Source organism: Ambystoma mexicanum, chromosome 7q (genome assembly GCF_040938575.1).
Source record: "Ambystoma mexicanum isolate Mex_15411 chromosome 7q, UKY_AmexF1_1, whole genome shotgun sequence".
Classification (NCBI taxonomy): Eukaryota; Metazoa; Chordata; class Amphibia; order Caudata; family Ambystomatidae; genus Ambystoma; species Ambystoma mexicanum.
In genome coordinates, this window is record NC_090941.1 from 549,761,361 (window position 1) to 550,049,718 (window position 288,358).

At 45.1% G+C, this 288,358-nt stretch overlaps 1 long non-coding RNA gene and 1 pseudogene across 1 annotated transcript; both read left to right on the plus strand.

The window, feature by feature from the left end:
- Nucleotides 1-16,248: 16,248 nt before the first annotated feature.
- LOC138528777 (uncharacterized) lies at nucleotides 16,249-214,347 on the plus strand. The gene is made up of 4 exons (XR_011284241.1): nucleotides 16,249-16,351; nucleotides 213,417-213,580; nucleotides 213,663-213,753; nucleotides 213,851-214,347. It is a non-coding gene; the product is annotated as an uncharacterized lncRNA (long non-coding RNA).
- Nucleotides 62,632-63,305, plus strand: LOC138527891 (elongation factor 1-beta pseudogene; annotated as a pseudogene).
- Nucleotides 214,348-288,358: the final 74,011 nt, after the last annotated feature.

A 288,358-nucleotide genomic window follows, 5' to 3' on the forward strand; every position in this document is an offset into this window, starting at 1 on the left:
ATTCGCACGCGCACACTGTGCGCCAGCCGCGTGCACCACTTATGCGCTGAATTCTATGAATTACCCCCTCAGTATCTTGCCCCTGTTCCTCCTGACTGTCTATGGGCCTCATCACAAGTACAGCAGTAAGTCTTAAAAGCGGCGGTAATGGAATTAGCGCCGCCAAAACCACTCCACCGGATCATAGGCGGGCGCAAATACCTCTGACAGGAAAATCAGCCAGTGCAATTACAGCCAGCGCAATTACAGCCAGTGCTATTACAGCCGGCCACAGGAGGCGCAAATACAGACGCATCACAAGTCCATGCCCAGCGGTATTAGCGCCAAAAACACAGCACAGTTACCACAGCTACAGGTAAATGAAAACAGGTGCCTGAAATGAAGACCCAGGTGATCCCAAACCACCCCAGTGGGCTACGTAAGGCACACACCTAACCAAAGACTGTTCACAATACCATTTGGCCACTAGCCACTGTGAGCTCGGACAGGCAACTGCTCATGCGGCGCTTGGAAGCAGAGAGGCTGGACAACCATGACAGGGCACAGGGAGTACGGGGGGGGCAGGATTAGGAGGAGAGGCCAAGCAAGGCCACGATCCCCAGGGTCAGACCCTCACCTTGTTCCCTCATTGACAGCCAGTTGGTCACCCTGTACCGCCTCAAAAGGGAAACCATAACTGAGCTGCTCACCACAATACAGGATGACATAGGGAGCAGGATCAACATCCGGACAGCTATGCCCCCACTGATAAAACTAGTGTCCATCCTACAATTCCTTGGAACAGGCACCTTCCAGCACTCTGTGGCCATGATGCATGGCATGGCACAGCCCACATTCTGTGCAATGCTGGCCATGGTGTTTGAAACCCTCCTGCGGCAACGTCATATCTCACTGCCTACCACCCCAGCCCAGGTCAATGCCATGAAAGCACAGTTCTAGGCCATTGCTCAAATGCCAAATGTGATTGCTGCCCCGGACAGTACCCATTTTGCGATGGTGGCCCCCACCCCCACTCCGTACACCGTGACTAATGCCTGTGCTTCACCCCATGCAGGTGACTCCGGATACCCACACTGCCCCGGCTAATGACCCGTGTGCGTGATCCACAAACACTGCAAGAGAATGCCTACAACCACCCTCACTGCAGGGCCCGGGTCTGCATCGAGCGTACCTTCAGCCTCCAGAAGGTACGTTTCTGCTGCCTCGACCGTACCAGTGGAGCCCTGTTGTATGCTCCAGAGAAAGTTGGGACATTGTGCTAGTGTGTTCAATGTTGCACAATATCTGCCTGAAAAGGAATGTTCTGCTACCCACTGACGTGGACATGCCAACACCCAGAGGATGAGGATGCAGTGCATGTGGCAGAGGCAAATGCACACATTGTCAGAGATGACATGAGGGATGGGAGAATGGCATGCTAGGAACTGATAGACACCTTCCTTTGACACTCGTGCATTGCTCGATCCATGCACGACTGTGTGGCTACTCCCCAATAAATAAACACGACAATGACACAATCAGAAATGTCCTCGCATTGATGAATGTTTATATAGAATCACGTGCCCCAACTATCCCCCCCACGACCAACTCGCCATCACACCATTCCCCTCCCCCTCCCACCACCAACTCCCCATCACGCTATTCCCCACCCCCCCTCCCACCATTAACTCCCCATCACACTATCCCGCTGCACCCTCCCACCACCAACTCCCCATCACACTATCCCCACTGCCCCCTCCCACCACCAACTCCCCATTACTCTATCCCTTCTCCCCCCTCCCACCACCAACTCCCCATCACACCATCCCTCTTCCCCCCTCCCACCACCAACTGCACAGCATGGCCACTCAAGGAAATCAGTGTCCCAGAGTCTATCACAGACGTGGCCAATTCCCACACCCTGCTGGCCACTGATGATCTTGGGCGCAGAAGGCACACTGACTGTCGCCGAGTGGTGCCCTGCTATGACCCCTCTGTAGGTGTGGATGACATGGATGGGGTGGATCCTGTCCCCATGTGTTGCTGCCATTGCACCACTGTGCTCTGGTGTATGCACTCTTCCAGTGCAGAGACGCCTTCTGTCATCTCTCTGACACGTTGGGCATAGAGTATAAGGGCAGACGTGTTTGCTGTCATCTCGGCCCTGTTCCACGCCACGGCATGCACAATCCTGCAGGTAGTCCCCCGGATGCTGTCCCTGATTGCCTGCAGTTGTGCGTTGTGGGAACGGCAATCCCCTCCATCTCCTGCTGTCTGCGCTCCTTGTCTTCAAACCACAGCATCAGCATGCTGCGTGTCAAAGTGTACTGAGGTGTTGAGGGGCTCTGCACTGGCCCAGGACTGAAAGCAGGGGAGCCACATGGGGGAGTTTCCATGTCTGGCTCCGGTGTACGTGTGCGTTAGCGGCATGGAGGGCTCTCCTGGGAATGCTGGCTTTGGCAGCATGGAGGTCTCTCCGGGGAGTGTGGCCCTTCAGCAGTTGATGTCACCGGGCTGTTGTCCCCCTGTAGCTCCTCAGTCGCCCTGGCAGCAGGTGTAGCCTCAGTGTCAGGGCCTCCGGCTGCAGGAGTGGGTGCAGTGTGCCCTGCACTGCGCCTGGTGCCCTGTGGTGTGGACATTGCCTTGGCCTTGCTCTTGTGTGGTGTTACATGCCGGGACATACGCCTTGGTGCGGCCTGGGTGGGCCTTTGCGAGGTGGTGGTGGCAGACCTTGAGGGCCTGGTAGCAACGCTCCCTGCTGGGCCGGCATCATCCTCCTCCTCCCCTGATGCCTCTGGCGATGCGTGAGTGCCTGTACGGGACATAGAAAATGTTGTCAGGTATGGTTCATCCACGTGTGTTGGCATGCAAGGCACAATTGCTTTGGTACATAGTGTGACCACACACTATGGGCAAATGTGCATGGTTGGTCATGGGAGGATGCATGTGGGCCTAGTGTCATGGGGTTGCTTGTATCAATGGGTGTGTGACCGATGGCCTGTTGGTCTTTGGCCTTTGTGTGGGTAACCAGGATGTCCATGCATCCCCTATCTTGGTGGCACTCACATGGGGCTGGGGTGGCTTAATCCATGGAACTGTGCACATGTCAGTGTGTGGGACGTGTGCTTCCCTGTGTCTTATCTGCCAAGCCGTCATGGGGCAGGCCTACTGGGGCCGCAAGACTCTGTTGTGGTCGCTCACGCACCCCAATCTCGCTGGCACAGGGAGTGCCAGTAGGGGTGTGATGGCATTGGTTTGGTTCACTTGCCTGACCTTCCTGCTGCTTTACTCCTTCAAGGTCCAGCACCATGCTATATTTCTCTTCCCAGGCGGTGAGGACCAGTGGCTCTATGGTGCGACTCCTGGCAGTTTTGGGACAGCAGTCCCTGCACCCTCACCCTCAGGTCATTTCACTGCTTGCAGCAGTCCCCTCTGTCACTGGGCACACTGGATACTGCTGTCACCTTCTGGGAGATGGTAGCCATATGGCTGTCCTGTGCTGCACAGTGGTCTTGCATCGGTGACTGCTATAGAGTTCATCACAGTGTGAGATTAACTCATCTGTTAGTACATCAAGCTCACACTCGCTGAATTTTGGTTTGAAAGGGTGATTTTCAGCCACCTTGCCACTTATCCAACCCCGAAACATTTTTGCTTGCCAGGACCGGACGGCGGCAGGACAGGATGGCTGCAGGAAGTGGAGTTATTTAATGGATTGTGTTTTTCAAAAGGGCCACTGTGATGCTTCCCGTTCCGTTGGTGATGCAATTTCTGTCGGTGCTATTTTAGCACCGGCACTAAGAGCACCGGGATTGCCGATGGTAGCGATATTAGCGCTGCTTTCTCAGCGCTAGCCCTTGTCTCGCCGTTGTTACCGCCGGGTGCTGATAGTGTTACCGCCAGGGTCGGGGCACATTCACGCAAAGTTGTGATGCGGTGATAATTCTGCCGATTGCCACTGGACTTGTGAGGTGCCCCTATATCTTTCTGCTCCATAATAACAAAATGTCTGATCACCATAGAAGAGAGGACCATTCCCACCTTATGAGGAAAAGAGAATGCTGTACATCCCCTTAGCCGACTCCGCCTACGGACCGGAAAGAGCAGTTTCAGTGTTGCTCCGCACTACTGTGTGCTCAGATGGCGGCACGTGCGTTATGCACTGGGGTTTTTTCTTTAGACCCGTACCAACATCTGTCTTGCCGACACAAATGGGAACTGCAGCACTCAGATGCGCACCCTCCCAAGAGCACTTGGAAGAAGCATGTGCACTCAGGTGCTTTATCTGCTCTGAGGTGCAAAAATAAGAGTAGCCTGAAAGACACCATTCCCGCCAAAGACCTTGGACATTAGTCTCGGGAGGATAGCTCAGCGGCAACATGTTCGCCTTAGAAGCACACAGTTTCGATCCCTGGGTACAGGCTTAGAAACCTCTGGGTATTTAAGCGCGTTATAAATACGCAACTAAGACAACAACAACAAAATATGTAACAATTACGCAATTCCTGTAACAGCACCTTGATGCCCGCGGGCTGTGTGAGCTCTTTAAAAATGCAAATAAATAAATTAATCATACCATAAATACTGAAAGTTAAACAGATATCACCAATACAGCCTGTTGCACTAAGATAACAACAGAGTTGTATTGATCTAGCCTACACAGGAGTAGTAAGAAAAGAGAACACTTTGAGGACTATGGACAAAGATATAGTACATACTGGTAGATGATTGGTTAGCAAGAATGGACAGTGGGTGGGATTATGGGCGCTGTACTTTTCGTTTGTTTCTTACTGCTGACCTAATAAATAGAAAACATTTGAATGTTGGTTCAGTGTTCTGAGGTCTGCAGGCTCGGGACTTGCTGTAGCAGGCACAACCTGCAAGGCTTGTGAACTCATTCTGTGGCGTCAGAGACCTTCACAGCCAGTGGCCTTTGAGGAATCTCCTGGATTTCCTATGGGTCAGCCTGCACTGGGGTCACTTGGGAATCACTTCACAGGATTCTTTTCAAGGTTGTGGCATCATCTAAATGTCATGTACAAACCACATTGTTTTCCATTGCCGTTCTGAAATGTGGGATCCTCAGACATGTTTCCCTAGGTTGCTCATGGGTCAATTCATCCAATTGGATTTCTGTGTAATTGTGGGGCATGGTAGTGTTGGGCTGTGTTGATATCTGGTTACTATGGCAGCGCATGCTCTGTTTCACCAGGCGGGTCTTGATGATTGCACACACAGTAAAGACATTATGATATTGAATCTCAAGCACTGGGGGCACCAATCCTGTGCATGTGCTAGACACAAACAAAAACTGTCTCCCTGAAAACACTTCTTCTTTCAATAAAGAAACAGTGTTAAACAGTTGTTTTCAAGCGAGAAGTAATCCACTGGAACAGATGTGACTAACATAGGCAGTCGGGTACTGCCCGCCCCCCCACCCGATAAGGTAAATACAATCCCACTGCAATCCACTCTGGCTAAATAACTGAGGCCAAACCAGCTCTTCTTATTGCGGCACAACAAGGCCACAGTTTATTCTGACACATTTCGCAACATAAATTCAAACCAAACATAAATTCAAACCAAAACGAATATCTTGAATAACTTTAATAACCCCAGACGACCAGCAGCACCTTTCCGGCCCTATTTCCCCTTCCTCAGGGTCACCATCTTGGTGACCCCCAACTTCCTGTGCATTCTCCCCGCAGCAGAAGGGGGGGCGGGATGGCTCACCACCTCCGCCATGTTACGCTTTGGCTCCTGCAGCCGCTTTGGGACCGCGCCATAGGCTTGTGTTGCAGGGCCACAATCCCTTGTCTGTTTGCGATTAGAAGTAACTGACTGGTCCTCTGTACTTATTCACTTTTCTACTTTAAAGCTCGGCCTATGCATTACAGATGTTATTGAACGGAAATCTGAGCCCATGTTTTATTGTACAGCCCCAGAGATTGTAATGTGGAAGGATGTCCTCATTTTGCTATTATCAAAATGTTAGAAGCCCTGCAATGGCAATTCAAGCTACTGGTAATGTGAGATCGAGGGAAAACGAATAATGCGGAAAACCAGATAATGCCATTTTTATTATCAACAAGAAACCTCAGCCAGCTCGTCCCCAGCAGGGCTAGTTTGTGAACTGAGAGTTTGCTTGGATAAGGCACCGCAAGCTGCATGCTTCCGCTTCGTTGGAGGATGAGAAAAGCCACGGGAAATTCATCCAATCAGCTATCTATGTGAGTTGACAAAAACCAGTCTGAGACTACGACACAACTCAGATTGGTTTGGCTGGGATTCCGCCTTCAATTGCAGTTTCTCATATTTCTCAGACTTCCCTCCAAATTTCCAAAACAGTGCGCAAGTGGCTGGGTGTACACAGTATACCACAAGCACCAAGCAAATGGGCAGGGTGGCAGGAAACACAGCCCCCGCCTGTTGTGCACTGCCACACACGAACAAACAGTGGAGCTGGCTCAGTTCTGGACCTCCGCCAATGGAAAGAGAGGGGAAAATGGCAGAGTCCTGGCCTGCCTACAAATGCGGTGCATCTCCTATCACAGCAACAAGAAGTATGGACAAAGCCAACGGCTGTGGCGTTTGCAAAGTCTCTGACAAACCAGACCCACATCACCAAATACCATGATACAGTTACCGCTTGTGGTAATCCTGCAATCATTTTAAGAATCTGCATGATTCTGAGCCCTGCAGACCCTTACCGTAGTTACCATTTTGGAGTACAATAGGACTCCATGGGGATTGGTAATTACTGTATGCGGTAGTTACTGCATGGGATAATTACCACATGCGGTAATGCTGTTGTGTAGGCCAATCTTTAAAGAACATTGATGTCAGGGGATAACAAAGATGACCATATAGCAAAGTAGAAGGACGTGAGGGAGTAGCAAGAGAGTGTTGGCCTTTCCAATGTATTGACATTTCAGGAGTGAGAGAGGAGGAGGGGAGGCTGGAGAAATAGGGAAGTGGCATTAGAAGAAAGTGTACACAAGTGGGGATACGGATACTGGTCATAGGGGGAATGCAGGCAAGCAGCACAGCATAGGGGGGAATGCAGGTGCCTTCTTCAGGGGTCCAATAACAGCGTCCATCAAGTGTCCAATGGCACTAGGTGGAATACAAGCGTACAGTAGTTCTAGCTGCAACAGCATCTCACAGAAATAAACATTCCCACGGGTCCTTTTTTAAGTTGCAGCCTAAAATGAAACTATCTGTCAGACCACATGTTCGTGGCTTAGAGAGTTCAGTGGTTCTTGCGCTCCTACTGTCAACGTCTTCAAGGTCTTTACACAGCTACCCATGAAGTAGTGTTCATGAAAAGTGGTGCTTCTGGTGGTGAGTGGTAGGCCATGTATTATGAGTGTTATTTCAAGACCTTCCTTGTAGTCTATTCCTTGCTAAAATGGTTTCGAACCTCCACATACGTTAAACAGTCTACCGTCCTGTTTCTTTCCCAAAGCTGAAGACTCTCACATAGAAAACACTCCACACGTTCGATGTTAAGAAAGTATTCTTATGTTTCTTAACAGAACAAAATCTATTAGGTCAACAAAAAAGCAATGTGGGGGTTTCTGTTATCTTGTATTTGTATAGTATGTTATGGCGTTGAAGCGCTGTAGGTAAAGTGGCCCTTCAGGAGGTCATGGTGTGCTAATCCGAGAGAAGGGGGCATAGTGGAGCATGCACCAGGGGTAGTAGAAAGGAACTGCTCCGGAACATTCAGAACGATTCAGGAGAGAGAGAAAAGCTGGTGTAGATCCTCGGGAAGACAAAGCGCATCAATACGAGTGTGGCAGTCCAGAACTAAGGGTGCCGGTAGCAACGTACCTGTACCCATTCTGCACCACCACACTACAACTCTGACTGTGCAACGGCCCCGGCAGACAGACTTGTCACGGAAAAACTGTTAGCAATGGTGCCAGTGCTTCCGTCTCCCCACTCCCATGAGCTCCTATGAGGCTCCATGGGAATGGGGAACACCATTTTCTGCTGCCTGATATCCCGGGCCTACGAGTGTGGCAGTCCGGAACTAAGGGTGCCGGTAGCAACGTACCTGTACCCATTCTGCACCACCACACTACAACTCTGACTGTGCAACGGCCCCGGCAGACAGACTTGTCACGGAAAAACTGTTAGCAATGGTGCCAGTGCTTCCGTCTCCCCACTCCCATGAGCTCCTATGAGGCTCCATGGGAATGGGGAACACCATTTTCTGCTGCCTGATATCCCGGGCCTACGAGTGTGGCAGTCCGGAACTAAGGGTGCCGGTAGCAACGTACCTGTACCCATTCTGCACCACCACACTACAACTCTGACTGTGCAACGGCCCCGGCAGACAGACTTGTCACGGAAAAACTGTTAGCAATGGTGCCAGTGCTTCCGTCTCCCCACTCCCATGAGCTCCTATGAGGCTCCATGGGAATGGGGAACACCATTTTCTGCTGCCTGATATCCCGGGCCGCAGGTACTTGTAATGTCCCGGTGGCACTGGGATCTCAGGCGGCGGAAACAGTGTTGCAATCCGGCGGCAACCCCTAGGTCGCACCAGCGGGTTACTGCCAGACTCGTAATATCCACCCAAGGCTGGATAGAGAAGAGGCGAAGGTTCCATTGGGCTGTAAGGGGCTATGTGCACAGCTGGATTGTAATATGTGGGCGCAGCAGTATGCGAGGAAAAGAAGAAGGAAGAAGGTGTGTTCAAAGCCATAGGTAGACTGTCCAGAGTGGAAAGCTCTGCAATACTTTGCATGCAACATCCATTCTAGGCTGTTGCAAGAAAAAACGTTCAAAGCCAATCCTTTCCATATGGGTAAGAGTGTCTTTTCAGGGTAGATACCAATAAGGCACCAAGCCACTGCCCGGCTTTCATGTTGGCCGTTTTATAGGAGAAAAGGCAGCCACCCTCACTCTACTGGGACAACCTGTGCATAGGTGAGATTTCCTGAGCTGTCACGAGAAAAGGTTCATATCTTCTCTAGACTTACCAATCTCGGATCAGAGGGAAGAGGAGGTACTCCTTTTATCCCTCTCCATTGGTGTTCTTACTGATTTCTAGAAGATTCTAAAGGACATGAATATAAGGAGGACCCCATATAAGTAAAGAAAAGGTAACTCAACTGTAACAACAGTTTGCCAACATATGTAATTGGCTGACAGTCATGTACAGTACACCCAACATCGCCCACTTATACAAGGCATGGCATTAATTAAAGTTAAAACTCAAGAGAATACATGAGTCCAATGCAACATGGGATTCTTGCTTCACAACAGTGGCAGTTGTCCCTCTTGATGGGTTATTTATTTATTTATTTATTGGACTATGTAGTTTCTAAACAAAACTTTTCACACCATATAGAAAATCAAAAACCAGAGTAAATAGAGCATCACAATACAATTATTCATAAGATCCCACTATGATAAAACCAACATCACTACATAATCATAACTAAACAATGTACAAATGTAACAATTACACTGCTAAAATTGCATTAAGAAAATCCAAAACAGCAATTAATAATGACTTCTCATTAGTATTCAAAATACGTATCCACAATCCAGTAAGCAGAGCCCCATTCGTATTATGCCCAAATCTTGCAAATTTTTCATAGCGGACTGCGGTCAAACCAGTACACAGATGTTTTATAGACTCGGTATTCACAGCACAAAAGCGACAGAGTCTCCTATCTTTTGGATTTTTAAATATGACCCGTAACACATAATTTGTTGGATATAAATTCAATTTTATTCCAAAAACAGAGTACCTAAACTCACACGATGGTTGCTTCATCAAATAAGCAAATAAGGTGCTAAAACATTGTGGCCTTTAAACGACCAATTAAAATGGTAATCAAACAGCTATATTTAATGTATAAGGAACCCTGTGGTGAAGACAGAATTCACTCATAAATCTGTAAAACCCTCCAATCAACCTACGCTTGGAGAGAAGTCAAACCCATTTAATGCGGCCATAGGGACCAAATTGGGCAGAGAGAGGACTTTCCTCCAAACCACGGCTTCCAATTTGTGTTTATTTAATTAGGTCTTTCTTAGTTACAAGTGGGTCTACATACTTTGGTCCATAATGTGTTACATGGATATTTATTATTGACATTTTTATAGTGCAAAAGACCCTGAGGTGCCTAGGTGCTGTTGGCTTAAGAATTTGGTTAGAGAAAGTGCTTGTACATAGAAGGTTACAGACGGTAATTATCCATCATTCATCAGGCAAGGTTAGTGCAATCATTACATACTCGGGAAGCCACACCTCTAGTTACGGGGGGGGTGGGGCTGCATTAGGCATGTAAAACATAAGGCATAATAAGTACAGTTCATCCATACTGGGAAGCCACACCTCTTCTAGCGGGGGCTGCATCAGGTATGCAAACATGGGACATAATAGGTAACGTGAGTTCATGCTAGGGGAGCCAGGCATCTTGTTACAGAGGCTACCTCAATCATGCCTCTTGAGACATCATAGTTAGTGAGTTCATGCTCGGGGGAGGCAAGCCTCTTGTTGCGGGGGCTACAGCTAGCATGTTAGCGTTGGACAGCATAGGTATAGTAAACCTATGGTATAGGTATGTTTCTGCCTCAAAGGTCAATAATGGAAGTAATGTTTGCTTAAAAAACCTCAGTACAGGTAAAACAGATTATCAGCCAAATTTAAAACCAGATTGCCATAACTGAACGGCAGCTGCTAAAAACGATTTTCTTGATGGGTTATTACCAAAGTGGTACATTGTTCTGGCTTATGATCTTAGATTACAAAAATGTGTTTCTAAATGTGTCCCCTGAACCTCCCCGTCTGTAGGGTAGATGTTCCAATCATGTGAATCTCGGTAGAATTGCATTGCTGTAGAAACACTTTTAGGACACAAATTACTATTTTGCTACGTAAGCGGTTCAATTAAGTAAACAAGAAGTCAAACATCAAGTTTAGGTTTGGTTCTATGTTCCAGGATCAGGAACTGGCCTTGTGTCTTCTAAATGGGAGGACAGCAGTATGTTTTGACATGTTTCATGAGGCATGCTAGGCAGCCTGCCACATTCCTTAGGGTGGAGGGGAGATCATAATAACGCCCTCTTCTGAAGCAAGTTCCCACACAAGCAAGCTAAGACCCTTTGTAAAAAGGATACATGAGGCGTTGAGGACCCAAGCAAAGCGTGTTCAGTTGGGCTCATCTAAGAGGAGGTGAGGGCGGCATGAATGCAAACAAGGAGCAAAAGAAAATGTAATGTAAGTGGTCTTGCATAGCGCCTGTCGGCCACTATTGGTGGCCTTGCTGCGTAATGTGAGGAAGCAACTGCGATATGGGCTGCCAAGCCTTGAGAGCTCTCAGTCGAGCTTGGCTGATAAAGCTGTGAACCAAATAGCACTACGCTAGAAGACAATAGCATTATTGTCATGACCCTTGCCCCTGGCCCTCACTGGCAAGTCAGCCTTCCAGTTAGGGCCAGGTCAAAGGCCTTAAAACCTCATCCAAGACTCTCTTGGAGTCAGTCCTGGCACCTTTGGCGCCAGGCTCATAACCATCATGAACACCAACATTAGAATGGGACTATTTACTTGGGACTATTTAACTTGGGGGGGGGGGGGGTTGAGCCAACATGGAGGCACACACATAGCTCAGTTACAAGGAACTGAGCTATGCGGTCTGGTCTTTTGGGTGTGGCAGGCCTGGGACTACTTTAGGTGTGGCAGGCCTGGGACTATTTTACCTGGACTACTTTGAGACTATTTAAACCGCACCCAACAGCTGAACATACTTTGCGTTATTCTGCTGTGGGCAGCGTAACGCTCACCGTGTCTAGTTCTTTGATGCCAGTTTACCTGAAACCAAGGACCTGCAGAGAGAGAAAGAACACTATGAAACTTACCTGGAACAGTATCCTGTCTTCAATCCATCGCTGACTTCCGTTCCACTCACCTGAAGGTACGAACTCCATCATCCGGCAATGCATGCATCCTGGAATACCACAACCTGAAAAGAGGAGAAAGAAAGACAGCATTAGTAAGCGTTTACTCACGTTTCCTGAATGAAGAAAGCCACACAATTCTTACCTGGGTAGTCATCTCCTGGTCAGTATCATTGCTGGATCATTACGGCGCTCGGCGAGGAACATCGCAACCTGCAAGGAGAGAAAAGACAAAGGTTAGCAATATAAAAGGTGAAACAGCGCCGCGCATCACGCATTACTCATCGGACAGCATTGCGCACAACGCGCTTTCGCGTACCGGCCCATGCTCATCTTCAAACTGCATGACAACACCAAAATACCTTTCCATACCTCAAAGGAAAGAAGCAAGACATTGTTATTCGAACTAAGAGGAACATAAGTGCTGCATATAAAAACTGTAAAGCAGCAAACCTACGGAGTCGCAGCAGGCCTGGATTCCCACAGGGGGGCTTGCACCAGTGAAGTAACTTGGTCGCTGCTCGCCCCCCACATCTACGCGCCCCTGCCACGAGGAGCAGTACGGAGAATCCACCTTTGACAATATTAAGGTAAGGAGAAGGCCCAAGGGGGAGGAAGGAGTTGAGGCCAAGGGAGGTGGGAAAACATAAAGACAATCTGGTATTGAATCCAGCTCTCCTATATTGCAGACCTATCTTTAACCAGAGGCCTTACCAAGGGACCCGGAGAGGGTTTGAGAGTGCAAATCATCCAACCAGGGCTGGGTGGCGTCCGCTTGGATACCAGGTGAGCGTAACAATTATTCTCATGTGGACCAAAAACCTAAGCATTTTATTTAATGTTTGCAAACACATAGTGCTTCGCGCCCTGGCTCTGAATTTGCAGGGATGGCTACTAGATAGGACTTTCTCATGTATGCCCTGTTAATTGAAATGGCCTATTTTACTCTCACATCAAATGGCATCAAATTTCCCTTGTATCTTTTTAAACTGCCATAATATTGATGGTGTTTGCTTAGAAAATGTAGTAGGCAAAAGGAGAAATGTAAAAACATTGCATAGTTGACACTTCTCACTCCAATGACCTATTCCTCTAGACACAGAGTAGCACAAGTATCTAGGTAGCCCAACCAAAGGGGAATTTCGTAGCCCCTCTCCATTTCAAAATGTCGGATTGTCTGTGTTTGGGGTCAAAATGGCTGCCTAGAACTACCTTATTGTGGCACCAGGCCTGTCTGTACCTAACAAGCCAACTTATTTTCCTTGCTGTACACTTTCCATTCCCGAAACCCCTTACTGCTAGCAACCTACATTTTGCCCTCTCCTTCAAAATATCACAGATGTAAATGTTTTCATGCTTACCGAAGCAGGTCCGGAAAAGTCTGCAGAACTGTAGAACTGTTGCACAGTTGACCAAACATGTTTCATCATAACAAAACCCTAGCAATGTTTGCAGATATCCTTCTATAGCTGTAGCAGTTCTATGCCTGAATCACACATGTTGAGGGCTGCATATCAAAACAGCTGCTTTTTTTACGCTGATTAGTTGCACCCTTCAACATGGCTGTTTCGTGTTATGCCCCGCAAGCAATATGTCTTGGGAGGATAGCTCAGGGGCAACGTGCTCGCCTTGGAAACAAGACATCACGGAGCACCACTGGTTTGATCCCTGGTCCGAGCTTAGAAACGTCTGGGTATTAAGCGCGTTATAAATAACATATCATATCACCAGCTGCCCTACCCCATCTTCTCCCACGTTGGCAGGATTTACTTTTAAACGGGGGTTTCACTTCACCTCACTTGCTCCTCCCTTTCCCGCCACACACTAAGGGTAACCCCTTCTCCCACATATACGCACACGCACATACATACTTGCGTGCTATCCCTGTGTGTGTCTTCCCTCTTCTGCCCACTGGGCTCTGTCAGCCTCTGCGCGGACTCGTGTGCAGAGTGTGCCTGGGTTTGAGTGGCCTGTGACCTTTGGTATGCACCCTCTTTTGCCCACGATCTCTAGATTGCGGGCACAATATGGCATACCATTGTAGCAAACCTTTGATTTTCACGTAGAGACATCAGATTCCAAACAAAATGAGCAGTTGTACATTATTTGCAAAACACAGTCTTAGCCCATCTACAAAAGCAACAACATGAACAACAAGCATTGGCAATGCCAACAGTTTGGGATTTTGTTTACGCATAGGAAAGGCACTTGCCAGGCACTGCTGTAGTGGAACTAAATGGTCATTGATGGTAACAGGTGCAAAATGGTGCATGTACCTGGCCATCTAACAGCAGTACCTGGTAAATGCATAATACATATACACAAGTCAATACGGTTGGCTTTGCCAATGCTTGTTTTTAACAGGACTTCAGTGAAGGGCACGCATAGTGCTTATGAATCAACTGGCTGAAGCCAGACCTCGTTAAGACATTTGTATTACACCAGTTGGTGGGTTTGCAGCTCCAACTAAGTCATGAGCTCTCAGAAGACTGCTTTGAAAAAACACTGGCGGGCACTTTGAGTGCAAAGTTTCATGCTAAGACTTGATTAAAGCAAGCTCGCAGAGTTCCCATTAAGAGGTGTTTTGAGCGGGGAGGGCAGAAACTGGATGGGAATGGCCATAGGGATAAGCATGGCTATGGGTAGTCAATGGGTGCGCAAATAACCAAACAACACATAGAAGCTGTGTGTCCCTCCTCATATGCCATTTCACCCTATCTGTACTCTAATGCCATACTGTTGGCTTATAGGTGGTACAAGCTCCACCTAATAGCCCAAACTATAAAGGGCATATCTAGAATCATTTGCAGTCTGTGTGCCATGGTGCTGGAAGCCTGGGTCACAAAAGGTCAGGCACAAAAACACCATGTGCTGTGCACCGGTCTTCCTGCACAGTAGCACACATAGCTCGTATAGAGGAGAGAAGCTGGGCAGCCAGAGTCTGGAGCCTTCAGCAGGTAAGTGGGGAAGGGGGCAGGAGGAGGCGCAGGGTGTCACGTAGCGGCTGGGAGTTGGGGGGGGGGGGGGATTGAATCCACGACATGGACCTACGGAATTGGAGCCTTTTGTGCTGGAATCGCGGGTGCGACGTTTTGTGCGTGACCCAGTAACATAGAACAGAGGTCCTCCAAGTGTCTGTTCAGCCCTGTTTGAGGGCGTCATGGGGTCAAAACTCTAGCAAGAACAAAGACTCTAGCAAAAGTGTTTCTAAAAACCATTTGCATTTGGCAATTGTATTTTTAAAAGTCGGATCTGAACGTCTTCACAACCTTTAAAATTGTAATTATTCTAGTATGAAAGCTCGAAAATAAAGGTAATAAAATGGCAGTCATGAGCCCCTCTAGAGTAGCATTAGCAAAGCCAGCAGTTTGGCGATTTCCCATGGGAAGACACGCTTATGCATTCATATATTTCATAGATTACAACTTTCACAAATTGTAATGATCACACCATTACAAAAAATTGAACAAGACGTTACTACTAGTTTTTCCATTTTCTGTACAAAACAAAATAGTAACATGCTACTGTCAGTCTTTAACTTGTCTCTACAAAAGACAAAAATACAATCACCTTTTCTTACCTTTGTATTTGTATGTATTTTCCTCTTATTGGCGCTTTGTAACATGCCCAGAATGGACTAGCTGCGTCATGGGATGGCAGGGAGGGGAGCGGCTGGCAGAGAGTTAGGATTAAGAGTTCAAGCAAAGGAGTTCCTCTGTTCATCAAATTCAAGATTAGGAAGGTTCTAGAGGGATGCTGATTGCAGGTGGCATTTATTGTCATGATGTAGCTATCCCTAACGGAAAGAGGAAAGCTTGAGTATCTCACAGTCATGTGTGGTGATCTTCTCTGTTTGAGTGTCGACGACTCACTCAGTATTCATTAGCCTCCTCATGACTCACTCAGTATTCATTAGCCTCCTCATGACTCACTCAGTATCCATTAGCCTCCTCATGACTCACTCAGTATTCATTAGCCTCCTCATGACTCACTCAGTATCCATTAGCCTCCTCATGACTCACTCAGTATTCATTAGCCTCCTCGTGACTCCCTCAGTATTCATTAGCCTCCTCATGACTCACTCAGTATTCATTAGCCTCCTCGTGACTCACTCAGTATTCATTAGCCTCCACATGACTCACTCAGTATCCATTAGCCTCCTCGTGACTCACTCAGTATCCATTAGCCTCCTCGTGACTCACTCAGTATCCATTAGCCTCCTCGTGACTCACTCAGTATTCATTAGCCTCCTCATGACTCACTCAGTATTCATTAGCCTCCTCATTTCTACAAACCTCAGCTGTTAAAGACTGGCTGAGCAATCTGCGTGGAGTTCTTACTTGAGTCGTGTGCACTTGCTCTCTCGTCTCTGATCCCGTCTCTCTGAAGCTTATTCCAGAGTTGTGGACCGGCCACTGCTAATGTCCTTCCACTGTGTCGCGTTGGAGTAAGTGTCATGCGGGAGTAATGATTTGCCTTTCTGAGATTGATCTGGGATTCCTCGTTTGGATGTGTTTGTTGATTTTGAGTGGAATATATTTAGAACCTCAGTTCCAGTAGGCACAAGGGGTCTCCACCCCATTTTTGAACAGTATGCTTGGGTCAATGCAACGCTGGTCTGTAAGTTTTAGGTCCGGGTTCATCCTGAGATCAGTAGAAGTTGTTGGACTGCTCTTTTGGGTAAGCCGGTAAGAAGACGATTACAGAAGTCCATTACAAAATTCTACTAGCCCCATGGTAATGCCTACTTTGTGATGAATGTCCAGTAGATGCACTATACGTAGGACGTGAAGTTGTAGGTGTTTATTTGCAGGTCAATAAAGCCATCGAAGGCAGTGGATGGTCAAGGATGGTAAAGGGTATTCAGAGAAAGTGACAAAATATTTGCACTTGAAATGCACTTATTGAACGCTTAACTTTAGCAAAGCCAGGTTAATAAATCTGAGTCTAATTGGAAGCAGAGTATTCCAAATCACCTTAATGTGACAAGCATTTAGCTAATACAAAAGATGGGTCACTAGTCATTCTACATAAATGGGCCCCTACACAAATGCCCAAAAAAGTAGAAAGCTCTCATTTATTATCCATGCCATACATTTTTTAATTAAACAGTTACGTAACCCCATATCACCTCTGACCCAAAACTAAACATGCTTGGGCCACTCACGGTCTGCAATGTTGTACATTTCACGTGTTTTTGTTAAGGATATCATTGACCATGAACGTATGGTAATTCTTTTGCAGCATTTCTTTGCAAGTGTATCCAAATCACCCTAGGACTGTATTGCCTGTTGTGTTTTAAATTTCATGTATTGTGTGATATTATAACGCCCTGCCAAGAATTCGTTTTGACAACAATGATGCTTAGCATATCCATGAAGAAAGTGTTATCTTGGTCTCTGTGCTCTCCATATTTAACATCTGATATTTGTATTTGTATTTATTAAATTTATATAGCGCTTTACGCCAAAGCGCTTTACAATATAACAACAAGAATACATAGCGTATATAAACTAGAAGCATATTTGCAAACATGAGACAAGCCTTCAAAAAACACTAAGTAGAACAATTTTCCTAGGATCAAGAACGATGAGGGAGCGTGGAGGAGAGAGGAGGAGATGGAATTTGAAATGAGCAAGGGAAGTGTGAGAGGCAATACAATATTGCCAGGTCTGTCTATCAGGGTGAGGGCTTCCATATGTTACTTGACAGGTTGTACATGATTGTTTAAACACGGCTAGACAATGGAAGCACCAAGTCTGCCAGGCAGGTGAGCAGGACCCAGAGCTACAAGGCAATCACATCAATAAAGGCAGAAGGCAACCCGTCAGCAGCACTCCCCACCAACACTAGTTAGACACGACTGCTCAGGACCGCGAACAGGCGAGGACACAGGATATTGACTATAGAAATCCTGAGTGTCCAAGCTCAGCTCCTTGGCACCAATTATCGATCAAGCAGCACCCTGAGATAAACGTGGAAATTGAGCAATTAAATAAAAGGTAACTCGTGTATTTGCAACATTGTTTTGTAGTAGTTGCTATACATTGAAATCCCTGCCCTGACAGTACATCCAGGCTGCAAACATATTTTCAGACTCTATGGGGGTGGTGGGGATGCAATGCACACCCTGTTATCCAACTGTGTCTTGTTAAAGGAGAGTTCCGGGACTTTTTTTTTATTGTCCCTACGGGTCGGCCATGTGTTTGTAAGCATAAATCGGTAGATCGTAGGAAACTTTCCTATGGACCTTACCCGACTTTTCGCCCCTTATCGCACTCGAAATCAGCCTCCATTTTGTGATAATCCTATCATTCCGCCGCATCGACCTGGCTCACCTGCCTTTGCGGCACTAAATCAAATCCCCCGCCCCTGAAACAGACTTTATCAAAACATTCATATTCCCCGCCTCTATCCGTGACGTGACTGTGCTGCGTAGGCAAACGCGCCCAGGCGTCTTCTACGCGACTCCACACAGACCCCGGAAATCAACACAGATCAGCTCACAATACAGCGCACCACAATTCGGAATATGAAACTGTACTTTGAAATCAAACCGCAAGATTGTAAATGTGGTAAAGTACATTTATTTGACATCAAATGTTTAGAGAATATTCAGCGATTTGCATTTTTATTTGCTCATGTTCCAAAAAGTTCGTATTGAGGAACGCGATGGTCCTTTGCTGTACACAGGGTCTTAGAGCATCTCACAATACAGCACCACAATTCGGAATGTGAAACCGTGGTTTAAAAGCAAACGGCAAGATTGTACATTTGGCAAAGTACGTTTATTGGACATCAAATGTTTAGAGAATATTCAGCGATTTGCATTTTTCTTTGCTCTCGATCCAAATTAGTTCGTCTTGAGGGAAGCGATGTTCGTGTGCAGTACACAGGGTGTTGGTTTACGATAAAAATAAGCTCTTCTGTCGCACTGATAATCGCATGGCTGTTCCAACAACGAGGCGCTAGGCCACCACAATGGTAGGTATGTTGCATCTAACCGTTAGTACCGCGTAAGGGCATACTTGTACTTGGCGATCGTCCCATAAAATGGTCAGGGTGGTAACGTTGTTCACGCGGAGAAGCAACTGGCGGCTGTAGAAGCCGTCCGCCGGTGTCTGGTACTCGTGACACAGACAGTAGTGAATGATGTACCTAAAAACATAAAAAATGAAATTAGTCTCACCATCAGATCCTTATTAAAATTATTCATTTCATAGCGAGGACAGCGCTACTGGGTGTACACAAGTGTTTAAAGGCGTGGCGAGGCATGGAGGGGGGGGGGAGTGCAGGTGGAGAGTGGAAGGGCCCAGGACTGAGGTCGCAGACAGTGGACCAGTTGTAGCAGGGGAGAGGGAGAGAGAAAGCAGAAGCAAAGAGGAAGGTTTTGAGGTGCTTCAGTAAAAGCAGATGTTTCTCCTCAAGATAGTGCGCGGTAGAAAACAATATGCCACATAGAACGAACAAGTACAACTGAACCCGTCTTTAAAGCCACTGTATAGTAATGAAATTGCGGTATAAACTCATCAAAAGTTACTTACATTATATTTGCATTTTCCATTGTGTCTCTGTGTAGGGCAGACCCGAAACACCACTCCTTCTTTGCCGACGTTACTTCTTCTAATGAACGTGGCTCATCGTTTCGTTTCTGAAATTTTATTCATTATCTTTTCTTAGTCTTTCAGGATGGTCCCGGCCTGTCAAGGTCAAATCACAATAGAACCTTATATTGGGTCGTGGGCCGTTCCGCCACCCGAGCAAAACATCAAAGCAGCTGACCTTCACTTTGAGCGAGCACACATTTCTAGTTAGCTGCAGTTAGTTTTAGGGACATCTTGTCTGCGTGCCTTTTTTTTTATTGTCCCTATGGGTCGGCCATGTTTTTGCAATACGGAAACATTCTATAATTTTTGTAAAAATGATTTATATTACTGTTTGGTTTAATTGCAATGGGCCTGCAACATGAGGAGACTCGAGAGAACAGACAATCAAATTACAATCATTTAAACCGTGATGTGTATTTCTCAATGAGCTCTGCTTTAGGTGGACATGGAACAGAGGCAATGTTGGGTGGCAATGCAGTTGTCCCCTGCATAGGTTCGTTCACCACTCCATGTATGTGCCTATCGAGGACATCTACGATAAGTCTCTCAATAAACTCATATTGCATATCCTCAAACACTGGTTTGATCACCCATTGTTTACTTCTTTTAGTGAAGGCCTTATTGTAGCGAAGCGTCCCTAAAGTTCCGGTCGTCCTACTTTGTTGACGGCCAACATTATGGTTATGTGCCAAGACCGCTAAAAGAGTCCGATTTATCATGCCTTCCATGCCAAAATGCAATCTTTTGGGCCTGTACTTGAGGCACATATTGTGGAACACCTCCAAATCTCCTGTGTGGCAGAATTCCGTGAGTCCCCTCAAAGCTTTTGTTATAGTTTTATCAAATACAATCTTTTCAATGGCTTTGTGAGTGGGTGATGAAGGAATCAACCACTTCTTCTTCCGTGCCTCCTCTGTGGACAAATGGCCATGTTCACATTTGTGGAAATGCTCATTTGTCGACCATCGATGTACGTTGCTACAGTGCAACATTACTGACCGCCATTTTTCCAGTAGAATTTCCAACGACCCTTCACATGTTTTTGAGCTCCACCAAAGATGGTTGCTGATTGACTTGGACCACTGTGAAATACCTTGCAATTCTTTTTTTTTACCTGCAGCAGACAATTTTTTATTGATTGATTTTGCAAGATGCCAAACGTCAAATTGGTGATTTATATTTTTGTACTGTTCTCTCATTGTCTTGGCAATTGAAACGTGTCTGTCCGTGGCTATCAGGTCGATCACCATTCCCCGCGATTGTAGTTCTTGCAATGATGCTACAAAGCCAACTTTCTCCATGGCCACTGAGGATGTACTTTGTGACACCTGCACGACCACCGAACTCACAATTTTCTTACTTTCCATGTCCTGAAAGTGGTAGGTGCAGTACTTGGCTGAAAATCCTGGGCTGTCGCACTGTCCATCACCGGCTAGCCTGAAGCGTTTGCCCGCGAATGTACTTTCCATTGACATTTTTTCCATTCTCCAAGCTTCGCTGATGGCTGGAAATAGATAATCGGTTTGGTATTTGTAGAACTGACTTTTCGCAATGAAATGGATTCCCACAAACTGAAAGAAATACTGTAACTTTTTAAAACTTGAACCACTAAAAAGTGCGGCCGCTGCACAAAGTAGATTGCCTGCTGGCAGTTGCCCCAGCATGGGTTGTGCAGACCATGCGAACGGATGATATTGTGTACAGGTGGCATGTATTTTAAGGTTAGTGCCTCGAATTGCACGAGTCACATTAATCAATGGCTCCCCACATACTTCCCCACCAACCGAATGCCCACATTTCATCATCATAATAATATCCATCAAACAGCTATCGAATACAATGAATTTGGCCTCTTTCCTTATACTTTCACTCTGCATCCCAGCTGGTTCGGCCTGTAACGTTGAGGACATGTCACTCGCATGAAAGGTACAATCTCTGATATCGTCTTCCGCTATGCTGAGTGATATTGATGGTGTTTCATTGTCGTCCACGTCATTCTCTTCCATTGCAACATCTGTTCCTTGTCCGGAGATGGGAGAAAAAAACAATGTCTTCAACTTTCGCGCGCTCTTATTTTTTGCGGGTGTGGATTCTGTGAATTGATCTCCGACTGCATCCAAACTACCAGGAGGACATTCACTATCAATGGCTGGTGGTGGTATAGCTCCGTTGTCAATCACTTCATATTCTTCCCATTGGCACGATGCATCTCCAGTCTCAAGTCCCTGCCAAAAGGTTTGACAAGCAACATCTCTCGTTCGCTTCACTGTCTGTGTAGATTTAGTTCTTACACCCACTCGCAACTAGAGGACAGATTAGAAAAGGGATGTTCAGTTTAAACACAACTTACAGTATTGAACTATTGACAGTGAAAGACAACATAATATAGTGAACAGGACACTAACCTTCTTTTGCTTTCTTTTCTTTGAAACTTTCTTGCCTCGAACTTCAACATCTGGACGCTGTTGCTCCGACTCGTGTGTGCATGTCTCCACTTCCTCTCGCGCTGCAACGACTATATTTTCATGATAAGCACATCCATCACTCACTGAGGCTCCATCGACTCCCTGAAACATAGAACTTTCATTAGTATGTATAATAATATTGAAAACACAAAATGTACTTGGGGACCAATACCCATACGTACATCTCAATAGCAAAACACGAATGAACGCATTGTGTAGAACATTCAAACGACAATAGTTCACGCATTGTTGATCTAGTTAGATTGAACTGTCAAGATCCATACCTCGGGCTCCGCATAGACTTCCATTGATGATATTATTGAAGATGACGCTTCAGCAACTCCCTGAAACACAGTAATTGCATTAGTATGCTTTTCTATTTTGTTAAAAAGAACATAAACTTTGAGCAGGCGTCAACGGCTCATCTAAATAGACCTGCACAAATGATCAGTTGTCTAAAATAAATAATGGATATGTAAATATGATTCGATTTGCTCGATCGTTGGAAGTGTCACCACCCAGAGATCTGCATCAACTACTAGGGGTGATGTTCTTGTAGAAGAAGCTCCGTCATCTCCCTGAAACATAGTACTTGCGTTAATAAAGAAGGAAGTATAGCGGATGTAATCACGTCATATGATTTCGCTTGATCGAACTGTCAGTATCCATACCTCGAAATGCATAAGAACATCAAGGGACGATGTAACTGCGGTGCACACTTCTGCAAGCTGTTGCGCCGACCCGTAACTGCATGCTCCCCCTTCTACTTGGACTAATGCTCCATCGACTCCCTGAAACATAGGACTTTCATTAGTAATGAACACAATATTGAAAAAAGAAGACAAATAGGAGGGCGACGACAGAAGGACATATCAATGGCTAAAAACGAAAGAAACGTACCTCGAGCATCTGAGTGACATCTACGGTTGTCGTCAATGCGTTGGACTCCTCAGCATCTCCCTGAAAGACAGTACTTGCATTATTTTGGATAACAATAATTATAACTGAAAACAAAGACTAGAGGACGAGTACAAGGGTGTACCATTAGGTAAAATAATTACACGATCAATTAAAACTATTGATTTACATGCCTAAAACAAGTCAGTGTCAGAATAGCTAAGTAAGATTACCCGATAGGCGCTTGAAGTGGCTGATGACTGCAATAACGACACGGATGGAGAATCTTCCGCCTTCATATTGAGTGGATACATAAATGGGGAAATTATTGTTAGCTACTGCTACACACTACCGCAAGGCCGAGAACTAGATCCGTAAACTTGACTCACCAGTGGAGGCATGTGGACGAATAGAGTGGGAATAGCGGTTGAGAGCAATTTTCGCCTCGCTCGCGGTGTTTTCTTCTTTATTAGCAATGATGTGGAGTACATGTCTGGGCTAAAGTGCCTGCTGCAGATGCGGTATCGATCACCCCTCTTGTCCGCAAAGACTTCTAGGACTCTACTTTCTAGCTCAGAGGCTGGATATCCGCAATATCGGACCCATCCTCTTATCTGATCTATTGTCTTAGGGAAAACATGCATTATAGTACCTTCAGATTTGTTATGGGTCTTCGAAGGGCAACCGCCAATGGAACAGGCAGGCATTATGGAAAGTTCTGAAAAGTAAAGATCAACAATTCTCTATGAATACCAATGTGTTAAAACAGTAAATGACACATAAAAGGTTCAATGCAAGGTCCGTTTTGGTTCTTGGAACTATACACGTTATTCACATGCGGATAAGTATTTCAATAACTTTCAAAAAATAGAAAAAGTAATTTGACTAAACTCAGAACATGTGACTAGTTCCTTGCATGTACTGTCGTGAACGAAAAGAAAACATGGATGCAATTTGATGACTACTAGCAAATAGATATAAATTAAAAAATTGGACGCAAAATGATTATGGTACATGGACTTACCTTGACGAACAAACAGTTAGATGCAGGGATCAGAGTAGTTTCTTGTCGTAGAACAGGGAGCAGTTCACAGGTTGCAAACTGACGAGTTTGCTCAAAGTGGTCACGGAAGTTCACAGAGACGAAGAGCAGATAACCAGCACCTTCACGGGTTGACTAGCAAAGCGCAAAGAAGTTCTCATTAGAAATATGAGGTGGGTTATAAAGAATTCGAACCAGGGGTGTGTTTGTGAATGAATGACGTGTATATGTCGTGGCATTATGTGGATTGCAGGGGGCCGTCCAGCGTGAGGGGGATGCTTGGCAGGAGACACGGGGTCTGGAGGTAGACATGGGAACAACAAACCCATGCTCTATAGACCACTTTGAAGTGTACATGGTCTTTGGCACCTCTTGGCCTTTATCGCTCCCTGACAGCTCCACTTGCCAGCAGCTCAAGTACCCCGGTGCGAACTGCCTTTGATAGGGCGGGGGGTGGATCGGGGCGGTGGTCGTGCAGACAAGACACAGGAAGACTCGTGAATGGAGACACACTTATGTGGATTGCAGGGGGCCGTCCAGCGTGAGGGGGATGCTTGGCAGGAGACACGGGGTCTGGAGGTAGACATGGGAACAACAAACCCATGCTCTATAGACCACTTTGAAGTGTACATGGTCTTTGGCACCTCTTGGCCTTTATCGCTCCCTGACAGCTCCACTTGCCAGCAGCTCAAGTACCCCGGTGCGAACTGCCTTTGATAGGGCGGGGGGTGGATCGGGGCGGTGGTCGTGCAGACAAGACACAGGAAGACTCGTGAATGGAGACACACTTATGTGGATTGCAGGGGGCCGTCCAGCGTGAGGGGGATGCTTGGCAGGAGACACGGGGTCTGGAGGTAGACATGGGAACAACAAACCCATGCTCTATAGACCACTTTGAAGTGTACATGGTCTTTGGCACCTCTTGGCCTTTATCGCTCCCTGACAGCTCCACTTGCCAGCAGCTCAAGTACCCCGGTGCGAACTGCCTTTGATAGGGCGGGGGGTGGATCGGGGCGGTGGTCGTGCAGACAAGACCCGTTTGCCGCAGGGCCTCACCAAGGAGAGGCCATCTAACTGAATGTAAGAGGATGGCTGCAGGATCTACTACATGGAAGGCAGGGGGGTGAGTTTATAAATACCTCACCCTCCCAGGAGAATATACACTAGATTCATTTAAAAAATCAAAACAACCATTGTTAAAATATATGTTGGGCTTTATTTTAGATTTTAATTAAACATAAATAATAAACATTACACATTGTAAAGTTGAGGTTGCAGCACATCGAGGGAAAATCCGCGGTATTGTCCACTGTCACTGGGGAAATGTTGTCTAATGGCAAGTACCGCACAGGCAGGTATTACTCTCCGAACGCGGTGTCCGAGCCTCCCGTGAAGCCACCAAGTGAAGCAACGATAGGCCACCAGCCTGTACCACCTGTGAAAAAAAAAGATGCAAACTGTATTAAACTGACCAAACTTTCTTATCAATGTCGATTCAGGTAACACATGTCATTTTTCTTAGAAAAAAATTATATCTAGAAAATGCACTATATGGAACCAATTTACATGCGTTCCAATGATATGTAAATGTAATTTTATATGTGGGAGACGACCATGAAATAGTGGTGGCATCACTGACATCACAAACAGAGTATACTTACTCGTTACTCGGATTACGCGGACGAACAGTGCCACGAAGTTCGTGCATAAGCACCATCATCATCCTCAACACTGTCCGTGAGAGGCAGGCTTCCCTGAACTCTGGCAGCTCGGTGATGCATTGCGGACTTTGCTCGCCTTCCTGCTGACTTTGCTCGCTTTCCGAAATGTAGGCCAAGCACCCGGAATTTTCACGGCAGCAGCAGTTCTCCTCCTCAGTTGGCATTAGCTCGCACCGATTGCACGTGCACCAGGTGGAGACGCCGTCCATGCGACATGGTCCAGGCTCTTCATCCGTTGACTGGTCCTCCCAACTGCCGTCCGAATCCCCATCGTTTTCGCGTGCTTGCCTTTCCAGTAGTTCTTCCTCGGTGTACTCGGGCTCGTACATATACGGCATTATTGTGGCCATTGTGCGGTAAAGATAGTAAAATAATTTATAGCGGTGGTACTGGTATCTGTTCACACGGGCTACAAGCGGCGAAGGTAGCTGACCAGAGCACTGAAACGAGTCACAGAATACTCAAAGTAACACAGAGAGAGGAATGGAATCGAAAATCTGCTGCTGTATGTTGTGAAACGGTCTGTTTATACTTATTGGGGAAAGAGGCGTCCTGCCATTTCCATGGCAACACGTCAATAGCTGAGGCGCAGCGATTGTTGACACGAGACGTGCTTGAAATGGGCAGTACGCGTCTGCTGATGTCAGGCTCAGGGGCGGGGGATTTGATTTAGTGCCGCAAAGGCAGGTGAGCCAGGTCGATGCGGCGGAATGATAGGATTATCACAAAATGGAGGCTGATTTCGAGTGCGATAAGGGGCGAAAAGTCGGGTAAGGTCCATAGGAAAGTTTCCTACGATCTACCGATTTATGCTTACAAACACATGGCCGACCCGTAGGGACAATAAAAAAAAAGTCCCGGAACTCTCCTTTAACTCTTTCACTTCAATATGTTTCTAAAAGACCATGAATAGTTGGTTTGCACTTGCTGGGGCCACTTTAAGATCGCCTGTGCCCAATGTCAAGACACGTTTTCATTTAGCATCTTTCAGATTGGCTAGAAATGGGAACCGTTTCCATGGATACTATTTATTGCGTGTGAGCCCTCCTAAAGGTTTTATGGTGCTGGAGAAAAGGCAGCCAATCAGACCTGCGTTCCAGGCATACCTTTCCTTCCCCCAATGGCAATTCTGCTTTCTTTACGCTGTGAGAACCAATTGGCCATTGGATGTGACTTTGCTAAACATTTACCCCTGCAATATGTGCGGAAAAAGTCCATGGGTTTACGACAACGTATGCATTATTGCGCCTGTGCATTATACTTCCACTTGGTCAAATAAAAGGCATCAAACACTGCATTTTGTGTGATTGTGAAAGTGAAGTGACTTGCCAAAAAACCTTTCTGTGCATAAGGCAATCTCAATGCAAATAGAGGGGAGAGGAATCTCCGTGTGGCAGCAGGCGCCTCATTGACCGGGTGGCAGAAAATGATGAATTGACATACTTATAAAAGACCATAACCAAGAGATAGCAAAGCAGAAGGATAACCTTTATTAAACTCTTAAAGAAACGCTGGCTTTTCAACAGATACTTAGCAGGAGCACCCTCTCTGCCCATCCTCCAAGCACACAACCCTTCACTGCCCATCCCCGCGTCCCTCCCTAGACACTGTGCCAACTAACTACTTTGACTCTAATTGGTAAATGTATTTATGTCTAGGTACCCCCTGTAGCCTGCGACTCAAATTAACTAACCAACAGGTGCTGTATCCTGTATGTAACGAGCCATTTCCTCTATTGTAACCAGAGATGTAAGTTTTCTTGAACCTATGCCGTGATACCACAAGGTCTGGGCGTATAACAAATGCCACATAAATAAATAAATAAATAAATAAGAAAGAAAGAAAAGGAATCCTGTCATCTGTGAAAGTGCAGATTACAATGAACCCATTGATAGTCTTACACATTGCAGTACTGCTTTAATCTGGTGGTACATCCATCTTTTGCTGGTTTGGGGCCCTAACAGTGGTGGGGCACAGAGAATTTGCATCAGGTTTGGCCAACATATAAAGTAGCCTCATGGAACCGGTAGGAGACCAGGGTATCATCAGTAGGAAGTGCCATGAACAGGAGCTCCTACTCTATGAACACCCTCTTGGTGTGAGCGCTGCAATGAATGCTGCTAGGCACCTACTGTTACCAGTGGTTGAAGTGAGCGGGAATGGTCAGGAGCGGAGTACCACTACTTTTATTTTGTTCTGTTAACAGTTGTACTACTTTTTACAATCACATTAATTATTCCAGTATGCTACATCTTGAAGTTAAAGCATACCTCTCCATTTTACCCTGTTAACGCAGGTGCAGATAAACTGAAATCTGACCATTTATTTAGGAAGCCTAGGTAACATAGACTGGATGGATTCTAGCTGGCTTCACCTTAGCCGGGGAAGTTGGGGGAGGTCCTGGTAACACTAAGAAGGAAACTCTCTTCACATACTATCTCTTCCTGATTCATGGAAAACTTTACAAGTTTTTATGTCAGGTAAAATGCTAAGACAACATAAAGGTCAATACCATTCACAAGGAATACTTTTTAATATCAGGTGGTGATATAGGATTTGTCCATTCATGGCAAGTGTAAAGTTATAGTAGGAGCTTCTGGGACTATTGCAATGGATTACTGGGGTTACTTCAATGAAATGTATTAGCGGAATCCAGGTGGCACAAAGCTGATTGGTTTAGAACATTCAGCTTAAAAATCTTTGCATCCTTTTCAAATTCCTTTAATGGGACTGCTCCTGCCTTCTTTCAGGATACCATCACACGGTTTATCCCAGGATGGAACCTTTGCTTTATGGCGGATCACAGACTATTCATACCTGAAACTGTCAGCCAGAAAAGATATGACTTTCATTCTTGGGATACAGGTTTTGTAGTAAATTTCCAAATTTCCGTCAATGACAATGTAGGTGTTTTCTAGTTCCTGGCCCCTGTTGAAGCAGCATCTGTTCAGGTAAATGCTAGGCACACATTCTAGTGGAGATAGGATCAGCGAGTCTAGGCAATATATATACATGATCCCACTGACTGATCGACTGAGAAACAAAAAGAACAAGAATACAGGGGCGCCTCCTTCTTTTGCCCGTTCTACCCACTTGGCTGCCAGCCCGGCCCGGCCACAACCCCTTGTCACATGTTGCACTATGCTCCCGCCTACCCCGTGCCACACTGAGGTCACAATTTCACTACATATTTTGGTACACTTATACCATTGACTGTAACCCTCAACCTTCCACTCTGTAACAGCACCAACTGTATGTCTGCTTCACCATGAAAGAAAAAGTATTATATGAGCACCACAAACCTTGGGTAATAATATGCTGCGCTCAGATAACTGAGGGTTCGTAGCGCTATATAAGACAAATTATTATTATTATTATTGGTAGTGGTGAGAAATGAAGACTCCGTCCCGTTGAACTGAATTGAGAGAACATATTTTGGGATGAGGATTGTCTGTTAAGCGATTTGAAACACTTTGTGTATAGGCGCTATACAAATAAACAACCAATTCAATTCCATTCTGTTTGCAGTTAAAGTTATGTGCAGTATGAACTGCAGTTAACATGCAAACTGTGTAAGGAATTGTAGAAGGCCCTTACTGTAAATTTGCCAACATGGGAAACACAATTAAGCCAGAGGTCTGATTGGTGGAAATTAATATCTTGTCAACTACACAGACATCATCAAACGTCTGTATAACCTACATTTTTAGGGGTACATTTAGGGTCCAGTAAACAACAATGGCTGTGAAAAAAATTTGAAGAGGTCCTTATTTATACACATTTGCAGATGTCTGGAACTTCTTTGAGATGTACTTGAACACATTTTTCCAAGGCCCATATGAACAGGACCATTTCACTGAGAACCCGGCTTCTGTAAAAACAAGCTGCGGGGGGGAAAAAACATAGATCTGATTTTCTTTGATCGTCTGACACTCCTCTCATGCAGTTTCCTTTCCATGTCCTCTTTTCTGCTGTGCTTAGAGCATTGTTGTGCACCTTGCGAACAGCCATGGTCTCACATCAGGTGCTCTTGGCTAATTAAAGAGCCTCTCGAAGGTTTGTCCGGACCCATGCTCCTAATTTTATTTCACAATCTTTAAACTTCTTTGCTCTTTGATTCCCAATTACTGGCCTCGTTATGAAAGTGATGTCATGAGGCTTCCTTTGCCAGATCTGACTATGGGGGTACAAATATAATATTGGGCTTGCACCCACTCAACATTTCAAAAGGCGAGACCCATGGGGTGAAACGGGGAAGAGCAGCAATGGGCGGCCACCATTTCACTCACAGTTTGGTTCTCTTCGGCCTACTACTCCCACCCAGACCAATCCCATATTCAGTACTCTATTAAACCTTTCTACAATTCCATTCAACTGGAGGTGGTACACAGCACCGGTCGTCTGTAGTACATCTCCATTTCATTGGATTTAGCAGACGATCCCTTTGTCCATGAGGACCACTTTGAGGAACCCTCCCCTCTTGAAGATGGCATCTAAGAACGGAATTACATTACTACTGCAGCTTTCCTTAGTGAAACCTGCTTCCTCTGATCTGGTGAGGAGATCAATTAAGACAAAGCACTACACTCCTCTACCCCCACCCGTGATGGGATCCCCGATGTCCAAACCTATCAAACACATCACATTAAGACACGCACACTTTATCAAAAAATGTTGCACTGTAAATATTCTCTTACTATATTCTCAATGTGTATGTTATTACTAGGCCACCAGTAGTCACACATCGTGTGTTACTTGGGTTTAGTGATTCCCTAGTTGTCTTCATGCCCGTGAACCATGATGTGTGCCCAATCCCTGACTGGGGGACCAGTCCTGTCTTCCCATCCGATGGGATTGACTACTTCATATAGTTCTATCCTGATGGGGCACACATACCCCAGCATCTTCATTGTCTCCAGTTACACCTAGTGTCCCGGAGTTCCCCCCTCAAATTGCTTAATGAAGCTCATCACACATAGCATGCTCACATTTTTGCTGCCTGTTGTGATCCCTGGAGCACTTCCAACCCTTGCCCATCAATTACCCTCATGGTTAAATCGAACAGGCAGTATGCAGACTTGTTGTTTGCATCTGGGACATACCCTGCATTAAACACATGCTCTTGTATACCAGTAGCGTATTTTCTTATCCTTGAGTAAAATGTCTCCAGCTGCTCAGACTGTAGAATTTCATGTAAATATTTGTGATCCATCCACACCTGAAAAATCACACCCCACGGAAATGATCTACATTTCTTTAATGCCCACTTTTACTAGAGCATTTCCTTTTCAATGGCTGAATAGGATAGCTCAGCAGCCTTAGAACCCTCAATGGAAAGACAGTAACATGCCCACCACCTTCTCTATCTTCAGGAGTACTGAAAAGAGGTCGGCGTTGCTGTCATTAATGGCTGTGATGGTCTTGCTTCCCTTTTCCAAGTAGTGTTTGCATGTTTACAGTACAATCAGCAACATTCAGGACAAACATATAATATTCGGCCATGCCAAGGAGCGATAAGGTTTGGTCATTGCTTTGAGGGTTGGGTGTGTCTCTAATCGTCCCCACGAAATCTAGCCTAGGGTCAACTCCTTTCTCCAAAATGTCATGTCCAAGGTTCTGTATTTGTCCCCTTCTAATCGTGTACTTCTGTTTGTTTAAGGTCACACCGAAGCTTTGTTTGCTACTAAGAATTGCCTGTAGATGAGTATCATGAACATCCATGTCTTTTCTATACACACAAATATTATCATGGAAAAACAGGACACCCTCCAACCCTTGAAGAAGTGATATATTATTCTCTGGAAAATGGACGCAGAGCAAATGAAGTGTTTTTTTTCATCTCTGCACTTAAACGTGTGCCATACACTGAATGTATGGTGTTTAATAGATTAGCTGGGCATTCGTAAGAAAGCAGCTCAAAGGTACGCTTTGAATACTTCCTAGGTCAGCAGTTACTCTCTGGTCCCTATTGTCCGACGAGAGGCCAGTGGATGGTACTGCTCCCAAGACTATTCTTGAAATTTGGTCTACAGCGTCCAACCTGGTGCCTTAAATTCACACACCTGTTCATGGTACCATAAATGGGACTGTTCTTGCTTGTAATCTCTGGTGCGCTATCTGGCATCCAAAGACCACTTACTGGTGTATGTTAGTGTTCCCACCATCTCTCCGGTGCAAGAATGAATGCATGTGTGGCCTGCTGTGTTACAGCCAATCTTGTGGGCATTGCCGCTTTCTCTGAATGCACTGGAGCAGGCAGGACAAAGGCTGCCCGCAGTCACCTTGGGAGCAATGGGTTCTCTCGGGCATCCTGACAAAAATTCCACACCTGTGCTGTCTGCGGGATGATATATGTCAGCCATTTGTGTGCTCCTTTTTAGGGACTTGAAGTGTAGACATTTATGCTAGTTTGTAGTAATTTGCTATCTCTTTTGGCAAGAATCTCTTTGCTGCCCTCTGATTCCCATTCCTGCCATAACCCAGCTGAACATTTGGCATGTGTCTTCCACATGAAATATGTCTGATATATCATACATTGTACTGTTATCTATTCATTCATTCATGTAATTTTTAAATCCTCATTACATTTGATTCTAATCCAAAAACACTGAAAATGAAAATCGAAATCGAGCTAAATAAGAAACAAAAGGTTCTAAATAGGTTGTGATAGGAGCCACATCATCTGCTCTTGGGAGCAAAAGTAGGCACGTGTATAATTCAGACATTACAAGCCAATAAAACATTTAGAGTCAAAGAAGCCAAAGCCAGGTGCTTCAATATCTTGAGATCACCAAACCAACTTAGGACTTATACCCGAGAGGAGTTCTTTAACAGTATAGGTCTGTGAAATAAATGATCTCTGTCCTTAAGGGGGGGTCCATATTCTGAGATATTGCAAGGTTCTGTTAGAGTGCGTGGCTATTATTTTCTCCATTGCAATTGTATCTCAGATTTTAACATACCAATAAGCTACGGTCTTCCAAGACTGGGCTATTTTTAGCCCTGCTGCATTTAACAGATGGGAAATTGGCAAAGCGATTGGGCCCAATATTGGATAAAGACCTTTCTAATAATTGTCCCCCAATAATATAATCTGTGGGTTCATGGGAAGTCATACACCCCGCAATATTCTTGCTACAAGGCAACAATTTGTGTTGGCGGGCAGCTCCACTGCATAATGTATAGTTCTCCACCTCTTCACAATCTCTCTAACACAACTGCAATGAATCTCGGTATATTCTACTAAATCTCTGGGGGACATCTGCCAGAGAAAGCAAACATTGATCGCACAATGTTTAATAGCTGTAGATCTCAAAAGCTTATATGTACTTTATCAAACATCTGCCTGTGTTTCCTCTGCGATAGTGATTCCTAGTTCCTGCTCTCCTTGCCACATATAGAATTGTTTATCATGTGCCAAGGAGCCCTCACGTAGTTTGTAATATTGGGAAATTTGTTTCATCAGCAAAGGACAATTTTGTTAATTTTAAATATTGGGAGCCAGCCTTGAAAATGACTTCCTCTGAGATCCAATTTCTTGATTATGTATAGTGAAAATGTTCTTCTTCTGGGAGTAGGAGCTTGGTCTTACATTTTACAACTATGACTGGGTTTCCCCTCTCATTTAGAGTACCCAGGATCAGCCGATTCTGCAATTCCCATGTTTTGTAATGCCCTTTTTGTATCCCAGTAAAAGGGGGGGGAGTGTCTACTATCGGAGTGAGTGCGTCCACCTCCTGGAGGATACCCAATAGTCAGCAGCTTCTATCCTAATAGGCCTGGGAATATTTAGAAGCAAAGGGCCACCTACAATTCTAGTGCTTCTGGAAATGAACATTCTATTGGAAAGAGTCAATTTGCACATAGTTTGCTCAATTTCCTTCCATGTTCTCGTCCCTGCATCCACCGACCAGTCAAAGAACGACAGATCTGTGGTCTATAATGCACGGGCCACCCAATCTCCCCTGGAGTCAAGTTCATAGCATCATTTTCGTAGATGGTTTACTTCTTCAACTGAACAAAGTAATTTACCCTTAAAACAGTCTAAAATCCAGAACGAGAAAAGCACCAACAGAGCGTTGAAAATGTAAAATAATCCTGGCAACACCGTCATTTGGACGACAGCATTTTGGCCCAGCCAGGCAATCTTATGGAGTTGCCATTTTTCCAGGTCCATCTCACAAAACCTTTTTTTTAAAACTCATTTGCTTTGAACAAGGAAGTATAGGAGGAGGTGATCTTTTAACCCAAGGTGTTTCAAATGAACCGGTATAAGCCTTCAAGATCTGAAATTGTAGTGATGTTCTTGCCTTTGGATTTTGTATAGTTAACAGTAAAGCCAAAAGCTTCCTGGCAATGTTAAAGAAGCACAGAGGCCTTAGCTAGCGGGAATTTAGCATCCTTAAGGAATAAGATTGTACAATTTGCAAATAACGTTCATTTGTGAGGAGTGCCTCTGCTTTCCACCTCTTTGATTTCAGGTATCTCTCTGGATGATCTGTGCATTGAAGGGCAAATACCAATGAAGAAAACGGGCAACCCTGTTGTGTATCTCTGGAAATGTCAATCGTCTTGGTGAAGGAAGTGTGCACCCTCATTTTCATGTGTGGAAATAAAAAACTGGCTAGAAGCTATGAGAAAGAAGGGCCGAAACCGAATAATGCCAGTGTATCCTTTATGAAACTCCAGTTCACTATGTCAAATGCCTGGTTGCCATCCAGGGCCAGCAAGGCAAACCTCTGGTCTGAGTAGTTTTCCCAGGCTGCCAGATTGATTACTTGTCTGATTTTTTTGTGCATATTATGATTGATAATGGGCCCTCTTTGATCAGATGTCACCAGCATAAGGAGGAACCATCATCAGACATGTGATGAGAATTTTAATAAAATGTTTGCGTTGACATTAAGAAGGGCAATCAGTTTAGATGATGCACAATGTGGGACCTCCTTGCCTGAGTGGGACTCTGAATCAGAGGACAGACAGGAATGGATTCATTTTGTCAGAGAAGTGATTACGGCCTTTATGAGAGTTTTATAGAAAAGGTTTGTGAATTGTGAACTTGGTCCACCTCACCTGGTAAGGCAGGCCGTTCCAATTCATCACTTTCGATCTGAGAGACTTTGGGGACCATCGAGCTCCGGATGCCTGCTGTGCATCATATAAAGCTAAGGGGGAATGACTAAGGAATGATTTATAATTTCTTCCATTGATTTTAGTTTTTCCATTCTCTGTATCATACTTCATTCTCTGTATCATACTTTTTCCCCTGAATCAATAAGACATGGGAGAAAGTTACATGATTTAAGTCTCCTATATGTTGCTGCCAGAAATCTGTGAGCTTTGTTGCCCTGGGTGTAATGTGACTGTTTTGTAAACAGAAGGGACAGGGCAGAGTTATCAAAAAGGTGTGATTCTAATTGGGCTAGGAGTATCCTCAGCACCCTCACTGTTCTCTTTGGCCCACCCAGTTTGCGTTCTCACTGTTCAGTTCTAATTCAAACTCCCCTTGCTGGCTTCACTGGCTTTTAGAAAGGCATGCCTTCTACTGATGACATTACCTCCAGTTACTTTTCTCCCACCATATCACATTGCGCATTTATCTAAGTCCACCATGTCTTTTTCATGAAAACTGTGAGTTAGCTTGTCAGAAATAGCAGATCACAAAACAGCAATCACATGATCACTGAAATGCAAGTAGGTGATTGGGCCATTGCTTCCAGTGGAAGGGTTACCGGAGCATGATCTAACAAATATCTTTGTCCAGTCCTTGTTGAGATCACCCTACGGAGGAAAGGGGTTAAACCCAAAATCATATGAATCCTAGAGTATTCCTTGTGTACACGGGAGTGATATGTTTATAGTCTCCTTTCTCTTCATAGAAGGATCTCCATCCTTCGACCCGCAAGAGAACTCTGAGAATCCTTGCTGCCGCATGGGACTCCGCAAATCCGACTTTTAGGAAGGCACAGGCATTGTCCCCTACCAAGATAAATAGGTGACCGTTTAATGAACCTTTGAGCATAAGATCTCTTACTAACCAGGTTCCACAATACGACCTTTATTATAAAATGAGAAACCCTCCAGAATACAACCGCCACCCTCTCTTTCTGGACCCAATTGAAGCATACATGTGTGTTGCAAAGTTCCTATTGACTGATATGGGCTCATCTTGTGGGAACCGGTCAGTGTACTGTGGAAATGCAACTGTGAGATCGATTTCAAGAAGATGGCCCAATATCAACGTTTTTTGGCTCAGCTTTGGAGACCCTGCCATCCAGGAGCACCTAGGGCAATAGGGAACCTTAAAGGGCGTTATGTCTTCAATGGGCAACGCCCCAGGGAAGAATGTACAATCCCAATGACCATCCGAGACAAAGCTCAAAATTATAACCAGATCATAGCTAAAAGGAAAGATATAAGGAAAAAAGACGATAATACACCTATTAATTAAGATCATTAGAGCAAAGCTATAATCAACAAACTTTGTATCCCTGGCCTAGTGGGGAACACACATGCATGAGAACCTGGCAAAGCCCCCCACCCCACCCACCCTCCAGAACATTCCACCCTCCACTTCCTTGTATAACTCCTGGATGGCTCTGTCAATAATTGGCCATGATAGAATTCACAGCGAGCAATGCAAATATCAATATAAAACTCTGGAATATCAGGAGATGGCCAAAATGACCAACTTAAACATGGAGCTAAAACAACAAAGTTATCGAGATGCTAGAAAAGTTATTGCTGAGTCCTGAGACTCATTTTGGAGATGTGGCCCATAGTTTGGCCCATAGTTTGCTTTCCCCTCTCCGTCCCTCCATCTCTTTCTGATCTCCCTCTGCGTCTTCCTCGGCTTTTGGGATTCTGAGCACCAGCAACCCTGCTCTTTTGACCCGTTCCTTCTGGCCGTCTGCTTTTGGTGATTCCGCTATTCCGGTGACAGCGGTTATGAATCTTGGGAGTTTACCTTTCCCTCTAGCTGTCGATGGGCCCCCAGGTTAGCGCAGTGTGTAAGACGGGTCACTTTCTTCTTAAAGTGCTTTGCAAGGTCTTCCCATTCTTGCCTGCTCCTCGGCGAACCTTGGTCGTTGCCTTGCTAGTTATGACTCGCATAGACTACTGTAATGCCCTGTTCCTGGACCAGCCTACTGGTTTTATAGATAGGTTGCACCTTTTGCAGAATCTTGCTGCTCACGTTGCCACCTCCAGCCCATATGGTTCCAACATCGGCTCTATGCTCCTCTCTCTTCAATGGCTCCGGGTGGGCAAAAGGATCAAATTAAAATCTCCCTGCCTAGTCCACTGGGCGTACTACTGCCAGGGGGTGCACTATGTCCGAGACAAGTTCCTGCCTTACATTCCTGGATGGACTCTGCCCTCTGGTAATGCCTGTCTAGTGGTAATTCCTACATTTCGTCTATCCAGGGTCGGCGGCTGCACATTTTCAGTTTCAGCTGGTAAAGTATAGAATGATCTTTGCTGCCCTTAGGGGCATTGGAGACCATCTGTGATTCCGGCGCTCCCTGAAAATCTTGTTATTGTAGGCGACCAGTGTTGCCCAGTTTGCTGTCTGAGTCCTACCGCCAAGAAGCCCTTTGGGTGAATGTGCATGGCAGGCCCGGCCCCAGGAATTTTCACCTGGGTGATCAAGGTTTGTGATCATGGGGGCCCATATTCCACTGGCTGTGGGTCTAGGAGAACCCTAAAATGTGCTGGGGTTGATCCAGATTTCCTAGATTTATGATCCAGCTTAAAAGTATACATTTGCACCCCTCTATAGAAAACAGTACGAAGCCAAAGAGAAGAAAGGAAAATAGTGTTGCAACATTAATCTACCTATATGCCCTTGGCATCTGCTCTCCTCTTTCTATTATATCAGATCCTCCTTCACCTTTCACCCCCAGTGACCTTCCTTTAGCTCTCCTAGACACCATTCTAATTTACCTCCACTGCCACCAGACCTCAGAAACTCTTTCTTGGCCTGGCTGGAGAGAATCAGGTACCTCTTCCTCCTCTGAGATGGCTGAGCAGTGAGGTCCCCAGTCTTTGTACCATCTCAGATGGTGTTCACCCAACAATGCCTTCCTGAACACTGTGACTACTCCTAGCAAGCCCCGGAGGAGGTGCCTATGGTCCCTTCCCTTCATCTTTTTGTGAAAGGTAGGCTCTCCGACATTCCCAAAATACTAAACCCAGGAATAGGAGATTTTGGTTCTTACAAAATTACATTTTAAATACAAAGTTTTATTTTTGGTTGCATTTTTGCAACACATTTTAATTGAGCTGAGGGTGCAAGGGATTGCTAGCATGTAGCAGAGAGTGCTAGGGCTTAAAGAGCCGCATCAGGAGGCGGGTGGTGTTGGTTGAGGGGTTTCCGGCATCCTGGTATCGCTGCTGGTGGGTCGGTGCAGGGAGGAGAGTGCCTTGCTCCCCTGCTATGCCCATGTACATCATTGCCTGATACATACTGTTTACATACTGGTTATAATATGCAATTGTCATTGATGACTCTTTGTTCGATGTGTTCACTTTGATTTTTTATTGAATGACACAATTTTGTTCAATGGATTGTTGGGGGCAGTAAATGTGTCGCACCTAGATGGGATTTTGGGTGTAGGAAATATGTTTACTACTAAATAACCATCCAAAAAACTCACCATTCTACATACTCACACTCAAACGCTGAACTAAACACAACCGCACCTCTACTGCATCACAAACCGCACACACTTTACAACACCCAACACGAAACAAAACCATACACAATCATACCTCAACACCACATAACGGCTACCAACCGAATAATGCACCAACACTCAGTGACCGGTTTCTATGAACTGAAACTGCCAACAGCACATCAAAGCTCTCTTGGTCTTCTCCCTCTCAATCCCACTAACAAACCCCCAAACCCTCCTTCCATTGCAGATACACCAGAGCGCCAAGAGACCGCGCAAGTGGCAGCCTTGCGCGGTACAAGATCCATTAATATTAACAATAAATGTGGCCTGATAGTTTCAATAAAAGGTGTGTGTGTGTGTGTGTGTGTGTGTGTGTGGGCTCTTAGCAGGTCCTAATGCCTGTGCTGCTCATCTATCAAACCATGAGTGAGGCTTTTTGGAATAGGTCATATTGCGAACTGAATCACTTCTAAGGGCACCTAATTTTAGCAGGTAAGATATAGTGAAATTAAATGAGTTGACCATGAACACACATGTGTTGAAGTTTAGTTTTGAATACCTAAAATAACAACATTTTATACAGATTACTTTAAAAAATGCACAAGTCACATGATAAACAAACCTGACAATGTATTCATCATTGTAGAAACGTGTTGATGAAAAGAGTAAGGGGGCATTTTGTGTTGAATCCTAAATTGCACAGATTTGCAAAAGGGCCATTCATTCATTTTAATTGTTTACACCAAGTGGTGGAAAAGTAAAGAGTAAAACACAGGCAAAAATCACCTTTGCTTTACACTTTTCCACTACAAGTCTGGAAAAGTGTAAATCATTTCCACAATTAATGATTGGGGGAGCCATCCACAATGGATTCCTTTGGAATCTGGCCACTTTTATCAGGTGTAAATGCCAGGTGGATCCCATAGGAATCCATTGGCTTACCGCCAACATAAAAATATGTGCTTGTAGAAAACCAATCGATTTGGCAGGGGGACCTTATTAAGTCTGATCTGATTTCCACTATCACATACAAAATCATACATAATGCTATAGCTCATAAAAAGTGGTGATAAATGAATTTAGTACCACTTCTTCCAGTCCACTTGACCCCCTATGATTGTAGCTTCATTTCCCCATCCTGAGTGGAAGCCTACAAGCTCCAGCATAGAAATGGTTGCAGAGGAGAGGAACCCATGCAGTATTACCAGGGTGTATGACGTTGCAGCCGAGGAGCACGCAAATGTAGGTAAATGTGGCTGGATGTGCTTTGTGTTGGGGCTTGTCATGGGTGTTCTGGCCATAACTTGTCGCTTTGGGTTACGTTGCGGTCTAAATTCTGTGAGTACACAGAGCGCGCATAGGAAACTTTGCACATAGGGGTGCGCTTGTCATTCTCAGCACAGGGACTTTGTCGGATCAATGGACACTTTTCTATGAATTGGACCCATGGTGTATTCTGTTTGCATGCAAACTCTGTTAAACTACTCAAACCGTATGGGGTTATAAAGTCAGTACTAGAAGAATAGAATCATGAAACGTCCACACAGACAAGGATGCATTCTATTTAGGTCGGAGCCCCACTGGCAAGTATGCATGAGAAGATCTGAAACTGGTCCATACATGTCATCCTAGCCTTATCCATTTCAAGTAGGGCCTTTTTGGACCAGCTCAGTGAGGTGCAGCTTGATTTCCTAGGAGTAGAAAGCAGGTACCCACATCTGGGCATATACATGTTCACTTAGGGACAAAACCTGAAGCCAACATGCATTGACAAAGCCAACAGCTTGGGCTTTCGATTAAGCATGGATAGGTATTTGACAGGCACTGCCATAAAACTAACACCTGGCCATACAATGGGAACAGATGGAAAACAGTGCAAGTACCTGGGCTTATGATGACATTGCCTGGCAAATGTCTGTCCAATACCTATACCAAAGCCGAAACTATTGACTTTGTGATTGTTTGGTTTAAGGCAGAACTCTAGTGCAAGGAACAGAGGGATTGGCAAAGATATTGCCTATAAAATCAACTGGCTGAAAACACACATTAAGAGATTTTTATCACACCAGGAGCTCATTTACAAAGGTAATTAAGTAATTAAGCACTCAAAATAATTCCTAGATATAACACTGGCAGGCCCTATACAGCAACAGGTTTGGTGTTACTTTGTGAGAGAGCTCACTCAAAGAGCTCCAGAAAGGTTACTTTTTGGTGGCAAGAGGTAGGTAGTTGGTTGTAATGCCATAGGCATTAACATAGCCATGGCTAGTCATTGGGTCCCATGTTTATTGTGGGTTTTAAATGACCAAACACACCCAAAGGATGTGTGTTTCTCTTCACATTTTATCTCCACCCTCTGTGTCCCACTGCATGAGTTCTGGTTGCACCTAATAGTCAAAAGCCTCTGAATTAATTATACCCACCGGCTTTGCTCTGGTCAGCCTGCCATACCAGTGTTGCAAATCAGTCTTGACCCTGTCACTAATGTGAGAATCCCTTCCTAAACTGCTATACCACAATGCCTACACATGCATGTGGCTGCTTGGGTTCCAGCACAGAGGGAACATGGCCTAGCAATTGAGATTGAACTGCAACCTTTGGTGGCAGCACCTATAGTCATTTGCTAATAGCTTGTCCCATTCTGTAAAGCACATACTACAGGATTATGGCATGGAATGTTGCACAGAGCAACGTTAGTTGTAATGTTTAATTCAAAGCTTTGCATCTATCGCTTTTTGATTTTACTACACTCTCCCCTCCAGAATTACCTTTTTTAATACTAACCTTATACTAACCATATCATTTTAATGATAATCAAGTAGCTAATGCAGCACAATATATACTTTGAATGTAATTTGTAATGGCCCCCAGTCAGATGATGCACCTTCTGCAGAAATCTGTGTTCAAGCAACATTACCTGTCATGTATTGTTTGATATAGTTAACCATTTTATTTAGCATGATATGAAAAGCCGCTATATTCCTTAAAAAATAAACATACTTTAAATTACAGAATTCTAAATTGTGATTTTAGGATTGTGAAAATAGTTGCAGGCAGCCTGCTTGAATAAGTGTGCTACCTAACTTAGACGTGTGAATGGCCCTCCATCATCCTGGTCATTTGTACTTTGATGGCTGTGGGGGGTACATCATTGTCTGGCCAGGCCTCCTGCAGTTCAGCCTCTCAGAATGATGTCTCTGAGGTTGCTGCTGCACGTTTCAAATGAAATCCACCCAGTCACAACCCCTCTCCCTCAGGTCTGCATGGCCTCCTCTCTAGGGGGGGCCAGTGGGTGGCCTTGGGGGGGCCTGCTCCCCTTGGCCCCCCTGCTGGAGCCGGGCCTGGTGCATGGTAGAAATGCAAGTAACATAAGATAACTTGGTCATGATTGGATGGCTCGTCCAAGCTTGTTTTCATCAGTTCAGGTATTTCCTCATCTTTAGAGATGTAAGGATGTCCAATATAGGTAAACGGATGTTGTGGTATTTGGCCCATTCTGCCCTGCAGGGTTAAAGATGGGTAAGAAAACAACTGACTCATTAATGCTGTTTGTCCAGCTTTGACTGTAGAGGTCCAAGTAGAATTGTACAATCTGAATGGGGTAGGCAAGTCATTTCTGGTGTTTTAAAAGAGCGAGCCTGTGAAGACATATCCTACCCTGTTTTAAGGTAGGTAGTAAACGTATCATTGTGATATATGTCTGATGTCAGTTCTGGCCTTAGTGCTTAGTAGTGAAATAATGCGCCTAAAGAGCTTAATGCAGTTTAATTAACAAAACAGGTTCCTATAGGAAAAATGAGTCTTGTAGTGGGAAGCAGCATCTATTCAGAGTAATGATGCTTTCTGTAGTTATATCACAAACACTGAGTGATGTGTTTTTGAGTTAGCACTTATTTAGCCATATAGCTCATTAAAGGGAGTGTAGCAAGGCACTGAACAGTTTAAGTCTGCAACATATATACATTACAATTCCGAAAAGAGTGTGTATTTCAGATGACCCCATATCAGTATCGAGAAAGGCTATCTTCAGAATGCCAGCAGGGTAGGCTTCAAGGCCTTATAGGATACTGAGCCGCTAAAACCATGCTCCATTTCCATTACATACCTTGCTGAAGTATTTGGAAAGGGAACAGTGGAGCGGCCACATAAGTTGATACGTGCGCTTGGGGAATATTCTTTATGCATACGCCTGATGAATATGTCCTAGAGGGTGGCCGAGAGACCCAGGAGTGTGGGGTGTATAGCTTGAGGAGTCGAATGGAAGAGACCCAATGGGAATTAGGTAAGAAAGGGATTTTCGCAGTTGAGACCCTTATAAACACCCTTTCTTTCCCTATTTCTGGGATGATGCTGGAAGCAGGGGAAAGATAAGTGAGTGTGTGGTTTTGCTTGGAACAGCTAAATGCTTTAATAGAATGGTTTACGACTTAAGGAGCTGTTTTACTGCTAACTTTGCTTTGCATGCGTTTGAATTGTGATGACCATTGTGCCTTGTTCTTTATCTGTATGAAGAATATGGTCATTGTTTTAGATGCTACTTTTCAGTAGTAAAGTGATGACAGCTGGAAGGTGCACAGTAGCAATCAGCGCATGGTGGTTCCCTTAAAGGTGTTGTGGGAAATGGCAAGTAATTCGTGATACAACCAAGGTGTTTAACTGTGCTATATCCACTCAGTGGAGTTTGCTTTAGTTGCAACTCATGAAAGCTAGTCAGAATTCTTGTGGGATATTGTTGTGACAAATGTAAATGAAGTGGGCGTATTTCTATACACATGGAGGTTGGTTTCCTTGCCTCGCTGTGGATGTGAGTATGGTCTATGCACATCCCTGCATCCGGAGGGATCTGCAGGGATTAACACGGAATCAATCCTAGCTACGGGAATACAGGGAAAACCCCACTTCCCTCTTGGCTCTAGAGGTATGCTTCTCCTAGATCGCGACAAGGAGCATCCTGGCCCCAACGGGGTAGCAGGTCATATCTATTCATATTGGGTCCCCTGGACGCCAGGATCCTCCACCTGGCTTAGGGGGTCTTAAACAGATTTGAGACACAGGTGCTTACAGAGGTGTCCCCCATCTATATTTCATGCTATTCGATCAAATCCACTTAGTCACAATTGGCAGGTTCTTCTTTCTCCTTCTCATAAAGGTACCACGGTCAAAGTCCTAGTACAATAACATGGAAGCGTCCTGAATTTGATTCCTCCAGACCTTCTTGCCGCTGCCATCACTTGCTTTTGATAAAAGTGCACGTGGGTCAAAACATCAGAATTGAGATCTTTCCTTTGCTGTAAACACGAGTTAACCCTGTGTGTGCAATGTCCGGTCGTCTCTGTGCTCTCGGGAAGTTGCAGCAAGTTCTTAAAATGAACCTGAACTAATTGCTTGAGATCCTGATCACAAGCATGCTTTGAAATGCCTCTAATTCTGATGTTTGTCTGGTATGAGCGATTCTCTACATCTACAAGTCCACCCATTACATCAGTAAGACCTGTTCATGCATCTGATCCCAAAGGGTGTCACAGAGTTTGTCCAGGGAATTTTCAGCTGTGAACACGTTTTCCAAAATCGGTGATCAACTATGAAAGTTTCTTTGCCCCCCCCCCCTTTACTTTCTTCCTTAATTTCTTGCAGCCTCTACTGTATACCTATCATGTTGGCTGGAGCGTCCATCCGTTCATGATTTTCTGGAGTTTGGTGTAACTGAGCCACTGTGTGGACATTTTGTCTGGCTCCTGGGCTTTCATCAGTACTTTTATATCCACCCATACCAGCCCTTTTGTTTTTTTGACGCCTATACCATGAGAGCTAAAAGGAGATTAAAACGATTGCCATATTCAAAGCTCAGTGCTCAAGTCACAGGTTGTGAACCGGTTCAATCATATGAAAAGTAGATCTGCTAACTTGTTCCAGAAGACTGCGAAAAAAAGGAATCAAGTATCAGGAGAATAGAAATACAATGAGACCCACTAGGGAGATCTGACACAGCCAACCCGGTATCCGGTCATTGCATCAACAACCAAAGCATCGGCAGTCAAACCATCTAAAAAAAGCGTCTAAAAAAAGCATCTAATGCATTTTTTTAGATGGTAAAGGGTTTAGTTTAATAAAAATGGGGTTTAAAGGTTAAAAAAAGGGGTGTTACGGGGGATCCCCATTAAAATAAAATGAAAAAAAATACATTAGATGCTTTTTTAGATGCTTTTTTTTAGATGGTATGGCATTCAATGCTTTGGCTGTCGATGGAATGACTATACACCACACCCCTGATCTGATAGCTGGAGATTCAGGAATTATAATAGGGTTCAAATGCAAGAGCATTTAGGAGCCCAGAAGGTGGCAGAGACTGGCCCAAGAGTCAATGTAAATATATGACAGAATCACTAGATGACTTAGGCTTCTCTTTGGAAATGATGGCACCCGGTTCTCCTACTATTCCTTGCCCCTAAAGCAATCCATACCAATTGTGTGAGGAGCCTCCCTTTTGAACAAAGCTGCACGTCTCATCTCCTTTTGGGTTAAAGGACGATTCATCAAGGGCAAAGGGAGCAAAACATACACCTTCATCTGTCCCTTGATATCCAGATTAACCAACACACAGTTGGAGCCTCCCTCCAAGACATCCCCCACCAACTTCCACTTAGGGAGTCAGCACATCCCCCTCCCATTGGGACCTTGTAGCTTTCACAGTAAGGTTGCCTGAAATTCCTGCACTATGAACGGGGACCATATGCCCCTGACCGCCAAATTGCATTAGCAGTTACCTCTGCGATCTGCTCGACAAAGAGCCAGCTCACCATGCACCCAGTTCAGTCATTACCACAGGTAAACCAGCCATTGCCGCTGCCTTCGGGATGGCGGTTTCCAGGCATCAAAGTATCACAGCTTGCAACTGTTACAGCAATATGCTTTCTGCATATGTACTGCACCTGCATAGCTGAGGATTGTGCAGTAAGCACACAGACAATGTTCATTCCTTCTATTTTACTTTTTTCTTTCATTTCTTATTGGTAGGTAAAACGCAGCAGAGACCTCTTCTGTTCTCCCCTCAAGACAGTCACTGTAATGGTCTTCTCCCTCACAAAAACATATTCTCTGTATATCACCAAGTCAATCAGCATGAGTTTCTTCTTCCTCACTAAAATGCATTTTGTTTATGTATATCAATCAGTCATGGGAATCACAGCCATTTTCTCTTTGCACCCAAAGAAATCATGTGGCTGTCACTCGAAAGATAACTGTCATGTATGTGTATTCAGTGAGTTATATTAACTGAATATAATCAGTCTCTTTTGAAACTAGTCACTGTGATTTTCTACCCCTTTCATAAATATATGTTATGGTATTATGTTATTTCAACTGAGTCCAATAATGACACATGTTACAGTCACTCAAAGCAGGTACTGTGATTATTCCAATACATGCAAGTCAGCAAAAGTGCACAGGAGAATTTCCCAATAAATTTTCATGATGCCTTTCCCCACAATATATGGCAGTATAAAAACATGTTCACGCTTGATGTGCCCATATATTTCTCAGTTGGCTCAGCCAACATATGCCAGTATCCCCATATTAGAACATACTCAATGTTTGCTTTCTCATTGAAAGTGCTATGCCACAATAAGAAAGCATATCAAAACTGGCTGCAGCAATGTAGACCTGTCAAGACTCATAGTAATACTTAACATGTTTGCTTCATCATAGGTGGTTCATAAAAAATGCCAAGTCGCAGTAAGAAATTGCTAGACTGGCTGCACCAAGATACCAGTCTAGCCATGTAACAACACTTATCATGCATTTATAATTATAGATGCCAAGTAAAATATGTCATGTCACAGTACGAAAGGGCTAGACTGGCTGCCCCTAAATGCCAATCTAGCCACATAATAACACATATCATGCTTGCTTTATCATAGATACCCAGTAAAGAAATGTCATTGCACCATAAAATATGGTTACACTGGTTGCACCAAAAGGCCACTCTAGCCACGTAATATCACTCATCATGCTTGCTTTATCATAGAGGCCCAGTAAAAAAAAATGCTGCACACCCTTTACCCCAAACTCTGTCAAAATCAGTGGCCCAGCCCAGCAAACACAAGTGCCTCCCCACACGCACATTCACACAACATTCAGTCGCTCTTTCACATTCGCACCCATTCATGTCCATTATCATCTGAGCAGCCATGCACCCATATAGCCTTAACACATTCAAACAATTACTTTGATTTAAAAAAAAATAAAAAAATTAACTTGCATATATTCCCCATTCATACACTCACGAAATAAGCAGCATGCATTCACTCTCATATTCACCAGAATTCACTTGCATTGCACATTTCTCATTCATACTCTCACCTCCATATCCTTTGTCCTCGTCCCAGTACTTGTGAGGTGGGTGACCCCAAGTAAGTACTGCAACGAGGAAGAGTAGGACTAGGAGTAATGAGAATTACCAGTAAAGTAACCCATGCGTTCACTCGCACATTCTCCATTCATACACTCACGCAATTAGCAGCAATGTTCCCTCTAATTATTTTTCTCTAGGTCTGGAAATGGTTGTCTTTCGTGTGCACATTATTTTCCATGTGTGCAACTGGCTATCAGGGTAAGCCTCTTTTAAGCAACGTTGGGAGCATGCTTAGTGAGCTATCATCTCAGAAGAGTTTGAAAGGGAATTTCTCCTTCCCGAAACCCTGCAATTCTTTACACATCATTGTAAAAGGTGCATATAACAGCACTTTTTGCAAAGGTATAGCCTAAATAAGTATGTTATACTTGATTATAAAGAGAGTTCATCAACCACTCTAAGCCTTTAAAATCTGCAGCAGTGCCTAGCAAAAGCACTCCTATGAAAAGAAAAATGTGTATGCACAAAAAAGTATTGTATTCTTAGTATAAACAATAGGTTTCGTTGTGGCTATTAATTTGTCGACACTGCTCATAGAAAATGCAGAGATTTTATGCCATTGGAAGAAAAAAAAACTCATGTGTATTACATAAAACAAATATCACTTATAAAAACTGATTTCTCTGGCAAAATATTCAGACATGAGACATTAGTTGCCAGATGAACTGAGGAACCTAATTGTAATGTACCAGAAAACAAGCCAATAAAGGTTCATGTGCCACTTTAGAGAAGTAATTCTTGGTCAGAAGAACATGCATCTCATGATTCGTGTCAGGATAATTGCTTTAGAACAGTTGCACCAGAGAGTATAATCATCAGAATTCCCATGCCTCTCCTTAACATCAATAGTACATTGTCTGTGTACAGAACAATGACAACACTTACTTACCCATTATTACTCCCTAAAAAGAGGAAAATATGCCCATATGCCCACCAAAAATAGGGAGTAAAAATAAGCCCAGCAAACAAATCAGAAACAATGAACACAGAGGAGCCTAACCCTCCCAACGAAGTTGCACTGATATTTCCGAATCCAGGAGTGGCGTAGGAAGGAACTCTAATACTACTGCCTGATCATAAGAGAAACTTTAAGAGAAAGAACATCTTTTAATAAGCGTAAAGTGTCCCCATTGCCAAAGCGAATTATCTTTTTACTCCCTGAAAAATAGGGAGAAAGACTTTATCAGAGCCTGCTAGTAATGCTGATGTTGGAAGTGAATCACAGGGCACCTAATACATCCTATAATTTTGGCCACCGTTCCTCAACAAAGCATAAATAAAATTCAACTAGAGCTTCACTGAGGTTTCTTATGGAGCCCCTTTGAAGAAAATCATAAATGTGCTTTTGAGTTAATGGCAGCACTGCTCAGGGGTACAATAGATGGAGGGCCTTTTCCTGTTATCAGGAGCCCATATTCTGCAATTCACTGTTATCAATTAAACAAAATGTAACTGAAGGTGCAGTTTCAAAAGACTTTTAGTAGAGTTTCATATCCTTTAATGCAAATAAACACATTTCCATCAATGTACTGTAATGCTGAAACATCTGACTTGGTTCCTGAAAGTTGCTGTTTTGCTTTCACCCTGAAAAAGTGTTCTCCTTTGCCCATCCCGCCTCCCCACCCGACCACATTCCCAGGCTCCTGTGCTAGCTTCCAGTACTAGTTGACAGGGCTCTGTAAAAAGTGAGGAATTCTAGCAATAAAACACTCACTGGGCTATTTACCTACCCACAGTCCTTTGCAAGCAAAACATATTGAAAGCCTCACCATGATATTATGGTCAGTTTAAGAAAATGTCATGAATCTGCATACATACAATTATTTTGCAGTGCATACAGAATTGTTTGCACCAACCCTCACCCAATTAATGTTGGGAAGGATTATAAAAGTGCTCAGTGGAACCAGTTTTGTATAGCAGAGAGTTACTATATCATTTGTTAAGGTCTGTAGCCAGTAGAACCCAGAAATCTTGCAAAGGATGCAGATTGTGCCAGGCATATCCTATACCCATAATCCCTTACACGCCACGTTAATGTTATTGTAACGTTGCTGAGACTGAGCTTGATATTTTCCTGCTCAAGATCCTTAAAGGGCACATTAATATTTATTTGAGTTTCATAATGTGTTAACTTGCAAGTGTACCGCTTTATAGTGCCTGTGTGACATCTGCCTACTTCCGGACAGTTTCCGATATTTGAGTTGACAGTTGGGTTACATAGTGTGTGTGATGCTTTTGCTAAGGCACCATGGGTAACAGATATTCTGGTGCTTGAACGTTATTCATGTTGCAACAACAATAAAACAAGTGGACATAGGTATAAGCATGGTAATCTTTTGCAGAAACAAGGTATGCAGATTCAAGGTGATCCAGTCATAGCTAAATGTGCGCTGGGCGAAAGTTAGTCATAAAGTTTAAATATGGTAGAGTCATGTATAAGAGTCGTGGGTGGAGAGTGAAGGTTATTCGGTCAATGTATGAAGGCATATCTTTGTTAGATCTTGTGTTCATGAAGCCATATTTTCATCTCTGTTTTTATTTTTTATTTTGTATTCCTTTTTTTACATACTTGGCATTTGATATAAATCATAAGAGCAATGCAGAATGCTAGAAAGTAAGCAGCATTACCTCACATTAGTACCCGGCACGTGCAGCGCAAAGGGAATACTGTGTGATGATTGGCTCATTTGCGAGCCATACCACATGGTATTCCCAGTTACGCCGTGCGTTCCGACTACTGTGTTCCCGGCGAGGGGCATGGCAGCCCCTCAGCCAATGAGGAGGCTCTAAACGGGGCCATCCCCGCTCCGAGCCTCCCCGCGGTGGAGAGGCTGCCTTCGCCCCCTGCCGGGGACTCAGGTAAGTCTTTTTTTGTATTCCCTTACCTCCCACCGCCCCCCCCAACTTACCTTCTTGTTCCTGAGTCCCCAACAGGGGACGAGGAAAGCCTCCAGCCGTGTGGAGACTCGGAGCGGGGCCATCCCCGCTCTGCGCCTCCACACAGCTGGGGGCTTCCCTCATTCCCCGCCGGGGACGCAGGTACCTTTTTTTTTTTTCCCCTCTCCTGCCCTCCCAACCCCACTTACCTTTTTTTTTAATCCTTTTTCGGGAGCGGACAGGCTGGGAACACTTGTGTTCCCAGCATGTCCGCTCCCGATGGCCGCCATGGAAAGGGAAAACGGACTCTGTTTTCCCTTTCCATGGCGGCGGCCATTTCCTTGGTCGTTTTTTTTTTCTGTTCTGAAACATTTCGCTACAGAAAAAAAAAAGCAATTAGTACCCCAGTCTAACGGGCCGGGGTACTAATGGCAATAAGACCCTCGGTGGAGGGCCAATACCGCCCACGGTAATGCCAGGGGCTTCGTTAAGGCCCTCGCTATGCTTGTGCCTATAACTACGGCCCTGGGCATTACCTGGGGCGGTATTGGCCCGCCGCCTCAGGTCTTATTGCCACATGACGAAATACAAGCCAGCAATTAACCCAATTCTGAGTCAACTACAACATAGCAGCCCATCACTGCAGGTTAGGTCTAGATTACAAGCATAGATAGTAAATAATTGATACTATTTAGTTCGGGGTTAAAGATTAAGGGAGTGCAGATATGCCATAAAACTAGACCAAATGTCTTTTGGGGTGATTAGTACTAGGCGACATTGCCATCAACTGTTCTTCTTTGACGTTAACCCACACAACATCCTTCATCCATTGATCTTTGCTTGGGGCAGCCTGGTATGTCCAGTTGCGTAAAATTCACATTTTAGCCAATATTAGACACAGGTTCGGGAACATTTAGCTACTACATCTAATTACACATGTGGCTGGGTTTGGATGAATGTGAACCCCCTTGCTTGCCGCTAGCGTGGAGCATACGTTAGTCCAGAATTTTCACAGATGGTGGCAGGCCCACAACTTGTGCATAGACGTAGCATTACCTTCCCTGAACCTAGGGCAGGTGCCACTAGAGTCACTTCTAAACAATCACAGTCTACTAGGATTATAGTGACATCTATTCAGAATCTTAAGTTAAATGAGTCTAAACCAAGAGTTTATTGATACCTCGCGTGTTAATCTGCACATTGTTCACCCCAAGTCATCTGTTATTTCGGTGTCACAATCTCTGGTCCATTTGGTTTGGCTCTTGGATACTTTATCAGGTATTTGGTTAAGGATTAGTTTATAAGGTGGACACAATTTTCAGATAACCCCCCGCATGAACTATATACGAAAGGCAAGGGTCTACATTTGGTTCTGCTGGGAATGACGACCACATTGTCTGAAATGCAGCACAAAGCCTATAATATTGCAGCCAGATAAATGCTTTGTGGCGTGGAGCATTCGGTATATCCTGTCCTGTATCCTCGCCTGGCCCGGTTCCCCACTATCTCTGGTGGGTGGAAGATGAAGATATTTCCAGAGGGGAATATCTCTGCAATATGGTCGCTCTGATCCCGCCAGATGCGTGATTCTTCTCCTTGCTAGGATTGTGGCCTTAACTGGGTCGAACTGACATTCATTGAAGTAGCCGGGGCAAGTACCAGAGACCTGAAGTTGCTGCTCCCCGCCGCCTGCCTCTCAATCCTGATGTGTGGGTATTGGGGATCCTCTAGGAACCAGTATGATGCATACTGGGCTCGGCCCACCACACAGTACAGTTAGAGATCAGATGCCGCAATGGGACACCCTTTTCATATGGTTTGATAAGGTCCAACCACTTTTGGCATACATTTGTGTGCCTGTGCTATTGGCTTTTCAGAGACTTTTTGCACAAGGGCTATTTTTCTGCACCGGTCCAGTGTTATATTGTAAGGGCCTGATTCACAAAGATTTGCACTGGAGCATTTGAGGAGATGACAGTGTGCTGCTCTGAATTGCACTTGCTCCCTACACCCAATGCAAAAAGAACTAAAACTGAAACAAAACTGGAAACGACTATAGCATCTTTAAGATGATTAAGTGCAAATGTGATTCACGCAAATGTGCTGCAGGGCATCACATAGATGCCTCAGACATCTGCAGATTTGCTCCATTTCTACTCTTTGTGAATCAGGTATATGGTAGCATTTGCGAATCAGACATACCTATAGACATCTTCTGATTTTCAAGTACAAATCTTTGTGAATCAGGCCCACTACATGCCCCTTTTTCTGCATCCTCCCAAAATGCAATGATTACTTGTCATTTTGATTAATTGTTGCCTATTATATTTGCATGTGGCAGGCAAATTCCTTCACTAGGCAGGATGGACAGCATGCCGTGTCAATCAAAAGATACCTCATTATGTAAATGTGATTATTCATAGAAAATGACTACAGAACGTTGGGGTTGTTTTAATGCCATTGAGCTGAATATTATGCCATCTTTTATCTTGGTTTATTATACAGCAGCAAGAAACAGGAATCTACCACTGCCCATGTAAGCAGATTCCACTCCTCCTTTGCCTAAGCCAATCAGATGTCCCAGAGTTTTACAAATATCCTTGCAAGTTGGCAGTAGTGTTATTTTAAGCAGAAACCTTTAATTCAGTGAAGGGTGGACATTCAGAAGAAACCGTATCAGTGCAATGACCCCAAGCTCCAATGTGTCAGGTGGTCTCTGTCTCCTTCTCTTGCTTCTGATGAATGCTTGATTAGTATATTGGCTCAATGCAGGGAAGGGAAAACAGAAATATCCTTGTACATTGATGCCTTTTCGTGAAACGCTCTCCCCCTACATAAAGTCCCTAGTCTCCAGTTACACTCCTATCAGAACATTACTCTCCTCTAACCTGGCGCAGGTCAATTGCCCTGAATTTAAACAATCAAACGGACTGGGTAGATTGTTTCCAGTTAACGCCGCTAAGCTTTTGAATTTGCTTCCACTAGCACTTAGACTGGAAGAGAACACAATGGTCTTTCGCAAAGGGTTGAACACACTTCTGTTCAAGTAACTGCTTGCCCAAATTCACGTTGGGCCCCTTAGGATCTTGATTGCTCAGTTCTTTAAGTTTTTCTAAATCTGTGTAATTGTTGCACCCTGATGACTGTGGGCTTTCGGTGTGCTATTAATAAATAAATACAAAATAAATATAAAGCTTGTGCCCAAAGCAGGTCGTAAGGCTTCCCACAACAATGTATACCAGTCATCCCCCATTCAGGCTGGTTTGTGCCCAAGGAAAATAAACACCATATGCAAACTCTGCCCTCATTAATGCTGATTGTGCCCAAAGCCAATCCTAAAGCTTGCCACCTCAATATACACTGTTGATTTTCACTTTCAAGCTGATGGTGCCCAAAGGATATCATTGGACCACACAACAATATTTATGCTGGTTGTGCCAAAACAAATGCTAATGTTTGTCATGATAATGCTGTCTTTTACGCTGGTTATAGAAAAGAAAATAATGTGTCAACGGAAGAACACAGGCCATATCTGTCCTCTTTCATGCTGGTTGTGCACAAGGCAAGTCATGCAGCTACTCAACAATATACGTCGGAGCTGCCCCCTTTAATGCTGGTTGTACCCAAAGCAAATCATAAGTCTTGCCACAGAAGTATAGGCCATTGCTGTTCTCATTCATGCTGGTCTTCCCCAAAGGAAATCATGAGACCACTGAACGACTTGGGAAAAACTGAACAAATATGAATTGATTCAGTCGATGAACAACACCTATGTTATGATTAGAAATGATTCCGGAGAAACGATAAAACCATGCACGTGGCAGTAAATTATAGACTCTGAGTGCAAGTGGGAAGCCTCATTCCCGTAGCCATGAAGTTGAATGGAGGTCACTGGAATCTTGCTTGAGGAAAACACCAGAGATCATTTGAGGCTAGAGGACCTAAGATGGACGCCCGGGAGGAGTGGAAAATGTGGCTAATGCATGGTTACACAATGTTCCCGTTGCCCCCCAGCCCAATCAATACATCTCATGTCTTTAACATTTCCAGTGTCAAAAAATGACTCACCACGTTTGCCGGGAAGCTCAAACAAAATCTGTAACATCTTTAAATCTTCCTTTTGTAGTAGCCCACATTTACTATTTCTTTTTCCATTTGCGGTACAACTTCTTAGTACAATATAACAGATGCAGGATTGTGGAGTTGAAGAGCACAGTGCACAGTGTTTTTTTGACTTGAACATCAGGATTAAATAGACATGTTTGTTTTACTTGTTATTGTAGGTCTATTTACACAGCCACTTACATTTAGTTGCAGGTTTATGCTGGGTTGGCATGTGTGCATGGGATTTTGACTTCAGTGAGGTGAGACGGCAAGGAATTGATTACCAGCCAGTCTGCTGTGTAACCCTCTCTCTAACTTCTGTTGCCCTGAAGGATTTATGTGGGCGGGGCAGCCATCTTGGACGCCATCTTGGAAGACAAGGCTCATAAGAAATCTGTAAAAGCTAACTTTTAATGCCACAGCTTTGTAAGGGAATACACTTTTTTTTTGAGAATACGCATATATTTTTATCTTAACGCAAAACTTGTGACAGAGAAGTTCCTACTGGTAAGCAACAGGGCAATATTACAAAGATTAAGGTAAATATGCAGTTATGTTGAGTGCGCCCCAATTATCGCCAGTTAATGAGACTCACGCTGCAAGCAGCAACCTTGAAATCTTAGTATAGTTGTCTTTTGTGTATGGTGAAGAAACTGTTTTTGTAATATGGGCAGGCAAGAAGGTCAGAAGTGGCCCGAGTCCTGAATGTCCGGGGTGAAAGTTCTGGAACGTCATTGTAGAAAACACCACACTGATCTTATGAAAGCACATGCTGAAATGGGGCAGAAAATATGTGTTGTGACAAAAGCAAAGAAAAATATTGCTACATACTTAAGCCATTGCAGATGCATAACTCAGCCTCTGATATGTGGTGCAAATTAAGATGGTTGCCTTAAGTTACATTTCTGTGTTATTTTGCTTTTGTGGTGCTCACTTGTGCATAGGGGTATTGCATGTAGTGACTGATAATTGTGTAGGATGGCACATTCCACTTACTGTGCGTGTTATATTTATTGGGGTTTCTTAATGTGTAGTCACAAATCCACTACACATGAACAGAAACGTCATAAGTGGAATTTGTCACACAGTAGAATATATCAACATATTGAAGCCTGGGTTAACTTCCCCAAAAGTAAACCTTGGATATTCGAGGGGCATCATGCCAAATGTGCACTGACCCACCAATATTCATAGGTCAGTTTTGGGTATGCGAAGAAGTCTGCCTGCACCCACGGACGAGGCCCTGCGCCCCCATAACTCGCCACTACTACTCATGGACTTCCTCTTTCCAAGATTTAACATTTTTGTCTATGTCCAAGTGCTGGAAATAGAAAAGAAAATGTAACATGCCCTGCAAGGGTCTGCTTGCCCCTGTTAGGGTAGTGGGGCATGTTATGGGGCCTCATTAGGAATGGCAGAAGCCTAACTGCACTTGCAGGGCCCTCCTTTGTCTGCCCCTGGGCGACCACAAACGTTTCCAGACGAATCCCTGTAAAGTTCAAAACGTTTGCAGGACCTGGAACGTGGATGCTATGAATACAAATTACATTTTACCAAATGATGGAAATTTTGCGAAACCTATGATTCAAATTATAAATGCAACACAAAAACCATCAAAACCTCTTGCATTCCCTGATGATTGTCCCCTCACAACCTTTGATAAAATCATGGGTGAGATTGGTGGTGAAAATACAGGGATTCAGGAGGAGAACAATCCTCCACAACTAAATATCGCTTCAATGATACCATATGTTCCGAAGTCAGGCGTAGTTTACAACTTGTTTGGCAATTCTACAAAGAAAAATGACAAAGATGTGAACAAACCCACTATTGGTACCAATGCCTTAAAAAAAAAAAAAATCAAAAAACTCAACGCCTTCTTGGTTCCTCAAATGTCAAGCGATTTGTCCAACACCTGACTTCAGAAAAAAGTGCTAAATCTACTGTAAGGAGAACATTACAAAACAAATGTAAACATCTGAATCAAAAAAGCTGTTCTGCCTCTGATTGTGCGCCTTTAAATGACTTAGTTGCAATGGTTGCAACTCCTGTTTTGAAAATTGCTGATCTGACAAATGTACCCCCACAGATAGAAGATACATTAAAATCAAATATAACTGCTGAAAACTGTAGCACTATTACTGATAAAAATATGCCTCCTCTAAACATAAATGATCATGCCTTGAGCCAATTCGATGAATTGACAATCAAAACAACGGAAGTAATAAATAACCTACCATCGTGCCAACTGAGAAATGCCAACGACCCAAAACCATGTACAAATAAGTCTATCTTTTCAAATGAAATTCTGAAAGACATCCAAGCTGAAATTCGCAGAACGCTAGATGAATACAAACAATTCAAAGAAGCGAACTCCGCTACAAATCAGCGTGATTCTGCTTTGGTTACTAAACAGGTTATGCTCCCGAAGATATTTCCCTTGAATGCCCCAGAAGATGCTAAAAACATAGATGAATTGTGCCAGGTATGGGCTTTTACAAATCATGATCTAGTAGCAACAAAGTTATCCCATCAAGCACCTATCATAGATGACAGAAATTCCAAAGAAAGAGAAAATCCTATCTTGAATATTAGATCAGAAATACATCAAGCGATGGATGATTATTTCAAGCTTAACAAAAAAAACAAAGGAGATACCCTACCAAATAACACCGAAACTAGAAATGATGGAAGTACCTCACGATCAAGAGAAAACTTAGATAAAAATCCTCAAGAATACACTTCAGAATGCAAAAAGACAAGGAACCCAAATGAAGCGATTGCCCTCAATAATGTGTCAAGGCACATGCTCGACCAAAACGATAATCATCGTTTCATACTAAAATGCCGAGATGCCCCATTGGGTGCATATGACTTGTGTTAAGCCAGTGGATTGGCCATTTTTGAGGACATCCCTGCCTTGAGCGATATCACATCAAACGATATTGTTCAAGTAGAATTTATAGGTGATGTGACCTTGACCATCGTGAAGTCTGGTTAAGCTCAAATGTAGTGCGGAATGTGTTATGGCAAGCTCGCATGGATTTGTTTGCAAGTGGCTTTATACTAGCAATTGATCCTATTGTTAACTTTAAAAACAAAGCGCATGACACCCAAAATACTCCATTTGTACGACCGCGTGAATTGAAACTCTATAAAGCTAATAACAAACGTACCCAAAATGAAGCTACAGACTGAATTTCACAAGTAAGTTATCTCAGCCCAAATTGTAGTGATTATCTCCCATAACTAAGCTCAAGAGGAAATGATGTGGACTTGGTAATTGTAAATTGGTATACCTGTGGTCATTCTCACCTGTTAAAAGATAGTACGCATTTATTGGCATATAACATAATAGCATTACAGGAAACATGGTTCACGTCTGCCCCAGTTTGGAATGGGTATGAAACGATTCTATCACCAGCAATGAAGGGCGCTAAGGGAAGACCTACTTCTGGGCTTATGGTTGCTGTTCAATTAGAATCAGGCCTTAGAATTTTCCCTTGGGCGCAACCTAACCCTTACTTACAATTGATGAAAATAACTATGCAAGACCACACAATTGCTCTTTTAAACATATATCGAAATCCTATGGGTTTAACTGATAAGACCTTCTTCTTGGAACTAGAAAAACTTCTGAATACCATTTATCTATCTGCGGAAATTACAAACATTATTATTGTGGCCGATCTGAACCTCCACTGTATAACAACGACAGCTGTGAAAAAAAACAGCTCATGTATAAGATGGGAAGAGATAATGGGAAGTCGCAATCTCCTGATGTTAAATGGTTCAACAAAAAATGATATTCCGGCTCAGAGTACATGGAAACGAGGTCTAAACTCATCTAACATTGACTATATCTATGTTGACCCAGTAACATTCAACTTAGTTTCCCAATTTGAAGTAATTCATTCCACGCATAGTGATCATGAAATACTTAGAGCATGCTGTCAATTTAATAAGAACATCTGCGAGCCCCGTACTATGCGCTATAATGGCGAATTATTTGTTAACAAAGCAAAGTTAGATTCTGCTGGAATACCAAAAAACTAGAGAACCTGCATAAAGAGCTTGTGAAAATAAAAACGAACTCTAATTGGGAAGACAAAACATATATCACAACCATGCATTATTATAAGACAAACATTAACACTACAACAGAAAAGAACATGAATCTGTGATACTGTTATGATGATCAGATCCAACAACGCAAGGCACAACTGCGTAAAGATAAAAGACTTGCTCTACAACTTCCAAGTCCTCAAAAATATGAAACTCTCAGATTTCTGAAAAATAAATACAGAAATTGGATAAAAGGCCATAAAGCTTGGCTATACCAACAAAATGGAGAAATTATGCTAAATACAATCAGATCTAAACATTCTGTGCAAATTTGGGCTCTCCTGAATGTAGCGAACAAAATCACACAATATCCTACTCAAATAAACATAGTTCTTGAAGCAGATTGGATAACTTATTTTACAACCCTCTATGCGAACACCTTAATGGAAGAATATGATGTTAAAAAATTAAGTCTAGACATAAACCAAATGCAAATTTCAGAAGAAGATATCTTATACTTTATTAATCGGTCAAATAATTCTAAAGCTCCAGGACCAGATGGACTGAGTAACTTTACACTCAAACAACACCCTTCACTATGGTCAAAGATTTTATATAATATATTTTCGCAGGTTCTCGCCACCAACACCATTCCATCATCATGGCTTAGATCTGTAATTATTCCGATCTTCAAAAAGGGCGATCGGTCTAATCCAGCAAATTATAGACCGATCGCCCTTTTGGATGTTCCACGAAAATTATTTGCACGTTTTATCCTAAGAGATCTAAATAATTGGCTGAACGTGTATTCTCTAAGAGATCCATGCCAAACAGGGTTTATTCCTGGTCTGGGAACATCGATAAATTTAACCACACTGATGGCCATTATAAATTATAATTCAGACAAGAAACAACCACTTCATATGGTGTTTGTGGACCTACGAGCCGCTTTTGACTCTGTCTCGCGAAAACTTCTTCTTAAAAAACTTGCAAGGGATAATTGTCCAGCATACATCATTGCACTTATTTATGCTTTACACAATAAAACAAGCATTAGTGTAAGGCTGAACCTAAAAGGGCTTCTGTCAAAGGAGATAAATACCCATAGAGGATTACGCCAAGGTTGTATCCTAGCTGCCACATTATTCACCTTTTTTATAGCTGACATACATAAAATCTTTGCAGAGATTGAATCCGATGCTCCAAAATTAGGATCACGAAAAATCCCAGCTTTACTTTATGCAGATGACCTGATTCTGATTTCCAAAACCGCAGGTGGACTACAAAATCTTCTGAATGCCTTGTCTGTGTATGTTGATAATAATATGCTAACAATCAATCTTGAAAAGACAAAAGTAATGTTGTGCAATTCATCCAGATCCTCAAAAAGTAGAGACTACAAATGGTCATTAAATGAAAAATACCTTGATAAGGTTGATGAATACATCTATCTGGGTATAACAATCTCTGATGATATGGGTAGAGCACAAATGTCCAGATGGAAATCCAAGTTGAATATAATGATTTCTCAATCTATCATAATTCAAGCAAAATTTGGGAAGTTCTCTATCATACCAGTTCTGACATATTTTAGACAAAAGGTTACCCCAATTCTTTTATATGGTGCTGAAACGTTACCTATTATGTTAGAATCAGTTTGGGAAAAATTTGAAGTAAAATTTTGGAGGCACATTCTATGTCTACCTAACTGCATACCAATTGCGTTTATTCGCAATGAATTGGGTCTTATATCCTTGTATAGCCGCTACTTGTGGCAACTAATAAGTCTGTTTCGCAAATGCCTTGTAGCATACGATTCAAATATGCTACTAGGGACTCTTGCACGTCATCTTCTACAATCTGAAGACAACTTCTCTAAAAAATGACGACAAGAGGTTATTAATGCAATCTCTTATGCTGACACCTCAATTGAATTATTGTTGCAAAACCCTACCCGAGTAAAAACCAAGCTGTTCCAATGGGACTGGGCTAGAAACAGACTTACTTGTTTAAAATACAAAGACTTTGACGAAAAGGTTTTTATGCATAAAAATACAACTTTGCAGAACCCTATTTGATAAAATCACCATCAAAGAATCATAGATCCAGTTTCTTGAGAATAAGATTCAATCTTTGGTCAACACTAGAAGTACAAATAAAACGAAAAATCACTCCCTCACAGGTCAAATCCTGTAGGTTTTGTAAAAGTACCCTAGAAGCTGAAACTCTAAAGCATATATTGATTGAATGTACTGCATTGCGAGACAAGAGATTGTTATACCTAAAACCACCACTAAAAGAACATAATGATGTATCCAAAGAAGCCTTGTGGCTTATGATTATGTCGGGGCTTTTGGTATCATTGAGAATTGGCACTATTCGCTTTTTGAGAAATATTCCAGAGCTAAAGAACTATACGGGAGACTGAACTAGGAAAATCAGTATCAGAAATCCTTCCCCCCTCATAAATCTGATTGCCCTCATATGCTACTGAAGTAACCCTGACACTGATTTCAATTTTATTTTATTTAATATGATGTGTTTATATCTTTAGCGAAATTAACTTTCCTTGTCTCCCTTGTTGACACAGATGGCTTGAACTGTCTATTTTATTATTTTATTATTCATCTTTTTCTTACTGAATGTATGTTTAAATTGTAACTGTATAACAAGAATGGAAAAAAATTGTAAAGTTGACTTGTTCAACTAAATAAATAAAAAAATAAAAAAAAGAAGACACATCTTTATTGTAGATTTTATGGGAACCCTGCAAGAGCATGGCCATCATTGGAGAAATACCCTTTGCAGTCAATTCTATCTACTCCGTTTCTAGACTACCAGATCTATTGTTGGAGGGTGTCTTTATGAAGACAGGACCATGGCAAAGCAGGCAGGACCAATGGAAGGACCACAGCGGATGAAAGGCTAAGCGAAGTAGTAGGGCTAACCAAGATTTCTTTTTCCACAAGAGAATTACTAGCAGAACCTGAGCACCCTCCCAGTGGATTTTGGACAGAACCTGCAGAATCTTTAGGGATATGAGGAAAGAGGTATGATCATTTCTTTGGAATTAACAGGGCATTCCACCAGCAGGCCACACTCTCCCTGCAACGGGAGAAGAATCTGGGTATTTGAGAGTTGGAGGCCATCCTGCCCATCCAGGGGACCCCCATGCACCTGCACATCCATAGAAAAACCTGGGGCTTCGGAGAAGGAACCACTATTCTCATTGCCTGAAGATAGTCTTTTCTTAGGATGTAAGTGTCAGGCATGGATCTAAGGTGAATCTCTGCTCATGAGCAGATTGACTGGGCCATGTCCCCCAAGAATTTGCACAGTGACCCACCCAGGCGATAAATATGTAACACTTTGCCGCCAGATTGTCTCCTCTTAGATGTATCCTCTTTTAGAAAATGACCCCACCTTCTGCTATTACTCTTCTTCACATTCTTCTCTCTGGCCTGTACTGGAGGGGGCCTTTTATGCCTCTGAGTCTCCCTCGGGTGTGGGTCATCTTTCCTAATTAACTGCAACTTGCAGTCTTGTGCCTCTGCAGTCCTCTTCTGAATTATGGGACTTGAAGTCCACAACATCAAATTCAGTGTTACGCTCACCTGGTTCACACAGGGGTGTGGGGCAGAACTGGACAGCCACGGTCTCCACCAACGTGATGCGTAGTGCAGAGATGACTGACTGGACTGGCCCACCTAGCTTCGTCTGCTTGACCCGTAGAAGTAGTCTCCTAAAGGCGGAGAAAGGGAATTAGCCACCCGTGGAGTTGAGTAATAGCCCCTCACTGCGTCCCCATTTATCACCTCTGATATTCCCGTTCACAAAGCTCACCTTATAGTTTTGAATGATGAGCTCTCCATCCTGCAAGGAACGCAGGGGCGCGTTGATGGCCAGTTACTTCAATGGCTTGAGGATATTGGAAGAGTTCTAGACAAATCTTGGCTCCAAAACTCCTGGCGAAGGGCCGTAAGTATATAGTTCTAAAGAGTTCAAAAATGTCTGAATAATCACTCTTGTCCAATTCCTTTGTTTATCTTGCAGCTTAGACCCAAAAGAAGATAGTTCTGTGGAAGCTGAAAGCGTTCAGGTAAGAGTCTGCGCTATCCCACACTGTCCGTTAAATGATGCCAAAGTTTAACTCGCTGCTTTCTCTTTTCTTACAGGTGCGGCGTAAGAAGATTTGGCGAGCTGGTGAATAATACCTCCGGCGGTAAAATCAGGTAAGCATATGGTGGCAAGAGATTGTCCTTGTTTGTTTCCCCTCGGCTCACCTTGTTGTTTTCTTGTCCCCCTTAGGTGCTGGAATCCCTTCTTTCTAGGCGCTCTGGACTCGAGGCGGGCGTGGCACGAGGCTGGATGCTGACTGCAGGCACGGTGAGCGTTACGCTGCAGGATGCAGAATAACGCGAAGCGTGTGCTGCCCTTTGGGCGTGGTTTAAATAGCCTCCAAAGTAGTCCCAGGTAAGTATTCCTCCACAACCACAACTCCGAGTAACAAAATAGTCCCTAGGTAAAGTAGTCCCTTCCAAGCCTCACATGGGCTTGGATCTCTTGCAGTATGGTCTGCATCAGGTAAGTTTTAACATATGAGCCTGGTGCCTATGGCGCCAGGACTGTTCCCCCATATGAGCCTGGCGCCATAGACGCCAGGACTGTACCCATATAGCCCCTAACAAAGGTTGCTGGGTTTTCTCTGGGTAACATGATTCCTGCTTCTGGGGTTGCTGGACTTGGTCTGGATGCCCGGGGGTAGGCATCATGACATTCAGCTTTTTCAATGAATTTATCATTACCAGGTTCATTACTCTCCTTATACATAATCCACGCAGAGGTCGGAGCGCATTTCAAGCATGGACTTCGGAGACCTGAAATCCCCAGCTGGCCTGCAGGTGCTTAACACCTTTCTAACTGACAGGAGTTACATTGAGGGCTATGTACCTTCACAAGTTGATGTAGCCGTTTATGAAGCTCTTTCTGGAGCTCCTCTGGGTGACCTTTTTCATGCTCTTCAATGGTACACCACATTAGATCTTATGAAAAGCAAAAAGGAAGCCTTCCAGGTGTGAAGAAACTCCTGGGCAAGTATGGACCCTCAGACATTGAAGACACCCGAGGAAGTACAGCCACAGAATCTAAGGAGAATGATGACGATGACACTGATCTATTTGCGTCTGAGGAGGAGGAGGAAAGTGAAGAGTCAAAAAGAATAAGGGAACAGTGACTGGCACAGTATGAGTCCAAGAAATCAAAGAAACCTGCACTCATTGCTAAATCTTTGCTTTTGTTTGGTATGAAGCCCTCAGATGATGAAACTGATATGGCAAAATGTGTACGCAGCATTGAGATGGATGGCTCATTATGGGGGCAATCAAAGCTAGTACCTTTGAGCTATGGTATCAGGAAGGTACAGATTGGTTATGTTGTAGGAGATGACAAAGTCGGATCGGATATCTTGGAGGAGAAAATAACAGCATTTGAAGACGTTGTGCAATTCATGTATGTTGCTGCTTTCAATAAGATCTAAATTGTAATAAGACCCACAAAAACACTTTGAAAAAAGCACTATTGTTAAAGCTTATTTGCTAGTCAAAAATTCTGGTCAGCTTGGGACTGTGCCTGTCAGTTGCTGGTCTCCACTACTGGGGGCAGGCCCCCTGAGCCCCCTAGGCAAACCGGGATTGCCCATAGCTGATACCTACGTCAATTCTTACTCGAGGCAGACTATTGCCGACATCCTCTTTACCATCCCCGCTCCTGATGTATGGACTCTTTGAAACACTTTTGTATAGGCGCGTTATAAATGCCATATCATATCATATCATATATCATATCATGTGGTTGCCATCCTCTCCCATTTTTCTTACTCTCCCATTAATGCTGGAACCAGATGGGAAGTCCTCTTGGCACACTATCATCTAGGTTCAACACTAATGTCTATCAGAATGGCACTATCATGGCCCAGGGCTCTCAGTCCAACCTATTTCTTCTTGATAGGCATCTCCTGTCTCTAAACAACTTCCTACCTTCTCCTGGCATTCCTCCAGGTGCCACCCCTCTGGCCTCCTCATCCCCTCTGGCTGGTGGACCTCACCCCTGTACCTCACATTGGAAGACCTTTAAAGGTGGCAACCAGCTTCACTTAGCTACCCTCAATTCTTGCTCTGCTGTCAAACACTCTTCTGACATCTGTCACCTCCTTGAAGACTTTGAACTTGATGTCTTCGCTCTCACTGAGACATGGTTCAATGCCAGCTCCATCACTGCTTTTGACACTCACCTTCCTGAGGGTTACAAGCTCCTCTCCAGGTCCAGGTCTAACCGATCGGTAGGTGGAGTGGCCTTTGTCTTCCCTTAATGTGTCCCTGCTTCCATCATACCCACTCAATCCTACTCCTCCTTTGAATGTCCTGTCTGCAAGCTTTGAGCCTCTCTTAACCTCTCTCTCACTCTCGCTACCAACTACAGAACTCCTGGGATGATCTCCCCCTTCCTTTCAGAGTGGGCCAACTTCGCCCTCTGTCTTCGGCCCTCCACCTCTAAGCTTCTCTTCCTCGGAGACTTCAATATATCCGCTAACCAACTTAGTAATATCCTGCTACTACCTTTTAAACCCAACACCAGAGCGTTTAACTACTGGCTCAGGAACAAAATCCCACTCAGACTAAAGCGCTTGAGGTTTCATTAGCAAGTCTGGGCTTTGAGCAAATTATTAGCGTCCCTACTCATAACAAGGTGAATACATTAGATTGGGTGGCCATGCACAAAGCTATCACAACTGATGTTATAGTTAATCCATGTCCACGGTTGGACCACTTTTTGTTCACTTTACCATGGTGAGTGAAAAACAATTTAAGATAAGGGAAGTGACTAAAGTTTGCATTGTGTCCAGGAATGTGAAGACATTAACAAAAGAGGCGCTGGAACCGTGGCTTTTGCTGCTGGTGGAGCAAGTAGAAAATCTGGTACAGGCAGAAGATATTATGGAAGCCTATCAATATACTATTGAAGAAGCAACCAATATCTTAGCCTCTCTGAAGAGGAAGTGGGTTGTGGAAAGAATGAGCAATTCATGGTTCTCGCCTGATCTACAAAAACACAAATCATTAAAACCCAAGAGTGCAAACAAAATATCATTTGATGCCAGGATTGATAAAGCGCAATCTCAATCAAAAGAACTATTTAAGATCTTGAAAGAATTAGAACACCCATGTCCCAAGAAAACAGATACAATCGTGAAAGATGTGGCTTGGCGTATTTCCATTCAGGAAGCTATGTTAGGGAAACTGAAGGGTATCAAACGTAACATAGAAATTAGACAGATGACCATTAAAGAAGATACTATGGGCCTCATTACAAGCATGGCGGTCTGGGAACTACGGTACCAGTAAGCATGCCGGTACCGTAGTTCCCGGACTGCCATACTACGAGCTGTGCAAGGTCTGACCTGGCGGGCAGAGCGGCACCCGCGAGCACAGCACATCGGATGCACCGTCACCACTCTGAATGGTGCCGGTGAATCTGACGTCCCATTCCCATTCAGCCCTATGGGGCCGAATGGGGATGGGGAGTCCCTCATTACCGGCACCCGCAAATGGACAATTACCAGGTCTGCCAAACTCGGCATGACCCGGTAATTGCCCATTCGCGGGTGCCGGAAAAAACTGGATACCGGCAGCAGCCATGCCTGTACTACAGGCATGGCTACCCCCAGCCTCGTAATGAGGCCCTATGACTTTGGATGTAGATGTATGTATACCCAAGAGACTGTCTAATCAATTCAACTTTAAACCGTTGTCAGAAACTGAACTTGCTCTAATTATTAAAAAAACTTAAACCGACCAGTTGCAAAGGGGATGCTTGTCCTCCTATGGTTATTAAGGCATGCTCTGCCACACTGATAAGTGTTCTCTGAACGTTTGTTAATGCTTCATTTAGGGAGAATTATGTTCCAACAAACTTTTAAAAAACTTGGATCACCCCACTGTTAAAAAAGCCAGGCTTATGTCCAACGGTACTAACCAATTACCGCCCAATAACAAACACTTTGTTTCTTCTGAAAATCTTAGATTGCGTTGCCTATGAGCAGGTCTCAATGCACCTGAAGGACCATGGGATCCTTAATAAATGGCTGCCGGGGTCAGGCAAGGGCATGGGATGGAAACGGCCCTGCTCGACCTGAAGTCCAGTTTGCTTCAAATGATGGACAGAGGGCAAACTTCCATGCTCATGCTCCTTGACTTATCCACCGCTTTTGACCTGGTGGACCACAAGCTGTTGGTCACCAGGCTACTGGATGTGGTGGCTTCTCTGACAATGCCGCCCTGTCGATTAGTTCCTTCTTGAATAACCGCTGGTGTAGAGTGTGTTGCAAAGAAGCAGAGGCTCTGAACCGTCGGTTCTTGATTATGGAGTACCACAAGGGTCTGTTTATCCCCCGCCCTTTATAATATTTTTCCATGCGCCTTCTTTGATCACGTGGAAAAAAACAAAAGTGGTTTCACAAACTCTGTGGATGACACGCAGTGTGTTATCCCATTGATTGGCAATCACCCAGAGGATGAAGAGTCCATTAATAGAATATATAAGCTTAGTCAAACTTGGATGCTAGGTAATGGCTTGGCTCTAAATAAAGAGAAAACAGAATTATCAATGAAAAGCACAGAAGCCAAACTAAGGAAGATGGGCAAGGAATATTCCAGCTTTATAAGAGCAGGATGTGATATAAAATTAAAGATAAATTGAGGACATTGGGAGTATATTTTGACAAGAACTTGAATATGCTCGACTGCCTATCACATCAAATTGCTAGCGCAGATCTCCCAAAGTAGTTGTGAAACACTAGCCAGAGCGATTACAGGGTCAAAAATTTACTATTGAAGTAGTCTGCTTGCGGGCATAGTGAATACAGATAGCGCCAGACTGTAAACGGTGCAAAATAGCGCTGTTAGAGAGACGATGGGCATTAGGAAGAGGGATCATGTGTCTGAAGCCAGACGCAGTCTGCACTGGCTTCCAATCGAGGCCAGAAATCAATTTTAGCTTCTCCTGATCACAATAATGATTGATATGATATGATATGGCATTTATAACGCACCTATACACAGGTGTTTCCAGTGTACCAGGACCCTCAGATCTAACACCTTGAAACATCTTAAGACACCTGCATGTAAGCTCTCGCAGGTGCATAAATGTACTTTTGTACTTTCAGCCCGAGAGCTTTCCACCCGATGTTAGGGCAATCAGCTTTACTTCATTGTTCAGGAAGAAACTAAAGACCTGGCTGTTTAGATGAAGCTGAAGGTAGTGTCCTCTTCTAGCATGGCACTGTCTATTTTTCTGCTTCTGGTACCCCCAATGTGTTATTTCATGTTACGTGTTGTCTGTGCCCGTAAGCCTCCAGGTCATTTGGTGCGCTATATAAGTATTGTAAAGTAAAGTAAATATTCATCTGGATTCTACTGATACGGCCACTCTACTCTTCTGCAACCTCTGCGACTCTCTATCTCTTCGAATTCTTCCCTCCGGCCCAACCCACTCAGCCAGGCACATCTTGGATGCATTAATCTCATCTGATATCTCCTTCTATATCCCTCTCACTACTCCTCTCTTCTGGTCTGACCATGCTCTCCTCTCTTCCTATCTTGAGCTCCTGGGCTAAGCCTCTTCCCGCACTGCCAGTCTCCTTCTCCGTCATTCGCCCAATGAAGCGAGTGTCAGTAGCTGCTTTTGCTACCTCCTTCACTCCCCCCACTCCTATGATTCACTCTCCCATTGACTCAGCTCTAACTAACCTTCACCTCTCCATCTTCAACACCCATGACATCCTTGCCCCTGCCATGAGGATCTGCATGAAGCCAGATTCCAAGTGCAATAGCTGGTATGGTTCCGATCTATCCTCGCTGAAACGCAAGTGCAAAGTTGTGGAACGAAAGTGGTTGGCCTCTTGCACATCCTCTGAAAAACTGGCCTGCCGCCTGCTCCAAAGGCGATACTGACTCTCCATCCGCTCCAAGAAACAGGCCCATATCCAATCCCACATCTCTGGGGCCTCAAACAATACGGCTGAACTTTTCAAATGTAAGGCATTTGCCAATCCTACTGCAGTCTCCACATCTCCTCTTTCTTATCAGGCCCTCTGCACTGCGTTAGCCTCCCATTTCATAACCAAACCTCAGGACATCCTGTCCTCTCTCTCTTCTTTGCCCCTTCCTCGTCTGCCTGTACTGCCCCTCTCCCATCCCGCGACTCTCCTCCTTCTCACTCATACCACCTGATGAGGTTACCAAGACAGGCTGCTCTATGAAACTCTCCTCCAAACAGGTGCTTTCCTGCACCTCTAGAACTATCAAGGACAATGTTGCCTCTCTCACTCCTTCCTTGGCTGAGTTCTGTAACCAGTCTTTGGCCACCATTATCCCTCAAGCACTCCTTTATGCACTGACTTCCAAAGAATCAGTCTGCGGACCCTTCTGCATTTCCACTACCCCTTTCTTGGGAGAACTCCTGGAGAAGTTGATCACCTGGAGCAGCCTCCATGACCACCACTCTGGTTTCAGAGCAGCCAGAGGCACAGAAACTGCTCTCCTGAACACCTGGGATGACCTTCTCTCTCAGCTTGAATTCAATACTGCCTCCGCCCTCATCCTCCTCGACCTTTCCTCTGCCCTGGACAAGGTCAACCATTCCATCCTCATAAGTCGGCTCTGTAATACCCTGGGTATCACGGACCTGGCATTGGATTGGTTGACCTCTTTCCTCTCGGATCAGCCCTCACAAGTGCAACTGGGCCCTTTTCTCTCCTCCACCTCATTCTCGTCTTGCGGTGTCCCTCAGGGCTCTATCCTCTAGCTGTGACTTTTCAACATTTACCTTACCCCTCTGGCCCACTTGATCTCCACCTTCTCCCTTCATTTGCAGTGTAATGCGGATGTCACATAACTCTCCTTTAAGCTTCCCTCCTCTTACTCCTTTCCTTCCTCTCTCATTCCCGATTTTGTGACTGCTATTCAGGCACAGTGTGCTGCTAATGATATCTGCCTTAACTCCAGTAAGACTGAGATCCTTTCCATTGGGACTCCTATCCCCTCCTTCCCTCCTACACTCTGGCTGCCCTCCTAGGGCCCCCTTCCCTCCCCCTTGTGTGAGGATAAAAACATGGGTGTCATCTTCTACTGCTCTCTCTCCTTCTCACCCCATATCGCTGACCTTGCCAAGAAGGCCCACTATCAACTTCACCTCTTCAGATGCATTCTCCCTTTCCTCACCTTTGCCCAGAAACTCAATCTCCAGAGCTCTGGTTCTCTCAAGGCTTGATTAATGTAACAGCCTCTTCCTGAATCTGCCTCTCTCCTCCCTTTGCTCTCTTCAGCTAATCCAAAATAGGACTGAAAGACTTATCCTTTTCCTCAAGGCCAGGGACTGCATCTCTCCAGCCCTGACATCTTTCCACTGGCTCCCTATGGTTGCAAGGATCAAATTCAAGACCCTTTGCATCATCCACAAGGTTTTCTGGGACCTTGCTACACCCAATTATCCCTCCCTAAATACCTCCCTGCTAGAGTCCTTTATTCCACTAGCTCCAACTCTTTGCAATTCAGATGTTTCTCCAAGCAGAGAGTGGGGGGTAGATCTCTATCATCTCTCTTCGACAGAAGCATCCCTTTGGAACAGCCTCTCTGCCCCTTCATGACTTGAGCTGGATCTCCTTAAGTTCTGGAAACTTCTTAAGACCTCCATTTTCTCCTCCTCCTTCCCTCTCCCATCCCCTGCTAGTCTCCGTCTGCCACTGCAACTGGTTGCCTGTGCTCCTTTATGAGTCTTACTGGGTTCAGGCCCTCCTTCGATCAGTCTTCCTCTTCATCCCTTCCTACCAGCACTTGTTGTCGGGCACCCTTCGCTGACTTGCCTTCTGAGGTTCGTCCACCCCCACCCACGCACTTGCCCTTACCCCCTGACTTTCCCTTGCACTTGCCCTCCTGGGCACCCTTATAGACCTTCCCAGCCCTGGATCCCCTCCTTTTAGCACTTCTCCCTCTCCACCCTGACCCTATCCCAGCCCTTCGCCCTGATCCTCCCCCTCCCCCTGCACTTCTTACACTGCACTTGCACAATTCGAATGTCAGAAGGTCTAGTAGGACTGTTATTTTTGTTTTTGCCCTTGATCCCCTCCCACCCCCGTCTTTTGTCTTGTGGCGCCTGGAAACAATATTTACTGTATAGATGCCATATAAATGTTCAATAAATAAATAAAAATAAACTACCATAAGGATTCCATTAAGTATTTGGTTTTACAGAAGAATGGGGGTCCTCAGCAATTAAATTGGACCACATTTAAAGACTCCTCTTCCTTACTTCTCCGGGACTTATAGAAGCTTTCAGTTCTATGAATGTCAGAAACTATTAAAGGGTTTTCTTACTCCTAATACATGACTGGTTATAATTGTCTTCACCCCCATTCTGACAGTTAGTTTGAGACAATATAAATTCTCTCTGGCAGCAAGCCATTACATACTCTGGCATCAATGATATGTTCTTCCTTGAGGAAGAGAAATACTGCATCTCATCCCACAAAGTCCTCCTGTTCTCCTGGGGTCCTTCTCCTCCCAGGTGATCCTCCCGGCTAATACCGCCCCCAGGGTTAGGATAAGGAAGTGTCTGCCTTTGCCTTTCCACCTGGGAGAAGACTTGTGGTAGGGTTTTTGTGGAGACTCTGTAGGATTCATCACATAAGTCACCATTCCTTAGAACAGCAGCAATAGACTATACACACCTAATGTGTCCTATTAGATTAGGAGCACTTGGTTGGTTTGATGTTTAAATGTGAATGCTTGATGGGCTGTGAAGTAAGTTAGAGATTGAGCTGGAGAAGATTCTATAGCTAAGAGGGGGAGAAGTGGAGGGGAAAGGGAGAGGGAAAAACATTGATACTATTCATATTGTAACTAGACAACATTGTCAGGATATCAAGTCACCTATTTTACTAACACACAAAAATTGAATTGTGATGGCAATGAGTAAAAATTAATTATTGTTTCAATACAAAAACCTGGAGAGTCAACACTGCGGTCTATTGTTTTTTCTTTATGCCTGCGTGATGCGCTCATGAGTAGGGATTTTTCTTTATCACTGTATAATGGTCATTGGTTGTAGACCTTCCCTCAGTTGAGCTGCTCTCTAAACAAATTAACTAAAAGGAGGCAATCCCTTCCAAGAATAACATCGGATAGGCAACGCTGCAGAACACAATCTACCAACAGCCCTGTACTCTGCTCATATTGTAAGCCATGTTTAACTATACACTCAAGCAATGTCCATACATGATGCTGCTGCTCTGAGTTATATTCTGAATAAAAGCTGGGTGCAAACAGAAATATTGCAGACATGGGTAAATCAAGGCCAGGGATTTGAGGTATTAATCCTGAGAACATGGAGGATGACCACTTAGTAGTATTTGAGATTGGGATTATACCATATTGTTAGTCATAGCATAATTGGCATAATGGCTACATCATATCCAATCCCTTGGATGCTAGCTTCAACTTCAAGGATAAGTCTTGCCAGTCTGTGTAATCGTACCTATCTGACTCATATGCTGCCTGATGTACCCCTCTGTAACATGAGGTGAGGCTTTGCCAGTCATGTAATTGTACCTATCTGACTCATATGCTGCCTGACATAGCCCCCGTAACATGAGGTGAGGCTTTGCCAGTCAGTGTAATGGTACCTATCTGACTCATATGCTGCCTGACATAGCCCCTGTAACATGAGGTGAGGCTTTGTCCAGTCTGTATACACACACTTTGTAACCATATGTTTATTCTTGCACTACACCAATATACCATGCACTTTCTGTAACTAGCGCCTAGAAGCCTCAGGGCTTTGTGTGCTGAAATAAATGTAAAAAATAAAATAAATAATCAAATAAATATTTGGGGTTCCCCGTGGAAGTGCTAGGACATTTTTTTAATGCTTTTTTTGCATACTCCTAGCACCTTGCTATGTTCATGACGACAGCTGTCGGCACCATGCAAAACAGCTGACTTAAATTTGCACTCTTTAAACCTCTGTTTGTGATATTGCTTTTTATATTATAAATTCCGCCCATTACTGGAATCGTGATTGTGAAATTGGGCTGTTTAATGAATGTGATGGTTATTACTTCCTTCCCTGGGAATAGAACCCTCATATGTGTAAGTGCATCCATGAAGCAATATCACGAAATCATTCAGTGACTTTCGAAAAATAGTTCCAAATAGCCACGTAAAATACAGGATGTTTATGCCACAATATTAAAGAAGGTGCCCAGCAGGTGAAGGTAGTTGTGTCAGACAGAACAAGTAAGATGTGGCACATGAAGTAGCACACAGACACAGAAATATAGAACCATGCAGGAGCACGCAGGAGATGGTGTGCTGGAATTTAGTACTGTTGAACTAATAGAAACTGAAGAGCGAGTATGCAGAGAAGAAGAGGGACTTGCAAATCATTAAAATCAGTACGCAACATGAAGTGTTGATTTCCTACTTCACTAAAGCTAAAAGGCTCAAGTTCAAAGCCGTTTAAGACCACCTTCCTAGCTCACTGAGGACTCACTTGGTTTGGAAACAAGATAATGCAGATCCGCATGGGTTTGATACCTGCACTTAGAGGTTGGACTCTGGAATGAAGCACGGTATCAAAAAAGCAATTTAAAAGATTGCATTTCTTTTTTATTTATTTGTATTGTGAAATGGTTTACACAACACAAACGTTACACAATTTAAAGAAAAATACACCATCGAACAAAGAAAAATAAAACGTAGTAAGTTACACTTAAGTTAAAATTAAATTTCCAACAAATTAAAATTACATTCCCATTTGTTATACTATGATTCACCTCAAAAATCTATTCATTTTCAGCTATTGTAGAATGGCATTCAAATTAAATTCATTTCCTATAAAAACGCATATTAAAAAACAAATAGCTGCCAATGCCAGGGCGGGCGGAGTCCCTGCCAAACTCCCCGAGCAGAGCACATTTCCATTTGCACTCTGTGGCAGATCAGAACGACGCAGAAGCAGTAAAGACATTTTTACTGTGAGGTTTATTTAAAGTAAAATAAGGCCTATCCTTCCCTATGACTATAGGTGTTCCCTAGCTATTTTACTAACTAAGGTGCTCATCAGTCAGCAAATAGTCTTTTGTTATCTCTTTAGTTAAGTTCTGTAGCTCCCTTAGGGAACTGGAAGTTTCCATTTTCTCTTTCTCTCCAATTATCTTAGTTCGATTCAAGTTCGTTCTCTCTCTCTTCTAGGGTTGCAGGTCCCCTTGTATATTGTTCTCCTCTTGTATACTCTGAATACTCAATTTCTAATTATAATTCACCCTTTCACAGAGTGTTGTTTCATGTATGAGTTTGTCAGAAGATGTCTCTTCCTCTTATCTTCTCCTTTCTACCGCCGGTATATGGGTAGTCTTTTCCCTTTTCCCAATGTGAGAAGTTTCCAACTTTTCTTCCCTCCCGCTTTGTAGTACTTGTGTTTTTTTTTCCATTTCATTAACACTGTTCTGGTTTCTTACTTCATTTCCAATTCCCTTCACACCAATACTGAGACGAGTTTTGTTTTGCTTTACATTGAGTGCCTCTTGCCCTGCCAGGCCCATCCGGTATTCCCGTTCCTCGTATTACCTTCTGTGTTCAGGGGCAATGCTGGCGGTACTGGGTGGTCATCGGATTCACTTTCTTCTGCTTTGTAGTTCCGTAGCTTAATTTCCGCTGCATCTCTTTCTTCTGTGCCTTGCTCTTGTCTTCTAAATGTCACTGGTGGCGTGACTCGGATCCAGAGTGATTACTCCCGCTGGTGGTGTCAGCGTTGTTGGACGTGTTGCCTGCCCACCGCGGCTGCTTTGTGGTCATGCCACCACCAAACTCTCTCTTCCACCGGATTTCCTTTGCTCTGATATGCCTGTCTCCCAGCATTTCACGCTCTGCCTTGCAGCTGCTATGTTTCACGCAGGCTCTGCATTCTATCACAGTCCTGCCTTTTTCCATTCTATTACCTACAGGGTTCGTCCCCTGGTTCTCTTAGTGTGTGTCTCTCTCTCGGCTCTTCACCCTCTCTTGCAGGTTCTTTGGCACATCATCCCTTGTCAGTCTCCTCAGCACATTCCATTGGAGAGTCTGATTTAAAGGGATATCCTCAGTTTCTTGTAGCTGATGATGTTGGCTCACTTTATTTTCATGAAACTGATAACATTCTGGTCTATTATACAAGTTTATGTAAGCCATCACATGGAGGGCCTCAGGGAGTTCCTCACGGGAATGGCGGTCTTTGTACCCAAGGGGGAGTATCTGTCGGTGAGTTTCCACATGTCTCGACCCCTATGGAGGGTGTTGAGGAGCAGGCTCACTTCCCTAGCCTCACAGGGGCAGTTCCCCCTTGGGGAGAAGTGACGAGTTCTGTTCATTTCGTCACAACTCTTAACATCGTGAAAGGATTTCTCAAAGTATTTGATTCTTTGATGGGGCAGCATAGGGCATTTTAAAAGGAGATGCATTAGGGAAGGTCCTTTACATACCCTACATGTTCTATTGTGTCTACTAAACTCCACCCTTGCTCCCAGAACCTGAAGTGTTAGATACAGTCTGAGATGCAGTTTCATAAAATGGCATCTCCATATTCATTCAATTTTAGGAGATACCATGATAAAGTGCTTGCAACTCTTTCCTCTACAGACTGGGTGTCAATAATTTGTATTCTTGAGATTTTATTTCATGAACAGAGCAAATCATTCTGAAGGAATTTTTTCTTTGCTCAATTCGGATCATTTTTATATAGATCCAGGGATAAATCGTCCTCCATCAGTATATTTTGGCATTCTAGATTCCAAGTGTGTAAAAAACCCAGAGCATGCGTTATGCATTGCCCAGTTCATATTCAATTATATAGAAAATTGAGGGGCTCAAGGACATTTAAACAGAGCATCAAAACTTTCCAATTTTCTATGCCCTTGAAGAGGGTAGACCTAATTCAAACCGCATTAAAGCAACAGGGAGAGAGGGGAGCAAACCCAAAACACTTCTCCACCGTAATCCTTATCCCACCAGTTTTTATCCTTAAGATTTATTATCTCGGCACAATACAACAGGGTAGGAATCACCTTTAATGAATCATCGGTACCATAGAAAACCATCCGTATGTTATATCAGTGTATTTGTTATCAGTTTGAATCATTTGCACACAAAAAAACACAATTTCTGCCACACACTTTGCTGGGTAGGGATGGTAGATGGAGCTCCTAAAATAGGAAATCCTAAATATTTGAACTCTTCTACAGCTTGCAATTTATTATAAAATAATCTCCTGAGTGTGTTCTTCGTAATCCTTTTTCTAGTCTTAGAGAGCTGCATTGTTTTAGATTTACTCTCATTGATCTCGATATCATTCAGTTCCATAAACTTCTTGATGGCTGCTAATAATCAAGTTAATTCAATAGGGTAAAATCAGATATAACAAGGTCATCACCATATAGTAACCAATGGATTCAGATTTTACCTATTTTGGGCGGAAACGTTCTTATGGTGTCTAGGGTGTCCCCTATATCGGATATTTATAAACTGAACAAAAAAGGGGCTAAAACACACCCTTGTCATAGGCCATTAAAGGTAGGGACTTTAGAGAACAGTGACTCCTCCCTATTTGACCGGCCATAAAGAGAAGTGCCTGTATGAAGGTCCATAATAGGTCCTAAGATTGATAACGGAAGACCCCAAATCATTAGTTTCTTGCACAAGCTCTCCCTATTTACTTTATTAAATGCACCTGATTGCATTTTATCAATTCCTTTCATCAAGAACCTTTAACATAACATAACATAACATTACATAACATAACATAACATAACATAACATAACATAACATAACATAACATAACATAACATAACATAACATAACAGTACATGCCCAAGTCTCTAAGCTTTCCAAAATGAATGAGGAAAATATTTTACCCAAAATGTCCCTAAGGCCAATTGGTCTTCAGTTGCTAGGAAGACTTCTATTGCCCTTTTTAGAAATGGGTATGTTATAAGAGGACTTCCAGGATATGGGTATCTTTCTCTGTCTTACAACTTCTAGAAATAGTCTGTGTATGACATTCACACACAAAGAGGGCGAGGATGTTATGGTCACATTTGACAGGCCAGCAGCTCTGCATGTATTTAATTTCAAACTATGTTCTATTACTGTGTCTCTAGATATATACAACAACCAATCATCACTATATATTCTCTGAGGTTCTTTGACCTGAGTTTTGGTTGCATGAGAATTTGTTGTGTTTTACATGCTGGAAAAATGCGGTACCCAAGTTTCCTCGGATATGGCAGTTAATTGTAGTAAAGCCTGGACTTGGCCATTGCCATAAAAAAGCCATTTAATCTTAATAGCTATTCATGACTTCTGTAAGCCCACCAAACCCCACAGAGAGAGTGACATTTCCAGTAGCTTCGTACTGAACCCCTGTAGGTGAAAATAAGGCAGAAGGAACTAGGCGACTGATGACTAAGGCTGATGTTAGTTAGGGATGTTTATGATATGATATGATATGACATTTATAACGCGACTGTACACAAGTGTTTCTAGGCACGACAAGACAAGGAAGGGGAAACAAAGGGAGGACAAAACAATGATCTTACGAGACCTTGTGTCATTCAGATCATGCAAGTGCGGGGAAGAAGGAGGGGAGAAGTGCCAGAGGGAGTGGCGAGGTGAGAAGTGCAGGTAACTCAATAAGTGCAGCCAGCGGGTGGCTCATAAGCACAGAGAGAAGGGACTGTAGGGTTGCAGGTATAGACGCTTAAGTGCAGGGGGACCCCGGAGGCAATGCGAGGGCAACTGGACATGCAGGAGCCTGGGCCCTTGTTCCGAGGGTAGCCGGGTGACCAGTTCGCGGGGCAGTTCGGGACTTCAGTAGGGGAGAAGAAGAGAGAAAGCAAAGTGTAAAGGAATGTCTTGAGTTGCTTCTGGAACCGAAGGTGGTTCTGCTCAAGTTTGAGAGAGGCAGGAAGGCTGTTCCAGAGGGAGGACCCAGCCGAGGAGAGAGCTCTGCCCCCACTCTCTGCTTGGAGAACTGGCTCACCCTCAGAGAGCTGGAGGTGGATGAGCAGGGTGTTTGAGAAGGAAGATGTTTAGGAGGAGAACGTTGGAGGTAGTGTGGTCCCTGGCCCCAGAAAGCCTTGTGGGCGATGCAAAGGGTCTTGAAATTGACCCCTGCAGCCACAGGGAGCTAGTGGAGAGATTTCAGAGCTGCAGAGATACGATCCCTGGGCTTGGGGCCAAGGACAAGTCTCGCAGTCCTGTTCTGGATATGTTGCATATGTCGAAGAGTAGAGGCAGGCAGATTTAGAAAGAGGCTGTTGCAGTAGTCCAGCCTAGAGAGTACCAGAGCTCTGGAGACAGTGAGCTTTTGGGGGAAAGTGAGAAAAGGAAAAATACCTCTGAGGAGGTGCAGCTGATAGTTTGACTTCTTAGAGACGTCAGAGATGTGAGGAGAGAAGGTGAGGGTGGAGTCGAAGATGACACCAAGTTTCTGAGCCTCACAGGAGGGAGCAAGAGGAGGGCCCAGAGTGGGCAGCCAGAGAGAGAGGAAAGGGGGGAGCAGATGTACCAATGAGGAGGATCTCAGTCTTACTGGCATTAAGGCAGAGATCATTGGCAGCACACCATTCCTGAATTGTGGCCAGGTGGTCTGGTATGAGAGAAGGAGCAGAGGTGGCTGAGGGGAGCCCGAAAGAGAGCTGGGTGTCATCCACATAATACTGCAAATTGGAGCAGAAAGTAGCGATGCAGTGGGAAAAAGGTACCAGGTACTGGTTGAAAAGCCAGGGGAAAGGTTAGACTCCAAGGGAACACCACGAGTTGAGAGAGAGAGAGATAGAAGAGAGGACCTGAGAGGGTGGGTCGGTGAAAAAGGAGGTCAGCCAAGTCAGAGCCTGAACAGTGATACCCAGGTTATCACAGATGCGATTGAGCAGGATGGCATGATTGACTGTATCAAAAGCAGAGGATTGATAGAGGAGAAAAGGACAGAAGGGAGATTAGAGTCAAGATTAAAGAGCAGGCCTTCACCGGTGCTCAGGAGAGCAGTTTTCATGCTTTGGCAGCTCTGAAGCCAGACTGGTGGTCATGGAGACAACCAACAGATTCAGTATGCTGATTAAGCTGGGAGATGGTCTGCTTTTCCAAGTGTTTGCCCAGGAAAGGAGTGATGGAATTCGGCCGATAGTTAGCCGGAGAGGGAGGATCGGCAGAGGGCTTCTTAAGAAAGGGGTACACAAGGGAGTGCTTTAGTGGGGAGGGGAAGGTTCTAGTGGCAAAGGAGTGACATCTGAGTGGCAAAGGAGGAGGAGGAGGTGGTAGAGGAAGAGTGGGTGGACAGGATGTTGTTAAATTCAGGGTCCGGCCATAAATGACTTTGACACTCCAGTGAACTGTTAACTTATTTACTTAAGTTCAGGTACATCAAATACACTTCTTAGAGTCAGGTAAGTAAAAGGGAACATAGGACACCCACCGGCATCCTCTCTCAGGGCTTACATCCTTGCAACTGAGAAACCTGGAACACACTCATAGATAAACATTCTAAGCCCTGCATTCCATCTCAAGAATCTAGTCACCTGCACCAGATGCATGCACAGTTAATCACAACAGATGTCCTGAGTTTTAGTGGTGATATGAGAGGCCAAGACCGTGCAGAGGACCCGGGAGGGAACATGAGAGGTAGAGACCGCAGCAAGATTGGCCAGCTCCTTGCAGATTTTGAAAAGATGAACCGAGTTGTTAGATGCTGCAGAGATGGATGTAGGCTCTCTTCTTAGAAAGACAACAATAACCCCGGAGGGGGAAGTTCACATGGAGGAGTACTATATTAATTTAAGTACCCAATTTATAGGAATAGAGGTGGAAAGGAATAGTGGCCCAATCATAACAGATTCATATTTTCATATTTTAATAATCATCAAAAAACATTATAAAATTACATAATACATAAACAGTATAACGACAATAAAATAGATGAATTAATGTTAGTATAAAATACTTGTCAAGTCTAATACATTAAACCATTCAATCGCAATTTAGTTACCACAATTCATGACTCAGTATTAGTCAGGGTAAAGCATCACTATCTTCATATTTTTGAATTTCATTCGAATGATAAGGATGCTATGAAACAGGAAATTACTGCCAATGGAATAAAGTGCTAGGTGCAAAAGGGTAATGAGTGCCTAATCCAAATAAAGCATCGTTGTCTCATGTTTTTTAAAATTTCATTTGAATGATAAAGATGCTGTTGGAAAGGAAATTGCTGCCAATGGAATAAAGTGCTAAGTACAAAAAAAGTGCTAAGTGCCTACTGTACATACATGATATTCAAATGTCATTACAGTTTCGGCGAAATCAACCTATCTGGCTCAATTAAGTGAGCCAGTAGTCGCCTTCTTCAGGGCGCACGATATGCTGTAAATATTGGTGCTAAATTTTTAACAATGACACAGTAGTTTTCACAGGTAAAGCTTTAAACAATTCAAAAGACTTGATTGTAGATCTTGAAGTCTGTTAGAAGCCTTAAGCCTGAATAAGTCCACGTATGGTGCCGAAAATTGTATAATTGTTTCGAATCCGCCACCCAAGCAGGACTGAAGATGAAATTGAATTTACATCTTTAAGTATTCAATTTTTCACAATCTGGTCATCTCGCCAGTGGACTAAAATGTAGCTAGAATAGACGACATTCCAAACATAAGCGTCTTGGACGATGTTGTGTCGTACCACGAGAAAAGTCCAAAAGGGTGCAAACCTTGGGTTGAAAACCCTCGCACAGCCTCCCCGATCGTCTCCTGCGATAGCCGAAGCAAAGGCACGCAAGAAAGGACAGAGTCTGTATTGCCTTTGGAGCAGGTGGCAGGCCATTTTGTCAGGGGGTGGCCTGACACCCTCCATTTCCTGTCAGCCACCCTACACTTGCGTTTAGAGTCGTACCAAGAGTTGCACTTGGATTTGGGCTTTAAGGGTGGCGAGGTCAGAGTCGTTCTAATCATTATGAGAAACATACCTCATAACAGTGTTGGTGTAAGAATCCATAGAGAAGTTTAAAAGACTACTTTGCTCTAGCACCTTGAAGTGTCTCTTATGCTAGATGGAATTACCAATAAAGATCTCAGACAAAATAACTGGTCAGAGTCAAAGAATAAGGCAAAGTACTACTTTATTCTCAATTTAATAAAGCAGGGTCAACCAGCAGATATCAGACTGATGCTTGCACACTCATACACAAACTTGATGACACAGAGGTCTTATACCCCAATATGCGTCATATATGATGTCATCCTATGTGGCAAACTCTAAAACTTATTAGCGGGATGGATTTGTTAGGGTAACATCTATTTATAGAATAAATAGATGTTTGTACACCATTGGCTGTCTCTTATTTGTGAGGCACGCCTCAAACTACCTCTAAATATGTATAATATGGATTACAGCAAACAAAATGGCAGTGGATTGGTCTTTGCAACATTGTATAGCAGGTTGCCCCATAGACCCACTGATTGGTTGGCATTCTCGACCAACCTTGGACTTTCGGCTCGGCTAGCAGCTCATAAGCGAAAGGAAACCCATGTGCTTCACATCAGATTACTCGCCACTTTCCTTATTAGTCCATCATCTCTCCTCAGTCTGGCCATGAGCCAAAGTTTCCCATCTGTAGTTGACCGTGTAGCCTGACTTTTGTTCTGGGACATTAAAGGGAGTGTAAGCACATCACTTTATTTATCTGAGGCTTAATGAACATCCCTTGTTTTAAACTTCTGAGTCACATGTGAAGAGACCACAAATGTGTCCATTTCAATCTCTTTACTGCTATTTGATCTGCCATTGCTCTTCTTGCTCTCTAGAGACTTGCTCACTCTATCTTATATAGACTTAATCCACTTTTAATTGTCCAATACTTGGTTCCTGCAAATGTTTTCTTCTTCTTTAATCTTAGAGAAATATGTCTCGTCCATGGGTTATCTGTCTGCCTTCCTTCGTGCTTTCCATCTATTCCTTAAAAATAGCATTCTTGATCCCAAACCAACATGGCCTCATTACACGGAAGGCGGTAAGGGTTAACGGTCACCGGTAATGCTACCGGTGACCGTTAACCCTTACCGCCTTACTACGAGGTCCCTTTGCGGGACCCGACTTTAACGGCTGGTCTAGACCAGCCGTTAAAGTAGGGACCCGCAAAGGGACCTTGGTGCTAATTACGGTACCGCAATTTGCGGTACCGTAATTAGCGCCTTCCCCATTCCCATTATGCCCTATGGGGCAAAAATGGGAATGGGGAAGGGCCATGGCGGCAAGGGGAATTACTGCCCCGCCAACCTCGGAATGGGGTTTGGGTAAATTACCGGCATGAACCATGGTGCTAATAGCACCATGGTTTAGCACCTACCGTGTAATGAGGCCCACTGTCACAACCCTCGCCCTCGCCCAAAACCCCCTCTGGCAAACCCATTGGCCAGGTGGAGTGAGGACTCGGGTCTCTAGAGCCTGGCATCCTCTTCAAAAGCCCTCATACACCATGAAAAACAATGTGCTTGGGAACTACTTTATTGTATTGTCAGCCAACATGGAGGCATCCACATAGCTTGGTTCCTAAGAACCAAGCTATGCGGTCTAGTGTTTTGGGTGTGGGAGCCTAGGCACTACTTTACCTGGACTATTTTGTTGGGGTTATTTAAACCACACCCGAGCAAGACAACACGCTTCGCGTTACTTTGCAGTTTGCAACGTGACTCTCACTGTGTCCAGCTATTCCCTCGAACCTCAGAGAAGCAGAACCTGCAAGGAGACAAAAGGAACATCATTAGCAGCAGCATCTTACCTGCAGTCTTCATCTTTAAACACTCGCAGCTACTGAGAACAGCTTCCTCGAATCTGCACGCCTTCCGGACAGAATGACCTGAAAGAGGAAGATAGAGGCAACATTAAAGAAAGCAGTAGAGACATTTACAAATTACGAACTGCTCAAAAGGCTTACCTGGCTGGTCGCCTCTCGGCTGGCACCACTCCGGACATTCCACTCGCGCTGAAGAACACCGCGACCTACAAGGAAGGAAAACACAGGTTAGCAAAGGCAAGACTTTGCAGCGCTGCGCATAGCGCTTACTTACCGCATCATATCGCTCTTATTGCGCCATCATTTACCAGCAGGGCTCAACAAAGCCAGTTTGCAGCGCTGAAGCTCTGCATACCTAAGGGAGAAAAAAGAGACATTTTAAACAATGAAAGGCATGCTGGATAGCAACAAAACTAAAGAACAGCAATAAGACCTATCTGAACAATATCAAACGGGCCGGCGTCAGTAAAGTAACTGGACCGCACTCGCCCATGAAAGACAACGTGCCCCTGCAAACAAGGCAGGACGGAGAGCACGCCTAATTCTACCACAAGGTGAGGAGAGGGCGCCAGAGGGACTGAAATCATACGGGGGTGGAGGGAGGACACTTACCCCAGTCGGTCAGCCTTAAACACAGTCCTCCTGTATTTTCAGGCAGAACCTTCCCCGCAGACCACACCAGGGCAAAGCTGAGAAGCATACCAGCGAGTAATCCGGCTGGGTGGCGTCCCTGTGGATACCAGGTGAGCATAATAGAACGTGAAGACTACCATAACAATCCACCTAGGCGCCATGGAGACATCAGAAATGGACCAATTGGCCCAATTACTAGGAGAGCTTCGTGCTGAGGTTCATTCTACCCGACAAGAGACTAATGCCCTCCGGAGAGGCCTAGTAGTGACCAAAGAATGTACTGAAGAGATTAGCAGGCAATACTTGCAATCACAGGCAGGACAGACGCCTCTACCTGGAAGCAATCCAACGATGCAAAACCCCGCCATACCACCCACTCCGGTACAGATCACGTTACCTGGAATAGTGCCCCTGGCACCATCAGAAAGGTTCTCAGGCGACCCACGTAAGTATGCGGCATTCATCAATCAGTGCCACCTTCATTTTCTTTGTAGGCCTGGAGCATTTCTAAACGACCAAGCTCGGGTAGCTTTTGTCTTATCATACCTGAGTGGTAGTGCAGCAGATTGGTCGGTGCCGTTGGTAACCCATGACGATCCTCTATTACATGACTTTGGTGACTTTGGGGGGTTCCAGAGAGAAATGGAAACACTTTTTGCTCGCCATACCCAGGAACAAGCAGTAGACAATGAACTCTTGTCCCTCCGACAGGGGAATCAGGACTTGTTAACGTACATTGCCACCTTCAACAGACTGGTTGCCGAAGCTAGGTGGCCAGAAAACAAAAGAAACACGTTATTCCATCGAGACTTACGAGGCGAATTAAAGGGCGTCTTAGCCCAGGTGGTTGATCCACCCAGAGACTGTGCAGAATTCATAAATCTGGTCGTGCAGCTAGACCACCGATTGCAGGACCAAAAGGCAGACCGGTCTAAGACGCAGCCTCAACCGTGTATGTTCAACCAAGGGAAAACACACCCCGTGTACCTGAAAATGCTGTAGAACCCATGCAGATTGGAGGGATACGGCCTCCATTAACAAAACAAAAGTGGGACAAAAGAAGACAACAACAGCTTTGTTTGTATTGTGGGAAACCATGACATTTCCTGAAGGACTGTCCAGTAAAACCCCCAAGAAGATGTCATGATCTCTGCTTCCAAAAGATCAGGACTTGCCCGACTCCCTTGGAAGCAGACCCATAACCCCGGTTCCGAGTGCCAGCCAGTCCCAATTGGGACCTTTTGGACCCTGTCCAGGCGCCAGTGGCACCAGGCTCATAAAGATGCCCAGTCCCAGCGCTGGAAGCGCCGGGCTCATAATGCTTGGGTGGACTTACCTGCAGCAGACCATGCTGCTTACTTACCTGCCAGTTGAACCCCTGATCCTCTTCTGTTTGGGACTACTTTTCCTGTTGGGTGGGCAGGAGCCACTCCCTAGGTTCAGAACACTGGAACTCTTCTGGAAAGCAGGAACTCTTTTCTTACCTAGGCGTGGCTGTGGAAGGAGACACCTAAGCACTACAGGAGGCTATTTAAACCACACCCGATGGATGAATCTTGCTTTGTGTTATTCTGCATTCTCTGCAGCAGAACGCTCATCGTGTCTTCTGCTTCTGATCCTGGGCCTAAGGGAACAAAGGCTTACCATCCTGGAATCCAGTCTTCAGCAGCACCTGTAAAGACAAAGAAAGAACAGGTTAGCACTACGGTCTTCAGTGGCAGCGCATCTCTTACCTGGTCCATCGGCTGTCACCAACGCCTCGCGCTGCATTCCGGCATCTGAAAGACAAAGGCTTACCTACTCTTCGCATGCTCCGGAGGTCTTTGCACTGCATTCCGGCATCTGAAAGACAAAAGCTTACCAGCTCTTCGCACGCTCCGGAGGCCTTCGGCGCTGCATCCCGCATCTGAAAGACAAAAGAAGGTGCGTTTAAAGACATTGGGCAACTTTATTACTCACGTGCCATTACTCCTTCCCACGCCGAATCCAGTGGGTATTCCAGCACCCTTTAGCTTCTCTAAAGCTCCGAACTTGTACCTGCAAGATAAAAGGGACAGTTAGTGCGCATCGTGAAGCAGGCTACATGCGCTTACTTACGTGCTTCCAGGCGCTTCTATTCCTCACGCGGGTTCGATCCTCAACTCTCATCAGCCCGCCATCCGCCATCGCCGGAACCCTGCAAAACAAGAGATATCATTACAAAAGACTTTTAAGACATTTGAAGTGCCCAGCACTTACCGTTCGTGCAGTTAACGACGGACAGCAGTCCTCTGAGGTCAAGAGGCCTGCACCCTTATCCAGTGAAGAAACTGGTTACGGCACCCTGCCCCGAGGCAGATGGAGAGCTCGGCGTTCACTTACCTAAGACATCTTACTCTTCGAGTCAGACATACAGTGCACAGAGGTCCAGCCCAAAGAGCCAACCGTGTGTTACACATCACCTTTGAAGATACGGCATTCACCCAGTCAAGACCGGCGCCTCTGCGGGAATCAGGTGAGCGTTACAGAAGAACAATCGGGGCCACAGAGAAGGATGAAGCTAAGGAATCGGAAAACTACCAAGCTCGACAAACGTAGAGGTCAGTTTGTCGAGTGAGAAGAAAGAGTTGCTGACCTCGCACTTTGCAATACCAGTGATCTTAATTAACCACCAACAGTCGTCAAGAATGCATGCTGTTGAAGCATACATCGATAGCGGAGCAGTTGGAAATTATATTGATCAAGACATGGCAGCAGAGATGGGGCTTCCTTTGTGTTTTAAGCTAACTATGGAGAAGGTAACCACTGTGGATGGGACAGAAATCGCTTCCGGACCAGTAACCCAGTGCACAGCCAGGGTAACCTTGCTGTGCCAGGACGGACATCGGGAGTCTATTTCATTCGATCTCATCAAGGCACCTCAGTTCAGTCTAATACTAGGGATGCCATGGTTGGTTGCTCACAACCCTTTGATAGACTGGCGGGCACGAAAATTAACCTTCCCCGGTGACTGCTCCCCTGCCTGCTATTACCAAGAGGAGAAACCCGACGTCTGTATCCCCATGTCTCCCGGAGCGACAGTATCAACCCTGGGAGCAACTAATACCTTGACAAGTGAATACCATGATTTCCAGGATGTTTTCCGAAAGGACCAAGCCAATAACCGCACAGGCCCTATGACTGTCAGATCGACCTTGTTCCTGGTGCACAAATCCCTTGCGGCAGGATCTATGCTCTCACAGAACCAGAAAACCTTCATTTGAAATCCTATTTAGGCCAGTACCTTGCAAACGGATTTATCCGTCCTTCGAAGTCCCCCGCAGCCAGTCCTTTGTTCTTCGTACCGAAAAAGGAAGGAGACTTGAGAACCTGTATTGACTACCACGCATTGAACCATATCACCGTGAAGAACCGCTACCCCTTGCCACTTATCCCTGAGATGCTAGACCAAGTTAAAGATGCCCAGATTTATACCAAATTGGACCTTCGAGGAGCGTACCACCTGGTCCGAGTCAGAAAAGGAGATGAATGGAAAATCGCCTTCCGTACTAAGTATGGCTTGTTTGAATATCAAGTCCTGCCCTTCGGGTTATGCAACACTTCTGCGGCATTCCAGTATTTCATGAATGTCGTCTTAAGGGAGTTAATTGATGTGTGCGCCTTAGTGTACATAGACGACATCTTAGTATACTCAGCCTCGGAACAGGATCATGTCAGGCATGTTTGTTCAGTCCTCAGCAAGCTCTGTCAACATGCTTGTTTGCAAAGCTTGAAAAATGCTTTTTTGCACGTCACCGAAGTAGAATTTCTTGGTTTTATCCTTACTCCAGGAGGCATCAGAATGAACGTGCACAAGGTAGATGCCATTCTGAAATGGCCTTCACCGACGTCTCTGAAAGGGGTACAAAGCATGCTGGGCTTTGCGAACTTCTACCGCCGGTTCATCCCAGATTTCTCTCAGGTTGTGCACCCAATCACAGTACTATTACGAAAAAACAATAAAAAGTTTGCTTGGACCGAAGAAGCAGAAGTAGCCTTTCAGGAACTTAAATGAAGGTTTACCTCCGCTCCAATCCTGCGACATCTTTGTCCAGACCTCCCTTATGTCGTTGAAACTGATGCGTCCAGTCTCGCAATGGGGGCTGTCCTTTTACAGAGAGACCCAGAAACTGGCCAGCTACATCCTGTGGCCTTCTGGTCGAAAAAGTTCTCACCTCCAGAGATTAATTATGCCATTACGGACAAGGAACTCCTGGCTATCAAATACGCCTTTAAATCCTGGAGGCACTACCTTCTGGGGGCCAGACACACCATTACAGTCATCACAGACCACCGAAATCTGCAATATCTCAAAACAGCCAAGGCCCAGCCCTCGCGCCAATTACGGTGGGCCCTTTTCTTCGCCGAATATGATTATGTAATCACATTTTGACCAGGAGTCAGAAACGGAAAGGCGGATGCCTTATCTCGCATGGGCATAGATGAAATAGTATATACAACTCCAGACCCAGTACCTATTATACCTGAAGACAAACTCTTGGATATCACGACAGCCTTAACACAAGCAGAGCTACAAAAAAAAATCCAACAGACAATGAATCCTGATGCCTACCTCGCATGGCAAACTCAAGGAGAACAATATAGCATCAAGGACCATCTACCCTTTTTTAGGGATCACCTATATGTACCCAAGAAGGAATTACAACAGCATATTATTTCAAACTATCACAATTCACTGATCGAAGGGCATCCTGTGATCGCCAAAACTCTAGCTAAGGTGAAAGAGAACTTTTGGTGGCCTACCTGGCGTAAGGACATCATTCAGTATATTCAGTCCTGCGGTGTCTGCGCACAAAATAAATCACAGAAACAAAAACCATCAGGTCTCCTACAACCATTGGACATACCTCCAGTTCCACGGCACACTCTTTCCCTTGACTTCATCACTGATCTACCTCCAAGCCAAGGGTTCAACACCATCCTTGTAGTTGTGGACTTATTCTCGAAGATGGCCCATTTTATTCCTCTCAAAGGCCTCCCAGACGCAGCCACTTTAGCAAAAGTGTTCCTGGAGGGCGTGGTTAAGCTACATGGCTTCCCTTCGGTTCTGGTCTCTGATCGAGGCAGCCAGTTTGTTTCAAACTTCTGAAAAAAATGTTGTGCAATGGTGCAGATCGACGTTCGTCTATCTACCAGTCACCATCCCCAAACGGACGGCCAAACCGACAGAACCAATCAGACACTCGAGCAATATTTACGGTGCATGCTGCACCACAAACAAAGGAAATGGAAAGACCTACTATGGATAGCCGAATATGCATATAACAATTCTTGGCATTCAAGCACGGGACAAACGCCCTTCTATACCCTTTATGGCAGACATCCACGTACCTTTGAACTAGACCTTCCAGCCAGCTTGGAAATGCCAACGGTAAAGACTCTACACACAACCATTACTCAGTCTTTCAAAAGGGCAACGGAACACCTTATTCATGCCAAAGAAAAACAAAAGAGATTTGCCGACCAACACTGGAAAAAGGCCCCTGATTATCAAGTCGGAGACAAAGTTTGGTTAGCCGCTTAATTCGTACCCATCAAGGGAACCCGGACCTTTCATCCCAGATTCTTAGGACCCTATACCATTAAGGCAATTATCAACCCAGCAGCCGTGAAACTGGATTTACCACCTAATCTACACATCCACCCGGTATTCCATGTGTCCCTCCTGAAACCAATGCAACCCGGCACACGGATTGGGATACCACCTAAGCCCATACTTGTTGACGGAGAACCAGAATTTGAAGTCAAAGATATATTATCTCGTCAATTGGAAAGGATTTGGACCACAAGATAGATCCTGGGAGCCCAGTGAGAATATCCATGCACCATGACTAATCAGGAAATTCCATCGGAATTTCCCAACCAAACCTCGGCCAGACAGAAGGAACACCATGGGAGGGGCCTTAGAGGGGAGTGCTGTCACGACCCTCGCCCAAAACCCCCTCTGGCAAACGCATTGGCCAGGTGGAGTCAGGACTCGGGTCTCTAGAGCCTGGCATCCTCTTCAAAAGCCCTCATGGGGCCAGTCCTGGTGCCTATGGCGCCAGGCTCATACACCATGAAAAACAATGTGCTTGGGAACTACTTTATTGTATTGTCAGCCAACATGGAGGCATCCACATAGCTTGGTTCCTAAGAACCAAGCTATGCAGTCTAGTGTTTCGGGTGTGGTAGCCTAGGGACTACTTTACCTGGACTATTTTGTTGGGGCTATTTAAACCACACCCGAGCAAGACAACACGCTTCGTGTTACTTTGCAGCTTGCAACGTGACTCTCACCGTGTCCAGCTAGTCCCTCGAACCTCGGAGAAGCAGAACCTGCAAGGAGACAAAAGGAACATCATTAGCACCAGCATCTTACCTGCAGTCTTCCTCTTTAAACACTCGCAGCTACTGAGAACAGATTCCTCGAATCTGCACGCCTCCTGGACAGAACGACCTGAAAGAGGTAGATAGAGGCAACATTAAAGAAAGTAGTAGAGACATTTACAAATTACGAACTGCTCAAAAGGCTTACCTGGCTGGTCGCCTCTCGGCACCACCCCGGACATTCCACTCGCGCTGAAGAACACCGCGACCTACAAGGAAGGAAAACACAGGTTAGCAAAGGCAAGAATTCGCAGCGCTGCGCATAGCGCTTACTTACCGCATCATAGCGCTCTTAATGTGCCATCATTTACCAGCAGGGCTCAACCAAGCCAGTTCGCCGCGCTGAAGCTCCGCATACCTAAGGGAGAAAAAAGAGACATTTTAAACAAAGAAAGGCATGCAGGATAGCAACAAAACTAAAGAACAGCAATAAGACCTATCTGAGCAATATCAAACGGGCCAGCGTCAGTGAAATAACTGGACCACACTCGCCCATGAAAGGCAACGCGCCCCTGCAAAGAAGGCAGGACGGAGAGCACACCTAATTCTACCACAAGGTGAGGAGAGGGCGCCACAGGGACTGAAATCATACGGGGGTGGAGGGAGGGCACTTACCCCAGTCGGTCTGTCTTGAACACAGTCCTCCTGTATTTTCAGGCAGAACCTTCCCCGCAGACCACACCAGGGCAAAGCTGAGAAGCATACCAGCGAGTAACCCAGCTGGGTGGCGTCCCTGTGGATACCAGGTGAGCGTAACACATACACACCTCTTTGTTTTGCAAACAAATATGTTCTTCCAGCATCTCCTGACTCTTCAACCCTGATCTGTTTCTGAGGTAATTGAATTGAATATTGACATGAGCCGGCCTCCATTTTCCAAATATGGCTGTACTAGCCACGTAATATATTCCTCTTTATCAAGCTTCTATATGTCTTTTAAACTTATTGGTCAGCAGTTTACTTTGTGTTCTTTTGCATTCATGATTACTTTATCATTTTGTACATGTTTCTCTTGTCACTTCAGTTACATCGTCTCTCTTAAGTATTTTCATATTGCTTCAGTGTGGCTTGTATATTTGCTTTATGACATCACTCTGCCCTCATCAGGTTTCATTCAGTGCTCCATGATGTCTAAATGGTACGTGCTGACATCCTTCCACATGGCATCCTTCCGAGCTTTCAGTGCGAGAGTACATTTGGTATGGCTGTCTAAGTGCATATCGTCTCTCATACACTGGATGCGGTATAGGAACCACACATGGGGTCCCATACAGAGCTCTTCACCTACCATTCCAATATGACAGCAGTGAGGGGGCAGGAGTTAGGGATAATGCGTCCAACCTCTCCTCTGCATTCCCCCCTCTTGTCGAGTCCTCAACCACATTCTTCTCTTCATTCACCTTTATCATCTCTTTATACTGTTGTTTCTTTGGGACCCATATCTTTGTCACCCCCCACACCTCTCAGATGACCTGCATTTTTTATATGTTCATCCACACTCCAGGTCATAGGGCAGCAATCTCCTGATGGTGGACAGAATATCCATCATCCTGCAGGTTTTGTATGATCCTTAGGGTAGTAGAACTTCGTTCCTGGAGGTGCAAGGGTACTTTTCTTTACATTCTCATGGGTGCTTTGCTCATTTCACATCTGCTCACCAGATCCAGCGTCTATATCAATCATAATCCCAATACCTTTCTTGACTAGCAATGCCAACACCAGTACTGCTCCAAGTAATTTGAAGGCATTCACCAACTGAGTTGTAATACATGAAAACAGAGATGAAAATCACTCGTCCTCCTCGGTCTTGGCTACTTCAACCACCATTTCTGTGTGCAAGGTTGACAACATTGTTATTGCTTCTGTCAAAGTCTCATTCTCTCCATCATGGACAGGTATAACAATGTACAGCAGGAAGGACCGATTTTGGTACACACACCTCCTTCCATTGCTGTAATTAAGTCCTGAAAATAAAACAGGGTAGGTGGGAGGCACTACTGTATGTTACTGTCAAATCTATTCACATGAAAAATATACTTAAATCAATACACATATGTGTATTAGTATTTCAGGTGCAAACGGGAAACAAGAAGGTCTCAAGGCCACTTGAGACTCAAAAAGGGAAACTAGAAAACCAAAAACCAGTTGTTGCCAACCAGCGTCCCTAAATGCACTCCTATTAGGTAAAAACCCCTGCAAGAGTAAATCATTACATAATATATCTCAAATATTCTAATCCAGGGTAGATATTGGCTAAAGACAGTGGGCCTCATTACAACCTTGGTGCTAAGTGCACCTACTTTACCACCATGGTGTAAACTCCGTTTACACCATGGTGGATGGCGGATTTACCGCCCCATTCCAAGGTGAGTGGGGCGGTAAATCCCCATTTCCCATTTTCCCTTCCCCATTCCCATTTTTGCCCCATAGGGCATAATGGGAGTGGGGAAGGCGCTAATTACGCCGCCGTAAATTACGACGGCGTAATTAGCACCATGGCAGGTTAGCGCCATGGATTTTAACGACTGCTAAAAGCAGGCGTTAAAATCAGAATCAGGCGTTAAGGGTTAACGGTGGCGTTAACCCTTAACGCCTGAGTTGTAATGAGGCCCAGTGACTTTAACCATACATTCATTAATTAACTTGTATTCCAATGTTTCATGTGCATCAAGAAATGTGACTCAAAAGAAGTAAGACTTACAAAAAAGTTCCATAAAAGTAATTTGTAATCAATTAATTGTAATTCCAGACGCACAACTGCGTCATTATATTTACATTGTACAAAAGCAAGTAATTTGTTTACATGGGCTAATCAAGAAGTCAAATAATGCTGAGCAATTCATACTATGTATACATTGATTGTTGTGTTTGTGTCAAAAACACTTATTCAACAAGATTCAAAAGTGCATAATTTGCGTATTCCCTAACATCACTTAAAGCAACATCCGGTACGTCATAGACTAACCTCATTGCCATCTCCAACAAATGCTCCAGATTTCACTCTGGATCTGAGAAATCAAAGTAGGAATTACCATTCAGGTTTCATTTAAATATTCAAGACATGCCTATAATCCACAACAAATAGCAAAAATAACTACTTACCCAACACTTAAAAAATGGTGTCATCTGTTCCAATGTGTTTTCAAGGATGGATAAAATATTCACAGGAAAGTCTGTCACACTAAATTAAAACCATACATTGAGTTAGAATGCTATACGGTAACTTGAAACTACATAGCGACAATGAACCACAATGGACTCATCCCCAGTTGTATACCAAAAAACTCTTGTGTATACAAAACGATTAGTGGATATCAATTGCGCGGGATTGTTAACCAAAAAATAACCAAAATCTCAACCAGTTATAGTATACATAATCCAGTCCAACCGCCATAGTAATAGAGAGATTTCCCAATATTCGCCTCAAGGTAATTGAAAAATAGTCAAGATGTCTACCAGTTCTAATATATATAGAACAACACAACTGCCTTAATAGTAAAAAGAATTTCCAATAATTGCCTCAAAAGACCATGTATACCATGTGTATAAAACATGAGATCAAGACTTGACTATGGAGGATATCCGAAGTCAAATACGCTTATTAGAAACAAGCGTACTTACCGAGTGATGTTAGCTGCAGCGCAACAACCACAAGAGTGCCGATCGCTGCTTGATCGTGCTCTTACTGTATATAGCGTCGCCTGGAGACGCCCGCGCAGGCACAGCGCGTCTCCAGACGAAATGCCGGCCATGTTTGTGTGGTACCGCACCGTTGTCACGGTGACATCCCAACCAAAGCTTTAAGAATCAAAATTCAACTCTCATACGTATAGCTGTTTATTAACATCATATATATTAGGTAATACAACTTGTAACCAAACCATATTCAGAGTGTCAATCATTAATCAGCTATGTTATTACCACTTAGAGCAATTAGCATCTGATGCTATAGACAAATTAACATCTACCTTGCTACGGTATAACCCTTCGTTCATTGGGAACGCTGAACATGTTGGAATAATCAGCAATGTAATGCCATAGTCAAGATAACACTTACCCAATAGGGGTATATATTAGGATATAGGCATCCATTCATTCTAACTTACAATGAGAGTCCAAACAAGACTCAAGATATTCTCAATATCTCCAGATGGTCATTGTAATCAAAGTTTATAATAAGTTCAAATGCCTAGGGACAGGAGAAAACCACTCGGATCCGAGATCCGACTGGGTGCCTCAGATCCCCAACTAAGTACCCTGAATGTCAATCCATACTCAATACTCAAGATCTCTCAACTAATAGCAATGAGGATAGCACAAAGTAAAAGCATATCATTTATACAAAGCGCATTAAATCCATTTCGGTGTAATTAAGTCCTGGACATACCTGTTCTGGAGGGCCATGAGCCTGATTGCCCTCAATTATTTTCTGATCGCATTAATTCCTTTTATTGTCGTATTGATCATTTGCAGCAGCTCCCATCTGGTTATCTGTAACCACTTGACGTTTACTGCAGTCTGAATTACTGGCAGGAATATAGCTGGGAAAATCATTGCTGTTTTGCTGAACAACGTATGCTCATCTGGAATGTCATAATAGGCTTCTATTGATTTTGCTGAGAGGTATTTAGCTCTCCCCTGTCTGCTTCGATAAAGCAATCCTTTCTTCCTCGGGTGCATGTCCATTTTTGTGAAGTCTGTAATCTGCAGGTCACTTTGTGGTACTACTAAGGCTGGTATGCTTATCACTACCAATGTAAAACTCCTCCCCATTTTGGTGGCAAATTTATATATGCTGTTGATCCACAGGCCCAGTAATGGTCCATCAGGACTGCTGTTCCTTCTTTCATGCCTGGTACATCAAACACTCAGCCACACTTGTGGTTTTCTCCAACTTTCACTGTGCCATTATTTCTGAAGCATAAAGACGCAATCTTCAGGGGTAGTATCTCCAATGGTCCTCCCTCATCGTCGACCCATGTCAACAATATTGCAATCTTAGACCTTTGGATTTTGCATTCCTTTTCTGCATTTGCCACACTATTTCCCATTGTCTTGTTAATGCCAGTGCTTTGCACACAACCAATCCGCCAGTCCATCCTTCAGGAGTAAGGACTGTTCCATTAATTTTCACAGCATTTTCGTTTTCCCTTCCCATTCTTATATTTGCATTGTAACATCTTATTTTCTTCAATCGTGATTCCTGCTCCTTTTATTCAGGCTGTTCGTATTTTTTATTTGATGCGTTGTTTCTGGCTTTTCTCTTGACTTTATTTCTTGTACATAATTGTCTTCTCTTTGAGATGTTGCTTTATTCACCCACACTGTGGATGCTGTTCTGCCTTGGAGCTGTCCTATGGTTAGGCAAAGTGCAAGGTGTGTCAGGCAATGTGCCCTTTTTGCTAATACTTCTGTTGCTATTAATGTTTAGAGTTTCCCAAAGCATAAGATATGTATTTATTAATTTTTTTTTACATTTATAAAGAGCACAGGCGTACCTAGGGCATTGTGATGCTGTTACAATAGGGTTTACTTAGTTACTTAATTAGTTACTTAGTTACTTAGTAATAAGTAACTTAGTTAAAAAGTTACTTAGTTACTTAGTTACTTAGTTACTTAATCAAGAAGGCCCTCAGTAATGTAGTACCGGTGCAAACTCTTACTGAAACAACCTCTCCTAACAAAGTGGATAGTACTATCCCTCAATTTTCTTTCACTTACTATTCTGAAAAGGAAGTCTCGAAAGTTATACAAGATACTTCTTGTTCTGCCGATGACTTTCCTACAAGCATCCTTAAGGAGTCCAATGACATCTTGGTCCTGTGGATTACCAAGCTGATAAATCTTTCCTTTGATGAGGGTCTGGTACCGGACCTGTTAAAATCTGCATGGATAACACCTTTATTAAAAAAAGAAAACCTGGATCCCACCAACAATGATAACTACAGGCCCATTACAAATGTGCCTTTTATCCTCAAGATACTAGACAAACTTGCATACTTGCAATTACAGGCTCATGTTGAGGAACATAAAATTCTTGGTACCCGACAGTCGGGTTATAGAGCACGTCATGGGACCGAGACGGCCTTGCTCGATCTTAAGTCCACCCTGGCTGGCATAGCAGATAAAAACCAAGCTGCTCTGCTTATGCTACGTGACCTCTCTGCAGCCTTTGACCTGGTTGATCACAGCTTACTGGTGTCAAGGCTCGGGGAGGTCGCCAACTGTTCTATGACAGCATCTAGATGGATAGCCTCCTTTCTAGGTCCTAGAATGGTAAGGGTATGTGTAGGCAACAATCAATCCTCCCCCATCTCTCAGACGTGTGGAGTTCCACAGGGCTCCTGTCTGTTGCCTCTGCTCTTTAATCTGTATATCCGCCCTCTTCTCGACCTCTTAAGTAAACTTGTAGTGCAATGTACAAACTACGCAGATGACACTCAAGTAGTTATACAACTGAGTGGCTCATACAGTAACGATGTCGGAACTATCAATAACATATACAAAGCCATACAGGACTGGATGGCTTGTAATTCCCTGGCTTTAAATGATAAAAAGACCAAGCTCCTAATAGTGTCCTCTAAAATCACCCAGACTAAACTTGATCCTAATTATGCCAGCTTCCCCATTGCGGATAATATCATCACTGTCCAAAAGAAAGTTAAGACCCTAGGAGTTATCCTGGACGAAGAGCTATCTATGAAGTCCCACGTCTCTAACATCAAGTCTAGCTGCGGACTGATCAACAAGCGAATAGGATATATTCGCCCATTTATCACGGAAAAAAACTGTGCTCTCCTGTCCTCGGCACTGATAAATTCTAGATTAGACTACTGTAATAGTCTTCTATCTGGTACCACAGCTACCAACATTCAATCTCTGCAGGTGTCCCAGAATAACGCTGTGTGCACTATTTTCAACCAATCTCGTCGCACCCACATCTCCACCTTTAGGAAGAAACTTCATTGGCTCCCAGTAAAACATCGTATAATACACAAGGTGTTAACTACGACGCACAAATGCCTGAGCCTCAGCAGTCCTATATACCTGTCTGCACGCATTAGTATCAAGTCTAATGAGAGGAACCTTCGCTCATCCACAGCGGTCGTCATCAAACACCCCAGATTTAGGACAGCTAGATTTGGGGGTACCACCCTTGATGCACAGGGTCCCCTTCTTTGGAATACACTACCAGCTCGGATACGGCAAAGCTACACTGTGTTTAAACGGGCCATAAAAACTCATTTATTTAACCTGGAATAACCTGCTCATGTTTCCCCGTTCTTCTTCTGCCTTTGTGTTTGTCTGTTCCTGTTTTGTCTTCGTGTGCGCCCTGAGGCCCATGACCACGTGGCCCGTTACAAAAATAAAAAATAAATAAATAAATAAAATACAATGGTAGAAAAACATGACACACTGTCGGAGACGTTAAGTACAGTGAGAAAGATACATGACAATGCAACAGTTATAATGACATTTACAAGCTATGCCGCTTCAGTACTAAAAAGTTTCCATGGTTACATACAGGGGAACCAGCTGATCTATTTTGTTTAGGAGGGTGGGACTAGCTGAAGAGCTTGGTTTTGAGTGCTCAATGGAAAGCTGTGAGGGAGTTCTCATTCCTAAGAGATGTGGGTAGAGCGTTCCAATTTTTAGGTGCTCGAATTGTAAAGCTCGAGCCACCGGATTTACCTCTTTTAAAGGTAGGAACGAGGAGCTGATTAGAGTGATGGGATCACATAGGTCTAACCGAGTTGGCACAGTATATTTTTTCTACTCGGTATGGAGGTGCTGTGGGAGAGAGGCACATGTGTGTAACAGCAAGGGTTTCAAAAAGTATGCGCTCTTTAAATCGGAGCCAGTGGGCATCACATCTAGCCTGGGTGATGTGCTCCCTTTTAGGAATGCTTAACACCGCTCTCAGGGCATTATTTTGGGTGATTTGTAGTTTGTTAAGGTTTTTTTCCGACATGCCTAAAAACAGAACATTACAATAGTCCAATTTGGCCCCAATGGTGGCTCTTGCTATGGTGAGGCATTTTTTGGAGAAGAGGTGCGATTTGACTGCATTTATGATTTTGGTAGTAAGTGCAGCCGAAGATGAGATGGGGCTAGCTTGACGCCTCATGGAGAGAGTGGAGTCAAAGAAGACTCCCAATGTTTTGACTGCTCTGGAGGCAGTGATTACAGTATTCTCAATGTTGAAGGATCTGTATTGAATATCGAGCTTGTTGAGAATTTCCTTTGGGCCTACCAGAAGGATTTCTGTTTTGTCCCCATTAAGACACAATCCATTAGCCGCCATCCGGGCCTGGATGAGGGTATATGTTTTATGGAGTGTAACTGAGTCCTGTTCGTAGGAGCCAGAGAGGGGGAGGAGGACTTGAGTAACATCGGCATAGTTAGTGTATGCTATGCCGTGATTGTCCGGGTCATTAAAAAGTGGTAGAGTAAACATGTTGACCTAGACGGAAGCCTGATTGTCTCTCACCAAGGATATTGTTCACTTCCAGAAAATGTTGGATTTGTATATAAGCAGCTTTATCTAATATTTTTAACAGAAAAGGCATGGTAGTGATGGGTCTGTAATTATTAGGTGAATCCGGATCGAGGGATTTTTTTTTAGCAGTGGGCGAATCCAGGACTCTTTAAGGCGGGGGGGCGATGCCCAAGGCGAATGAGGCATTGATGAAGGCTCTAAGAAATGGGGCTAATGAGTCCACGCAGTCTTTTATAAGGTTGGCAGGGCAGACATCACCCTTGCAAAAGGAGGGTTTGATCTGTTTCATGATAACTAGTAGTTCGGTCTCAGTTACCTCTCTGAAAGAGAAGAACTTTTTGTCTTTGTTGTCATAATTAGTAATAGGTGCATTGGGCAAGCTGGCTTTAGGCAAGGCATCATAATGTGAGTTCATTTTTTCCTAGAGGAGGTTTTTATTTTCAGCATGGCAGTTTGGACTTTGTTGCACCAAGCTTCGTCTTTCACAATTTCTTGAGTGTTAGTCAAAGGTATGGCTATTTCCTTAAATATTGCAAACAATTCTTTTAATTTGGATTTGGCATTTGAGATTCTGGCGTTACAGGCTGGGGATTTCCCTAGAGTGATAGCTTTTTTATATTGTGAGGCAAGTATTTCATAGGCCTCTAGTGTAGAGTTATGAGTGAAGGCTTGCCATTTGTAGAGCGCAATACACTTCGAGGAGTGTAATTCTAGTAGCTCTTGAGTGAACCAATAATTAGAATGTTTCTTCCGTTTAGCTTTCTTTCTGTCTCAAAGGGCAAGGGCGTCTACTGCTGTTTTGATTGTGGTGTTGTAGAGTTCTGCCAGTGCCAGAGGATCATTGGAGAATGGGGGCCTGATGGCTGGGACCTCTAGGAATGAAAGGTCCCTATCTCTGGTAAGGAGCCATGAGCATCTAGCTAATGCTGAATGGGCGGGCGAGTTAGGTTTGGAGGTATTGGTAATGGTCAGGATGTGGAAATGTATACGGTGATGGTCCGTCCAGGGGCAGGGAGTGTTTTTTAAACTGATATCTGCAGCATAATTGTGGTCAGCTACCCAGTCTATCATAAGTCCTTTCATGTGGGTCGGGTCAATGACTCTTTGAAGGAAACCCATACCCTGGAGTGCTTTGGCCAAGGACTTGCCTTGTTTATCTTTAGGATCGTTGAAGCCAAGGTAAGGTCCCCCAGAAGGATGGCTTTTGTGGTGTTCTTTAGGTTCTCTCCTAGCAGGTGGAGTAGATTTCCTTGAAAGTCAAGTAGTGGCCCTGAAAGGCAGTAGATGATGTGGATAACGATAGTACCATTAGGTTAGAGGGAAAGATTTACATATAGCGCATCTGAATTCCCACCTAACGGTGAGTTGATTTGTCTAATAGCAAGAGATTCCTTAGCTATGAGGGCCACACCCCCTCCTTTGGCAATTGTTCTGTCCGGTTGGAACATGCTGTAGCCTGGTGGGAGGGCTAAAGAGATGGCTGGTCCCGATGCTTCATGAAGCTATGTTTCAGTAATGGCGAGTGCATCAAGATCGAGATTGGTGAGAAGGTCATGAATCTCTGTAGCATTGGCTGGGAGTGAACAAGCATTTAAAGGTCACATTGTAGTGGAATGGAAGAAGATGTTCGGTAGGGACTGGAATCCTAGTATCCTTGTTGGAGTTAGGTAGAGCAGTAAGCCTATGTTTAGGGGGGAGCTGATCTTCTGGCTTTAATTTACTGGCAGCTGTGGTATGAAAGGAGCGTGCTCCTAGTAGTTGGTTTCTCATTTGATTAGTCCTGGGGCATGTGGTTAGCTGGGAGGGCTGTGTACGACACTGCAAACTGGCTAGTCTACTATTGGTGGGCGTCAAAGCGTGAGGAGCAGTGGGGGTGCAGAAGAAGGAAGGAAGGAAGAGAGTATGGGGAATGTCTTCTGAATTTGGTGGCTTATTTTTCATGCTGGAAGGCCGTTGGAGCTGGGTTGGCAACTGCTAAGGCTAAGACTGCTAGGTAATATACCTTTATTGTGGTTCTAAGAGGATACGGTCAAAGGTGTGGGTGTTGAGGCACTGATAAAAGTAGGTGGTGGGTATGCGTGTGGGCCTGGGCACTGTGACAGAGCACTGGGTGATACCGAGCTACCAGTCAGCGGCATTGATGTACAGTACAGTGAGCAAAGCTCTATGTCCTTTGAGCTCACACAGTTAAGGCAGCTAAAAAGATTTAAGCAGTACGGACTATGGTTTAGAGTAACAGAACTTTGAGAAATAGTGGCAGTATGCATACTCATACATGAACATAACAGTGGGCTAGGCTCAGTGAGCTTTTAGGCTAAACATAAATAAAGCAAGACAGTCAATAGTTTAGTAAAGCACAGCCATGAGAAGTACGTACGCATAGAGTAGCAAAACAGTGACCTCAGATATATGTACTTTTGGGCTAAACACAGTTTAGGTAGCACAATCAGTGGTTTAAAAATGCATTGCTGTGAATAAACATATCAACATATCAGTATACGTACTCCTACCTGAGCAGTGCATTATAGTAGAAGGGATGTACATATCGGCTGGAGACGGTTGATCACAATTTAGGCAAGGCAGTAAAAATGCTTATGTGGCATGGCAGCAAACAGTCCATGCGGAATGCCATGCCCATAAAGACGGAATAACGGGTGGGATAGCAAGTGGGGTAGTGCACTGCTTCAGGAATAACTGTGCAATTGAGAAAGTCAGATGCAGCTGCCTGAGCTAGCAGAATGAGGTTGGAGCTCAGGGGGGCTAAAGACTAAGCATACATCTGCTTGAGAGCAGAGGGGCAACAGCTGTACAGTCAATGTTGGGGACAGTGCTCAGAAAGGCGTTGCTGTGAATGTTAGGAGCCGCGCCTTTTGTTATGGCTTTGTGAGGCCGCCAGAACATCACCAGCGATGAAATAAGTGTTCAAGTCGCCGTGGGGCTATGTGGCCCAGATAGGTGGTTGAGGGGGAGGAGAGGTATGAATGCAAATGGGTGGGCGGGAGATGCAATTGGCATGGAAGTACTCACAATTAGCAAGATGCAGGTTCTGGAGCCGGTGGAGACTTTTGTGGGAAAACTGAGGGCTGGAGAACAGAATGACTGGCCGACGATATAAGGGAACAAACATAGCAGCTTTCATATGATGTTTTTCTTCTCCCTTTCTTCATGTGCTGATACCATAGATTATTCTTGAAATGAGCCGAACTATCAAGCTACCTATTTATATCTTCATGGTCTTCCCCAACATCCCTTTTAAATCGAAATAAATGCCTAGTAAGATTATAAAAAATGCTGTTTGTGATTTCATCAGGGGCAATAGTAAATGTTTAATTGGCCCTCACCATATCTATATTGTTTCTTATAATATGTTTAAATGTCATAATAATCAGGAGGAAAACACAAATCATAATGCAGAATGACGCCACAATTATTATTCCATGGAAACTCATCGATCCTCTTGATGGCAATGAGTGTCCTATATTCTGAAACCTCATTTTTGCTTTCAACTTTTAATATGTAACTGTAAGTCTCTATGAATCAAACCTTTATATCAAGAACTGCAAGATGATTCCTATAGTTATTCTAAAAATATATAATTGTTCTTAGGATTTCCAAGAAACATCATGAAGTTGACATATTTTCTTATTAGAGCTGGATAAGACTGTAATATGTAGATAAAAACAGCATACAAGAATGTGTGTAATGTTATTGCAATGGGTAACATAAAGATGAAGTGTGCTTTCTTTCTTTCTGCTCTGGTAATTCAACGCATTGTTGCTTTAACTTATCTATAAAAGTTCCTGGATCACTGCAAGTCTGTTTACTCCTTGTCAAATGTTAAAGATATTGCCCTTTAGTCTAAGGTGCTGCTGTGTTGATCACTTTCCGTGTCTTTACTCTTGGCCATAGAATGATGCTGCATACACGGAACCTCTTCTCTTGGTTCACAGTCAGTTGTTGCAGGAGGGGTCTGGGTTTCACCATTATATGGCTTGATGCCATACAAAGAAGCCAAGCTCTTTATCCTTTTAACTTGGCTGCTGTGGGTGTGACTTCTTCCATCTCGTATGGACCTTCAAAGCGGGGAGTAATCCAAGTGTGTACAAACTTTCTTAACAGCACCTAGTCTTCTGGGTATAGAATTGTTTTTTTTTAAACAAATCCTCTGCTTCAATGGGTTGATCGTCTTTGTCGCTTCTCTTTGACCCCTTGTATTAACCATATGGTTAATGCCTAATAGAAGAACTATTTGCTTGAAGAGCTCATTTACAAATGCGGTCCATTGTAAGACTGCGAAACCTCACACAGATCCCATCTTGGGAACACTTCACACACAAGGAACTTGGCAGTGCACGTGGCGCCAGGGTGTGTGCATGGACCTGCCACAAACCATCTAGAAAAAGGACATAGCACGACCAACATACATCTGTAACCATTGCATGTCTGCAGCATGTCCACATAATCTATATGTAGATGCTGAAATGGGACATTGGGTCTAGGAATTGCTCTGCTCACCATTTGCAAAGTATACCCTGCAGTACATTTCAAGCACATGATGCAATTTACAAAAAACGTTTTTCACCAAAAACACAAATAATGCATGCTCAACAAATAATGTTATTGAACACCCTATTGTCATACTTGATGCTTTTTCAATCGCGAATGCAGCAGCAGCAGCAGCAGCAGCAGCAGCAGCAGCAGCAGCAGCAGACTGCTCATAAGGATAATACCCTTTCATAACTGGATCTAAAATCCCACTATAATAGGCTAATCTTCCACCTCGTATGGACCTTCAAGGCAGGGAGTACTCCAAGTGTGTACAAACTTTCTTACCAGCGCCTGGCCTTCTGGGTATAGAATTGGCTGTTTTAACAAATCCTCTGCTTTAATGGCTTGATCATCTTTGTTGCTTCTCTTTGACTCCTCCCTTCAATTCTTGACCGGTTGAGACATGAAAGAAATACTTACAGACATTGTTGTTAGTTAATCATGCATCTCATCACCTGGTGCCTTCGCTACACTATGGGCATCAGTTTTTAAGCTAGTTGGAGGAGCAAGGGGGGTTTTCATGCAGCGTCCAGTCACCAACTCATGAGGAGTTAGATGCTGATCTGAGCCAGGCTGATTTCTTAGGGCATATAAGGCAAGAGGTTGGCAATGTAGCCAGCCCTTCTTCAAAGTTATTTTTATTGTTGCAATCCTTTCAGTCAATAATTCAGCTAATCTGTCACAGACGCCATTCACTTGTGGGTGATAGACAGAAGAAAACGTATGGTTAATGGCTAACAGAAGAGCTATTTGTTTGAACAGCTCATTTACAAATGTGGTCCATTGTCAGACCGCAAAACCTTACACACATCCCATCTTGGGAACACTTCACGCACAAGGTACTTGGCAGCGCACGTGGCATCAGGGTGTGTGCATGGACCTGCCTTGATCCATCTAGAAAAAGGACATAGCACAACCAACATGCATCTGTAACAGTTGCATGTCTGCAGCATGTCCACATAATCTATATGTAGATTCTGAAATGGGTCATTGGGTCTAGGAATTGCTCTTCTCACCATTTCCAAAGTGTGCCCTTCAGTACATTTTTGGCACATGATGCAATTTACAAAAAACGGTGCCATATGCTCCAATAGATTTGGCAGAAAAAACCACTATGCACAAGGTAGTGGGGTTGCTCCAGTGCTACCCTCAATAATGCTTGAGGCATAACTGGCTTTCCAGTGCTATCTTGTCTCTGAATTGCCTCAGTGGACGATAAAGAACACCCCCATTTCTTCCATAAATCCTTCTCTTCTTGTGGTGCTCACCCTTGTATCTGAATTAACTGGACAATAGACAGCATGTTAAAGCCCTCCTTTATGAACATGCATCGTCCTGTCATTTGTTTAACACTTTCTATTTCAAAATTAGAAATAGTTGGGAATTAGGCTGCCTTTTTGGCTTCTAAATCTGCGGCTTCATTTCTGTGGGACATAAATCTGTCCTTTTAGAGTGCGTTGTGCATTTTATGACTGCTAGAGTCAATAGGAGGGCTAGTACTTCATTATGTTTATTCAATAGGCCTGCATGTTGCAGTCGAGTGCCGTCTGCAGTGTGACAGACCTACGTGTACAGTTGACGTCACATAGACAGAGTCAGAGTACACCGCCACTTCCTAATCTTTGAATCTCTGAAGCACAGCGATAAGTGCCAGTAATTCTGAAGCCTGTGCTGAGCAATGCGAAGGCAATCTCGTGCTTGTCACTACTTCAAATTGACCCTCACATTTCAGCTTTACTACTGCTCATCCAGTATGCCTTTCGCTGGTTGTTTGTTACATTTTTGAAGAACCATCAATAAAAACAACTTCCCCCTCCCGAGGGCATTCTCTCTAGCTTGGGAAATGTCATTATAGTTATCAGTATATGTTGTGCAATCATGTACATAATCATCCTCCCCTACTGGTTCAGCTATGAACATTGCTGGGTTCACTGTCTTACATCTGACAATTTTTAATCACAGGGTTCAAGATTATTACCTCGTATCCTAATGCTCTTTTTGTTGCCAATGTACTTTTGGTTTTCTCCAAAATCATAAATAATGCAAGCTCAACAAATGATTTTACTGAACACCCTATTGTCATACCTAATTCTTTTTCAATTGTAAATGCAGCAGCAGTTAAAGACTGCTCACAAGGATAATATCCTTTCATAACTGGATTTAAAATCCCACTATAATAGGCTAATGGTGTGTGTCCATGTCCTAATGTTCTTTTCTGTGTAAGAACTGTTGTCATGACTTCTCCATTTGAATGGGAAAATAAGTAAAATTCTTCATGATAATCTGGAATTCCCATCACAGGGGCTGTACTTATCGCCTTGTTTAATTCTTCAAATCCTTCAGTCATTTCATCTTTCCATATTGTTTTACTCTTGCCCACCTGTGCTTTTTAAGTCCTTTTGAAAGTGGTCGAATCTATGTACAGTAATGGAAAACCCCAGCCCTGCAATAATTACATAGGCCTAAAGACTGTTTCATTTCTCTCACTGTTTTAAGTTCTGAGGTCTTCATAATTGTGTCTGCTGTTTCAGGTGTCACTTTCCTCCCCTCATGAGAAATCAATTGTCCTATATAGAAGACATCTTCCTGCCAGTATTGTAGCTTCTCTTTGTCCACTTTATATCCTTTCTCTTAGAGAATAGTCATAAGCTTAATTGAATCTTCTCTACACCTTTCTTCTGTCTCAATGCACACCAAAATGTCATCCACATATTGAAATATTGCACTTTTGAGCTCAACTTTACGTAGTTCCATGTGGAGGAATCTATTAAAGATTGAAGAGGACTCACAGTACACCTGCGCCAAACAATTATGTTTCAGGCAGATATTTCTATACGAAAGGAAGACCTGTGAGTCTTCATGGAGGGGAATTGAAAAAAAATGCATTCTTTAAATATTTGACTGTAAAATATTTGCCCTTAGATGTGATGTTGCACAATATTGTCGCAGGATTTGGAACTAAAGGAAACTCAGCTTCGACTATATTGCTTAGAGGGCAAAAGTTCTGTATAAATCTCCACAACCCCCGTCGATTTTTTTCACTGGGTAAACAGCCATGTTACATGGAGAATCAGATTGTACCAATATTCCTTGCTTCATTAAAGTGGAAATGGTCTTGAATATACTTTCATTTGCCTGGACATGGGGTATTGTCTTGCACGTGGCAAAAGTGCTCCTGGTGTAAGCTTGATTTTAACTGGTCCTACTCCTTTTAATAGACCGATGTCATATGAACTTGTGGTCGATAAAATCTTTGGCACTTTCTCTGAATCTTCCTGGAAAAATAATGTTTTCCTATTACCAATGCCATTCTCTGCTGTAGTTCTCTATTCTCTACTTTTATCCACTAAGTGAGACTAATAAAAAATACTAATTCATCATCTAAATACTCATTCTTTAACAACTCCTTGTCTGTCAAATGTGTCAGCCTATATTCTTCACTGGGGGCTATCACTGTTCTCCATCCTCTTCCCTCATCATCTGTCCCACGAAGAGCCACCCTTTCCTCTCTGACCACTGCTGCTTCCAACTCCAAGGGGATCATCTGCCATTCTTCATCATCCATAGGGATTCCTGGTCTCAACAAAAACTCATCAGGTAGTCTTAATAGTTTACCTATCAATCTGGGTAACCACGATAACAAAACAGTCACTCCATACAAGAATGGTTCTGGGTCCAAAAGGACCCCTAATAATGCTTTCTGGCCTATAAAGGCTAATATAAACTCTCTCACATTCATATAATGTATCCCTGGAGTAGAACACACTATTCCTTCATTAGTAAAAGATGTCATCATGTCTAGTTTCATCATTAAGTCACGCCCTAATATGTTAACTGGCGTTTACCTAGAATATAATAATGGCATAGACATGTTGTGTTCTCCTATAGAGATTGGTAATCCATCTGTGAAAGGAACTACACTCATCACCCCAGAGAATCCCTGCACATTCATTGCAATACCTGACATTGGATATTTCCCCTCACAGACACAGGAACAAGTTGCTCCAGTGTCTACAAGAAATGAAAATGTCTTGCCTCCTATCGTCACCTTGACCCTTGGTTCCTATTGGGTGCCTCGTGTCACTGATAGTACTGAACACATCAGGTCACTGTGCAGGCTGTCCTTTTGTGGCTCCAGATTCATCCCTGTACCTGTGAAAGGATTTCCTCCTACCACAGTCACACTCCATAATTTGGGTGCAGGTACTGGCTGTACGCCTGTAGTTATATTCAATTGTGGAACCATAGCCTGCTGTGTATCTGCTTGCTTAGTTTGTGCCTGTTGTGCCTGCATGGGCACTTGCTGTGATTGCCCTTGTCACAATTGTATTTGTAATGGTGTTTGCTGCACTTGCTGTGGTTGCAGCCTATATGTCTGAACCTGCGTGTGTTTTTGGGCATATTATTCCTGTGGCTCTGTATTATATTATATTTATTTTTTGATTTTATTGTGCATTTGTTAGGCGCTTATACAGCAAGTAAATTGTGTTTCAAAGTGCCCACGGGGCAACAGGGAGGGAACATGGGATTAAGAAACAAATGAAAACACTGAGGATAAAGACGGACCTACCAGGCCTTGTGAGCATTCAGAATGTGCAAATGCAGGGAGAGGAGCGGAGAGGGCGTGGGGGGTAAGTGCTCATGCTCCTGAGTGAGCAGCAGATGTAAGTGTCGAGTGGAGTAAGTGTTAGGGAGAGATCAGTTGCCAATCAATAGGTAAGTGCAGGCCTAATGTGGCATAGGCCAGTGGGTCCAAGGCAAGTTCTGGGAGCGGGCAGAGGATGAAAGGTGATTGGGTGTGGGAGGCCAGGGACCAGAAGGACACATAAGGGCCCTGGTCACGAACTCTAGCAGCTGTTGGATTAGCAACGGAGGGAGGAGGTGAAAAGGAAAGTCTTGAGCTTCTGGAATTCAAGGAGATCCGGCTCAAGCCGAAGAGGAAGGGGGAGGCTGTTCCATAAGAGAGGGCCAGCAGAGGAAAGATCAGCCACTAGCCCTCTGTTTAGCAAAGCGCTTAACACACAGAGAGTTGGTACCAGAGCAACGTAAAGGTCTGGAGGGAGACTATTTAGTAAGAGCAAGTTGTAGTTAGCATGGTCCTTGGCCCCAGACAGCCTTAAGGATAATGCAGAGGGATTTGAATTCGATCCTTGTATGAACTGTGTGCCAGCAGAGAGTTTTTAGAGCAGAAGAGATGCAGGCCCTGGGCTTGAGGCCAAGGATAAGTCTTACTGCTCTATTCTGGATTAGTTGGAGGGGTCATAGAGAGGAAGAGGGCAGATTCAGGAAAATGCTATTGCAGTAGTCTAGTCTAGAGAGAACAAGAGCTCTGGAGGCATTGAGCTTCTAGGGGAAAGGGGGAACAGGGAGAATTCCTTTGAGAAGGAAGAGTTGAAAGTGAGGTTTTTTGGCAAGGTCCTGAATGTGAGGGAGGAAGGAAAGAGAGGAGTTGAAGATGACTCCAAGGTTTCAGGCTTTGGATGAAGGAGATGGGGGAGAGCCCATAGAGGATGGCTAGAGTGAGGGGAAGAAAGAGGGAGCTGGAGTCCCAATAGGAAGGATCTCAGTATTGCTGGCATTGAGGCAGAGATAATTGGAAGTGCACCAGGACTGGATGACCGATAGGCAGTCTAGAATGATGGAAGAAGTAAGGAGGGGGTGAGAGGGGCGGTAGTTGGCTGGACAAGTGGGGCCTACCGAAGGTTTTTTCAGAAGGGGAACACAAGGGAGTGCTTGAGGCAGGCGGGGAAATATCTAGTGGCAAAAGAGTGGTTGCAGAAATAAGCATGTGCAGGGCAAGAAAGAAAATATTGTCCTTAATGGTTATGGAGGAGCAGGGCAAAACCTGTTTGGAGGAGGAGACCTTCATGGAGCAGACAACTCTGGTGACCTCATCAGGTGTGATAGGGGAGAAGGAGGTGAGAAAGGAAGAAGGAGGGTGGGAGGCCATATGAGGTAAGGGGGTGAAGGAGGGAGGGGGAGAGGGAAGCAAGGGTGCTCAGGATGTCCTGAGTTTTAGGACTAAAGTGTCTGGCTTCCTGTCATCAGCTTTCTTCTTATTCTTCTCCTGCATCAATCGGCAGTGTTGCACAATTGTCAATTGTATTTCTGGCCATGGCTTTGCTTCAGTTCTCACCTGTTTCTTCATTTGCACTGGCCCGGGTAGTGTCTGACACAAAATGTGGTAAAATAATGCTACCATTTTATCCCATGGATCATGCGTCTCAAGGCACCATCTCTCTTGAACATCTTGAATATAAGCAGCAGGGTCTTCATTCCCCCATTTTCCTAGTCATAATCGCACCCATATCTGATGTATCGCATTATTGTACTCTGAGCACCGCCATACATCTGCTCTGCAATTATTCAATGGTGCTCCTTCATGTGTCATGTTTTGTGTAGTCACATCTGCATATCCTACTCGCTTACAAATGTCATCTCTTCCCTGCCCTATAATTGCTGCAAGCAAGCCTTTTATGTCACCTATAGCTAAAGTCATTCCTGATGTCATTTTTTCTAATTCACTGATCCATTTTCCTGAACCGGAAGTTAAATGTGGTAATTTACATCTTAAATTTTCTTTATCCATTTGTGGCCAAGGTATATATTGTGGTCGTCCTCCCCCTTTATCTAATGATGGGAATGGTGAAAATCCTGGTGCATAATCATACCTGCCTACAATTCTCGTCTTCCAATCAGGGCTAATCTAGACCATTTGTCTCCGTCCTGGTAGTGCCCTTAATCTGCTTACATAAGGCAGTGATACATCCCCTGCACAGCGCGATCGTGTGCTTGGCCGATCAGTATATAGTGTTGATTCTGGAATTCTTTCTTTGGGGTCCTCTAAATCTGACCAGTTTACCCCTTTTTCTACACTTGATTCTTTTGAAAATCTGCATTCGCCCTCCCTTCACGCTCTTTCGTTTTCTTCCCTTTCTTTGTCTGACATTATCATGCCCCAGCTTGTATGACTATGATCTTTTTCTGCATCATCAAGATCTAGTCTACTTAAGGCCAGCGTTCTATACTCATCTGTGATGACATCATCTGACTTACCTCCAGTTTTCCTCAAACAAGATCCTTCTACATTCTCTTGTTTTTTTTGCCCTTCTTTATCTCTCCTTTGCCTGTATAAATCCCCACTTATTTTCGCTATGTCCTCTGTATCTCGTTCATTAGCCCATGTTGGTATTCTTGGCATTCCTTGCAGCTCCTTGTGGGGCTGTTGTGACCCTCTCTCTTCCTCAAGTCATGCTTGTGCTTCGATCGGCACTATCCTTCTATGACACATACTCTATCTCGTCCTCTTTTAGTCCCCTACTTCTGTTAATTTCTTCTTCCATTCTCCTTATCTCTCTTAATTCATCTTCCTCTCGCCTTTTTTGCACCCTACATTCTTTCATTCTTTGCGCTTCTAGCTCCTCTTGTCTCTTCTCTTCTAGTTTAGTCTTTTCTTTCCTTGCGTCGTATCTTTTTCGTTCTTCCCTTCACTTGCATTCTCTTTCTTTCTCTTCTTTATATGCTCTTTCTTCTTCATTTTATTTCTTTTCCCACTCTTCTCTCTCTTTTCTTTCTCGAACCCTATCAATACCCTTATCATCCAGCTTGTGTTATATCTGTCCTCCCAACCATTTCTTCTGTGCTTTTGTTATTCCCTTAGCTTTGTCCTTTATTTCTCTCTGCTTCCTTGCTTCTCCATCTGTCTATTCTTTCTCTCATCATGCTGTTTACTTTCATCGCGTATATTTTCGTTATCTGTTTTTACTCTCCTCCATATTGTCCTTGCTGTTATAAGTGGGGGCTTCTATGTCGGATTAACATACCCTGCTTCTGCTTTCAATTCCTTTAAAGGATCAAATCCTTTCTCCTCTGTGTCTACGCTTTTATGTTCTGGAGGGAAAAGGGGGGCTGAAGGCATTTTATCCTCCCCTTAATCTCCCGCTGATATATCTTCCATACCTCTAAAACAGCAAACCTTTTATTTAACTTCTTTCCCTTATATGTAGCATGCAAATACTTTGTCATATGTCGTAATACTGTTTTCCACATCAAACCCTCCTGAGGCCACGGCGTGAGTGTCTTATTAATCGTGCTTCAGACCCATTCCGAATGATATTTCCTTATTTTAGTTGTATATCTTGGCAATGTCCTGCATAAGTGTAAAAGAGGAGTACCCCATTGGTCATAGGTCGATTTCGACTGTCTATACTTACCTGATTTTTTATTCTTCTCTTTATGTTATCAAATATATCACACTGATCAAATTGGAGTAGGCACCATCAGTTGCTACTTCATTACCTGAAAATCAAAATATTTTATCCGCTTTTTAAAACTCTACACAATGATGTTCTTTTTGTGCCTTTGTTTACACTGTCTAACAATTTTTAATATCTTGTTGTCTTGTCATTGATGTTTAAAAAATCCCTTCTTTATTCATTTCTGTTTCCTTTGATTTTTACACTCCTGAGTGACGTCAATCTCTTGATTAGAAAATCTCAATAATCCTGTTGATTCTTTACTATAATTTTGTATCTGCTAGTTTAAACACAACAAAGCATTATACTAACATATGTATAAACCCACACTTGTGCACTTTTTAAATTTTTCTGCGTAAGACTTCCTTTACTATCTTTAGTAAACGTATCTCATCTCATTTTTGCTCCATTTTGGAACGTGATACGCACTCTTCTTGTTGGCCTTGCCTCAGGAAGCTTTAACACTCCCGTTTTTTTAGTGCATACCATTCCGTCCCTTAGAACAGGGAATGGAAGTATCTACTTCTCTTCTTTATAATCCCCAAAAATCCAGTTACTTTTATATATATATATTACATATACATATATATTACAGCACAGTCCCTCCCCTATTTTTGCTACTTTCAAAGGTCTACTTATGTCCGTGGCTCTGCTCGAGTCCCTCGGCATCGACTCTCCCTCAAACAACCAGTATCTTTTTACATGTGTTTTGTTGCGCATCGTTCTCTACAGGAAGCTCTGCAGTCTTCTGGCTAATGGCGGGAACAGCCAAAAGTGCAAAGATCTGGATCTGGCCCTAGGTCGATTAGACCTGAACCATCTGCACCGCTACCAACATGTGCTCTAGCACCTTGAAGCATCTCTTGTGCTAGATGGAATTACCAATAAAAATCTCAGACTAAATACCCTGACAGAATCAAAGAATATGGCAAAGTACTAATTTATTCTGAGTTTAATAAAGCAGCGTCAACTGGCAGACATCGGACTGATGCTTGCACACTCACACACAAACTTGATTACACAGAGGTCTTAGACCCCAATATGCGTCATCTATGATGTCATTTTACGTGGTAAACTATAAAACCTCTTAGCGGGATAGATTGGTTAGGGGAACATATCTACATATAGAAGAAATAGGGGTTAGTACACCATTGGCTGTCTCTTATCTGTGAGGCACACCTCCAACTACCTCTAAATACATATGATACTGATTATAGCGAACAAGATGGCAGCAGATTGGTCTATGCAACATTGTATAGCAGGTTGCCCTATAGACCCACTGATTGGTTGGCATTCTCACCCAACCTTGGACTTTCGGCTTGGCTAGCACCACATAAGCGAAACGAAACCCAGGTGTTTGAATCATGTCAGATTACTGCCCACTTTCCCACTTAGTCCATCATCTCTCATCACTCTGACCATGATCCAGAGTTTCCCGTCTGTAGTTGACCTTGTAGTCTGCTTTCTGTTCTTGGACATTCAAGGGAGTGTAAGCACATCACTAGCTTCATCTGAGGTTTAATGAATAGCCCTTGTTTTCAACTACTTCCGAGGTTTAATGAATAGCCCTTGTTTTCGACTTCTGAGTCACATATGAAGAGACCACAAATGTGTCCATTTTGACCTCTTATTTACTGCTATTTGATTTAATTATACTGCGTCTCATTGCTCTTTTTGGCCTCTAGAGACTTGCTCACTCTACCTTGTATAGACTTTATACGCTTTTAATTGTCCAATACTTAGCTCCTGCAAATGTTTTCTTCTTTAATCTCAGAGAAATATGTCACGTACATGGCTTATCTGTCTGCCTACCTCTGTGCTTTGTAGCTATTCCTTAAAAATAGCATCTTTGAGCCCAAGCCAACATAGACTTCTCTTTGTTTTGCACACAAAGCTGTTCTTTCAGTGTCTCCTAACTCTTGAACCCTGATCTGTTTCTGAGGTGGCTGAATTGTATCTTGAAACGAGCCAGCATCAATTTTCAATTATGTCCATCATAGCCACATTATATATCCCTCCATAGCAAGCTTCTATATGTCTTTTCTACCTTGTGTTACTATGTATTTACACTTATTTGTCAGTAAGTGACTTTTTTCTTCTTTTGCATTCATGATTACATGTTTCTCTTGTCACTTCAGTTACATCGTCTCTCTTAAGTATCTTCATATTGTTTCAGTATGGCTTTGTATATTAGCTTTATGACATCACTCTGCCCTCATCAGGTTTCAGTCTGTGCTTCATGATGTCCAATGGTGCATGTTGACATCCTTCCACACAGCATCCTTCCACACTTTCAGTGCGAGGGTACATACGGTACGGCTGTTTGAGTGCATATCGTCTCTTATTTTTTTTTAAGGTTTATTGGTCTCAAACTAAAAACAAGTTATAGTACAAAAGAAACATTTAACAGTTTAAAAGAAACAAAAGCAAAAATTTCCAAATCCCACAATTCCAACCAGACAGAATAATTTCCCTATCTTCATGGCATACCTTATTTCCAGTCAGATCAGCCATAATTATTTCACCCCTCATTTCAGACCAATCACTGAAATAATAAATTTGAGCATAGCCAAGCTATGCCCTATTTTCTGTCCAATCAGTAACCAGTCCCAGTATTCTTTCAAGGTTAAAAGAGCCCTCTGGGTAATTTCCCATGTAGTGTAATCATTCCACACTAAATCCTTTGCATTGCATTGCTATGTGGTAAAGCGATTCCACTTCATCATTCTTCTTGCAGAAACGACAGACATTATTATCAATACCACTCTGCTGATGTTTAAACTGAACTCTTCTTGTGGGCATAATGTTCAAACGGCAGCGAAAGAGAAGGTGCCTATAGAATGACGTGGGGAACTTGCATAGATACACGGGGGATCATTTAGACCTTTTTTTCGATCCACCATTTAAATGAGTAAGGAGTAATTGGTATCGCTTCACATGTTTTTATCCAATCACCTCTTTCCAGTAGAGACTTTACTTTCAGAGGGTTTTCCCTTAGTAAGTCAATATCCAGCTCTAAGACGTACAGTATCTCCCACATCACTTTAGACCAATGAGTTAGCGGATTTTCATTTAACTCATTATCTGGGCATAAAACAGAAAAGGGGGGGGGAGTATCCATCATAATGCATTTCCTGAAATTTCTTTCGACAGTACAATGGAGGCCATAGAAGGAAGGTGTAGCTCATGGTGAATTTTGGCTGTGGATAGAGACAAGGGTAGCCTAAATCTTCCACCAAAACTGGCCTTCCATTTGTGGCCATATTCTTTTACTTAGATTTGGTAGGGTCTCTGCACCATAAGTAAGGACGTGTATTACCTTTTGCCGATAAAAGGTCAAGATCGGTATCATGAAATAGGCCCCATGGCATCTGTGGATAGCACTTCCTTGATTAGTCAAAGTTGTAATTTCATTTTAAACCAGGTCAAATGAGCATTTTCATTAATATTTCTATACATTTTTACTTCCAGATATATGATGGAATCTACTACGTCTAGATGCCAATCTTCTACCTTCCATGACAAAGCTCTTATATTCCTTTTCCTGGTAGTTGACATGATTAGAATTTGAGATTTCTTTACATTCATTTTCATGCCATTGATGTTCAAATAGTTGTTAAAGGCTGTTAATCTGCATTGTAAACCGATTTCCGTTTGGTCTAAGAAGACAATATAGTCTGCATAAAATAACCATGGCAGCTCACAGCCATTCAGCTTAGGTGGAAAAGATTGAACGTCATTTTGTTAGATGCATAGGTCAATTAAATACAGACTAAATAAAATGGGTGCGAGTGCACAGCCCTGCTTTAAACCACAAAATGTCTGGATCTTTCTAGACATCTGACCTCCCAATCGCAGTCTAATCTGTATAGAAGTGTCAGTATACAGCGCTTGTATTGCCTCCAGGATATCAGCGGGGCAATCCCAGGCTTTCAATTTAGCCCATAGGCGGTTTCTATCAACTCCATTGAAGGCTTGATGTAAATCTAGGAAAGCCATACATATTGTGGTGTTATTAGCCAACATTCTCTGTTTAAGCAGATTCAAAATGAATAAGATTACCCCCTTTAGAAAGCCTGTTTGTCTAGGGTCAAGGATTCCCTTTGCAGTTGCCCATGCATTAAGAACCTGAAAAATCAGAGAAGCAAAAATCTTTCCCAGGGAGTCCAGGAGGGCGATAGGACAGTAGTTCTTGGGGTCAGTCCTATTGCCCTTCTTGAATACAAGTACCACACAGGCCTCTCTGCAGGATTTGGGCACCTGCCTGTTTAACACCACCTGTTTAAACAGGGAAAATGTGAATGCTTTTCATCACACTATTGGAGACCCAGTCAGGTCCTGCTGCTCTGGATGAGCTAAACTTCCTGATCATAGACCTGGCTTCCTCCTCGTCAAATTCAAAGAGCCAACCAGCCAACCATCAGCTTTCCATCCCTTTTGGGTCATTAATATACCAGAAGGATCCTCAAATAGTTTGGTCAATGGTTAACCCAACTTTCTTCTGTCACGCCCCCCATCAGTTGGTTTTTCTTACTGCATCTCCCATTATTAATGAGGTTTCACAGGTTAAAGGAATTTTTTCTGCATACTGCAAGCAGCATTTTCTCAGCATCATTTTGAACTAGTGTTGATCTGTGACTTTTTACCCAGTTTTTATAAACTTACCTACATTTTTTCAGTAACAGCTTCGAGGATAAAGTATTTATACGTCTCAGTTTCCTCACCTCCGCCCGGTGGAGTTGTCGTACTTTCACCAGTTCAATATCATATGTATGTTTAGGCGCTAGATGGAGCCCGCCATTTTTACCCATTTTTTGTATAAAACCTTTCAGAGTCCAAGAATATTCCACCAGATGCTCGGCCCTGGCGATTTCTTGGTATAGCCATACCACCAAAAGAGAGGTTTTTCCTGGGGGGGATTTTTAATCTGTTCAAACCTTCATTGACCTCTACAGGGGGCATAACAGCCAGTTTGACTCTGCTAATGGGTGCCACAATGGTAATAGATAGTAGATCATGATCACTCTGGGGTAACGGTATGACCTCAATCCTAGAGATCATTTTCCCCAGTGATGAAGAGACAAAGCAGAAGTCTAAACAAGCTACCTGTATGCCATTACTCCAAGTATTCATACCAGGGCAATCACCCACAGTTTGCCCATTCAACAATTCCAAGCCTTGTTTATTAATCTTCTCCATTCATCTCTTGGGCAAGCCATCCAAATTCTCATGGTGTATTGGGAAACCCCCTTTGGATTGAAGGCGGAAGTTAAAGTCTCCACAGATAAGTATTTCAGGTTTACCCCCCTCTATGAGATATTGGTTGATTTTCTCTATGATCACCATCAACTAGTTTTCTGTAGTGGGGCCCCTCATTCCTCTATACACATTTATCAATAGCAGTTTGGATTTGCCATTTATATGTGGTCTTTCTACCTCCAATATTTGAGTGTATGGATTAGGCATGTGATAGAGAAGAACCTTAAGTCCACAATCTAGTTTAACAAGGGTCAATAAGCCTGAGAAGGGTCAACCCCGCTTCCCTTCTAGAGCCGGGTTCAGGTAGACTTCGTATCCGTCACATGCAGGCTTAGTTCTTAACCAGGTCTCCTGGAGGCATATGATATTATAGCCCCCAAGAATAAGCCCTTTGTCTGTGAATAGAAACTCAAATCTCCGAGTGTTCCAAGATCCCACTCGTAATTGTTAATTCAATTCGTTGCTGGAGATCTATACATTCTTTTTCACCAGACTTCCAGCGATCCAGCTCCAATCCATATGGTCGGGGAAACCTTTTCTTGCTTTAGCCAGATTTTCATTGCCAGAGCTAGCACAGTCTTCATTCCTAATCGTGAAGTTCCCCAGTTGTGATATTGAATTTATTTAGATGGGCCATATCAGCCTTTTTAGATCTGGCTCTAATTTCCTTGCTGGGTTTTTCAGATTTTTAAGAAGAGGGTATTTAATCGGCTGGATTTTGGTTTGTTTGCCTTGAGAGTGCCAGTTTCTCACTCAATTATCCTTTGGAGATATCCGCAGATAGTCATTAAGATCATATGCCAGGAAGAATAATGCTTTACTTTGTTCCAGCAGTGCTTCTTTTATGAGCAAGAAGTCTAGGTGTAAAATTACACGGTCTCCCCGATCTTCTGATGGAAATTCTACTACTCTTATATCTTCAGTGGATATAAATCGCAATGCTAGTACACATTGCAAGAGCTTCATCACATTGCTCCTATTAAGGAGCAGACATTTTTGGTCTGCTATTATCCTCGTCAGTAGCAGCTTCAGGATCTCCTTCGACTTATTTGAGTGCTGGTTCTCAGGCCGAGTTGATCTAAGGTTTGATTCAGCCTTTCTTGGTTGCTTACCATCACTCCTTGCTTGGATGCTTGCCTTTATTTTAACATCAGATCTTTTCAGGTCTGCCTTTATTTTTACATCGGATAGTTTCTGGTCTGCCACCGAAAGTCTTCCATCCTCCTTGTAATTAGCACTCTGCCGCATCAGACCACTTTTCAGATCCACCATTTTTCTTTTATCTTCCATAGTTAGAATGATTAGGGCTACTTTTGAGGATCCTAGACTGTGACCTTCTTTGTTAAGCTCTTTGTTTTTTAAGGATATCAGAGCCTCTTGCTTTTCAATTTCTTTCCAGACAGAGGCAGTTAGATTGTTCCATTGTTCGTCTTCAGCTTCCTATATAATCTCCAAGAGATCGCTAAGACAATCGTCCGACTGAAATGAGAATTCCTCCGTATTACAACCGGAATTATGCTTTTGGACAGCCTCTATAACGGGCTCTTGAGATTTACCACGGTTCAAACTCATCTCTTTTCGTGGTCTTTTTGTGTTTTCAGTTGAGACCAACCGAATTGGAGTTTGTAGATTCCGCAAGAATGCTCTGGATCCAGTAATCTTTTTTTTAGGCATCAGCTTCAAGTTTTTTTACTTCTTTTCCTGTACGACCTCACTCTTCCTTTTCACCCCCCTAGTTCCTTCTTTGTTGGATAATACGGATGAGAATGATTTAAGTATAGAAAAAGCATTTTTCTTATGGGGCTCTATTGTTTTTTTTGTCAGATCAATCATGTTTTGAGCTTGGTCAGCCATACTGGGAGCGCCCGCTTCCATTTCCACTTCATGGTTAACCAGTGGCATGCCTTTAGCCATTACATTTTCCCGCTCTTTTGCTTTACAATGCTCCCTCATCCATTTCCCATCTTCTAGGAGAGCGTCCATCAAGAGGGTTTTGTTGGCGGTCTAACTCCTGGCCAAGTCACACAGCTGATGTAAACAAAGCCACCTTCTTCACAGGACAAGACAAGTACCAGAAGGTAAGTTTACATGTAGGTTTATTCTCCAGTTATTAAGTAGAGAAAGCACTGGGACATCCATCCAGCCCAGCACATTATGTCCAACTGCCCCAGTAGAACCCAGCACTCCAACCTCCACCAACACTCCACGTAGAATGTCAGTGACATCACCACGTCATCATAACACAAATAGCCCATAATCAGGCCCCAGCACAGATTATGACACATCTCCCTCCCTACCACTGACAAAACACTACAGCCATAATAGAGACCCAAAACAACCGCAAGATTGCAAGAAAAGTTATGAACCACCACTAGAACACCAAACGTTGATTGCAAATTGCTCACCAACCACAAAGATGGAGGAACACCCCAATCGTCACACAAAAATACATAGCTCATACTGGTGTGTGGGGTCTCCACCGGGGAAGGATTTATTGTTTGGTTCCTTCCATTGTTGTTGTTCTTCAGCGGGTTTATAGCTGAGTGGGTGTTCAGGCTTTGGGGAGGGCCTTTGGCTTGGGTTTTAGTTTCTTGTGTTTTCCATGTAAGATCTTGGCTAGATTTTGTGGTGTAGCGGATTGGCTCAGTTGGGAGTTGTTTCTGAGTTGGTATGAGCTATGTATTTTTGTGTGACGATTGGGGTGTTCCTTCATCTTGGTGGTTGGTGAGCAATTTGCAATCAACATGTGGTGTTCTATTGGTGGTTCATAATAAATTTTCTTGCAATATTGCGGTTGTGTTGGGTCTCTATTATGGCTTTAGTGTTGTGACAGTGGTAAGGAGGCAGATGTGTCATAATCTGTGCTGGGGCCCGATTATGGGCTATGTGTGTTATGATGGTGTGGTAATGTCACTGACATTCTATGTGGAGTGTTGGTGGAGGTTTGGAGTGCTGGGTTCTACTGGAGTCAGTTGGACATAATGTGCTGGGCTGGATGGATGTCCCAGTGCTTTATCTACTTAAGAACTGGAGAATAAACCTACATGAAAACTAGTTACCTTGTGTGGTTCCTGTTCTATGAAGGAGGCTTAGTTTACCACAAACCTCCACTAAATCATAGTCAGAAGGGGCAGCTATATCTTTTGAGGATTCCTCATTCCTTACTGCATGTCCTTTTTTAAATGGACTTTTCGCGGATCTCATAGGAGAATGGAGGTTCAGGTTAGGGGTTTTAGGCGTCAGTTCGATAACAACAGAGCCCATTTTTACCTGTAGTCGAGTCCGGGCTCCTGCTTGACTAGAAGACTCCATACTTCTTTTCCTCTAGGCACGCATGGCCCCTCCCCACTGAGTACAACTGATTTCCAAAGGGCAGAAGATATAAATGAAACTTTAAAGGAGCCCCTTTTGTTAAGAATATTTGACAGCAAGGCTTAAACTGTCTGCGCTCACAGCCTCGTTTAGCCAGACTCGAGAAGTTGCAATAGAGGGGCGGGCACAATTTGTTGAAGCAGGCAAGCAATATTAGTGACACAGCCCTCCACGCGTCAGTGAGTGTCAGTAATTGTCAATCCTCTGAAAGTACATTTTATAAATAACAGAGTGGATGATAACAGCAGTCACTAAAATTAGCTTACCATTCAAGTGGTCAGGAATCAGGTATCCGCTCCAGCGTTCAAGCTGGTTATGTTGTTGGGACGACTCGGGGGGAGTCTAAAAGCCCAATTAGGCTCCTCGTCTGCTGAAGCTGGCGATAGCAGGGAGTGTAGAGCAGGGGGGTGCGGAATCCGCCTCCGTCAGTGCTCCCACTGCACTAACACTCGCCAACACTCCCCACACACACTGCGCATATGCTGGAGCAGGGGATCTTAACTTTATGACTCTGCCTCCAAAGTCCGGTCCGGTAACAGCCACAGAAGGCAGACTTCTGTCAGGAAATTCAAACAGTGTGGGATAGCAACGCACACTCGCCAACACTCCCCACGCACGCTCTGCATATGCTGGAGCAGGGGATCTTAACGTCATGACTCCACCTCCAAAGTCCAGTCCGGTAGCAGCCACAGAAGGCAGACTTCTGTTAGGAGATTCAAACAGTGTGGGATAGCAACACCACACTCGCCAACACTCCCCACACACGTCACCCCACATATCGTCTCTTATACACTCGATGCGGTATAGGAACAACACACAGGGTCCTATACAGAGCTCTTCTACTGCTGTTCCAATATGATGGCGGTGAGAGGGCGGGAGTTAGGGATAATGTGTCCAACTGCTTCTCTGCACTACTCATAACTGGGTTGCACTGCACCATGTCAATTAGGATTTAACAATATGTCTTATATAGTTGTCGACTAGGGAACTCTGTATGAATATTGGCACTGAAGATAACTTCGGTACAATCCTTGACTGGTGTATTTGGGAGTGGGAGGAGGATTTCAGCATCCTGACTTGGGTTGTAGAGGCGTTGCCAGGAGCTAAAACAGGAGAATGCTAGGAAAAACGTACCTACTTTTGGCCGCTATGTATTTTGCATCGACAGAACAAAAGAAATAGTAAATCAGCATTACAAACCCAGTGTCTAACAGAATATTTTGGGTTACCAATGTCTGCCCAAGGATTCTTATATAAAGGTGGATGGATTGCATCAAAAGTTATTTCAAAGTAATAATTATATGTGTGGTAGGGTACATGATTAGGCAGTGTGTTCAAGATGATCTAGGACTTGTGCTTGCAGCAGCGGAGACCTCCATCTCGTATCCACATCAAAAAGGAAGTTAATCACTGAGAGAGGTAACCTTCTGAACTGGTTCTTTCCCATCACCTCCATTGGGTACTCCTAAGTGTAGTCTCGAAGAGAGACCAGGGCTGCAAAACTATCTGGGGGGATCTGGCCTGTCTCTCTCAGAAGGTGATAGGATGCAGAAGGCATGGTGAGAGCTGCCCACTGCCGTAGAGCTGAAAAGGAAGATAAGGAGAGGGTGGTTGCAGGAGCACACACACATACAATGCTGATAGGGAATTTACAATTATCCTAGGTGAATTGCGGAACATCTGAAATGCGAACAAAGAACACATATGTCCTAGAGGCATTGAAACCTTAACTTGTGCCCTGCTTCATTATGACTTTTCGTGAACATACACTCTTCTTCTATTGCAGTAGACGATGTCCAATCCAGGGGCCTCGAATAAACAAGAATTCTTATGACAGTGTTTGGATGACCTGAAAATAGATGCGATCTATGTTGTTGCTTTCTGCACAGTCCTTTCCACCTAATACTTGAAAGATGATTTGATTCTAACAAAATAAAAATAGTTTACCCAAAGCGTATGTTTACTCTGTATCTCTAAAAAATCTTTGCTGATGTTTTACTTCTGAGACTTGTAGCAGTACGCATATGGGCTCCAGATGTGAATTAAGGCAGAAAAGCTGACAGGACTCATTAGCCAAACAGGTCACAGGCAGCTATCTGTAAAACATTGAAATCAGCTGACGGTGAGCAGACTCAACCTCATACAATATGCAGAACACATACAGTAGCTCATGAACTTTCATTGTCGCTTATCCTGCCAACATTCTAATGGCCATGGCGAGTTTACCATACAAATCCGAACTTCAATTCATAGAATACCTCAGGAATGCAGCCGTGGCTAGGTCACACTACAACAATCTGAAATACTCTGGGCCATACATCTGATTAATTGTTTCTGCTTGCTTACAAGAGTTGTCTTCCTGTTCCGTCATTTCATAATCATTTTCTGAAGGTAGCATTTATAGAGATTAGGAGGATTCGAGGACAATAATTGGGGTCTGCAAGGATTCAAGCAGGTATCTATGGCCTTGCCTTTGGAACTCTTGCAACTGCCTTTGTGACCCCTTGGTCAGAGGTCATAGTGGTGACAGGGAGAGAAAGCAAACAGATTTTTCTCGAGGCATGTTTATTTTTGTTTGGTTCCCAGCTGGTATTCATCTTCTCCCCTCCCAGCAGTCAATAGGAAGCTGCTCAGTGGGACATTGAGGGAACAGAGGTAGAAATCCTCCACCTTGTCACTCTCCTAATACAACAGCAGTCTCCTGTTCTCTGATAGTTGAGAACAGGAGATACTAGGGTTGGGAATAAATAATAGATAAGGAAAGGTGGAAGCCAGGCAGGAAGCTCAAGGGATTAGGACCCACCTCTGTCACTGCCAAGGGGGCGCTGTAGGGTGGGGCAAACCTCTCCACGGCGCCCTTTCTCCTCCTGCAGTAAACCAGGGTAGGAGAAGATCTAGGCAGGTTGTAGAGGGTACACATGGCAAAGATGAATACTTTGTTGAGGGGAGGGAAAGAGTATTGGCGGAAGGAGCAAGAGCGGGGTGGAGCACTGTCAGGTTTGCTCAGAAACAAGGTAGAGATTAGAGTTCCAGCAGAGTGGTGGGTAGGTTTGGGGTGAATCTTCCTAATATTTGAAGAGTGATCCTGACTTCTATGGTGGGGATGAATTGATTTAGTTTAAGTTCCCTGTCAAAAACGGCCACAAGATTTCGAACCTTGATGATGGAGTAAGGAGGTCAGAAAGAAGGGATAGGTGATGGGAGAGTGGGGCTGGTAATAGAGGGCAGGAGTAAGTGGACTTCATTCTTAAGGTATCATAACATAATACATTGTAATTTAATGCAGTGTTTGATGGTGGAGAATCAGCGAATGATGCACTGTGAGAAGACAGTGGTAAAAGAGGTGTAGGAGAAGACCTGAGGTTCATTAGTAAAGATGTGTTAAGAGGACACAAAGGATGACATTAGTTTGAGCATAGAGGAGGTTTATAAAGTGAAGAGGGTTTGCCCAACATTGATCCTTGTGGAACGAACACTGAAAGAGAGGGGGGGAGAGGAGCAAGGGTACTAAGAGATAGAGAAGGAGCAGTCAGAGCGATAGGAGTCCACTGATTTGGGTACAGCCTAGGGAGAAAAGAGTCTGGCAGAGGCAGGGATGATCCAGTGTGGCAAAAGCAGCACAGAAATTGAGTAGACTGAGGATAGAGCAGAGGGGGAAGAAGTGGTGGGCAAAGGAAAGAAAGTTAGAAACCTGGGTGAAAGAAGTTTCTGTGGAGTGTCTGCTGTGAAATCTAGATTGGAGGGGGTTGCACAGCACATTTACCTTAAGGTGGTGACAACGCAATTAAATGCAACTCTCTTGAGAATGGTGGATTCGTGGGCTGGAGACAGACATTTGGGTTGAAAGAGGGATTACTGGAGTGAGCTTGCTATGACCATGGCTACTTTGTAGCACACTGGGAAAATGCCAGCTGATCGAGATTTAGAGGGAGGAGTGGTGCAAGCAGGTGAATGGTGCAAGCACTTTGATAATTTGGGGTGCAAATGGATCAATAGGAATGCAGTATGCAATGGTTAATCAGAGGATGGACATAATATCAGTGTTGGAGGCAGATGCAAAGGGAGGTAAAGACAGGAGGGTGGGGATGGGTGGTGGTGGAGAGAAGGCTGGTCTTCAATGCCATGGCCAGGTTGGTTGTTGGGGCCAGGAAGAATGACCTATTCTAAAACAATTCCATTGGCTTCCTCTGGGAGAATGGATAATATTTAAAATGGCTTGTTATTCATGTGTAGACTACACAAAGATGGTAGTCTTAGGTGGGCAAGGAGTCAATAGAGTTGGAAAAACCTTTGTAGGTTCCCAGGTTCAGTTGTTCTTAAAGGCTAAAGAGATATTTTGCAAGACAAGCTTTCACTAGCTGGAACCCTATTCCTCCTTGCAATCATCAGAACAATGATCTCTCCAGGTTTCTGAAACTACTGATGACATGGTTTTTGGCTAGTATTTGGCAGACACTGGTAGACACTGAATGGATTCCATTGATCTATCATCAACAGACGGAATCTCAGCAGATCTTTTCAAGAATCTGATTGACATATGGGCATCTTTGCTTACTGTTGTTTTTAATTGTATTGTAGAGAAGCAGCCAAGTACCTCTACCAGAAGTCCTGCCCCCATTCTGCCTATAGGTTGGCAGCCAGAAATTGTGACATGTGCAAAGCCAGTAATGGCATCTATACCGCGAAGAGTCCTTGAAACAAGGTATCCATTGAGACAACCCTATATGTATCCGCAAAGAAATGACAGTCTTCTGAAGGAAGTTCCGGAAGAAGTGTGAAGATGAATGAACGAGAAGACTGGTGACGTCACATGAAGCAGAAATGATGCACCTAGAAGAGATGCCAATAAAGAAAGAATATAGACCTAATAGAATCTGATAGCGAAGTAAAGAATTGAGAAACATTTTATGTGCGGAATGAAGATTGCACATGCAAAGAAGCACTGAAGAAAATGCAAAGCCATTTTATAAATGTACAGATGCAGTAGCGCAAGTAGACAAAGTAATCATAAGGCTGGCTATACATAGTGAATAGACTGCAGCCGGTGCCGCCAATATATATATAAGTGTGTATAGAATCTGGATGTTCCATGACGCATTTTTAGCAAACTTGGACCCTGTGAATGAAGGGCTGAAAGTGTGGCGCAGCAGAATAAAACAGCTTACGGCGAAGGAAGATTTGAGAAGGCTTGTCTGGCCCAGTGTCAAGAGTTGGGGCCGCCAAGATTCTTGTTATCTACTCGAGAACATACAATGAACGTGAGAAGCGAGCCAAGCTCCTGTTTGAGGTGTAACGGAAAAATACTAGAAGTGGCAGGTTTTCTTCATTTAACAGTATTAAATGCAACAAAGGAGCTCAGAACGTGGTCTCCAGTCACATGGTCAGATGAAAATAGACTTTGGGGCGAGCTACACTGAGACCAGAAGACAAGGCAATGCCTTCACACCCTTTTATTCTCAAGCACAGTGAGCTGTTGCAAGACAGAGTTCAAAGACTAATTGACTGGCAGACAGCAGGAGTGATGGTGGGTGTTGGGCTAATTGGGTGGGGAGGCATGACCAGTTCAACCCCCCCCCATCACCTGAGGTACCAGCTTGCGTGCTGCTAGCGAGTGGAATTTTGCAGAAGGGTACAAGTGTGCCAACCAATTGTAGAGGGCCACGTCGCAAGGAGCCCTATAGTTTGAGAAGCCAATAGAACGTTGTGTATTAGTCTGACACGGGAGATGACTTGCACTTGGGGTGGGCTTAGTTGTCCACCTAACTTTAGAGATCCAATCACGATCCCCGCCCTTATAGAAAGTATACTTCGATTTTCCCTTTAAGCCTATCACATCCCCCCATTTCTTATTTTGCCACGTAGTATGACCTCAGTGATGACAATTTTTAGTGTAAAGTTGTGTTTTTTCATGTAATACTTCGAGAGGAACTCTTGAGAGAGAATACTGTGCGGCATCCGTTGATGTCCGTTGTACTCCCTGTTTTAACCATTGTAATTAAAACAGTCGTGTTTTTGCCAAACTTCTTGAGTCGGTCTGATTATTGATGTATGAGTAGGATCTGCATCCCCATCCAACTCATATACTGTTACCTGGTCTTAAAGGACCTCCGGGTTCAGTATTTTAATACCCAGGTCTAATTCGTCCTCTTGGAAACATTATCTTTCCAATCTTTAAGAAAGGTGATAGAGCGAGTTCATCAGCCTATCGACCCATATCCCTGCTAAATACAGGATTTGAAATATTTGGTAGAGCATTGCTAGAGAAACTGGATATATGGGTGACAAATAATGATAACTGAAAGTCAGTTGCGATTCTATTCTGGACTGGGGACTAGTCAACCGCCCCTAATCTCTACTTAATAGCCCACACTCAGTCTTTATGAAAAAGGAGCCAATCTATCTGGCTTTCATGGACCTGAGATACACCTGAGAACTGCCTTTGATGAAGTTAATAGAACAAAACTATGGCAGGTGCTCATGTTGATGCGTTATCAAGTTGATATATTGAAGATGCTAACCATGATCATTCTGATAATGAAGAATGTGTACGAAGTGGTGACAATGGACAATGTACCCCCTATTTCTCTGTCAATACAGGAGTAAGACAAGGATGTGTGCTTGCACCACTTTTATTTTTTTTTATATAAAAGGCATGTATGACTCATTGACAAATCTAAGTGCTGACCTTCCAAAGGTAGGCAAGAAGAGGTTGCGTGTTTTAGCTTATGCAGACGAAACAATCTTCATAGCACGCACCCCAAGATCCCTAAAATCTCTAATAATAGAATATACATATTTTATGAATAATCTTCATCTGTTGGTAAATACCTAAAAATCAGCTATTTTAGTCTGTACCCCAAATAGAAAGTCGAACATAAGGAAGAAAATGTATAGCAATAATGTTCTTATTTCACAGGTAACAGAACTTGATTATCCGGGTGTTTGTTTTACCATGAATTTATTAGGTCATGGACACATAAATAAACAGGCCCCAAAAATGAAACAGGAAATGGGGGAGTCTCACGATTTATGTCCATGTGTAAGGGCCAACCCATTAATATGATTCTTGAGGTATACAAGGCACAGGGCTTCATTGCATGTTGGCCGGTGCAGAATTAACATGTTGGTATTAATGTATACCGGCACGTTTCCTCATCGGCCAACTACAAGGTGGGGTGGAGGAAATATCTCCAGCTGAAACCTGGCGGTAATTCCGGCACCCTACTGGCAAAAATTGCCAGTATTACATGAATATGGATTAACACTGTTAACCCGGCACTCGAGATCTGGCGGTAATACCAATAGACCGAGTGCCGGTAACGGAAATACCATTTGCTGGTATCCAGGTGGATTTAACGCCAGGATACCGGCAAAGATATAATGAGATCCAAAGTCTAAATCAGTTGCTAAATCGGGGGCTACTTTATGGGGTTTTCCAAATACTTCGCCATTACAAATTGTGGAGAAAGACTTTTTCAAGAAACTACTTGGTTTGCCCAGATTTGCATCTAACTATGCTACACATTTGGATTTGGGCCAACAATATTTAGTGGACGAGTGGTCTCTTAAACCGGTGTTCCACTGGGTATGGATGTGGTCTAACCATGTGGCCCTTTTAACCCAATTTATTATTGTGAGTATTTTATCAAAAACAGTTTTTTTTTTACTGATCCTTCGGCTAAATTATGTAAAAATAATGAAGTGGAAATTAATTATACTGAAAATGGGATGTCACAGAGTTTGGAAGGGCCTCTAGTGAATGGCTCACGTGTTTCTAACTGTATAATTCTCAATTCTCTATATGTTCATAAATAGCATTTACACAATAATTTTTCAATGCAGTACTCTATTTCTTCATACAACCTCTGAAGAAACTTCCACAAGCAATTCATGGAATGAGTATTTATTCTCAAGAAAGAGGCTGTTTTTAAAAGATCCAATGGATCACGGTCCTAATGACCATCTTCAGGGACCAAGTTCTAAAGAATTTTTTTTTAAAAAAAGATCAATGTATCAACAGACTTCCTTCATAGCAAAGTCTTTTTTCAATTGTGCATACTTTAGACTATTCGAATTTACCTGCCTGGTGTGATATCCTTAAAATACAGCCTTTCATATGATTTCCAAGATCATCCTAATGATTCTGCTTATTCTCATGGCAAATTATTTTCCTCCTATTCCTGTCTTCCAGACCTATAGTACAAGGGAGTTGCTTTCAGTGTTATCTATACACTGTGCATGTCACCAAATGTACTATTCTTGATACACAAAAGGTTAAATTAAGCTTTCTTTGTAATTTGGGGCTCATACCTCAATGTAAGGCACAATTTCTTCCAACAGATATGTTCATTCTTCCTACCGTGTATCCTAAAGATGACGTCAAAAGGTAACCAGTTAGTTCACTGGTGTGCTATGAGCATTTCAATTACCCCCATTTTTCAGTATTAAACGCTTTTCCGAGGACTTACCATGTTTTTACAGGACTTACCTGTAATACAGGCACGGCTGCCGCCGGAGTCATTTTTTTCCCGGCGCCCTGGAATGGGCACTTACTGGGGTATTACAACCCTGACGGACTCGGTAATTGCCCATTCCAGGGCGCCGGGAAAAATTCTTCCCCATTCCCATTTGAGCCCTACAGGGCTCAAGGGGAATGGGGAAGCCGCATGCACCGGCACCATTTGTGAATGGTGCCGGTGCATGTGGCATGCTGTGCTCGCGGGTGCCGCTCTGCCCACCAGGTCAGACCTGACGGGCAGATAGGCACCCGCAAGCACAACTCGTAGTTTGCCGGTCTGGGAACTACGGTACTGGCAAGCTTACTGGTACCATAGTTCCCAGACCAGCAAACTTATAATGAGGCCCATTGTCTGTTCTCATATACATTTATGGGTTACATGTGATTTTAACGAATTGAAAAATAACGAAACTTTAACTAAACATTTTGATTTAAAATAAATACCAAATTATTTTTATTTGTATTTTGGGGTATGCCCCCAACCTCCTTGTTTCCCTTTATTTATATTACCACCCCAACCCCATCCCCACCCGTTTTAACCTCTTACTCCACCCCATATATATATTTTAAAAGATATGGGGCCTCATTACGACCCAGGCGGTAAGGGGTTAACGCCAGCGTTAACTGCGCCGACCCTTACCGCCTGACTACGAGGTCCCTTAGCGCCATGGTGATTTTAACGCCTGCTTTTTGCAGGCGTTAAAATCCATGGCGCTAAGGGACCTTGTTGTTAATTACGCCACCGTAATTTACGGTGGCGTAATTAACGCCTTCCCCACTCCCATTATGCCCTATGGGGCAGGAATGGGAATGGGGAAGGGTAAAATGGGGATTGGGGACTTACCGCCCCGCCAAGGTCGGGATGGGGCGGTAAGTCCGCCAACCACCATGGCGGAGTTGGCACCTTAGCGCCATGGACCATGGTGCTTATAGCGCCATGGTCCTCCGCCAAGGTCGTAATGAGGCCCCATCATTTTATTCATTAATGATGTCTACGTAAAAATGTTGTTCGTTATTTTCCATTCAGTAAAATCACTGCATACCCATTTATGGTCATGTCTAGTGACCCATTATATCCTGTCTCCCCTTTGGGTGTGCTTAGATTAAGCATGCATAGTTACATTCTTCATTCACCCCTCCTGGATGTAAAGAGTTCAGTCGTTTCACCCGGTAGGTTTCCCTTTGGTCTAGCAGTTTGTTAATGTTGCAGCCCCCTTGTCTTTTCTCTACCACCTCCAAAATCTGGAATTTCATTTGTGAGATCTGATGATGGGCTTCCTGAAAATGTCTGGTGATGGGGGATCTGATGTTTGCCTTACATACATTGGAGCGGTGTTCATTCCACCACGTTTTTGCTTTTCATGTTGATTGTCTTACATACTACTTGCCACATGGGCACTTCATGCTGTAAATGAAGTTGCTGCTATTGCAGGTTGCAAAAGATTTCAAATAAATCTTTTTCCTGAATTGGGATGGAATACCACATTCCCCGCCTGTATGAAGCTGCAGTTAGTTAGTGCATTGCAGGTATGCGAAAGGGCCACTCTTTGTGTCTTCTTGGGTGGTCTGTTGCTGTCACTTCTGTCCAGAATGTCCTTTATGTTCCTGCTTCAGGTGTAGGCAAATTCTGGTGGATTCTCATACAATCTCCATAGTATTCTATCTTGGGTTAAAAAGTGCCAGTGTTTGGTAATGATGTTTTGATATTCTGACTTTGTGGTGAATATCTTGAAACATAGAACAATGGTGGTTGGGATTTTGCATTCTCTTTAGTCCAAATTGCTTCTCTGGTAGTATTTTCTACTTCCTTCCTAGAGTTTGAAATCTCTGCTTCTTGATAACCCTCACTTTAAATCTGTCTGCCATGTCTTGAAGATGTTTAGCACAGTCTGTATCATCTTCTATAATCTTTTTTACCCTCATGAATTAACTGTACGTCACGCTTTTGATGGTGCTTGGTGGGTGGGTCTCAGTTACAATTTGGTTTGTAGTCTGTTATCAGTGTGTGTCACTTTGACGTCTAGAAAGTCTACAGTTTCTCTGTTTAGCACAGTCGTGAATTGTATCCTTTCATCAATGCAATTCATATATGATAAGTGTAAGTTCTAGTTGTGTGCCTCTCCATACACCAAAGATGTCATCTATTTACCTGCCCCAGTATCTAACGTAGTCACACCAGACATGGTGCTGTAGAGTGTGGTCGTCCTCAAATTTGTGCATGAATGTGTTTGCATAACAGAGGCCATGGTCCCCCCGCCCCATAGATGTTCCTGATACTTGTAAATGGTGCTGCTTCTTGAATCTGAAATACGAGTTTTGAGATATGAAATCTAACAATGTCATGAGAAATTCCTTCGACGCTTTTAAGTCAGTAGCCTCCAGTAGCCACGAGTAGCCTCCAGTAGGCTCCAGTAGTAATTCTTCTACCGTCGCTGATTTGGTGGGGACTATGTTTTATATTGGACATTCAATTTGCTTCTGTCTATAAGGAGAGGATTGGGCTTTGCATGTTTGTTTCAGTTTTTTTTTAAATCATTGTATTTGCACATGAAATGAACCAATAACCGAGTAAAACAATAAAAGAAAGGATGGACAGGGTGTTGTGTGTTAGACTGATTTTAGAAGAGAAGTAGAAGAAGGCCAAGTCATCAGCGGGAAGGGGGAGATTACAAAGCAAAGTTTAATGGAACAAGAATCACCAGGATGGTCATGGACAGCTTGTAAAGGTGTGAGTAACATATTAGGTGGATTTGACAAAGTCAAGATGAGGGCCAGGAGAGAGTCCTCGTAAGCAGTGAGGAGAGTAGGCGAGCAAGCTTTGCACTAGTCATGTAAGTGGAGACGCATTGTTTGCCTCTGTGGTTGGGTACCTGAAAGGATCCATGGTTGAGGGTGGTGGCGTAAAGGAGTAGGCAGGATTGTAGGGCGTAGCCAGGGAAATGTGTGACAGAGTGAGCAAGAGCTAGAGAGAATGCTTGAATAGGGGCCCTAACTTGGTCAGGCGAGAGGACCATTGAGCTAGGTTTGAATTCTGTTTTGTGATATCCAAGGAAAGGGGTAGTGAAAGAGGAGGGGGGATGGAAATGGTGAATTGGATGATCCAGTGACCAGAGGGTGAAGCATCAATGGAGAGGGCATAGGAGTCAAGAGGTGATCAGAAGGTGAGATTTAGAGATTTGCAGTGAATATGATTAGGACGTTTTTGTATGTTGACAAGAGAGTAGTCCAAGAGATAGCATCCAGCTGTAGTTGATGGGCCTTTGTCATACTGGTATGGTTGTGGTCACCCATTGTAATGGCAGGGATATTAGCATGGATAGATTTAAGTAACAGATCAAGTTCAGTGAAGAAGACATTGAAGGTGCCAAGTGGGTGGTAGATGAGAAGGATTGAGTAGGATCAGATCAAGAATTTTGATAAAGATGTATTTGATGGAGAAGGGAGTAAAGTCCGAGAGGGAGCAGAGCCAATTGTATGTCCTTACTGATCATTAGACCAATATAACCACCGTTTTAGTGAGTTGAGGGGAGTGGGAGAATGTTGCAAAGTCAGTTTGGAGGGCAGCCAGCAAAGCAGTGGTCAGAGGGGAATGCATGTTTCAGTGGCAGCCATCACAGATAGTTTTGGGGTAATGATAGTAACAGTACTCCAAGAGAAAGGAAAACATTTACAGAGGGATTGGGTGTTGAGAGGCTGAGCATGAGTTCAGTCAGAGAGTGATGAAGAGTGTGGAGAGAGAAAGAATTGTGTTTAGAAGATGACTGGGTTAGATGAGTATTACGTGAGTAAGGTGATAGCGAGATGAGGATTCAGGTGTTATATACACAGATCACTTGACCTACAGGTATGCCCTCCATAAGGTTGGTTTATTCAGTTACACCTTGAGCTACCTCTGGTTAACTACACAAGACCCAGGACGACCCACCGTTTCCCATCAGACAGGCTACATCCATCAACAGGTTCCTGCGGGAACACCAGTGGTAAGCATTCTACATCCACACACACACATTCCACTCATGATATCACATTCACTCTGGCATCATCCACATAGCGGGGTAAGAAAAGCAGACACAGCACACCACCCTTCTTTTAAAAAACACACGCAACAGACACCAACAGATTGCACACACCCATGCACACACTTGCGCGTTCATACAAACATTACCACACACATCTAATAGCCCTGCGGACTAGGGATTTGAGACATACAGATACGGCTTCACTTAATAGCACCTAAAAGGCTTCTATCAATTTCTTTCACCCTCCTCTACCTCAACATGCACATTTACATTGGACATATATGTGAGATGCCACCATCACCATCCATCCGAGCACTGTTAAGCATACAGTCTACGGTGATGGTTCCACTGCAGTACATTTTAACACTTCTTTACTGCACACACCGCTATGCAGTACTACACAACTCTACATCCTTACATTCTTCATTGGCAAAACCCTCAGTGGCACCAACAATAACCAAACATCCACAACGCAATGTTTGCATGCACTCCCCCCGCATTATTCACATGTGTTCCTTTGCGATGATCCTATAACAATAGCTCCCTACCTCTTTAAGCTGCACACATAGGTGCGTGACGCCATAGCTCTTCACAACCGTGACACTTTAACCTTACATCCAGCCACAGACCTTTACACATACCTACATCGATCCTCTGATACTGCAACAGACACTCACCCATGCACATCCAACACCATTCCTTTTCATATGCCACACATGATGCAGAATTAACAACACACCCCATCATGTTTTCCACGCATTCACAAGACATATCTTCCAACCTGCTGCACATACCCATTTATGCCCCCATTTTGTCCTCAAAGGAGGTAACATATGTTCACAATTTATTTAAGCAGCTGATGATCTGTCCCTGTTCTAACATTTTGCACACTTAGGAATTAACATGCCCTATAAGTCCCTGGTGCACGAATGTAACTCTATACATGCAAATCCAGGGAACTGTCTTAATGAATAACTACTTGCACCATGTCCAAACCAGCACCCAGTCCCTACTTACTACCCACCTCACACACAGACACTGATGTTTAAAATCCACTTCCCCTACAGGTGAAATTATTATTTCTCTGCCTACAATTAAAAACACGTGCGCGTCCACATGACTTAAACTAGGAGTAACACACCCCATGCACATGCCTCATTCTTAAAATAAGCACGAAGAAAACAATTTCCCACATCCTCTCAAAGTCACATTTCATTTTGGGAATGGTCCTTAGCCCGTTGCTCAAACGTGCTGACGTCCTCGTGTGCTGGAAACCATTATGTGGCATTATGTAATAGTTCTGTAGGTGGTCTAGATCTGTGTGACCATCCTCCTTTCAGGAGATCCCGTATTAAGCATGTCTCCATCACCACAAAAGAGCGTGCATGCGAGAATGCTGATGCACGTTTCCACTGTCTTTGCAGGCGTAACGAGGTTTGTTATTACAACATGTCTGTAGCTTCATTCCTGTTTGATGTCACCATTTTCCTTGAGCAGCTGGAGAGATCAGACCTTCACTCGTTCTCTGGACTCGACTGCACAAGAGGGGCGAACTCCCCCCTTCGATCTTGCAAACATGCAGAGTATCTCCAAATGCCACACAGTCAAACTATTCTGAGCTGCGAATCCCCGTTGGTGTCTGCACCAATTGAACACAATTTATGGTCACTCCATCCACACCCATTTTCAAAGTGGGTTATACAGGGCTTTAAACATGTGGGGCTTTACACTTTCTTCAGTCCCAGGTGGCTCCCTGGGCACCCAATCCATGTAACTACCACTTCTTCGAACGTTCAGTGGTAGGTGTTCTCCACATCACAGGTGTGCATAGTCCAATTTAGCTTGTATGGCTTCATTCTAGTCAACTCAACAGCTCTTTCCAGCCAAACTGCATGGTCCATACCTTGTTCTTGTAGGCCTTCCTGGGTAGTGGGACCTCTGTTGGAGGGTGGTGGGTTCTCAGATGGCTGCTCCTTCCACCCCATCACTCTTGGGTTCACCTCCTGGCTGCTCCTTGGACAAACTCGTCATCAGTGTTAAATACACAGATCACGTGACTCACATATAAGTCTTCCATGAGGATGGTTTATTCAGTTGCATCTTAAGATACATCTTATTAAATACATAAAATGCAGGAAGATCCACTGGTGCCTACCACCGAGGCTACATCCTTATACTGATACCTACGGAAACCAGGGGTAGGCATTCTACATTCACAGACACATTCCATTCATGACATCACATGCACTCTGACATCACCCACACGGCATTCACCCACACATTCAGGATGTAAGGAACGCAAATACATCACCCCATCTTTCCAAACACACACGCAACAGAAACCAACACATATGATCACACCCATACCCACGTTCACATACATACAAACATTACCATACACATGTATCACCCTACGAAGTAGGGACTTGAGACATTCAGATAAGACTTCACATAATAGCACCCAACAGTGCTTCTATCAGTTTCTATCACCCTCCTCTACATCAACATGCACATTTTTCTTTTTTATTTGGCATTTAGCTCTTTTTCACCAACCTCATACATTTCGTCCTACACCGTTTAAAACATGCTATATGTTAGTTAAGTTGGTTAGTTAGATCCTTCCAACTTTCAGGTGGTTACTGGGAGCTGTGTTTCTCATAGCTTAATTTTCCCAAACACCACCTCCAGGAACTTTACCAAAGGATATATCATTCTGGTGCTTTTTCCTGTATTGTTCTTAGATCTTTCAGTTTATTACCAAAATGAGTCGGATGTTTCAAAGACTCTGGCTGTAAACCACATATGCGCCACTTGTCATTCCCTGATGTGTCTCCATATCTTTGTAGAGTGACTTTTGTATGGAGAACATTCAGCCAAAATATAAAGAACATACGCCTCTGAACTGGAGACTTCCAGCCCTTTAAGATGAGTAGCAATACCCTGGAGATGAATGGGGATGCAGATTTTAATCAAAATTCAATCATTCAGATTACACAAATAGCTTGGCAAAAAAAAATGTCTGTTTTAATGTAAGTAAGTAAAACAGGGAGTACAACAAACATCAGCAATCGTTTGATACTCAACTCTCAATTATTTTAAGAAAAAACTATATTTTTATAGACCAAATGTGTTACTACTGACGTGAAGACCTATGTCATCCTACGTGGCAAACTTCTTAAACCTATCTGGAAGCGGGATTGGCTCTAAGTGAACTACTAAGCATAGGTGTAATATCTGTATAGAGTAAAAGAGAGAAATAATTGGATAATCAACAACAGGCGGGGCAACTAAGCCCTCCCTTCAAAAGGGCCACTATGAACATCATTAAATGTACAACGTCCCATTGGCGGCATAAACTATAGGACCCCAACTACATGGTCCTCTATAATTGGTTGGCTTCTAACCCCCATCAATAACTTTCCACCTACGAGAGCAGCATGCAGAATGAACAACCAGGTGCGGGGGAGCTTGTTTCGATACTAGCTTCCCACCAATTAAAACGGACACTCCATCATTACCTCAACGGTTCAGTGTCAATTAGTGTTTGAAGTTGGCCTTGAGTTTGTACTATTCTCTGGGATTTTTTAAGGAGTATGGGTACTGTCTGGCTTCCTTGCATATGTCTGATCTCCTCATGCGTCCAACTTTCTTCCATTACATGACTGGACACCAGGAATTGAGTCTTTTCTCATATATCATTTTATTCCCCAATAGTCCTCTGACGTCTGTTGTTTTCACTTGACCTTCTTGAACCAGAGCTTCTGTTCTTTCGCGTTAATTGTATCTAATGTCAGACAATTTTTGTTCTGATAAGACCGTGGCTCTTTGGCTCATTCAACTCCTTAGCTGAAATATATTCTGTTTAATTCACTTGCTTTTGTAACTGCGACAATGAATTTGCGGCCTTCCTCGTTGTTCAGGACTGCTATATACGTAGTGGAACCTTCATTCTTTATTCAATCCATGTGTATTTATGAGGCATATATGTATATGTTGGCGCTTGCCGCTATCTATTCACTATAAGAATTTGGCTAGCTTCATGATTACTTTGCTGCTTGCGTTTCATGCATCTGTACACGTTTAAACTAAGTATCTTCATCATGCTTATGGCATAAATCTCTTTATCTTGATCTCAAAATTTCATATATCTTTAGTACTTCTTCATTCTTCATAAATCGTCTGCCTCTCTGGTCTTGTTATCTTCTATAAATGGAATTGATTTGGTTTCGTATGATGTCACCATTCATCCTGGTCATTTAGTTTCTTTCTTTCATCAGGAATCGCATTCAAATGGCCATCATATTGTCTTGAATGTAGGTATGGTTTCCTTAATGGATACTTTATTTCCCATATTCTCTTAGGTATAGGTATTCTTCTGGGTACTGCACAGAGTCGTTGCTCTTCTTCTTGCCTTCTGTTTGGTGTAGTATATGTCACATACTTTGGTTCATACTTCTCAGGTAATGTAGGAGGGGTAGATGGAGTAGAGGTACTTGGCTCCTCCTCTACACCTCTGCTTGTTGTTACGAAATCTTCTCAGATATTGAGGGGTGACATTTGGAAGTGCGAATACACTTTTGGAGAGCATATGTAAAGTGGAGTTTGAGTGTCATTGCTCCATTTCGCTCCGATCGTCTGCCCACCAGATTTCATATACACAGAGTTATTACAGAGGATATTGATCGAGGTGTCTAGCATCTGTAGGATTGCTTTAAAGTGGTCCAACTACAAGTTCAGCAACCAGTCATTCATACCTGCATCTTTTACCTTGATCATATTGAACTGCGGGGGGCTGGTAGTCAAATTCACCTTCCTGAAGAGCAGCAGCGTCTTACATGCTACTCTCACATATAGTGATAGTAGACCTACCTCATGTCAGATGATTGCCACTGTTATCGATTTAGGTAGGTGCAAAACTCTCTTCCAGAATGATCCTTCAAGGTAATCCCATACCTCCCATCGGAGACCAAGACATGCCTCTGCCGCATAGGTGAGGACTGGTATCACTTTTTGATTGTAGTAGTTTATGACTGGAAAAGGGAACATTTTCCAAACCAACGTTCAATCATGATTCCTTGAGTTGTTAAAGGTTTTACCTTCCTTTTTAGGAAATCTATCCATGATGTTTCACCTCTGTTTATGTTTATTGTCGTCCCAAGATATTTTATCTCTTTCCATTTAGTAGCCAGCTTAACTCTATTTTCTTTCGGGCCTATTTGGTTCCCAAATGCCAATATTTCCGTTTTGTCTGCATTTATCTTGAGGGAGTTTTGATCTACATAGGTTTGCTGACTGTTTAGTTTCCTTTGCAGACTGATTGGTGTCTGATCCAGGAGCACCAAATCGTCTGTATAAAGGAGCCAACCTATTTCTGTTCCGTTTATTTTTGGAGGGAAGATAGATTTGTCAGCCAAGGCTTTCTTTATGTCCTAAATGAAAAAATTAAGTAGAACATGAGCATGGGTACAGCCTTGTTTTAAGCCCTTATAGGTTCACATTTTCCTAATCAAGTGGCCCAGCTGTTCCAACTTTATCTGCATGGAGGTCCCCGAATAGATATCCTTAATAGCTAGGAGTAGATCTTTTGGGCATCCCCGTGTTTTTAGTGTCTGCCACAGTAGCTCTTGGTCTATACTGTCAAAAGCTTGCTTCAAGTCTATGAATGCAAGATCAATTTTTCCGTTTCCCCTTGCTGTTCTTATTTTAAGAGTACTAATCAATAGAAGGTTCAGGCTGCATCCCACCTCCTTGATGAAACCAGTTTGGCGACTGTCGTAACTCCTTGAGATGGACACCTACTCGTTCAGACATCTTAAGTGCATGATGGCGAATATTTTCCCCAGAACGTCCACAAGGGTAGTTTTTTGGTGCCATTCTGACCCCCTTTTTATATATTGGTATTACCACTGCTACTTTCCAGGATGTCAGGATCTTTCCTTTTAGGAGAATTCTGCGGAAGAGGAACAAGCAAAGGTCAGCCCTTTTAGTACGGCGTTTGAGAGGCCGTCAGGGCCAGGAGCTCGCGACTGGCTTACCTTTATGATTAGCATTAAAATGAAATCTGTGTCCATGTCAATTTCCCATTTCTGTCCGGAAGATTCTGGAATTGATCTGGCTGTCTAACCCTGGTAGATCCTTTCTAAGGAGCTTTTTTTGGGCTACCACTTCCTTATCTTAGATGTGTGTTGGTTTATGCATCGGTCTCAGATCTTTATATCTGTGCTCTCAGAATGCAGCCAAAACATTATCGTATTCGACTCCTTCCACGTCCTGCTTTTGCCATGCTAGTAAAGAACTTGTTAGCTGGGGGATATCTTTGGGTAATAGAGGAAAGTCTGTTTCTCCACCCTTCGACTTGCAGCATTTCTTTCCAGATGGCTGTATTTTCTTTTACCATTCTGGTGCATGTTAAGATTATTGGGTCTTGGTCACTGTGGAAACTGTCATAGTCATTATATTTGGAAGCATATTTCCAGAGACAAAAAAATGGTCCAGTGTGGCTTTCTGTTTTCCATTGTGCCATGTTGCGGCTCCCGGGATGTCTCCCTTTGTGTTTCTATTCAACATATGGAGACCTCTCAGTTCCATCTCTTCCAGCCACTGTCGGCCCTGTGTCTACATGGCAGCATCCGATGTTACTTGGATTACGGCATTTGTGGCAACTATGCCTCTGGAAAGCATGCTATTATAAGCTGTTTGGTGTGTAGAAACTCTAAAATGTGGGGTTAGGCTTCCGTGGCCAGATGGCAAGTGGGCAGGTTCCCCCGCTTCATTCATCAGGTTTAGACGTACCTGTCGTCTGGTAAGTTGATGACATCCAGCTTCCTGCGGGTGATCCATGGGGATGGTACTCGACTCCCAACTCTCCTATGGCGAACACTCAGCAAACACTCTGTGACGCTCATCTGGAGTGGAGGTTTTAAGGGTTTGGCAAGTTAATGGACATTGTGGACAGACTTTCCTTGCCCAGCAGCCAAAATAGTATTCCTGTAGACTGCCAAACACTCGGCAAACACTCTGCGATGCTCTGCGTCCAGAGTGGAGGTTTTAAGGGTTTGGCAAGTTAATGGAAAGTGTGGCCAGACTTTCCTTGCCCAGCAGCAGAAGCCAAAATGGGATTCCTGTAAATTGCCAAACACTCAGCAAACACTCCACATGCACATTTACATTGAACATATATGTGAGATACCACCATCACAATCTGATTAAGTGCATAAGATGCAGGAAGACCCACTAGTGCCAACTGCCGAGGCTACATCCTTAAACTGACCACTGCAGAACACCAGGGGTAGGCATTCTAAATTCACATACACATACCACTCATGACAGTACATACACTCTGACATCACCCACATGGCATTCAATAACACAGGCAGGAGGTAAAGAATGGGATGGTTCGTGGGGATAAGCAGAGGCCACAAGGGTATCCCTACATATTATCCCCACCAAAATATCAGCGTATATATGGTAGTCTGGAACGCCATAGGCGATATTTTTGGGGGGGGGATAATGAGTGGGAGCGAGGGTGTCCCTCGCACACTAAAAAATAATGCGGGTTGCAGGGGTGTCCCCCGCAGGGTCCATGCCTCAATATCGCAGAAAGAATATGGCAATATTTTTGTATCGCGATATTTTTGCGGGGATATTAACACATGGAACCGCCACAAAAGAGAGGAAGAGAGAGAGCAGTCAGGCGAAGGAATAGTTAGGGCAGGAATATGGTAAAAAGACAGCAGAGATTATGAGGGAGGGAGTAAACATGGGGTGCGGACCTGATGGTTCATGGGAAGGTAGTGCTCATCTTGGCAAGTGGGTAGTAGCAAAGAGGGGGGCATAGTGGGAGCACGGGCAGTGTCCCGAGGCTCCAACAGAGCCTCAAAACCCATTATGCTCTGGCAGCCACTTCCCCACAGTATATGTCATCATTGCCAGTGCAAAAGACTTCCATGACACTGGTGCTCACATAAATAACATAATATAACATGACAGCTCTTTTTGTAGCACGCGTATACCCCAGAGGGGCACTTGTCGTTATTGACACATAACAGATGTTTAATTTTACCCAATTCAATGGTACTCAGTCGGAAGGATGAAGGGCTGAGTGGACTTGCTGGGATATATGTAATTGTTGGCATTATAAAACACTTTAATCATGCCATATTATGTGTCCTCATTACCACTTTAACATACTGTCATTGCCCTTGTGCCCACTCTATGTTGTCATCAGTGCCCACAATGTATGTCATTGCTGCACTCTAAAACACGTTGAGGCTGCTGGTGCTCAGACTATATTCCCTAAAATACACTTTTAACATTTGAATGATACTGGTGACCAAGGGCGCAGCCCTCATTCCCTCAGTCTCTTTGTATAGCCCGCCCCTCATCTCTCTAGCACACATACATAAATACTAAGACACAGAACTGCTGCGCAGGGGGTGATAGAAACAGACAGTCAGAAGAGAGTGCCTAGGGGGCGCCCCACTGGTTATGTTCTCTTATCTGTATTCATCCTCTGACCTTTATACTTTGTTGTCTGTATTGAGCCCATAAGCTTCCGGTTTTTCAGGTGCATGGTACAAATATATAAAGTAGAATAGCATCTATTAAGTTAGAATTCAATGCCTCCTACTAGTACTAGCTAAGACTGGGTGAACAAATTCATCCACATTCCAATCCACCCCAACATTGAGTGTTCTCGTAGAATTAAGGCTCTCGGAACTTTCTCCTGGGGTCTGGTAAAGAATGTCATTGTGTTCATGCTAAAACGGTATCAATAGGGCCTGCTTTGATTTTGCTATCAGTCTTTAAGGCAAGAGATTGTTAGAGCATTTGAGGAAAAAGGTTTTAGTTGAAGGAGAGGTAGAAAATTAAATGGAGTGTGGGGAGGTTGACAATTAAAAGAGGATTTAGATGAAAGAGAGGTAGGAAAGTTGAATAAGTTAGGGTCCTTTTTGTGATTAGTGACTATTATGGAGAAATTCTAGGAGAGGATACAACTCCAGTGATCAACTTGCATGGAATACACGCATGTGACGTTTCTTGCTAGTAGCTGGGAAGATTTTATTTGGAGGCAGGCAAGAGATTGCATGGAACAATAGTAACTGAGGGTGCCTTTTTTGTGATGAGACAAAATACTAGCTTCAAGGAAACCATCCTGGAATTCATGGGTGCCACAAAGAGCTTACATTTAGTGATGCCACTGAATGTGCCACATTATCTACTCGCTACTAGTAGGTAGCAGACCATCACAGTGACCACCCTGTGTGACATTCACACACAACATTTAATGTCTTGTTAGTGGAAAGATAAATAACTATCCTGAGTGGCAGCATGTCTGGAGCACCTCAACGTGCCATGTAGCGGGAGGGATGCCACTAGAAAGAGTTTTGCATCAGCCACACAAGCTGCTGTCTGGCCCAGGGAGGCCAGAATTCTGCATGGTAAATGGAAGGCCTTCATGTTGCATTCAGCATCAGCTGATAGGCAGGAGACAGTAGTACACGCTCAGATACTGCAGTGGAAAAAGCGGTTCCATGTCTTAAAATCGCGGCACAAATGGCCGTGTATACAAAATATTGTGGCTGAAATGCTGTGGTTTTGCCGCCACAATCATGTAAAGGATGCAGGGGACACCCCCGCAACCCTCGACCCCCTTAAATGGTATAACGGGGCACACCTTTACCAGGTCAAACCACGGCATTTTTCCGGCGTTTTTTTTACCGGCAACATTTTTGCCGGAATTTTATTACCTGATACCGAAAAAGCAGGATGCTCTGTCCATTCGGGGGAGGGCAATGCTCAGTCCACTCTTTCTGTGGCAGAAGGGGGAGAGGTGCAGATTGAATGCACTGATGAGCTGGGAGTAACCATTCAGTGTAGAAGGGCAGGGTGACCCAGCAGGAACAATACACATTGGAGGGGTTCAGGATGAGACAAGGGAAACAGCACACAGTGTAGAGGAGCAGGGTATGGGAAATTCCTGTTCACCACCACCCTCACCCTGTGAGTGTGGGAATAATGATGATGAGCTAGATAATGAATGTGGCCCAATCGAGGTCTAGGCAGCAGGAGCCTATGATTCTGAATACCAATGATGATGAAGAAGAGGAAAATGGCAATGCCCTAGGTACACAGACAAGAGAGAATGACAACGTTACTCATCCACCCATGTATAGTGTCTTTTAAAGACAACCTATTATCTGAATGTGCAAAACATTGGCCTTTGGAAGCAGGACCACTAAGACAACCACCACCTTATTTTGCAGTCAGAGGAGGATAAAAGGATGTGCCTTATTTATTTTTAATTAGGAATGCAGTTTATTACAAACCTTTACCTTAAATACAAAATACACAATAACAAGACTAAATTCCATCTATCCCTCACTCATAAAACATCACAAAAACTCCTTTGCCAAATTCATTACAATATAATGCCAAAATCATCCTAAAATTGTTACCTTCATAAAAACGGTCCCACCATTCATTAGCGTTCAAATATGGTTTCATAGCAATTATATTACCCAGGTGACTTGTTCTCCTTGATCACAAAGTTGGACAATGTAGTGCTAAGTGTTGTATAGACTCTACATTCACTTTGCAGAATCTACAGGTAGTGAAACGCACTTCTCTTGTGTGAAGGATAAGTATTTCTATGTTTGGGAATTTTATAAGATATTTTTGGCTCGTACATAAAAATCTAAAATCACTTATTGATGAGAGAGCCAGCTTGCAATTTTGCTTCTTAAATTCTGTCTCTCTCCAATCTAGACACCATAAATTCTGTCTGACCCGCTCAGGGTTATTTTTGAGGCACCATTCTGAAGAATCAATATTTTTTAAAACTTCTTTGCATAAGGAGAACCATGTCTTTAAACCCCAATCTGGAGAATGTCCAGGCTTAGCACCAAAGATTTCAAATTGGGGAGGGCTGTCCTCCATAATTATTTTCCTATAACGATTGAGAGATTCCTAACCACCCTTATGTACATTGACAAAAGTCCCAACTCAGATCTTATAGTTGCTGCCGGTACACAATTTGGCATTCCCAAAATGTGCCTCTAGAATGATCCCTGAAGTATGTACCATATTTTCTATGATATTGCTAAAGAAGTCTCTGCCCCATCGGTTAGAACCGTTATAACTTTCTGTTTATAGAATGTATAGAATTGAATAATTGGGATCAAGGAAAACTTCCTGTATTTCTTGTGTGGAGTTAAGCCTTGCTCTGTCAGGCTTTTATCACTAGATTTTAATTCCACGATCCAGGGAGAATCGTTGTTACTCTAATTGACCAGCATTACTAGATATTTTGTCATCCCCACAACTCTGACAGGTTTGTCTCCCAATCTCCAGTGGAAAAGCTTTTTTTCCCTGACCCCCAAGTTTCGCAACACCAACATTTCGGACTATTCTACGTTAATTTTTAAATCGTTATGCTCAATGTAGCCCTGCAAAGCTTCAAGGCTACGCTGTAACCAGATAGGAGTCGGATCCAAAATGACCAGGTCATCAGCGTAGACCATCTACCCGATGGGTGTACCATTGATCCTTGGGGGGCAGGGTGATGGTAAATGTGAGGCCTCCGTGAGGTCTGAGAGGAAAAGACTGAAAGGAGTTGGGGCCAAAGGGCAGCTCTGTTTTAGGCCTCTAAATGTCCCCATTGTCTTTGATATTAAGCCTTGATTATTTAGTCCTATTTGAATTGTGGGCCCCTCATGGAGAGCCCTAATCGCTGGGATTAGTTCTAAAGGACAATGCCAATTTTTCATTTCCCTCCAGAGTCTGGCTCAGTCAATACTATCAAAAGCCTGCTGTAGATCTATAAATGCCAGGTACAGTGGCCTCTTACTCTTTAAATATCTTGTTTTTAGCGTGTTAATGAGAAATAGCTTTACATTACAGTTTACACCCTTAACAAATCCGGTCTGGTGACAGTCAAAGTTACCGGATTTCCAAAATCCATTTGTTTAATCTAGTCAAGAGGCAAACACCTTGCCCAACACGTCCAAGAGGGCAATTGGTCAGTAGTTTTTTGGGTCTGATCTTTCTCCCCTCTTGAAAATAGGTACCAAAATTGCTGATTTCAATGACTGGGGAATCTGAGCTATTTTTATGATATATGAGAAAAGAATGTAGCAAAATTCCATCCAATTTTCCTGGAGCGGATCTTAAAATGGAGTTTGTGAGGCCATCTGCTCCTGGCACTCGAGAGCTGCTTACTTTCTTAATTAAAACCAGAATGTCATCTCTGTCAAAGGGGATATCCCAGTTCTTTAAATATCCTAAATCCGGAACATCCACTTTATCTTTAGTTGCAGAAAATAGGGATCCATAGTGCAAGCCCCATTTCTCTTCTGAAACTAAGTTGTACTTAAGGGCTTCTTGCGGTGCACCTCTATTATTTCAAAATTCCCAAAAATGTCTAGAGTTACTTGCAAAACCTGCTTGAAGCATTAATTCTCCATCATTCCGCATCATAATACTTTTATGCAAGGACACCCATTCCTATATTGTTGTTTTCGTTTTCTCCGTAGTTCCTTTCTTATCAATATCAGCAAATCCCACATATTTTTATGTCAGATCGAGGGAGTTTATTCTGCTCAGCTAGCTCCTTGTCAGACCTGTGGAGCCAATTAAAGAATGGTTTAACCCTGCCATTGTTTCTTCCCACAAAATCAGGGAGGAGTAGCCTTTAGTCTATTTCTCCAGGGAGTGTATTAATAACCTTCGACAAATGATCTGTAAGCATAAGGATGTCAGACGGCTGAACCCTTAACCTGTTTCTCCCTGAGGTCACCTCCACCCTACCCGGCCATTCGTACCAATTCCTAATTTGCAGTGACCAAATTAGCTTCATCATGTCGTGATCACTACGTTTCATAGACTTGTGTCTCTAATGATTTGACTCCATGCAACATGTTAGCTGATACAAAAACGTAGTCACAGGTTGCCTTCTGGCACAACGATGCCAAGTTGGGGCACCTGGGATATCTTCTGGGGTGTTACCATTTAGCATACAAATGTTTCTTTCCTCCAGAGCCTGCATCCAAACTACTGCCCTGCTTTCTTTAGCGTTAGTAGGGATTTGCAAGCATGTGACATCCCTTCCCTTAAATATAAGACAATCTATATTTAGGTCCCCACAGATAATGATCTTAAAGTTGGTATATGTGGCATTCCAATTATCAATCAAATTAACCTACCTGGTTGATGAAAAACAATAGACTCACTAGCCACTGTATTCCAATACAAGTTTAGTAGTGCCATAAATTTGCGCCTTTCTGATCCTTGGTTTCCTAGTTCCATCAGCAATGCCTGAAGGTAAGGATTAGGTTTAAACATTTATTTTAGTCTTATCCCTACCCCATTTCTGACCAGGGTCAATAGGCCTGACATGGGTCTGCCTTTTGTTCCTTTTTTTGCTATATTCAAATACAAAGAATAACCGTCCGCCATGGGCTTGTCCTTCAACCAGGTCTCTTCCATTAAAAAAATATCAACATTATCCCCTTTACATTCAGCACAGTTAAACAAGTGGAAAAAGCCCCTTGTGTTCCAGGATTTAATATAAACACTTAATTGGCCCCTTCAACCAGACATTCATTTCTGTCCCTGGTTGTCCAAGCTTTAGATAGCCAATCACAGGATTCAACCATGTCCTCCTCGCCCCCTATAACTGGGGCTTTCCAAAAGGTGCGCCTCATACCGTCTGTGTACTAAAAGGTATTTTGAGAGGATTAAGATCCGGTCTAGCTTTCATCAAACCGCTTTTTGATGCTCTTGGTAAATTTAGGATGTGTTGAGCCTCCTCTCTCATAGATTTGGGGGTCCCAGTAAAGACATTTCTTGAGATCCACCTCGGTAGAAGACATGCTCTCTCTAGGGGTAAAGGTTCCTACTTTTTGCCTCCGTGATGTCAAAGACTAAGGACTTTATGATATGATATGATGATATGATATGGCATTTATAACGCGCCTATACACAAGTGTTTTACGGCGTGAGCTTTGAGCTGTCACCGCCTCCAGGAATTGATTATGCACTACGGCAGAGGGGATATGCAGGCAGACTTGGTCAAGCTTGTTTTCATCACAGAACTCTACCAAAGTTATATCACCAGAGTCTTTAACAATTAATTTCGGGACATGATGAAATAGCCCCAGGGTGCTATTTCGGTTTAAGAGTAAACCATCCTCAAGGCTCAGAATTTGCTCCAATATCAACGCATTTGCCCAATTTATACATGCAACCTTTGATGTCCTTAAAGGAGCACAGTGTGAGGCGAGGCCATGGTTTGCTTCCCCTTGCCCTCTACCGTATCAGCTTTTGTTCTTTGACAAGTTAGAAGCTGCTTAAGGGGCACCTCCTGCCCGGTTTACTGCCAAGAATTTGGCCCCTGTTATTTGCCTTTTTTTCGTTTTGATATGTCTGATCAATCAGTGCTCTTTTCTCTTCTAAGGTCTTAAACTGGAGGATCTAGCTATAATTGTTCCTTATACTAGTTGGCGTTTGATTATGGGCTATTAGCGGGGGTCCACCTGACTTGGTCAGTGGAGATGAGAGCGATTCACTCAACAATCCTTGCTCCATCTCCTCATTCTCACCAGGGTCATCGTCGTCATAGACAGAAAACTCCAAGAGAACTATCTCGATACGATCTCAAAATAGTCTTCCTCCTGAACATTGCAGGGTATTACATTTTTTTGATTCAGCTTGGTCTTCTGTCTTTTTTCATATTTAAGGGGAGCCTCTGGTAATTCAAATCTTAGGTTCTGCATACATTTCCTTGAATCATTGCATTTGGGGTTTTTGGATAGCTGCATGTTTTTTGTTTTTTTGTCTGCTTGGCCTTTGAGGAAGAGTCTTGTTTCTTCTTAGATCAAAAAATCATAAAGTTTTGTTCTTACTGGAGTTTAGATCCGACCTTAAGAACAGGGGTGATCCTCGATGCTACAGAAGCCTCTGGGGGCTTGGGTCAGTCTTCCATAACGTCCACCTCTATCAGACTCTGATAATCCAAGCTAGCCAAGGAATCCCTATTTACGTTCATTTCCAGGGTTTCCCTTATAGTTTCTGATTGGATGGAGCATCCTTGGAGCTCGCTTTGACATTGTTACTCTTGCTCCTGCACCAGTTCCCGCCTTAGGCGGCGGGAGGTGATTTTATGGCATTCTTAATGCTCACTTCTGCACAGCTGCCTTCTTTTACAGCCGGGGCTTACCTTGACATCGAATCAGGGTTCCCTTCCTTAGGCTGTGACTGTCCTATTAGAGTCTCTTTTACTAGACCCAACAGAGCTCTTTTTTCCTCTCAGACCTCTGATAGGAGGCTTAGCATGTCGTTCCGGATGAATGTTTCGGCCTCTTGCTCTCAGTCCCATCTACCGTTGATGGTGTCGATAAAGGCTTTGATGCAAATTTGCTTTGAATGCATCATTGCTGTCAAAGATGATTGATCTTTGAAGTTGTTGATGTTTTCATAAAGTTTTAGGAAGGGCGCTAGGGAGATAGTAAGGGTGGACATAAGCACCACTTCAGTATTCACTGCATCCCTTTGCCTCTGAGGTTATTGTGGTCCCACCTCCTGTAGTGGATGAGTTCTTTGGGGGCAACATGGTCTGCCTTCCTTCTCCAATTTGAATGAACTCGAGTCTGAAGAAGCAAGGGAAGGGAGACACTATTCTCCCTGACTGATCTTGGGGCTTGTGACCCACTTGTTGGATTTCGAGGAGGGCCATCATCAAGGGCTTCCTCAGAGGTCTAAACAAGGGGCAACCGGACCAGTACTATGTCATTAGTCCATCTTCTATTGGCCAGATTCTTCTGAGGCCTCTGTATAGTGGTGACATTAACCCCTTCCTTAGGGCCTAAAATTTTGGTCAAACTTTTATTTTTTACCACTAAGTTGCAGAGATAAATCTACAATATCACGTGATAGGCGAGCCACCAAACTCGAACGGCAGGCTTGCTTGTCTTCCGATGATAAATACTGGGTTGCCAGTACTGCATGTTTATCTATTTTTTATTTATTTATTACATTTGTTAAACGCCCAAACCCTTGGGTATCACAGCGTTGTTACAGACATCTTATAATAAAAATTCACAGTAATCCAATTACATAAACTAAAGCATTAATGCAAGAAATTTTACATGAATTATTACCTTTCATAGTCACTTACAATGGTTGTAGATTCTGGTGGCAGACAAACCCTGGGGAGGTGTGTGGTTAGGCCTCTGTGTGGGTATTTTGTATTGTTGAGATTGGTTAGTATTGGTTGAAAAGCCACGTTTTAAGAACTTTTTGAAGCGAAGGAAGAAGTCTTCACTTTTTATGTTAAGTGGGACCTCATTCCAGAGTTTTGGGGCCATGATTAGGAAGCTACTGCCTCCCGCTCTGGAGCTTTTGAATTGGGGGACCGCTAGGAGCGATTTGTTGTTGGATCTGTGAGCAATCTCTTAGAAACTTTTTTGCTAATTGAATTGTTTAAGTAGATGGGGAAGCTGTGACCAACTTGGCTACCACGTTTTTGCTGTGCCATATTTCGTGGTCAGTATGTAAGAAGACAAAGCTATAGTGCAGATGCTAGAGATACAGAACATAAATACTCAAAGTGATTCCAATGGGGGACCAATCAAGATAAAAAGTGCATCTCAAATTTTAATAATGAAGCATAATGATTAAAACATAAAAGGGTCCACAGTACAAAACTTAGCATCCAATATGTAAAACATCAACAAGGAATACGTATCAAGCTTGAATAGCAAGTTAAAACGGTGTCACAGAAAAAACAACAAACACATAGGGTACTTATAAAGCAAATAGTATGGTACCCAATTCTGTTAGAATAAATGTGTAAAATATTTAGATCTCTGGTTATAGTCCAGAGAGATGTCTCGACATGTTTCTGTTCATCAAGGCTTTAGTGTGGAACATTCATCAGGAGGGAGAATTTTAGCAACGTAGCCTAGTTACAATTGGAGCAATCATAGCAACAACAAAAGTTTCATAGCATCTGAAAAGTAAAAACACAACAAACAAAGAGTCAGCTTATGAGTAGCTAAATGCTTTGAAGAGTTCTAGTGCATGAACTAGAGCACCATATGAAGGGGAATATTTACCTAAAATGGTGCTGGTGGGAGCTCTTTACTATGAATAGTAGGTTGTAGTAGACGACTATGTCGGTCCTACGGAGGATAGAAATGTCCATTAAGCATCAGAGATTGCTTAAAAAGAAGCATAAATGTGCTCACAGCGATAAAGCAGAATTAAAAGACCAATCCGAAAGGAATCGGCTAAGTTTAAGAGGAGCCCAAAAGCGGAACACGCCATAAAATGGAGCCCGAAAACTGAGAGTTCAGAGAAAAGAGCACTGATGACCTATAACATACATGTGCACTAATATAAACGAGGAGGTATGTAGGGTCTTAATAAGAACCAGTAGAAAAGAGGCACCGTGTAGCAGTACAGTTGAAAGGATGGAGCCCTTGGGAGTGATAAATGAGCAACTTAAATATGGAGGAAGCCCGGTATACAGTTGACTGAAATAAGTTAGCAACGTATACTCTGTCTGAGTCCGGGAGGACAAAGATCTGTATTTAGAGCGAAGACAGAGCTATAGTGTAGATGCCACACATATACAGGACTCCCAGAGTCGGGAGACCACACAAGGACCAGTCGTTTTAAAAAAATGATAAACATCAAATTTAATAGGGTTAGGATCTAAAAAGTAATTAAATAATGTGGTCCACAATACATACAATTCATAAACAGAGTAACAAGAAAACAAACAGTCGTTACGTGACAAGCTAATACTCTGTATTGTTACCAGAGTTACTAATTTGTTGTCATACTAAACCTAACCACTGTAGGGTACGGTACACTATTTGTAAAAATGTACCTACTGATGTTGAATGTGTCTATGGTTTGATACATTGTCAATCAGCTAGATCCTAGCTTGTCACGTAACGACTGTTTGTTTTCTTGTTACTCTGTTTATGAATTGTATGTATTGTGGACCACATTATTTAATTACTTTTTAGATCCTAACCCTATTAAATTTGATGTTTATCATTTTTTTAAAACGACTGGTCCTTGTGTGGTCTCCCGACTCTGGGAGTCCTGTATATGTGTGGCATCTACACTATAGCTCTGTCTTCGCTCTAAATACAGAGTGATAAATGAGACCAGGTGAAAAATGCAAAGGCCAGTGGTGTGCACGAGCCGGTGGCGAACCCTCAATCCGACTCAGAATAGTGAAGAGGGATGCCGTGACAGCATGGGACGGGGAGAAAGAATACCTAGTACAAGTGACAGCTGGAGTGCAGTCTACAGACACGCCTCAATTCGGGCAGGCTGGAGGGAGAGGTTCCCTTCGTTCAACGCTGTAAAAAAAGCACATAGGTAAATCACAAGAGCGATCCCATCCGACGTATAAAGCTACAAGGTTCAGGGCCAGCATGGCTATTACGGTTAGCAATCAGGCGTGAGGCTTACCTAGTGAAGAGAGTACACGGCGAAATATGCCAGGTACCAGTCAGGACGGCTCCGTGGTTCAACTGAAAGCGCGAGGAGACGACGCCTCGGAGTAGTCATGGAAACGCGGCAGTCCTTCTACCATGTTAGTAGAGTCCCAAAGGGCCCAAAAAGGGTGTGAAAAGGTGGCGGCCATCTTAGACTAGAGTGTAGAGAAGCTAGAATAGATGTGACACCAAGGTAAAGTGAAGGTGGAAACAGTAAAAAAAAGTAGAAAAGGTGAACGGTGGGACCAAATATATCTAAAGGTCAGGAATAAACTACCTAGGGAGGAATAATAAGACTAATAAATGAATCAGACCCCAAAGAAATGGGGGAGAAAAGGAAGGTCAGGAAAATGACGAAAATGGAAAAAGAGGTCATAAGGATGACATGTGTAGCAAATGGCTCAGGAAAGAAAAGTAATGGTCTAAGAGGAGAGAACTAAATATTGTGCCACTCAATGGATTCATTAAGGCCAATGACAGCACTATGTAAGGTGTAGATCATTTTTTGTTCCATCTTCAACAGTTTCTTTTCACGTGTTATAGAATTAGTTCCTTCAAGGGCTAGAAGTACAGTCCATGTGAAATCCTCATGCTTGTCTTTCTGAAGGTTGAAGTGTTTCACCAGTGGAGCATTTTCAGTTTTGTTCTTCAAGCAGCTTCGGTGTTCCATGATGTGGGTTTTTACTTTACGAATGGTCTTCCCCATATAGTGCAGTCCACATATACAGGTGATCAGATATACCACAAACTCGGTATTACAATTGGTAAGGTTCCTTTGGGTCCAGCGTTTTGAAAGGCCAATATCAACATCTTTAGTTTTGGAAGTTAATTTACACACACCACATGAGGCACATGGATAGTGTCCGGTGGCCTGGAAGACCCCATAGAGTAGTCAATCTCGGGTCAGGTGTATTGAGACATTTCAGTTTACTGTTACTGACTCTATTGCCTATGGTGGTGCTTATTTTATAGGCAAATATAGGCACCGGCATAGCTTGAGTAGTGGTTTTGAAAATTTTCCAATTTTTCTTGATAATGTTGGTGATTTCAAAACTCTGGTCCATAAAGGTATTCACACACACAATACGATCATCTTTGGGTTTTTTGGGTTTGGGTTCTAGTAGGGCTTCCTGATTATTGTTAAATGCCCTTTTAGCTGATTTTTTCACAAGCTTTTTGGGGTAGCCTCTCTGTCTACATTTTTTACTGAGAGTAGTAGCTTCAGCTTCATATATTTCTTTGTCTGAGCTATTCCTCTTCAGTCGTAGGAATTGGCAGAAGGGAAGGTTATCTCGCAAATGTTTAATGTGGTGACTGAAATAATCTAATAAGGAGTTCTTATCAGTGGGCTTGTGGTAAGGTTTTATTTTCGGGGTCCCATTAAGGGGGAAGATGGTGAGGTCCAGGAAGTTGGTAAATTCATTGCTAGACGTCATCGTAAATTGTAAATGAGGGTTCAGAATGTTCAACCATGTAAAGAAATTATTAGCCTCGTTCTGGGTGCCCTTCCATAGTACCAGAATGTTGTCTATGTAGCGACTCAATTTAGTGATGTTGTTCCTAAATGGATTCAGGTTGTTGTAGATATGAGATGTTTCAAAAGTCTCGACATAGAGGTTAGCTATACTAGGAGCCATGGTGGCCCCCATAGCCGTTCCTTCAATTTGTTGGTAGAAGTTACCATTGAACTCGAAGTAGTTATGTTTCAGTGCTAGCTCTACACACCAGAGAATGAACGAGGTAGGAACGGGATCGTTGTCTTCGCGTGCTAGAAGTATTTCTGCTATGGTGTCCAATGAAGCTTGTTGGGGTATGTTGGTGTAGAGTGAGACAATATCTAAACCCAGTAGCAGATTGGTCGTGGGATCAAAGTCAAGATTTTCATGACTGTTGATGACATCTCTGGAATCCTTAAGGTAAGATTCCATTTTTAGAACGTGAATTTTCAAGTAGTGGTCAGCGAATGTAGAAAGAGGTTCCAATACTGAGTTAATTCCTGCCACTATAGGACGCCCTGGTGGGTTGATGAGGGTTTTATGCACTTTAGGTAAGGTGTAGAACGTCGGAATGTTAGGTTTCTTGTTGATGAGGAAGTCTGCTTCTTGTTTCGAAATCCATTTGCGATCTTTAGCCTTGGAAATTTTATCAGAGATTAGTCGCTGCAGTTCGAGTGTAGGGTCCTGCGTAAGTAAACGATAGTAGTGATTATTACTTAACTGTCTCTCGCATTCTTCAATGTAGTCGTTGCGATTAAGAATCACAATCCCTCCACCTTTATCCGTCTTCTTGATGATGATCGAGGGATTCGTAGATAGAGATTCGAGGGCTTTGTGCTCCTTGTTGGATAGGTTATGAAAAGGTCTTCGGTGATTGACTCTGAGAGCAGTAACTTCAGCAATGACTTTCTTTTCAAAAACTAGTGATTCAGGAGTGAAACTATGGGAGGGTGGATAGAAAGTAGAAGGATTACGTAATCCCTTACAGTTGGTCGGTCCCTCTCCTGTGGTTTCAGTTTCCAGGGAAAATAATTCTTTAAAATGGATTTTTCTCATCAGCTTTTTAAATTCTATTTGGAATTCAAAAGGATCATGTTCTTTGGTCATGACGTATCCCAGTCCTTTATTAAGGACTTGCTGTTCTGTTTCTGTCGGTGTATAGTTGGATAAATTGTTCAGAAGCGATTCCCACTTCGAGTTTGTTTCGATCCATCGTCCCAGTTGTTTCTGTTTTGGGCCTGGTATAAAAAATGGCCCTGGTTGTTTCTCCTTCCTCCATTGTTTTGCCGTCTTGTGGATTGTCCTCTACCCCTTTTATTAGTTGTCTTGTTCCCGGTGGATGTACCTTCTCCTGCATCATCAGGATCGCTACTATTGTTACTAGTGCTGTATGAAGTATTGCGGAATCTGACTCGTCTATTGTGTCTTGTAGGTCCATTGGTTTGGAGGGATTTATTAACATAGTCGTCCTTCACATAAGGAAAAGCTTTGTCGTGGGAAAAACGTGCAAGATCTTTTTTCATACGTTGAATACGTTCATTAGTATTGGTAGTTTTGAATTCTTTCATTTCTTTTTCGATCTCTTCTAGTCTTTTTTTATAACTCTCAAGTGGTAACAGTTTTTTTTATATTTTCTTCAATTTTTAGTAGTTCTATTTCAATTTTGGTGGATGTTTCTTTGGCTGTGTCTATAATCAGAATAAGCCAGTCACGACCACAGCGATTCGCTATGTAGAATCTAGTTTAGTTGCGCTTTCACTAAATTCAGTAATATTACTTAAGTCAATTAGTGTAAATGAGGACAGTATATACTGTTCAGATGTTTAATCTTTTTTTCTTTATTATTGTTTTGCTGTAAACATTTGGAATCCTTTCCTGTATTTAGTTCATAAGGTTTTAAATCCTTTGTCAGGTAGAAATTAGTGGTCATTCAATTGCTACCTTACTTCACTATTGTTTTAGTTCAGGTTGATGCTTCCTTTCAGCTTTGCTTCCTTTCAGGTTTTTTTTTGAATTCTCTTCATTCAAAGTTGTCATGTAGTTCGTCTTTCCGATGTAACAGTTGAATTAACTTCATTCAATGTTGTCATACCTTAGCCTGATTTTTGTTCATAAAGTTTTGAGTCCTTTGCTATATTTGGTTTGTGAGATTTTTTAATCCTTTGATGAGTAGATAGTTGAATTAGTGTTCATTCAATTGCTATGTTGCTTCACCATTATTTGTCTTGTTTTATACTGTCATGATTATCCCCTTTTTTCGTTTGTATTTGTTGATGATTGAGATCCTTCCAGGTTTTGGGTGATGCTCCTTGTTGTTTATTATGTTATTTTATGTGTTTGTTGCCCTTGTTTCCTTTTGGTTTGCTCCCCGACACGTGTTTCCTCGCCTTGTTATATGGCGGTTCATCAGGAGATGCAAGGGTTTGTTGTTACAGATAAGGTAGTGCCTTTTGAAATAAGACAAAAAAACAGGTATGTAAATGTCACTAGATTGTATTGAGTCAGTTTAGAACAGATTATACAACAAAAACGGATTTGTTACTTACTACATGTGTAGTCTTGATTATAAGTTGAAAATATATGGTCATTCAAATTCCTTGTGTTTATATGTCCATATTCCCCATTGGGCTTGGCTAAATCAGCCGATCATGCTGTGTATAAAACACGTTGGTGACCTCGAGACTCTATCCTGTAGGGCAAGATATGTTTGTTTAGTCTACACGTTTTGCTGCCGGTTTCCTCTGTTACATTTAAGAAGAAAGATAGCCAAATCCTGTTTAGCATTTGAGAAAAATTTGTTAGAAGTTACATGAAATGCTTGTTTTTCCTCACAGTTTAGTTATCTTTGGTTTTGGTAGATCTGAGGGCGTATATTCATACAAATTTTGCACAATTACATTTCCCACTTTGTGACTGTTTACAATTTGCTTCCTTTTGGGAAATGGGAGGTTTCTACCCCGTTCAAATTCAAATTAAATGGTCTTTTATGGTTTAAGGATTCATCCTTAATGAAAGGCTATTACAGATTAAAGAGAAAACTTCATTAAAGTTACCTGAAGTATTTGCTGTGTGAGTTCGTAGCATCTGTTGTATCCCGCGGTTCGATTGCCATAATTTTTTACAATTTCACGGCCGTATTAAGTAGTGTGTGTCGGCGGCATCGCGTTTAAATATGCAGTGATGTCATATGCACGTAATCTGCCATTTTGGATTGGGAAAAGCGTAGTAAAAGATATGTTTTATATCGGGTTAGTTGCAATATACATAGATAATTTTTCTGTATTTTAAACTTAAACAAGTTTACTAAAGTACATCCACGGTTTGTCTTACATTCTATTTATTGTTTTAGAGGGAAATGTATAGTGTATGTTTTGGAAAAAATATGTCTTGATAAGGTATTTTGATATAGAGAGACTTAAGAGGCTGAGTCGAAAATGTTATTTGTTGAAAGAATAGCTCTTCATTTCGGCTATCTAGCATCGTTAGTTTGATTTGTGTTTTATGGACCAAGATTGGTTTGAGTTTCCGAAAGGCACCATTGTGACATTGTTATGAGTAGTTGAAAGGTTAAAGAAAATTATGTAATTCCTGGTCTGAATTTAGACCTGTGTGGCAACTGTCCATATTGTTAATCCAAAAAGCTTCACGTTTTCTAAGAGTTTTTTTCAAGTTACCTCCTCTTGGAGGTGGTGTTAGTTTTTTGATACCAAAGAATGTCAATTGTTCATAATGTTCTTTGTTGTGGTTACCTAGGAAGTGTGTTGCAAGTGGTGATCTAAGATCATGATTCTTGATGGCTCTGATATGCTCCCCCATACGTGTTTTGAGTAATCTGATAGTGCTCCCTATGTATAGTAGGTTGCATTGGCATTTGATGCCATAAATTACAAACTTGCTGTTTTAATTAATTAGTTTTTTGATAGACACTTGGATGCCATTGGGCTTGAGGATGGTACTTTTTGCGTTTTCTGAAAACCTGCACATTTGACATTGACCACATTTAAAGTGTCGATTTATAGGTGGTTTTAACCAACTTGTTGATGTTCCAACTTGTGTGAATTAGTTTGGATTGAAATGTGAGGGGCTCAGCATATCTTTTATGTTTTTGCACTTGCGAAACGTTATAGTTGGCTGATCATCCAATATATTGTCAAGATCTGAGTCCACTTTTAATATGTTCCAGTTTTTCTTCAAGATCTGTTTGATGTTTTGACTATTGCTACTGTTTGGCTGGATTTTGTCGGTTCTGAGGTTTGTCTTGTAAGAGATGTTCTCTTGTGCAAGTTGTGGTTTTAAGATATGTCCTTTTCAGGTGTTTGTGGTTGTATCCTCTCTTTCTCAATTTGGTTGCAGTATTTGTTGCATGTTTTTCAAATTCTTCTTGGTTACTCGATGCGTGCAATATGCTGTTGACTGATGTTGGTTTGATATAGAGTGTAGTATGGATGGTATTGTCTTTGATATAAAGTTGAAGATCCAGGAAGTTGATTTGTGATTGGCTGTATGAGATTGTAAGTTGCAGATTGTAAGTGTTATTATTTAAATAGTTATAGTAGTCTAATAGTTGTTCTTGGGTGCCTTTCCAGATCATGATGATATTGTCAATGTATCTCCCCCAGTAAACCACATTGCTGGGTGTTGCCACGCATGCTCTAGCTCAAAATGACCCATGTACAGATTTGTGTAGGTGGGGGCAAACTTAGCGCCCATTGCAGTGCCTTAATTCTGTTTATAGAGCTGATGGTTAAAGATGAAGATGTTATTGTTTAGAGTGAATTGTAACATTTCCAGGATCATCATATTCTGTTGATAATAGGACACTGATCAGGTTTTTAGGATATAATTAGTGGTATCAAGTCCTTTATCATGAAGGATGCTGGTATATAATGCTGTAATGTCTAGGGTTACTAGCCAGTAACTTTATTCCCACTGTATGTGCTCCAACTGTTGAATGATGTGCTTGGTGTCTTTCATAGCTAGACTGGCTGCCAAAGGTTGTGATTGGTGATCAATATATTCTGATATTTGTTCAGTCATGGATGCAATGCTATTAATAATTGGCCGGCATGGTGGTAGATCTTTAAACGGTTTGTGAATAGAGGGAATGAAATGTATTGTGGAGATGATTGCAGACGAGATGTTCATGTACAGGTATTCTTCTTCAGTAAGTAGTCCTGTTTATTGCCAGGTTTTACTCATTGAGTGCCAGTCTGCTTGTAATGTTGGTATGGGGTTGCTGGTATGTTTTTCATAACATTCCGTTTTGTTTTGATGCTCTCTGGCTATTTTGGCATAGTCCTCTGTTCTTAGTAATACTATGATTTATATCCTGTCCGTAGCTGCTGTTAGCTCCTTTGCTTTTTACAGGCGTAGTCCGGGGAAGCTTTTAGCTTGTGATGGATTCAAGACCAGGCTTCCCTGTGCCTCTACGTGTGACGTTTTAATCTGTGAGTCAAGCAAAGGGCAACCAACTCTAGGAGAGGATGGTTCTATTACACCGGTAAAACCGGACTACAGGTCTCCATCCAACACCTCTATCCCTTTCCCTATGTCTGCCTTCTCAGCCCCCTCAGATGCACCATTCCCTCACCTGCACTCACCATTTCCAGGGCGGGGCAGGAGTTTAGCTGCAAAGAATCTTCTCCCTTCCTTTGTGGATGGAGTCCTGATCAGGGGTGCCGATTCCTTCCCGCTACCTGGCATGAATACTGGGGCTATAGGTCTAACCCTGCCCTTGGAGTCCCGGGAGGTACATAGTCTTGGGAGGAATTACCCTAGGCACCCTTGCATACTTAAACCTACAGGGGCTGCCGGGTTTCCACATGCTTGTACAATCAGTACCATCGATGGGAGGTCATATGCTTCTGTATTCGGGGTGGAAGTATGAGGGCTTGCATGCAGGATATTGCACATATCTTGTAGCTCTAGTCTCAGGGACATAATCACATCCTCCATCTGTGGGTTTGATGACAGGAGCTGCAACTGCACTTGCCTTCTAGTACGTTGAGGGGCTCCCTTCTCTTGCCCGGTCTCCTACTCTATGCAATCTCTCCTCTTATCCTTAACGGAAGACCAGAAAGCACAGGCAATACACTCCGGGCACACTCAGCGATGCTCTGCATGCGGGGACAGGTTTTAAAGAGAAGGCTCCTCCTTTCAAATAGAAACTGTAGAAAGACTACTTCGGCTTGCTCTTCTCCACAAGCAACACACTCCTGCCACACTCCACACTCTGTGTCTTACAAAGTGTGCACTTTTTTCAAGCATGACAAAGAGTGACACTTGGTTCTGTGCAAGATAATTTTATACCAGTGGAAGCTGTGACCAACTTGGCTACCACGTTTCTGCTGTGCCATATTCAATGGTGAAATGCAAAAGGCAGAGATGAGCACACTCCTTCCCACCACCAGCCAGTTACCATACCAGATCCAGCCCATACTCCAACCCAGAAAACATTGCTGCTTTGTCAACATTGTTCTGCATACCAAGCACCAGCTACACTTTCTACAGTGATACCCATGAGCACCAGGTCAATGTGATGGAGGTATTGCAGCATTAAAGGTTGTGTGGCAGAGTGAGCTTTTTCTCAGCAACCTGGTGAAAATGTTGTCTTTGGTGCTCCTGCTGTAATAGTTTGTCAAAATCCTGATTTTCCATTGGTTTTCATGTGTAGGAAATTACTGGATTTTTCCAGTTTACATTTTTGTTTCATGCAAGGCTATATCAGAGGTTTACAATTAGGCCGTTTACATTGTGTAGCAAGGACTAGATCCGTGGGAGGGCTAGAGTCCACTCAACCATTTACATTTGGGCCAGTGGACAGAGCATTGACTGCATGGCTGTGATCACACACTTGGTGATCTGCCCACCAAGAGAGGTATCTTTCTCAAAGTAATCCATGGAGTAGCAGGTGCATGAAGGTTGGCATGAGGCCAGTGTGTGCATGCAAGGATTTTAAGGCAGGGGCCACATGGGGACGGATTTTTGTGGGAAGATGGAGGAGGGGGTTAAGCCCACATCTGCAAATGGGCTTTGTTACTGCTGACAGTAACGATGGTGGTGTAGAGAGAAAGGGGGAGGTAACATCATGCAGCAGACAGTGGGGTGGAGGTGGGAGGACGTTCTCAGAACTATTTGGATTTATGATTGTGGCATGGAGGTGAGCAAGGATATTTTCATCCTCTCTGGGGCTCTTGTGATCATTTGCATTATGGTTTCTTCTAATCTACCAGTCATAACCCCATATAAAAATGCACACCAATAAATAGATCGTAGGTTCTCTCTCTCCTTCTCAATTGCACACAACGACTCTAAAATCAAGGCAAGTGCGATAATATTTTCACCCCTAGCCATCATCATCCTTAGATGTGACCTAAAAGGGGATTTTGCTGTTTCACCTCCATATGAAGCTGAGATGACTCATCGTTCATGTTGATGTCTCCATAATTTACAGAGGACGCTTCAAGCATGGAAACTAAAGTTGCAACTCTAGAACCCAGATTTGAATCAATGAATGCAAAAATGGAGTCCAACGCAATGGAGATTAGGTATGTTTCTTCAAAACGAAGTGCTGCAGATACCAGAGTGAAATAAATGAATAGCACACATCCTGCTGCTCAGATTTTTCAAGAATGTGCTGACCAATAAATAGGTCGTAGACCCTCAGGCAAAGGTTTGGAAAGCTAATCTCAGGGCCCTCAACCTTCTGCTGCCCCGTGCGGAAGAGAAGTTGCATAACCTAATTCTGGCCCTAATAGATAATTAAATCTAACCAGAGCCCCTATTTGCCTTTGGGATGAAGAAAAAAAGAGATCCACTTCAGACAGTGAAAAATCTTAATGCTCCACACTTGTTCAGAGAGACACATTTGTGTAAATTGGAATTTCAGAATATTAAAAGGTGTCCGATATACAGAGGGTGTGGAGGGTAAGGTCGAATTTGGTATCCAGTTTGGTTACTGGTGGCCCATGAACTAAAGGTGCATATGTTCTCCCGGACTGACGAAGCCATGCCTTTCTTGATGACTCAGGGACATGGAAAGGCGCATTATTGAAGCTGGTCTCCTGATGTCCCCTGTAATGATCTCACATAGTGCAGAGAGTTATTTAATGTGTTCTGGGTTCTGCAGAATGCTTATGTAATGTAATGTAATTGTCATTTGTATAGCACCTATTCTCATTAGTATGGTCTCATAGTGCTGTTGGTTGAACACCCTCGGGGGACCGAAGTCCAAAATATGAGAAATTTGTCAGAGGAATATAAAATGTGTGTGTGCATTTTGGTTGATACGAAGGTGGATAGTGCTGGCCACTTCCCTATTAGTACCCAGCGATGGGGGTGTGGTGGCCTCCCAGCCATCAGCTTGTACCACATAGGGAAAGACCCTGCTTCAAGCCTCCTCAGAGCGGGAGGCTGCAATCTTCCCTCGTCGGGAATCAGGTAAGTGCACAACCCCTTTTCCCCATATTTAAGTGCCCCCTCCCCACTTAAATTCTGCAGCACTGTCCCTTGCTGGCACCGGGAACAGGACTGTTCTCAGCGCATCTCTGGTGCACGATTAGCCGTCATGGAAAGGGTAGAAGGGACTACTACATGTAGTCCCTTCTACCGTTTCCATGGTGGGCATTTTGTTTATTTATATTCTTAATTGGCCGTCTTGGAAAGGAAGAAGGGACTACATGTAGCTCTATCAGCCATTGTATAATTAGTAGTTCTTTCTCTATCGTGGAGTAATTCTTCTTTGTGGATCTCAAAACTCTAGAGGCAAATGCAATGGTGTATTCTTCCTTCTCACCCTTTTGTGATAAAACAGCACCCAACCCGTGGTTGCTTGCATCAGTGGTAATTAATGTGCTTCTTCTAGTTTCAAATGTGGGGGCCTTCATAAGAGCTAATTTTCTTTCCTGGAATTCCCTTTCACATTGTTCAGTCCACTGAAATCTCACCCCTTTTTTAACTAGATTTCTCATGTGAATAGACTTACTAGCTAGGCCTGGCATGAACTTGGACTAGTATTCCTCCATGCCTAGGAAGGATACTGTTTTCTCCTTGTCAGAGGGACTGGGAAAACTCACAATATTATTTACTGAATCCGCTTTTGGTTCAATACCCCATTCCGAGGTAGTGTTTCACAAATATTGGATGGATGTTTTATTGAATTTACGTTTAGCCTTAATCAAGATTCAACCTGCTTCCATAAAAACATTTAATACTTCCTTCAACCTCTTATCATGTTCTTCATGATCTTTCCATATACTAACACATCATCTTGGAACCACAAAAAAACGTCCATGTCATGAAATAGCTGGTCCATAATGCGTTGGAAAACTGCTGCAGCTGATATTAAACCAAATGGCATGTGTTTGCATTGGAACAAACCTGCTGGTGTAATAAACGCTGCTATATACCTCGAGGATGGGTGAAGTACAATCTGGTGATAGGCAGATTTCAAAATCAACGTGCTCATAACTTTGGCCTCCTTAGCAGTACCCAACTTTTCAGCAGTAAGGGATGTCTGTCTGGTATTACACATCAATGTACAGACCTTACATCAATTCACAGCCTGAGTTTCCCATTGGGCCTATGTACCACAACTAAAGGATAAACCCATTGAGTTGCCTCTATTCTTTCAATGACATCATTCCTCTCCATGGTTAACAATTCTTCCTGAACCACATCCCTGGTCGCTAACGGCACACTTCTACGTTTTTGTACAACTGGAATAGATTCTGGTTTTAATCTGATTTTGTGCCTAAATCATCTCAATATACTGCATGATGAGATAATTCATTACTACCCTCTATGGCATACACAGTTTCTTCAGCGTTAGGATCTAGCTTTGTCTTGAGCCATTTTTGATGTGACCAACTTAATTATGGATTACTATCTCTCTTAGAAACATATACTTTGCCTTTAGCTGACCTGTCCTTGAATTTCAACACAGCCCAAAACCATCCTTCTAAATCAATTCTCTTTCCCCACTAAGCAACCGGTCGTATATCGACTACAATAAGAGAAATAGACTTTTGCCACCAAGCCAATCACCATGTCGAGTTTCATTCCTTCAGGCTAATGGTGGACATGGGATTCTCGGTGTCAGTATCATCATCCTAAGCCGTGGTAACTTCATTAGAGGTAAAGTCAAATGAGACAAGTACAGTCTTCCATATCCTCACATAGTTCATCTAAACAAGCTGTATTTTCACTTTCGGTTCTGCAACATGAGGTAAGATGCCCATGTCTGTTGCATCTGTTGCACAGAGATTTGATTGCCGGGCATTTGTCACTGCTTGCAAAGTGAGAAGGGCTGTCACAACGAAAACACCTTTTCTTGTCAGATTCATCCTTTCTACCTTTGTTTTTTACGTATTTTCTTTTTCCATTTTCCTTCCTAAAATTCTGCCTCTTGTCATATTTCTTTGTCTGTACGGTGCCTATCTAACTTGTTCTTCTTCTGGTTTCTTCTCCTCTCGTACGATCCTAATCTCCAATTCCTTGACGCATTTGTCGGTATGTTCTACTTCCTTTGCCACCCTTATAACTTCGTCAATGGTGGGATTGTTTTGTGCCCATAGTGCTTCTCTTTCTTTTTCATTGCAACATTCAAGCATTAATTGATCTCATAGTCTTTCATTTAACGTGCAGCCAAATTCACATGAAGCTGCTAGTTCTCTCAATGCCGTGATATACTGTTCCACAGATTCATCCTTGCCCTGACATCTTTCCAAAATAATGCTTGTGCATTGTTCATAGTGTTTGTGTAACATCTTGATGCATTTCTCATATTCTGTATAGCCATAGCCAGTACATAATGTTCGAACTTCTTCTTTCACCTCCTCCAGGGTATGCTTGGTTCTCCTTGTACTTCCAAAAAGTAATTTGGCGGTGGTACACCTTGTAAGGCCATTGTGCTCGCAGGCAGATTTATTCTGGTGTTAGTTCAATACTACTCAGGGTAGTGTTCAGAGATGGAGTAGTATAATTAACTTGGGAAGAATAATGCACTTGTGTGTTTCACCACTTTGCTGTGGATGTGTAGTACACAGTTATAATAATGATTGTTACAGTAATTCTAATTTATAGGATATCATATCCATGTTTTACTGTTTATGCTAGTGCTGGAACTGTCACATTCTTTCGGGAACCTGGAAGAAAATCTTGCTTTTTGTGTAACACAGCGTTGCATGTGTTATGTGTATTGGATAAACAGTTGTTACCCCTGTGTTATGTTGTCTGGCTGAAAGACTGCAAGGCTTGGGTTTATATATTCATTGTACGGTTGCTGTGTTAATTTGCAATTGATGAGGTGCAGCGTTACTAAATGTCACATGCACGTTTTAGTGTCTGTCTGAGCAGCCTTGAGCAATGTTGCTTTAATGTATTAATCCGTCTCTATGATAATCCGACATTGAAAAGTAATATGGTGCTCCATGTGCGTTTTGGTGTCTGGCTGGGAAGCCTTGAGCATCCTTGCTTTAATGTATTAATCTGTCTCTATGATGTGCCATTCTTAAAACAGCTGGAGAAATGAAATGGTAGAGTTTATTATTTGTGTGGGCAACAAATGTAGCCGTGATTGGATAATCCTTATCATCGATACAGCGGAAGAGGAATGCAAGAAACGAGAAGAACTAGCAGCCCTTGAAAAAAAGTTCACAGATGATACCACCATTACTGACGCCAAAGTCAAACTTGATAAACTAGAAGAAGAAGTGGAGAAGTTCAAGAAAATCACAATAGATCAAAAGGTTCAAAAATTTAAGAAAGACCTGACCAACTACATAGAAGAGAAAACCTACCCATACCTAAGGGAGAACTACTACGTCGAATTACAACAACAATTCAACAACTATAACAGACGGAACAGTATCGTCAACTTCTCAGGGAGTTCGCGATCTTCCAGTGAGAGTAACACCAGCCCACCATGTGGCAGCAGAACAATAGCACCTCCCCAACATACTTTTTTTCAAAGAGGGGGACAACGGGGACGGCCCAAGAAGCAACCGCAACAATCAGGCCAATATATTCGGACCAGGCAATGGTATTCGAATCAACCATGATACCAATACCAACTCCAAGAAATGATACCACGACCTCCAAAACAATACCTATCTTCAACCTCTCTACAAGAACGCTCAACCACGCAGAAGAAGCCCTTCTGGAAAGAGGTCTTTCTTTTGTCACTGCCACAAAAGCTGATTCATTCCAAACTGAAGCAGACCTCAGGAAATTCTTCCGGACCATCCGCCTGAAATATGTTTTTGAGGTGTACACCCCACAGAACCCTGGACAAGACAACTCTGCTGAACCTGTACAAGAACGTACCCATGAGAACCACACTGGTCTCAGACCCAGATCCACCTTTGTACCTCCCCCGCATACCATCCCAGGGGAGATTGACACTTTTGAAAAAATTGTATTAAAGACAGTCACCGAAGGACTCTGACAAAAGAATTTCTACCAAGACAACCTGAAACAAGAAGAAAGGAAAGCCTTGAAAGAACTCAACAGCGACCGCACCATTACCATCATACCCGCTGACAAAGGCGGCGGCATCATTCTCATGAACACCAAAGACTACAATCAAGAATGTTCCAGACTCCTGGCTGACACTACATCCTACAAAAAACTCGCCAGAGACCCAACACCACGATTAAAGGAAGAAATCGCCAGTCTCACAAAACACACAGAGGAAGAAGTTTGGATATGCGAAGATGAGCGCAGATTCCTTAATAAAACCCACCGAGAATACCCGCCTTCTACATACTCCCGAAGATACATAAGAATGCTGAAAAACCACCAGGAAGACCCATCGTCTCCGCTTGTGATTTTTTGCTAGAACCACTGTCACTCTACACAGACTTCTTTATGAAACCCTTCATAGGGACCATGAAATCATATGTGAAAGACACAACGGACACCATCAAGATCCTACAAACAGTCACTCTAACATCGGATTGCATTTTAGTGACCATGGACGTGGAGTCCCTTTACACTTCGATTCCACAAAAAGAAGGCTTAGAAGCACTCTTGATTTGGCTCAACAAGAGACCAGACATCACTACCACGCCCACCAACGTCATACTCGAATGCATACGCCTCGCCATGACGGAAAACGTTTTCCTCTTCGAAAGACAGCTGCACCAACAAGTCAAAGGGGTGAGCATGGGCGCCACCTTTGCCCCGGACGTGGCCAACTTATATATGGCACAATATGAAGAAGACCACATTTTGAACAGCAACAATCCTTATCTCCACAACATCTTAATTTGGCGCAGATACATAGATGATGTCCTGCTCATCTGGCAAGGAAGTCAGACCGAACTCATTTCTTTCCATCACTGGCTCAATCAAAGGAACCCCCACATCAGATTCACTCAAGAATGGGACCACCAGACCATCAACTTCCTGGACTTACACATTTAGCACACTGGCAACATTCTCAAGACTGAGCTGTTCATAAAACCAACAGACAGGAACACCCTTTTACACTTCTCCAGCTACCACCTAGTCGGCCTCAAATACAATTTACCATATGGCCAATTTCTCTGGGTCAGAAGAAATTGCACCGAGAGAGAGAATTTTGAGATCCATGCAAATCAACTCCAACAACGTCTCACCGACAGAGGATACCCCAAAAAAGCTGTAAAAATGGCCAAAAAGAGATCAGCTAACACAGATTGTACCATCTGCCTCACCACAAAAGAGAAGAAACCCATGGAAAGAACTGTCTGTGTCACTACATTCAGTCCTATTAGCAACCTAACCAAATGTGCGATCAACAAACACTGGCACCTTATTAAGAATGAAGGGACATTAGCCAAGAAACCGCTTTTCGCCTTTAAGAAAAACAAAAACCTCTGAGACACCTTGGTCCATACCTTTCTCGAGCCTGAAAAGGAGACTTCCACCCTATGGAACCTACCACCCGTGGTCGGCCATTTCAGCTGCGGACATTGTGTGGCCTGTAAATTCACCAAAACCAGTAAATCCTTTGACCACAATGACTTCCATTGGACCCTACAGAACCACACAAATTGTGAAAGCAAACATGTGATCTATGTCATTGAATGCCCGTGTAATTTACTATACATTGGCAAAACTATCAGGCCTATTAAACAACGCATCAGCGAACACAGGTCTTGCATCAAAAATTGTGTGGCAGACAAACCTCTAGTTGACCATTTTCACAAAAAAAGGACAAAGCAACGAACAATTCACGTGGATGGTCCTTCAGCAACTTAACCCACAGAAACAAGGGGGTGACATCAATTTGGCCCTCACCCGACTTGAACAAAAGTGGGTCGATAGACTGAATACAGTAAAAAACAGTCTCAACATTACTGTTGAATGGAAACATTTCTGGACGTAACTGACACCACTGTCTCCTTTCAACCCTGAGTGATTCTTTAATTCTTTAATGAGTAACCAGGAATATGCACATGCAGTTTTTGAACATTGAATTGCAAATGTCACCCTGAATATGCACATGCTGGTTTTTGAACATCGATTGGCTTTTAAAACATATCCCACGCTCACCCACATTTATGCTTGTATTTGTCACTCCAGCCACCACCCAAGTCAGTCACTATGGACTTGCACCTGTACTGTATTTTCATAACCTTGCTCATGTTTCAATGTGCAGCGATTCAATGAGCATTGAATCGCTGCACACACCTCTGCACAGCCGCCACTCGCAGCATCAACATAGTCAGTCACGTCACAATTGGACTTGCTATGAACTGTCATTACATTGCGCAGTACACCATGCATTCTGGTGAATTTGCACCACGAACTTCCCCCGGACTACATTTCCCAGCACCCTCTGCCCGTAGCCAACGTTGATTGACAGGGCTTGTCCCTCTCCAACACACGCCACTCCCATTGTCCCACGTGCTGACAGCTGATTGGACCGCCCGATCTGGGGGCGGGTACTTCCTGTGACTTGCAGTTTTTTAGTTTCACTTTCATTTACACACGCTGCGACCCTACAGTAAGTTTTTTAAGAATTGCTAATTGTTTCTCAACTACTCGCTGGCCCATAGTCTATTCCGGGACACTCCACGTCCCTCACATGATTTCACTCAGCCTTCAACCTCATGCCTGTTACTTTTTGGCATTTCACTGCTCTCTCATTTCTGCTGCACAGTGACCATGTCAATTGCTGGGACCCACAGGCACCGTCACCCGACACTCCCTCAGTTAGTCATTTTGTCTGGATCACTTTGACCACACAGTTCAACCACACGGGCACCATAAACCACGATGTATGCCTCCCTCAATGCGTCTCCTACACATTGCACCTCACGGAGGCTCCTGCCTTGTAGTTAACCTGGGCGCATATAGGTTATTTTAGCCTCCACTCGAAACGGACATCACACACGTTCTGGTTCTGTTGAATCGGCTTCCTGGCTCCTTCAACCCTGATCAGGTATGTACCACCACCTGACAGGTCAACCATTTCTGTTACTAGACCAAGACTACTACTAGCTCTTGCCTTTTCCTTCCAGTTGCTGGCGCAATTGATTGACGTACCGCCATCTGTAGACCCTGGTTCCAGATACGGTTCTTTGGACTAATTCCATCAGCAACAATGACCACTGGGCCACCGCCTTCACCTGACTTCCCGCATGGTTGAAGATTCTCAGAAGCCCTTACTGCCACACCGCTTGTCGGTTCACGGTAATCTTCTGTTCTCTGGTGCTTACTCTTTGCACCTATCCTGACACTAATTGGTCACTAATAAGTTACGCAAATCACCAATTAACTCTGGAGATCCCACTCCTCCTAAACTATCTGTCATTGAATCCCACAGATACCCCACAGACATTGTTTCATCCCTTCACCTCCATCCTGAAGAAGGCCATCCCAGTCACCTACGTCCAGTCTTCGTACCCTGTGGCCGAAACACTACAGTGTCGATCCATGACACAACTCCACCCCTTGCATACTTGTACACACCTGTTGTGTTTTTTTCCCTATGACAACACCCATGGACCAACTGAGGTCCTGGGCTGCATTCACTCTTGTGTTGTAAACCCTTGTTAACTGTGTATCCAAGAGATCTTGCACCATCAGAAGGCTTGCATCTTCCACACTCTTGAGGATGGTACCTAGTGGTACACCTACATATTAAATGTACAACTGTCCGTCTGTCTGTTATTATGCTAACAATTGCTATATTATATGTATCATCACCAAAATTCAGATATTAAACTAAAATTATCCTGAATCTCAAAAGTGTGGGTCTCCCATCCTGATTTTTTGTTTGAATATTCCTTCTCACACAGGTAAGTGTTGGTTATTCATTTCTTGGCATAAACAGGATCATAATGTACGCCCCTCCGGCCTTGTCCCCAACTCCTTCTAACTGCCTGAAGTTCTACTAAGATTCTAATTCTACTTTACATGCTGTGCATTCTAAACACATGCATTCTACAAAAGCAGAATGCTACACCTGGTTCTTATGATCTACCCACGACTCCATATTCCTGCAGAATAGCACTGTAACCATATACATGGAGTCGGACCTGGAAACGTGTACCTGGCTGGTAGGCATAAGACATAACTTTGACCCACAACCCCTTTTACCTCTCTCAAACTCCTCTTCCACTCTGCTCCCCTCTTTAGTGTTGTTAATGATCATGCTAAAGGACAAATTGCATGAGTTGGTGTGTCTGTTTTTGACTACAAAAATCAAACTAGGGAAACTCAATTAATTAGGAGTCCAGCGTTCTGCTACATCCTGCCGTGCTGAGTGTACCAGGGATTTGGCTGTGTACCTATAGCTTGTGTTTGAGCCCTGTTATCCGAGCCAAGCATTAGGCGCGCAGGCTTGAAAAACAACAATCTCTTTTGAAGATGGCAAATTTGACTTTGTGATTAAGACACGCCCGTCGCAAAACAAACAGCCACGTTCCGTGTTGCTGCATTACAAATACACATAAATCATTCCCAGCTAATTTGTGTTCACACAGATTTGATGTGTGCACACAAGCCTGCCGTCAGCGCATCTGTCAGGCTTTCAGAGTTTACATATTAATCACAAAAAAGTATTCACAGAGAAACTCATTGGGCCTCATTACAAGTTTGGAGGTAGCCATGCCTGTAGTACAGGCAGGCTACCTCCAAACTTGCGAAAAAGTCTGGCACCCGTGAATGGGCAATTACTGGGTCATGCCGAGTTTGGCGGACCCGGTAATTGCCCATTTGCGTGTGCTGGTAATATGGGACTCCCCATCCCCATTCGGCCCCATAGGGCTCAATGGGAATGGGAAGGATGGTAGCACTGGCACCGTTAATGATGGTACCGGTGCTACCATCATGTTCTGCTTGCGGGTGCCGGTACAGCCACCAGGTCAGACCTGGTGGCTGCAAGGGCACCCACGAGGAGAACTCCTAGTATGGCGGTACGGTAGCAACAGTGTCGGTAGCGATACCAGCGCCATTGTTGCCTTACCGCCGCACTTGTAATGAGGCCCATTGACATACAACTGAACGGCGATGTAAACCCAGGGAAACTTGGTGCCTTGTTGTATCTGCTATTCCCACCATGTCGAATGTTTTCTAAATAATATCCTAGGTACGCCATGGTGGAAAAAATGCATCTGTGTATCGTAAAATAAGTCACCTTTAGGAAGGGGTGGAGCCAGCCTCAAAGTTTTTGGGAGGGCTAATGGACAGTTTTTTAAAAAGCAAGTCGTGAATGGGGCCATACCCAATCCGAGTGGCCCTCCAAGTGCATGTCAGCATGCCCACTATCAGTTGTGCCTGTGCTTTGTGCACTCTGACATTGGTACACTTCTTAGATAAGCTCTCTCTCTCTCTCCACTGTCCTGAAACAATTGAGGACGAATTGTGAAGCATTGAGGTCGGTGTAGATACATTGCTTGTGCTAGGAACAATCAGGGCAAAGTTTAGAGGTCATGTGAGGTGACTAGAGGTCCCAGGGTCGCAAGCAAACCTTTATCAGTATCTCACCAGTGATATAGAACCAGTGAACGTGTGGCCTGCATGTGATATAGAAAGCTGCACTAGGCGCATGAACACATTGCCTCATTACGACCCAGGCGGTAAGTTACCGCCTGGGCCGTGACTTTACCACCATGGCGTAAACTACGTTTACGCCATGGTGGTTGGCGGACTTACCGCCCCATTCCGAGGTCGGCGGGGCGGTAAGTCCCCAATCCCCATTTACCCTTCCCCATTCCCATTTTTGCCCCATAGGGCATAATGGGAGTGGGGAAGGCGTTAATTACGCCACCGTAAATTACGGTGGCGTAATTAACTCCATGGTCCCTTAGCGCCATGGATTTTAACACCTGCTAAAAGCAGGTGTTAAAAGCGCCATGGCGCTAAGGGACCTCGTAATTGGCGGTAAGGGGTCGGCGCAGCTAACGCTGGCGTTAACCCCTTACCGCCAGGGTCGTAATGAGGCCCATTGTAGTGCGTGTACACTCACCTTCTTCTGAGACCAGGATGCTGAACATCTATTACTGCTTCCTTTGGCCAATTAGCACCCTGGGCGGGGTTGCTAACCAATCAGGGAGCTCGGAACGCGGGCTGTATTCTCTGGTATAAGCCATGCTCCGAGCTACCTCACTGCTGCGTGCCCCTCACACTGTGCCTCCCATGCTCACCCTTTACCCCATACCTCCTTTAGCACCCATGAGTAACCACACAAAAGTGCTACAGGCAAAGGAAAAATGGAAAAAAAGAAATACCTTTTGTTAATTCTGCGATGCCACGACTGATACAGGAATCCGCGTTCAGTGTTGATGACATCATTATAATCAACAATGAAAATGGGTTTCTGTTCCAGACACAGTGTCGCAGGACTGAAGAAAGGTAAAATGTCCTTTTTTTATTTTTCCACAGCCTTTAGCACCTCCTGTGGTTACGTGCTGGTGCACATGTGGATACTGATCAGGGTGGTAACGGCACCGCCGCCCACGTTAAGGGACCCTTGCTTTGGTCGCACCATAACTTGGGTGGCGGTCCATTATCGGCATGGCTGGCCCACCACTGAGGGTCATATCGGCCTCATTAAATCCATCCTCAACCCCCAATTCAGAGAACATCTAGTTTCACATAGAGAGCAAATCTTCAGACGGTGTGAACCACCTAAACGCAGAGCAGAGCAGTTAAGACTTCAGTTTCACCATGGGGGTGTATTGACACGGGCAAGGCAGGGCCCTGTCCTCTTCCACTGTACGTTTGTTCCTGCCACTTGCTAATAATTAGTTGTACAATGTGCTCTCACAAGGGAGACATTTGACAAGGCCGAGTCTCACAGCTGTGGGCTTTCTTCAGCTGTCAACTTCCCCGATATTGTAGGCCAAGGCAGTTGCTGGCTTCACCACAGAAAGTGTTGGGTTGGAATTGTCTGGAGGAACAGCTGTGAGGGTTAAGCGCCCACCTCAGACATGGATCTAACCCGCAGTTGTCAAATTTGAATTCTGCCAAGGCCGATTCAGCCATGTATACTTTCTATCCATGTCGCACAATTGGCTTATAAAACAACCGTTATTAAAGTGCGTAGTTGCAGAAGAAACGACCACAAAGCCTTGTATAAAAACCTGAAAGAATGTCTTTATAAGATGGAGAAGGCTTAAAGAGAGGGGGCAAGGGAGGGAGGATGCTGTTCTGGAATGCTCTTCACTGTGTATGAAACAAGTGCTTCTGCACTCTTCGCTATTTCCTCACTTTAAAGAAAAATATTGATTGTGCAAAAGTCGTTCCCAGGCAGAGTCGAGCACTTTTTGGGAGGGATATAATCCCTCATGAAGATATTTGGCAAAGAACTTAAAAATGAGTATGCGCGGTAAATAGCACACATCTTCCTGGGGCACTTGTTATGTGCGATGTGTTGTTTTCAAACGGTGAGGTCGATACGAGCACACCTGAATGTATCGCTAAACTGCAGCAGGAAATACGTTCACGTGGCAGGTGGAACGTGTTGACGAGTTCAGCACCAGTGCACCAAGGATAACACAACAATGCATTTTAACACTGCATTGCTAATGTGCATCACGTGGGGTAGATTATGTAATCCAAATCAAATTGCAAAATTACAAACCCATAGACATACTACCATTACAGTTGTGTCATGCGCAGTAGGTCATTATCTGAAAAGGTTTCGTAAAAATTGATATACTTTCTGACACATCTGTGGGATGACATCACAGGACAAAAAGAAATAGCACACTTGATCTATTATCGAGTTGAAAATAGACTCGCATTAACATCAGGATACGTTGTGACGTTGCTACGGCAACCAATATCTGACAGGCACCTAAACATTCCAAATACCAGTTACAACTACTGTACACGTGTTCGTTCGTTGAAGGCTGATTGGTAACGTCTAAAGTGTGATGCAGGCGTGTTGCCATAGCTTTCATATCATCCTCTGCTGCATGTACCTCTGGTGAATCAAAGAAAAAAAAATGACATATACCAGTAGGGCCGCCATTTTGGAGCAGGGCAGCTTTACAGTAGCACCACGACGTCTACTTTCTAGGGAACTGTCTGCGAATGCGTCTCTTCTTGGAACAGATGGCCCCACTGCTCACGCAGGGCAGGTTCTCATTATGGCAGTTAGTCTGGCCTTGCAGGGCGCTCGTTTTCAGTCACAGAAGCAGGGAACTGCTGTTCCTTATTACTCTAACCAGGGCATTTCATGTGGTGTTGGTGACAATGATGACGATGATGACAAAGTGGCCTGAATCTACAAAGTGACTTTTGTTGGGTTTTCTTTTGTTCTTTCTGACTGTGAAAACCTGCATCAAGAGGCTCCAGTCTTTAGGCGGTGTCCTGTGCATGTTATGTTTGCACGCATCTAGCGTCGGAAGACAACTGAGGGGGGCCGAGATGGGCTTAGTAACATTACTGACATATATCAGAGGCAAAAATAAAACATTTGATATTACTGAGGGACCTTTATAAAACTGCGACCATCATGTGCACGTCTGGAAAGTTCATCATGAATACATTTATAAACTGAGATAAGAAAAAACCTTCAGCCTGAAATGTGAAAGCTGAATTCGCCATTCCAGCCGCGCTTCATACAGGACAGTGACACCCAGTAGCCGCCATCACTTGAAGTTCGCCTTCAGTTCAAAGCCAGATTTGCAATGCATTGTGGGTGTACACATTTTCTCAAATGGCAAGCCTTTGCTCCAGGAAAATGTCTCGTATAGGGAAGTTCTATTTTATACAGTTCATTTTTTCAACCCAAGACAACTCTTAAGGATTCAGACAACTGCATAGATGTTTCACTCTTATTAGAGCTCATCAGTGCAGTATTGTCCGAGCACTTCTGGCTGGAGCTTTGGAGCATTTGAACAAAACACAGCAAAGTTATTTTGGGTTTAAAACGATTGACAAAAAAACTTCACCCGAATTGTGAAAACACAATTAGCCAAAAAGAACTGCCCTATAGACAAAGGCATTTTTCTGAAGAAAAGGCTTGCCAATTGAGCTAATTTGCATACCCATGATGCATTGCTCACTGACTCTGAACTAGAGATGAACTTCCAGTGATGGCTACTAGGTGACACTGTGCTCTGTGCAACTTGGCAAATAGCAAATTCTGCTTAAACTATGGTGAACAATCTTCAGTTGAAGGGATGCAATGTCATATTCAGTCTTTACATGGAACTGCTGTGAAACCCTCCTCACGCCACACAACATCTGCATCCACCCAACAAGCATATCTACCTCAAGATATCTTCCATTGAAGACATCCACAGGCTCAAGGCCTGCCTCACATTGATCCACTCCTGCATATCCAGTACTTACCTGAAGCACAACCCCTCGAAGACTACATTTCTACTGTTTACCAACAACACTGAACACCTGATATCCAGAACTGGCTCTCTGCTATGAACCTCGAGGGCTTCACATCCCAGCTGGCCACCTGTGCCAAGACCCTTGGGTTCAACATCAACAGACACCTCACGATCATACCGTACAAAGCAAGGAAGACACAAATGGCTTGGTACCAACTTACTCTCCTGTGGAAAATCAAGCCCTTCATCCCAGAAAACAACTTCAGATCGCTGTCAAAGCCTTGATTCTCTCCCACCTAGATGGTGGCAATGCCGTTTTGGAAGGCCTTCCGGCTACTTCATTTGCATCCCTGAGATGTGTCCTGCAAGCTCAAGACTCATCAAAGGACTCCTCACAACGGACCACATCACCTTAACACTCATCAAACTGCACCACTGGTTCCTGCTGCAAGCCTGTATCATCTTCATATCCTGTAGCATTATCTACAAGACTGTCACCCTGAAGTCCCCAAGCTACCTCAATGAGGAACTCTGCATCTCCAGAGGCCTGTGATCCACTATAAGTAAAGAAATGTGCAGACTTTAACTCCAACTGTGCATGAAGGAAAGAACCACAAGCCAGGTCTTCTCTATCTATCCTCCATGACTCTGGAACCTCCTCCTCGTCGACATCAGACTTGCCCATTCAGTTCCACAGTTCAGGAAAGAGCTCAAGACATTCCTTCAAGGAATGGCTTCTCCCTAAAACCTAGGTCCACACACCCTGCATTCCCCACTGTGCCAGAGGCACAGTGATCTGCTCCCCACTGTCTACTCCCCTGGTTGCTTGTCGGTCCTTTGCTGACAATTGCCCTCCCTCGCCCTCCCCTATTATCTCCCTGCTCCCCTTTGCTCTGCTTCCCTCACTGTGTTCTTCCCTCTATGATTGTAAAGTGCTCCGTTGATTCCTGTAGCAAGGCCTGCGCTCAATAAATACCTAATAATAGCAGTAAAAATATTAATCAGTGATGTCATCAATGACGTATTTCATGATGTCATGTATGTGGTCATGGGTGTTGCTTGGTGGGGGGAGGGGTCTGGTTTGTCAGCTAAAGGAACATTTGGATTTTTTGACTTTTGCATCATAACCATAACGTCCAGTGAACCGAGTTTTTTTTCTGGGAATTAGTAAACATTTGTATTTACTTAGGGTGCTATGGGGACCTAATGGAGAACCAAAACATTATTTTATCAACTGTTTGCAGTGAATCTGTTGGGTTTTGCCATGATATACTTGGACTGTGTGATCTACGCATTTTGCACTCTGAGCCTCTCACTACAGATTCTGATCCCTCACCTCTGTCACTCGCTGTTGGGCCCAGTGGTGTGACTGTCATTTCTAGACTGAAGCAAAGCTTGTAGGGGCTAAAAGGGGTGAATGACGGATGACACTTGTGATACTGGTCAAACATCTGACACATAATTTCAGTGATAGATCATAGAATGAAGGGTGTTGCTGTGCCATGGGTTCGTGTTTTGAGAAGACCGGATGGGTAAATATTATTCCATAACCTATCCTTTGTTAACTCAAAGTTGTTGCATTAAATGCTGCGGTGAATATCACATCTAGTCCTATTGGCTAAACAGATGGGATACCTGAAGTAAGAAAGGAGACACACAGTCTATGTAAAAAAGTACAAAATAATTTTGTATTAACAGCATAAAACATAAACCAGAAAGTGGTTTGTTATTATTGAAGGCATAAGCAGAAAAAACAAATAAAAAGCAGATGAAGGAAAAAACACACCTTATACTATCATATTCCTTAATCATACGATATGTAGGTTTCAAATCTGGGCGGTGGTGTGCGGTAGAAGGGGAAACATGCATAGAAGGAAATTGAATGATAAGCCAAAGTAGCGAAGAAAAGATGTAAAGTCGTGATAACAGCAAAAGTGAGACAGAGTCATTCCTGTCCTAACATAGTGCTACGAGCAAATCATTAGACTAGACATCAATTTGTTCAGATTGGGTTTGGGAGTGTCACTTTGTTGCTCCCAGTAGAAGGCTAAGTTGAAAACGCCGACAAAGTCCTGATGGCATTTTATTCTTCCTCGGATGTGGCTTCGTTTTCCGAGGCTTAGGTTTCATTTTAGTGAATCGGCTCATCACACTAAATAGTCACACAATTGTTTTCAGGGCCCCAAACAATAAAAAAAAGTCCCACGTGCTTGCCCATTAACATCCAGCCGGTCAAAGTGGGAATGATGCCTGTCATTTCACTTGTCACCTTCTACACAGTGCTTTTCCAGAATGTATTGTAGACACCTGCCTGTCTGTCAATGCTTCTAACAACATCATTTTACTTTTAAATGCAACTACTATTTATCTGGCCCCATTCCTTAGGTAACCCCGAACCCAGTCATGAAATCTAGAGAGCTGGGGATCATCTTCAACTTCACCCACTCCTTCATCCGCAGGTGAATACCTTAACAAGCAATCGCAAAATAGCTGCACCTGAATTCATACACAAAGTGAGCCTTGACAGAGCACAATTCATATTATTTAGCAAGCTGTGCATTGCATATCATATGTCAATCTCTCTCTTTCTCTCTCTCTTTCTTCACTCTCGTTCAATCTGCCTGTCTCTGTCTCAGATTATGGGCCTCATTACAAGTCTGGTGGTAATCCGCCGGTGCTACTGGGGGGTTGCCGAGGGACACGTAACACTTTTCGAGCCCCTTCGGATCGGGAAGTCAGGCACCGGAAAATCTTAGTCCCACAGTAGCACTGGCACCATTGCTAACAGTGCCAGTGCATCCGTGACAAGTCTGCCTACCGGGACCGTTGCGTTTGGCAAGTCAGACCTGCCGTGTGCAACGGCCCCTGCAGGCAGACTTGTAGTGTGGTGGTCCAGAAAGGGTGCCCGTACGTTGCTACTGGCACCCTTATTATAGGCCCCCACACTTGTAATGAGGCCCTATGTCTCGGTCTCTCTCTGTGACAAAGGAGGAGGAGACAAAAAGCTCCACTGAGGGTTCCTGAATTCTTTATCTAAAATCAAAGTGCATTGTTGGAACATAAGCATGGCCACACATCTTTAAAATTGACAGATATGTTGGTGGTAAAAAGGGATGTATTCTTGAATCACTAGGTACATAATGTACACTGAGCTTGTTCATTTATTTTTTGTACAGCACTCACTGCAACATATAGTGTTTGCAACCATGATCCATATATACTCATTCGGACAGCCGCGAGATTTAGTTGAAAGGAGCAAATGGCTGCGACATCTGTCACTTCATTGGGGTCTAAGAGCTCTCGTGCTCTACTCATTTCTGAAGATACCGCTTCCCCTGTTTTCTCTAACCAGAACCGATACACCTGCAGAATTTTAGAAGAGGCATATTGGATTGTGTGCATACCTAGTCCCCAATGTACAAACAGCCTTAGAGAATTTTCTGTATAGGCCATCACTGTAATAGTCCTGCTTCCACAAAAACAAACAGAACAACTACATGGAGTGCAAAGCCACACTGATAGGCTGGCACTAGAACTGACGAGACAAGACCATATCACATTGGCTTGAACACGCCTTTACTGGATTCCCATAGAAAAAAGGCTATCCTTCACATAACCCTCAGAGCCTACTTGGTGTACTCGTCCTTAAACCCTCAGGAAGCGATCTCAAGGTCACACCCACAACAGATACCTGAGCTCTTTAACAAAGTAAGACTGAGTAAGCAGGAATGAACAGGGCTGCGAAAATGACTGGGATTGATACGCGCGACCTTGATCAGGGCAAAAGGTGCCAGAAGGACTACCGAATATTGAGGAAGACACAGAAGGCTGCCCATTTATTTCAAATGCTTTCTTAGATTAAGCAATGCCTAGCAGGCCTCCTGTTGCCACAAACATGAACCATCGCAAGACCACCTTGATCTCCCAGCCATTTGAATCCTCACATAGCGTTATATCGGCACGTGGTGTTGAGCTGTGAAAGAGGCCTAATTTCACCATATTCCGCCTTTTACAATGTCCCCAATAACCTCCTCAGCTACCCTCTGGGTGCTGTGAATCGGCGTAAGCTGTCATAGCTCGGGATACAAGGGACGAAGAAATACATATCCAAGAATAAAGCAACCCATCAATCACTTTTCCTTGATCTAAGCCTGAGTGACAGAGGCAAGGTGAAGCCTAAACTGAGATAGGAGTAGAATGGCACCCGCCTGATGAAGCCTAAACTAAGACAGGAGTAGCATGGCACCCACTTGGTGAAGCCTAAAGTGAGATAGGAGTAGCATGGCACCCGCCCGCTGAAGCCTAAAGTGAGATAGGAGTAGCATGGCACCCGCCCTGTGAAGCCTAAAGTGAGATAGGAGTAGAATGGAACCCGCCCGGTGAAGCCTAAAGTGAGACAGGAGTAGCATGGCACCCACCTGTTGAAGCCTATAGTGAGATAGGAGCAGCATGGCACCCACCCGGTGAAGCCTAAAGTGAGACAGGAGTAGCATGCCACCCACCCGGTGAAGCCTAAAGTGAGATAGGAGTAGAATGGCACCCGCCCTGTGGAGCCTAAAGTGAGATAGGAGTAGAATGGCACCCGCCTGATGAAGCCTAAACTAAGACAGGAGTAGCATGGCACCCACCTGGGGAAGCCTAAAGTGAGATAGGAATAGCATGCCACCCGCCCGGTGAAGCCTAAAGTGAGACAGGAATAGCATGCCACCCACCCAGTGAAGCCTAAAGTGAGATAGGAGTAGAATGGCACCCGCCTGATGAAGCCTAAACAAGAGACAGGAGTAGCATGGCACCCGCCCGGTGAAGCCTAAAGTGAGATAGGAGTAGCATGCCACCGCCTGGTGAAGCCTAAAGTGAGATAGGAGTAGCATGGCACCCACCCGGTGAAGCCTAAAGTGAGATAGGAGTAGAATGGCACCCGCCTGATGAAGCCTAAACTGAGACAGGAGTAGCATGGCACCCGCCCGGTGAAGCCTAAAGTGAGATAGGAGTAGCATGGCACCCACCTGGTGAAGCCTAAAGTGAGATAGGAGTAGAATGGCACCCGCCTGATGAAGCCTAAACTAAGACAGGAGTAGCATGGCACCCACCTGGGGAAGCCTAAAGTGAGATAGGAATAGCATGCCACCCGCCCGGTGAAGCCTAAAGTGAGACAGGAGTAGCATGGCACCCACCTGGTGAAGCCTAAAGTGAGATAGGAGTAGCATGCCACCCACCCGGTGAAGCTTAAAGTGAGATAGGAGTAGAATGGCACCTGCCTGATGAAGCCTAAACTGAGACAGGAGTAGCATGGCACCCGCCCGGTGAAGCCTAAAGTGAGATAGGAGTAGCATGCCACCCGCCTGGTGAAGCCTAAAGTGAGATAGGAGTAGCATGGCACCCACCCGGTAAAGCCTAAAGTGAGATAGGAGTAGAATGGCACCCGCCTGATGAAGCCTAAACTGAGACAGGAGTAGCATGGCACCCGCCCGGTGAAGCCTAAAGTGAGATAGGAGTAGCATGGCACCCACCTGGTGAAGCTTAAAGTGAGATAGGAGTAGAATGGCACCCACCGGTGAAGCCTAAACTGAGACAGGAGTAGCATGGCATCCGCTCGGTGAAGCCTAAAGTGAGATAGGAGTAGAATGGCACCCGCCTGGTGAAGCCTAAAGTGAGATAGGAGTAGCATGGCACCCGTCCGGTGAAGCCTAAAGTTAGATAGGAGTAGAATGGCACCCGCCCGATGAAGCCTAAAGTGAGACAGGAGTAGCATGACACCCGCCCGGTGAAGCCTAAAGTGAGATAGGAGTAGAATGGCACCCGCCTGGTGAAGCCTAAAGTGTGACAGGAGTAGCATGGCATCCACCTGGGGAAGCCTAAAGTGAGATAGGAGTAGCATGGCACACGCCCGGGGAAGCCTAAAATGAGATAGGAGTAGCATCGCACCCACCCGGTGAAGCCTAAACTGAGATAGGAGTAGCATGGCACCCGGCCGGTGAAGCCTAAAGTGAGATAGGAGTAGCATGCCACCCGCCTGGTGAAGCCTAAAGTGAGATAGGAGTAGCATGGCACCCACCCGGTGAAGCCTAAAGTGAGATAGGAGTAGAATGGCACCCGCCTGATGAAGCCTAAACTGAGACAGGAGTAGCATGGCACCCGCCCGGTGAAGCCTAAAGTGAGATAGGAGTAGCATGGCACCCACCTGGTGAAGCCTAAAGTGAGATAGGAGTAGAATGGCACCCACCGGTGAAGCCTAAACTGAGACAGGAGTAGCATGGCACCCGCTCGGTGAAGCCTAAAGTGAGATAGGAGTAGAATGGCACCCGCCTGGTGAAGCCTAAAGTGAGATAGGAGTAGCATGGCACCCGTCCGGTGAAGCCTAAAGTGAGATAGGAGTAGAATGGCACCCGCCCGATGAAGCCTAAAGTGAGACAGGAGTAGCATGACACCCGCCCGGTGAAGCCTAAAGTGAGATAGGAGTAGAATGGCACCCGCCTGGTGAAGCCTAAAGTGTGACAGGAGTAGCATGGCATCCACCTGGGGAAGCCTAAAGTGAGATAGGAGTAGCATGGCACACGCCCGGGGAAGCCTAAAATGAGATAGGAGTAGCATGGCACCCACCCGGTGAAGCCTAAACTGAGATAGGAGTAGCATGGCACCCGGCCGGTGAAGCCTAAAGTGAGATAGGAGTAGCATGCCACCCGCCTGGTGAAGCCGCACCGTGCTGTGGATGGCATTTTCCAGTGGCTTCAAGTTCTTCCAGCTACTTCACTTTCAGTGATGTTTACATTAGCTTAAGCATATGGACCTTTGGTTGCCATCCACTTCCTCCATGTTTTACTTTTGTACGGGTGGGGCAGGACTGGTCAGAAGTGAAATCTAGTCAGGTTTTCAGAATGACCAAAAGAAAGGCAAACCATCTCTGCTGAGATTCCTAACCTCTCATCATAATCGTGAATATCCTACAGGCCGGAGGGGATTTTAAGGCCCTGTGAATCAACGCAGCCTTGAATATGGGACTACAGTGGCCCTTCTGTGGTTGTCATCCAGCATGGTGACTTGGTAGGGGCTCAATGACCAATGGCTGGTAATTAGAGGGGGGTGGGCATGGGGTAATTCCTCCACCCGGATTTGCGGACCATTTCAGCTGGACCTACTTCTGCTAAAGTAGTGATAAAGACAGAGCGGATATGGTAAATGGTGCCAAGGGCTGTACTGTTAAATGAGGACTGGCAATTACTTCAGTAACACATTTCACTGTTAGCAGCAGCGCTTTTCCTCTGCATGAATATTTAAGGCAATTGGAACCGTGAGGGGACGTTTACAACTGAAAGCCCCCAAACAGCTGCAATTACCTATACAATCTGTGCCTGATTTCAAGGCAATTAGAGCGAGTCACAGGTAGTTTATTTTTAAATAAAGGACACACACTTAAGGAATGCAAGAGATAAAACCATCTAATACATTATTGATGACAAGAAGTCAGTTTTTAGTTAAGTAATCAGAATGTTAGCACCTGCGTGTCAGGGAAGCTACGACTCATCTTCGTTTGAGACCTAGAAAAGCTTCAGCAGAAAGGTCTCACTAGAATGTACGTAATTAGATGCCCGAACACCACATTGCGTCAAGAATGCCAAGAGCAAGAAAGCAGCCACAAAATAAAGCTACTTTTTAAAGCTGAGTTTATATCCATGATGTCTATTAGTTTAACATGCAAAGACAATTGGGTTTGCATTCTGGGACTTGTATTCTTCCATTCATGATGTGTAAAATGCAGTTGCAATCATGCTCTTTTGGCTCAGCACGTTTATATAAGGCTTTACATATTGTCAGGATGCTTTAGACGATTTGTATAGCTTGCACAGTAACTCTATAAGACCCTATTTGTGCAGTTCTTGAAAGCCAAGACAAATATTTGTATTAACTCCTGGCTTCACTGCTTCACCAAAGTGTGCGCTCCTTGGCAAATGAAGTAATCTCAATGTGCCTTAACTGCAAACATTGGAGGCCTTAGAAGTCATTCTCACTATTCGAGAAATAGCCTCACAATGGAACAGATTCAATCATTTTATGGACAAAGTGGTGTCACCTCGTGATCCTCTGACTGTAGCCCCTGGGGCCGTTGCCTAGGATTGGCTTACTGTAGCACTAGCCTTTTCTCAATCCCATGTTACTTAACGTGACAGACAGACATATATTCCCACCAGTCCATCAGTGCACCAGGGATTCTAGTGTACTGAACTGACTGCCGCAAAACCAATATTAATGTCCTCCCTTTTTGCTGTCAACCACCAGAGTTGCTTGGGCCTGCCAGACCTCTGCCTCACAGGTGAATGAGTGAAGGTCTTTTGTGCAATGTTATTCAGTCTTGCATAGCACAACTTCTGCCATTTTCATCGTTTCTGGGTGCTTCGGGATCTTCAAGAGGATGGATGGGGGACTAACACAGGATCAAAGGGTGCAGGGCAAGGTTGCTTCAGTTCAATGTTTTGTGCAGATAGGATCGGGTAGGGCTCTCGGTCGTGTGTATGCTTTAGATATTTTGTGAGTTGTCTGGAGCAGTGGTTATTGTGTGCTCCAGGTTGATGATTTAAATTGTTTGTGCAGTTGTCTGATATGTCTGGCAGAGTATTGGCTAAAGAGAGTATGGCAGAGTTGTGTTGTTATATCTGTGGCGGGTTGGTGTGGTGTTAAGGGACATTTAGTGTGGATAGATGGCCCTTCACCTGGTGAACGTCCAATGGTGATACACTGTGCAGTTATGTGTCCAGATGTTGTTGGTTAGGGAGGCAGGTGGAATGAGTTTGAGGTGTTCGTTGTATCTATACCTTGCTCAGCAGACCTCCCTACAACAACTGGAGGCAACCTTTTTCATTTGGAAAACATCACAGTTGGTCACATTTATTTTTTATATAGATGTAAAACTTTCTTTCTCCGGCCTTTATGCGTTGTTGTGCTATATTATGTGGTGTTAGGCTGCTGATATGGCTAAGCCATATTATGTCATGTTACACTGGCATAATTGCAGAGCCCACAATGTGTAGCCAGTTGTCCCGGGCCTCCTTTCTGACAGCTGTAAGACACTCCAACCGAAGCAACTCCCCAGCATAGATGGGATTATGGTACAATGTAGCTGGACATGCTCATTTCACTAGCTGCTGACAAAGCCTACCACACACCACATCACAACCACAGCATTATCATGCTGCGAAAGACCACCAGAAATGGGCATTTTGTCCCTCAATTCTGTCAACTTTTTGGACCGGGTCAGTGGCCTGATGTACTTTAAATCGCACCATTTGCTACTAATTTGAGACTAGTTTGCACAAACATTCTTTGCCAGACACCCCCCTCCCCACCCCTGGCAAAAAGTAAGGTTGCCTCACACAAACACAATTTCTGAAAGTGGCCCCTCCCCCATCATTTGCGAAGTAATACCACTGCATGGAGGTTTTGGTCTAGTTGTGCCCCCTGACTGAGTTACGTAAATGAACATGACTGTGGAGAAACGCATCCCTGTTTGTTCAGTGACTTTTCTATATGGGCCTCATTATGAGTTTGGCGGTGAGGTCAAAAATGGAGGTAATGCAGTTACCACTGCTTTACCATTGAATTATCGCACCGCCGAACTATACGTTCAGAGGTATGGTGGAGGAAAAGCCTCCAGCAACATGCTGGAGGTTAATTCGCCACCTTAATGCCAAAAATGTGCCATTTCGTTGGAATTACTGCCAACCGATTTACCACTGATATTTGCCAAAATTCTCACATAAATGGGGACCAACACTGCCATACCACCACTTGTAATTCAGCTGTAAGTCAACTGGACCGAGTAGCGGTAACAGTAAATCCGTTCAGCAGATATACCACTGAGATACCACCAAACTCATAATGAGGCCCTCTATTGTGTTATTTATACTCACTATATAGAGTAGATGTGATTCCAGAAAGATATTGTTACCTAATAAGCAAAGGCCTACTGGATATTATGCAAACCTCTGTCCTGTCGTGGAACTATTCGTTTCTTTTGGAGTCATTCCAACATGAATGTCCTGTGGCACAACAAACAACCTCCTTCCGATATTTAGCTTACAAGCATGCTCTTGTACATATCTCAGCTCTTGCAGTGTATTGAAGATGCCAGTGCACATTACGCCACGCTGGGCTGCTGTGAACGTATGCCACCCTCCCCACCACTTGCTTTAATTAGCATCTGATTTAGCTTGATGAAAACTGTCCAATCCTTATATAACACAAACTATTTTACTAACTTTAGAGTCAAGCACGCTTCGAAAAATGTTAATATTGTAAGATCTTTTCTCGTGGGCAGAAAGCTGCATACCCCTCAAGACAAGTGATCCCAACCCACCGGCCTTACCCACAAGCCACTAATTGTAAAGGCGGTGAACTGGGCCATATGGGAGAGTAGGAGTTTCCCATGATAGGCTGCTGTGGTGGAGCTTTTGGCTGCTCTAAGAGGCGTAGGGCTGGGACGAGAGCCGCCCCCAAAGCATGCATGCTTGCACCTAAGAGGAAAGGTAATGCGGTCCATTTACAAGTCTCCCAAATGCAATAAATGAGCGTTAAAGAAGGAGCACAATCTTTATGCGTTGCAGGGACGTCATTTAGCGGTCACCAGAGGTCACAACTGCGACCTCTGAGGTCTCCCTTGCGACCTCTAAAAAAAAGAAAAAAACAAGTTATTCTTTTTTTTTTTTTTTTTTTTTTTGTAATGCAAGCTCCTGGGCTTTGGCCAGCACCATGTGGCTCTTTAATTCTGGAGTGGCTGGCTTTCTTGTTCAGGCCCCTTAAAAAAATAAGAAAAATTAGAACATGAGTGCCACAAGTCTAACACTTTCAGCACTGACCCTAAATAAGAAAGAATAGGAATACCAAATAATGTGTCTTTCTGGAATTCTGTACAATAATTGTTAGACTCATTAAAGATTTACTTCAGGCACACTTCAGGGGGTGAGTCACTGATTTAGTTTGTTCATAAACGCCTCAACTCAGCCTTTCATCCTTCTGAGGTCAATAAATGAGTACCAACACAGGCTGGGTGATATTGGGTGTATATTTTTTCTATATAAAGCGCTTAAGCCTAAGTGCTATATCATAACACATCATTATCATTTGGTCATGGACGTCTGCTTGCGTTCACAGTAATTTGGTAATATGGGCCTATACACACTGATGTTAACGATACATATGGCGATCCATTCTTGTATGAAATGTACATCACATTATAGTGATATCGTAACTATATTTTTCGTAGTGTACAATGCTATGTGATGCCACTTCCTGTTTTGTCAACGGGCGAAAGGTCGTGTTCCATCCTTCCCGCGATATCACTTCAGGGTGGGGTCAAATGACATCACTTTGGTCAAGGGTCGTGTGATGTCACTTCCGCTACCCCAGGCATTTTGGTGAAGTTACGTTCCTGATGCATTGCCACATTTTGCACCATCTGACCCTTCAAGCTTACCTTCAATCAGGAAAACCTTGCATACAGAACACCCAGGTAAAAGAGGAGAGTGACAGAGGTGGACCAAATCAGCTAAGCAAGCCATGCCACCATTTGGAACAGGCCACACCTGGAACGCTTCATCAATAGGGGTGGGGACAGCACTCAAAATAAAGGCCCATGATGCAGAGGCCTACCTGGAAATCTCCAGAGTTCCCTGTAGTCCAGTCCACCCCTGCTTCTCACTCCAACTGAGGGAGCAAGACAGAATCCAGGAACAGGCACAGTTGAGACCGCTGCAATAGCACTTTCAGCAGCCAGCCCATCCGCTTGCATGCCCCTTCTCTGACAGCCTGTCCCTTATCCCCGCAAAAGCCACCCATCAGCCTGTCCCATTCGTCCCCCAGGCAGCACATCAGCCTGCCCTGCAGCACCTCTCTGGCAGCCTATAGCCTCCTCTGCAGATCCGCGGACAGCATATCAGGGATGCGTCCCAGACCCACCAACATCAGCAACAGGACAGCAGGTTCGATCCCGGGGTCCGCGCTTAGAAACCTCTGGGTATTAAGCGCGTTATAAACAACCTATCCTATCATAAACGCCCAGTAACCGCAATCTTTTAAACCAGTAGACCGATCACTGCCCCCGCTCTGATGGCATCATAGCTCATCGAGGCCCTCTGTGAAATGGAATCATTGCGCCTCGAAGAGCCCTGCATGCCCTCTCTTCCAGTTTTCACAGTTCAGCATTCCTTCTTGCAAACAATGCACAAAGGTAATTGCCTTTGAAAGCAATAAAATACATAAGATGGCAGTACCTGTATACAGTAGCCCACGTTATCCACACTACAGCAGGACCAGGGGAAGTGTATGACTATGCATGGTGCGTGAGGCTGTCGCTGGCATCTTGTGGATTAATTGGCATATGAACCCAGTGCCCGGCCTATGCTGATTCTGGTGGGTTCACACCTATCATATGAACGGCAGCACACAAGTCACAAGATCCCATGCTCCTCAACATTTGTCTTTCCCACCTTTAATCCCACACTACAAGCCTCAGCATTGTGAATACTCAGGGTTATCTAGAGCCTGGGTTGGGCGCATCAACGGTGTGGACATTCATGGATCTAGGAGGGGTCATGCTGGGCTAAGGGTTGTCTGCAAATAGGGGTTATGGAGGGACATGCTCATGGAAGCACTTTTGTCTTATCAGCTGATTCTTAGTGATGCTAAGTAGGTGACAAAGGCTGGTTCTATCAAAAGGTCTGGGGGCCTGAGGCAGGTTTGGTCACATAGAAAGTGTTGGGCACCACCTTTTCTTATAAATATCAAGTAAATCTTTGGTAGCTGAGATTTCAAGGTACTAGCCAACTAAACAACCATTGCTCTGGGCTGGTCCCAATATATGTGATGAAGGACCATGGGAAGGTTGCAATAGTGATGGCTACACTCTTGTAGGAAAATACCCATGTGAATTTGGTTTGAATATCCAGTTTACTTTTGATAGATGGACTTTGCACTGTAGAAATACACTTTGCACGGTTCCATGAACCAGGGGGTGTGTCAGCAGTGCAAAGTCACTTATCAGCAGTGCAAAGTCACTTTGAACCGTGCAGAAAAATCCATGAATCGGGTCCCTTGTTTTTAAAGTCGAATGTGGGACCAAAATGGTCACACAATCACTGAGGTCGATGAAAGAAGGTCGAACCGCCTCTACAAACCAAGGGGTTTCTGTCACATACCCACACAGCTTGCACATTACTGACCAAGGTCCAACCCTTCGAGCTTTCTAGAAGCAACAGACTGTCGGAAGTAACTTTTCAGAGCCCAGAAATAGTGGACCTAAGATGTGCATGATCCATGATTCTCCCCATTTCTGATCACAAAGAGAGGACAAGCAAGAGAGCTGGAGAGCAAATGCAAAACGTTTTAAAAGGCACCTATCACATTATTTTGGATTTGGGCGCCAAAACATGTTGTGCAGCCCTGAGGACACATCCTGTATGTATCATTTGACTAATTCAGACTCATTTATCCATATGTGTCAGAGCTGTCATGTGTCCGCTGCCATTGTGAATAGGCCATTCAGTCCAGGACCCATTTCCTACCCAACACAAAGCCAGTACCACAGGGCAAACAACGCAATGCAAAGAGAGGACTTGACGTTCCATTCAGGCATGTCACGTTGAGACAGCAAAGCAATGCACTGTGACATTGTGACACACAGCCAGTAAATTAGACCCATGAGGCATTAGATGCATCAGGGTCAGGCCCCCTCAACACTAAGGGGAGCCACACCTGAGGCTGGAACCAGCATTTTCAGCCAGAGAGGGAAACCTCTACTAGGAACATCAACCTATGAGAAAATCAAACCCAACCTCACGGGTATTCTCAATTTCTACTCTGGCAAACCAGATCCTATTAGCAGGAGGCTCCTCAAAGTGCCTTGAAGACTGCATGAGCCTATCTGGAGAATTACTTGAGGCATTTCCAGAGAGATCCCTCACCACACGACAATGTCTTCTCACTGTTCGAAAAGAACTGAAGGCCTGAGCAGGAGCCACCCATGCCATGACACAGTGTGCCTAGAATCCTATGAGGATACACTGGTCATGGGCAAGTTGGCCATGTTGGGAACACTAAAGGAAACAATGGCCCAATCCGCCCGTACCATCTTTCACCAAGAGCGTTGTTGCAGACGTTTGCAGCCAAAGATGAGCATGATGCGTTCTTCTGTCGTTTTTGGCACATTCCGGAAACTTCAATATGGTAAAAAGACTGCTGGGCAAATCTATAGCACTGCCCTTGACGTGAGATCTACAAGCAACATTTCAAATCCCGAAACCGGCTAATCAAACCCCATAAGACACCCTACAGAAGGGATCCTCCAATGGTTGAGATATGACCAGGAATATCAACAGCAACAGTTACATCAGTTTCACTTTTCTCTGTATAAGTGCCCCCCCCCCCCAGGATAATAGTATATCAAATACATCTGGTGGGAAAGTGGTATGGGGGATTAACATCATGCAACATTAAGAATCTCCCGTTCCTGGAACAATCTATAACCTCATTGTCCATTAACGTACAACATCTGGTCCAGCAACTCCATCAACTGACCTTGTACTTATCAATCCAGAAGGGTCTGGGTCATCAAAATGTCCAATAGTGGAGACCCAGCAGCTCAGAGACAGCACCTATGAAATCAAATTCGACTTCTACCAGGTAGTCTGGAATCTGCTGGTCTTGCGACCCATACCAGAGGGCACAAACAGCACAGAGATGCACCTAGTCTGTTGTTTTCAGCTCCTGCTTTGCTGGAGGGCAAGATAACCTCCCCTTCTTTCCTAGAGTAGACACCCATCAAGTGTTAGACCTGTAGGTAAGAAACTGGGCCACATAGCAAGGAATCATTAATTCTGCCACTCGTCAGTGCTGCCCCTGCACCAATGAACAGGAGGTATTATTCAGACATTGCAATAGAAGAGCAGCAGGTTCAAGCTTTGCTCAATTCCAGAAGCAGACAAACTGTGATCAGATCAGACTTTGTTTATTTGGAATAACTTCTTCCAGAATAGTTGCTCCCTGCAACAGATGTCCTTGGGCTTTACGACATATATCCCAAAGCCTGACTGAATTTCTGCATTGACCATCAACTAATCCGAGCCAAAATAGCTGTTATTCAAGGACTACCTGAAGAAGCCATCTTGGGGACGGATGAACTACAAATCAAGAGTGTCTCTTTTGGAAACAAACAAAAGTCGGGGGTTATATGTAATAAGGCCAAATAAACCAGATGGAAAGGGACACAGAAAAGCAGATGAATTGTTAGGCATGGGAGGTATTATGTGACTGGGCGTGCCCCTGAAACATTGAGGTTTCCACTAGCTCCGATTCACTTGAAGTCTCTCAGATAAACTTCCCAGGAAGGGGCACCAAGAAAGCGGTTTACATGATTATGTTTTCTGCCTATTCCTGGTGGTGATGGATGGGAGGTAGTCGCATACTTGATCGAAAAACATTTCACCTTTTCAATGTGACCGAATTTCTTTGATTGTTTTTTGGGACTAATTAAATAAAATAAATATATGCTGAGGGGTAAGGGAATAGGTTAAGGTGGGGGAAAGTGGGTGGGTTGTGGGGAGTCCCCCCACATTTTCGACTAAACCCCCCCCCAAAAAATAGGTCAAATTGGAAAAGGTCAAATATTTTCTATCAAGTAGACCTAAACCGGATGGTATGGTCATGGGAACCAAGAGCTAACCCCCCAGCTGTGACACTTGTACTGGAGGAGACACATGGATCTCCCAGACATCTCCAACTCTCCCCAATGCTGTGGTTGGGCACTGTCACACAAGACATAACTTCCATTTAGGAAGTCCACATACATGCAGAAAAACAAATGTCTGTCATGAGCCCATATATTCATATTCAACTGAGCCCACTCTAAGAAGTAAGTCCAGTGAGTATGGAAACATAAGGAAAAGTAGGATGCAGTTTACAAGAGCCTTACAGAGTGAGCTGTGCCAAGGACGCTTCACTTTGTGTGGTTGTTACAAGAGCCCAGCACAGAACTCCTACACAAACAAGATCCACACATGCGTGGCAAAGTCAACGATATGGGAAACAGGGCTGCAGGCAAGCCTAAAGAAGTCTTGGTCTGCAGAGTTATGCAGCATATCACAAGTATTCACAGGTACATGGTCTGGCTTTTCCCTTCCACTCCACTCCAAGGGCTGACCTAAATATTATTCTCGTTGCAAACACTCACTTTCGAGGAAAATGAGGGAGGAGACTGTGGTGAAGGCACAGAGGAAAGGAAAGTTGGAGAAAAGGACAGAGAAGCAGTCCTGTTGGTATTGCTGAAGTTTTATGTTGCTTTTCTCTTGATTTACCCAGCTTTGTGAATAGACACAGTAAATCCTTCTGGAGCTACAATTTCTTCTGTTGGAGGTTGTTGATCGTACTCAGTTTCATGGCATGAACAATGATGTGCCAACTGTGTTAAAGGTTATGTAAACTTAAAAGTTACAGCAGCTGTTGTGAAGTAGTTGGGACACTGACCTCCAACAATGAAACAGAAATGGGAGGTGGGTTTGATTCCCACCTTCTCCAATTGAATTCTCTTCTTTTTGAATTGACCTTTTTTATGTATGATTTTGCTGTTTCTGTTTGCTCACTGTCTAGCACATTATTCCAAAAACACTTACAGTACAATATGGGGTTGAATTTGTTATATGGTTCGGGCAGCAATTAGCCTTATGTGATCCTGTTTACTCACTTGATTCCTGGAGGTAGTCCTTTCATATATCTGAGTCCAATATAATGGAATATCTAATAACGGTTCTATAAAATATATATAAAATATATATACTTTAATTAAACACACCATAGAATATGGAAGAGATTGAAAGATGCAATGAAACAGCGCTGAAAAGCAATCAATAAACACAATGGTCATAAAGGGATGTGTTCTTGTGCAAAAAGGGATTAAAAGTGACCTCACCACTCTCTAAGGCCTAAAGATGGACGGGGGGCAGTTAAAAGTCAATAATACATTCTCGTGTTCTTGGTGATCCAGCAGTGTCAAACCAGGCTTCTTAGCACTGTGTGAGCTGTTTGAAGAAAGACGAAGACAGTGCCAAAAGCAGCAGCAGTGAATCCTGCTGGTTGGGATGTGTCGAAGGACTTGAAGTGAAACTCAAAGCAGTTTAATGGAGAAAAACACTTGGATCCTGACTGATCTGGCTCTCAGGTTGCTGTGAGTCCTGTTCCAGGGACTCAGGGACAATATAGGTTCTTCGTTTCACTCTCCCAAACATGGGGGAGGCTGGCAAACACCTGCAGGGTCCTTCACTTCCTGCAAGGTTCTGGGTATCTGTGTAGCTGACAGGGAGGACGTCTTGCTCCGTCTGCAGATCACACCCAATGTGCGCTAAGGATAGTTAGAAAGCAGGGAATGCCTCTGTCTTGGATCATATGCCTTCACCTCACAGCTGGAGGACTTTGAAAAGGTCTGCTCTCCCAACGGGGTCAAACATATTCCTCTAGAGGTTAAAGTCCAGAGACAAATCAAAGGAGGAGTGGGGAACACCCTCTTCTATAGGCAAACGCCCACATTTGATTGCACAAAAGCAAGCCTGCTTTAAGGGGTCAAATCGCTGCCTTTGTGAAAAGTGGTCACTGACCTCTGACAATATACCCAAACTACTTTGTGCTAAAGAAAGTGATGGAGACAGTAGAGAAATATAGGTACAGATAGAATCAAGATTGTGGGACCCTTCCCCACTTGTGCTGATCTCCCTCTGCCTATATACCTTGCCCACAGCATCCATCAAAGGCTCTTTGTTATGGAACACCCTGGAATGAGGCTAGTCATTTTGTGGAGGGTGGGCTCTTTAATTCCTGTTTCCAATATAGCTCCTGCTGAGGAGCGGTCTTACTGGAAAGATGTGGTAGCCAACCTTACCAAGGATCGAAGAGAGGCAACCCCCAGGGCACCAATCCCGGTGGGTGCAGCTGAGACCGGCCATCTGGAGGGAATACACACAGCCTGCCCATAGGTGGCCCGGGATCACAATGTTGACACATGCATGATACCAATCAGTTGTGGCTTTAATAATTTGAGGAATACCAGCCACCCTAGCCTAAATCCGGGTCTGGCTTAGATTTAAAGTTGTCAACGGCCACCATGTTACTAACTCTCATACTTCTGTGGGTTTTTGAACAGTGGTTCAGATTTAAATGAAGCCTCTGTGTTGCAGTGACATTGCTCTCACAGGAGCTGTCAAACAGGGAACCCGTGACCACTGAGCCTGCTCTGTGTCACTGGGGAGCAGACACTGCATATCAGGAGACTGATGCAGCAGGGCACAGGTATATACTATGCTTTTGGAATGGAGCCTTTGAAGGGGGGGAGGGGCTGATTAGCCAGCCACCATTTCAATTACCTGCATAATTCTATTAATTATTAAAAAATAAAAAAGCCAGCACGTCCACACTATTTCCAGATAGCAATTCTGCACAGTATTCCATAACAGAATCCAGCAATGTCTCATCACTCTCTGGATTTCCTTCATTGCCCTCACAGAGTCTGCCATTTTGTACCACACCAATACAATGGGGCACCCACAGAAGAGGTGAATTAAGGATGTGTAAGTGTTGTACAGTTCTGTACACTGTATCAGGTTGTGGTGATGTACTGTATATAATAAGAGATCGTGGCACCCCCCCTACATGCCAACCATTTCTATTTAGGAAGGTACACTCCCAATTTTGAATCCAAAATGTGGCTATTTCTCACTGATTTTTGAATAGATGGATTATTTCTCTTATCTGAATGTATTGGTGTGAGATGGACTGTCAGAGCTTTGTGTGTATTTTTTAATTGATTTAGTTGCCATGTATTTACTGTAGTGCACATGCATTCAACCCAATCCTAACAAACTGTAAATGTCTTCTGCCACAGTACCAGTGCAGTGCTTTCAGGCTTGCACACACTGCTGTTGCTACAGTAACATTCCCTCTTGCTTGGTGTTCATTTCAGATGTCTGTGCAGGATATTAGGTGAGCGGCTCCAAGACAACATCAAAACCACTGTTTTGCAGGTAAAATCCATGCTGTTCACGGATCATGGATCTAGGTCGGAAATGGGGTCCTCTTTCATGCTCGCTGGGCTTTTGAATGGAAGCGGAGGACAGTAATGTCAGTTACTGGGTTTTTGTGACTATCCTGTGTTTCTGGCAAGGTGGTGCATTCAAGCTCACACTCGGAATCAGATAGTTGTACTAGTCTTTTGAATCTAGCCTTACAGTTGGAACATAGACAACTGGAACGAAAGGGGGTAATGATGAAAGGGCAAAATAGGTTCTCTATATTTGAGTCCAAAGCTTCAATTTATCCAAATCCCAGTAAATTAAAAATCTGTGAATAAGAACTCAGAGGGCGAACCCATTAAAATGGATGGAGGAGGGCCAGGGGATTCATAAGTAGAAATGAAAAAGAGAAATAGAGAAAGCATTGGCTCTTTCTTTACTGTGGTAGAAATGGGTATTTCGTACATGAGTGCCCCATAAACCCAAGACTTCTGGTATTAGTCAGGGAAGTGAAGATGGCTGTCAGTTAAAGGAGGCCAACTATCAGGCAAATAACTGGATTCAGTGACTCATGCAAGTATATCAACTACCCTCCAACAGGGAGTTTCTCATTTGTGACTATGCTATGTTTTGAGGGAAGGAAGGACAAAGTGGCTTCATAACTTGACTCTGGAGCCACAGAGAACGTTCTAGATTAAAAAAGGCTGGCCAATTGGGAATACCAATATGTAGGAAGGCAACATCTGAGCCTATATGCTCAGAGGATGGATCCTCGTTGACGTCCAGGCCATTGGTAGGAAATACTGGGACTTTGTGTCATACCAGTTACAGTAACCATGTGTCGGAAATAGCTTTTGATGTCAGTGTGGTACTGCAATTTGGCTCACAATGCCCATATTGATTGTATTTAATGTACAGTTACGTTTAATTGAACCTTCTATCTGCACGTTGCCTTTGGGAAGAATAATTGTTAAACCTGCTGCATTTCTGTCTAAAAGTTTTTTTATTTTTGTATTTTTTTAGTTTTATTTTCTTAAAATACCTCTCCATATTGCTGCCTCAAGTATATCGCCAGGGGTTCCAGTGCTAAGATATATAGCATCTGAGACCATGGGCATCCCTGTCTAGTGCCCCTGCTGAGTTGCCATGTATCTGAGATGGTTGCTCCCGTCCTGACTCGAGACAGTGTTTTACTGTACAGGAACTGGAACCACCTCAAGTACGTCGGCCCAACCCCATACTCCTTCAAGGCCACCATCAACCAAGGCCATGTGACAGAGTCAAAGGCATTCACTGTATCTAGTGAAATTATTGCAACCTCCTGGGGATCCCTTTCCGTCTGTTCTACAACATGATGGAGCCTTCTATGATTGTCGGATATGCTTCTGTGCGGAACATACCCAGTCTGGTCAGGATGTATGAGTTTATTGATAACCGGCCGCAGCCTATTCGCCAACACTGCCTTGAGTATCTTACTGTCTTGATTAAGCATGGAAAGTGGTCTATATGACCCGCAGTCCATGCATGCTTTATTAGGCTTAAGGAATGGGATGATGATTGCCTCTCTTAGAGACTCCGGCAGCGTCCCCTTATCTAGCACTTCATTTAACATTGTTTGTAGTGGGGGGAGCAACTCTTTCTTATACGTTTTGTAGAACTCGCTAGGGAGTCCATCCACCCCTGGGGCCTTACTAGTGGGTAAGAGTTTGATCACTGCTTCCAATTCCTCTAGCGTAATTGGGATCTCTAAGTTCTCCCTCTCCACTGCCTCCAGTTTGGGAAGGCCAATGTCCTTCAATGTCTCCATCACATCAATCTCCTCTCCCTCGCTAACATCCGCATACAGTCACTTGTAGAACTCTAAGAAGCCTTTGTTCACTCCTTCCTGGGTATCTAGCATTTGTCCATCCATCCCCCGCACCACTCTAATTGTTTGTTTGGGGGTCTTATTCTTGTACAACTAGGCTAACAACCTGCCCGGCTTGTCTCCTGCCGCATGCTGCCTCTCAATGTATTTTTTATAGTTAAGGTTGCATGATCTCTCCCAGTGCTCCCTGCAATCTTGTTGTAATTGCCGTATAGTCTCAACCTCCTCTGGGGAATGTCCACCCTTGCGCATTATTGTCTAATTTTTTTTCTGCCTCCTTTAACTTATGCGTTATACCACCTTGTAGGCCTTTAGATTTAGATACTGCTGCCCCCCTCACCACCACCTTAAATGCCTCCCATAGTGTGCCAGCCGATTCTATGCTCCCGGTGTTGTGTTCAAAGTATTCCATTATTTTCTTCCTCAGGTCCTCCATGAACACTGTGTCTTTAAAAGCTTCAGTTCTGCCTCTCCATGTCGGGACCTGCGCTCTTGGCGGCAAGTTCTGCCATGTTATGATCAATGGCGAGTGGTCTGAGAGGACCCTCGCTTTGTATGCCAACTGCACTAGTTCCCCTGTCAACTCCAGTGCAGCAAATATGTAGTCCAACCGAGTGTGCAGGTTTTGTGGGGCAGAGTAGTGAGAATATTCCCTGTCCTGTGGGTGGTGCATCCTCCATACGTCCGGTAGTCAGAAATCACCTGCTAGTGTCTCCAGAGCTTTAGCTACTGGGGTGTGTCTCTCCATCTTCTCATCTGATCTGTCAACCCTGGGATCTAGCATGCAATTAAAGTCCCCTCCACATATAACTGCTCCCCGATATATGTGCTGATCTTGCTGTATATAGTTCTGAAGTAGGTGATAGCATCTTGGTTTGGGGTATACGTGTTAATAATGCTCAGCACTCTATTTTCTACTAGCCCTCTTATTAGCACCATCCTCCCATCTGACTCTATGGTAGACTGTAATAGCTTAAAAGGGATATGTGGTGCTATCCTCATAATTACCCCTCTGGCATATGCTGAATATATTGCTTCTATGGTGGTCCCTCTCCAGTTTCTCCCCACCACCTCCTGTTTTTCTTTGGTCTGGTGAGTTTCCTGTAACACGCAATTTCAATTCTCTGTCTCTTCATATACATCAAGACCTTGTTCCTCTTCAAGTAATTATGGAGGCCCCTGACATTCCAGGTCGCTATCTTGAGGTTATCCATCTCATCCATACCCCATTGCACTCCTGTCCTCCCTTGTCTTCCGCTCCATACGCAGTGATTTATAGGTGTAGGCTCGCTCTCTGGTGTTTCTCAATACCCCTTCCCCTCAACACCCTTAACTCTCTCCCTCCCTTCAACTCGAGCTAACCCGTTCCCCGCCCCAACTTCCAGTCCCTCCCCCCCAAATCCCTCCCCTCCCAACTGTCACCCAGCTCCATCCCTGGATCTCAGGCTTCCCCGCATATAGCCCTTTCCCGGTAACATGATACTCGGAACCCAGCAGGAAGATACTGTCCTAACAGTATCCCTAATAGCTATCTTGGGGGTTGATAGTGGAACTCTCGGTGCCATTTTTCCAATGTGACACCTGTGTCTCCCGCATTAAGCTAACATTCCAATGCTCAGTTTACCTCATCTCAAACCCGTAATCTACAGTGTTATAATCAAGTCCCAAAGTCAACATCTCCCACAGCCGTTCAGCCCCGGAAACCATAGGTTCACTTATCCATGTTGCTCTCCGTCCGGACATCCATCTCAGCTGGACAGTTCTGTGCATCCAGCCACTCCGCCGCGTTCTCCGGAGTTTCAAAAATAGGGCCCTGCCCTTATTGAACAACTTGAGTTTTGCTGGGTACACTAACATGTATCTGTAGCCCGCTCCAGGCAGCCTCCTCTTGATCGCCCCGTAGTGAAGTTTATGTCCCTGCACCAGAAGGGTGTAGTCCACATATGCTGTGATGGATGCTGACGCTCTATGTATCATTCCCCCTTTCTGAAAATGCTCCAGGATCTTCTCCCTGTCTCTAATTCAATATTTTGGCAATGATCGGCCGTGGGGGGCTCCAGGTGGCGGCTTCCGCACCTGTGCTCTGGGCGCTCTCTCCGCGACAAACCCTTGGGTGAGCGCACCCCCTTTAATTTCCTGCAGCAGCGTGGACTCCACATAGGTGGTCGTGTACGAACCTTCTTCTCCTTCCGGGAGCCCCACAATGCGTATATTGTTCCGATGCGCCCACCCTTCTGTTTCTTCTGCCCTGTTTTCCAGGTTGCGCACTTGCTGTTTCAGTACATGCTCCTAAGTAGCGTTTGCTGAGCAAGTGACTGTATTACCCTTCACTACTTCTTCTAGTCCGCTCCTGCATTCCACTAGCGCTCTCACATTCTGCCGCAACAAGTTAACATCCACTTGCACAGCATCTATCTTAAATTCCAGCGTGGCCTTCAATTCAGCCACTGCCGCATTGAGCCTGACCTCCCCTGATGTTTTCAAGTCTGCAATCGCCTCCATGAACTGCTGGTCATTTCGTGTCTGGGCTACTTCGCTTTGTGTGTTTTGTCCTTTCCGCTTCATCACCTCTGTTGTTTGTGGGGATTTAGCGAACTCCAACATTGTGGGCTGCTTCCCTTTATTTTTTACTAACTTAGTGGCCATCACTGTTCCTGGGGCGGTCTCTCCACCCCGTGCAGCCCAATATGTTCTGACCTGGAGTCATGCGGAGCCCTGAGCTGTCTCATCTCCTAATTTCCCATAGGGCTTCTGGTTCTGCGTCGCACTGTGTAGATATAGCGCCTAGCTTACCCTATCCACCGTGTCGTGCCTCATGCACTACTAGTGCTTTGACTGCTGGTCTGAATATCCCACTATATGCTCTGTGTGTATTGCTCTTTACTCTTGATACCCACTGTCGTTTATAGTGATTCAGTAAATTCTTCCTTAGTTGCCTGCTCCTCTTTCGCTTCTGTCAGTTTTTAGAGGCCATGTTGATTGGGAGTGTTCTCTCCACTAGGGATTGCCAAATTCATTATGTCTTAGTGTCTCCTGGTGCCCGGCCTTACTCTGCGACCCTGTCTTCCAGAGGGCTGTTGACTGCGAGATGCGCAATATGAAGGTGACTCAATACATGTTCCCCCAAAGGTCTTTCTCCTTGGTATGCCTGAGATGTTAAGGACTCTCCTCTCAGCCTTAACTTCTGTGCGTTGTTGCTATGAGGCCAGTGCCCTGTGTGGGTTGCCACTCCGCTCGTGACATGCCCTTCATACGCTCTTGTTCATGTCCATTTTGCACCGGGTCACGGGGCTACTACCGCTCTCAATTCCTCAGGCCGCGTAGATGCCCCTGCATTTGGTGCACCTGCTTGCCGAACAACAATAACTCTATAACTCGCAGTATGAGCTCTAGTCGTGTGTTTTGCTGCAGTCATTTCCTTTAGCACACTATCCTCCTATCAACCCTCTCATGGCTCCTCTTGTCCTTGGTAGTTTAGCCCGTGTTGTTATTTTGTGTATTCCGCACTCCGTGTGGACCCTCTATGCTCCAGATTTCCGGGCAGTCGCGTTATTCAGGAGGCCCCAACGGTGCCTCTGCTGTTTTGTTTTCAGTATGCTTGCAACGTGAGCTCCGTGTCTACAAATTACGCATCAGAAGGTCCTGCTCACCAATATGCCTTTGACGTCATCGGTACAAGGGCTAGAGTGTCTTTTATTCGTGCACTTACTTGGTTGAATAACTTGATTTGATGACATTTAACCGGGTCCCTCGTTGCCGGCTCCGTGTCCCGTGGGCTACAATTGCAGTTTGTTGACTTTTCTTAACACTCTGTACGGCGAAGAGACCCGGACAGTGTATCATGTCCTGCCGTCACGCCTATTCTCCATGCGCGGTGCGGTTTTGTGTAAGGCCGATTTCAGGTTTGACTCCCGCAGAGTGGGGGGGGGGCTCAGCTTGGCCACTGGAGCCCTTCTGACTGTAGGCTTGGATACGCTCGCGGGTTGAGGGACCCAAGCTCGCCCGACCCATGCCTGCGTTAGATCGCTACTCCGTCTCTCCCACTGGAAGCCTTCAGGTTCTCATCCGCACCATCGCACACAGACGGTATCCTTCCAGCAGACTACAAACTGTCACGTTCTGCTACTACACGTCGCAGGGGCCCGACACGCATCACAGACACCACCACTCCTGCCACTATGTTCGGCCCTCTAAGCAATGCCTGATCAATCTTCGTTGGGTTGCAGGCGTTTTTGTTCCGTGCCACTGAGGATCTCTCAGTCCCTTTGTCCTCGGAGAGCGGCCATTTTGTTAGGACATCTTCGGGACCTTGTCTCCTTTCTTTCATGCATAACTTTTTTCTGTATATCGGAATTAGCATCAATGTTATGCTCTGCATGCAGCTCCCGTTCGCACAGCTGTAGGTCTAATTCCATGGCTTGCACACCTCCTCTATCTAGTGAGCTTCCCAGGATTGTATCAGGATCGGCAGGACCCACAGAGATTCCCAGCTTATCCCATTGCTAGTTAGCCATGCCCCTTTTGTCTAAATGTTACACCCCAACTGACCGCCTGAGTCCCTGTGTTTCTATATACGCAGACAACTCTACTTCAAGGAGCAAATATCAAGGAAGAGACAAACGGCTTTTTACCAACTTCCTTTCCTGCGGGAAATCAAGTCTTCATCCCAGAATACTAATTCAGATCTGCTGTACAAGCCTTCACTGCTCTCCCACCTGGATGGTGGAAATGCACTTTTGGAAGGCCTTCCAGTGAACACTTGAGATGTATCCTATATGCAGCATGACTTATGAAAGTACTCTGCATATTCAACCACATCACCCTGACCCTCATCGAACTGCACTGGCTCTTGCTGTGGGACATATCACCTTAAAATCCTGCTTCATCATCTACAAAGCGGTTGCCCTAAAGCCCCCATGATACCTCACTGAGAATCTCGGTATATCTGCAGGTGTACGATCCAGCAGAAGTGAAGATATGTGTAGACTTGAACTCTGCTGGTGCACGAAGGAAAGAATCATATGACAGGCCTTCTCTATCTATGTCCCTAGTCCCTGGAGCACCCTCCCTGTCAACACAAGAAGAGAATTGCCTCTTTTCTTTGACATTTTGCGGAGCAGGTGCAAGTGATCTAGGTCACCTGACCTAAGCCCCGCCCATCTGGTGCCTTCCTGGTTGCTGCTCTTTTTCACCTCTTAGCAAGCCCCGCCCACCTGGTGCCTTCCTGCTTTCCGCTCTTTTCCCTAATTAAGGAGCTCTCCAGCCTCTTTTCCTTTGTAGATGGAGAGCAGGTGCAAGTGGATCTAGGTCACCTGGCCTAAGCACCACCCACCTGGTTCCTCCTGGTTTCCGCTCTTTTTCACCACTTAGCAAGCCCTGCCCACCTAGTGCCTTCCTGCTTGCCGCTCTTTTCCCTACTTAAGGAGCCCTCAAGCCTCTTTTCCTTTGCAGATGAGGAGCAGGTGCAAGTAGATGTAGGTCACCTGGCCTAAGCACCACTCACCTTCTTAGCCCTGCTTCTTCCTTCCTGCTCTTAACTCTCAGATCAAGGGCGTCTCTTGCCCAGGCATCCGATGTTAAGGGCAGACAAAGAAAAGGACAATTCCTTTTTGGACCAGGAGGACCCAGGGCCTTTAGTCCAGGGCCCACTGCTCAGACAGCAGGTAAGCATGCACCAACATGTGTTTACTCCCTTTGTCCCCACAGGCCATCCCCACCCCCTGTGGTCCTCCCGTGATGTTCCCTTGTGCCCCCCCTTCTCGCACACAGGTGTTGCCCATTTTGCTTGATTCTTCTACCCTGCTCCCCCTCCAGACTACTTCTGCAGGAGTCAGTCCTGATACATTCTGGTTCCACCATCACCATCTTGTGGCCAGCCCTGGATTCATCTTTTATGGACTTCATTGATTCACAGTGCATCACCCTTTCTCAACTCTCATGCTGGACTTCCTTTGCATCTTATACTCATGGTGGCCCTGAATCATGCTGTTCCCATCTTCATCTTGTATCCTGGCTTGCAACATTATGTCTTACTACTGACTTCTGCAATTGTATTCGCTCTCCCCTCTTACTTCTCCACTCTTTTTGACTGCTTACTCTGTTATCTCCTCTCCCTTTCCCCCTTTTCCTATCTCCTCTCCTCCTCCCCTTACTTTCTTCTATGCACTTACTCTATCAGAATTGTCCCTGGACCTAGTATGATAGCAACCTCGCCTGTCTCCTCCCCCGCCCCTTACTGTTTTTTCCCTCCCCCCAGCACTATGTGAAATGTCGTCAGGCCTAGTCTGACAGTAGCTTGTTTTGTTCCTTCCCTCCCTTTCTGCACCCCCCTCCCTCTTCTTTTGTTTTTCTCCGGCTCTATCAGAAATGTCATCAGGCCTAGTACAGTAGTCGCCTGTCTGTTTCCATTTCCTTCCCACTCTCCCCCTCCCTTCCTTATCTATGTCTTGGCTCTTGCACTATCTGAAATATCGTCAGGCAGAGTATGAAAGTTAATTTCACATTTTTACTGTTCATGGCCTGTAAGAATATCATTGTATTTTCCCTTGTTCCCTCCCTTGCCTTGAAGCACTTTGAAACACATTGTGTAGAGGCGCTATATAAATAAACTATCATATCATAGCCTCTTTAAATAATGGCTCTTCCCCTGCACCTAGGTCCAAACACCCTCCACTCCCCAGCTAACCAGAGATTGGATGTTCTATTCCCTCTGGGTTTCCTGCTCTGATTGCTTGACGATTACTTGCAGCCAAATTGCCCACCTTCACCCTCCCCTTTGTTAGCTCCCCACTCCCTTGCATCTCTGCTCCCCTCATTGTGTTCTTCCTAAAGCCCTCCATTGCTTCCCGAAGCTAGGTCTGCACTCAATAAGCACCATATTGATAATATTAATACTAATACTACTAATAATAATAGTCCTTGATATAGAAACCACCACAAAGCCCATTCGACCGCCAAATAAGTCTGGTTGGCAGGGGCAACTATCTCATGCAGTTCAATGTTTACATTAACAGAAAAAAGAATGCACCACTGAAAAGAATAGAACGAATCCTTCTTGGCAAATGTTTGTATTCACCACCCTTTTTTCATAGCAACAATCTCAAGGATCTTGTACTTCCATAGATTAAAGAGCATTAGTACCCAGCGAGGGTCAATGAGCTTGTAAAAAGCAAGCTCATTGGCCCTCGCCGGGGCATTACCTGCCCGACAAGGCTCCGGTGACTGCCACGTCCCAGATTTCTTTCTGCGAGTGGCCACCATGGAATGGGAGAAAGGCCTATGTGTAGTTCCTTTGCTCTTTCCATGGTGGCCATTTTGTTTGTTTACTCATTTTTTACATTCGTTTTAATGGACACCATGGAAAGGGAGAAGGCACTGCATGTAGTCCCTTCTCCCCGATCCCTGGTGGCCTTTTTGTTTTGCATTTCTTCCTCAAGTCGAGAAACGGTCACAGCGCCGTTTCTCAACTCGAGAAAAATTGCTATTATTACACCGGTACGACGTGGTGGGGTACTTATAGCAATATAACCCTCAGGGGGGGAGGCATTACTGTTCAGGTAATGCCCCTAGGGCTACGTTAAAGTCCTCACTTCACTCGGTAATGCCCTCCCCACCTCCTGGGGTTATATTGCCTAATTAAATGTCACAGTTAAAAATAGGCATCCTTTATCATTAATATATGTTCTATTGGAACAGGTACGATACATCAAGAACTGTGCCCAGCTGGATCTGCAGGTTGCTGAACACTTGGTCAGCACACAAGAAAAGGAAAAATAAAAAAAACATAAGAGTCAAGTATCACAATTCCAGTCTCCTTAACAATTATGCATTACATTTATTTAAGATTGTTGAATCTTGATTACATATTTAATGACCAAATCATAATATACTTAAAAATTAGAAAAAAATAAAGAGGGTCCATCACACTAACATCTGTTGACTGAATAGTGATAAATATGACTAATCAGACATTGCCCCTCATAAGTATGGCGGTTCAGAAATAAAGGTGCGTGTAGCAACGTACCGACCTGCATTCCGGACCGTCATACTACGAGAATCCCGGTAGGGTCCACAGATCCCTAGGAGGCGTTTCCAGGCCCCTATCGGCATGTCTCTCACTGAAGCACCGGCACTGTTATGTAATATCCAATCTTGTATTACATACCACAGATACACAATAATAAATGTATGTATTCTGTACAATACCCTGGTTCTGAGCGAGAGAGAGAGAGAGCGAGAGAGAGAGAGAGAGAGAGAGAGAGAGAGAGAGAGAGCAAAAGAGAGCGAGACAGAGAACGATACACTTCTGCCATTTCTTGCTAAAATTCTTGAGTGGGATGCCTATACTCAGGTAACTTGCTATCTTAATCTTTACTCCCTTCTCCATCTTCAATCTGGCTTCGGTCCCTCTTTTACATGTATCTAATTCTCTTCTGTCTGCTCATCACTCTAATCTCTCTACTATTCTTATTCTTCTTGATTTGTCTGCAGCTTTTGGTACTGTTGATCACTCTCTTCTTCTATCTTCCCTTTCCACCTTGGGCATTTCTGGGTCTGTTCTTGAATGGTTCTGCTCCTATCTTTCTCATTGGTCCTACTCTGTGACCTGGGCGGGGCACTCTTCTCCTTCACTTCCTCTCCTATATGGCATCCCTCAAGGCACTGTACTTGGCCCTCTTCTTTTCTCTCTTTATAGTTCTCCTTTTCTGCTTTTATTTCTTCATTCAAGCTTTCTTTTCATCTGTGCACAGACAACGCTCTGAACTTCTTCTCCTTTTCCTCCATTGACTCTGCTTTGCACTGTTTCAAACTGTCTTTCAGCTGTTCAAAACCTCATGCCTTCTCATTTTCTCCACCTCAACCCTTCTAAAACTGAGTCTTCCTCCTTTCGTCTCGCTCTTTCCCTGCATCTTCTCTTCCTTTTTCACCGTCAGCACAAAACCTGGTTCTGTCATGATTCCTGCCCCTCATGTCCCCAGCCCTCCAAGATGTCAGGCTGGAGCCAGGCCACGATCACCTAAATGGCCCTCAAGGGCCTCTCCATCCCTCCAAAAACCCACTTGGAGTCAGACTTGGCGCTTGTGGCACCAGACTCACTTACTCCCATAGGATAACATTGGGGATTGGACTTGTAGTGCATTGATGGGGACAAGATGGATGCCCCCACATATTTCGGTTCCCAGAACTGCATGTGCAGTCTAGTCTTTTGGGTGTGGTTCATCCCAGAGACACCTGGGATACCCAGAGACTATTTAAGCCACGCCCAGGCTGAGAAACATGCTTTGTGTTTTCTGCACCTGCAGCGTGACACTCCCCGTGTTCGGATCGGTCTCCAGTAGGCCTGCATCTTTCTTCTGCGCTCAGCTCCTGCAAGAACAAGAACACTGTTAGGAACAACAGCCTTGTCATTCCCATCCCGGCATGCTGCTGCCTAAGGAAAAGGGAACAGAAAAGAAAAAAGGCATTAGTAAGCATTCTGCAAATCTTCGCTTATTTTTAAAGACTGTACGAGCTTCAAATGCTTACCTGAATCCCAGCCGCTCTGGGGGAACTCTGTCTCCGGAACTTCTCATCCATCTGCAAGAGGGAAAAGACACTCCAGGTTAGCGTGGAAACATCTAGAGGCGCCGCATACCGCGCCTACTCACTGTATTTCTTCTTCATAACCGGCATCCACACTAAAAACGTTGCAGCACCTAAAAGACACAGAAAAAGAACTCAGTTCAATACAAATACAAAAGGGTTGCATCGCGCATCTCGCTCTCACTCACCTCCAGCGCTACTCATCTCAGCAGCACGTTGCCATCTTCGGACGCCGGCCATCATCTAAAGAAGGAAAGGAACGAAGTTGGAGAACTGTTAAAAACACTCATTATACTTACCTGTTGGACTCTTGCCAGTGAAGTAACTAGGCAGCAACGAGCCTGCATCAATCAACGCGCCCCTGCACTGAAAGCAGGACGGAGAGCACACTTTCCAAGAAAACAAAGCTGTGGATCAAAGGGAAGGGTTGGACCCCGGGGAAGAAGGGGTTCAAGCACACAGAGACAATAGGGAGTTAAACTCTACCAATCCTGTGTTTCAGGCCCAGTCTCCAGTCGAGTAGACTTCAGGGAAGGGTTCGAGGTCATAAGAGGTCAGAACAGGCTGAGTGACATCCCCGTGGACACCAGGTGAGCGTTACAGGTTCTTACTGTTGATCATTCTCTCTCATTCTCATTTCACATAACTTCTATTGCTCGTTCTTGCCATTATGCCCTTTTCAACATTCGTCGTGCATGTACCTATCTCTCTTTCCATGCTACAAAACTTCTACTTTTTCTTGTCTTTTCTTGCATTGATTACTGCTCTTCTCTGTTGCTTGGTCTCCCTGCCTCACATCTTGTCCCTCTTCGTTCTGTTTACAACTCCTCGATGCATCTCCTTTTTTCTTGAGCTGATCGGTCCTCTATTACATTTTCTTTGGTCCCTATTTCCCTCCTCGCTTTTGAATCATGTCTCCTCTACCACTTGCTCTCCATTGTTTTCAAATGTACCCATGATCTGGCTCCCCCTTACCTGTCTTCATTTTTTTCGTTCTATGCTCTGTTTTGCTCTCTCAGATCACAGTATATATTTCTCTTAATTGTCCCCTAACCTCCTGTGCCTCTTCTCGTTTCCGTTCCTTTGCTCCTCTAGCTCCTAAAGATTGGAACTCTCTTCCCCTCTCATTTTGCTCTGTCAGATCTCTTTGTATTTTCCAATCAAACCTAAAAACTCATCTTTTATCTTCTCTTTCTGGCTAATTCTGCCTGCGTTTTTACCTCTTCTGTTTTTACCCGTGTTTAAATTTTCTTGTGATTATATTGCTTTTGATATATTTTGTTCAGTGCCTTTAGCAAAAGACGCTCTATAAATTCAATAAAATGAAAGAGACTACAAAGAGAGATCAATACAAAGAGAGGCATACAAAGAGGGACAGATAGACTCAGAAAGATGACAAAGAGAGAAATTGAGACAACGCGAGACATGTACAGAGAGAGCCACACACACAGACATGACAAATAGACCGATTGAGACAGTGAGATAGAGCGACAGACACATGGAGATGAAGGAGAGTGAGCAATACAGAGACTCATACAGGGTGAGAGATAGACAGAGATGACAAAGCGAGAGAGATGAAGGAAGAGATACACATGCAGATATAGACAGACCCACAGAGAGATGACAAAGAGAGAGAGAGAGAGAGAGAGAGATACACAAAGCTAGACACACAAAGATAGATGACAAATCGAGAGATAGACATACACAGATATGACAATGAGAGAGATGGAGACAGAGAGAGACATACAAAGAAATGCACACACAGATGTGAAAAAGAAAGACATATTGAGACAGAGACATAGAAAGAGAGAGAGTGACATAAACAGATAACAGAGAGATTAATTGTGACATAAGGAGACATACAGAGAGAGTGATAGATAGGCAACCACACACAGAGATGACAATGAGAGCAAGACTGCGACACAGCAAGATGCACAGAGAGAGGCACACACAGAACAGAGCAAAAGAGATTGAGACAGGCAGAGACATAAAGAGAGAGATAGATAGACAGACACGCATGGCGATATGACAAAGAAAGAGAGACCATGACAAATAGAGCGGTACATAGTAAGACAAAGAAGACAGACAGGCAGACACGCATAGATGACAAAGAGAGATAATGATAGAGAGAGATACATACAGACAGAGCTGGTGTATGCTAGATTGTCATATGATGTGCCCCATACAGTTACGGATTGTATAATGCGTTATGAACAGTCCTTTTTCAATAGTTAAAATAGTGGCCAGTAATCGATAAATGTTTACTGGCCACTAGAGAGTTCAGCAACTGGACATCAATGTACTTACCATGTACACTGCAAATATGCAGACAGACAGACGATCAACTCCAAGGATTCTACAAAGAAGCATTAGCATAACAAATGCATTAATTCATTCATTTTGTCATTTGTTATAGCACCTTTCAACATAATTATGGTCCCAAAGCGCTTTTGGTTGAACAGCCTCAGGGGGACCGGAGTCCAAATGTTTGGGAGAATTTGGGAGGTGTTATTATGCATGTGTTCATTTCAGGCATTAAAGTTATGCAAGAATGGCCAAGACCCTGCTAGACACCCATGTCTAAATGGAGTGTGTATTGGTGCAGCGGAGGTATATTATGGACTGAAAGGGGTATTATAGTTATATTGGAAGCTACAGTTAGCATTTTTGTCGTTAAAAGTAGTTTCATTCTTATGGCAGAGGTGATGTGAAATAGTGTTTGTGTTATATGTGCGTGCAGGGTGTGTGGAGTGAGACTGTGCTTTCCGCTGAGTTGTGAAGGTGCGGTGTGCGAGAGGAGAAATGAGGTTAGCTGTGCAAACAACAATGGGCCTCATTACGACTTTGACGGTAGCCATGCCGGTAGTTATTACTACCCATTCCCATTTGAGCCCCATAGGGCTCAATTGGAATGGGGAGGACGTAGCACCGGCACCGTTAATAACGGTGCCGGTGCTACCATTTAGGTCTGCGAGCAGGTGCCAGTCCACCCGCCAGGTCCGACCTGGTGGGCAGTAAGGCACCCGCTCGCTGAACTCGTAGTATGGCGGTACATTAGCAACAGTGCCGGTAGCTTACCGTACCATCATACTTGCAACGAGGCCCAATGTCTACTTCCTGGGTTCCATCTATGAGTGCGCAAACAAGGTCCCCATTTTATGATTACATGCGGTGGGGCATGTGGTGGCATGGGCCACCCCCCTGTGCTTTAGAGTTACATGCAGTGCCAACCACGAGCGCAGGGTCCGAGGTGTCTGATTGTCCTCCTATGGGATGATCAGCGTGATATTCCCAAGGTGCATTTTAAGTGTGATGCATTGCTCACCCTCCAAGCCCATATGAGTGCAATACCTGTACCACTGTCAGGATTTGTTCTAGGTGCAAATTGCTGGAGTGACAACCAGAGTCCTCTCTGTGTGCTTGGCATCCCACAAGGAAGGTTGTGGGGCAGAGCAAACTGGTTGAAAGGAAAGAAGAGGCTGGTAGCTAACAGTAGGGCATGTAGGGGGAGTTTGCGTGGGGGACTGTAGAATGAGACGTGTGTGCTTCAGGCAGCAGGTCTGAGGCCACCCACATCAAATATGGAGTCCCCCAAGGGGCAAGTCTATCTCCCTTGTTATTCAACTTGTGCATGAGATGCCTTTGTGACCTTTTGGAAAGCATTGGCGTGTTCTTCAAGAACTACTTCGACGATACCCAGTTGGTTTTTGAATTGGAAGGGGATCATCTTAGTGACAGTGCCAAAATAACTGAAATCTATGACATCATAGATAAGTGGATGAAACATAATTGGATGTGTCTAAATAATACCAAGACGGAATTACTGATCTTTGGAACACCTCAGACCAGAGCTAAATTAGGTGCAGAATACAAAGCCTTTGTTATCACAGAGGCAATCATCCCAGTAATGATGCAGGTCAAAACGCTGGGGATGATGGTGGAGGCATCAATGGGGTCTGAGGTGTAGGTTAAATACCTTCATAAGAATAATGCTTATTACCTGCGCCTTCTGAGAGCCATCTGTCCTTTCTTAAATGAGAAAAACACAGAAACGAATGCTAGGGCCATTATTCTGTTGCGATTGGATTACGGCAATGCATTGCTTCTAGGGGTCCCTAAGAAAGAAATCGAGAAATGCAAAGCCATGGAAAATAATGCCGTTCGTACTATTAAAAGGTTAAAGAACAGAGAGCCCATAACGGAAGGAAGGAAATCATGTCAGTGACTTAGAATAGAGGAAAGAGTCACATTCAAATCTATGACAATTGTCCATAGATGTCTATATGGCGCTGCCCCTATGTATTTGAAGAAACGATTCTCTAGATACACTCCGTTGAGGTCTCTAAGATCAGAAGATCAGGGTTGGTTGAATGTGCCACGTTTTAGTCGAGTAACCGGCATGAGGAAATCCTTCCCGTTACAGGCAGTGCACCGTTGGAATAAGTTGCCCCTGACCCTTCAGTTGGAAAACAACTACCAGACTTTTAGGAGTCATCTTAAAACCCAACTGTTTAAATAAGTCACTGCTATCCTAGCGTTTGGTCTGTACCAGTACCTCCAGAAACTATGTATTTTTGTCTGTTGGCTGTCTGTTTTGTGTTTCACGCACCCTGATGCCTGCAGGCTTTCGGCGCGCTATAAGCACATACATAAATACATAAATAAATAAATAAGTGGACATGGGGATGCACAGGGATCAGAAAGTTGGGGAGAACAGCCAGGTTTTGAGGGCTTTCCTGAAGGCCAGGTGATCCTCTATAAAGCAGAGCGCGAGGGGGAGGGAGTTTCAGAAAGTGGGTGCTAGGACAGAGAAACAGGTCCCTCCTAGTCTGGAGAACTTGAAAGGAGGGACTATCAGGAGGTGTGTGGAGTCTGATCTGAGGATTCTGGTGGGGAGGTAGTGAGTGAGTTTGTTTCGTAGGAATTGCGGGCCTTTATTGTGAATTGTGCGGTGGGTAATGCACATGGCTTTGAAGGCAGCCCATCGGCTGATGGACAGCCAGTGGACTGTCCTGAGTGTGGGGAAGATGTGTTCTCGATGGACAGCCAGTGGACTGCCTGAGTGTGGGGAAGATGTGTTCTCTGGGGGAGAGTGCCTTGCTGCAGAGTTTTGAATCCATTGGAGCTTTCTTATTTGGTATGTAAATGGTCATTAATGACTGCAAAATGTATGCAGAACTCACTGGAGTAAGTTAAAGAAGAAAATGAGAGATTTTAGTGGCTACACAGGGCAGTACATACCAAGTTCAATGCTGTTCATCTTTGTCTTCCGTGCCAACTTTGGAGAGTTTAAAGGCAGCTTTTCGGTGCACTTTTGTATCAGGTCGCATTTCTGCGTCATGTTAAGGAATGGACATGCAAGCTGTGGGTGACAACATCTGGATTTCCATGGCAGGGAGCAGGTATTATAGAAATTCCCTGGTTCCATGGTAGTTGAATAGTGAAGCTTTTGCAACCGTGGTCAAGAGAAATATTGGCTGGGCTTTTAAGTGCTACCCGGCCATTGTCCTGGCCACAGACACGTTTATATGTTTATTATGGCCATCTTTTAGCACCGTGGCAATTTTAGATGTGAGCTGATGCGGATAGGAGGCCTGGGCCAAAGCGAGCACTGCCGGTGAAGTCATCAATTCTGCTAATCTGTGTCAAGAACCTATTATACAGTATGTGTATGCATACTTTGCACATACTGCAGCTTCAAATCAGTCATGTATTTGTGCTGGTGCCTGTATACAATACTTGTCTAATGGCTCACAGTCTGTGTCGTGTACCCACGCAATGGGCATGTCCCTTTCTCATGATATTTAATGCAGGGTCTGTTCTGCATCTATGCCTTGGTATGTGTACCTTTTTCATCATCTGGCTACTGATAAGTGTCCTGTATCTATACTTATTATTATGATTCCTGCCTACAGACAACCATCACACTTGCCGGTGACAGGGCTAGAGGATGGCCCTGCTGCAGAATCACCTGAAGGGGAAACAATGGTGTGTTTTCTCTTCATGTGCGTCAGCATTCTTGTGTTCATGAATTGGGGCCCTCTTCCCTTGCTCACAATGTCTCCACAAATTGCTCACTTAACCCAGGAAGCTTTCCTATACACAGACTCCCCTTGCAAAGCAGGAAAATGTTTCTAGGCCTACACATTTTTTTTTCTGGGCCCAACTAATTCTTCTTTACTGACTTGGGACTGGGCAGTGACTGAAGTGGCACTGTGGTGGTGGCACTGGTGGGTGTTGCTGCTCCTCCCCATTTGGCTGCTGCTCCTGTGTGGACTGCATTGGTGTGGACTACTGCAGTTCTGCCTGAGTGCTCTCCTGCATTTGGGGCACAAAAGGCTTTCCCCTTTTACTTTTAAATTATTTGCCGCCCTCTCCTGCTCCCTTCTTACTTCCCATTCCAATTATTTCTATTCCTCCCACTCCCTCCCTTCTCATCGTCCCACCATTTCTCACACTGCGGCTATCGCTGCCTCTCGCTGTGTCCCTTCCTGTCTCTAGAAGCCAGTACAGCTGGTCCGATAGCACATCAAGTAGAGCTCACTTTGACATCTGTGCAGAGCTTGCTGACGCAGGTTCGAATCCCGGATCCCGGTAGGGCCAAACTCAGCCTTTCATCCTTCTGAGGTCGATAAATGAGCGACACACACTGTGGGTAATAATAAGCAGCACTCAGATACCTGAGGGTTCGTAGCGCTGTATAAATGCTACATTATTATTATTATTACAAGCATATTCTTCTTCTCTCTCTCTCTGCTCTTAGCTTTCAGCCACACCCTATTTCCAAACAGGAAGCAGGAATGTTGTCATCCAGTGACTTTACAACCATGAGCCATTTCAACGTGCCTTAAGCCACTATACATACATTAGCTTGAATCATGTGTTGAATCAGCTAATAATAACAATTTAAAGTTTCTTTACTTGAGTTGACTCAACATGCTCCTAGCCAATTCATGCCTATTGATTTGTAGAGGCCACCCTGCTGGTTGACTGACAGCTAGGCTGGAATTTATGGGAAAAACCTGAATAAAAGGTGAAGCTTTTGGCTTGGAAGGCAGAGTCGACCACTGGACGAAGGAACCGAACAAGAACTTGAAGAGGATGCCTGCTGCAACTCCTGGACCATTGGTTTGCCCGATGAAGCCCTGCTGCTGTGCTGAAACTCCAAATTCGTATTGACAGAGAAGACCCTGCAAGGACGACTTCTCCCCTTGAGTTGGTGGGATCAATCAACTCCAAAGTAAGCCACCTGGACATCTTCTCGGAGCTGGCTGAATTTCCACAGAGTTGCTGTTGGAAACCGAATAACCAGGGAGAGGAACACCAGATTGTGTGCGTTGCTTTTAAGTTGGCCAAGAGCTCAGAAAGATCCTCTGCACTCCCAGGAAGCAGACTGACCGAGCCTGAGCCCCCTCAACAGAGTGTGGGACCCCAGAAGCAAGGAAAGTCAATCTCGACAGCCAGGAACCGCAGTGTTGCTATTTGCAGTAGTTGCGAGGAGCTGAAACACTGCAGTGCCACTTGTTTGAAGAGTGCCGGTTTAGAGCAGTGACCATCCCATTGCAGTGCAGGAGTCCACAGAAATCCTCCCTCTTGTCCCCACGACTGAGGCCCAGGAACAGTGAGATCTGCAGAGCTGCGCAGGAACAGGAGTCCTCTGCTGCACTTATTATTCAATCCAAAGAACTTACCTCTTATTGTAGAGTTACTTGTATCTTCTACTACTCACAAGCCTAAACAGCTTGTGGCCCTACAATGATTCTTCTTTTCTTCAAAGACTTCTAAAACGTTGTGCAAAGACTTCTCTACTTACCTACCAGAAGTGCTTCAACTCATATAGACTTTTGCCCATTGACTTTGGCTTAACCTGTTATACTGAATGACTCTGCTTAAGGGATCCAAAAGTATTTGCCTGATTACGAATATTTGTGATCTCTTGTTTGTTCTAAGAACCTTTTCCTTTGTCCAATTCATAAGAATGTTCTAAATGCTCCAGTATGATATTAATGTCCCCGGCACCCTAGTTATTGAAGTTACCTGAGGGTGTAGGTTGTGACTGTGGGCAGAAAAGAGTTCATGCGGGAGCCTTCTTTTTTGTTAAAGGGGGGTCTGGTTCTAGAAGGCAAGGTAAATATTAAGACAAAAAAAGGAACTAGACACCAGGCTACCCCTCCCTTAGGCATGTGGGGGCTGGGAGGGAAACCTATTCAAAAGCTAGTGATTTCTTAAACTAGCTATAGAGGATCACACTTAAATTTATACATATAAAACAAAGTTTAATTGAAGATGCAACATGTTAAAAACATACATAAAAAGGCTTACAGTTGTTAATCAAAAAGAAGACAAAAGGACATGTGTCTTGACATTGATTGCAAAACAAAATGGTCAGTTTATGGCATAAAATGTCCATGCGACCTAATATACATTGGCAAATGCAAACGTGAAATCGGTCAACGGATTTATGAACATAAGTCCTGCATTAAAAATGAAGTAGAAGACAAGCCTATGGTTGCACATTTTAAAGCAAAAAAACATCTTCACTCAGACATTTTCTGGTTTATTATAGAGACCGTAACAAATCTCTACAGAGGGGGCGACCGGGACATGATGCTCCGTCGCCTATAACAAAAGTGGATTTACTGCCTAGACACAGTTAAGCAAGGCCTCAACGGTTCAATAGAGTGGAACCTGTTCTTTAATTGAATCATACTTCTGCCCTTTTTATTGCAATAAATCAACAACTAGATTCCTTTTGTGTTCAACAATTGATGCCCTTTTTGAAATCTACTCACAGTAATTGATAAGCCAACTTTTCCCTCTCTTTTTGCTTACAATTCACCTAAAGTATTTAGATTGTCGCATAAAACACTGTATTGTGCAATCTTGTTTTTCTGTAATTCAAGAAGATTTCTAAAATATGAGAGACGCGGACCAAGTCCTTTTCATGTTTTTTTGTGCTTTGTATCCACAAACAATGTGACCATACAAATCATCGCAATTGTTCATTTTCTTGATTTATCACTAAGGTCTCTGACTAGATTATGTTAAATGAATTGTAATATCTCTTGAGATTCCACAACAAATGCTTATTTTGTGTAAAACCTATCCACACCTGCATTCCATACACCTTAAAGGCAAAACCTACTTGTTATGTAAACAATGTTTCACTAAAAAATAACTCATATGGTTTTAATTGCTAAGACTGAAATACGAAATATTTAGTCCACCATTCATGCGTGAGCATTGGTATTCTCAATTGTCAAAATACAAAATGCTGTGTCCGTTTTTCCAATATTAGCAAGGATACACATGGCTTTTGGGGCTCCGTACATATTTTCGCACCCGTAATACAATTTAATTTTAGTGTCTCAGGACCCCCGTCCGACACACTTTGTTCTTGGTCTGCTGAGATCAATAAAGCTATACAATCTGTAGTGTATCGGCTCTCAGCACGTCTACACATGCGCGAGAGCCGAGACACTCCAGGTCCGCGATCGCAGGGAAACAGACTCAGAAAGGTGAGTTCCAATCGCACGCTGTGATGGATCAATTAGCTAATACCCACTGCGTCGCAGTGATTCACACTTATTGCGATTTTGGCACACGCATCAGCGCGCCCATCTTGATATGAGTCTTTTCCAGATACTGCCAAACTATACAGTTAGTTTTTTGCCGTGAATCCTTAGACAATAGACAGCACCAATTGTTCTTTCATTGGTGCTGTCTTTATTAATTCAGTCTCGCCTCAACCGGCAGGACGTTAGTTTGTTGCCTTTCTCTATTCTCAATGGCCCCCAGCATTCTAACAGCATCGGTCAAGCAGTCTTATGCGCACTTCTCGGCACATAATTGTTAAACCTTGTCTCTCCCCCAAGTGAAGTTATAGAATTCGCTTCAACAATGCCTTTTTTGTGTTTTTTACAGGACAATACACTAGCGTCCATTGAGGTCTTAGTGCTACAATCAGTCAAATTAATTCCTACCTAAGACTCGTCCTACGGTTTTTTCAACTAGATTAATTTGTCAGTCCCCTTCTGTGGACCACTATCAACATGTCACATCCAGTGACCCTCAACTACCCTTGCCAGGTAATCTATTTTTCTTTTGTTTGTCAGTACACACTATTAGAGCATCTGGCACCAAATTCAATTACTGTCTCCATTATTATAGGCAGCCGCTGTGCACCAGAGACTTTCCAACACTGTATGCAAGACAGTCCAGATTCTTTCACCCATCCCTAGACATCATTAACTACCTAAAGGTGAGGGTCAGACCTACTCTTTTTGTATTCCATTATTAATGAATGGCATGATCACACCCCCTTTTTTAATTCGTTCCCTTATCTTTTACCTTTTTAGATGAACACTTGTACATCTAATTAATCGTCTTGTTGTCCTGAATAAGGCTCGGAGCACCTGAAAGCCATTTTTCCATCAACAAGACGCTAGTGTCTGCAACACTTGCATCTGATTTACAAACACTAATCTGGATCTCCAAGCTAGAAACACTAATCTGTGTCGACAGTTAAAATGTGTTTGGTATTTGTTACTACAAATTAATTAATTTTGTCTTGTTTCAATTTGTTCTTGTTTCATTTAATATCAACGTCAAGACACATGTCCTTTAAACATGTTGCTTCTTAAATTAAACTTTGTTTTATATGTATAAATTTAAGTGTGATCCTCTATAGCTAGTTTAAGAAATCACTAGCTTTTGAATAGGCCCCCCCTCACATGCCTAAGGGAGGGATAGCTTGGTGTCTATTTCCTTTTTTGGTTGTGACTGTGGGCCATCCCAAAAGGGTCTTTACTGATTGATTTAGAAACTAAGAATGTGTAGTTTTGGAGTGAATTTGTGTGTTACTTTTATATTGCTCTCTTCTGAAGAAGGCTTATTCTAACTGACTGATAAATAAATTAATAATTGTGTATTCAAAAAACCTTGTGTGTGTTTATTTGAATACTTGTCTCTGTGAATCTCTGTGTAAATCCCCTACAGCTCACATTGACCCCTCTTGAGATAAGCCTGGCTGCTCAACACGCTACCAACCTGTGAAGTACAGACTTATGCCAAAGGTTGGGTTCCTATTGCCAGGAGGTCAGGGTTGTTGTAGTGCACCCAAAGGGTACTGCATACAATCTTGCCTAACATTCAGCACAACTGGCCGGGCTCACTGATTACGACACAGAAGACAGGCCTGTGCACAGCTGTGTACGTGTAGCAGATCTGCATTGCTACTTAACAGGCACCATTTCAGCCTTTCTTATGAAAAATAGCATAATGGTGTTCTATGCTGTGGGCTATAATAAGATTAGCATAGCAATTACAAAGGCGGTACTTTTAATTTCTTTTCAAAAACTGTGAGCAGAAGGAGGGACTGTGGGAGGGGGAGGGGAATAGAACATTTCTCACGAAACATCCTGTAAAAAATCATGCGGTTTTCCTGTCTCCGTGGGAATTGCTCTCTCTCTTAAACAACTGTAGGTTTGGCTTTCTTTGCCTCTTCTCTGCCCGCCTACCAACACCATTTCACCGAGGCAGACCCACGGCATAGTGGTGGCAGTAAATTAGACGTGTGACTTTTATTTTGCCCCGCTTGTGGCGAGTGGGGCCCGTTGTGGTCTCGCATCACGGCGTGGAGGCAGTGTTTATGTCGTGAGAATAGAGTGCATGATTTATCTTAGTTGCTTATTCGGCATAAGATTGTGCACGTGACTATTCTTTTGCCAGTCACCGCATGACGTAAGGTTTGCCACGCAACCAATGAAATGATGACACTGAAATATATATTGTGTACATATTTTTATTTTGCTTATTTACCACTTCCCCCAAAGTGCTTCAAAATGAATTATTCATGGCACTTAAAATTCAAACAATGGCACAACAGTTTACCAGACAGACTTCGGCAGTGAAACGAGATAACTAGAATAAACAGACGTTTGAAAGTGTGATTTGGGAGGCGTGTGTGCGTTCCTTTAAAAAAAAAAGAAATCAAGCCCCTTTCTCTCTAACTCTCTGCGTCGTTGGTCCTGCCGCCACTTCACCGAAAAAGAAAAACAGCCTATGAATTTGAAGCTGTATTACACGTTAGGGAGTGAGGACACCATGGAAAGGAGGCATTTTGGCTGGTGTGTGCGTGTGTGCTCAGTCAGTGCTGTTCGCTTTAGGCACACATGCATTTAAGAGTATGGGTTCATTATAATTTTTGCGGTGTAGGAAAAGTGCCGGTAAAACGTGGCGGGAATTCCATTATCACCTCTTTTCCCACACTGCAAAAGTACATGTTTGCTGGTGAGGGGTCACTGATTTACCTCCATCCAAGAGCTGGAGGTAAATCAGTGACCCCCACCACCAAAAAACAGCTGGTATTATCGGCACCGGTATTGCCGGTGCTGGTAATAGTGGCAATCCCCTCCATGGGGCTCCATGGAATGGAAATTTCCCCCGCTGGAATATCCCGATAATACTGGGGTATCAGGTGGCAGAAACGGTACATCAGTTTACCGGTATCCAGCCAGAATTACCTGCGGGATACCGGCAAACATATCATGACCCCCTATGTCTGTTTTTTTTAGACACTATTTCTGGGGGAAATGATGAGGGAGTCTGAACCCAGCCCTGTTTGCCTGATGAGGGTCTAACTGCGCCATTCTATGAGGGGCATTGCCCTACTGGCAAAATACCCTGTAGGCCCTATTGGGCACATCCCATGGCAACATACAGCTAGGTAGGCAGAGGCATAACTCAGCATTCCACATCGCAAATAGTTCTGATAAAAGAGAAATAGGGGCGTGTGTTCTTCATTTCCACGGGAGCTTTCTCAGCCAAGCATACAACCCGTCAACAAACCCTAGCGCTACACTTCCAGAATTGATGGAGTTCTTTGGCAGCGCCCATCCCTGCCATCACTTTCGTTTTACCAGCCGTTAAAGTAGGGTGCAGCAAAGGGACCTCGGAGCTAATTACGGTACCGCAATTTGCGGTACCGTAATTAGCACCTTCCCCATTCCCATTATGCCCTATGGGGGCAAAAATGGGAATGGGGAAGAGCCTTGGTGAATGGGGAATTACCGCCCCCACTCACCTTGGAGTAGGGCCGTAATTCCGCCATCCACCAAGGCGGACACAGTAAAATACCAGCGGCAACCATGGCGCTATTAGCGCCATGGTTACCACCTACCGTGTAATGAGGCCCTAAGTGTCCCTCAGACACCACAGGCCAATTACCTGACACTAGCAAACTAGCATCACACAGAGACACGTCGCCTCAACAAATCCAGACCGGTAGGTGGTGGGGAGGGCTCTTATCAGTTTCTGATCCTCTGCCAGGACCTACCTAACACAAACCCGGAGTGGAAGGTGATGTGGAGGGGCACAAAACCTCCAACCTCCAGACCGGTTCCCCTCAGTCACACTAGCCCTTCAGTCAAACCTTGACTCCCGCACAGTTCAGGATTCAGGGATGACACAAGAACCTGATCAGCCCCACAAGGTTGTGTAAGGACTGCACTTTACAAATCACACAAACCACTACATAACAATAAGAGGTGTGCAGACAGAAATGGAAAAGTCTCCCAAACTGTAGGTATCTTTTGTGAAAATTAACAGAAACCCTGTGTAGGTCCAAGGGTAAACTGTGGACCAACAGTGGCAATGGAAATATTTTTCGAAGTGGCCCCACTTTTCACTGTGCAAGCACACCCAACCCTTCCCACCAAGGTTTATGGAGTTCCTACCCCAAGAACATTTGGAACAATTGGATCAAAATATTGAATTTTAAAGCCCATTTGCCCCTAATTAGGGATTCGCAAGCAGTTAAGCATAACACAAATCTAACATATAACTTAATGTAGCGCTGTATTCTATCAGATCTTGGGCTCTTCCCTGTGGACAGCATACTTCCAAGTTTCTCCACCATGTCCATGGAAAGCAGATGGGCACACAGGAACAAGATACCTCCGACCTGCACCCACCAACCCCACAAGTTTCACATCGGCCTTTCCCACTGTCCCACGCCTATTGTTTTTCTTACAGCTTACAGTGCCAAGCGCAGCAAGGCCACCAATAGCGGCTGATGGGCACTTTACAAGACCACTTACATTGTATTTGTTAAGAGTAAGATTTTATAATAAATCCTGATGAAGGAGACATTTGGAGATGGAAGGAAGGAGGCTGGGTGCATGGTAGAGAGGGAAAGAGGATCAGGACCCTGTATTTAATGTTGTCCCGGGCCGTGGATACCAGGCGGTCCGGGAGTTGAAGTGAGAGGCGGAGGAAGTCCGCCCAGCGCTTGGCGGGTGGGGTGGTGCAGAAAGTAGGGGGAACAAGATAGAGAAATGTGATGTAGGAATCGTTTATACATTTAGTATAAAGGATAGATGAGAGTAGGACAGTGGTTTGGGGCAGATGAGGTAAGGTGCATCCTGCCTGAGGCTGCTAACGGGGTGGGACAAACCACGGAGGCCATCTGCTGGCTTCAGGCATCAGTGGGTAGTGGCAGGTGTTAGGCATGGGGTCTGCTTTGTCAGTCCCACTGTAAGGGTATCCCCGTAAATCCTCCAAGAAAGGGTGAGCTGACTGGGCAGATCCCTATTTACATGGGACTCGCTCCATGGGGAAATTTAGAAGTGAATTAGTAGTAAGAGGATAGATATTTTTAATATAAGGTTTTAAGTGTTTTATTTTTATAAATAAACAGGGGTCTCCATTGGGATTGGTATTTTGTGGGACCCTAAGAAAAGGCACAATGGTGTCTGTGCCCCATTAAAGTCAGGTAAGAACTCGGGGTGTAGCCCATCTCCTGTTTAATATTGATGTTATTTTGCAGGTGCTGCACCCCTCCTCATCCATCTGGACTGGGCGGTTGGGGTGGTGGTTCCCACTGGGACTGACCCTAGCCTAGGGTAGGGAAGGCACGTTTCTTGATCTACGTTGGGGCCAGAAATCAGGAGAAACACAGAGTGTTCTAAATGTAGCCCCTGGCTCAATTTGGGCCCGGCTAGGTGGGGCTCAGGGCTTGTCCCCTAAGGGAAATAAACAGAGATTGACACAAGGGTGGGGTAAACATATTTTATTTAATGTGTATATGTTGTGTGATTACTTACCTTGTTGGAATAGTCCATGTAGCTTATCATGGGGGTGGATAGATTGAAGAAAAATAAAAAAAAGTGGTCAGAGCTTCCTTGCCCAGGAGTGGGCTCAGCAGGGAAGGGAACATTCTGAAATATAACTGTTGGGATAACCATTGGGGAGAAGGGAAAGTGCATGAGGCAGTGGCAGCCGTCTCCCAGCGCGGCAGGCGTGGCCTTGAGAAGCCCCCAAAGGCTGAAGAATCCTCATCTGCCTAGCAACGTATGCCAAGGGCTGCACTGCATCCACTGTGGGCCCGGACCACATGCCCAGTGCAGCCGAGGCACTTAGGGGGCCTGGGAAGCAGTTGGCCCACCCAGGGGGTGGACAGAGTGTGCCTTCAACAAAGGCTAAAGGCCGCATGTGTGGGACTGCTCGGGGAGAAGATCAGGGCTGCATAGCCCGAACGGCATTTACACACTACCCCAGGCTAGGCAGCGTGGCTGTCCACAAGGCCCAAAAGCGGTGGGACCAGAAGACAAACCCTCCTGTGCGGCCTATGCCAGAGGCTGCTTGAGAGGTGAAGTCTGCCCTGCCCTCGTTGGGCGGGGCAGTGGAATGATGTCTTGGGCCACCACGTCCTTGCAGCTAGGGTGAAGAGTGGAGTTCCGGTAGCCCGGCCGTAGCTCCGAGGCATCACCTGGCACATCCCTCTGCACCACACAGGTGGAGAAAGAAAAGGCAGGAGCCTGCCCTGCTGATGCATGCTGTGAGCGGCAGTGAATCTGGAGGCAGCGTCCCTAAGGCAACAGGGACACTGCCAGAGTAAATAAAGCCCACAGGGTGATGCAGTGAGGATAGAGGCCTCATGTGGTGGACAGGGCAACCAAAGAAGATCATTTCCCCATGGGCTATGGCAATGAATGACTGTGGGCATGGCAGTAAAGCTGGCCACCCCATGTGGTAGACAGGGCTGCTAAATGAGATCTTCTTGCCATGGAGCTGGCAGTGTATCTGGTTGACCCCCTCAGAGCGTGGGGGCTACCAGTTAATAAACTTCAGGCATGGGCTATGCTTCAGTGATCTGGGGCCCCACGTGGAAAACAGGGTTACCGTTGTGAATGAGTGGAGCACAGGCTGTGTGTTTTGGGGTGTCCCATGTGGTGCACAGAGCACCTCCATAAGAAAGACAGTGCCTCAGGCAGGCTAACCCCGGTAATCATCTAATGGGGCAGGATCCACCCAAATCCATGCCAACAATGAAAAACAGAGAGACAAGGTACTGCACACAGCCCTAGGTGTGGCTGCATGCAGACGGAGAAGGGATTTAATGCAAATTGATCGTAATAGCTGTAGTAGAAAATGCAGCAAACCCTTCTAAGAAAGCAGACTTTTCGTGGGTCTCTGCAAATTCAACTAAAAATGTGTACCCAGTTTGGCAACAACAGTACAACCATTGTGGGAGCTCTTACAAAAGCTGATGACACATCCAAGAACTCAGAAACCACAGTTAACACTAGTTAAAAAAAAAGGACCAGGAGCTGTCCTATCACAGCTCCATCTACATTCAGAATGGACAGTAACCTTCCCTTCAAGAGCACTCAAACCATCGGAACTCAGTCATACCTTCATAGAACATGTATCTTGCTTGTTTATGGACTGTTAGACATTTCAGCCAGTACTTTTAGGGGGCGTCTTTTGTTCTAAGCGCAGAACACAAGCTATTGATTCAAATATTAGCAGCTGGAGGTAGTGACCAAGATTGAAGAGAATTTTGGCAACTCTACAAGAATATTCATATCAATTGCAATACAGGCCACGCAAACAGAATGTTACGGCGGACCCCCTTTCATGCCTGTCTTTGATCAGCAATGGAAGAGAGGACAATAAATTAGTAGACTGCATTAGAGGTCTCGGAAGGATAGCTAAGCGGCAACGTGCTCGCCCTGGAAGCAAGACCACATGGAGCAACACAGGTTCGATTCCCGGGTCCACGCTTAGAATCCTCTGGGTATTAAGCACGTTATGAATATCACATCATAGTAGCATCTATAAGTGAAGTGTGTACTGCCAACACACTGTTACGTGAGGAGGGGCAAATACCTGACACAGAGGATAGTATACTGACAGAGATTTGCAAATCTATAGTTCATGGATGGCTGGGCAATAGCATGTTATCATTACAGTACAAAGAAACTAGAGGGTAGCTGAGGAACTATACATGAATCGTTCCCTAGTTTTCCGAAATGGTCACTGTATTCCCTCAGAAAGAACGAGACACCTTATCCTTCTAAATGCACACAAAGGACAATTGGGAACAACGCTAACAAAAAGGGCAGTAAGGGAGGACCTTTGATGGCCAAGAATTGATTCACAAATAGGTTAGTGAGGGAATGCCACACATGTCGGAATAATGAATAGAAAGGTAAGACATGGACCTCCAATTCAACCTAGTGGTGGCTCAGGTGGGTCCCTGGCGAAAGGTAGCCAATGACCTAATGGGTCCCTTTAATAGACTTCCCACCACAAAAATATTCACAATTGTCCTTGTGGATTACTTTTCAGAGTTGGCAGAGGTGGCCTTTTGTAGATGAAGGCAACACCTTCAACATTATAGGCTTCCTAAAAAATGTGTTTTACAAGGAGGGAAACCCAGAAAAATTAGCCACTGACAATGGGATGTAGTTGACCTCTAGAGAGATGCAAAATGTCTTATAAGAGGCGGGGATAATGCCTTATAGAGTTGCCTTGTGCCATCCTCAAGCTTAGGGATTGAAAGAGTTCAATTGAGTTGTAAAGATTTGTGTCTAGCCAGCATTACTCCATAGCACTGATGCTGTAGAGGTGATGGGTTGGTGACACAATTAAGATGTATCACAACGGGCCACATTCGACTAGAGGTGCAGCACCTTTCCAGCACATGCGTGGTAAGAAGGCAGCATCACCAATTCCCCCATGTCCGTGAATCAGAGAAGTACATCTGGACACTTCATTGAAGATTAAATTACAGGATATCTGTACAACTGTTAAGGAGAGATGGGAAGTTACTAAATCATGGTTTCACAACTCTCAGGCAATCAAACAGAGATTTCAAATAGGACAAATAGTGAGAATCAAACTCCAGGGACACACTGACAAGGGGTTAAAAAGTTATGGATCTCTGACTCCTGTCCGGCGAATCGTAGGAAATCAGGGACGTCATTTAGGGGTCGACAGAGGTCGCAACTGTGACCTCTGAGATCTCCTTTGCGAATTCTGCGGTTTTCGTGCGACCTCTAAAAAAATGTAAATACATTTTTTGGGTTTTTTTTTTGGCCAGCACCATGTGGCTCTTTACTTCTGGAGTGGCTGGCGTTCTTGTTCAGGCCCCTTAAAAAAAAGAAGAAAAATAAGAACAGGAATGCCACAAGTCTAACACTTTCAGCACTGATCCTAAATATGAAAGAATAGGAATACCAAATAATGTGTCTTTCTGGAATTCTATTCAATAATTGTTAGACTCATTAAAGATTTATTTCAGGCACACTTCAGGGGGTGAGTCACTGATTTAGGGGTCGATTCATGGAAATAATGTGCACCGAAAATTCCCGCGCAGAGGTGCCAAAACGTGCGAATCGCAGTAAAAGTGCGAAAATCGCAGTGCAAGTGCGAAAATCGCAGAGAAACCAGCGCACATCGATTCATGGAAGTCCGTGCGCGAGAAAAACATTGGATGTGCGCTAAAAATGTGCGCCGCGCATGCCGGCGCACAGGTCATCCAACAGCGTGCGCCACGGCCACTGCAAAATCGCACATAGCGCGGCGCACATCACAAAAGTAGGCGGAACACGGGGCGTAACACTCGGAATGGGGAACAACGTGTGAAAATATGGGCGTCACGGGGCAAGTACAGGAGGCAAGTGCGCGGAAAGCCCACACGCTCGCCTACAACCCGTATTCATGGAATCGAATAGTGCAAACCAGCGCACGGTCAAAGACGCGCACAGGGCCAAACAAGTACGCCACAAGAAAACAGGCTGTAGCGCCCCTGCGACTGAAAAAAATGTGCGCCAAAATGTGCGCTAACAAAAAGCACCCATATACAGCCATGATGAATGGGCCATACAGTGGCCCTCTAGGACAAATGAGGTGCAAAGGGGCACCGACAAACACGGACACCCGCTGTTTGAAAAATAGCGTGTGCGCGTGTTCCTGGGTGCGCGGGAAGTTCCACACGCAATTGGCCTGGGTACGTGTACTTCGGGGTGCGCGGGAAGTTCCACACGCGATTAGCCTGGGTACGTGTACTACGGGGTGCGCGGGAAGTTCCACACGCGATTGGCCTGGGTAGGTGTACTTCTGGGTGCGCGGGAAGTTCCACACGCGATTGGCCTGGGTACGTGTACTTCGGGGTGCGCGGGAAGTTCCACACGCGATTGGCCTGGGTACGTGTATTCCGAGGTGCGCGGGAAGATTCACACTCGATTTCAGCAGGGTACGTGTATTTCGGTGGTGCCGGGGAATGCTACACATGATTTGGCCATGTGGGCCCTCCCAGGTGTTCCCTCTACACCCTCCATGGCCCCTGCAGGCAGCCCACACCACAGGGTACTACCCTGCACCCCTGGTCATGTCCCACAGGCAACCCATCCACCATGGCCATGCCCACCAGCCAACCCACATGTCACCTTGCACTACTGACCACCAACACATGTCTCCCATTACCCCCACCCCCCAGCCACCAGGGGCAGCCTCCACCAGGCCCCCACTCATGTCTCCCACCACCCCCACCCTCCAGCAGTGCAGGGGCAGCCTCCACCAGGCCCCCACTCATGTCCCCTATCACCCCCACCCCCCAGCAGTGCAGGGGCAGCGTCCACCAGGCCCCCACTCATGTCTACCACCACCCCCACCCCCCAGCCACCACCAGGGGCAGCCTCCACCAGGCCCCCACTCATGTCTCCCATCACCCCCACCCCCCAGCAGTGCAGGGGCAGCCTCCACCAGGCTCCCACACATGTCCCCCTGCACCCCCACCCCCCAGCCACCAGGGGCAGCCTCCACAAGGCCCCCACTCATGTCTCCCATCACCCCCACCCCCCAGCAGTGCAGGGGCAGCCTCCACCAGGCCCCCACTCATGTCTACCACCACCCCCACCCCCCAGCCACCAGGGGCAGCCTCCACCAGGCCCCCACCCATGTCTACCACCACCCCCACCCCCCAGCAGTGCAGGGGCAGCCTCCACCAGGCCCCCACCCATGTCTACCACCGCCCCCACCCCCCAGCAGTGCAGGGGCAGCCTCCACCAGGCCCCCACTCATGTCCCCTATCACCCCCACCCCCCAGCCACCAGGGGCAGCCTCCACCAGGCCCCCACTCATGTCTCCCATCACCCCCACCCCCCAGCCACCAGGGGCAGCCTCCACCAGGCCCCCACTCATGTCCAACTCATGTCTCCCTGCACCCCCACCGCCCAGCCACCAGGGGCAGCCTCCACCAGGCCCCCACTCACGTCTACCACCACCCCCACCCCCCAGCCACCAGGGGCAGCCTCCACCAGGCCCCCACCCATGTCTACCACCACCCCCACCCCCCAGCAGTGCAGGGGCAGCCTCCACCAGGCCCCCACTCATGTCTACCACCACCCCCACCCCCCAGCAGTGCAGGGGCAGCCTCCACCAGGCCCCCACTCATGTATCTCATCACCCCCACCCCCCAGCCACCAGGGCCAGCCTCCACCAGGCCCCCACTCATGTTTCCCATCAACCCCACCCCCCAGCAGTGCAGGGGCAGCCTCCACCAGGCTCCCACACATGTCCCCCTGCACCCCCACCCCCCAGCCACCAGGGGCAGCCTCCACCAGGCCCCCACTCATGTCTCCCATCACCCCCACCCCCCAGCCACCAGGGGCAGCCTCCACCAGGCCCCCACTCATGTCTCCCATCACCCCCACACCCCAGCCACCAAGGGCAGCCTCCACCAGGCCCCCACTCATGTCTCTCATCACCCCCACCCCCCATCCACCAGGGGCAGCCTCCACCAGGCCCCCACTCATGTCCAACTGATGTCTCCCTGCACCCCCACCCCCCAGCCACCAGGGGCAGCCTCCACCAGGCCCCCACTCATGTCCCCTATCACCCCCACCCCCCAGCAGTGCAGGGGCAGCCTCCACCAGGCCCCCACTCATGTCTACCACCACCCCCACCCCCCAGCTACCAGGGGCAGCCTCCACCAGCCCCCCACCCATGTCTACCACCACCCCCACCCCCCAGCAGTGCAGGGGCAGCCTCCACCAGGCCCCACTCATGCCTACCACCATCCCCACCCCCCAGCCACCAGGGGCAGCCTCCACCAGGCCCCCACCCATGTCTCCCATCATCCCCACCCCCCAGCCGTGCGATTTGCCTGGGTACGTGTACTTCGGGGTGCGCGTGAACTTCCACACGCGACTGGCCTGGGTACGTGTACTATGGGGTGCGCGGGAGGTTCCACACGCGATTGGCCTGGGTACGTGTACTTCGGGGTGCGCGTGAACTTCCACACGCGATTGGCCTGGGTACGTGTACTACGGGGTGCGCGTGAACTTCCACACGCGATTGGCCTGGGTACGTGTACTACGAGGTGCGCGGGAAGTTCCACGCGCGATTGGCCTGGGTACGTGTACTACGGGGTGCGCGGGAAGTTCCACATGCGATTGGCCTGGGTACGTGTACTACGGGGTGCGCGGGAGGTTCCACACGCGACTGGGCCTGTGAGAGTGGGGTACATGTATTCCAGGGGTGGGCGGGAATATTTACCCGCGACTGGGCCTGGGAGAGCGTGCTACGTGTATTCCTGGAGTGGGCAGGAAGATACACACTTTCGCCTACGACGTGCCGAAAAATAAATGGTCCAATCCTGAAACACATACGCCAGCATGAAGCAGGCGTACGTCGACCCGTGCAGCATAAAAGTGCGTGCAAACAACAAACAAGCTCATACGCCAGGATGAATATACCGTTCCTAGCAGCAGGGGCCGTGGGTTACCAAAGGAGGAGGAGGAGGATAGTGAGGGCCTGAATTTTCACTCCCAGAACCATCCTTTTTGGGATGCCTGATGACCAGGTGTATGGGAGGTACAGGTTTCTACCACACATAATACTGGACCTGGTCAGTGAGTGGGAGAATGACCTCACATCACCCACCCTGTGCTCCCAAGCACTCAGCCCCCTGGAGAAGGACCTCAATGTACTGCACTTCTTGGCCACAGGATCATTTCAGCGGACAAGTGCCATAGTGGGTGGGGTGTCACAGGCCACGCAGTCACGCTGCCTACACCAGGTCTTGAACATCATCACTGTACGCCCATCAGTCCGTAGGCACATATACCTGCCCAGGACACCTGCAGAAAGGCAGGCTGCCACCCTCGATTTCTACAGTGTGGCACAATTCCCAAAAGTGCTAGGTGCCATTGACTGCACCCATGTGGCACTACGTCCCCCCAGGGCATCTGAGCACATCTATAGGAACCGTAAGCACTGGCATTCCATCAACGTGCAGGTAGTATGTAATGCTAAGGGAATCATCACCTCAGTATATGCCAACTATCCAGGGTCCACCCACGACAGCTTCATTTACCGAATGTCTACCCTAAACCGGGACCTAGAAGCTGGGCGGCATGGCGATACATGGCTGCTTGGTGAGTATGAATGCCACTGCACATGCATGCATGTCAGATGCAGAGTTATGTCACTACCCCACTAATGATACCCATCACCTCCTCACCAGGGGACAGTGCCTACCCTCTGAGCACCCACATGATGACGCCAATTCGGAACCCCATCACGCCTCCAGAGGTAAGATACAACACAGCCCATATTGCAACCTGGGGCATAGTGGAGCGCACATTCGGAGTGCTCAAGTCACGCTTTCCCTCCCTTGACCGTTCTGGCGGGCAGCTGTTACATGCGCCCCCAGTAGTGTGCAGGATCATAGTGGCAGCATGTGTTCTGCACAATGTTTCAACACGCCGGGCGTGGCTGTGGACATGGTGGTGCCCCCACATCCCCAACCATATGCACGCCCGCTGCGCATGAGAGGGGAGAGGGCACGGGGTGAGGCAGCCCGTAGGCAGCTGGTGGTTAATTACTTCACATAGAAATCACACCCCAGTGGAGTGCACACGGGCCTGGCACATACCATCTGATAAGCAATGATGACTCGACCTGACAATTAAGATGAACAAAGGGACAGTCAACTGTCAGAACCATAGCAGCCTGAGATTGTTCATGTGGAAGTGTCACAATGTGTGCATCCCTACCTACACAAACACCACCAATGCAGTGTCATCAAAAGACACTTCCATGATGCAGAAATGAATACACACTCGCAAAATACTACATGAAAACAGTGCCATGTCACCCAACCCCTCCCCGGCACGGCCACACAACACACCATGGCATGTCATGCAATGTGAGAGGTGTGGGATGTTTTTACCCATGCATCCAAGCCCTACCATAACACTGTGCAGTACTGGCATGGAAAACATCATGATGGCCAGAACTCCCCAGAGAGTGCACAGGGAAAACATGAAGAATAGGCTGCCACCCATTTTTGCCTATGTTGTGAGAACAGGAGGGCACTGCCTAAAACCACCATTGGGCTACACACACTGTAGCCTGAAACCATTGGGAATGGCAATGCTGATTGCTAAAAAAGCAACTCAGAACTGTGGGGAATTCATTTTCTTAATCCCAAAAATGGTTGCATTACCTGTACTCACCACTATCAGAAAGCCGGCGTTTTAAAACCACCAGACTTTTGTGTAAAACTGAACAAATGAAACAAAACCAGACCAAGGAAAGACTTGCTAAGAGGTGGATACAATGTAAAACTATATTCTGAAATGACTTGAAGGAAGTAATTATTTAATGTATAGGTAAAAATTGTCAGTTTGATTTGAATGTAGAAAACTGGGAACAAAAAGTGACATTTATCTGAAACCTGGCTTAATGAAACTGAATTCTGCCTGACAACTACCCCCGACAGGAGTTGAAACTGGATCAACAGCTGTGTTCCCAGGCCTGGCTGCCAGGCCTGGCTGCATTCTGAGGTCACATGGCCCTGTTGATTGAAAGGGGAGTGGCAGCTGGGGACTACAGGAAGTTGAACAAAGGCCTGTCCTGGAATCAGGCAAATGTTATATTGGGGGGGGCGTAAAGTGGCTTCCTCTTAGGGGAAACTGGGAGGGGCAGTGCCTCTGCTAGCAGCTGAGCTTGGGGGAAGTGGATAAACCAGTTCTTCCACCATGTGATGTGGGAAGCCACACCCCTTTTTGACCAGAGCATAATTTTAAAAAGATAGATAACTCAAAGTGCGGACTGGTCAAAATTATATAAATAATACCATTATTCTTGTGATTTTTCTGTGCACATTTTAAGAGGTGTTAGGACCATGGGGTATGTTCCTGGGGATAATAGCGGAAAAAAGGGTGTTACGCCAAATGTATGCATGTTAAAAATCTAACCCATATCCCTGGTGCACATTTGTGTAAAATCTGGAAAGGTTCAGAGGTCGTTATCTGGATGAAAAGGGGAGAATTCTGTCATCAGTGGACACAACATCGTACAAAGACAGGGATCGGATGGGTTGGTGCTACAGAAAATATGGTAACTGGACTTATAATATTAGAAAAATGGTATATAGATAAATATGTATTTGGGTCAGAAATAGATTTGTATGCAATCTGACAAGGGGAGGTTCCTCTGACCATGAAACCTACACCATCACTCTGACTCACATTTCCTTCCCCCAATCAAGGGAGAGAGGAGGATTGGCCAATGATAAGTGAGAGGGGCAGGTTTAGTTATGACCAACGCACACACCCACTTTCCAAAACACATAAAAAGAGACGGCTGGGACAGGTAGAGACATTCAATTCCATTTGCTGCGGAGCATGCTGACCGACAACTTCACATCCAGAGATCCAGACTTCAAATCCATCAATCTCCAGAACCTGTAGCAGAAATTAACTCCAGAATTTGCAGCAGAGAGGCCTGAATCCACCAGCTGAATCCTCTTCAGCAGGCCTCAAAACCAACCAAACTATTCAACAGCCGGGCGAGCTGTTTGAATTTTGCCGAGACTTTTTGCAAGAACCTGCAGCAGTACCCAGAAAGCAGTGTTACATCCAGAATCCAGAGAGGCTAGACCAGCAGAGCAGAGCTGACCCAGATCGCTGTGAGCAGAACCCTTGCCTGATTGACCCGCCGAGCAGACAGAACCGCAGCCGGACGTGTTGACCAGATCCGTGACGAGGCCTAGTTCAAATTTATATTGTGATTACCTAGCAGAACTGTGCAGAACCAATCTCTTAGTTAAAATAATCTAATCCAAACTATTTTAACCTAAGTAGAACTGCCTCCTAGAAATCGTGTCATCTGTCATTTTTAAAGCTGCCCATCTGTCACCTGTCAATTCTGCAGCTGCAAGCTGTAACCTGTCATTTTGAGTTTACTTTAAATCCGAAAAACTACCTTTATTTAATTGTCCGTATCCCTGGAACCGTTTGGGAACGGGATTTAACTTCCCTCTGAAAGCTTAGAATCTAAGCTTTCCAACAAGCCTAGAACCGACTTCCTACTCCTTATACTTTTTCCGCAATCACGATTTACGCACTCGCGAAATCTACCGCGATTTGCGATTTTGGCTCAATTTCTCCACTTGTCAAAATAGCAGCTCCATTCTTTCTTTTGTTAAAATCCGTTGCAACTTGGTAATAACTCATAGAGCATTGCTAAAGTGAGCCTGAACTAATACCAACACGCATCTCCCACTCACACTGAATCTCTAGAGGGAATTAAAATCAGTTGGCACATTTTCCCATCCATTGCCATCACATTTAAAAAGCATTTTGGGCCTGTGTTTCAAACTCCTACCTGTTTCCTCTAAGCTTGCTGGGGGGGAACTGAATTTCGTATTGTATTTGATTGCATTCCTGAGAACTGTGTGCTCCTCTTTCCATCTCCTTCCATTTCTTACAGTGTATAGGGGAGGGGGGTGAATTGCCAGAGAAAAAGTGATTATCTTATCTTTTGCTAAAATCATATCAAGTATTTCTGTACTGCATTTTATTCCTCATTGCTTTTCCCTCGAAATCATAAAAGTATTTTTGCCACTTTATCCATCCTATACTAACTCCTCATTGATTGTAAAGAAGTGTGCTAGTGCCAGATTACCCATTGTTGGTCAACATCATATGTCTAAGTGTACTATCAGATATTAATTTATTATAAAGTGTGATATATATATATTGTTTAAATTCTCAAATAAACCTTTTAATTTGCAAAACAAACCTACTTCTTGGCTCAGTGGGGTCAGGGGGATTCTAAGAGGGGGGTGTTATACAAGGGTGGTCATCCAGAGTACTGAACTAGACATAAAAATACATTAATAAGGGTTTTCCTCAGCATCCCAGACTAGGCATTGACTTGGCTGTAGTGTTGATTGAATATCGCTTACAAAAGTGGGGGCTCGAGCCGGGACATTCTGGGTTAGATTTACCACTTGTGCAGATTAATACAGTGTGCCAACTGACCAGATACACATATCCGGTTAGATCACCACGCTGTTTTACACTGTGAAAGCATCCCTCAAAGGAACGCTCTACGGAAACGGTCTGTTTTGCAAAATAAAATACAAACTTCTGTAAGTCAGGAAGGAACTCAAATTCCAGAATGACGACCTTGGTAGATATGAAAATAGCCAGAGAGCACCTCTTACATAAGCTATTTGTGAGAGGTGAGTGGACTCATCAGGACCAAACGGTCTGGTTGCAGGCAATCGCGCAACAGGTCACTGAAACAGGGTCAGATATATGGGGAGATCAGGGTCCCCTACATGTGGCCCTGAGTGAACTATATATGGCCCCTAAAGCCAAAGATGAACATATTAAGATTGCCAGGATAGCGGCATATTTGTATCTATATATGGGAGCCATGCAGGACAAATGTGCTGAAGGCCAAGATCTGGGGAATAGGCAACAGATGGCGTTAGAGAAGGCCCAATCTGATCTGGACTCTTCTGAGCAGAGGCTGCTCAGGAGCCAGGAGTCAGAAAAAGACAGCAGACAGTACATCACTAAAATAAAGGAGGATATGGATATGCTGCAACAGGAAAAGGCGGACCAGGATACCAGATATCTGGCCTTGAGAAGGAGTACCAAGAAGGTTTGGACTCCCTACTGCAGAGCCAGAAAAAGCTGGAGCAACAATTATATTTCAATAGGGCATGTGCCGAGCAGGTAGTCACCCTGCAAAGCCACCTAGATAGGGAGAAGGCAGAGAGCAATAAACTGATTTTGAAAGACCTGCATACCCAGGCAGAATTTGACCAGGAGCGCCAGAAAGCTGGTGCTTTCCAAAGGCAAAGTGACGACCTGGCGGCACAGATGCAGGCTCTTAGTCAGGAAAGGGATACCTTAGGCCAGGAAGTCTGCCACTTAAAAAGGAAAACGGAAGAAAATCACCTGGCCCTCCAGGGACTGGGTGACCTCCAAAAAGAACACCAGAACTTGTTAGAGCACACCAGGAGGGTGGAGGATGCTCTGGCAAGAAAGGAGCAGGCCAATAGGGACACAGCTCAGGAGGTAACCCTCCTGCAGCAGAGACTGGCCCAGTACTCCAGGACCAATCAGGAGGCACAGAGAGAAAATGAGGCTCTCTGTCAGCACAATGATAGGCTCCAGCAACAGGTAGCGATGCAGGAGAGACTGATAGAGTCTAGTAAGGCCTTAACTGAGGAACTGAAAGCGCAGGCTCTTGCATTGCAACAGGGAACAGAGGCGGATAGAGATGAGGTTCGCTGGAAAGAGAAACTCCTGAGCATAACCTCAGGAGCCCTAGTACCAGAGGCCTTCATCTCTCCCAGTCCCTGGACTCTGCCACCCCCATGTCCCCTCGCGCACATGAGCCCAGGGCCACGGGGATGGCAGATTACTATCCAGCTAGAAGTATGGGGCTCATAGGCCAGTACCTCCCAAGAATGGATGGGCGGGCATCCGGGTATGGGCACCCAAGCACAGTGCAATTTAGTGGGGAACCCCAGGAGAGTAGGCCCATTAAGGGCATCCTGAAAACCTCTGCCCAGTTAGGTCAGTGGGAGGGATACCCAGCAAATCCTGGTATCAAGGAGGGATCTGAAGACTCCTCTGAGTGTCACAGGACACAGGAGACCAGGTCCCCACATTCTGCCAGCCATTCCCAGGCTCGCAGAATCCGGGAAAACCTGGAAGATCCGACGGGCACCTCTGGGAGCAGTGCTTCTGAGTCAGAGGATGAATGGACCAGGGTTACCCGAACCAAAAAGGCCAATAAGGCAAAAAGGGCCTTGATTAAGGACCCATTGAAACAAATAAAGGCAATCAGGAGTGTCATCACTCCTTATCATAAGAACGCCAAGTATTCCGATTGGGAACACTTGGAGCTCTATGAGCAAATGATGGAGACTTTCCATTTGAAGGACAGCAGTAGCTGCATCCAGTACGCCAAATGGACATTCTCCCCAGAATACTCCAGTTTCTTTGCGGGGCTGGAGGACCAAAATCATTTAAGATGGTCCACCTATAAGGCGGCCATCTTGAAACATTTTTCTGTTCACAGAAATCCTCAAGAGGCTCGCAAGGCAGCCTACAATTTGCAATGTGGGGAGGATCAGGCCCCACAAGTGTTTGTGCAAGAATTAAAGCGTGCTTTTGCGCAGACCACCAGAAGGGTGCGCACGGATAGCAGAGAATTTATCAATACGTTTTTCCATGCCTTACCCAAATACATAATGACCCAGCTCGTGAGAGATTTTCATGAGAAAAGATCTTTAGACTGGGTCATTGAACAGGCTACCCGGATCTATGAGGTGCAGAAGCCCATTGAAAATAAAAATAATGCGCAGAAAAACCCCAAAACCAAAAGCACCCCTGCTGCTGCCAAGGTGGCAGAGGTAAAGGTTGCCCCCGTTTTAGATTTGGAGATGGGGGGGCCTAAAAACCTGCCTGCACCAAATAATTCACAGCCCAGAAGGCCCTCGGGCCAGTCACAGACAGGAAGTCGAGGAGGTAGTCCCACAAATGGGGTCCCCCGCCCCCCTGACTATGTAAGTCCCCGCTACAAGGGAAACCGACCAATCCTGGGTTATGTGTGGACTCCTCCAGCCCAAGGGGGGGTATCCAGCCAAGCACCTGACCCGGGGAACTTCCCTCCTAACTTCCCCCAGGAGGGCAGAAATTCACCAAATCCTGGGCAGAACTTTTTCCCCAGGTATCCACCCAATTTCCAGCCCCAAAATCATCCATCCTTCTTTCCCCAATTCCCTGAGCCCAGACACCTAATCCGGGAGAGGGGAGGCCAAGGGTGGAGGGGTACCAAAATCTTCCCAACCAGGGGTACTACCAGAGAAGGGATAGCTACCCTTCCCGGGATCAGCCCAGGGGAGAAAATAGAGCCCCGTATCAGCCTGAGCGGGTTTCACAATTTGAGCGCCAGGTCCAAAATATGGCACGAGATCTAGGTCACATACTGAGGGCTCAACAGAACCCTCAGATGAGCATGCCACCGCAGAATGCCCCAAACTCTGGACCTGGTGCTCCAGAACAATGACGGGGGCAGCACCCCGATAACCCACCGGTTCCCAGGGAGGAGGCACAAGGGGAAGGGGGGTGTAAAGCCTTGGAGGAAGCTTCCTTCTCAACTTGTAAACACCCCCTGGAAAACCAGGAACCGGAAACAAAATCTCCTGCCCCTGAAAGCCTGCCTCCCAAGGAGCAGAGGGGGGGTAGGAGAAACAAAGGACCCAAACAGACCCACTTTGTGGAGGAGGTACAGGTCTTCCAATTTGAGGGAGAGGGATCCTCAGAAGATCATGGGAAAATGATTTTCTCCTTCAGAGATGGGGGAACTCCTCCCAAGGAAAAATGGGTCCCAAGGGATGCCAATTCAGACTGGGGAGATGTGGAGACTGAGCTACCGCCGCCCATCATCTCATCCCAGAACCGACAATACCAAAATCCCGTGGGTCAAACCCATCCTGAGGACTGCCTCCAAAAAGGGGGGGGTGGCCCAGAACCCGAAACCATTTCCAGTTGCCAACTTTTTCTTTCAGATTCCCAAGGCTCTCCACAGAATTCTGCCCAAATCTCTTCGCTAGCAATGTCCAAAACCAGAAAGTTAGCCCACCAGTTGTCCAAAAATGTGCATTATCTGTGCCCCCTTGAGGAGAAGGAGGGAAGATACTATGCCCCGGTACAAGTACAGGGGCAGGGTACAATTTTGGCACTGGTGGACACTGGATCCCAAGCTACCCTTCTGTCCAAAAGGGCCTTTGAGGAACTAAATGCAGGAAGGGGGGAGAATTACCGAATTCCTCTCACCTCTCTTCCTGGACAACTGCAGAACTTTGACAGGAAGGAAATTCCCGTTGAGGGGACTGCAGACTTGGACATTAAAATTGGGCGACACAAGGTGAAACACCCGGTCATAGTAGTGACTCCAGAGGGCACCCCTTGTTTACTAGGGAATGACCTCCTGAGAAGGTTGTCACGCCTAATAGATTGTGTAAACAAGGTCCTCTGGACCCAGACTAGCCGACCAATAAAATTAAAACAGAGTGTCAACCATGTTAGTTTAAACGGCACCTGCCACATGGTTGGACAAAAATCTGACCAAGTAGAATTTCACTTCCAGAACAACCAAACTCCAGACGTGACAGTAATAGCAGTAGGACAACAGACTGGTGATGGGGGGTCCTCTCTATTTCTGAAAATCAACCTTCCTTCCAGTTTAAGGTGGTATTCCACACTGGAAGGAAACACCCTGAAATTCTTTACTAATCCACAATCAGAAACTCCCACTCCTATAGTCCAGAAAGATGTGAAATCAGCTCAGAGCCTGGCTGATATTCAGCAAATTGGAGAGCAGTTGTTCATCCCTGTTCAGTTAAATGATGGAAAGGACTCTGTTCTCGCTCGAGTGTGTGTGAACAACGGTAAGAGCTTCATCAGCAAAGCCATGTTCTGCCAACTCCCAAAAGATCCAGCCATTCCCACATTCAAACTGATAGACAAATGGGAAATGGACCTGGAAGCACCTAATTCCAAACATCTCCTGCCAAGCAGGTGTATGCTCAAAATCTCCATTGGCAACAAGAGCATAGTCCATAATTGTTGGGTCGTGCGAGACGTCACTGCCGCCTTTTACTTAGGCAGTGACATTCTCAATCGCTTTGCCATTAGTTTGGACCTAATAAACTTCAAAGCTTGGTCCCGATTAGCGGATAATCCCATGGGCTTTGATGATCTAGAAAAAGCATTTAGGTCAGCTCAATTGCTATCTTATGCATTTGAAATTCAGATCAAAGAGGAAGTCACCATCCCAGAAAGGACCCGACAATTCTCCCTGGAAGTGAAAGTTAAAAGAGGACACAAACTGACAAACCCTGATGCTTATATCCATCTAAATGCTTCTCTCCAACAGCAAGGGTTAGGGGTAAACCCAACACCATTAGTCAACATAGAACATGACACCATTCCAATAGAGGTGGATAACAGCGACTTAAAGAGTATTACTCTAGTCGCAGGCACCATTATTGGAATGGCGATTGATGACCGACATTTCTCCATTGATTTAGGAAATGAACTGTTAGGACCGATCCCCAAGGACTGTTTTGACAGTGACAGTGAGGACATAACAACACCAGACAGGATTTTCACCCGGCATGGGGGGAACTTCCTGGTGTACACTTCTTGCCCTTATGGTAAGGAAGATGTGACTTGTGACTTCAGGAGGGATGAGGTGATTTTCCAGGTCCATGAGGGCTGCCTTTCCCACCTGAAGCCTCCAGTCCAAATCAGCACTCTGACCAGGGACTTCTCCACCCAGCTGGAGGAGGCCGCTGAGATAGCCAAACCAGAAGTCTTTCCAGACTTCAGGCAGATGGTGGAAGAGAGAGTCAACCTAGCTGATGCCTGTGTGACTCTGGAACAGAAGCAAAAGTTGAAACAAGTTTTCTTGGATTTCCAAGATCTCTTTGCGGTAGACTCATATGACTGTGGTCGCACCGACATCCACACAACAACAATTCCCACGGACCCTGGCATGACTCCAGTGTTTGTGAAGCAATATTGCTTGCCTCTCGCATCCATGGAGTCCCTTACTGAAATAATTAAGAAACTGGAGTCCCGGGGAATAATTCGTCCAGTACACAGCACCTTCAATAATCCGGTGCTGGGAATATTGAAGCCAAACGGCCAGTGGAGGCTCTGCGCCGACCTTAGGGAGCTCAACAAATGGGTCCATACTTCCTGATGGCCTCTGCCCTACATTGACCAAGGGCTGGCCCAGATTCAGGGGTCACAGGTATTCACTGCAATAGACCTGACCAATGGATACTGGACCGTGCCTGTCAGTAGGGAGGACCAATACAAACTGGCTTTTACCTTTGGGGGCCAGCCGTACACATGGACCCGGACTCCCTTCGGATACCTCAACTCCGGCAATGAATTCAACATTTTCCTACATAAGGCCATGCCCGACCTGGGTGCGAGGCGTAACCTGGCTTATGTAGATGATGTCCTCATCAAAAGTTCATCTGTGGAGGAACACATAGCGGAGATCCGTTATGTTCTGACACAGTTGAGGGCCGCCGGAGCAAAACTTTCCTTTCAGAAAGCACAGTGGTGTAGAACCCGTGTTAATTTCTTGGGGCATGAGATTACTCCTCAGGGTCTCTGTCCCCAAGAAAAGAAAGTGGAAGCACTCCAGAAACTGAAGGATCCCACAACTCTGCGGGAACTAAGGAGCCTCCTTGGACTGACTAATTACAGCAGAAAGTTCATTGAGGGCTACGCAGAGATCACTAGACCCCTGATTCATCTCCTGAAGGGGGGGGTCAAGTGGGAATGGGGTCCAGAACAATCCGAGGCGGTAAGACAACTCAAAAGAAGCCTCTCACAAGCGCCTTGCCTAGCTTACCCTGTCAGAAACAAGGAGTTCTTCCTGGAGACGGGGTTCTCTAATACGTGCTTGACTGCAGTATTATACCAAAAGCAGGACAAGGTCAATAAAGTAATCTCCTATGCGAGCAAAACTTTATCCTCTGTGGAGGAAAAATTCAACGATTGTGAGAAGGCACTCCTGGCAACGGTGTGGGCATTGAAGAATTACCGCCCGTTTATCCAGGGGGAACACATCATAGTGGAGACTCCACACCAGCCTCTGCAATATCTCCAAAGTGACAGAATCCGGCCCGGAAATGTGAGTAATTCCCGAATTACTTCCTGGATTCTGTCAATGCAAGGCTTTCCTGTGGAGGTCAGATATGGCCAAAACAAGAAGAGTCCCCTCGCGCAAGGTCTGGCTGACTTGCATGATTGTGCCAGAGAAAACTGTCTCGAGGACTAAAATGTCTAAAAATCAAGGACAACATGGAGGCATACCTTAATTCCCCACACAAAGTCTTTGAAGAAGATAAGTGTGAGGGAATGCCCACTGTCTATGTGGATGGATGCTCTTACCATGTTGACAACAATGGGGGGAAAGAACTGGTGGACGGCGTAGGGAAGGCATGGGTGAATGAGTCCCCAGAACCCTCTGCTGGATACAAAATTGGTCCCCGAAGTAGTCAGGTGGCAGAATTGATGGCTGTGCATCAGGCCATCCTCACTGCTATCCAGCATCAACTCCACGAACTGGTCATAATCACAGATTCGGATTATGTACGGAACGGGTTCGTGGAGCACCTGGTCAACTGGAAAACCAGAGGCATGTTATGCGCTAATAACAAACCCCTGAAACATGGGAAGTTCATCCAAAATATTGATGATCTGGTCACATCGAATGGGATGACCATCTTCTGGAAAAAGATCAAGGGTCATTCCAAAGTAGAGGGACCAGACAAAACTGGAAATGACTTAGCTGATCAGCTGGCCAAAACCGGGGCCATCCAAGGGGATCTAATAGAAATAGAGTTCCTGTTGGGGGAAATCCAGTTCACTGCGATCACTAGGTCCCAGACAAATGCTCACAACGACCTTTCAATTGCACAATGGAGCAAGGAGACCGCTGATGCTGATTTAATTACAGCTCAGAAGGGGAATCCAATTATTGGTAAGTTTTACCAACACCTTGAGGACCCTGAGAACTTTCCCCTGACGGATACCGATTACATTGGGAAAGAGGACCTAAGAGTGTTGATGAAATGTCCAAAAATGTTCCGAATCCAAGACGGTTTGCTGGTAAGGAAATCCAAAGCTGGCCACGATCAGTGGGTGGTTCCTACCTCAATCCGAAGCATGATGTTAAGTCATGCCCATGATGCAGCCACCGCCGGTCATAGGGGGTTTCACACAACACTAGAAATCTTAAGAGAGGTTGCATACTGGCCACACATGGGGCAGGACCTCGACCAATACTTGAAGGGGTGTCTTGTGTGTGCACAATTTCAGCCATCATCCCTCACGCACCGTGCACCTCTCCAAAAGAGGGGGATGACACTGCCATGGTCAGATTTGCAAATCGACTTTGTAGGCCCTGTAATTCGCTCGTCTAGAGGAAACAAGTACATGTTGACCGTTACATGCTTGTTTACCAAGTGGGTGGAATGTCTCCCGGCCCCAAATTGCAAGGCAGAAACAGCAGCTGCCCTGATGATTAACCACATCTTTTCCCGTTTTGGTCTACCTCAAAGGATTGAGTCAGACAGGGGTAGCCACTTCACCAGTGAAGTAATGACAAAGATGTGGGAGATACTGGGGGTTAAAAGGAAGCTACAGATTGCTTACAGGCCTGCTTCTTCTGGAGCAGTAGAACGCTACAACCGGGCAATTGTGAGCATCTTAAAAAAGTTTGTGGCAGATTCTGGGCCAAGTTGGGATATCCGATTACGTCTGGTCCTAATAGCCATCAGATCTACCCCTTCATCTGCAACCAAAATGTCACCATTTGAGTTGATGACGGGACGCAAGATGGTGCTTCCCCAGCATTTGCTCTACAGGACCCAAGAGCAGACACTGATAAATGCCTCCACAACTCATGAGTATGTGGAGAATTTAAGGAAACACCTTCAACATGCTTTTGCCTATGCTCAGCGGAATCTAGAAAGATCAGCCGAGAGCATGAAGACCCACTACGACCTGAAGACCACCCGGAAGGAATATAAGGTGGGTGATCGGGTCTATCTATACAATTTCCAAAGAAACCAGGCCAAACAGAGAAAATGTTTGCCTACATGGAAGGGACCGTTTGAAATTATAGACAAGATCTCCCCTTTGGCCTACAAGATCCGCATCCCCAAAGGCAGTTTGGCGGAAGGGGAAGACAAGTGGGTACATATAAATCAGCTAAAGTGTTGCCATCCCAGGCACACTCTGCAACAACTGGAGGAATCCACTGGAATCCCAGAGGGGGCCGCTCCAGAGTAATTCAGTTCCAACCCTAAAATATTTCACATATAGCATATAAAATTCTGTGATCTATATATGTTCTTGTCTCCTAATTTAAAAAAGAAAATGTATATGTTCATATCTTCTGATTCATAAAATGTATATGTTCGCCACACCATTAATAGTGGTGAAGAAATGTCTACGAATAGGTATTGCCGCTTTCCTTTGTCGTCCTAGGAGAAAGAAAACCTGGAGACTGGCCAAGGAGGACGACCGGGGACCGGGAGCAGAGACCCGAGGGGCCCGGGGTACCGCCCAATCCTCCCATCAGGACCAGCAAGGAGAACTGATTGATCGACTGGAGGGAGGAAAAGATGCTGAACTGTGCCATCCATGGAATTGGAAGAAGAGGAGGCGAACATCCCAGACCTTGCAAGTTCCATCAGTGAAAGGTCAGAATGGCCATCGCAAGAGGGGGGGCTTGTGGGATGTTTTTACCCATGCATCCAAGCCCTACCATAAAACTGTGCAGTACTGGCATGGAAAACATCATGATGGCCAGAACTCCCCAGAGAGTGCACAGGGAAAACATGAAGAATAGGCTGCCACCCCTTTTTGCCTATGTTGTGAGCACAGGAGGGCACTGCCTAAAACCACCATTGGGCTACACACACAGTAGCCTGAAACCATTGGGAATGGCAATGCTGATTGCCAAAAAAGCAACTCAGAACTGTGGGGAATTAATTTTCTTAATCCCAAAAATGGTTGCATTACCAGTGCTCACCACTATCAGAAAGCCGGCATTTTAAAACCACCAGACTTTTGTGTAAAACTGAACAAATGAAACAAAACCAGACCAAGGAAAGACTTGCTAAGAGGTGGATACAGTGTAAAACTATATTCTGAAATGACTTGAAGGAAGTAATTATTTAATGTATAGGTAAAAATTGTCAGTTTGATTTGAATGTAGAAAACTGGGAACAAAAAGTGACATTTAGCTGAAACCTGGCTTAATGAAACTGAATTTTGCCTGACAACTACCCCCGACAGGAGTTGAAACTGGATCAACAGCTGTGTTCCCAGGCCTGGCTGCCAGGCCTGGCTGCATCCTGAGGTCACATGGCCCTGTTGATTGAAAGGGGGGTGGCAGCTGGGGACCACAGGAAGTTGAACAAAGGCCTGTCCTGGACTCAGGCACATGTTATATTGGGGGGGGCGTAAAGTGGCTTCCTCTTAGGGGAAACTGGGAGGGGCAGTGCCTCTGCTAGCAGCTGAGCTTGGGGGAAGTGGATAAACCAGTTCTTCCACCATGTGATGTGGGAAGCCACACCCCTTTTTGACCAGAGCATAATTTTAAAAAGATAGATAACTCATAGTGCGGACTGGTCAAAATTATATAAATAATACCATTATTCTTGTGATTTTTCTGTGCACATTTTAAGAGGTGTTAGGACCCTGGGGTATGTTCCTGGGGATAGTAGCGGAAAAAAGGTTTTTACGCCAAATGTATGCATGTTAAAAATCAGACACTTTATCATCTGTAACCCATATCCCTGGTGCACATTTGTGTAAAATCTGGAAAGGTTTAGAGGTCGTTATCTGGATGAAAAGGGGAGAATTCTGTCATCAGTGGACACAACATCGTACAAAGACAGGGTTCGGATGGTTTGGTGCTACAGAAAATATGGTAACTGGACCTATAATATTAGAAAAATGGTACATAGATAAATATGTATTTGGGTCAGAAATAGATTTGTGTGCAATCTGACAAGGGGAGGTTCCTCTGACCATAAAACCTACAGCATCACTCTGACTCACATTTCCTTCCCCCAATCAAGGGAGAGAGGAGGAATTGGCCAATGATAAGTGAGAGGGGCAGGTTTAGTTATGACCAACGCACACACCCACTTTCCAAAACACATAAAAGAGACTGCTGGGACAGGTAGAGACATTCAAATCCATTTGCTGCGGAGCATGCTGACCAACGACTTCGCATCCAGAGATCCAGACTTCAAATCCATCAATCTCCAGAACCTGTAGCAGAAATTAACTCCCGAATTTGTAGCAGAGAGGCCTGAATCCACCAGCTGAATCCTCTTCAGCAGGCCTCAAAACCAACCAAACTATTCAACAGCTGGGCGAGCTGTTTGAATTTTTCTGAGACTTTTTGCAAGAACCTGCAGCAGTACCCAGAAAGCAGTGTTACATCCAGAATCCAGAGAGGCTAGACCAGCAGAGCAGAGCTGACCCAGATCGCTGTGAGCAGAACCGGTGCCTGATTGACCAGCCGAGCAGACAGAACCGCAGCCGGACGTATTGACCAGATCCGTGACGAGGCCTAGTTCAAATTTATATTGTGAGTACCTAGCAGAACTGTGCAGAACCAATCTCGTAGTTAAAATAATCTAATCCAAACTATTTTAACCTAGGTAGAAATGCCTCCTAGAAATCGTGTCATCTGTCATTTTTAAAGCTGCACAACTGTCACCTGTCAATTCTGCAACTGCAAGCTGTCACCTGTCATTTTGAGTTTACTTTAAATCCGAAAAACTACCTTTATTTAATCGTCCGTATCTCTGGATCTCCGTATCTTAGAATCTAAGCTTTCCAACAAGCCTAAAACCGACCTCCTACTCCTTATACTTTTTCCGCAATCACGATTTACGCACTCGCGAAATTTACGGTGATTTGCGATTTTGTCTCAATTTCTCCACTTGTCAAAATAGCAGCTCCATTCTTTCTTTTGTTAAAATCCGTTGCAACTTGGTAATAACTCATAGAGCATTGCTAAAGTGAGCCTGAACTAATACCAACACGCATCTCCCACTCTCCCTGAATCTCTAGAGGGAATTAAAATCAGTTGCCACATTTTCCCATCCATTGCCATCACATGTAAAACGCATTTTGGGCCTGTGTTTCAAGCTCCTACCTGTTTCCTCTAAGCTTGCTGGGGGGGCAACTGAATTTCGTATTGTATTTGATTGCATTCCTGAGAACTGTGTGCTCCTCTTTCCATCTCCTTCCATTTCTTACATTGCATAGGGAAGGGGGGTGAATTGCCAGAGAAAAAGTGATTATCTTATCTTTTGCTAAAATCATATCAAGTATTTATGTACTGCATTTTATTCCTTATTGCGTTTCCCTCGAAATCATAAAAGTATTTTTGCTACTTTATCCATCCTATACTAACCCCTCATTGATTGTAAAGAAGTGTGCTAGTGCCAGATTACCCATTGTTGATCAACATCATATGTCTAAGTGTACTATCAGATATTAATTTATTATAAAGTGTGATATATATATATATATATATTGTTTAAATTCTCAAATAAACCTTTTGATTTGCAAAACAAACCTACTTCTTGTCTCAGTGGGGTCAGGGGGATTTTATACAAGGGTGGTCATCCAGAGTACTGAACTAGACATAAAAATACATTAATAAGGGTTTTCCTCAGCATCCCAGACTAGGCATTGACTTGGCTGTAGTGTTGATTGAATATCGCTTACAAAAGAAATAAATGAATCCCCACAACATGCCCCAAGTGTCACCAGCTACAGTGTCCCTAATGGAAACATGTCCACACATGAAATGCTCACAGTAATGCAGGACCTACAACCCACATTACCAGATACTTACCAAGAATACCAATCACCTACACAACCTCCAACCTACCTTAAATATGACATTACAGACTTAAAAATGTGCTAGCCTCACTACCTGATGATGACAGCCCTCCGAACACTTCCAAGTATACAGTGTTAGCGCCACGCCAGAGTGTAGGTGCACTGCTTACAACATGGACTCCAGTTCCAAGGTGGACCACATTGTGAAGACAGGAGGAATGGACCTGCAAATTAGGAGGATGAGATGGATGCAGAGGCACATATCAATACACCATGCAGGGTACAATACAACAACAATATGCACTATGAATGTATACACAGTATTGACTACATACTGCCCACACAGCTCATGGGAGTCCAATGTCACCATGTACGTCAATGTCACTTGGCACACCCTTTGCAAGCCCATGGAAACGGGAAGCAGGAGGGGTTGTGTGACAAAAACCCGAGCATCTGAACCAAATCCATGACAAGCCTGCATGTGCCCAGCCACAATGCAGCGTATGCCCACGGGAGCCACACAAGGCAACATACTCTCCCAAAAAAAAAAAAAAAGGCCATTAATGGGCCCGGGGGGGTGGGGGAGGCCACCCAGGAGGTCCGAGGACAACAGGGTGCACACCAAAACCCACCTGTGTGGATCTTGCAAAAAAAAAACACCTCCATGGGCTCATGGCCTACACGGCTACCCTATTGTGGGAGTATCACTGCTGTCGCTCTCCTCACCCTCTGCAGCTGCATCAGGAGGTGGTGGCACTATGGGAGGCAGCCCACGCAAAGCCCTAGTCTGTTCCTCCATGGCTGCAAGCATTCGGGTGTGGTAGGCCTCGTTCTGGAGGATAAGTGTACGGAGGTCCCCATGCAACAACTCACGGGATGCCCGGACCTCCGACCTAGTTGCCTGCATCTCAGCTGAGAGCGTACGGGTGAGACGCTCCAGCTGCTGTTCTGTCCTTCTGTTTGTTGAAGCCTCAAGCTCAACAAGAGTCGTCCTGAGGTGAAGGAGTTCCACCCTCAGGGCTTCCCTGTGGCCCTGGGACTCCATGGAGATGGCTTCCTGCAGAGTCACCAGTGCCACCCGCCTGTCCCTGTCGGACGCCAACATGTCCTCCCTGTGTGACTGGCAGATGGAGTCGGTTGCCTGCTGTAGTCGCTCCATCAGCCTTTCGGGGGGGACAATGGAAGTGGCCACCCAATCCATGGCCTGAGCCATCATCTCTTATGATGCTGCCTGTTGGGCTGCCATACCGTATATGGATTGCTCCCATGCGGTATTGCCAGGTGGCTGACAGCCACCACGTCGGCGGTCACCACACCTGTCTGGGGCAAGGCGAACTGCGCCTTGCTGTGCCGGCACTGCCTGAGGCTGCAGGACTGCATTCCCCCTCTGATCTGCTGGCCCAGGAACAGGATCAGATGTCGCGGAGTGTGACCCTGCATCCGTAACCACCAAAGGCGTACCTGCCAACACTGACATCCCCATTGAGGGTTCTAACCCTGGTGCAGGTGGGTCAGACAGAACAGAATCCCTCCCAGGAACACTCACCTGTGATGGCACATAGGTCCCATCATCCGAATCAACACCTGAATACAGCTCGGGGGAGGTGCAGCCAGAGACACCCCTTGAGAGCACGACCTGCAGCAGTTGTGGGTTCCCACCCACCACCACACCACGTCCCTCACTGGTGGTTGGTCGGCCCTCAGACCCCTCCTGGGTCTGCACCATCTCCACAACCCGAGCAGTAGCAAGTGCGTCATCCCCTGCAAAGACATAAAAGAAAACAAATGGAAACAGGCATTAGCACTATGGCACACAATTAGGGCTGAGAGGCTACAGAAACAGTACTTGATTGACACATGTCCCACATGACTAAAACCCTCCCATGCATGCACCATCACTGCGTGTGATGGGGAGGCAGATGGCACACATTGATGACACCAAGATGGAAGATGAACACATTTGCTGCATGCTGCCTAGCAGTGGCATCACACATTGGCCAGTGATTGGCAGGTCAAATACACATGCCATCACACAGATGGCATGTACCCTAGCCATGAAGTGAAGAGGGAGAGGAGGTCACCAATTGTTCATTCAGTCCAGTTTGCTCATATAATTGATCTTTTCATTGAAATGGTTCAAATGTTTAACCTGCAGCTGCCAGTCCAAAATGGTCCTATAGCACAGGGACATGTCTAAACTAATCATGTCCAGGAAACTAAGCCAGTCCACTGTACCATAGCCATGTCATACATGTGACAATAGGACTGAGAAATCCCGAATAAAAGTGGTGGCATGCAAACAATCTGCCTGAATAAAGAGAGGTAAATAAGCAACAATGTTGTGGCAAGATGACACTCCAAGGGCAACCGGCGTGGTGTTGGTCTGGATGTCTAATGTTGGCAGAAGGGATGCTGCTATACCCAAATGCTGGTGCCAAGAATGTATAGGAAGAGGCACATGGGTGACCCGAACCATTCAGGCACACACACCCCCACCTGGCACCCAAACAGAAGCCCTCCCACACACACCATGCACATGGATGACACACACATGCACTCACCGGACAATGCCTCGTAATCTGCCAGTTCTCCCACGCCTTGGATCTGTTCCTCCATGACGTAGGTCCCAGCAACCTGCTCATGTGGAGTGAGTTCTATGTCGTCTGCTGGAGACCCACCTCCAGTCACTAGAGTTGCGGCATGACTTGAGGCCAGCTTATTCTTTGCCCTGCGCTTCAGGTCATTCCAGCGCTTGTAGCATTCATTAGCTGTGCGCCTCACGATTCCAAGGGCACTTATGATGTCCGCAATGGTCTGCCAGTGTGCCTGATGTTGTGCAGGTGTGGTCTTGGATCCTGCAACAATCACCATTTCGCGGTCATGTGCGGATACATACTCTACAAGTGCATTCAGTTCGGCCTCATTGAAGCTGGGCTTCCTTGACGGGCCGGACTGTGTAGCCGTGTCTGGGGCATCAGCCTCTACTGGACGAGCACTCTTCTTCTTCCGCTTGGAAGGTGGTGGGGATCCTGAGTGTCCTACGCCGCTCTGGACACTAGGGGCAGGAGCGTGGGATTGCACACTCAGCATGGGAGTTGGTGCAGGCATTAGCTCAAGTGTGATGGTGTCAGGGGGAATGTCAGCATGATGAACTTGGACCGACACTGTCCTGGCTGGGTGTGTGAGAGGTGGGGTGGATGGAGCCACAGCTGCCCCTGCAGCCTCCCCAGCCTGCCTACGCGGGGCAGCACATGACCTAGCTGCCCCTGATCCACGTGGCCTGATGACACCAACGTTCACCGGCGCACGTGGCCTAGACCTGCTGACCTGGAAGTCAGCCATGGAGTCACCCTGTGCCAGGTCTGGTTCCACAGTGGGCTGGTCCAACAAGGGCTGAGCATGGATGGTGTCCGCCACGTTAACCTCAACCGGGGGGGGGGGCATGGGTGTCCCTGACTGCTCCTCCACACATGGGGGGCTAGGGGCACCCTGCAAGTCACGGCCACGTCCCTTACTGGATCCACCACGGCCACCACTTGGGGCTCGGCCACCTTTGCCACCCTTACGGCTTGGTCGCCTCCCCGCCATGGCACTGATGTTATTTTGCGTATGGGAGTCGATGTGAACTATTGTCCTGGGCAATTGGGGGTCAAAGGGGTTGGGTACCAGATGGTAATCGTACCCTAGTGCTCTAGCAAGGCTGTATGTCACCCCTGGGGAAAGTGACGGGTCACGCAACGGACAGGCACCCCAAAAAAGGGAAGTAAGGTGCACGCAACCCCTCCTAGACCACGTGCATGGAAAAATAAACCTGCACTACGCTGTGGCACCCAGAAACACAAGAATGAACGTATGCGTGTCACACGCAACCTAGAATGACCTCTGAAGGGGTACGCGACACACGGGGCAAGCACAGATGTAAAATACGTGCGACTCACCGTTTGCCAGGAACAAAAGCGTGAAAAATATGCGCGTGTGCGCGTTGGCAACACCCCCGCCAAAAGAAGAATTGTACGCTGTCTGAGGAGACAGGACAGCAGTAGAAGGGAACGCTGTTTGAGGAAACAGGCCCAGGAAAAAGAGGAAAAGAGAAAAAGCTGTCAGAGGTAACAGGGAGTACGAACTGGAAACGCTGTGAAGTAAATCGCGTGTGAACCGACAAGAAGTACAGATTTCACCCACTCGCTCTCCACGAAAAGCACGTACAAGGAAATGGCGTTCTACCCATACCTTTTATACACATGTCACAGACGCGCATACGCGATGAGGCCATTTCCACCAATTACGCCCTTTGACACTGGGACGTGTATCTCTTCATTTTTACACGTGCCATTCTCTACGGCCATGCGCGTGACGTCACAGCTGCGCATGGTGGCCTTGGGGCCAATGAAATCGCATATGCGAGCACACGTGGTAAAACTGCACGTCCGAGTGTCATCGCGTGTAATCGGAGGGAATTGAGCGTACACGCGATTGGCCTGGGTACGTGTATTTCTGGGGTGCGCAGGAAGTTTCACACGCGATTGGTGGAAATCCACGTGTGCTCTGTCATCACGTGTAATGAGGGAAACACCCGCGCGCATCACGTCACAGACGCGCTTACGCGCTAAGGGCCTTTGGTCCAATGAAATCGCATATGCGTGCTGACGGGCATACGCGCTAAGGGCCTTTCCTCGATTTACACGCAGACGTGCAGGATTTTCACGTGCCAAATCACTCCGTATCAAGCTGGCCACGCATAAGCACATGGAAGACCACGCTCCTGCCCAGAAGGCCGAATTACTGCCCCCCAGAGCCCCGAGCACGCTCCCACCTGCCATCTGCTGCTGCCTGACTGCCTGCTGCCCACGTGCCCTGCCATTTGCTGCCTGCACATCAGCCAGGGGTGCTGTTGCTGTGACCACCCCTGCTGGAACCGAAGACTCCCGACTGGGATTCCATCGCTCCACAGCCCAGCCCCAGGACCCAGTTGCCCACCCACTCCTGCCTCTAGGGTTGTCATGTCTGGCACTGCAACATCTGGCACCACTGACAACCCCCGGCCAGAGAGGCAGAGGGGCACCAGCTTCAGTGCCAGGGAAGTTGGTGTCCTGGTGGAGCAAGTCCTGGGGCAGTATGATGCCCTCTACGGAAGTGTGCGCGCCGACAAGGAAGGACGGACTCGGATCTGGACGGACATCGTGACTGCCATCAACGCGGAGGGGGTGGCAGTCCGCGACTTCCAACAAGTCAAGAAGCGCTGGGAGGACTTCAGGTCCAGGACCCTGAACAAGGCCCGGCACCTCTTGAAGGCAGCGGATGCTAAGGGGCGCCGGGGCCACTTGTCGGAAGATCAGATGAGGGTCCTGAACGCATATCCCCAGCACTCCACGTCCAGGTCCTTGAGAGGCAGACCCGTCTGGAGTCGAGCGGTAAGTGTACATGCATCATGATTGTAAGCTGTGCGTGTGGTGATGTGCCAGTAGTGTGCCGGTTGCACATCTGTTTGTATGGGGCCGAGTATGGGTGGGGGTGTACAGGACCGTGAGGCTAACACATGCGAGGGCTGTCATGTGTGTGACATGGATGGTGCTTGTGTGTGTAGGCTTGCATGCCAAGTGCAGTTGTGTGGGCACACATGTTTGGATGAATGTGTATGTAAGTGGGCATGTTCGTGATGTCACGCATGTATGTTGTTTTCAGCTGCATGTATCAGCACTGTGTACATGTGCATGTGTGTGTATTTGACAAGGGTGCAACAGCAAGGCAACATGGCTGCATGTGACAGCGGGATGTGGAAGCCTGATTGCAGATGTGACATGGATGCCCATCGGAACACTGTGACAGTTGGCTGAGGTGTACACATGCATGCAAGTGTGGTGGTGTGCGTGCATGTGTAGTGCACTCCCTGTGTTGCATGTGATGTCTGGCTCACCTTTGCCTGCTCATGCTGTTGTATGTGTATGGATGGTGCTGGCAGTTCCGATGTGGCTGTGGTATGGCTCATGTGTGCAAGTTGAAATGACATGTGTGTTGCCGATTGTGATGCCATGTCTGAGGTTTGCCAATGCCACTCATGTGCAACTGTCATGTGTGTATGTGTCCATTGTACAGTGCCCTGATGCCTGTGTTTTATTTCTCCCTGTCTGCAGCGTCAACTGATGAAGAGGGCGGAGAAGGTGCTGTGGAGCACAGCGGCGGGGATCGCACCGCCAGCCGGAGAGGCAAGGCCCGGCTCCCCTCCCAGTTTGTCATCTCGTCGGGGAGTGAGGAGTCCGGTGCCGCGTCCCATGCCGCAGCTGCCGGGGGGAAGTCCAAGAGGCGGAGGTCGGAGTTGGACTCCTCGGCAGCAGAAGGGGCAGCTGGGACCCCACAGGGCCCAACGGGGGAAGATGGCACGGAGTCATCCAGGTTGGTGGGGGGTTTGGTGGAGGAGGAGGCCGTGCAAGCAACAGAGACGGGGTCTGGATGTGGGGATTCCACTGGTGCTAGTGGTGCAGAGCAGGACCAGGGACAGGAGGCAGCACAGGTCGCCGCGGAGGTGCCTGTGTGCAATCCTGTCCCTGATCCTGTCACTGCATCATCTTACACCAGCAGGGATGCCTACGTCCAGACCCGTTTTCAGGCAGGGGATGAGCTAACGACAACTGGCCTTCCTCTGCCTGCGGACGTGGCTATCCGGGTCCGGGTTGAGCCTGTCCTGACTGGTGTGGCGTTGCGTCAACGGGCCATGCGAGGTGACCTGCAGTCTTTTCATGAGGAGACTGCACGTCATCTCGAATGGCTCATTGACCGTGTTGGCCTACTGGGACAGGTCACCCAGGCCGGATTCCTCCGTTTGATGGGGCTTGCTCAGACCCCCTCCTCAACTGAACCCCCTATGCGCCAGTCGTCCTCCGTGCCATCTTCCCACCCATCAGTCACCTGGGTGCCCTGTGGAGCTGCCTCTGACGGTGCGGCCAGGCTGGTGGAGGAGGCATCCCTGCCACAGTCGGGAGTCGGACGTCCAGCAGGGGTGGCCACATCAACGACTGCACCCCAGCCAGCGGAGGATGTGCAGGCAGCAGGAGGCTGTGCACGGGCAGAGGCGCAGCAGCAGCAGCAGCAACGTGGTGGGAGCCATGATGGCTCGGGGTCTTCGACATCGGAGGGGCAGGTGGAGGCTGCCCCTGGTGGCTGGGGGTGGGGGTGCAGGGAGACATGAGTTGGACATGAGTGGGGGCCTGGTGGAGGCTTCCCCTGCACTGCTGGGGGTTGGGGGTGGTGGTAGACATAGGTGGGGGCCTGGTGGAGGCTGCCCCTGCACTGCTGGGGGGTGGGGGTGCAGGGAGACATGTGTGGGAGCCTGGTGGAGGCTGCCCCTGCACTGCTGGGGGTTGGGGGTGCAGGGAGACATGGGTGGGAGCCTGGTGGAGGCTGCCCCTGCACTGCTGGGGGGGTGGGGGTGCAGGGAGACATGAGTGGGGGCCTGGTGGAGGCTGCCCCTGGTGGCTGGGGGGTGGGGGTGGTGGTAGACATGGGTGGGGGCCTGGTGGAGGCTGCCCCTGGTGGCTGGGGTGGGGGTGGTGGTAGACATGAGTGGGGGCCTGGTGGGGGCTGCCCCTGCACTGCTGGGGGCTGGGGGTGGTGGTAGACATGGGTGGGGGCCTGGTGGAGGCTTCCCCTGCACTGTTGGGGGGTTGGGGTGGTGGTAGACATGAGTGGGGGCCTGGTGGAGGCTGCCCCTGTTGGCTTGGGGGTGGGGGTGGTGGGAGACATGAGTGGGGGCCTGGTGGAGGCTGCCCCTGGTGGCTGGGGGTTGGGGGTGCAGGGAGACATGAGTTGGACATGAGTGGGGGCCTGGTGGAGGCTGCCCCTGCACTGCTGGGGGGTGGGGGTGATGGGAGACATGAGTGTGGGCCTGGTGGAGGCTGCCCCTGCACTGATGGGGGGTGGGGGTGGTGGTAGACATGGGTGGGGGCCTGGTGGAGGCTGCCCCTGCACTGCTGGGGGATGGGGGTGCAGGGGGACATGTGTGGGAACCTGGTGGAGGCTGCCCCTGCACTGCTGGGGGGTGGGGTGATGGGAGACATGAGTGGGGGCCTGGTGGAGGCTGCCCCTGGTGGCTGGGGGGTGGGGGTGATGGGAGACATGAGTGGGGGCCTGGTGGAGGCTGCCCTTGCACTGCTGGGGGGTGGGGGTGGTGGTAGACATGGGTGGGGGCCTGGTGGAGGCTGCCCCTGCACTGCTGGGGAGTGGGGGTGCAGGGGGACATGTGTGGGAGCCTGGTGGAGGCTGCACCTGCACTGCTGGGGGGTGGGGGTGATGGGAGACATGAATGGGGGCCTGGTGGAGGCTGCCCCTGGTGGCTGGGGGGTGGGGTGGTGGTAGACATGGGTGGGGGCCTGGTGGAGGTTGCCCCTGGTGGCTGGGGGGTGGGGGTGATAGGGGACATGAGAGGGGGCCTGGTGGAGGCTGCCCCTGCACTGCTGGGGGGTGGGGGTGGTGGTAGACATGAGTGGGGGCCTGGTGGAAGCTGCCCCTGGTGGCTAGGGGATGGGGGTGCAGGGAGACATGAGTTGGACATGAGTGGGGGCCTGGTGGAGGCTGCCCCTGCACTGCTGGGGGGTGGGGTGATAGGGGACATGAGTGGGGGCCTGGTGGAGGCTGCCCCTGGTGGCTGGGGGTTGGGGGTGATGGGAGACATGAGTGGGGGCCTGGTGGAGGCTGCCCCTGGTGCCTGGGGGGTGGGGGTGGTGGTAGACATGAGTGGGGGCCTGGTGGAGGCTGCCCCTGCACTGCTGGGGGGTGGGGGTGGTGGTAGACATGGGTGGGGGCCTGATGGAGACTGCCCCTGCACTGCTGGGGCATGGGGGTGGTGGTAGACATGGGTGGGGGCCTGGTGGAGGCTGCCCCTGCACTGCTGGGGGGTGGGGGTGGTGGTAGACATGAGTGGGGGCCTGGTGGAGGCTGCCCCTGGTGACTGGGGGGGTGGGGGTGCAGGGAGACATGAGTGGGGGCCTGGTGGAGGCTGCCCCTGGTGGCTGGGGGGTGGGGGTGCAGGGAGACATGAGTTGGACATGAGTGGGGGCCTGGTGGAGGCTGCCCCTGCACTGCTGGGGGGTTGGGGTGATGGGAGACATGAGTGGGGGCCTGGTGGAGGCTGCCCCTGCACTGCTTGGGGGTGGGGTGGTGGTAGACATGGGTGGGGGCCTGGTGGAGGCTGCCCCTGCACTGCTGGGGGGTGGGGGTGCAGGGGGACATGTGTGGGAGCCTGGTGGAGGCTGCCCCTGCACTGCTGGGGGGTGGGGGTGATGGGAGACATGAGTGGGGGCCTGGTTGAGGCTGCCCCTGGTGGCTGGGGGGTGGGGGTGATGGGAGACATGAGTGGGGGCCTGGTGGAGGCTGCCCCTGGTGGCTGGGGGTGCAGGGGGACATGCATTGGTGGGCAGTTGTGCAAGGTGACATGTGGGTTGGCTGGGGGGCATGGCCATGGTGGATGGGGTGCCTGCAGGACATGTGCAGGGTAGGCCCCTGTGGTGTGGGCCACCTGCAGGGGCCATGGAGGGTGTAGAGGGAACACCTGGGAGGACCCACACGTGCAATTCACGTGTGGTGCTCCCCACGCACCCATGTAATACACGTACCCTGGTGGAATTGCGTGTGAAACTTCCTGCGCACCCCTGAAATACACGTACCCTGCTGATTTTGCGTGTGATACTTCCCGCGCACCCCTGAAATACACGTACCCTGCTGCTTTTGCGTGTGATACTTCCCGTGCACCCCTGGAATACACGTACCCTGCTGTTTTTGCATGTGATACTTCCCGCGCACCCCTGGAATACACGTACCCTGATGGAATCGCGTGTGATACTTCCCGCGCACCCCTAAGACACACGTACCCTGCTGCTTTTGCGTGTGATACTTCCCGCGCACCCCTGAAATACACGTACCCTGCTGTTTTTGTGTGTGATACTTCCCGCGCACCCCTGAAATACACGTACCCTGCTGCTTTTGCGTGTGTTACTTCCCACGCACCCCTGATGCACACGTACACAGGACAATCGCGTGTGGAACTTCCCGCGAACCACTGAAATACACGTTCCCCGCTTGGCATTTGCTGTTTGCCAGCCCTGTGAACTGGTCCTGGGTTAGCGCAGCCCTTTGCGATTATTTGGGGATTTTGGAGGCTTTTCCTTGCGCGAGGGCGTTCTTGGGGGCGTAACTGGCGCTGCTGCAGGGTCGCTGCGCCACGCTGCGCCACGGCTGGTTTTGGATGCGAAAATCCATGAATACGCTGTGCGCGGAAATTGATTTTAGCGCACGCGGCTGGCGCAGACATTCGCACGGGCACGCTGTGCGCCAGCCGCGTGAGCCACTTTTGTGCGAATTTCTATGAATTACCCTCTTAGTCTGTTCGTAAACACCTCAACTCAGCCTTTCATCCTTCTGAGGTCGATAAATATGTACCAACACAGGTTGGGTGATATTGGGTGTATATTTTTTCTATATAAAGCGCTTAAGCGTAAGTGCTATATCATAACACATCATTATCATTTGGTCATGGACGTCTGCTTGCATTCATAGTAATTTGGTAATATGGGCCTACACACACTGATCTTAACGATACATATGGTGATCGATTCTTGTATGAAATGTACATCACATTATAGTGATATCGTATCCATATTATTCGGAGTGTACAATGCTATGTGATGTCAATTCCTGTTTTGTCAACGTGTGAAGGTCGTGTCCCATCGCTTCCTGCGGTATCACTTCCGGGTAGGGTCAAATGACATCACTTCCTGTGATGTCATCAGGGGGTCAAGGGTCGTGTGATGTCACTTCCGCTAACAGTGGCATTTTGGTGAAATGACATCCCTGTAGGAAATGTGGTAAAACATCTGATGGGAGCGTGTGGACGGTGGAGAGGGTAACATTTGTGCCACGGAATGCCATGCACGAGACACAGGTTCCAAGCTATATTACACCAGATGATGCACAACTTACTAACAGAGGTCAGAGGCAGAACTTGTCGAAATAAGGGGCAGTAATAGTTGTCTGTTGAGGGAAAACCATGTCTTATGTATGCATGCCTGATGTAGCTCCCCGTAACATGAGGAGAGGCTTTACCAGTGTGTATTTTCTGCATATTCCCGTATGAAGCACTTACTGTAACTAGCGCCTAGATGCCTTAGGGTTTTGTGTGCTGTAAATAAATAAAAATAAATAAAACGATACAACAGGAAGTAGTCATGATGACTCTGTGTATGGCAGTCCGATCTGTAATCTAGTTGCCATGGAGAACCTGGGAGGAATCTCAGAAAGTAACCTTGATTTAGAAAAACAGCCAGAAGAGCAGGCCTCTGCAGCAAGAGTTAAGACTAGGTCAAAAGTGTCCACAATCCCAATACTGTACAGGGATGAATTGTGTTTAATAGATTATGACACACCTATAGTAGTTGATCATCATTGTTCCATAAGAATATGCTGTGTCCTGATGGTTTGCTTATTTAGATTTTATACACTGAATTTTCATATATTTTTATGTTATACTCCTTAGTATGTGACTCCTTATTTGACATTCGATTTTGCAAATTACCTTATCTATTTTTATTCATTTCTCTTCTTATTTTTTTTTTTTTTTTTTTTATTATTGTGTTTATCCATCTTTCTGGATTTTAACAAATGCTTGATTTTGCTTTGATTAGACAGTGACTTTGGCAGACCCCCCTTGTAAGCACTGCGCTAAGGTGACTTGTAAGATTTTTGCCGCTGCAATAGACCGGTTTGTCTTCTGGCCGCTGATTAGATGATCCCACCATATTTCCTCTTCACTCACAACGTGGGTTTCCAGGAGAGGGAGTAGATAGGCTTGACAAGCGTGTTCAGTCCCAGGGCATTGGAGTAGCAGATGTCTAATTGTTTCTGTGTCAGCTTTGCATAGGCGGCAGGTTTTGGAGGGAGACTGACCTCTCAAGAACAGGATTTCGTTGGTGTGTAGCAAGTTTAAGCGGGCTCTTAAGAGGAATTGCCGTAATGGTTTGCTTGGGAATCTTCTGAGTAGTTGTGTTGTTTGATTTAGCTTCTTTGGGGAATGAGGAAAAAGAGCCAGTGTTTTGTTTCCTTTGGCACGCTCTTGGGTGTCAATCCAGTCTGCTTCTTCCAATTTTTTTTAAATTTTATTGGGTTTCTTGATAAGGTCTTCGTTGGAGCAGCCAATTTCGGTCAACTGCGATTGTATCTGCTCGGCCCATTTGACAATCAGCCTACAGGTGCCTGCTTTGATCTCCAGATCTATTAGGTTGTAGAGGCGGGGCGCGTCAGGAAGGATTGTTTTCCTATATAGGAATATGCTCGCTAGGTTCACTTTGGCACTCAGTGAAGAGAGGCCCAGTTCACGCCTGATTGCTTCGATCTGGGTGGAGTTCGGGAGATTCAGGACTGCTTTCCAAAAGAAGCCTTCGGGTTTTTTCCATATTGTCATTGGTATGGCTGGCATTGCCTCCGCTCCATACGTCAAGGCAGGTATCACCTTGGCTTTGTAGAACCTTATCATAGGTATCAGTGAGAAGCGACCGAACTTTTTATCCAGAAGACGGGCTTGGGAGGTCAGTAGTCTGGCTTTCCTCCAAAGGTCTTTTTGCATGGCTGAGTCTGTAGGAGCGCTGTCTATTATTATTCCCAGGTATCTGAAGTTTTGCACTGTTTCGACGTTGACTTTTTCCAGGCTCCAGTTGAAGCGCTTCAGTCTTCTGGGTTTTTTTTCCAGTATGAGGACTTTTGTTTTTGCTTTGTTTATAAGAAGGTTTGCCTGCTTGATGTAGTCAGCCAGGTCCGTCATTTGTCTCTGGAGACCGATTTCTGTTCTGTCCAGTAAGGTGATGTCATCGGCATATAGCAAACGTGCTGTTGGTACGTTGCCTATTTTGGGGGGGAATGATCTGGAACTCTTGTTTATTTCTTTCAGGTCACCAATGAAGGCTATGAAGAGTTCTGGTGCCAACAGGCACCCCTGTTTCACACCTCGATTGGTCGGAATCTCTCCGGAGAGTAGGCCCTGCTGGTTTAGCTTGACCCTCATGGTGGTGGCCTTGTGGAGGGCTTTTATTGGGGCGAGGATGCACGGGGGGCAATCCCATGCTGTTAACTTCTCCCATAGCTTTGTTCGATCCACCAGGTCAAATGCTTGCGATAGGTCTATAAACGAGAGAAAGACTCTCGATGTGGATTGAATGGTCTTGCTTTTGATAATGCTCAGTAGCATAATGTTTACCGTGGCGGATGAGTTTTTCTTAAAGCCTGCTTGAAATGGGTCTGCACACGGAGCTGCCCTCGCCCATTTTTGGAATCGTTTTAGCAGCAGTGACCCGTATATCTTCCCGATTGTGTCCAGGAGTGCGATTGGTCGGTAGTTCTGTGGGTTTAACTTCGCTCCCTTTTTGTAGATAGGGACCACTGTGGCAGAAGTCCAGGACCTCAGGATGGTTCTAGTGGTTGAGCAGTTGCTGAACACCTGGCTGATGAAGGGGACCCAGTTTTCAGCGTGGGATTTCAAGTCGGTGTTTGTGATCCCGTCTGGGCCAGGTGCTCGCGAGGCTTTGAGTTTTCTGAGTGCGTCTTGGATGTCTTCTTTATCAGAAACGTTGACCCACTCTGATTCAGCCTCAGCTTGAATTGAGGACGATGCTGATGGTGGTTCCTGAAACAGATCGGTGAAGTAAGTTTTCCAGTTTTCTTCACTTACTGCGTTGCAGGGGCTTGTTTGGTATGCAGGGCCCGCTTGGTTTAACAGTTTCCAGAATTCTCTGGCGTCTTTTCCGGCCCCCTTTTTCAACATGGCTTCTTAGTCGTTTTGATATAAGGTTATGCGGTAGTTTTTTATCCAGGCTTTGTATTTTTTCGTTTCCACTGTCAGTTCTTCTTGCATGGCTTCCGAGTAGTTAGTTTTGATCCGCCTTCTTAGTCTTCTCAATACTGCCCTTCTTTCCACCACCTGTTTGTCGAAGTTATGGGATTTGGTCACGACCGTGGATTTTGTCCCTTTCGAGGTGACTTTGAAGGGGCTTAAGAGTGGTTGGTAGTCTGGTGATGGACCGCCTGCTCTATATTTTGATGTTAAATGGGCGATGCGTTCTTCTGTTAGTCTGAGGCGGGTCCCTTGGTTGTTGCTTTCGACCGAGTAGCCCGTTGAGGTGTTTTTTCCTCTGAATGAGTACCAGGAGGCTTGAAGTAAGTTGTGGTCACTCGCTTCGCTTCGGTTTCGATCACGTCGAAAGAGGACATCACCATCTGAGTTTCTGGGGATATGAAGATGTAGTCTATTGTAGCAGACTTATTCATTCTTTCCCATGTCGGGAGTCTGTTTGGGTTGGGAAATAGCTGGGCCAAATTGAGAAGCCCTCTTGACGCCATCAAGTCGTTCCATTGGGTTCCTCTGTCTTCAGATTTGCTCTTTCGGTTCGCTGCTCTTGGCCATGCCGTTCTTGGCTGGCAGGTTGCGTTTAAGTCTCCGCATATTATTATGTGGGCTGTATTTTCATCCACACGGAGGGAGTCGATTGCTGTTTCGATCAGTTTGAGGAACTTTCCGTCAGAAATTACTTGAGGGTTCCAGTACACCACGATGATTCCAAGGATAACCATCAGACCCGCGTCTTTGTTTGGTTTATCTCGTGCTGGTTTATTGTCCCATGACAATGTGGCGACCAGGTGATGTTTCGAGGTAACTAGAACTTTTGATATGCTGATTCCGCTGCCCGCTCGGGCCGCCAGGAGAATTCCTGATGATGGTCTGCCAAGGTGGCTTTTCGCAGCCGGCGCGAGCACAATTTCAAAGCCATCAAGAGCTGGAACCTCCGTAAGCCAAGTTTCTTGTAGGGCCAAGATGTCAAACTGCCCTAGGTTGATTCCTCCTCTTTGCGTCAGATGTTTTAACCCACACGTGTTCCAAGATCCTAGTTTGAGGATGTTAGCTGCAGCCCCGGGGGATTCTTCTCCGTTCGCCTGGTCCGGCCCTGCTGCGGGGGCCTCGGGTTGCTATTTTTTTTTCGAGGATAGTGAAAAAACGTTCGGCAGCCTGGACCAGAACGAAGTCCTTGTGTTTTGATCCTCCTGTAGCAGTGGGTGTTCTCTGATTCTGTCGTTGATTTGTTTTGAGGACGGTTGCACGTCCTGGGATTTGAAGTCTCGAGCTCTGACTTGGGTGTAGTGCTGCCGCTTTTGCTCTGTCGCTTTTGCTGTTACCACCCTTACTTCTTTGGCCCTGGCTTCCATGTGGGAGTTGTGATCTTCTTCTTATAGGTAAATTGCATGCGAGGCGACTGCTACGAGACTGTGTGACCGAACAGAGCAGTGCGGATTGATGCCTTTGGGTACTTCCTTCCAGCCTGGAAGCATGAAAGACAACCCTGGCATCCGCGTTACCCACGACCATGACGAGCGATGAGAAACCTGCATCCAGGCTCGTGTGCGGAGTGCAGTGTCTCGTGCTGTGACAAGTCAGGTGGCAAGTTAAACCAGGTGCCGTTTCAGGCGCCATTTCGGGTGCTGCGGCGAGGGGGTGATTTCCTCATTCCTCAGATTAGACCAGACTATGTGGCGCCCCAAGGTGTTCCAAGGTAAGCCCTTTGTCCTGACCCGTGTGGCAGCGGTGAGGGCTTGGGCAAAGCTTCCCAGCAGCGGGATAGGCTGTCAGGCCCCCACCCATCCTGCGGGCGGGGAGCGTGTGTACTACATCACAGCAGTACTGTGGCCGTCCCCTGGACCCAAGGCAATTCCTCTGATTTGACTTGACCTGACCTGGGTTGCGGTGGTGAGTGCAGTCTGCACCCCACTTTTCCCAGAGGGTTATATGGTGTTTGGTCTGTGTCCTTGTAGCACTGGAGGTTACCTGCCAGAGGCTTTTGTTTAAAACTGATTTTAATTTGGAGGTGGGACTGACTTCTTACTACATCAAACTACTGGCTTCCTAATGCCCGGGGGCACTTTAGCATTCTGAAGCAAGTGTGCAAACATGAGCTGACCTGGACAATTGAGAATTGGAATATATTGTGGGAATCCTAGGTGGATCTTAATCAACCAAACCAAAAAAAGAAGGCACAATATATATTTAAAATAGAGTGAAAGATGAAGGGAGTGAATCAGCAAAGATCTGGGCATGCGCACTGTGGGGGTTGCATCCAGTGAAGCGAGCCTGTAGCCCAAAACAAGACAGCGCCAGCCTTATTGCTGCCCCACGTAACAAGAAGGTAAAAAAAGACAGAAAGGGAGTAACAACTATCTCCTGGTTGACAATTGAGGATTATTTTCAGAATAAGTCTGTAGCGAATGCAAATGGGGGTGCTCCCGATGGTGTTGCTGTCGCGGGAGATGGCAACATGGCTTATCCTCTGGCAAACATGTCTCGTCGCTCTATGACAATTGACAATAACGAATCCTTTCTAAATCACTGCCTGAATTTACAGCGCATAACCTGAGGCACGAAGGTCCAAGAGGGCGATGAGGGCACGAACAATGAAGATTTAATAGGCCCTACTCATGCTACAAGTGTGAATTTGGAGCCAAGTGTTACTCCTCTGGCTCACTGTGATAAGGAAAATTTGTAGGAGGCCTCACCTCGCAGAATGTCCACACTTTCTAGTAGCTTTGATGATAATATGTCCTTGTTGTTTTCATCGTTCTCATCCACCTTACAGCTTGATACTGTTGCTGCAAAATTAGATGTATTACTTCTCCTTTGTTCTAAACCAGCAGATGGTCAGCGTGAGCATTCACAGATTTTTGCTCTGGTTGAAGCCACTTTTATTGACTTTCATCATAAACCGACGCTCACAAAACTCAGCATCAATACGAAGGAGGGCTATGGTGCTCATATTCAGGAAAGTTCACATATGGGTAAGGTGGCTGGCCGCTAAAGCCTCCTATAGGCGAAGCGCCATCTCAGGAGGAGGTGGAAATAACGGCTGAATCATTGAAAGCAGCTGTGGAGGCTTTGCGGGTGGAGGAACCCCTGACGAATAGCCCCATTGGAGCATAATAGAACCCGAAGGGGGGAAGTAGCCTCTAGTAAGGTCATACCGCAGTCTGGCCAGCATATTACCTCCAATGTTTTAGGCAATGGGATTGTAAGACATGCCCTGGTTCGGGGCCCAAGTGTTGGCATGCTGAGCTCATGTAGTCGTCCAGCAAGAGAATTTGCCTTATCTGCCACACAGACGGAGAAATGTCAAATGACAGTCCAAAGGGCAGACCAAGGGGTATTTGAGTACTTGCAAGACGGCCTCTATGTTAAGAAGGTGGCCTCACAGTATCCGGAGTCCAATGCTCTGGCGTTTGAATCCAAGGCAAAGTTGGGAGCGGTCATAGGAAGCGCTAACTCCCAAGATCAGCAAAGCAAACAGGCAGTACTGTCAGGATCAACATCAGTGAGGACCAACTCCAAATACATCAACACTGTGGAGTTGAATACTACCAAAGCATGCCCCTTCATTAACCGCTCCCGTTTACTTGAAATGCTGCACTACATCCTGGATATGTGTTCTATCTCATCGGGGGACATTGTGAGCCTGGAATTACCAAAAGTCCTAAGTATAACTAATTGGGTTCTGGTTACATTGATCTTGCCTATTGTGTCTATTCTCATTTGCAGAAAGGCTAAGCACTTATGTAAAATTGTTTTTGCAGTAACGGTTTTTCAGCCTATTTCGCACTCGACCGGTACATCCTCCATTGTGCAGAGATGGATTGATGACTGTGAAGGTAGGGTGTAGGTGCAGGCCACGGTTTTAATCAAAGGTACAATCCCAATAAACAGGTTTTTAACTATGTTCAAGTAAGGCTCTCGGGCATCTGGAAGGATGTGGCTGCCCTTGATGCGGTGGATTGACCCCGTGGGCATAGCTCCAGCAAGCCTCACGGTTCTGGGCAGAACCTTTTATCATGGAACGTGGTTGGTCCGAGCAGGTTGGTGGAATTCCCTGGGTGCAGTGACTTCCTAAAATCATACCAGATAGTTTTGTTAGCAAAAACGTGGGCCTTGTGCCTTATTTTTCTCCAGGGGTATAGATAATTTTCGGTGCCAGCAACCAAAGGCCTGAAAGGAAGGCCCAGTGGTGGTCCGGCAATATGGCTGGACTCCTCTTTGGGATGGAGAGTGATTGAGCATCTGTGCCTTTCATCAGATTTACAACTCTTGATAATCCAACAGCCTATGTAAGCACATGATGCTATTTAACATCTATAAGAGACCCTTAAACCCAAATTGAATGGTGGTGGTGAATTTGCTGTATGAGACTGCCAGTGCCTGATTACTGAAGGGGACATGCAGTCTGGGGATAATAGCAGGGGATTTTAATATGCAAGGGGAACCTCTGAATAACCTACAAATTAATGTTTGCGAAGTGCATACGTCATTTGCAGGCGTGGCCTGATGCTAACCATATACTTACACTGCATCAAGCTGATTTTAGTAAAAACATAGGCACTGTTGACAAGTGCTTTCTCCTGTTTCTTTTAATCCAAAAATACGTGATTTTATGTAGAAGAAAGTTATATGTCGCTATTTTATACCTCAAAACTGCCTTTGACTCTATGTCTATGGCTATCTTGTGGCATATACTTGAAACCTGTCAAGCTCCACATAAGCTGATCTCCATAATTTCTGCATCGTATCGGCACAATCTGGCTAAGAGGGGGGAATGCACAAAGGCGTTTAAGATGAACAGGGAAGTGAGGCAAGGATGTGCCCTTGTACCCTTGTTTATTAATATATATATATATGTATATATAATAAATAATTAATGCCTTGTTGAAAGAGAACCAGGATTATCCAAAAATGGGTTCAGAAAAATATCTGTCTCTCTTCTATGCGGACGATGCAGCAATAATTTCAACAATTCCTGCGGGATTAAGAAAGGCGTTATTTATCTTTAAGACTAAATGCTCAGAGCTAAAACTGGATCTGAATGTTGATAAATCAAAGATTATTTTTTTCCGTCTAGCTCTTCAAGAAAAGGGGAAGCCTCTTTTAGCATTGGGAACGTTGTGCTCGAGCGGGTAGACTTTTTTTTTAACTATCTGGGGGTTAGATTCCAGGATGTTGAAGTTGGGAGCCGCAAATAGTTAAAGGAAAAATTAGTATGGAAAAATAGAACAGGGCTATAAACTCTTTCTTTGGGAGTCATGGCTGAGGTGCAGTCTCCCCTGCCCTGAAACATTTCCAGTATCAATCTTGTCGAGCAGCACTACATGGGGCAGTAGTATAGGGTTATACGCAATTAAATATCTTGCAATTGTGTGAAACTAAGTTCTTACGAAAAAATTATACTCTTGTCTTTGAGCACACCATCGTCCTTAATATACCTGGAATTAAATATCTTACCAGTGATGAAAAAGGTGAGTTTTGATCCAGTGAAATATTGGAAAAGACTGACGAAAGGAGGGATTAAGATCCTACCATGAAGTGCTAGTATATTTTCTAAGTTGAGATGGTGGTAGATGCTCAAGATGGCAGAGTCAAGTAAAGAAAGGCCTTTTCAAGCTAAGTATGAGCAACCTCTGGGCAGATCCAATCTCTTGCAATATGAGTGGAAGAGAGTCAGTAAGCCTAGCCATTAATAACTGGCTGAGAAAGTATTTAATTTGTGAGGCCCTAAAACTATCTACCGGCACAGATTATATTGATAATAGACTGCTTGAGTCCGGAATTGTATATGTTGATCTAATTAGTACAGCCCACGAGAAATCACTAATTTTCGCTTCCATTTAGGGACATTGGCTGTGGCGAGCTTTACATTCCTGCTGGAATAACCAGAAGTACGCTCTATGTCCAATGTTTTTGTTAAAAAAAGAAGACTCACTGCACGTTTTGTTGATTTGCCATAAGACCTTGAGGCTGGGATCCGAAGCTCCAGTGAGGCACTAATGTTTTTAAGTAACCGCAAAATATTTGTGTTGTCTTAGCAACTTCTCGATACATTTACAGAGCTGGGTTGTTAAGAGCAAAAGCCCTTAATATATATAATAGTCTAGACTTGGTCATTTTCTTCTGGTGTTGCATGGTACGGCCAACCCAGTTTCCCTGATAGTTAAGGCTGCGAGCTGCTCTCCTTATAATATGCGGATAACAACTGTTTAACAATGTTGTGTTTTTTGTTCTTCCTCTTATTCTTCTTTTTTTAAATGAATTTTGTATATTGCCCTATATTGCTTTCATGGTTTTATCACTAAAATAAAGCTTTTATTAATTGATTGATTTTTTTGTAGGTTAACAAAACGACTTGTTTATTATAGAAGGAAGGATGTTTTATATCCTTCACTAGGTGCACGCTCCAATAGTTCCTTGTAAGTAACAGTATCTTTAGTGATTAGAAGCCAACCAGAAAGTTCTACAGATTACATGGAGAGGGTTCTGAAAGATGACAGTTGGTGAGAGAAGGGTCTAGAGTGGTGTGGAATGGTGAACTCTGAGTAAATGAGCATTGAGCCATTTATTTGTCTCCTGCGAAGTTCATCATAACAAAAAAGCACCATACAAATCCTCACTAGTACAAAAGGAAGACTAAGATGATCAGATATGGTTGTTAATGAAGATATGCACGCTCGTCACCTCAACAAACCCAGACCTGCAAGCAATAATTATTTTGTACAATTATTTCAGTGTTAGCACAGAGACCAATGTCAGCCTACAGCCCTGCTCGAGATAGTGGTTTGAGGGGGCATGTTTAAGAAAATAAAACAAGGGGTAAACATCTGTGTGCAAAGCAGCGATATTCCTTCGGTTCTGAGGAGAAAATGCCAGACAAGTGGACGTCCGGCACTAGCTCGCACCACAGCATGCAGGAGGTCAGATGGACACGAATATGGACTTTACAGGTTAGCACATAGGGAGATCATGGCTCCTGTCATGTCATTGTTTTATTTTTTTATTTTCATGTGTGTTACTTTTCCGTGGTATTGACCATTAACCAGGGATATCCACTACACAGAAGATATGTAGGTATGCATTACTGAGTATTGTAAAGTTTACTCTTATATAAGAGTCCATTGCATTGATGTGGTAGGATATGAGCTTGGTTAGTAAGGTGTAATAAGATAGGATCCTTAGGCTCACAGGTAGGTTCCAGCAGTTACTTTATTAAGGATACTTAAGTTACATATAGATAGCTCAGTGGGAACACCACTTGCTCCCATCACCCAGGCAGGGGCTCTCCAACTGCCTGAGACTAGAACCTTTACTACAAGCATTCCCTCACTCACACCACGACATTCTATCTTACATCACCAGGCTTCCACAAGCATCCCAAGCACTATATAACACATCTCCCTTCTTTCTGGATATCGGCACATCTTAACAAGGCACATCAAAACACATCTGCATTCTTTTTTTTTTTTTTTGATCAAACACTTTTATTGGTTTTATTACATCATACAAGAAAAAACAGTGACCCTGAAGGGTCCGACCATCAATAATAACATAAACAGTAAAGAGTGTATGGTCCGTTTTACAACATCTTGAGGACACATTGTCAGCGTTATGCACATTCTTGCTCTGCCATCACATGCTGGCCGTCGGCCTAGTTCCTACTAAAGAATTTCATACTGCATTCTCCCACTTTTCCCAGATTTTCCCCGCTTTCCTAGGACATCCCCTGGCCGCATATACCCTTCGCTCCATCGCAATGCATGCTTCCACATCATCCAACCACTGTGCGTGCACGGGGGTAACGCTCGAGCCCCACAGCCTGGCAATGTTGCGCTTAATCAGTGCCGTGGAGGTTGCAAATAATAGCCTATCGGAGCGAGACATTTCACCCTCTTCCTCCACTCCCAACAACATCAGCTTTGGATCTCTGAGCACAGTTCGACCCAAAACCTTACTGAGTGTGTCACAACAGTGCTGCCAGTATGTCGTGATGTGTGGGCAATCCCATATGATGTGAAAGAAGGTGCCCTCGTTTTGAAGGCATCGCAAGCAGTTTGGGTCTGTGGTCTTGCCCCATCTGTACAACGCTACCCGCGGGTAATATATTCTATGCAGGATTTTGAGTTGTACCAGGCGTAGCCTGGCCGAGATGGCCGTATCTCTTGGGTACATTAGGATCGTTATCCAATCTTCGGGCAATATCGCTCCCACATCCCTCTCCCACTTAGATTTTAGGCTTGAAAGCTCCGGCGTGGCAAACGAGGTGAGGACATTGTACATTACTGAGGTAATTTTGACATCTATGCTCTCCAGAACCAGGTTTCTTTCTATGGGGGTGCAGTCCGCCATATCTCGTAGTGCAGGTAAATGCTGTTGTAAAGCATGACACAATTGCACATGCCGATATCGGTCCGTGGCAGGCAGATTAAAATCCTCCACTAACCTCTCAAATGTCACCGGACTCCCCTCCCGGAACACATCTCCTACTTTGGAAATTCCCGCAGCCACCCAGTTCCGCCATTTTGGAAGTTTGCCCAGTTCCGGGATATTTTTGTTCGCCCACAGTGGCTGTACTAGTGTGGTTCTCCCCTCCCAGTGTATGTGCTTGTGTGCCTCTTCCCAGACTAGCGTTCGGTGATTAGCCATTGTTTTGTTACTACTGCTGTTAGTTTTCCGGTATAGGGATTCTAATGGGGTTGTGCTGGTCCCATCGAGAGTATCGAATTTTATGTGGGGTAGCGAGGAATCGCCGTGTAGGAGGTCGTTTATCACCGCCATTTGACTCGCCCAATAGTATGTCTGTATACGCGGCAATCCTATGCCTCCCTCCCAGATGGAGCGCTGCAGGATGTGGAGCGCCAGTCTTGGGTGTCCGTTATTCCACAGGAGTTTCCGAAGGATCCTGTCAATTCTGTGAAACTCTTGTCTGGGGATGTGTAGCGGGGCATTTTGGAGTATATACAGGAATCTAGGTAACGCCAACATCTTGAATAACGCTGCTCTCCCTAATAGGGTCAGTGGAAGGGCGTTCCAGTGTTTGACGTCGTCCGCAAGGCGATTAGTGACCGGGTGGAGATTCTTCTCTACATACTCGGCCAGATTCGTCGTTATCTGTACCCCTAGATAGCGGAATTGGTCAGCTTCTATGCGAAATGGGCAGTCCCGTAGTTCAGCGCTGTCCACCTCTCTCAGTGGGAATAGTGTGGACTTCGACCAGTTCACCTTCAACCCACTAAAGGATTCATAATCCTTCAATATACCAATCACCACTGGGCACGAGACTATGGGGTCCGCTAGATACAAAAGCAGATCATCCGCATACAGCGAGACCCTATCCTCCCAATTTTCTGTCCACCGGAAGCCCTTCCATAGTCGAGATTCACGTAATAGAATTGCCAGTGGCTCTATGGCCAGCGCAAAGAGCATTGCAGACAGGGGGCACCCCTGTCATGTTCCCTTGCCCAGTCTGAACGGTTGCGAAGACCAACCATTTACTCTGGTCACAGCTTCAGGGGATTCGTATAGTAGTTGTACCCATCCCAGGAACTGGTCACCGAAGCCCATTCGGCGCATTATTTCCCACAATGCTGGCCAGTGTACCGAATCGAAAGCCTTTTCAAAATCTATTGCTAGCAGGGCTAGGGGGTCCCGCAATAGGGGGGATTTTTCAATCGCAGTGTGCAGTCGGTGGATATTCATACGCGTTGACCGCTGGGGCATAAAGCCACATTGGTCAGGGTGTATAAGTGATGAGATAACTTTCTGCAGGCGGATTGCCAATGCTTTCGCCAGGATTTTGGTCTCGGTATTAAGTAATGAGATGGGCCTGTATGAGCTACACCTCTCTGGTGGTTTATCTGCTTTGGGGATCACCACTATAGTGGCCCTTCTTAGGTCCAGGGGAAGCTGCCCTTGCTCCCTCGAGTGAGTGTACATCTGCAAGAGATGCGGGATTAACGCACTCGGTTCCACCCCCTTCCACGTCTCTACCGGGAAGCCGTTTGGTCCCGGAGTTTTCCCAGGATTTAGTTGAGACATGGCCGCCCCAAGCTCTTCCTCGGTAATGGCTGCCTCAAGCAGCCCTCTTTGTGTGTCCGTTAGGCTGGGTAGGGTGATCCCGTTCAGCACAGAGAGATCAATGGGGGCTTCCGGCGACCCATAGAGCCCTGCGTAGTATTTAGCAAAGCCTTCTGCGATCGCCTGGTCTGTCCACAGCGGTTCTGAATTGTCGGGTTTGATCATCCTGACCTGTTTGTGCCCTTCATCCCTACGTTCCAGCCAGGCCAACATTTTACCCGCCTTATCGCCTGTCTCATATAATCTGGCTCGCATTGTGGCGTGTGCCTGTTTGGCATTGTCTAAGGCTACATTGTGCAGTTTTTTTTGGGCCAGGATTAAAGCTCGGTTCGTTTCGGGCAGGTCTCGCGCCAGATGCGCACTTTCTGCCCGTTCCACCTGATCTTCCGCTTCGTGTAATTTTTGCATGTGGGCCTTTTTTTGCGCCGCTATCCAGGAGATGATCTCTCCCCGCAAGACCGGCTTGTACGCTTCCCATAATAAGCTCGGGTCGTCTACTGACCCAGCGTTCAGCTCGAAGTATTTGGTTGTGGTTTCTTGTATTCGCTCAACTAGCTCTGGGAAGCCTAGATAATAATTGTTGAGGCGCCATGAGGGTGGGGGAATGGGTCGTGATGTTGATAATTCCATTAGTAGGGGAGAATGGTCAGAAATGCCGCGTGGAAGTAGTGCGGCACTAGTTACCCTATGTATCTCGGTGGTTGGCACGAAAAAGTAGTCTAACCGGGAGAGGGAAGCGTGCGCGCCCGAATGAAAAGAGTATTCCCGCTCCCCCGGGTGAAGGTCCCGCCACACGTCCCTCAGGCCCAGTGCTGATATGAAGGAGGCTAGCTTGGTGTGTAGTTCAGGATTCCTGCCCCTTAGGTGTGTGCGATCCATGCCCAGGTTCATGACTTCGTTGAAGTCGCCACCAAGGATTAGTGTGTCTGAGGAGTCCTGTGCTATCCGGGGAGTTATGTCCTCTATGAGACTTGGCAGCAGCGCGGGTGGTGCGTACGCGGCTATTATTGTTATGGTTCGATTCCATAGGGATCCTGTCATGTGCACGAATCTGCCCCCCCTGTCCTGTGACACACTGGATAGAGTCAATGGCAGCCTTTTGTGAATCAGTATGAGGACCCCCCTGGAGCCCGTGGTGAAACCTGAGTGTAGTGCAATACGATAGTGGCCTCGTTTAAATAGGTTGCATGTGGAACCCGCTAGATGGGTTTCCGTGAGCATCACCACATCCGGCGCGTGTCTGTTTAATGTTTGGGTGACAAGTTTGCGTTTAATCCCACTACCCAGCCCGTTGACATTCCAAGTAAGAAAACGCAATGTTCTCGTATCATATCCGTCATGCGTCATCTGGCTGGGGAGCGGGTTGTTGTGAAGCAGAATGTGTGGGATTCCGTGGGGATGCACGCGCTAGTGTTTCGCTGTGAGGCGCAAGCGCGTGAAAGTGGTTGTGTACTGTTGTCGGACCATACATGAATAAAATTTAAAACGAACCTGAAAACAAGCCTCCAAACACGGGAGTAGATTCTTCCTCCCATCTGTTCAAACATTTGTTCCCTCGGGGGCATCTACCGCCCCGGTTGTGTTATCTATCCCCCCTCCCTATACTCCCACCCAACTTGGAGTATCTGTCGCCCGAAGTTTGAACCAGAACAAATAAACTTTAAACTAAGCCACAGTCAGTGGCCTTTGCACCATATAGCTTACGCAACTGTCCGTGGTGCTGTCGTGGGCTTCCTCGGTGTTAGACTTTGCCCGTGGGGTGGGCGGCCGTCCGACCACTGGCCTGGTTGCAATCCGTGCGTTGACCTGCCCGGGGAGGGGGCACAAGTTTACTCGATAGTAGTCCAAATCCCAGTATCGTAGTTTCGTGCTCCGTGTTGTTCCCCAGTTCAAATATTTCCCTGCGGCGGATTAGCAGGCTGTTGGTGCTGTTGTTGGCCTTGCTCCGGTGGGCGCTCCGGTCGAGGGCTGTTGCGTCTGCCTCTTCTTCTCTCCTCCGCATTCCAATCCCCTTCTATGTGCCGCTCGGCCCAGTTCCATGCCTCTCTGGGGTCGGTAAAGTGCACTGACGTGCCACCGTGGAATATTTTGAGCTGGGCCGGGAAGATCAGACCATATTTGACGCCTGCTGATTGTAAGCGTCTTTTAAGCGGGTCGAATGATTGGCGTGCTTTCTGGACTTCTTTGGTGAAATCGGGGAAAAAGGCTATTTTGGATCCGTTAAATGTGACCATGCCCTTCGATCTTGCTAGCTGGAGTACCGTATCTCTGTCTCTGTAATTCAGAAACCTGGCAATCACTGGGCGTGGTGGGGCCCCAGGTATCACTCTGCCAGTCGGAATGCGATGGGCCCGTTCAATAGAAAAAAATTTAGAGAAAGCCTCTCTGTCATAAATGTTCATCAGCCAGTCCTCCAGGAAAAGCTCCATACAATCCCCTTCGGCCTTTTCGGGCAGGCCGATTATGCGGACATTGTTACGTCGGGATCTGCCCTCGCTATCGCCCACCCTTGCCTCCAGGGTCTTTATCCGTGCTAACATGTTCGTCACTTGCCTGTTGACGCCACGTAGGCCATCCTCGGTTTCAGAGATTCGGGCCTCCGCCTCAACCGTTCGGGCGGTCAGCTTCTGGAGGTCGTGCCGTAATAGGGACACATCTGCACCGATGCTGTCCATCTTTTTCTCCATCGAAGTCCTGGAGCTGGTGATGGCACTCATGATATCTTTCAGGGAAATGTTATCCATGGGGTCCGGGGTGACCGGCGGCGTTCTCTCTGGTGAGCGGGGTGCTGGCATCGCCGCGTATTGCTCGATCCTGCTCTGGGTGGACGTTTTCCTGGGTTTCTCCTTGCTCATTCTCTGTCCGGCAATGTGTTGGTACAATCTACCGATGTCTAATCCCAAACGTGGGGGAGCAGCCGGTGTTGACGCACTGCGACCGACTGTGTCTGTGCCGCTCTGGCTCTTTCCACGAGCAGCCCCGCTCTTAGCAGCTCTGAGGTTCCGTCTTCGCAGGCGGGAGTCGCAGCTCCGACCGGGGGTCTCTCGCCCGTGGGGGGAAAGGCCCGTTCACCAGCCCCTTCTACTCCGGCTCCACCTCTCCTTACCACATCGCTGGATGTATCGGACCACGGCCAATAGGTCCATGCCACCGTCGCCCGGCCCGGATTTGCGTGCCCCGGCCTTCGGTCGACAATTAGTGCGCAGACATGGCGGCCATTTTGAGTTCAACACTTGGTGCGGGTCGTGTCGCTTCCACACGGTCTGGACGGTGAATCCGTACACCGATTTGTGTCGGAGCGCCGCGATTCGGTGCAGGAGAGTCTCTCCCACCGCTGGGTTATTTCAGGATTTCGCACGAAGATATATTTTGTCAGGATTTCGCAGGATGGAGCCAGTGGTGCGGGAGCAGCGCGAGCTCACGTCCTCATCGGATGGCTGCTAGCCACGCCCCTCCACATCTGCATTCTTCATACACCGCATACACCTGTCACATACACCCGACACGCACTCATACTCACGAAATATCACATATTACCAACACACACAGACAATCGCAAGGTGCGCCTTGTTTTACGAGAGGCGCAATTGAAACAATAACACGGAAGGCATCCTCCCTTTCTCCTCGGGCTGATACCCCCCTATCTGCACAAGCTCTCTTCCCCATTCACCACGGCAGTACTAGGCATTGAAATACTCAACATTCAACAATCAACCATCCATGTTAATTGCTTAGCTCTACTCAGCATGACACTTAACATTTTGAAACACAATGCTAAGAGTCCACAATTGAGTAACAACTCTACAGCTGCAATTGCTCAAAAGAGTTATTTCTAGTATTTGCATCTCATTGCCTTGCACATGTCCTTGCTCTCATTACCCTTACTACTTTAGACATCTCTTAGTACTAAAGTCCTAAAAGTCCTCATTGCTTCCGCAACATAACAATACAAATTCCTCAAGAAAGTTAAACTAAATGCGGATCACATTGCAGTTGTAAAGCATCTTTACCATGCACTATAACCATAGCATGTCATAACGGTAATATCTATGCAGCTTCACTCACTTCTCCTAAGGATCTCAGCAGTGCACACTCATGTAGCCACACACATCTCCTTAAACAGTAACCATACTCAATTACTACTGGATGCAAAATGCTAAAATACATATCATGAAGCACTATGGTCATTTCAACGATATTTTATCCTGAAGCATTGAAATATCACAAATACCTATCTGTGGGCTGATCACCATGATTACAGCTCACGTTACTCCGTAAAATGTTCTTCCTTCCTGCGCTGCAGTTACATACCGTAACAGCACAATCAATCCTGCACCGCTGTTGACTTACAATAAAATGCCCAAAATGCAATGACCGTACAAAAGCTAACATACAACATACACTGACAATTCACTTCCCTCTTTCATCGCGCATCAGGAGGATCACTTATACACCCCCATGCGCTACCGCTATTGTTGCTTCTGCCCACAAAGCCTTCTGCAAACTGACTTTTGAATGCTGGCGGTCGAGAAAATCCCTTCCTGCCCACCGCGTGACTCCTCACGAGGAACATCACGTCAGATCCTCCATTTCGTTGGGGCTCCACTTATCTGGGTACGGTTATCATACAATGCATTGCGTTCCTGGTGCAAGCGGCCACACCTTTAAGATAATGATGGATGTGCGCACTCCCTCTGTGCCTTCATCTTCCTGCTTGCGGCGTCACTTTACGACGTGATGCACAATGTCGCAAGGTCCTTTACTTTAGCCCTGACAACCTCTTCACATGCTGTGTTTATCACCAGACCCCGGTCACAACGCGGCTACATCATCATTCAAGACCAGATGGCAGCCATATCAGAGCTTGCTGCTCCCAACGCCTTTCCTGAAACAGGCACATCATCAGGTGGGACACATCTGCTATTTGAAGCCCAACACAGCCACGCTTGACACGGGTGCCCTCCTTAAGTTTTATGTTCTCTTTGGGCAACCCTCTTCTTGGCACCATATTTAGCTTTTTACTGGGTGCTGGACACTATTTTGTAGCTGTGTTTCTTTTTACAGGACCACTACAGGAGCACCAGATAGTTCAGGCATGGCGAGTAGCTAGGGACGACAGACTAAGTTGAATGGCGCACTTTTGGGTAACAAGATTCATCCCACACAGTTTACTCCACTACCCTTAAACAAAGGGATCACATAGAACACAGTTAAGCCTAGAAGAAGACATTGTGGTCGAAACACGTGTTGGCTATCTTCATTTGCATTAAATATTCTACTTAATTTAATACATGTGTATTTGGGAAAAATCTTTGTACTTCACTACAGGAGCACCTCACACCTTTCTTCTTCTGCCCTGGGTGGCGCCCTTGCACTCAAGGACTTCTAGGGTTATCATGCCCATATGGGCTGCAGTTCCCCCTTTCCTTCGCTCCGGATCACCAAAAGAGCCATACTTCATCCCCTTTTCTCAGAGCTGGGTAATCTAGAGGCACCCTTTTATTCTTCTGGGTCTTCACCTGGGCGCAGCACCCGCTCACTGCGCCTGCAGCCACCTCAACTTTTTTTTCCCTAGGTTTACTTCTGCCCTCACCTTCTGCAGAGGCCTGGGTCTTGCACTGGGGACATGTGCTTCTTTTACCCCTGAACGTTTTGCAACACCCCCTCTACTTTGCTCTGGGTGATGGGACTTACTTCTGGGGGCAGTGGTTCCTCTCCTCTCTCTTCTTTACTGCACCCCCCGCAGCAGACTTGTCATCTTAAACTTACCTCTTTTGGCAAGTCTGTTTCTTGACTTCATGAAGACCAACTTGATGCCAGTGTAATAAGGTAGGATCCTTAGGCTCACAGGTAGATTCCAGCAGTTACTTTATTACGGATACTTAAGTTACATGTAGATAGCTCAGTAGGAACACCACTGGCACCCATCACCCAGGCAGGGGCTCTCCAACTGCCTGAGACTAGTACCTTTACTACAAGCATTGGCTTCACGGTTCACCCTTTATGTGATGTAACCTCCATTGTGACTGTATGACATAGGAAACATGTAACCACCTATGTATGTATTCCTTTAACTAAGACAATTTCATGCAACAGAGCCTTGATTCCATGGGCTGCTAGTGCGCTTTACAAATCCAAAATAAAAATAAAAAAACGAATCCCTCACTCACACCAGAACATTCTCTCTGTCACACCAAACATTCTCTCTTACATCACCAGGCTTCCACAACCATCCCAAGCACTATATAACAGAAGGCTTGCATACAAGAGGGAGGGTTCACTGGTAGTTAGAGCTGGACTTTTGACCAGCGGGGCCTTAGAAAAGAAGTGGTGCCAGCCTCCATTGGACTGTTTGGGTTCTGTTTATATAAACACAGAACACATGATTCTAGGGTTTTAGTGTAATACATATCATTTCTCATTCATGACTGTACAATGTTAGCCTATTTCTCAACCAAGACCAGCATCCTACACAGTGTGTCAGATTCAGGCAGCACGAGCAAAGCCATTTCTGTAGCGCCTTACGGCTCACAGCCTTCAAGGTAGGTTTTTATGGTTATGTGACAGCTGCATATTCAGCTTCACCACTGACATCCTTGCTGGAAAGGGTGTTCAGGTCAGGTTTTAGGATGTCCTTTGCTGTCCTGTGATGGTATCCTGGACCTCTCCACCTCTGAAGTGACAGGAAACTCATTGCTGCCAATTGAGTTCCCTAGTGTTGTTAGTCAGCAAGAATGATTCCCTTCCCATGCTCTATTCAGCATGAATTATTGTCACGTATTAACCAGAACCTTTGCTGGTGGCCACTGAAGGCAAGCCCTTTGGCTTGGTCTTTGCAGAGCACCCCCCCGCACCTCTAGTAAGTTAAACCTAAAAAAACAAAGACCTCTCAGCGTGAACGATTGCCCCTGGAATGAGTATAGGCCCTACCCTCAATTTCCTATGGATCTCTGCTAAAAGAAGGGCCTTCTTTGGACAAGCAACGCAATAAGAATTCTTTTTGGAATTATTTTCATGTTTGACTATCTATGCCGTACTCTGTGGACATGTGTCTTTGCAAAAAGGAAGCCTCTGTGTCCCTGCAGCTGCTGATTGGTCAATCATTTATGAGCCTGCAATGGCCAGTTTCCAGTAAATTATGCCAAAGCGCTGGACAAAAAGTTGTAAAATGGTGCACATACATATGAAAAAGGTGGGAGGAATTAAGAAGAGAGAAGAACGTCCTTCAAAGGTGACTGAAACATAGAGTGAGTTGAAAGAGAGTGAATAGAGAGAGGAAGAGTGTCCAGTGAAAAGGGGCCAACAGGGAAAAAGATCAGAAACGGGAGGAGGCACAGGGAGGACGAGGGACATTAGGAAGGAAATGGGACCCAGAACAGGAGGATAAAATGATGCAAGTGCCAAGAGATAAGAGGGGGCAAGAGAATTGAAGACTGAGCAGAGAAAGTGAGAACCCATACGGGACTGGAAAGGAAGCCAGCATAGCGGGGCAAGAGCCGGAGATAGCCACGAGCAGAGAGAGTAGAGAGAGAAAAAAGTGAATGGATAGAAGAATTATGGGCTGATGTAGTGGAGATAGATGAGAAATAGGGAGGCCAAGCAGAAGGGGAGAGCAATAGAAGAGATGAGAGCGGTAAGCAAAGATGCAAGAAGCTCAGAGGCCTGGAAAGAAAGAAAAGGTCTGGCATTGTGAATATTGAAAAGGTGAAGATGACAGGAATGAGCAAGAAAGGAAATATAAGAGGAGAAATTAAGACAAGAGTCAAAGTACATGCCACAATTGCACAGATATTGGGAAATAGAGATGGAATTAGGTAGAAAGACAAAGAATGGGTAGGGAGAGAGTGGGAGATAGTAGTATCAGGAAAGAAGAGGACCTCAGTCTTGGAGGGATTCAGATGAAGGTAATTTTTGGTGAATAGCCAGCAGACAGGAAGAGATGGTGTTTTGAATAGTAGAAGTGAAAGCAGAGAAGGATAGGAATAGTTGAGTGCCATCTTTGCAAAATTATCTGAAAGATTGAACGAGGGGATTTTAGAAGCAAGGGGGATAGTGTATAGAGAGAACAAGATGGGGCCCAAGACTGAGCCTGGGTGTACAACATGACAAAAAGGAAAAGCAGGTGAGGAATCACCCACACAAGAAAAAGAGTATGTGCGGTTGAACAATTATGAGCCTAACCAATGAAGAACAGAGTTTTTGAAGTCAGGAGTGTTCAGAGAAAGAAGTAGAAGAGAGTGGTTGACTGTGTCAAATGCAGCCAATAGATCTAAAAGTACCAGTAGGGTGAAGTGTTGAGAGTAGCGAGCTGAGAGAAAAGAGTTTGTAAAAGAAAGAAGAGTAGTCTCAGTGGAGTGACATGGTTGAAAACTAGATTGATAGAGTGGAAGGAGGGAGTGAGAGTTAATATGTGAGGAGATCTGAGAGTAGATAATCTGCTCCAAGAGCTAGAAAGACATTGGAGGAGAGAAATAGGTCAGAAATTAGAAGGAAAAGAAGAGTTTGAGTGAAGGTTTTTTAAGAATTGGAAGAATCATAGCTTGCTTACAAATCAAATATTGGAGAGGGGCATTAAAAAGGGAAGTGAGAAATGGAAGAAGAACCGGGAAGACTTTTGGAATTAAGAGAGAGGGGAGAGGATCAGTGGGAGCAGAAATGGGATGGGCCTTAGAAACGAAAACAGCCGTATCAGTGTCAGTAATAGGAAGGAAAGAGGAGAACGAGACAGACAAAGGGGGAGACGAAGTAGGAATTGTAGGAGTAGGAAAGGCAGAGATAGACGAGCGCAGCAGATCAACTTTAATAGAAAAATAAGTTGTCAAGTCAGATGCCGAAAGAGAAGTATTTCTGACCAGATCAGGAAGGCGGGAGAGAGAATCCGCGTTAAAGTCTGAAAGAGACAACATGGGTGAGAAGACAAACATTACAAGAGATTAGCATAACACTGTTGTTTTGATGTAGAGCAGAATCGTAGGTAATATGAATGGAGGAAAGAAGAAACTATTTTGCAGGTGACTGTGATTTTTGCCAGCGGCGCTCAGCACAGTGAAGAGATCGTCGTACTAAATTAAGTGATGGTCAACTAAGGTTGAGGTTTTTTTTGCATAGGAATGAATAGAGAATCGGGGTAGAGAGAGTCGGGAGTGATAGAAATGGCTGACGAGAAAAAGGCAGAGGTAGAATTAGCACAAGCAGAATGAAATTCATATAGGGATTAAAGGAAAGAAGACATACTACAGGTAAATAACTAAGTGCTAAAGTTACATAGATCGCGGCAGAAAAGGTGTGAGATGCAGAAGTGGAAAGGGTAGAGAATTGTCAGATGTATGATAGAAAAAGAAAGAAGCACATTGTCAGATGAGTGAAAAGGGAAAGCAGCGATGGAAGTCAGAGAAGAAGCAAACACTCAATCTAAATGTGAGCTGGAAATATGAGAAGGCGGGGAGGGACTGAAAAAAGATAATAGGAATCAAGAAGATATATAAGAGGAACAGCAGAGTGAGTAGAGGAAAGATGGAGAGTAAAATCAGTAAGAGCAAGGGGTCTTAAAGGATAGGAGAGAGGACTAAAGGGTGTCCAGAACACAGGGCCAGGAGGGCAATAGATCAGAAGAAAAGCAATAGGAGAGGGTTTGGGGAAGCAACTAAGCACTTAACATAGAACATATATACATACAATATCACCCAACTGAAGTTGGTACTCTTTTATCGACCTCGAAAGGATGAAAGGCTAAGTGGGCCTTGCTAAGATTGAAACCTGTGAACTGTAGATCAACCACAGATCACAGCAGTGAACGTTCAACCTGCTGAGCTATCTTACCGGTTACCAGTAGAAGTGAACTCTACTCGAAGAAAGATCTGGGCACAGTTTGGAAGATCTTCTACATGGACAAGGGATCATTATTTATAGTAACTGCATCCTGTCCTTAGTGTGATCTGAGTAACTCTCCTCTAAAGTCGCTGTTTTGGAGCCTTGCGCAACAATATCACCTCCAGCGCTCCTTCAGCCACTGCACCCATATAGTCCCTGGCTGTTGGGTAAACAACATGCCTGTGAGCCACCCCTAGCGATCAAAAGCCGTCACAGGTCCCCTGAAATTCACAACAGGTATTTTTAACAAACCAGGTCTCATGCACTCCATGAAAATTCACCCCCTGCAATCTGGTTTCACCTTCTTCAGTCTTCGTCCATTGTATCACACCCGACAGAATCCTTCAGAATCCCACTACGTCTCTGCAAGGAAAATCCCTCTGGTTAACATTGTTAACCAGAGGGATTTGTACTTACTAGTGTGTTCTTAGGCACGGTAGGAACACTTGTTACTGCGTGCTGAGTCCCTGTGTACACACTTGCAATGGCCACCGCTTGCGGTGCAAAAAGATGTACACTTTTGTTAGGGACTCCGTTATTGACCCCTGTAACAGCCATTTCTATTGGCTAGCAGGCAAAAGGGACTACAATCCCCAGAAGCACCAGCGCCCCTCTTAGGGGATCGTCAGGCGGTTCAGCGCCGGCGCTTCAGGGTCAAGCCGGTCTTGCGCCAGTCCTCGCCGTCCACGGCGTCCGGTGCAGAAAACGCTGCCAGACAATCTAGCGACATACACCTTATTCTCTTCCAATTAGACCAAAATGGGCCTTTTGCCCTTGAACACCCTGCTGCTTGAGCAACAAAAACTCATCCGCCTAAACAAAGCCACGATTGCCACCCGGCTTATCCTGGACAGAAGCCCAAACAGCAACAAAGAGGAACTAGCTATTAAAAGACGACACAAAGAAAATAAATCTTTAACTACTAAGCTGTCAGTTACACCCTCCACAATAAAAAGTAGTACTGATTTAAAAATCTGTCTACTTAACACTAGATCCCTCAATAAACACGCTCAATGTATCCATGATAGGATCATTGAGGAGAATATTGATATTTTCTGCATCACTGAAACATGGCTTGTAGATCCCATAGGCCCCACCTGCGACATCGCTGTCCCTGATGGATATGTAATTTACTACACCAACAGGGAAACCGGAGAAGGAGGAGGAGTCGCAGTTATTGCCAGAAGCTCCATTTCACTCTTCCAAGGCAAATCATCATGTGGTGAATGCGAAATGATCCATCTCAAGCACTCGCCCACTGAAAAAAATTGCCTTAACTTACTAGTAGTCTATCGACCACCATCTCCCACTCCGGAATTTAATGACAACTTTACACATCTCCTCAATCTTTTGAAAGGTCCAAACTGTGCCACATTAGCGGTCGGAGATTTTAATAGATGGTACGGCAATCAAACTGACAAAGAGGCCACCGATCTCGAAAACTTGTTACTAAACATAGACTATACCATCACAAATAAAGAACCAACCATGAAAAATGGACACCAACTAGATTGGATAATTACCAATAACCCTGAAACACACAACTACCAAACCAAACCTTGTATTTGGTCAGACCATTACAGTGTCTCATTTCAAGTCTCGCTTCCCTCACTTAAAGAAAAAAATCCCAATCCCCCCAAAAAAGCAATGCAAAGGAACTTTAAAAACATTAAGAAAGAACAACTTGAATCATGCATAAAAGATTACATCGCGATCTCTAAAGAAGAGGACTCATGCAAAATTATGATGTCTACCCTCTTAGATCATCTCAATAAGCTAGTAGAGAAAAACGCACCCTTGCAGACTAAAACATTTAGAACCAAAAATACAAGGCAAGAATGGTTTTCTTAAGAACTACTCGAGCTTAAAGGGGACAAAAGAAAAATGGAAAACAACTGGAAAAAAAAACCAACACCTGAAAACAGGGAAAAATGGAAAAATATAGAAACAAAATACAAGAAAGAAATAACAGAGGCTAAGAAACAGTATTTCAACAAACAAATTTTGGCAGCAGAAAATGCCTCAAGCAAACTTTTTAACATCTTGAAATCCCTAGACAAACCCTCAGTTATATCGCCACCTTTTCTACCATCCCAACAGGAATGCGACAATACCCAAAAAGCTTTCTTTGAGAAATTAGAAAAGGCTAGAGATAAAATCACAAAATCGCAACTAAACAAATCCACCATGATTAAAATGCCAGGGGAAGAACCACTTGAAAACAGAACCCTTCCATTTTTCATCTATCACCACAGAAGAGATGAAAAGAACACTTGTCTCCATGAAACCTACCTCGTGCGCGGAGAACATCCTACCCGCCAAAATAATCTTAGAAAACCCAGACATCTTCGCCCATACACTTGCTAAGATCATCAACACTTCCTTTAGGGACCAACTAGTCCCCCAGGCCATAAAAAAGTCACAGTTACACCACTAATAAAAAAACCGGGCCTGGATCCAAGAGACCCATGCAACCTTAGGCCAATAACCAACTGTAACTTCCTGCTAAAGATTATGGACAAAGTAGCCACGGCACAACTACAGGCACACATTGAGGCCTCTAATGCGCTACACCCACATCAATCAGGGTTCAGACCATCTCATAGCACAGAATCAGCCATGCTCGATTTACAGACAAAGATGCTTAGCATCTTAGACAAGGGGAAAACGAGACTTCTCATCCTGTTAGACCTCAGTGCTGCCTTTGATCTCTTGGATCATAATCTGCTCGAAACTGCCTTAGGCAAAACAGCAAACTGCTCACAGGAGGCAGAACATCCAGAGTTCATTGGGGAGACAAATTCTCAATGGAAAGGAAGATCCTCTGCGGGGTTCCCCAGGGAGCCAGCATGTCCCCATTGCTGTTCAACCTCTACATTAGATACTTATGCTACATCTTAGACCATGCTGATATATTCTTTACCAACTATGCGGACGATACGCAGCTGGTACTGGAACTCAGCGGGGACCATAAAACTGACAACAACAATCTAAGCAGTATCTATAACATCATAGAACAATGAATGGATTACAACTGGATGTGTTTGAACGCCAGCAAAACTGAGCTGATGATCTTCGGATCTACCCAAGCCAGAAACTCACTGTCCCACGACTACACAAATTTCAAGATCAAGGATGCTAACATCAAAGTACTTGAGAAAGTAAAAACTCTGGGTATGATGATGGAAGCGTCTTTAGGAGCAGAGGCCCAGACTCAATACATAAAAAAACCTGCAATTACTACTTGAGACTCCTCAGAACTATTAGACCGTATCTCACGGAGAACAAATGTGCCACAGTAGCCAGAGCAACCATCCTTTCCCGTTTGGATTATGGGAACGCACTTATGCTAGGAGCCAACAAAAAAAACATCCAAGCGCAACAGATTATCCAAAATAACGCAGTTAGCATAATCAAATGCAAATCTAAATCAGACCACATCAGTGCATCTAGGAAGGAATTACACTGGCTCAAAGTGGAGAGCAGAACCCACTTTAAGGCTCTCACAATAGCCCACAGATGCATCCACGGGAAGGCACCAGGCTATCTAAAATCGAAAGTACGTCCTTATGTTCCAAGCCGCGCCTTGAGATCCTCAGATCAAAATAAGATCGCAGTGAAGCCACACAAACTTAGATCTGGACTGGGAAAATCTTTCCCAGTCATTACAGCAGGCATCTGGAATAATCTGCCAGCCCACATAAGGAAAGAACCTAACTACTTACGTTTTCGTAAATTAGTGAAAACATATCTCTTCAACTGACCTCGACTTTCATGACCCACTAAATCCTTGATTCCAGGAACTGTCCCGTCCATTTCTGTTGTCTCTGTGTTCACGTTTCTGCGCCCCGAAACTCGCGAGTTAACGGCGCAATACAAATAAATAAATAAATACATAAATAAATAAATAAATTGTCCACGTTAAATCCTATAGGACAACACTTCACTTCCAAAGGTTAGCAGTCAACAAAGCATCCCTGGATGTTGAGAACAGTGGGTAACATAAATGGCCAACCAAAATTTCTAGATCTCTAGTAGCGTCCAACTTTCTTCTATTCTTGACTTTAATGATGAAAGCTTTAACACTAATAATTTTTAAACGCTAAGCCTAAATCCGGGTGGGCAATATTTGTATGTTTTTTGTATTATTGTTTTCTCTCTTTTTTTACTGATGTTGTGTTAATAGATCTCAAGCCCTAAACCAGTGAGAAAATTCCTGTGATTGTTTTTCTCGCCGCAACTGGTTTACTGATTTTTGTCGGATGAGTCTCAACCTAAGGTCTAAACCAGGATACAACTTTGTGATGTGGCTCTTTCAGATCAGGATGCTCTGAAGGAACCATCTTCCTTGTGACATTAACCTCACACAGAAAGCTTTATGGACGTCACTAGTTGGTGACAGTCTATGCTGTATGTGAATAATTGTAGAAGTGTGCAGCCTGCTGTACCACTCCAGTGTCTTTAATGGGTACCTCTCTCAAAATCCAGTGCTATGTTCAGCAGCTAAACAAAATTCCTAGAAGAGTTCGTACACAGATGTTTCCTTAGATGGTCATGGCATCTGCCTGCTTCAGAAGAGCAAGAGCTGCAGAACAAAGAGCAGATCCAGCGAATACTTGAATTATACCTGCATTCCTAGGTACCAGGGAGAGTAATCACAGTAACCAAAAACCAATCCAAAAAGGAGCGTGCACAGAGCAAGAAGTAATGCAAATTTATTGGACCCAAAACAGCTGGGAGGCATGGTTCAGACAACCGTTTGGAAATTAACTGAATCAAATTAGCTGTTAATGCCACCAACTGCGGGTAAGTATTTTATAATCAAATTACAAAATTATCATACAACATTTTAGTTGCATTTTTAGGAAAGGTCACAGAAACTGGTTGGTGGAAATGCGTTCATCCCACATATGTTGGTATAGGTTGAATGATCCTAATTGAGTAAATGTTTCTTTAGCAAAAATAACATTAACACCCCTCATGACGTCACAAACATTCCCACACTGCCCCTCAAATATGTGATTGTGTTGATTGGTCAAAAACACTTGTTCGCCATTGGTTGGCAATGCCCAACAAACAAGATGGCTTGAGATGGCAAGGGGCGAGACATTCATGCTGACACTTACCAATGATGTGTCCCGCAGACATCAGCGAGGACACAGTACAATGATGCACCATAGGGATACCAAAACCTCTCTCTTTCATTGGCCTCCTGTCATGCACCCCATAACACCTACTCCAAGGCTCCGGCCCCCTAGCTTGCTTCTCATGCCTTGCTCCCAAGTGTAGCCTGAAAACATTATACCACACCGTGGACGGAGTTTAATTAACTGTATTTGATTTCTATTTCTCTGCCAATTCTCCTCTTACACCCAGGTGCCTAGCTCAATGGCCTCGAAATTATCTCTTAGGGTGACTTCGCTGGGGCTGAGTTCTTCTGGGGAACTTCAGCTGTGCAACATTTCTCCATACTGTTTCTGCTGACTACATACTGCTGTCACAGAAAAAGGCCTGCACCTCTTTCATTATGAGATGTCTGCGAGTAATGCTTTCCTAACATGGGCCTGCAAGAAAATGGCTTCTCTACTGTTCACATATTGCTCAAAAGCGCCCCTACGACACCCTGCACCCCCACCCTGCGTCCGCACTATGTACCCAAAGCACCCAACCTTCATTGAACTCTACCAGGGGACTTCTGACACTGTGCCTGCTTCAATACAAAGCTGCGCACCGCTCGATGACGTCTCCACCACCGATGTCTCCGACCACGTCACTCTTTGCGTCACCATGTTATTTGCACAAATGGTACGTGCGCCCCCGTTGGCAGCGTTGAATCTGGACCTTTACAACACTTTCCCAAATTCCCAGGTATAAATAAACTTAACATAACATAACCTAACATTACATAACATGTGAGTGAAAGCCAGAGAAGTCTGATTGTGCCAACCCTCAGCCAAAGGTTTGAATGCATGCACTCTCGTGATTGGGAGCCCAACATTTAGTCAGCTCCCGAACTCCCTATTTGTCCCTTGCGTCTGCATCAATACTTGGTTAAACAATGAAAATTGATATGATATTTCATATGCCAGACCCAAGAGGACTGTATGGAAACTCTACCTGACTGTATCTTGCCAAGATCTGTCTGACAAAGTGAAATGCCATTTTCTACAGACACCAGACTTCTTAACCCCAGCAGAGGCAATGGAAGTGCCGGAACTCCCATCAAATGGTCTAGCAGGCACAGTCAAATAGAAATCAACATGCATACTCGGCCCCCTCTCTGTTCTCTGTGAAAGGCTTACAGCTGCTCCATGAGTGTTGCAACATACAGAGGCAGGAGCAGCAGATAACCGGAGCAAAAGTTCCAGACACAGCCTGGGGGATGTTGGGTAAAATAAAAACAGACAAAGAACTGTGAATGTACCATAAGGACTGCAAAAACCCTTTGAACTTTAATGCAAATTTCCTCAAAAGTAACCCATGAATATTTGTGGGTCAGCATTTTGATTATTCAGTGACTTGAAAATATTTACAGGTCACCTTTGGAGAACTAACCTGGCCAAATATAACACCCAAGGGACCCCTATGGACCCCTTCTTGTCCTATAGCACTCATGACTTCCATCCCCCATGCACCCAATGAACATAGACCTGTTTAACATGCAAGAGAAAAGATAGGAGAATCCCCTACCAGTGCTTGGCTGCACCCTTGTAGTAAATACTACAGTATTCTTAGGTCTAAGCTTTAAGAATAGTTGTACAAATAAATAAAATAACGTGATCACGATGATGAAATGCTGTGCCTTGTCCTTTATTCTTATGCTTAATATTAAATATTTCAGAGGCAGACTGTGCAGCCCATGCATTTTGGACCAGTTGTCCATCATCAGGGCCGTCTCTATGAATCATACAGAATAATAGTGTCCACTCCCCAAGAATAGCAAACGGCGCGCTTGCTACCAAAGTGTAACAACAGATAACTGCTAATGTCAATCATATGTGTATTTATTTGGCTCAAATTAGCGAGAAGTGTTCTTTACGTGTGAGGTCAGCCGTGATGAAGTCATCACGTACCAGCGTGTGCATATCGCAGATATGTAGATGTCACTCAAGTGACGTGTGGGCATCACTTGAAAAATACTGTATTTAAATTTCAAAAGTGTGGTGTTGCAAAAAATGCACAATTTAAAGTAAATCCTCTCTTAGAGTCAATGACAAGCGAAATCTCTACAGAAATCAACTGGACACTATCATCTTATGTCTACCCGTCAGATGACTTGATCACATCGCGGCCAGGGCGCTCAGGATGTACAGGTGTCACTGTGGTGTTATGTGAATTAAATAGACCATTCTATTACAAATTGTTAAAATGTCGCCATAAATGCAAACTGCGTCTACGTGCGTGAAGGCTGACTCAGTACTTACTGTTCAATATTATAAATTAATATAATAATCAAAGTGTATCTCACATACTTACAATGGTGTACTACAGCATGCTACATGGTATCCAATAGACTAGTATGTTACTTAAACCATGAATGTTTCACCTCAAACATAGCGTATACATTATTCATGTGTAAGGTACTTAAACATTGACTGTTTTGCCTCAGGTGTAACATTTATCTTATTCATATTATACGAAATGTGTATTAAATAGACATTGACTGTTTTGCCTCAAGTGTAGCGTGTACATTATTTTTGTGACATATAGTAGCGCAGATGCAATGCAATTAATATTATCAATTTTCTCGACGCTGACAGCTAATCTTGTGTGGTCCTGGTCTGCACATTTATACAAAATAGTAAACTGACACAGAGTCAGTACTATGCTCATATTAGCATAAAGATCGTTGTGGCCTACATGTCTCGAATACTTTAGCAAACAGAAGATATAGAATGCATCTAACAATATCATCTAGTAATATGCGATGTAAACTGATTCATGTGTGCTTTTCTGGATTCAGAGGTCTGAGAACTCTCTGGATATTTCATACATTGCATAAACTCACTGTCTGTGTGATACACAGTGTATCTCTCATTGTTATCATGTATTAATTGACTAAATTGCAAAGCATAGTTACATTACACTAATGGTCAAAACGAGGAAGATGTATTGGTCTTTCATAAGATCACAGTGTATCTAGCATGCAACAGAGGCCATAAAGATTTGAACACACTGTCTTGATCAATGAGATATTAGACCTCATTAGACTTCCATGATAGAGATCACAAAATGTGTTTTTCAAAAATTGGTCTGAACCAACAGCTACGTGGTCTACCTCATAATCCCATAGTACATGAAAGGATGTTATGAATAATGTTTGTAATTATTGTTAACAGTCATAAGGGAGCATTCCATTATTTGCTCAATCATATCAATACATAATGACAGGGTGTAACTCTGTTTCAGTGAAAAGAAATTGCACATATTCTTCAAAGGTAATGTAACGCTCACCTGGTATCCACTGGGACGCCACTCAGCCTGTTCTGACCTCTTACGTTCTCGAACCCTTCCATGGAGGCTATTCGACTGGAGACTGGGCCTGAAACACAGGATTGGTAGAGTTTAACTCCCTATTGTCTCTGTGTGCTTGAACCCCTTCTCCCCCGGGGTCCAACCCTTCCCTTTGATCCACAGCTCATCTTGTTTTCTTGGATAGTGTGCTCTCCGTCCTGCTTTCAGCGCAGGGGCGCGTTGATTGATGCAGGCTCGTTGCTGCCTAGTTACTTCACTGGCAAGAGTCCGACAGGTAAGTATAATGAGTCTTTTAAACAGTTCTCTAACTTCGTTCCTTTCCTTCCTTAGATAATGGCCGGCGTCCGGGGATGGCGGCATGCTGCTGAGATGAGTAGCGCTGAAGGTGAGTGAGAGCGCGATGCGTGATGCACCCCTTCCGTATTTGCATTGAACTGAGTTATTTTTCTGTGTCTTTTAGGTGCCACAACGTTTTCAGCGTGGATGCCGGTTATGAAGAACAAATGCGGTGGGTAAGCACGGTATGCGGCGCCTCCAGATGTTTCCACGCTAACCTGGAGTGTCTTTTCCCTCTTGCAGATGGATGAGAAGTTCCGGAGACAGAGTTCCCCAAGGGCGGCTGGGATTCAGGTAAGCGTTTGACAGTATTTAAAAATAAGCGAAGATTTGCAGAATGCTTACTAATGCCTTTTTTCTGTTCTTTTCCCTTTTCCTTAGGAAGCGACGTGCTGGGATGGGAATGACACCACCGAAGATGCCCGCAGAACAGAAGGAGCGATGAATGATGGGCAGAAGCGCCGCGAGGTAAGCCTGTTCCTAACGGTGTTCTTGTTCTTGCAGAAGAAAGATGCAGGCCTACTGGAGACCGATCCGAACACGGTGAGTGTCACGCTGCAGGTGCAGAAAATGCAAAGCATGTTTCTCAGCGTGGGTGTGGCTTAAATAGTCTCTGGGTATCCCAGGTGTCTCTAGGCTGAACCACACCCAAAAGACTAGACCGCACATGCAGTTCTGCGAACCGAAATATGTGGGGGCATCCATCTTGTCCCCATCAATGCACTACAAGTCCAATCCCCAATGTTATCCTATGGGAGTGAGCGAGTCTGGTGCCACAAGCGCCAAGTCAGACTCCAAGTGGGTCTTTGGAGGGATGGAGTGGCCCTTGAGGGCCATGTAGGTGATTGTGGCCTGGCTCCAGTCTGACATCTTGGAGGGCTGGGGACATGAGGGGCAGGAATCATGACAGGTAACATACACAATTGAACTCCTCATTCATCCTACTTGGAATTACACTCTGTAATCTCTCAACCCAGTATGTTTGTATTTGTTCCAATCTGTAATCTATATGCATTGATACATTTCTATCATCAACATCTTCCAAAATCTGAAATCTGATATGTGAAATCTGGTGACCATGTGTCTTAAAGTGTCTAGCTACCTTAGAACTGATATTGTTCAATCTAATGTTAGAACAATGTTCATTCCAGCACACCTTTGCTTTTCTATTAATTTGTCCCATAAAGTAAATGCCACAGGGACATTTTATAGTGTACACTACGTTCTTAGAGTCACACGTAGCAGAATCTGTCAAAATTATATTTTCTTCACTGGTAGGATATGTAACTGTATTACCTTTAATTATGTTTTTACAGTTACAGCAGCTCAAGCAAGGATATGTGCCTGTATGTTATGGTATGTGTGACTTTAGTGTTCTTACTTTGAGTTTTAACAAGAAGAAATGACTACTCCTTTCATATGCAAACACAGATATCTCATCAAAAAGGTTATTCAACCTGTTGTCACATTGTCAAATTTCCCAGTTTTCTAAGATTTGTTTTTTAACCTTGTGTGTTTGCATACAAAATTCATTGAAGATTGTAGCTTCTGTCGCGTGTCCACCTGGGATCACACCCGGCCAGTAAGCACTCTGTCCCGTAGCTTAAACCAGGGAAAACGTCCACAGTTCCTCTAATGCGACAGAGGAATCTATCAGCCACTGAACCGATGCAGAGGATGTCTCCCCAAGCCTAGTACAGTGCTGATATCATGCTCTTGCTACAATGTTTTAGAGTTAGAGTATGTGGGCTTCGAAGTGTATTTCCCTTCCCAACTCACGGTCCCAGCAATATCAATGTACAACCCTCAAACCTGATAGCTTAATCACAGGTTCCGTAACCGCTGCACGTCGCTTCTTGTGTCGCTCCCAATGCAATGTACACATAGAGTTAGAGCGATTTGACAAAACAGAAATGTTTTGAGGAAAGAGGCAAAATGCATCATGTGTTGTTGATTAGCATTTACTGTACCAATGTAACCCAGTGTCAAGAATATCAAACGTTGTGTAAAATAAGTATTTTATTTACATATATAAACCCTGATTTCATTCTTGCTAAATCAACACTTTTGTTCCAACATATCTGACATATTTGCCATCAAATGGCCTTCAATTTGTCTCACTAGTTCCACATAGAATTCAAACACATTTGTTTGGTAGGTAATGTAATTAAACCAATTTGCAACAATTCCCTAATCATGGGGCTTCAACCACATTTCCAACACATAAACCTTGTCCAACCAAACATGCGGCTCAATTCACATTTCCATTTCAAAAAGCTCTGTCCACTCTAATCCTTTTTGCTAATGAAAAGGCCCAACACTTCTAAAGTCAAAAGACAATGCTCAATTCACTTAGAGGAAAACTATATGAAGGCATTCAACCCTTTCTATGGTTTCCAAACAAAACACAAAGCTTTAATCAATAAAGCAATAATTTGCATTTCAATATATCACAATATTCTATGCAAAGTACAATAGCACTGCATCAAGATACTGAAAGACCAGAATTGTTGCACATTATTCATCCAAGTAACAAAATAATCTTGCATGACTCTAAGGTGAAGCTAAGAGCGTACATCCCCCGGTTTGGGCATGGCCTCTAGCATGGCATCTGCATAAAGCAGCCAGCTCTGATGTGTGGGCTTGCACCATATTTATGGGGTGTCTGGCTTGGAAATCCCCCTTACCATAAGATGCTGACACTCAGTGGGCAAATCCCCGCTTCTGCGTCTTACTTGTATAACTTGGAAGGTCCTCACCTCATTTGTATGATGTATGTAAACAATAAGGTGTGTACCTCCACTTTCTTGCAGCTTAGCTTCGGCTAAATTATCAGTCACAGATTCTGGCTAAGCCCTATGTCCCTCATTCAAGGACGTAATATCATCGTTGTTTTGTTTTTGCTGTTAAGCAAAAACGCTGCTTAAGCAGAATGAAGCAGATTTTAATCCAAGACCTATTCATTATAGCTATGTGTAGCTATGTGTATGCATATGGGGTTAATGTACTGGCCTGCTCAAAACTACATATGTACACATGTGTGCATACGTGAATGTATGATATGATCAAGCTGTTAAGCAGCTAAGCGCTTTGCTATTATAAAAGGTAAAACAGACACACATTTTTCTATGTATGTGTCACACTACTAT